General features: G+C 46.7%; 4 protein-coding genes, 1 long non-coding RNA gene and 2 other non-coding genes across 17 annotated transcripts in view; 2 read left to right on the plus strand and 5 right to left on the minus strand.

Moving 5' to 3' along the window:
- Positions 1 to 5,044, minus strand: part of TMEM119 (transmembrane protein 119) — an 8,379-nt gene extending 3,335 nt beyond the window's left edge. The window contains exon 1 of one of the 2 annotated variants that reach the window (XM_008957954.4): positions 4,834 to 5,044. The gene's annotated coding sequence lies outside the window, so the exon portion shown is untranslated. Of the gene's footprint in view, positions 3,843 to 4,833 lie in introns of those variants that run through there. The other variant, XM_063593624.1, reaches the window with a different exon arrangement.
- Positions 5,045 to 28,966: 23,922 nt separating this feature from the next.
- Positions 28,967 to 48,817, minus strand: SELPLG (selectin P ligand). Of its 2 annotated transcripts, none has more exons than XM_008957953.5 (2): positions 40,426 to 48,817; positions 28,967 to 31,035 (listed from the first exon to the last, which is right to left on the minus strand). In XM_008957953.5, exon 2 carries the CDS (start codon positions 31,028 to 31,030, stop codon positions 29,762 to 29,764), a length of 1,269 nt encoding a protein of 422 aa, XP_008956201.2. In that variant the 5' UTR covers positions 31,031 to 31,035; positions 40,426 to 48,817; the 3' UTR covers positions 28,967 to 29,761. The 2 variants fall into 2 exon arrangements, with proteins under 2 accessions (XP_008956201.2, XP_063449697.1); XM_063593627.1 differs by lacking the exon at positions 40,426 to 48,817 and adding an exon at positions 37,329 to 37,458.
- Positions 48,818 to 51,746: 2,929 nt separating this feature from the next.
- Positions 51,747 to 137,105, minus strand: CORO1C (coronin 1C). 5 transcript variants are annotated; one of them, XM_003832518.4, is made up of 11 exons: positions 136,947 to 137,105; positions 106,622 to 106,821; positions 84,890 to 85,012; positions 68,610 to 68,739; positions 65,323 to 65,504; positions 63,897 to 64,016; positions 60,973 to 61,077; positions 58,913 to 59,058; positions 55,600 to 55,657; positions 55,242 to 55,487; positions 51,747 to 54,155 (listed from the first exon to the last, which is right to left on the minus strand). In XM_003832518.4, the coding sequence occupies exons 2-11, from the start codon at positions 106,814 to 106,816 to the stop codon at positions 54,036 to 54,038; spliced, it is 1,425 nt and encodes a 474-aa protein (XP_003832566.1). In that variant the 5' UTR covers positions 106,817 to 106,821; positions 136,947 to 137,105; the 3' UTR covers positions 51,747 to 54,035. The 5 variants fall into 5 exon arrangements, with proteins under 5 accessions (XP_003832566.1, XP_034790304.1, XP_057155503.1 ...); XM_034934413.3 differs by lacking the exon at positions 136,947 to 137,105 and adding an exon at positions 136,620 to 136,752; XM_057299520.1 differs by lacking the exon at positions 136,947 to 137,105 and adding an exon at positions 135,663 to 135,681.
- LOC112436778 (U7 small nuclear RNA) lies at positions 75,043 to 75,103 on the plus strand. The gene has a single exon (XR_003025472.1). It is a non-coding gene; the product is annotated as a U7 small nuclear RNA (small nuclear RNA).
- Positions 137,106 to 137,724: 619 nt separating the features above from the next.
- LOC129393548 (uncharacterized) lies at positions 137,725 to 153,316 on the plus strand. The gene is made up of 3 exons (XR_008620490.1): positions 137,725 to 137,859; positions 138,881 to 138,973; positions 152,973 to 153,316. It is a non-coding gene; the product is annotated as an uncharacterized LOC129393548 (long non-coding RNA).
- Positions 153,317 to 183,593: 30,277 nt separating this feature from the next.
- Positions 183,594 to 183,722, minus strand: LOC112436810 (small nucleolar RNA SNORA40). Its single transcript, XR_003025500.1, has one exon. It is a non-coding gene; the product is annotated as a small nucleolar RNA SNORA40 (small nucleolar RNA).
- Positions 183,723 to 188,137: 4,415 nt separating this feature from the next.
- On the minus strand, positions 188,138 to 263,293 carry SSH1 (slingshot protein phosphatase 1). Of its 5 annotated transcripts, none has more exons than XM_034934417.3 (15): positions 263,100 to 263,293; positions 258,311 to 258,351; positions 228,689 to 228,792; positions 223,683 to 223,747; positions 222,471 to 222,592; positions 216,680 to 216,748; positions 215,116 to 215,181; positions 213,082 to 213,276; positions 211,760 to 211,853; positions 210,508 to 210,636; positions 207,804 to 207,850; positions 206,259 to 206,405; positions 204,473 to 204,673; positions 197,735 to 198,281; positions 188,138 to 194,691 (listed from the first exon to the last, which is right to left on the minus strand). In XM_034934417.3, exons 1-15 carry the CDS (start codon positions 263,166 to 263,168, stop codon positions 193,435 to 193,437), a joined length of 3,153 nt encoding a protein of 1,050 aa, XP_034790308.1. In that variant the 5' UTR covers positions 263,169 to 263,293; the 3' UTR covers positions 188,138 to 193,434. The 5 variants fall into 5 exon arrangements, with proteins under 5 accessions (XP_034790308.1, XP_063449699.1, XP_034790310.1 ...); XM_063593629.1 differs by having other exon boundaries at positions 197,873 to 198,281; positions 263,100 to 263,287; XM_034934419.2 differs by lacking the exon at positions 228,689 to 228,792 and having other exon boundaries at positions 263,100 to 263,195.
- Positions 263,294 to 272,479: the final 9,186 nt, after the last annotated feature.

Here is a 272,479-nt window from a genome sequence, read left to right on the forward strand (position 1 = left end):
AGGCACAGTGGCTCACGCCTGTAATCCCAGCACTTTGGGAGGCCGAGGTGGGCAGATCACTTGAGGTCAGGAGCTCGAGACCAGCCTGGCCAACATGGTGAAACCCCATCTCTACTAAAAATACAAAAATCAGGCAGGCATGGTGTCGTGCCCCTGTAATCCCACCTACTTAGGAGGCTGAGGCAGGAAAATCGCTTGAACCTGGGAGGCGGAGGTTGCAGTGAGCCGAGATCGCGCCACTGCACACTCCAGCCTAGGCGACAGAGCGAGAACCTATCTCAAGAAAAAAAAAAAAAAAAAGATTCGTAGGGTTTGAAGCCTCCAGAACTCTGAGCTAGGCAGGGGTCATGGATGCCAGGGGCATGCATGGACAGCCCCCTGTGGCTGCCCTCACCCCCAGGCTCCAAGCAGGAGCCAGGATGGGCCCCGGGGTGGGGAAGTCCTGGTTCCCAAGACAAAGCTGAGCGGCCGATGCGCCCCACCCCCACTAGATGGGAACCAGATGAGCCGGGGGCCTCCCTGCCCTGATGGAAGGCTGCTCCCCGGTGAACCCCAAGACCCCACCTGGCTCAGAGAGCCCGGCTGATGAATTAATTCCTCATAGCCAGAGTTGACAGAGGAGCTGAGTTTCAAAACACTGTCTCTCCCAGCCAATGTGAGCTGGGGGCTCCCAGCTGCTCAAACCCAGGGACAATTCACTGCACTGTCCTCTGAGAACCCCTGCCCGGCCCAGCAGAGGGCTCAGGTCCCGGAAGCGGGCTTGGGTCTAGAAGCTTCAACACAGAAAAGCCTTAGGATCTCCTGTCCTGAGGCCTCAGGGAACTGAGGTGGAGAGACAGAGGCCCAGAGAAGGCAAAGGGCAGGCCCAGGGCCACACAACAAGTTCTGGGCTGGAGGAGGAAGCCAGGCTCCCAAGGCCTCGGCTGCGGTCACATCTCCAGCACCTGGGCCTCAGGGCCTGCTTGGTGAAGCAGAGGATGCTACCTTCCCCACAGGTACCGTGAGGATTCTGGAGGTGAGGTAGGAATCAGGTTGGGCCATTGAGGGGCTTGTTCCAGGTGACCTGAGGCTTCTCTGTGACACAGCTTTCATTGAAATGGATCGCATCAGCTGGGTGCGTTGGCTCATGCCTGTAATCCCAGCACTTTGGGAGGCCAAGGTGGGAGGATCACCTGAGCTCAGGAGTTCAAGACCAGCCTGGTCAACACGGCAAAATTCTGTCTCTACTAAAAACACCAAAAATTAGCCAGGCCTAGCGGCTCACACTTGTGGTCCCAGGTACCGAGGAGACCGAGGTGGGAGAATCGCCTGAGCCCGGGAAGTTGAGGCTGCAGTGAGCGGAGTTGGCACTGCACTCCAGCCTGGGTGACAGAGCAAGAACCTGTCAAAAAAAAAAAACAAAAAAAAGGAAAGAAAAGAAAAAAAAGAAATTAAATGTGAACAAACTGGCTTAGATGGCAAAAAATAAAAAAATAATTCCAGGACATAAAAAGAGGCAAAATTGGCCAGGTGTGGTGGCTCACACTTGTAATCCCAGCACTTTGGGAGGCCGAGGCCGGAGGATTGATTGAGGGCAGGAGTTTGAGCAACATAGTAAGACCCCACCTCTACAAAAAAATAAAAAAGTAGCCAGGCCTGGTGGTGTATGCCTGTAGTCCCAGCTACTTGGGAGGATCGCTTGAGCCCAGGAGTTCAAGACCAGCCTGGGCAACATAAGGAAACCTCCATCTCTATGAAATATATTAAATTATTTCGATTTTTTTAAAAAGAGACAAAGCTTCTCAGGGGCTCATTTTAAATGAGCTGGTCACCCGTGCTTTCCTCACTGAAAAGGTACTCATCTAAGCCCTTTTCATGCCTTTAATCCTACAGGAGCCCTGGGGCAGCTTCATTATCCCCATTTTACAGATGAGGAAATGGAGGTTCAGAGACAGACAGTGACTTCCCCAAGGACACACAGATGGTAAGTAGCTGAGCTGGGATCTGAACCTTCCTCTGTCTGATCCCAGGAGTTTACACGCACATTCACACAAACCACACTCACACTCATACACAGCCATACATACACATGCACACTCACCACACACACAACCATTCATACATGCCACACACTCACACACACATCCCCATACACACCCCACACATAATCATGCACACACATGCCACACACTCACACACACACCCATATACACACATGCACAGACTACACAATCATACACACACATGCACACACACCACACACAACCATGCACACACATACCACACACACACTCACACACCCATATACACACATGCACATACTACGCACACAATCATCTACACACATGCACACACACCCCACACACAAACATGCACACACGCCACACATACCCATATACACCCCACACAACCACGTACACACATGCCACACACACACACCCCTATACACACATTCACATACTACACACAATCATACACACATGCACACACCACACATATATGCATACACTCCACATACACACAACCATACACATACACCACACACACTCACCTACACAACCACACACACATGCACACACCACACACTCTGAGCCAGGAGTGGCTTGTTCCCGCTGGTGGACATCACCTGTCAGATGCTAAATGAGGAAAGGACCCCCTCACCTCTCTGGCACCTGTTAGCAAAGGTTCCTACAGACAACCTTGAGCTTTGGGGTCTGTGACCTGCCAGTCACCTCCCTGCCTCCCACCCCCAGTCAAGCCTAGGAGAGAGCTTTCGTGGCAACAACTACCACTTCTCACTGCAGAGGGCAGCTGGGACCATGGGTGGCTGGAGACCCACTCAAGTTCTGGCTGGGTCAAGAATCCCGGCTCCATCGCATCCAGCTCTGTGGTCTGGCTCCTGTGGGCCTCACTTTCCCCATCCGTAAGTTGGGACAGGGTGACCACAGGTAGCACCTCTCAGAGCTGTTAGGGCCAAATGAGACAACTTTCAGAGAGTGCCTGGTGCGGAGTAGCTGAGCCCCGAGGAAAGATGGGGTCTGGGGTAGCTGAATTCCTTCCCTAGCCGAACTCCAGGTTCAGCCAGCAATTTCCCACCCTGAGTCGACAAATGAGCACCATCGCCGGATGGGAACATGCACTCACTGTCTGGTCCGGCCGCCGCCCAGTGAAAGACCAACCTTTTCACCCCGTTCAGTGAAACCTCTTTAGCTCTGGCCGCCAAGGAATGCAGAACCAAACACACACATGCACACACATACACATACACATGCACACATACACCTACACACACATATACATACAACACACACACACACACGAAGTCAGAGGCAGAGGGCAAGAAAGGAGAACACGCAAACTGCCACTGGCTCTTTAAGGCTGAGAACCTGACTCTCAGAGTCCCCTGCACCCCACAACCCCTCCTGGCTTCCAGGGAAAGGTGGGGGCAACGTGTGGAGGACCCAGCCCCACCTGCAGTCAGCAGAGCCTCAAAAAAGATGGTTGTGTGGCCCTGGACAGCCCCTGCCCTCTCTGGGCCTCAGTTTCCCATCTGTGGAATGAAGCACTGTTCTGGACAGCTCTGAAGTCATTATTCTGCCTACCTCCCCCCGGACCCTAATTTTTTCAAGGACTCAGAATCTAACAGGCCATTAGGAGCCGGGGTCAGGCCCAACGCCTCTTGCTTCACCTTAGAGGTAACTCAGGTCCAGAGACTGGAAACAGCCTGCCCAGGTCACACAGAAAGTCAGGGGTGAGCCCAGCAGAGCCCTGGACAGAGAAGCCTGTCTTGGTATATCCCAGAGGAGGTCACTTCCCAGCTATGTGTCCTTGGGCTGGGCATGTCACCTCTCTGAGCCTCAGTTTCCATATCTGTACAATGGGGATAAGAGCCACCTCCCTGGACTGCTGTTAGGACAAGATGCGGCCATGCCTGGCGCACAGTGGGTGCCAATTAGCAGGTACCACGTGATTGCCCAGGACTCCCTGCCTGGGGACATGTCAGGCAGGGCTGGCCGTGTGTAAGTGTGACAAATGCCCTAAGATGGTCCTGAGTCTGTGGAGGAGTGCAGATCCACCCCTGAGGCCTGGGGACCCCAAGACTTGAAGCTAGGGGACCGGGGGCTGCCCCACCCCCACCCAGAGACTGGTGGCCTTTGGGGGAGGGGCGGCCCACAGAAACCTGGCTTCAATTAGTGGCCTTGTGTGGGGGAGGGGTGTTCTGGTTGGAGCACTGCACATGCCCCCGATCCCAGGGCCAGCCAAGGACAGGGACTTGGGCCCCTGGAGGTCTGGATGGGGAGGGGGGTCCTGGGGGCACAATCCCCCTCCACACACACACACACACACACACACACACACACAGAGCAGCATGGACACACAATATAAAGACACACAACACAGGCACAGCGACTCACACAGCACTGAGACACCCAACAGCACTCTCATGGCCCATGCACACAATACACAGAGAACACACACGGACACACAACACATATACATACACAACCCCCTGACACACAGCCAATCCCTGCACACAGGACAATACCATCCACATCACCCTCACACAGATCCTGGAAGCAACAGCCTGGCATCCACTTGCAGAGAAGTGGAAGCAACACACCCCCTACACCAAGGCCCCAGCCGCACACACACAACACTCCGGCCCACCCTGGCCCACCCCAGCACCGCACATGGGACTCAGATTCCACCACACTCGTGCACACAACACCAAACACACACTCAAAGCCCACACACACTTAGAGAGGCCCCCCAGAGTGCTCCGACAGTCCCCAGTCCCTAAGCTCCAAGATAGCTCCAGGCTCTCAGGACAGAGGAGGGGACCCTAGGACTCACCAGTTCCTTGGCGTACAGGACTGGGTGCTCCCGCCGAATGGAGCGAGAGTGGGGGGCGCCTGGGCTGGAAGAGAGAGTCCGTGCTGGTGCCCGGGGCTGCTCTGGGCTGGCGCCTGCCCGCCCTCCCTCCTCCCGTCCCTCCTCCCGTCCCTCCTCCTTCCTCCCTCCTCGGCTGGGCCGCAGGGCCAGCTTGATTTCATTAAGAGGGTTTGGGGTGGGGACAGGGGGAGGGGAGGGGCTACTCTCGGGCCACACGCAATCCCACCCTTGCTCACACTCTCGCTCTGGGGAAGACCAGATGCGGCACTTCCTCCCTGACCTCGGGTCCCCAGGGCAGGCTGAGACAGACAGACAAGGCTGTCCTGCAGCGCTCCCCCAGACAGTGAGCTGGGGTTCTGCCCACGCTGCTGCCCAATACCCTCCAAAGGGGACAAGGTCAGGGAGGTTCAGAGGCCTCTGGAAGTGGGAAGGAAAATTCCCCGTCCTTGTGTGGCTCAGGCTTCCAGGCTCAGGGTGCAGCGTGGGAGCTGGGATTCGTTTTAGAGAGAGGCCTGATGGTGGGTCCGAGCCTGAGACAGGGAGCCCAACTCTGCCCTTCCCTCTCCAGACCTCAGTTTCCGATTTGTAGGGATGAGTGGGAAGCTTTCTGGGCTACCTCTGACTCTGATGTTCTGGGACCTGTGGCCTCACAATGCCCCCAAATGATAGTAGCTTGGATAGGAGTTGGAGCCCCATTTCACAGAGGGGGAAAGTGAGGCAGGGTGAGTTCTAATGGTTCAAGCAGGGTCCTGAGGTGAGTCAGTGGCAGGCCTTGGAACCAGGACGTCTGGCTGACCTGAGGAGTCCTGTGGATTAGCAGCCCCTTGCATTCATTCATTCATTCATTCATGCATGCATTCATTCAGCAAGTGCTCAATGAACACCTGCAGCAGGCCATGCACTGTGCTAAGCAAGTTCCAGAGGTGAATCAGGCACAGCCCAGCCTTGGGGAGCTCACAGACTACCAGGGAGAAGGACACCGAGGTAAATTACTTTTTTGCCAAACAGAAAGGGGTCAGGTCAAGGGCTCCGAGAACCCCAAGACAGAGAGATCAATCCCCCAAGGGAAAGAGGTAGGAAGCCATCCTGGAGGGCATGCCTGTGTATGAGCAGAAGCAGGCAAAGCAGGCCCTGGAAAGGCATTCTGCATGGAAGGACCAGCGTGGGTAAAGGTATGGTGGCTGGGAATGCCACCACGCACAAGCCACCGCAATTAGATTAGGCTGGAGCATGGACCAAAGAGAGGATCATGTAGTAAGGGTCAGAGATGTTGACAGGAGCCAGGCTAAAGTCGCGGCAGGTCGGAGGCAGTACGGAGCCAGTGAGGATTTGGAACAGGGGAGTGCATGAAGGATGAGTGCGTGCTCTCTGGGTAGGAACCAAGCCTAGATTATCATTGTTCCCTGCAATGGTCCCAGCAGCCCTCGCTCACCCCCAGAAAACTGGGACAGTCATTTGCTTGGGAAATAAAATCAGAGACTTTCCCATCTTCTCTGGAAATCACCCCAAACCCTGCATCTTCGAGGGAACAGGGGACCATCCACCAATACACGCACAGACACATTCATGCACACACATGTCCCAGGGGCAAGTGGCCACCCACAGACATGTTGTAGCAGCTGCGCCCACTTTAAGGTGGCCAGGGGTGTTCCAGGCCTACCTGACCTGTCTTAGACCAGACATGGGGTGGTCAGGGGCAGCCAAACCTCCCCCAGGGCCCACCAGCAGGGGAAGAAGACCTTACCCAACATTCTGAGGGCTGCAGTCTGGGGACCTTGGGATGTCGAGGAGCAGGGACACAACCAACCCAAATAGAGCCTGCTCCCTGCACAGGTGGCCCCAGAGGCCCAGCCTGAGGGAAGCTCTCGGAGTCCCCTTTCCCTCGTTCTTTGCTTCTCCCTCCTGGGCAGAGCATCCCCCTGAAGGAGGGGTAGTAAGGGTTGGAGACATTGGCAGGAGCTGGGCTAAAGTCTTGGAAGGTCACCTAGGAGGCAGTAGGGAGTCAGTGAGGGTTTGGAGGGTTTGTTCTGGGATCTGTGGCCTCACAATGCCCCCAATGATAATAGCTTGAATAGGGGTTGGAGCCCCATTTCACAGAGGGGGAAAGTGAGGCAGGTGAGTTCTAATGGTTCAAGCAGGGATCTGAGGTGAGTCAGTGGCAGGCCTTGGAACCGGGACATCTGGCTGACCTGAGGAGTCCCGTGGATTAGCAGCCCCTTACATTCATTCATTCATTCATTCATTCATCCAGCGAGAGGCAGACAGAACCACTTCAAATCCTGCCTCCACCATGTTCTGCCCCACATGGAGCCCCTGTTTCCTCCTCTGTAAAATGGAGATGGAGACTCCCTACTACTCGGAAGCTGGCAGGGGAAGGCAGAGGAGCTAGGGAGCATGCACGTGCTCAGCAATGTCAAAAGCAGAGGCCAAGGCCAAGGGTATAGTTCCCTGTTGCTGCTGTAACAAATGACCACAGATTAGAGGCCAGAAGCCACTCACATTCGTGCTCTTGCAGTTCTTTTGGTCAAGAGTCCCAAACGGGCCTCGTGAAGCTAAAAATCAAAGTGTCAACAGGGCTTGCGTTCATTCTGGAGTCTTGGGGGCGAATCTCTTTCTTTACCTTTTCAAGATTCTAGAAGCTGCTGGCATTCCTTGGCTCTTAGGCTTCTTCCTCCACCCTCCCGGCCAGTGGTAGCAGGCAGGGTCCTTTTCATACCACCATCTCTCTTCCGGTTCCCTTTCCCACGTTGAAGGCCCCTAGTGTTGACGTTGGCCCCACCCTGAGGATCCAGGATAATCTCGCTGAGAGCCTTAATTAACCATATCGGCAAATCCCTTTTGCCAAATAAGGTGTGACACACTCAGCTGGGTGCAGTGGCTCACACCTGTAACCCTAGCTACTCAGGAGGCTGAGTGGGAGGATCACTTGAGGCTAGGAGTTCAAGACCAGCCTGGGCAATCTAGTGAGACCCTGTCTTTCAAAATTTTTTTTAATTAGCTGGGTGTGGCACATCCCTATGGTCCCAGCTACTTGGGAGGCTGAAGTGGGAGTATTGCTTGAGACCAGCAGTTCAAGGCTACAGTGAGCTATGATCATGACACTGCACTGCAGCCTGGGTGACAGAGCACGACCTCAAATCTTAAAAAAAAAAAAAAGGTAACATATTTCCAAGTTCCAGGGATTAGGCTGTGGGCATCTTCGTGGGGAGGGGCATTATTCTGCCTGCCACCCCAAGTTGAATATTACTATTACTGTCTCCCTATGGGTCTGGAATCATCCACCCACAAAGCACTGGGTTTTGCTCCCCCAGCACTGTGCCTCAAATACAGCAGGCCCTTTATGTGCTTGTGGGGAAATGAATGAATGCAGGAAGCCCACTTGGTGGACACAGAAACTGCAGTTCATGCTGGAGCAACCTGCCCAGAATCAGTTAGCATGTTGGGAGGTCAGAGCCCTTTTTTTCTGCACCGGCCCCCGTGTCAGCAAATCTCGAAATGGGACCACCCCCCTCCCAAGGGGCCCGTTCCCCAAAATAGGGCTGCTACCTCCCTCTGTCCTGTTGAAGGGCTTTCCCACCATGTCAACACACCACACATCACACGCTACACACACACACACACACACACAGGCTGTCCTTAAACTGAGCATCCCTACCCACAATCTGAGGACAGAACAATGACAATGTCAGTCACTGATCAGAGGCAAAAAAGGAGCCCCAAGTCCCAGCCCCAGCTCAGGCAAAGACGGTGGGCAACGGAGCAAATCACTGCCTTTCCCTGGGCTGCGGCTAAATGTGGGGTTAGACTAGATGCTTGGCACAAGCCTGCCAGCCCTAAGACTCCAATTCTCTGTTACTCTAAATTTCATTCCTTCTATAAATATTTCTTTTTTTATGTCAATATATTTTAAACTTTTTTTTTTTTTTTGAGACAATGTCTCACTCTGCCACCCAGGCTGCAGTGCAGTGGCACAATCACAGCTCACTGCGGCCTCGACCTCCTGGGCTCAGGCAATCCTCCCACCTCAGTCTCCCAGGTAGCTGGGATTTACAGGCATGAGCCACTGCACCCAGCCAATGTATTTTTAAATTTCTAAAAAAAAAATTATGGACACATAATAGTTGTACATATGTATACAAATATTTCTTTTGACCTTAATTGCACACAGGCCAAGGTCAGGCCCTGGGAGGCAGTGATGGACAAACAGAGACACAGAGTTTACAGAGTAGCGGGGAAACTTGCAATGAGCAAGTAAATAAACAAATGAATATCTAACTGCAAAGTGGGCTAAGAGTTGGAAGCGGTAGTTCAGGGGCCAAAAGAGCACTTGTCTGGGAGGCTATTCTGGCCCCGAGCCTCATAGGGGCCTCCATGAAGAGGTGACGGTACGGCTGCTCTTAAAGATGAGGAGGAGGCATTTAGAAAAGCAAGGACGCAAGGGAGTGCTCAGTCACTATCAGTGCGTGCAAAGGCCCTGAGGTGGGTGGCAGTGCAGCACCTTCCAGGCAGCTCCTGAAGATTATTGTCATTGCAAGGGTCCAGGAGTCAGGTCTTCAGGCACCAGGAGCTCTGCCTGTTTTGTGAACTGCCATAACTTCGCCACCCAGGACAGTGCCTGGAACACCATGGGTGCTCCATAAATGCTTGTTGACTGTGTGAATGACCGCTCTGACCTCCACGCTTGCATTTTCTTTCTTTTTTTTTTTTTAATTATACTCTAAGTTCTAGGGTACATGTTCACAATGTGTAGGTTTGTTACATATGTATATTAACACCGCATGTTCCCACTCGTGGGAATTGAACAATGAGAACACTTGGACACAGGGTGAGGAACATCACACACGCTTGCATTTTCAGGTTTGCACCAGGTAGTGCTCTGAGAGTCCGCTCCAGCGGCTCCTCGTTCATCCTAAGAGACTCATGTTCCACGTTCTCTAGTTCGGGGGGCCTGTTGTGGGGCCCAGCCGGGATGCTCCTTGTGGACTGCACTACTATGGTTCCCAGGGGCGCAGGCAGGCCTGTGGCATGGAGCAGGCTGTGCCGCTCACTTGTAGCCTGTAATTTCAGAGGCATAGAGTGGCACCTGGGCCCTCTGCCCGGCCTAGAAAGGATTCAGAGACCTCACCCTGTGCCCGCCGTGCAATTAGCCGCCGGGGTCCCCGCCCTGGTGGGCAGCCATGGCTAGGGAGGCAGGGAGGGTGAGGGGAAAACCCACCCCACCTCGGTCTGTGCCAGGGTCCTCCCCATCTGCTCCTGGGGCGGCCACCCTGCCCACCACAGCCCCCAGCTCCAGCCCCTCATGGGTGCAGGGCCTCTTCTAATTACACAGCCCCAGTGGCCACTGGAGCCTGTCCTCTGGGCAAAAATAGGCCAAGCCTTTCATGTGGCAAGAGAGGCCTGGGCTGTGGCCCCATTACAGCACAGGCCTGGCCTTTGGAGGGACACCCGTGGAGGGGCCTCCCGCCTGGCACTCCAAGGAGGCAGAGTAGCCTTGTCCCTGAGGACACTGGCAGAGGCCCGAGGTGGGGTGGGTTTTTCTCCCACCCTCCCTGCCTCCCTGGCCATGGCTGCCCAGAAGGGTGGAGCTCTAGGTGTGTTGTGAAACCTCCTTGGGCCTCAGTTTCCCCACCTGTAAACCAGACATTTTCACTTATTCCCCAACTGTTGACTGAGCACCTGTGTGTGCCAGGAACTGTGCTGGGCACAGAGAGACAGCAGTGAAGGAGGCAGATGCTGCCACACCTTCGCTTGGGCTGTTCCCCCTGCCTGAAGCACTGTCCTCCACAGCCCCTTTGCCTGACCACCCCTACGCACCCTGTATCTATGTCATCACCACCTCCAGGAAGCCCTCCCTGCATGCCAGCCTCTGGAGAGGGAGACCAGCAGCCTCCTCTACACTCCTGTACCCTCTGGGCTCCTGGCTTTGAGCCCTGAGTACACTGGGCTGTAATGCCCTGTTTACATGCATCTCTAGATTGGGAGCTTCTCGGGGCCAGAATCCAGGCCTTTACTGTCACTGTATCTGTGTCACCCATGCCTGGAATATAGTAGATGCTCAATAAATGCCCTCCCACGAGCCAGTGCAAACTGCTCATGCTATAGATGGGGAAACTGAGGCTCAAGGAGGAGACAGGATTCATTGGGGATACACTGATATTATTTTGCTTGTTTGTAGGTTAATTTAACCAATATTTACTAGGCAACTGCTCCACACCAGCTCCTGCATGGACAGTGCAGGGCAGCCAAGAGCAAGACAGATCAGACTTCCGCCTCAGAGAGCTCCGGGTAAGGGAGGCAGACAAGAAACAAATCAACCAGCAAAGAGGGAAGGTAACCCGATGCTGTGAAGTGCTGTCAGGGAAACGGAAAAGACAAGGAGACAGGGAGTAGCTGGGAAGCGGGTGGGGCGGGTGCCTGGGCAGCTATTTTAGCCATTGTGCTCAAGGATGGCCTCACGAGAGAGGTGTCTGAATGGACACCTGCAGAATCAGGAGAACCACGTATGCAAGAGCAGGAGGAAAAGCCAAGGGGACAAGTACAAGGGCCGTGAGGCAGGAAAGGGCTTGGCATGAAACCTCCTCTGGGGAAATAAGACTGAGCACTGCTGATCCGTTCTTACCAGGGGGCAGTTAGAGCTAGGAAATTGGGAGACTGACATTCGCTCCTGGCTCTGCCCCTCCCACACTGTGATCTGAGCCTCACTTTCCCTTCCTATACCAGGAAGGGTCAGAGGAGGCATCAGCAAGCTCTGACGTTCTGTGATTCTTTGTAAATTTTACACTTGTTTGAACAACGATCCCTTCTCCCACCCCCAGCAAATAACTGGATGCTCACCCACTACTGGCGGGAGAGAAAAATGGCACAGCCACTTTGGAAAAACGGTTTGGCGGTTTTTATATAGTTAACCATCCACTTCTCATCTGACCCAGCAATCTCACTCCTAGGCATTATCCGAGAGAAATGAAAACACACATCCACACAAAGGCACAAACACAAAAGATAAAAGTGTCCATGGCAGCTTTATGCATAATAGCAAAAAACTGGAAGCAGCCCAAATGTCCATCAACAGGAGAATGGATGCACAGACGGTGCCATGCTTGCATGACGGAATACTACTCACCAGGGAACAGGAACAAGTGTGGACGAATGCCACAGACACGTGGAGCAAAAGAACTCAATCCAAAAGAACACACATGTCTCCATGAAGTTCTAGAACACAGGCAAAACTAATAGGCCAGGCAAGGTGGTTCCTCCCTGTAATCCCAGCACTATGGGAGGCAGAGGCGGGGGAATTGCTTGAGTTCAGGAGTTCAAGACCAGCCTGGGCAACATAGTGAGACCCCTGTCACTACAAAAAAATTTAAAAGTAGCCAAGTGTGGTACTAATCACCTGTAGTCCCAGCTACTCAGGAGGCTGATGCTGGAGGATTGCTTGAGCCCAGGGGTCAAGGCTGCAGTGAGTCATGGTCATGCCACTGCACTCCAGCCTGGGCAACAGAGCAAGAAAACAAAACAAAACTAAGCTGTGGGGTCAGAAGTCAAAAGAGCAATTACCCTTGGGGAGTACTGCCCAGGAGGGGCACAAGGACCCTTCTGGGGGTGGACCTGTGTTAAGATCTATACCTGGTTAGTGGTGGTTAGGTGGGTGGTTAGGTTGGTGGTTAGTGGTGGTTAGGTGGTTAGATGGGTGGTTAGTGGTCATTAGGTGGGTGGTTAGGTGGGTGGTTAGTGGTCATTAGGTGAGTGGTTAGTGGTCATTAGGTGGGTGGTTAGGTGGTTAGATGGGTGGTTAGTGGTCATTAGGTGGGTGATTAGGTAGGTAGGTGGTTAGTGGTCATTAGGTGGGTGGTTAGGTGGGTGGTTAGTAGTGGTTAGAGGTGGTTAGGTGGGCAGTTAGGTAGTTAGGTGGGTGGTTAGTTGTGGTTGGGTGGTTAGGTGACTAGGTGGGTGGCAGAGTGGTTAGGTGGGTGGTTAGGTGACCAGGTGGGTGGCAGGGTGGTTAGGTGGGTGGTTAGTGGTGGTTAGGTGGATGGTCAGGTAGGTGGGCAGTTAGTGGTGGTTAGGTGGTTAAGTGGGTGATTAGTGGTGGTTAGTGTTGGTTAGGTGGGTGGTTAGTGGTGGTTAGGTGGGTGGTTAGTGGTGGTTAGGTGGATGGTTACTGGTAGTTAGGTGGGTGGTTAGTGGTAGTTTGGCGGGTCGTTAGTGGTGGTTAGGCAGGTGGTTAGTGGTGGTTGGGTGGTTAGTGGTGGTTAGGTGGATGCACACATGGAAAAATCAAGCTGTAGTCTTCAGATGTGTGCCCTTCATGTAGGTTATGACTCCCTTAAAAGGCTTTTTTAAATAATAAAGCACCCTGCATCCCTTTCTTTCGGAGGGAGTGAACCCCCGGCTGAAGGCCAGGGGTCTTAGAGCTTCCGGTGGCTGCAGTGGCCCAGCCAGCTGCACACTCCATGTCAACATTTACATTCCCCAGGGCCTAGTGTAAGATGCGGCTTCATCAGCCCAGCATGGAAGCCAGATGGGCCTGGCAGGAATGTAAACGCTCACCGCACTGCAGACCCGGCTCTGGTGCCCTGCTCTGCCAACTGTTCACTGGTGCCCTTGGGCCAGTCGCTACCAGGAGCCTCACTGGCCAGCAGGAGAAGGAACAGAGACAATGCTTCTGAAGATGCTTTACAGCCATGGTGGAAATGGGGGCCCTGTCTGTCTTTGAGTCCTTGAGCAGGAGAGGGGCTAGTGGAGAAGGCAAGTAGTGAAGGCTTGAAGCTGAAATTAAGGGGCCCTGAGCTACCCAAATTCTCAGGTAAGTCACCTCACATTTCTCCTGCTCTCCCTCCACTTCCTTGCTTTACATGAAAACCATCTCTTCCTTCTTCCTCTCCCCTCCGCTCCCTTCCTCCCCTTCCTTTCTCTCCCCTCCCCTGCCCTCTTTCCCTTCTCTTCCCTTCCCTCCCTTCTCCTTCCTTCCCTCCTCCCATCCTCCCCTCTCCCTCCCCCCTCCTCCCATCCTTCCTCTCCCTCCTCCTCTCCTCTTTCTCTCTCCCCCTTCCTTTATTCCTCTCTCTTTCTCTCTCTCTCTCTCTCTCAACAAATACTTATTAAGCACATACTATGCACCAGACACTTTCCAGGCAAAGAACAACACAGATTAAAAATCTCCATTCTAGCAGGGCGCAGTGGCTCACGCCTGTAATCCCAGCACTTTGGGAGGCCGAGGTGGGCAGATCACCAACAGTCAGGAGTTCAAGACCAGCCTGGGCAACATGGCAAAAACCCATCTCTACAAAAAGTACAAAAATTAACTGAGCATGGTGGTACGCGCCTGTAGTCCCAGCTACTTGGGAGGCAAAGATGGGAGGATCACCTGCCCCTAGCGAGACCCTGTCTCAAAAAAAAAAAAGAAAAAGAAAATTCCTTTCCTAGCCAGGCACAGTGGCTCTCACCTGTAATCCCAGCACTTTGTGAAACTGAGGCAGGAGGATCTCTTGAACCCAGGAGTCTGAGACCAGCCTGGACAACATGGCAAAACCCTGTGTCTACCAAAAAAAAAAAATAGCCAGGCGTGGTGGTGGGCACCTGTAGTCCCAGCTACTTGGGAGGCTGAGGAGGAAGGATCACTTTAGCCTGGGAGGCGGAGGTTGCAGTGAGCTATAATCGCACTACCCTGGGCAATAGAGCAAGACCCTGTCTCAAAAAAGAAAACAAACGAACAAACAAACAAAATATCCAGGTCCCTGCAGTGGGACCCTGCAGAAGGGGGCCGAGCGTTGAAAAGCTTGCTTCGTGAGGCCACGAGGTCTGGAGGAGGTGGGATTCAGTATGGAGGTAAACAGAGCAGGGGTGGGCGGCCTCCATGCAAAGACCCTCAGGAGGAGGGACAGCGAGCAGGGAGTTGCTCAGAGGAGGAGCCCCAGCAGCGGGAAGGGCAGTGCTAAGATCCTCAGGTGGTGGCGCCTGCGTGTTCTTGGAGTGGAAGAGAGCCTGGTGTAGCTGGAACAGAGTGAGTTAGGGGAGAGGGGAAGAATGTGGGGCCCCTGCGGGCATCAGCAGGGGTTTTGGCTTTTTACTACAAGTGAAGAAGATCAACCATGGGTCCCCAAGTGTGTAAAGCTTCACCATTCCCTTCCTCTCCTTGCATCAAGCCCCCTCATCCCCATCCTCACTGCCCCCGCCCCCATTCACACACATACACCCTCTTGGGACCCTGATCAAGAGACAGCACAGAGCCCCATCTCTGGGGAGTGGAAGAAGCTCTGCAATAAGACCCCAGGAAGGTGACCAGCCTGGCCAATATGGTGAAACCCCGTCTCTACTAAAAGTACAAGTTAGCCAGACATGCTCGCTTGAACCCTGGAGGTGGAGGTTGCATTGAGTCGAGATTGGGCCCCTGCACTCCAGTGCAGTGTTTGAGACTCTCCATCCAGGTGTCTCCTTCCAGTGTGGGAAACAGAGCAAGACTCTGTCTGAAAAAAAGAAACAAAAAACATAACAAAACAAACAAAAAAAAACACCCCATGCAGGCCGTGCAGTACCCCAGACCTCCCTTGGCCCCTTCCAAACCTGACACCAGCTCCAACCCAGCTGTGGCTAAAAGCTTGGCACTCGGGGGTTCCTGACCAGCCACCTCCTCCAGGCAGTTGCCACAAGTCAGCCTTCTGCCCCTGGGCCTAGGGACAGCCTCACAGACAGGGTCTTCTGCAACACCCAGACACAACCACCCATGGGGAAGGGCCACATCGGGGGTGGCAGCACGAAGGTAAAACCGTCAGGATGAGCCAAGACCACCTGCTCTTCCGGGACCTCTGAGTTCTGCTGCCTCTGAGCTGGATGACCTTGAGGGTCAGCCACTCTGACCCTCGGTTTCCTCATCTGTTAAAATGGAGGTAATAACCCTCACTTCTCTGGGTTCTTGTGAGAATTCAGTGAGCCCTTGGCAACTGGCACTTGATAAATATGCTAATGATAATAACAATCATAGCAACAGTAGTGACACCTGGATGGAGAGTCTTTTTTTTTTTTTTTTTTTTTTGAGTTAGAGTCTTGCTCTGTTGCCCAGGCTGGAGAGCAGTGGCACCATCTGGGCTCACTGCAACCTCCACCTCCCAGGTTCAAGAGATTCTCCTGCTTCAGCCTCCTGAGTAGCTGGGATTACAGGTGCCCGCCACCATGGCTGGCTAATTTTTGAATTTTTAGTAGAGATGGGGTTTCGCCATGTTGGCCAGGCTGGTCTTGAACTCCTGGCCTCAGGTGATCCACCCACCTCGGCCTCCCAAAGTGCTGGGATTACAGGTGTGAGCCACCGCACCCGGCTGACACAGTCTTTATTCACGCCATCTAGGCAGCAGCTAACACAGAAGCCTGGTATACAGCAGGCACTCCACAAGGCTACGGGGTGGAAAGTGACAAAGCAATCAGCCACCCAGCCCGTATCCTCGGAGGAATTGCGTGCAGACCCAGGGCTCACCTCCCCACTTCAAACCCACAGCCCAGCTGGGGCTCAGGGGTGCATGAAGCCAATTGACCTCCCCAGGGCTGACTCCAACCCTTGTGAATTGGACACACGTGGGTGCTGGCCAGGGGGGATGGGCCGCAACAGCTGGAAACATCTGTTTTGAATTGTCGGTTGGAAGCACCGGCCAGGCAGCCAAGGAATTTGTGAGCTAATTTTAGGCCACAAGACCGAGAGCTCTGCTGGGCGGGGTCTCACTCCCCAAACCACAGGGGCGGGGGCTGTGGGGGCTGTGGGGACATGGAGGCCTCCACGGTACTCCTTGGATGGTCCACGCTGACCCGGCAGCCAGGAACTCTCTCTCCCAGGGTGAGCATTAACTGGCACCGACTGTGTGCCAGGCTGTCCACGCTCACTCCACCCTTCCAAATCCCTAGGAGTAGGAAGGATGCTTCTCCCCATTTCCTAGGTGAGGAAGGGAGGCTGCCAGAGGTTAGCAAGTTGCCCAAGGTCATGCAACTCCTAAGCAGTGGAGCCAGGATTTGAACCAGGGTGGCCTGACTCCAAGCCTTAAACCTAAGGCCCCCCTGCTCTCTGCCCCTGCTGCTTAAATTTTGTCAGTCCCATTGCCTCGCCTCAGCCCCTACGCCCTCTGCAAAGCCTCCCTTGCTAGTCCCTTTATTCACATGTTTCCTGATTCCCTACCATGTGCCAGGCACCAGGCAGGGACAGGGAGAGAGTGGACATGAGGGACAGAGGCCCCACCCGCAGGCAGCGCAAATCAATCTATCAACATCACTCTGACCGTCACCAGTGCCTTGAAAGGAAAAGGGGGTGTCCTAGTGAATATCTGGGGGCAGGGCTGCAGAGTGGGCCTCTCTGAGAAGGTGACATCCAAGCTGAGGCCTACAGGATGAGAAGATGCCAGCTGTGCAGATATCTGGGAACAGGGCCCCAGGCAGAAGAAACAGCAAGGGCAAAGGCCCTGAGGCAGCACTACCTGAAAAAGAGCAAGAAAGCTCGTGGAGCCGGTGCAGAGTGGGAGGTGACGGGAGCTTTTCTCCACCCGTCCAAGCTAGATGACTGTCAACAGATGAGATGGCATCTGAGCTGGGCAGGAGTCAGGGCCCAGAAGCTTCTGCTGATAGGATCAGACAATCCTGCTAGCCCACGCATTTGTTTGTATCCAGAAATTTGCGGAGGGGCTACTGAACCTCTCAGGAAAATCAGTTGAAGCCTCTCCCTCTCAGGGGCTTGGAGGTCGGGCACAAAGCCAGACAACAGGGACTCCAGAAACAGCTACCTCAAGGGAGTAGTGGGCATCTCAGAACCAGGGCTGAGACTGACCACCGTTGTGAGAACTCACCCTCACTCGGCCACCCTGGCAGGGTCCCTGTGCCTGTGAAAGGGGCTGTGCTTGTGCCACTTTTGTGCTTAGGTCTCCCTGCCATGGGGCCCTTTCCTTTCTCCTTTTTTCTTGGCAGGAGCAGCAATAAGGCTGTCCCGATGCGCATCTCGGTGTGGCGTTCTGGTTCCGCCAACCTTGGGCATAGATGTGCCCAGTTCTGGGGGGCCCTGTGCGTGTGTTAGAAAAGAGGCAGCAACCACTGCAGCCTTCCAGCCACCAAGGGATGCACAACAACCATGTTCATGATGACACAGAAGCATCCCTGGGTTTCCAGAAATCTTTGGGAAGGGGGGTTCTGGGGATCCCACACTGCCGAAGGGGAAGCCACAGAGCTGGGTTTCTCTACCACGGCACTTTTGGACTTCTGTGCTGTGGGGGGCTGTCCTGTGCACTGTGGGATGTTGAGCAGCATCCCTGACCACCACCCACCAGATGCCCACGATCGTGACAACCAAACACGTCTCCAGACATGGCCAAATGTCCCCTAGGGGGCAAAATCATCCCCGGGGAAGAACCACTAGCTCAGAGCACTCCTGTTTGGGCATTAATAACTAAAGGATAAAGCCTGGGGCCACTAGATTTCCTAACACTTTGGGTTTCTTTCTGTCCATTTGGGAATATTAGGAAAACACAGAAAAGTTGAAAGAAGCAAATTAAGCTCACCCAAAATCCTACCCTCAGTGACTAACCTCTCTCAATAATTTGGTATATTTCCTTCTGGTCATGTTTTCTTTATACTTGATAATCCTACTAGCCACGATTTACGGAGGACTTACCTTATAGCCACGATTTATGGAGGACTTACCTTCTAGCGACTATTTACGGAGGAGTTACTTTCTGCAAGGCATCATGCTAAGTACTTTCCATGCCAGTCTCATTAAATCCCCACAACACCCCTGCAAGATGATACTATTATTATCCCATTTCACAGATGAAAAAACTAAGGCTCAGAGTTCATTTAACATCATGTCATGGGCATTTTTCCATATTATCCTTCAAAAACATCATTTTCAATTGCTGAATCATGTTTGATTGATCATACACCTGGGGCTGCCTTATTTTCTTTACCTCTTCCAAGTTGCTGGAATATTCCACAAACATTTCTGAGTCACCTACTCTGGGCTAGGATCACACTAGAGGCTGAGGGCAAAGATGAGTCACAATTCCTTCCCACAAGCACACAGCATTTTATGCCCAGGGACTGTGTGGGCGAGTGCATGAGTGAGGGGTCGAGAGACCTTGTGCCCCTAAATGCTCAGCAATCAGGTCTCTGCCCACTTCTGCCCCCAGGGGGCGGTACAGCATGATCACCACAAAAGTCCTCAAGGCTAACCATGTTTCGACCCTAATTCACACGACACCTCAAACTCAGAGGTTTGATCTTTTGTCGACTGTCTCTAGAGGCAGTTGGGCTACGTCAGTGAAAGACATTAGAAAGAGTTGTTCACCAGTGGCTCATGCCTGTAATCCCAGCACTCTGGGAGGCCGAGGTGGGGCGGATCACTTGAGGCCAGGAGTTCCAGACCAAGCTGATCAACATGGCGAAACCCCATCTCTACTAAAAATACAAAAAATTAGCTGGGTGTGGTGGTGCACACCTGTAATCCCAGCTACTTGGGAGGCTGAGGCATGAGAATCGCTTGGACCCAGGAGGCAGAGGTTGCAGTGAGCTGAGATTGTGCCACTGCACTCCAGCCTGGGAGATAGAGCGTGACTCTGTCTCAAAAAAAAAAAAAAAAAAAAAGTTGTTCACACAGGAGCTGTTTGTCATTACCTGGTTTCTCTCCCAGTGGATATAAAAAATATCCCATCACGTGGGGTGTGTGAACATCTTTGCCATTACCAAGAGGTGTCGTATCGGCAAAGGCTCACATCCTTTTCTGAGGAATGCCACCTCTCCCCACAGCTGCAGGTCCCGCCTCTGGGCAGACGTTCTCACAGTCCTGCCTCCAGGTTTTCCCTCTCTCCCAAGCTGCAGCCTCCTGCTGCCTGGTGGGAGGCCTCTCTCGGGATAGTACCCATTACATCAACCAGGTTCATTCACCTGCACTCTGCAGGCCAGGCTGGAGTGCGGTGGTGCAATCATAACTCACTGCAGCCTTGACCTACCAGGATCAAGGGATCCTCCCACCTCAGCTTCCTGAGTACCTGGGACTGCAGGTGTGCGCCACCATGCCAGGCTAATTACTTAATTTTTTGTAGAGATGGGGTCTCGCTATATTGCCCAACCCAGGCTGGTTTCGAACTCCTGGCTCAAGTGATCCTCACGCCTCAGCTTCCCACAGTGTTGGAGTTACAAACGTGAGCCACGGTAACATACAATCCGGCCAGGCTGTATGTTATATTGTGTGATTCCGATGATAAGTTCTGGAAAAGACCAGTGGTTACCCTTGGTGGGGAGGGAATGATTTGGAGGGACTTGCAGGGACCCTCTAATATGATAGAAACTTGTCTTATTTGGGGGAGCCATTGATAGTCTCTGAGCAGGGGAACAGCCACAGAAGGTAAGGACATTCACAGGGGACTTCCAGGAGGTGTGGCTTCCTTGGGCTTCCCGGTCACTCAGTCCCTGGGAGGGGCAGGGACAGCAGCTGTGGAAGCTCCAAGGAGCATGCCCAAGGCCCTCTGCCCTCACACACGCCTTGGCAGACCTCTGGGCTCACACAGCCTTGGGAATTCCCCCCAGTTCTGCTTCTGGCTCCTTAAAGCTGTCCCTCCAGAGGGGAACTAATACAGAGGTCTCCCATCTCATAGAAGGAGAAATCAGGGCCTGAGAAGGCGGTGGCATGCCCAAGGTCTCATAGAGTGAGTCCAGGGGTGGTGGAAGGACGCAGCCCCCTCTGCTCCCTCAGCAATCTTTGGCACCACCTCCTCCCCGGCACCCAGCTCTGTAGAGGCTTCGTGAATGGGCAGTGCCCAGTGACTGCCTCCCAGTGACCCCCTCTCCCAGTTGGGGATGCTGTGAGCACAGAGTGGCCTCCAGAGAGGAGCTCTGTGGCTGATGAGAAGTCACGCCAGGACCTGGCTTGGAGAATTGGAGATTTGGAGATTTGGGGACTTCCCAGCCCCTTCTCAAGGAGCCAGCCTTTGGTGGCTGGTGGCCCCAGAAAGTCTTAGGAGTTTACTCCCGAATCTGTGATTTTTCATGCTGTGTGGCCTTAGGCAAGTCACTGAACCTCTCTGGGCCTCCATTTGCTCATCCATAAAATGGGGTTGAGAATAAGACCTAACCTCACAGGGTAGGTCGACTTCTGCTATTGTCAAGGGTAATTGTTTACAGTGCCCCGGGCCCTATGAGCATCCCATGTTACAGATGAGGACAGTGAGGCTCGGAGAGACACATGGCAAAGACAGAACCAGGCATCAGACTGACTTCTGTCTCCTTCCCAAGTCTTCTGGGGAATGAAAAATCCCTGCCTTGTGTGACTCTTATCTGAGTGGGAAGGACACATAAGCAGTGGCCACTTGGTGGCATAAGCAGACACAGAGGCGCCCATTCTACACATGGAAAGATTGAGGCCCCAGATGGAGGAGGAATAACCTGGAGTTAACTGTTGGCCAACCAAGCTGGTCTCTGTGCCCAGGACTGGGGCAAAGACGGGGTGAAATACTGCCCCGCAGCAAGTAGGGTGATGGGGGTGAGCAAAGGAGGAGCCCAGAGACATGGCTGGATCCAAAAAGATCTCCAGGGCCTGGGGGAACTGAGCCCTAAAAGTGGAAACAAAAGGCAGAGAGGGCAGGAGCTGTGGGGCATGGGTGAGGAGGAGTGAGAGGGCCAGTTTGCCCAGACAGGCAGACATATAGGTGAGTGGGCAGCGAGTGAGGAAGCTGGAAACTTCTTGTGGACTTGGGCACTGGGGAGCCATTGATAGTCTCTGAGCAGGGGAACAGCCGCAGAAGGTAAGGACATTCACAGGGGACCTCAAAAGATGTGGCTTCCTTGGGCCTCCCCGTCACCCAGTCCCTGGGAGGGGCAGGGACAGCAGCTGTGGGAGCTCCAAGGAGCATGCCCAAGGCCCCCTGCTCTCACACATGCCTTGGCCGACCTCTGGGTTCACACAGCCTTGTAAATTCACCTGCTTGCCTGCTTGCTTATTGGTTTGCTTGCTTCTTGGGGTATATTTTACACACAGTAAAAAGCACCAATTGTAAAAATGCAGTTCAATGAGTTTTGGCAAATGCAGACACCCGTATGACAACCAACCAGACCAAAATAAAACATGTTTCCATCATACCAGAGGGTTCCTACAAGCCGCTCCTAATCATTTCCCACCCCCAAGAGTAACCACTGATCTTTTCCAGAACTTCTTATCATTGGAATCACACAACATACAGCCCAGCCAGATTGTATGTCACTGTGGCTCACGCCTGTAACCCCAACACTTTGGGAGGCCGAGGCAGGAGGATCAGTTGAGCCAGGAGTTTGAGACCAGCCTGGGTTGGGCAACATAGCAAGACCCCCATCTCTACAAAAAAATAAGTAATTAGCCTGGCATGGTGGTGCACACCTGCAGTCTTAGCTACTCAGGAAGCTGAGGCAGGAGGATCGCTGGAGCTTGGTAGGTCAAGGCTGCAGTGAGTTATGATGGCACCACTGCACTCCAGCCTGGGTGACAGAGTGGGACCCTGTCTCTAAAAAGAAAAAAATATATAGCCTTTTGTGTCTAGCTTCTTTCAGTCAGCATGGTGTCTTCGAGATTCATCCATGTTGGCATGGGAATCAGTGCCTCACTCCTGTTTATTCAGAGTAATATTTCCTTGCACGGATGGACCACAGTTTATTTATCCATTCACCAGCTGATGGATATTTGGGTTGTTTTCAGTTTGGGGATCTTATGAACAAAGCTGCTGTACACATTTGTAGCAGTCTTTGTATGAACATCTGTTTTCATTCTCTTGGGGAAATACCTAAGAATGGGATTTCTGGCTTGGATGGGGAGTACATGGTGAGTACACGTCTAACTTTATAAGAAACTGCCCAACTGGTTTCCAAAGTGGCTGTATCATTTTGCATTCCCACCAGCAACATGTGAGTGTTCTAGCTTCTCCACATCCTCACCAGCACTGGGTGTTGTCAGTCTTTCTAATTCTAGTCCTGCTGGAGGGTGTGAAGTGGCATCTGACTGTGGCTTTAATTTGCATTTCCCTGATGGCTAATGACCTCAAGCATCTTTTGCAACAGCTTTCCTGGAACCTCCACCTGGAGGTTGAGCAGGCCCTGAGACCCAACTTGGCTGAACCCCAGCTCAGGACACTCCTCTTACCACCAGCCCTGCAACCTCCTTCCATGGCTTTCCCAGCCACCCCGTGGCACCCTCATCAGGATAGCTGCCCAAGTCAGAAACCTGAGATTTCAACCTCCTTTTTCCTCACTTCCAACCCATCAGCATCACCTACCCTTTTCTTCCCAATTATCTCTCGATTCCACAATTTCTTTGCACCCTGCTCTAGTCCAGGTTCTCCTCATCCTCACACAGCCTCTTCCCCCTCCATGCGGCCACCCTGGCTCCTTGCAGCTGCCCCCACCTTGTCTGCTCCCCTAGTGCAAACTCCTCTGCCCATGATGCTCCCACTGCCTGGAACTTTCTTCCCTCTATCCCTTCCCTCCCAAGTCAATAACTCTGTGTCCTTCAAGTTTCAACCATGATTTTCCTGACCCACGCCCCCCAGCTCTGGCCCCATTGCTCCCAGCATCTCTCCTCTGGGCTCAGGGCCCAGCCATAATCTGATCTTTTCCTGGGTGATTATTTGATCAATCTGTCCCCCTCTAGACCATGAGCCCCAAAGGGGTCTCGAACTCCTGGCCTCAAGTTATCCGCCCACCTTGGCCTTCCACAGTTCTGGGATTACAGGCCTGTCCTACTCACATGGCATCCCAGGGCCTCTCACAGTGCCTGGCACATTCCATAGTAATCGGTGGCTTGGTTGAGTGGCAAAGAGGGATGGGATCTGGGGAAAGAATTTGGGGAGCCCCTGCCAGATCAGCTGCTGGATGAACCACGCCCAGGGTGGCAGCCCCAGCCTGTAAGAGACAAGGGACCTGGAACAAACTGAGCCCATCATCCCCCGCCCCCCATTTCCTGTCTACCCTCCTTCCTTCCCTGCTGGCAGAGCTGAAGTCAGCACAGTGTGGTTTCCTAACCGTGCAACCTGCTGGAGCAAGTGGTTCAGCTTTCTGAACCTCGGTTTCCCTGGCAAGAAAATGGAACAATCATTGCACCCACATTATGAGGTTGAGTCCTAAATGAGATAATGCAGACAAACTGTTTGACAAGGCACTAGGTATGCAGTAAGTGCTCAGTAAAGGCCAGCTGCTTGCCCCCCGGCCATCCCTCTTAGTCCTAGGCACCAGCTCTGCTGTGTTGTGTTCTCTGCAATGAGAGGGCTGCGCTGTACTCGGTTACCCTCCCAAGGAACAGCGCCTTCCCTCAGCAGCCAGGAGCCACAGAGGGTGACTAATGGGGGACTTCCAGGCCCCAGGGCAGGTCAGCAGGGCTGAGGTTTTGGGGCGTGGGATTCCCCCAGAACCCCGCTGTGATCTCAAGGACAGCGTGACACAGTGGTAAGATCCTGGCTTTCAGGTCTGGGTTCCAATCTCAGATCCTCTTCATGACCTGGGGCAGGTGACTTCACCTAGCTCTCAGCCTCAGTTTCATCTTCTGTAAAATGGGGAGAATACTAGAACCGTCTGTGAGAGCTGTTTGAGGGGATTCACGGGGATATTGCAGCTGTGTGTGTGTTCAGGATGTGTTTGCTGAATGGATGAGTGGGGTGATTCAGGCTGGTGGTCCTCAAGGGCATGGGAGGCCCAGGCAGGAGGGGAGGGCACAGGGGTGTGCAGGAGCCAGACTATATCTGCCCGTGAGAGCTAATCAACAAAATTTTCAGAATTTTGTGTCAGTTGTTTAATAAATTAAATTCTATTATATTAAAAGCCAAGGTCATCAGTGCTCAAAACTCACCAATTCCTAATAATTGTACTACATTATTCAATGATCGATGCCCTTGTTACTAACATCTATTGTATCATCAACTATATAATGGTTGGTAGCTCAAAATCGGCTGTGGGAGTATTTACATGGAAGACATTGGCAAATGCTACAAATCAGGACTTTTTCCCATTGGAAGCCAGTTGTTAAACACTTAACAGCACGCCACTGGCTTTGGGGCTCCTTCCTGGCTAAATGATCTCCAAGTCTGGCCCAAGGGAAACGCAGGCTTCCACCTGCTCTAAGAGCTGGCGGCGGGCGCCCCCTGGTGGCCGCTTCAAGCACCCGGCTTCGCCCACCCTGAATGAAATCCCACACCTTGGAGAGAGAGAAAACTGTAAAGGGAAGGTGGCCCTCTTCCAACGCAAATGGAAATCTGTGGTTACACAGCATCCTCAGGAGCTGTCAGGAAATAGGGGAAAGCTCCCAGGAAGACGAGGTGACAAGATCCCTGGGGAAAAACTCAGAGGTCCTTCAGCCTGAGTCCACAGCCCCCTGCTGTGGAGCCTTCAGCTCCCCTTCTCTAATTTTTCTGATCCCTCCCAAAGGGGAGGTAGACTCAGTCTCTCCTGACCCATCAGCCTGCCGACCCCGGGTATTAACTGACCCAGCCCATGGCAGACACTCCCACCTTCTTCCATCAGCACCCCCAGGACACTTTGAACACACCTGCCTGTGTGTATCAGATTTGATCCTTCTAGAAGTTCAGGGGAGGAGACAGACACTGCATTTCCAATATGTGTGGGCCCTCTCCCCACTCCTCCCCGATGCTGTCCCATGGCCTTTCCCCCTGACGGCTCTTTCCTACCTTTCCCTTGTCTCTTTCCTCCAACCCCTCTCTCCCAAGCCGCAGCCAACCCCTGCCAGACTCAACCTTCTCTGTGAACTCCCCTTTTCTGGGATAAACCATTGGGGGCAAGGAAAGAAGTCCTTCACTTCCAAAGAGGCCATTGAAGGTATTTTTTTCTTTTTCCTTTTCTTTTCTTTTTTTTTTTTTTTTTTTTTTTTTTTTTTTTTTTGAGACAGCTTTTCACTGCTGTTGCCAAGGCTGGAGTGCAACGGCATGACCTTGGCTCACTGCAACTTCTACCTCCCAGGCTCAAGTGATTCTCCCACTTCAGCCTCCTGAGTAGCTGGGACTACAGGCGCACATCACTGCACCTGGCTAATTTTTGTATTTTTTGTAGAGACGGGGTTTCACCATGTTGCCCAGGCTGATCTCAAATTCCTGAGCTCAAGCCGTCCTCCTGCCTCGGCCTCCCAAAATGCTGGGATTACAGGCGTGAACCACCACACCCAGCCGGAGGTATTTTTCAAGAAGAAAAATAAAGACTATCCCCTGAGATGACTTTTATTCCTCTCCTAGAAGGTAGAACAGAGTCTGTTTAAGCGGCAGCTTCTTTCTCTCTCCATGGAAATGACTGGAAGGTATTTGGGAGCAGAAAAGCAAGAACTCTCCAAATCCTGGTTTTCTAATCTGACTGAAACTGCCTTTGCAAAAATTATAACTGAGGAAATTATGACAGTGAAAGAGACCAGACCGAACAGACTCCATCTTGCTTCTAGCCTTTAAGCTGTCCTTGTTCATTCCTTCCCCAAAGTTAGGCTGAACTAACTTTGGGAAATAATTCAGTTCATGTTTTGACTCTGAAACAAAATTAATAATATCCCTTCCCCCTGAAAAGACCCCCTTCTTGCCTGGGGACCGATCTGCCTTTGCAGGACTAACAAATTAGCTACAAGATTCGAAATTATGGTTTAGGGGTCATGCAGCCTCTGGCTCCAAGAGTCTAAGCCTCCCCAAATTGCTCCTGTGGATCACATCAGTATTGTAAAACCTAAGATCACTACGTGAGATATTTTGCAGACCCTGCACTGGATGGATCAGTTGACACCACCTAGGCTGGTATTCTGGCTCAACCAGTTCTGCCATCGCAGCCAGGAACAGAAGACATGAAGAAAACCTCACTGCGACCCCCTATGACTCTATCTCCAACCTGACCAATCAGCACTCCCCACTTCCCAAGTCCTTACCCGCCAAATTGTCGTTAAAACTCTGATCCCCGTCTCCTGTACAGCCTGCTCTGCATGAATTACTCTGTCTCCCTTGCAATTCCCCTGTCTTGATAAATCGGCTCTGTCTAGGCAGCAGGCAAGGTGAATCCACTGGGCGGTGACCTGACCCTCACAAGGTAGTGTGAGTTTTGAATGGGATAATGCAAGTGTTGCTTAAATAGCAGGGCCAACCTGGTTTACTGGGGCTGAGTTTCACGGAATATGGGACTTTCAGTGCTAAAATCAAGAAAGTTCCGGGCAAACTGGGACGACTGGTCACCCTATGCTTAAAATCAGACGTCAGCAAACTGACGGAGCTGAAATGAGCCTGCCGCCCGTTTGTAAATAAAGTTTTATTAGAACACAACCATGCGCATTCATTTATGGACATATTGTCAGTGGCTGCTTTTGTACTACAAGGACAGAGTTGAGTTGTTGCAACAGAGGCTATGGTGTTGCAACAGCTAAAGCCTACAGTATTCACTGTCTGGTCCTTTAAGAAAAAGTTTGGCAGCTTGAACTTTTCCACCATTTGACAGCAAATCAGTGCTTCTGTGAGTTGTACAAAAGGTTGCAGGCTGCATCTAGGATCACCAATAAGCTACTGGCAGTTAATGAGAGACAAGGCCTGAGTGAAAAGGAGAGGTCAGGGTGAGCTTCTGGAGAGTGGGAAAGATTCTGTGCTTGGCCAAGCTTTAATCGGTCAGGCCCCTGAGTACTCTCCTAGGCCCATCTGTGCACTTCCTTTTAAAATCCAGTTCTGGGCCGGGAGTGGTGGCTCACACCTGTAATCCCAGCACTTTGGGAGGCCAAGGCGGGCGAATTACCTGAGGTCGGGAGTTCGAGACCAGCCTGACCAACATAGAGAAACACCATCTCTACTAAAAATACAAAATTAGCTGGGCGTGGTGGCGCATGCCTGTAATCCCAGCTACTCAGGAGGCTGAGGCAGGAGAATCGCTTGAACTCAGGAGGCGGAGGTTGCAGTGAGCCAGATCGCGCCATTGCACTCCAGCCTGGGCAACAAGAGCAAAATTCCATCTCAAAATAAATAAATAAATAAAATCCAGTTCTAACAAGAACTCTGCTAAATCAGCTTAGCAACAACCCTCCCCCCACCACTCCATATCTGATCACCTCCCATATCTGATCACCTCCTATAGCTGATCACGTTCTTCATCTGCCACCATCCCCCCGGTGATGTCTGAGCACCCTGGCCTGCCTCCAGTATGAATCCTGTTAGGTCAGTGTAGAAAATGACCGAGAACCCATCCCCAGCAGTCAGTTTAGCCAGAATTCCCCTTCCCCTGATGTTTCCTCTTGGTAATTTTCCAGCTGCAGATATCCAGCCCTGTTCCCTGGCTATCAGTTCCCACTTGCCCCTGCTGTACTCACAGTTGAGCCCAAATGCCCCCACTGCAAAATCCCATAGCTGCAGTCCCTGCAGTGATTGAGAGAGTCCCACTCCCCTTGAACAAAGTCTTCCTTACCATGCTTTAACAAGGGTCATTGAATCTTTTTTTTTTTGAGACGGAGTCTTACTCTGTCACCCAGGCTGGAGTGCAGTAGCGTGATCTCAGCTCACTGCAACCTCGTCCGCCTCCCGGGTTCAAGCAATTCTCCTGCCTCAGCCTCCCCAGTAGCTGGGACTACAGGCATGTGCCACCACACCTGACTAATTTTTGTATTTTTAGTAGAGACAGGGTTTCACTATGTTGGCCAGGCTAGTCTTGAACTCCTGACCTCAGGTGATGTACCTGCCTCAGCCTCCCAAAGTACTGGGATTACAGGCATGAGCCACCGCTCCCAGTCCCATTTTTTTTTTCTTTAACAGGAGGATAGATTGATGTTTAGAGGGATATTGGTCCGAGGTTTGGGGGGGACCAAACTCTGTGGGCCAAAACTGGGTAATGGAGGAAGTGGAATAAAGTGGTCACTGGTGGGGAAGGGGCAGCCCTCCCTTTGGCCCCCCATAGCCTGAACTTTTCCTGGTCACCCAAGGATGTACAAGACCCCCTGTTGTCCAAGAGGCAAAACTGAAGTCAACCTAACAGCCCATGAAAGAGGCTTCCTGGGGGGCCAGGGGCTGAGGGCAGACAGCTGAGGACCAGCCCCCATCCTGCACTGAGGGATGGAGAATTCTGGGAAGGCTGCCTGAAGGAGACAGCCTTGAAACCTTGAAGGATTCCGCTATCGTTTGTCCATCACATATTTATTGCCTGCACTGGACCTGCAGTTGGGATACTGCAGTGAACAAGACAGAGCCCACCCTGGAAAATGGCCACAGGGGAAGGCAAGAGACGATAGCTGGGGGTCACTTGTCACTAGATGGAAGCTCCTTGGTCCACACAGTCCCAAAGAAAGGTCTGCCCTTGGGCCCACGAAACCCATCCCAGCCCTCACAGGCTGAACCTCACCCTGGGTTTTCCCAGAGAGGTGCCCAAGAAGACCCAAGCTGCCCCAAGTCAGAGGAGCAGCAGGAAACAGCCTCAGAAGTCCATCACTCTTCAGTACTCCTCCCTTAGAATGTCCACTTCCTGTTTGGTGACCATGGCAACCAAAAGACAATGGCAGTGCAGTGCGTGTGGGATGGGGGAACTCCATCTTCCTTGGGTACATGGGGAGGAGACTCCAGTGACCAGGAGAAGCGGGGAGAGCCATGGGAGATGTTAGAGGGACCCAGAGAAGATGGGGGACAGGAAAAAGGAGAGAATCTGTCTCAAGTAAATGGCCTCCTGCCTTGGACCTCGGCTGAAATGTGGCTGGGCTTCATCCGTGGAGGGAGGAAAGAGGTGGCTCCACTTGCCCGTCTGCTTGGCCCCAGGCTGCTCTTGTCCTGTTTGGGTGGCCAGAGTTCCTTCCCTGAAGATCCCCATCCCCAGGGGTCTCCGAGGAAGCCCAGAGCTGTGGAATGGGGTCTGGGCACTCAGGGGTGGCCCAGGAGAGACCGTGGAGGTGGGGTCTTGCCAAAACAGATGGCAGAGTGAGCTAAGGGAGGAAGCTGTGCAGGGTGAGGTCATCCCCCTCACGGTCCTCCCTGGGCTCTGGCGTCAGGCCCTGGCTCTTGGCCTTGGACAGGCCCCCATTGGCTGTGGCAGAGGGCCCCTCACCCCCATCAGGCAACAGGGATGAGATGCAGACCATCTCGGTGGGGGAGTAATTACGCACGGGGTACATGTGGCCCTTGCGGGAGAGGCGGACCGCCAGCACCACAGTGCACACGAAGAAGATAGTGGCCACCAGCGCCAAGATTAGGATGGCCAGCAAGCACTGCTTCACAGAGATGCGGTCTGGGGCCCCCACTGGGTAGTTGACGGACAAATTGCTGGCTGCCATGGGAATGCCCTTGTGAGTAACAGAGGACACAGAAAAGGGTATGAACAGACCTCTTTTGGTAGTAGTTTCCATGGAAAGGGCCTCTGTGGCAGTGGGTTCTGTGGACAGGGCCTCCATGGCTGCCAGTGGAGTGGTCTGTGCCTCCGTGGCTGTGGGTTGAGTGGTCTGTGCCTCTGTGTTTGCCAGAGGAGTGGTCTGTGCCTCAGTGGCTTCTGGTGCAGTGGTCTGTGCCTCCATGGCTGTGGTTTGAGTGGTCTGTGCCTCCACGGCTGCTGGTGGAGTGGTCTGTGCTTCCATGGCTGCTGGTGCAGTGGTCTGTGCCTCCATGGCTGCTGGTGCAGTGGTCTGTGCCTCCATGGCTGCTGGTGCAGTGGTCTGTGCCTCCATGCCTGTGGGTTGAGTGGTCTGTGCCTCTGTGGCTGCCAGTGGAGTGGTCTGTGCCTCCATGGCCGTCAGTCGAGTTGTCTGTGCCTCTGTGGCTGCCAGTGGAATGGTCTGTGCCTCCGTGGGCACTGGTTGAGTGGTCTGTGCCTCCGTGGCTGCTGGTTGAGTGGTCTGTATCTCCATAGCTGCTGAATCCGTGGACAGGTTCCCCATGTTGGCCAGCTCCGTGGTCAGCTCTGTGACTGCCCCTCCTGCATCCAGGCCAGTAGAACGCCTTGCAGCAGGCACCACAGTGGTAGACTCAGGGGTTCCAGGCCCAGTCAGAGGAGTGGTGTCAGTGCTGTTCCTCAGTATTTCTGGAGGCTCCGTTTCTGGCAGGGAATCATAATCTAGGTACTCATATTCGGTGGCCTGTCTCCGGTCCCGGGCAAGCAGGGGACCCAAGGCTTTCTCGGCTTCATCTGCCCAGGTGTCCCACAGCTGCAAGCTGTTGCCAGGGCCCAGTAGGATCAGCAGCAGGAGGAGTTGCAGAGGCATGGCACCTAGGAGGAGACAATGGGTGGAGGGATGTCAAGAGAGCTTCACCCTTGGGCTTAGCAAGCACCCTAGACCACCACCCTCTACTGCCACAGCTGGAAGCATGTCTGGTCTGGAGCAGGGACTGGGGACTTAGGCATCCCTGACATGCCTGGGATGGAGAAGATCCTCAGCCAGTAGCAGTTATTATTATTACTAATCAACATGAATAAAGCCATCCAGGAGGGCCCTTTAACTTCTTCTAGATGGTGCATAGAAATTGATTTGCCTCCCTCTCCATTTTGGTTAAGCCACTTTATTTGTGGACAAGACAATCCACTGGGGTGTAGAAAGAATTAGTGCTTCTGCTTCTAGTTCTATTAACTTTTCATGTCACTCCTTTTTTTTTTTTTTTTTTTTTTTAGATGGAGTCTTGCTCTGTCACCCAGGCTGGAGTACAGTGGCGCTATCTCAGCTCACTGCAACCTCCACCTCCCGGGTTCAAGTGATTCTCCTGTCTCAGCCTCCCGAGAAGCTGGGATTACAGGCATGCACCACCACGCCCAGCTAATTTGTGTATTTTTAGTAGAGACGGGGTTTCACTATGTTGGCCAGGCTGGTCTCAAACTCCTGGCCTCAAGTTATCTGCCCACCTTGGCCTTCCACAGTTCTGGGATTAGGCATGAGCCACTGCGCCTGACCTCATGTCACTCCTTCTTAATTTCAAGTATTACATTATTTATAATCTATCATAAGAGTAAAGTAGTACCTGCACAGAATTCATAAATAGATTAATTGACCACTTACGAAGTCCATAAGCAGAAGAGTTTGTAAACCACAGACCTCCCAGATACCGCTGCTTATTGGACCTTTGAGGCCTCTTGGAGTCTGATTCTACCTGCTGCCCCCTCTCCCTGCCCACTGCCATGCCACCTCTATATGTCTGTCTTCCTCCTTCTCCTATCTTGCTTCCACCCTCCATAGCCCTTGCCAGTCCTCAGAGTCTCAGTTTGTCTCATTCCTTCTCAATGTCTTGGCTTGGTCCCATTTGCTTTGGTGGTGTTCTTGCCTGCACAAGGCACAACAGGGATGACGGTGCCTACTTCACAGCCTATTGTGAGGATAAAATGAAGGGATGCATGCAAGACCCTTAGCACTTCGTTTGCTTGACAACCTCTCAGCAAAGATTGGCTGATTTAGTTCTTTCAGTCAACCTGCACTATAAGTCTTCAAGGGCCCAGGGCTACTTAATTACACTCTCCATGGCCAGGAGAAAACTCAAATCTCTTCAGAACAGCCCTGCTCTCAGGAAGCTTATAGTCACTGAGTGTGCCTGTGGGTAGGACCACTGTCTATTCAGAGACTCTACATTGTCCTCCCTACTAGGTAGCCAGAAAAGACAGTGCCTCTTGTTTGGTCATCTCATTGATCTTTCTTCTTGGCATTGTGAACACCTGCGCTTTCTTGTTTTCTTTCTCTCCCCTCATGCTCTCCTTGGCACTGGCTGGTGTTTACAGAATTAAAAATTCTATGCTGAGAATCCTATGGTGAGTGACAGCCACGTTCTGGGGCAGGATTCAGGTATTCCTGCATTCCCTGGATATAACACAACTTTTAGAATAGTGTCTGATGCAGAGTGGGCATTCAAGAATAGCACCTGGACAATTTCCAGTCTCTTCCTTTGTACTTCATTCACATGATTTGGAGGAACGAACAGTTGCTCATCATTCCTCGGGTGACTGTAACTCACTCACGGGCCCCTCACCTTCCAGGTTCAATCTGATCTCTTTCATATGTTAGTTAGAATTATGTTGGTTTCTTTTCTTTTTTTTTTTTCCAAGACAGAGTCTCGCTCTGTTGCCCAGGATGGAGTGCAGTGGCATGACCTTGGCTCACTGCAACCTCCGCCTCCCGGGTTCAAGCAATTCTCCTTCCTCAGCCTCCCAAGTAGCTGGGACTACAGGCGCACACAACTATGCCCAGCTAATTTTTGTATTTTTAGTAGAGACAGGGTTTCGCCATGTTGGTCAGGCTGGTCTCAAACTCCTGACCACAAGCAATCTGCCCACCTCAGCCTCCCAAAGTGCTGGGATTACAGGGCGTGGGCCACCGTGCCAGGCCTATGTTGGTTTCAAATATGCAAATCTGATCATATCTTAAACTAATTTATTTCCATTTATTTATTGACTTACTTATATTAGAGACAGATTCTCACTTTGTCTCCCAGTCTGGAGTGCAGTAGTGCAATTATAGCTCACTGCAGCTTCGACCTCCTAGGCTCAAGTGATTCTCTCACCTCAGCCTCCTGAGTAGTAGGGACTATATGCACATGCCACCACATCTGGTTAATTTTTAATTTTTTTTTTTTTTTTTGTAGAGACGGGGTCTTGCTGTTGTCCAGGCTGGTCTCAAACTCCTGGCCTCAAGCAATCCTCCTGCCTCGGCCTCTCAAAGCACTGAGATTATAGGCATGAGCCACCACACCCAACCCACATCTTAAAATAATTTCTTAGGCCAGGCGCAGTGGCTCACGCCTGTAATGCCAACTGTTTGAGAAGCCAAGGCAGCTGGCTTACCTGATGTCAGGAGTTCAAGACTAGTCCGGCCAACATGGTGAAACCCTGTCTCTACTAAAAATACAAAAATTAGCCGGGCGTGGTGGTGCTCCCTGTAATTCCAGCTATTTGGGAGGCCAAGGCAGGAGAATTGCTTGAACCTGGGAGCCAGAGGTTGCAGTGAGCCAAGATCACACCACTGCACTCCAGTCTGGGAGACAAGAGCAAAACTCTGTCTAAAAAATAAAAAAATACTTTCTTAAACCAAACTTTACGATATTTGCACCAGAGACATCTGGCCCTCACAATTATCCCCATTTTACCAAGGACCACACTGAGGTTAAGAGAAGTGAAGTGACTTGCCCAAAGACACACAGCTGGTGAGAGGTCAAGATCAGATTGAAACCCAGTGAGGTTCAGGAAGGCATGAGGCCGTCAGGAGACACCTGACCTAGTTGAGGAGACAGAAGGCTGGGCTTGTGGACTTGGGTGGGAAAGGGAGGGCAGAGTAAGAAAAAGGAGGAGCTTGAAAGTTATGTCCCCCAGAAAGGCCTGCCACATATTTACTGGGTGCCATGCAGGGCATAGGGTTGAAAGCATAGATGTGGGGTCAGACAAAAAGGATGTTCAAGTCCTAGCTCTGTCCCTTACAAGCTGTATGACCTTGACACAGATGCTTGCCTCCCTGAGCTTCAGTTTTCCCATCTGTAAAATTGGGATAAGAAACAGTGCCCATCTCACAGGGCTGTTGAGAGAGTGCAACAAGGGGATAGATTCAAAAGTTCCAGGCTGGTGGGCATGGTGGCTCATGCCTGTAATCCCAGGACTTTGGGAAGCCAAGGCAGGCAGATCACTTGAGCCCATGAGTTCAAGACCAGCCCGGGCAACATAGTGAGATCCCCATCTCGACACAAATAGAAAAATTAGGCCAGTCACGGTGGCTCACTCCTGTAATCCGAGGACTTTGGGAGGCCAAGGCAGGTGGATTGCTTGAGCTCAGGAGTTCCAGACCAGCCTGGGCAACATGGTGAAACCCTGTCTCTCGTCTCTACAAAATACAAAAAATTAGCCAGGAGTGGTGGTGTGCCCCTGTAGTCCCAGCTACTCAGGAGGCGGAGATGGGAGAATTGCTTGAGCCTGGAGAGATTGAGGCTGCAGTGAGCTGTGATCATGCCACTGCACCCCAGCCTGGGTGACAAAGCAAGACCCTGCCTCAAAAATAAAATAAAAAATTTTTAAATAGAAAAATTAGCCAGGCATGATGATGCACACCTATAGTCTCAGCTACTGGGGAGGCTAATGTGGGAGGATGGCTTAAGCCTGGAAGGTAGAGGCTGCAGTGAGCCGAGATCACACCACTGCACTCCAGCCTGGGCGACAGAGTGAGACCCTGTCTCAAAACAAAACAAGAAAACAAAAGTTCCAAGCTTACGGTAGGTGCTTAATAAATGTAACACACACACACACACACACACACACACACACACACACTTTTGCCTCCCAATTTGCCTTCAGGGCAGCAGAGTTTCTTTGGGGTAGAGTTCTTATCTGGGGGAAGAATCTACGGCCCAACCTTGGCCCCACTTTCCTGGAGGCAGGGACTTTAGGAAGAAGCCATTAGCCTAGAGACATATTTCATACTTATGAGCACACTCACAGCCACCAACCCCCACTTGGGCAGTTCTCTGTTCCTGGAAGGCAAAGCCCTCAGCCACTTCCTGGAAGCAGAGAAGGTGGGGGCAAAGTTGCAAGGCCTGGTCTCCCTGGTTCCCGGGTTGGGGGAGGCATCTTGGTGAGTCAGGGCCGGACTTGCAGCAGCCCGGAGGCTGGGAGAATAACACAGAAACACGGAGGGTGCTGGGGCCCAGTTCTTCAGGTAGGCTGTCACTGTTGCCCACCCTTCCCCTACAGCCATCCCCACAGCCTCCTGCACCCAGAGACAGCTGGGGTGGAGGAGAGGCTGGGGCCTGAATCCCACATTTGCCCCCACTTAGCGGCTGTGTAAACTCGGGCAGGTTGCTTCACCCTCTCTAAGCCTCAGTCCTCATTGTAAAACCGGCAATATTGCTAAAAAAAAAATCATCATGAGAATTGAATGAGTGTATGGAAGGTCCCAGACGCTGGCTTCCAGCCGGGGGTACTTTATCTGGAGGACTCTCTTCGGCGCTGCAGGCAGATGAGCAGAGGAAATGGAGGTCTCAGACTCAGAGGGTATGGAGATGGCGGCCTTTCTACCTCCCCCGTGGGTGTTTGGGCTTTGAGAAAGCAGAGACCTCCGTACCTGTTATGATAAGACCTGGTACATTCGGAAAGCCCAGACCTCCTTTCCTGGGCCCGTCTAAAGCAACCACCTTATCCTACATGTTCCTGGTGTCAGTGCTGAAAGTCCCTCAACCCCAGAAACCCCTCACTCCCAGGCAAACTGGGGGTGGGGGGTTGTTGGTCACCCCAGCCTGGTCCCTGCCATCCCACGGGCTTTAAGACACAGCAGGCTGGAGCCAGGCCACAGCTGAGCAGGCATCAGCCCATCTAACAGAAAGAAAATCTGAGGCTCAGCCAGGCACGGTGCCTCGAGCTTGTACTCCTAGCACTTTGGGAGGCCAAGGCAGGAGGATGACTTGAAGGCAGGGGTTCAAGACCAGCCTGGGCAACATACTGAGACCCATATCTACAAAAAACTTAAAAATTAGCCAGGTATGCTGGTGATGCCTGTAGTCCCAGCTACTCGGGAGGCTGAGGCCAGAGGATGGCTTAAGCCCAGGTCAAGGCTGCAGTGAGCTATGATCGCACCACTGCACTCCAGCCTGGGTGACAGAGTAAGACCCTGTCTCTAAGAAAAAAACATATTTTTTTAATGAAATAAAAGAAAACCCGAGGCTCTGAGAGATCTTGTCTCAGCTGAGGCCACACAGGTAGAAGGGGGAGGAGCTGAGTTTTCTCACTGTGTATGGCAGGTAGCATAATACCTCCTTAATATTTGCTACAGTAAATGTATTATACAACAATAAAAATGACATATGTGGAAGCCCCTCCCGCGGAGGGATGATTTCATCCTCTCACTATCTGGTGACCTCATTCCTCCTCACCCCTGTGTTCACTGGCTCTAACGGTGCCATCATACTGATTAGCAAGCAAGGCCCGGAGCGGCCGGATCACTCCCAGGCCCCACCTTCCACCTCTCCTCTTCCTGGAAGGCCAAAAGACAGTCCCACAGAAGTGGGGCCAGGGCAGGGCTCCGACAGAGGGGTCTCCAGTGACCACGTCCTATTTGTCTCAACACTTGCCTAACAGAGTAGGTCAGAGACTGCTCGTTTGCCTCTTTCACCCTAAAACCAGGCTGCTTCTGGCCCAGGCCCCATCTAGAACCCATATGGGCCCCATCTAGGCTGTGTGGAGGAACAGGCTGCAGGGGGCCCAGACTCCAGCTCCAGAGACCCCGCCGTGTGGCCGCCCTGAGCTGCTCAGGAAAGATCCTCGTGGGGCTCCACGCCGCTAGGAACCTTGCACTGAGAATCCTGAAACTGGTGGTCAGAGCGGGCAGGATCTTGGAATGCTAAAATTCAAAAGACTGAGCATCTCGGGGTTTGGGTCAAGTAGTCACCAAGAGAAGGAAAGACCCCAGATAACTGAGGCACAGGCAGCAGATCTAAGTCTGGGTAGACAGGACAGGCCCTGCCCTGCCCTGCTGTGCCCTGGGAGTCACATCAAACCAGGTCAATCCCCAGCTCTGTCCCTTAGAAGCTGTGTGACCTGGGGCAACTCACCTCACTTCTCTGAGCTGTGGGTTCCTTAGCTGGAATACAAGGACAATGGTAGCACCCGCTTTTTATGGGGTTGTTGTGGGTTGAAGAGGGCCAGGGAAATGCTGAGTCCTCCCAGAAGCCTTTCCAGATTGCCCCAGGCACAATTAGTCACCTCCCGTGTTTAAATCATTTCTGCTGTTCATTTACTTTCTAAAAATGTATTCACATTGACTCCTAAACTTCCAGAAGGCAGGAACCACAGCTGTCTTGCTGATCAGGCCACAGGCCCAGGATTTAGCCGATGGGCAGGCACACACCCCTCGCAACACTTGCCCCAGTGGCTGGCAGCCATTGTGGCTGTCTGCTCTGCTGCCCCCATCAGACCACAAGTTTTTGGAGGGCAGGAGCTCTCCTGGGTCTCCTGGCATCCCCAGGGGCCTCACTAAATGCCTCTGCAGAAGAGGACATGTGACTGAGGCAGGGGAACGTGCACAGAACTGCACAGCACGTGCTGTCTTCACACTTTTCACACCACATTTGCCAGCTGACACTTTCCAACCTCTTTCCATCATCTACCTCAACTCACATCAGGGAGTCTCTGTAGACATTTTTTCCCACTTATCATCGCCCTTATGAAAGGTTTATTTATTTATTTAATTTTAGAGATAGGGTCTTGCTCTGTTGCCCAGGCTCGACTACAGTGGTGCAATCATAGCTCACTGTAGGCTTGAACTCCTGGGCTCAAGCGATCCTCCCAAGTAGCTAGGACTACAGGTGCATGCCACCAGACCCGGCTACTTTTAAATTTTTTGTAGAGATGGGTTTTCACCATGTTGCCCAGGTTGGTCTCAAACTCCTGGGCTCAAGCAATCCATCTGCTTCAGCCTCCCAAAGTGCTGGGATTTATAGGCATGAGCCACGGTGACCAGCCCTCCTCACGAAAAGTTAATAGCACAGATATGCTGTATATCTGTTTAATATTTGGTGGCTTGCAAACTAACTCAGTGTTAGTTGAGATTTTTTTGTTACACCCCCCTCCCCACCCTCCACCCCGCCAAGAACCAAGTTACACCTGTTGGAACCCAAACTTGCTGGCCTGATCCAGAGGCAGTAAGGTACTTGGCACAAATGAATTCAATGAGACCTACATCTGGTTAGTTGAACAACTGTCTTTAAACAGTTTTCTAAACACTCCTGTGTAGACAGACAGATTAACAAACACAGACCCCCAACACACACACACCAGCCATCTTATCTCCTTCTAGACCACTGGCCCCCACTGCCATCTTCCTGTTCAAGTTCAGCAAAGGAAATCGAGACACAGGCCTAGGGTCACCACGAACTCCATGGGCATCCTGCAGCCAGAAGCCATGCCGCCAGAGGCAGCTGCTTCTCCCCTTCAAGCCTCAGTTTTCTCATCTGTAAAAGGGGCACTGTCCACCCTCCAAGGTTCTCGGATGATTGATTCCCCAGCTCCTCTGAATGCCCCACTCTGGGCCCAGCCCAGCAGCCCAGCCCTTCCGCTCTCTGAGGTTTAACTCCCCTGGCTGCTGGCCAAGCCTGCTGAGGGAGGCATCAACCACCTAGAGCACGGCCTCGGAAGAGACTCTGGGGCTGTCTGAGGGCCTGGGAGCCACCTTCTGAGGCCCCGGCCCACTGAGGGGCCTGGCTCTGGGGGCCTCAAAGTCAGAGATGGAAAAAAAAGGAAAACAGAAGAAAGAGGAAAGAGGAAGAGAATTCCAGGCAACAGAAGCCCAGATATCGACAATATGGTGTGTGTGTGTGTGTGTGTGTGTGTGTGTGTGTGTGTACAGCAGGGCACAACTGGCCCCCACCATTTCCTTTTAGTGTCCTGAAAGTATCTCAAATACAAACTAATAAGAGTATTCTAATTTTTTTTTTTTTTTTTTTGAGACGGGGTCTCACTCTGCCACCCAGGTTGGAGTGCAGTGGCACAATCTCGGCTTACTGCGACCTCCCCCTCCCAGGTTCAAGTGATCCTCCCACCTCAGCCTCCCAAGTAGCTGAGACCACAGGCATACACCACTACACCTAGCTAAGTTTCTGTATTTTTGGTAGAGACGAGGTTTCACCATGTTGCCCAGGTTGGTCTAGAACTCCTGAGCTCAGGCCATCCACCTGCCTCGGCCTCCCAAAGGGCTGGGATTACAGGTGTGAGCCACTGCACCCAGCCAAGTATTCTAATTATTATTATTATTATTGTTTTCCCTTTTGCTAACAATAGTATCTTAATTCTAATATTTTAATAGTTTGCCACAGACAAGTGTCATTTCCTCAGTCTTATAAAAAGTGGGAAGAATGCATCTTTCTCTGAAAAGAACTTTTTTATGCGTCCATAACATGCAGCTTCAAGAGAAATCCTGCACTCCCTCTACTTTCTGGAGTCTTCCAGACCTAATCTCAGCTCCGCCCCTAAACAAATCCCTTCACCTCTCCCGACCTCAGTTTCCCATCCAGGAAAGGAGAGGATAAGATCATTTCTAGGGAAACACTCATGGTTTCTCTGATTTTCAAAATCAGAATGCCGCCAAGCCAGACGCTGCAGGCAAACTGGCCAGGGAGGGAAGTAAGTTAATGGGAGGCTGGGGCTGGTGGGTCACACCTGTAATTTCAGCACTTTGGGAGGCCAACGCAAGAGGCTTGAGGCCAGGAGTTTGAGACCAGCCTCGGCATCAAAGTGAGACCCCATCTCTAGGAAAGGTAAAAATATTAGCTGCATGCGGTGATGTGTGCCTGTAGTCCCAGCTACTCAGGAGGCTGAGGTGGGAGGATCACTTGTGCCCAGGAGTTTAAGGCTGCAGTGAGCCATGATTGTGCCACTGCACTCCAGCCTGGGTGACAGAGTAAGACCCTGTCTCAAAAAAAGAAGGAAAAAAAAAGTTGGCAGGAGCAGGATTCAGAAGAGTCACAGAATAAGGCCACAGACTCCAGGAAGACTTTAGTCTTGAGTCGGAGGAGCCTCAGTTTGCCCTCCCCAGGGGCTGCAGCTCAAGAAGGGCCTGGCGGTCCTACCCGGGCCTGCCAGCAGCTATAAGGCAGGCCCTTGGCCCATGGGGACCTCCAGCCACTCCCTGGGGTTTTGCAAGCCAGCACTTACCACCGTGCTCAGCAGAGCATGGGACAGCTGCCTCGTGGGCCCAGAAGAAGTGGCTTCTCTGCTTTAGTGACAAGGTCCCAGCCCACGCTGCCAGGCACTGCTGTGGCACCCCCTGCGGCAGTCCCGGATCCGAGCAACCCCCAGTGGCTGTGTGTGGAAGGAGGAAGCGAGAATGTGGTTACTTAGGCAGGGCCATGTGACAGCCCACACCCCATTGTTTGTGACAGCTTTGGTGACAACATTGATAAAGACAGGGTGGGTAGTGGGGCACCTCCTAGGTCTGACACTGTTCTTGGGTTCCCATAACTGTGAAAACACTAAGAACCAAGTAGAAGCTTTCTGGGGAGAAGTTCTTCGGTTTTGGGTGGGGCCCAAACTGAGAAAGGCCACAGCATTACTTCAGCAGCAATGGACAGTCGGGGCCAGAGGGAGCCCCCATGAAGGACAGGAGTGACCAGAGAAAAAGGAGAATGGTCTTGCTTCTTGCCCAAGATTGGTGGGGCGTGGGGAGGGGTGGGAGGTGGTCAGGGGGCAAAAAACACAAAATATGAATCTTCAAAGGGTTTGCAAATATGGTGTATTTCTTCTCGCAGGACTCAAAACACTCTCTGTAGATGCACAGCACAGGCCCTTTTAGCTGCAACCAAGAGCCTCTCTAGGGAGCTGGACTACAGATACCACAAGGGCAAGGCCTGCTTATCTTATTTCTTCATCCTAAATTTGTTCATTTGACCAACTCTGGCACTCCAGACTGCATGCCCTGAGGTCTAAAGGCCAGCAATTCTGGGCTGTGGCCCTCTGGTAGCCCCCCATCCAATGGGGAGGCCAGCGAGTAAACAATTCGGTGGAACATCATGCCACAATGACACAGCGCAGTGAGTGCCATCCTGCGGTGAGCAAGGGAGGGGCCTCTCCTTCCATCCTGGGTGGGGGAGGGAGGTTAACAGGAGGAGCTTCCAAGAAGTGGCACTTGAGATGACAAGCCAGGTGGGCATCCCAGGCAGAGAGCACAGCAGAGGCAAAGACTGGGAGGCCTAAGAATACCCAGACACTTCCAGAAGGGAGGGAATAGGGGGGTCTCCCAGGATCTGCCCTGCAGCTTTGCACCAGGCAAGGGCTCAGGACATGCACAGAAAGATACTCATATCTTGCCTTGCACAAAGTTGTTTTTTTTTTGAGATGGAGTTTCACTCTTTTTGCCCAGGCTGGAGTGCAATGGCACAATCTCGGCTCACCGCAACCTCCGCCTCCCGGGTTCAAGCTATTCTTCTGCCTCAGCCTCCTGAGTATCTGGGATTACAGGCATGTGCCACCACCCCGGCTAATTTTGTATTTATAGTAGAGATGGGGTTTCTCCACGTTTGTCAGGCTGGTTGGTCTTGAACTCTTGACCTCAGGTGATCCACCTGCCTCGGCCTCCCAAAGTGCTGGGATTACAGGCGTGAGCCACCGTGCCCAGCCGCACACAGGTTGTTTTAAAATGAAAACCAGAGACCCAGCAGGTGTTCGCCATGACACAGTCTCAGCCACCTTAAGAAGCTGCAGCTGGAAACAGCCAAAAGCTCACCCTGCCAGCACAGACAGGGAAACTGAAGCCACAAGAGGGGAAGTGAGACCCCTAGAACCCAGGCCCCTCACCCTTCCCTAGCAGGTTTGGAAATAGCCATCCTTCAGGGACAGGGGACTGAGAAACTCTAAACAGACCCAAGACTGCCTGCAGGTCACTCTCTGATTAGCGGAGGTGAGTGGTTGCAAGCTGTCTGTCACATCCAGCCTGCCACGTGGTTTTGTGCAGCTTGTGAGCTAAGAATGGTGGTTACATTTTTAAGTGGTTGGAAAATGTTTTGTGATGCATAAAAACTGTGAAATTCGAGATTCCGTTTTCATAAAGTTTTCTTGGGACACAGCCACACTAATTGGTGTAAACATATTGTCTCTGGCTGCTTTCACGTTGCAGCGGCAGAGTTGAATAGTTTCATCACCTGCAAAGCCTCACAACACAAACGCTTAACGTTTCCTGAGCCTGTGGTCAATGCCAGACCCTGTGGTAGGTGCTTTGCATACATCAGCTCATATAATCCTCGAAGCTGCCTTTAGAAATGAGGAAACTGAAGCTGAGAGGGAGAATGTGCCTTGCTTAAGGGCACACAGAGTAATGGCAGAGCCAGGACTCAAGTCCAGGCACATGGAATAATGTTCTTGATCTTAACCCCTAGCCTGGGATGGTGCAGGCTGAACGGTGAGCTCCAGCACATCAGCAATTACTATATGTAAGGAAAAAGGAGTAGCTTAGCAGCAGGTAAGCTATTTCTTCTGTGTGTGTGTAATAGGGTCTTGCTCTGTGGCCTAATCTGGAGTGCAGTGGCGTGGTCATAGCTCACTGCAGCCTCAAACTCCTGGTCTCAAGCAAGCAATCCTCCTGCCTCAGCCTCCCCAATAGCTGTTACAGGAGCACACCACCACGCCCAGCTCCAAGTAATCTATTTCAAGGTGAGACTTGAGCAGTGAAATTTCCTTCTCAGAGGAGCAAATATTGCTAAGATAAATCTGGTGTATGTCGTCTGTGTGAAGACCATAAAACCACACTTCACCGCACCTGACATCTGTGAGAGTCAAAGACTCAAAGTGAATATGTTTCTGCTTCTAGGAATGAAGCCCAAGAAAAATACTCCAAGTTGCCTTCCAAGATTGAAGCAATGATATCTGAGGTGAGAGAAATATTGGGAAAAAACACAGACTCCCCTACTACAGAAACCTGTCCCTTGATGGAATGTGACGCAGGCATGAAAGTTATATTTATACTGAATGCTTATAAAGCACTCAAGACCTGTTAGGTAGAAAAGAGAGGGCACAGAAGTATATAAACAGCATAATTCAAGTGTGCTTGCATGCTGAGAGGACAGACTGAAAGAAATGCTGACGGTGCCTATCTCTGGGTGGCATAATTATTAATGCCCCTTTCCTTTTAAATATATTTTCTTTTCTGTATTTGTATACAGCAAAAATGTATATAATGATGTCTATTTTACTTTTTTTTCTTTTTTTTTTTTGAGACAGAGTCTCACTCTGTCACCCAGGCTGGAGTGCAGTGGCACGATCTCAGCTCACTGAAACCTCTGCCTCCTGGGTTCAAGTGATTCTCCTGCCTCGGCCTTCCTAGTAGCTGAGATTACAGGTGCTCACTACCATGGCCTGCTAGTTTTTGTATTTTTAGTAGAGACGAGGTTTTGCCATGTTGGCCAGGCTAGTCTCAAGCTCCTGGCCTCAAGTGATCCACCGGCCTCCACCTCCCAAGGTGCTGGGATTACAGGCATGAGCCACCATGCCTGGTCTACTAATTTGTTTAATTGTTACAACTGCCTCATGAGGTAGGTACTATTAGTATCCCCATTTTGTAGATTAAAAAAAAATGTTCCAGAGAGGTTAAGAAACTCGCCTAAGGTCACAGAGCTAGTAAGTGGCAAAGCCAGAGTCTGAACCTAGGGTGTCCTATGAAAGAGCCTGCATTCAATCACAATAAATATTGGTTCAATATATAAGTGATTCCAGCTCCTTGCAGACCTTGCCTGCTGTGATTGGTCTAAGAGGACCCAATTCTCCCCACCTCCTCGCAACACCGTGTGAGCCTGCTTGGGGTGTGGAGCAGGAATTGCAATCAGCAAAGCCAGTGGGTGTTAGGTTCCTCTCTACACTGGAGCCCAGTAGTGGGCTAGCCTAGGAAGCAAGAGCTGTTTATGGGTCTTCTGAGAAAAATGTGCTCCTGGTTGTAACTAACTGCCTGCTACTGTTGGAACAGCCCCATGTTAAAGCAAAAACATGGCTCATTGGGCCCCTACTTGGAGCTCTCTTACAAGTGGATCCTGAGCAACTAGAGATTTGGTATTCAAACAAACAACCTATAACCTCTTTATACTTAAATGATCATCCGTGCACTAAATTCAGTCTTCCTTCCATTCGCTGATGGATGAAAATGCCTGCAGCCTCATGGTGGTCCCCAGTCCCCAGAGGCAACACCACAGCCTGTACAGCTGCATGTGTGCAGTGGCCTATTTAATTGCGTTTTGCTTCTTTGTTGTTTCGGGGTGGGGAACTGTTCCCACCAGTGACAAGCACAGCTGTAATAAAGCCTCATATTATAGAGACAAAGAGAGGAAGGCTTGGAGGCTTGGGTGCCAAAAGCCAGCGCAACTTAGCTTCAGCCTGGTATTTACCAAGCTTAGGTTGGTCAACAGTACAGTTATTAAAGAAAATGAAAAATTAAACATTTGTGGAATCCTGAACATATGTGGCTAGGCAAGGACTATAACTGACAGGCCAGGTATAGCCTGAGATTTTATAATCTATGTGTAACTTGTCAGGAACTGTTATCCCTCCCCGACCAGATGCTGGCTTCCTATGCAAACCTGTGTCCGCTTCCCTAAAAATGGGGAAAACAGGGGTGACGTCGCTTATAGAATCCCACCTCCCTTGCCAGTGGTCACTGTCCCTCCAAGGAAACTGAGGCTCCCTGGTGGCGCAGGAGGGCACAGGCGGACCGGAGCCCAGCCAGACTGCAAAGCCCATTAAAAGCCTGTTCCTTCCTCCGAGGAAAGCAAGAGTCTTGCTGGTTGTGCCGCTTGTTTCTCAGGGCAGTGGTCTTTTCAGTTGACTCACAATGGGACCTTTTGTTCGAATGAAAGCAACGGTCTCATGAAATAGAATAAGAACAGAGCTGCTCGCAAGCAAGGCCCAGAAGGGAGGAGGGGAAGTCACACCCAGCTGCCTGCCCTCCCCCGTTCCCCTGCTGCTAGGGGGGCTCACGGGCTACAGCTTGCTGATTTGAATCATCCAAAGGGGAAATGGTCCACTGTGGGCCTGCTCCAGCCAGGATTCAATTCCCTTTCTCAAATGGGAACAGAGCTCTGGGGAGTTCACTTTCGGCCCCAGATTTTCGCTGCCAATCTGGGCGGCACTAGGAACCAATTTCTGGGCTGGAGACTGCAGCATGAAGCCATTCCTCCAGAGTGGAAGAAAACAGGGGGCTCCCCAGCTCACTGGGTCTGCTTGGGCTGGGGGTAGCCAGCGCTGCTGGTCCCAGACCTGGAAGGCCAGAGGGCAAACAAATGTTAGAAATGTACTCCAGACTCCGTGATTCTTCCCCAGAGGGTAGTGGCTGAAGGAATCCATGCCTCTGGCAGACATCCTCAATCACCTGGCCTCAAAGACCCCTGGGAAGGGGTCTTTAGGGGAGAAACCTTGGTGTTGTTTGAGGAGGCCAGGGGCCTGGCAATAGGAGTCCTGGGATATTTTGTGGAATTTAAGATCAGAAATAAAGCTGGACCTTAGGCATGGACTCGGGGAGCTACAGGGACCCAGAAGCCCTTTCTTCATCACTGTGTATCTGCTCTGCCTGCGTGGTCCCTGGCTTCCCCAACTCCCAGGCCCCCATAAAGGAAAACCCAGATCTGATGCCACTGATGGTGTCTCCAAGGGGCTCATAGGTCACCTGGAGTTGACTGTGCTCTGGGACAGTCTTATTCTGTGAGCAAAGTACTGCTGGGCGGATAATGCAATATGTGCTCCCATCCCAGATAATGTCTACAAAGTACTGATTGGCACATCATGCCAGATTCTGGGGATCCCGGTGAAGGAAACCAGTGCCTGTCCTGATGCGGCTTATATTCAATTCAGGGAAGACAGTCAAAACTCCAATGAGATGATAGATCAGCTATCAGTGCTACTAAGGTGCTACGGGCACTATTTACATATGGGGGTCAGGTGAAGTGCTGGGAAGGGCAGACACTGGAGGTGGGGAAAGGATGGGCACTCCCGAGAGAACAGCACATGCGAAGCTCAGGGGTAGAAGACCTCCTGAACACAAGAGAACATCAGGAGAGGATGAGGGGCGGCAGGGCAGGCAACACGGGGCCTCCTAAGCCAGTGGTGAGGATTTAGTTTTTATTCTGAGTGGGATGGGAAACCATGGAGGGTTTGAAGCCTTAGATACAGGCGTCAATGAGCTTTTTCTTAAAGGGCTACACAGTAAATATTTTAGGCTTTGTGGCCATACGATCTCTGTTGCAGCTACTCAACTCTTCAAGTATAGAGCAAAAGCAGCCACAGACAAGGCACAGTGTGTTCCAATAAGCTTTACTGATGGACACTGAAATTTGAATTTCATATCATTTTTACTTGTCACTAAATATTGTTTTTTCCCCCAACCATTTAAAAATGTAAAAAACCTTCTTAGCTTGTGGGCTACACAGAAGCTTCCGGCAGGTTGGAGTTAGCCCATGGGCCTTAGCATGTCTTCCCCCACCTTAATACCTGAAAAGGTGACTATGGCTGCAGCTCTGAGAACAGATTCAAGTGGGTGGGGGAAGCTGGGTTAGGAAGCTGTGACTGTTAACCTTGTCAACTTGACTGGGCAATGGCATGCCCAAATATCTGGTCACGCGTTACCCTGGGTGTGTCTGTGAGGGTTTTCTGGATGAAATGAACATTTGAATCTGTGGGTTGAGTAAAGCAGGTTGCTCTCTCTGGTGTGGGGGGGTGGATCCATTCAGTTGAGGGCCTGAATAGAACAAAAAGGCTGAGTAATAAGGAATTCCTTGCAGGCGTGTGGCTCATGCCTGTAATTCCAGCACTTTGGGAGGCCGAGGTGGGAGGATCACCTGAGGTCAGGAGTTTAAGACCAGCCTGGCCAACATGGGGAAACCCCATCTCTACTAAAAATACAAAAATTAGCCAGGCGTGGTGGCGCATGCCTGTAGTCCCAGCTACTTGGGAGGCTGAGGCAGGAGAACTGCTTGAACCCAGGGGGTGGAGGCTGCAGTTAGCCAAGATCGTGCCACTGCATTCCAGCCTGGGCGACAGAGTGAGAGACTCCGTCTCAAAAAAAAAAAAAAAAAAAAAAAGGAATTACTCCTGCCTGCCTTCAAGCTGGGACATCAGTTTTTAGCTGCTTTCCAATCTGAACTGAAAAACTCAGCTCTCCTGGGTCTCTCTGGTTTGTTGACTGCAGATCTTGGAGCTTAGCAGCCTCCATAATCATGTGAGTCAATTCCTTAAATACATCCCGATCTCTCTCTCTCTTCCCCCACGCAGACCCTATTGGTTCTCTTCTTCTGGAGAACGCTAATAGAGAGGCTCTGTCCACGCAGAAATGATGGGAGCACAGGCTGGGGGAGTCACCAGGCAGGTGTGAGAAGTAGCTGGGATATGGATGCACTGTGAAACCAGAGCTTGGGTGTGGGATACGCAAGAAGAGATGGGAGTCAAGGAGGCTCAGAGGTGGAAGAGCATGAACTTCCTCCTGTAGACAAAAGGGATAATCACTTGTGTCTCCTTCAGAGACCTTGACAGAAAACATCACTCTAGAAGCAAAACAGGGAACAGGCGGTTGGAGGCAGAGAAACCAGCTACAAGGCTGTTCGGACACTAGACTGGTATCTACATGGGGAGGCACCTGGCAGGTGGCCAGATCCCCAGATGGAATCTCCACCTTGTGGTTTATGAGGCATTCTAGGCCACTGCCTCCTGAAGACACTGCTCAGGGTGGTAAGAACTCATTTTGCATTTGGGGAGCTGTAGGTGGGGATGGTGATAAGCAGCCCAGGATTTTGTTCGCCAAGAGGTATTATTCCAACTTCCACAACCCAAATAGCATCTCTGCACGGAAATGAAGCTGCAACAGCTCCCTGTCATGGATGGGGCACTTCCCAGTTCTCAGACTTCATCACTAGAGCCCCCAAGCTTGGACGTTGTTGCTGAACTCCCTCAAGGCACTAAGCGTTAGCCTGAGCACCTCTCCTGGCTGGACCAGGGGTCACTTGCTCCATTACAGTTCTCTCCAGCCCGGTGACACTCTCACTGTAAATGCAAGTTCTCACTCAGTGAATGCCAAGACGAATGCAACCCTACCTAGTGGGGGAGAGATTAGGAAATGGGTGATGAGAGGCACAGGGCTCTTGGGAAGGGAGCCCTGCTGCTGGGGGCCTGAGAGACACCCAGTGGAGAGGAGCCTGGACAAACTTGGCAACCAGCCCCAACCACGTTCCGCAGCATTTCGGGGGCCAGGCACCCTGTGTGTGATCCCTTTCCACTGTAACCAGGCCTGCTCCCTGCTCTTCCCCTCGGAGACACAGATGACTGCTCCTCTCTGGCAGCCCAAAGCTTTCTCTGCCCCCACAACTGCCTGGGGGCCTTTGAGCCACTTCTCCCCAGTTCTGTTCCAAACCCACCAGGAAGTCCTTCCCCAAAAGTCCACTTACTCTTTGAGATCAGTGTGAGGAAGCTACTCTAAGAACAAAACTAAGCACCCGGTGGTGAGTGCCCAAGCTCAAGTGTGCAGATTTTTTCTGACAGCAGAATAGACCTGTCTACTTGCCTTCCAAGTTGAGTCCTGAAGTGGGTAACTTCCTCCTCTGACTTCTGCCCTCAGGCTCCCTGGGCAACGGCCCTGACGTTGCTTTCTAGCCCCTCACCATGAAGCCTGTTAGGGAGCCGCATGCCTCACCCTCTATCTGCCCCTCACTAAACTCAGGATCCTAAAATCTGCCCTCTTACCCATTTTCGTTCACATGAATTAAACTCCAACTACAATGAATTTGAAGGATCCCATCTGCCTCTCTAAACTCACCCCCCTCCACATTTCAGCCAATCCAACCAACTCAGCAGTCACCTTATCCTCAAGGATCTTGGGATGCGCAGTAATTCCCATCTCCCACCCAGCCCTCCTGACACTCGCCACAGGGGAACTTTCACCCGGCACACCACGGCCAGTGTCGCCTAGCGAACACACCACCACCCCACCCCACACCCCAAAGTTCGAAGTTGAGAATAAGCCATTTGCTGGTGGACTCGGTTCCCGCAGGAGGGATGAGGTCAGCTGCCATCTGCACATCAGCTGCCTAGGACTTAACATTTCACACGTCACGTTTCAAATAGAGGCAGCAGCTGCAGCTGAGATGAAGCATATCAAAGTATACTTAGCCCTTACTATATTGGAAGAAAACGTATTTCCCAGTTCCGATGACCTTCGTTTTCTGCCATATTAAAGTCTTACGTAATTTAATTTTTATATAGCCAATCTGTCTTTTCCTTTGTGATGTATTCCATTGCTTTAGGGCTTACATTTTTTCTAGTCTGAAGTGTAGATTAAAAGGGACTTTCTTCTAAATAGAAAAAGAAAAGGTTTTATTTTAACTGTGGACTCCATTAAGAATGTATATTGGTGTCCCTGCTGCCCCCACAGCTAACCAAATGTTGCTGCACCATTTCAAACATCTCCACTGATTTATGCTTATCTTAATAATTATTAACTTATCACTAATACATTAATTTTAATAATGCCTTTCTGGGAATAAATACATTTATAGGAAATTTCTAAATTCAGAAAAATAGGATTAAATAGAAATTACACACAACTTTACCTCCCTATAGCAATAACAACATTTCTGGTATTTATTCTACACATAAGTATACACTGTATATGCATATATCCTTTAAAAAGTTTGTCACAAGCCATCTGTTCGGGGTTGGTTTTACACATCTGTATTAGGAAACCACTTCTCACTAGAAGTTCTGGTCCTGAATGTTCTTATGAGGTCCAATGGACTTCACTTTCTTCCCCATTTTACTTCTGAATGGATAAGCCAACTAACATCATTTACTGCAGAGTGACTCCATGGGGTACAGAGCTGATGAGAATTACTTTGTAAACACACTTTTACTTTTTATGCTGACATCAGCAACACAGTTCACTGTAGGGCTCTTGGCATACACAGAAAAAAGTTGGTAGTGACATCCAGCACCCAGAAATAATATACTTTCATGTTTCAACCTAGGTAGGTATATATTTTAAACCCAAGTTGGAATTGACTTTATTTTACTATTTTTTTAATGTTTCCTATTCAATACTCTTTTTAAATAACTTTAAATAATGGAACAGTATTATAACATATGGATATGACAAGTAACTTACTGACCCCCTTCTGCAGAGTTCATTTTACTCTTCTAATTCCTGAATATACCTCCCACTAGTTCCCTGGGACAAAATTTCCAAAGGTGAGAATCTTGGGTCTTAAGAAAACCTTTAAGGCTTTTGATACACTTGCCAGACTGCCCTCTGGAAAGGCTGTCCACCCCGCACATACCCGCTTCTCGCAGGAGAGGACTGCCACCCCTACATTCTTTGGCAAGGGACTTCTTTTTAACGAATAAAAGAGCACAAAGGGCACTGTCCAGCCTGGACATCAAGGGTTGCCTGTCTGAAGCAGGAAAGGCGTGCCCTTGACGGTGACTCACGTCCGTGACCCACTGCCAGCACTGGGATACTTAATGTGCCCGCAGAAAGAGAAGGGGCCACTTAGAGTTAACAGATTCTTAAGAGCCAACAAAGAGTTTTTCTGGGTGTAGAATACCAAGTACAGCAAGGGAAGTGACCTTGAAAAAAAAAATGGAAGTTCCCCCCAGACGAGGTCTGGCTGGCTGTCTGGGGCCAGCATGCTGACCTTCAGGTCTTCTGGCAAAGAATCAAGGTGGCCCGAGTGAGAAAACAAGTTAGTCATAAACAGACCACCATGCGTCTCCTGGCTGACTGCGGGCACCTCGGGTCTACAGAGAGCCCTGCCAACTTCTACTTCCTGCAGCCACGAGTGGACCAAGAACATGGCAGCCATTCTTCTCATAGACTAAAGCAACTTTAAGATAAGGCATTTGAGGAAGGGGAGCTTTATGCTGACCATTCATCATATTCAGAAAAAGCAAACAGTGGGAAATTCTTCGCTACAATCACTGAAATGTCACGAGACAATGTCATAGTGCGAAAGGGAAGCCCTGCAATTCAACTGACCCTGGAAGCCTGCTGGAATAAAAGTCACAGCTGAGCCAAGAGAATTTTGCTTCTATTGAAGAAAAAGTGCTTTCAAAGACTCTGTCAGAAAATCAACTCATAATAGTAACAGTAGCGGCCATGCAGCGAGGGTTGTTTGTGTGGCCACACAGGTATTCCTCTCATCTGAACTACATGGAATTATCATCCTCCTTTCAAGAAAAGGGACTCAGAAGGATTAGGAACCCCATCCCAGGACACACCGCTGGCAAAGGTCTGAGGCAGGATCCAAAGGCTCAGGTCTGCTGGAAGCCAAAACACAGTGCTTGACTGGCTTGGAGACCTCACTTGTACTTGAACTGAGCCACCCACACGCACTTCCCCTGTACTTACCCCCGGAGAGGAGTATGGCACCGTGCTCGTCCACCAAAGTCAGAGAAGCTATGTCAGGCAGAGAGGTGGGGGCTGCCTCACAGACAGCCAAGGCGTGAAATAAACACAAACACCATTTTGTAATCAATGATTTTTATCTCTGAAAATGGAAGCAAGTGTTTTGACAGAACACTATGGCCACTCTATAAGAGCCGACCTAGGAGTAATTCACTGTCCTCTTCTGGGATGTCACGGCTTAAAAAAAAAAAAAAAAGACAAAACAGGAAAATAATCCACAATGCTTTGGGCACCTACTCTGAGCTTGGCTGGGCATCCATTCATTAAATAAGTCATAAGCTACAAACTAAGACCAGGGTAACTTTCCCTTGCCCTCCTGCTTCTCTTTGAACCACATGCCCTACGGTGTTTCACCACCATCAACAACTTTACTTCATTAATTCGATATCAGAACCTTAAAACACTTCTGAATCTTAGACAAAAGGTCCTCAGCAGATTACATTGATAAAGAAACAAATACAGATTTGAATATAAGTCATTGCCATTATTGTTTTCTTTACATCTCATGATCCACTTCAATATTAAACACACACACACACACACAAAACCACATCAAACATTCAGATGCCCTGAAATTGTGGAGACAGCACTCCCAGTATTGGCTGGATAAGAACATGGTCCTTTTTCTACACGGACATTACTCCAAGTTCGGCTGTCACCACACTCTGCCCTCACCCTGGCTCCCTGCATACAGACGTTTCCAGCCAGTCCCATGCCCACACCAGCACGAGCATGTGCAAGAATTCCCTTCGTGGTCCCAATGGCACTACACATTTCACGTTCAATCACAGACAGCCCTTCCAAAACAGAGGCTCCTTAAATCTTGTTTCCCAAGCATGCACTATAAGAAACTGGAAATGGGGCAAAGTTCCAGCTAACCGAGGAATGAACAGGCGACCAGAGCTCAGTCTCTGGCCCCCTCCGAGTCCGGGGAGCCTCTGTGCTTTGACGCAGCCTTGGTGCGAGATGGAGAGGCAGGGCAGGTTAGTTGTGCGGAGGGACATGTTTGTATGCATTAAAGCTACAGCAGAGGTCTGCGCTCCTGTTTCTGCTTCACTCTCTATCATTCTCCTCAGTCTCAATACTCATTTAATCGCACCCTCTGGCCTTGTCTTAGCTTAATGTGGTTAGAGCTAAAAGGCAGGAAGGAAAGAAGGAATGGCTGGGGGAGCCCTGAGAGAGGTCGCAGCACATGTGAGGAAGAGGGTAGAGCAGGAGCTTTGTTGGTGGAAGGAGAGCCACTTCCTCCTCCAACACAGCATGGGGACAGCACAGGGAAACAGGATCACCCAGGGCAAATACCCCTCTCCACATGCCCACATTTTTAGTCCCCACCACTGTACTCAAGAGCTGGGCAAGCTGCTGAAAAGGGCAAGAAGGAACACTCAGCAGTACACGTCTTCCTGTCCTGGGCACCCTTGTCAAGTATTGACCAAAACCTGAAACACGATGTTTAAAGTGATGAATGCAATATGATCCTAGGTGTGTAACAAACTGCAGAAACACATGCTAGTTTGGGTTAGATTATAATCATCTGAAGCACAGGATAACCGAGAAGCAAAATTCCATTCTGGTACAAACACCCAATTTCTAGAAAAGAGAAAGGAAAGGAAGAAATACGACGTGAGCTTTTTTGATCAGAAGACTCCATGAAATGAGAGCGGTGGTAATATGAATCCACGTGATTTTTCAAGTCTTCCTGTTGTACAGTCATCAAAATGACCAGGTTTGTGCTGCAAAGGAGCCAGCACCATGTGGCTACTGCTTTGATTGTTCTCAGATGAATGTTTATACAAAATAATATCTTATCTTCATTTAGTTTATAAACATACACAGTGCTGTCCCTTTCAAATTAAGGAAAAAAAAAAACCACACACAAATACTGCAAAGTAGCAAAATACAAAGGAAAACAAAGCTACTTTTGGTTTTGGCAACATTAAAAAAGAAAGAAATATAAAAAGTAATGTGGCATTGGTCCCTATTCATTAAAAAAAAAGGGTACTTGGGCACGACACAATCAGAATTAGTTTGTTTTCTAAAATTCAGAGTATCTGGGATTTTAAAAGTAGCACTTTTTAAAAAGTTCAACAAGTCACATAACACTTAAAACATCAAAAAAGCTTTCTGATAAAAAGCTCAGCTTTTAAATCACGTTTTGTTTCTGCAAATTTGGGAGACAAATTGAGTTCTTACTGGAATGTGGCCTATCGCTGGTTGACAAATCTGAAATGGAATGTCTCCAAATGGCAGTGCCTCCCTTTCCGCCCTCCCTAGGACCACACCAACAACCAGCTCCCAAGCACAAGTTCTTGCTCCCATTTTTTCTGTAGGGGTGGGGGTGGGACCTTCAGGCTGCTATCTTTGCCATCTGCTGTTCTAACTTGGAAATACGCTCATCTTGATTGCAGATTGTGTCTTTTATAGATTTGATCTCTTTTAAAATCTCATCCAACTTGGCTTCATTTTGCTAAGAAAACAAAAAAAGGAGGCAGTGATTAAAATGCAGTAAACAAAGTTCAACACTGTTCAAAACTTGTAAGATATAAAATGTAGTTTTCTATTTTGCAAACGGCAAGCCATAGTCACCAAGTTGAAAAGAGAAGTCAAAGCCCTAGTATGTCTGGGGCTTTGAATGCAATGAGCACTGGCTGATCTATCTGAGATCCCGTGGCAAAACAACAGTGTGTCACAGTGTCACAGTGCCACTTCTGATCCCGAAGCCTGTGCATTTACTCAAACAAAGGGTCTCCTGGGTCACAGTTAGACTATAAGACAAAACAGGCTCCTTCAACAGTGTCCTACGTCCTAACCACCCCAATCATTCCATCAAGAGTAACTTCTATCTGACCAGAGAGAGGGGTGACTCTCCCAGAGGCTACAGAGCTCCTGCCATCTGTGAGGGAGGCTCCTTCTTGGGAGGGAAACCCTTGCCCTGTGTGTCCACTCCTTCTCTCTTACCCAGGACCTGCTCTCCCGGCAACAGCAGCACTCTCCAGTGGCCGCAGCGAGTCAAAGGCAGGCTTGATTCCCAATTCCCCACCCAAAGGGCTCTTGCCTAAATCCCCCTTGTTGCCAGCCCCACACCGCCAGATCCTTCTGTCGTAGCCACTCAGCTACATCTGAACACGTGCCACTCCCTCCTTCCAGGGACCTCCTCTCCCTGGTGCCTATGACCCCACACTCCCATGATATTTTATTTCTACCCAAATCAGAGAAGGGTTTAACTAGTTTGGCAAAAGACAGGAAAAACCTAAGAGGCTCCTGTTCACACTGAGAGATAGGAGGAAACTGATACCTATCCCAATCATGGTGGTTTGTGGCCACACTTGGCTCCTTTAATGGGGCTAAAGGAGCTTTAACTCCGTTAAAGGAAGCAAGTGTTGCCACAAACCACCACCATCACGTGACCGAGGACCTTCTCCCACTTTTTCATTTACTGAAAACCCCTGAGCACCCATCTGGGACAGTACTCGCCGACGCCCTGGACCACAAGGGCTTTCTAGAGGATAAAGCCTGAACCAGCCAAGCACCCCTACACTCCACTGGTCCTCACCACACTGGCCGTGTCTGTGGTTTTCTTGGGGACGCTGATCAGGTCACACTTCTTGTTTGCAGTGGGCTTGCTATCCAGAATGTTCTTCTTGACCACCTTGAGATCCCTGTTTTTGCCTGGAATGTACCCGTGCTTCAAGGAGATGAGGATTGGGTCTGCATTCTTGCCTTCGAACCACTCTTCTGCCTCCAGCGCGGCCTCTGGCCCCGCTGTGTCAGGATACAGGTCATCTTGGAAAAGGTCAGACTACAAGACACATTTGGCACCCGTGGGTAAGGAAGAAGAAAGGCCTGGGATTTTTGAATTTTATTTTTACATTTGTTTAAAATATGGATTGTCTAGAAAACTCAGCACTCACCTTCCTGGGAACAGTCATAATAATAGGTTCACACTTTCTCTCATGAAGTTTGAAGAATCTTCAGAGGGGAAATAAAGGCAAAGTTGCATTAAGTGAAATATGAGGCTGACTAACAGGATGAATAATTAGTTTTCTACAATGCTGTCTGAAATGTCAAGTGCTTCTTTACCCATCCCCACATCTGATCCACCCCGGGAATAGGCAGAATTTAGTGTTCCCGGTTGACAGATGAGAGAACGGAAGCCGAGAGTCACTATGCTAGGAACTGGCAGACTGGAGACAAGAACCATGAGTAGAGGTCTACGTATGATGATGACAAATGCCAATTATCTGGGGGGCAGACCAACTGTGGTGGAAATAATAGCAACACTGAAACTGACTCACTTGTGAAAAAATTACCATGTCAACATACAGGAGAGAACACACATCTGTTAGATTGTATCTACAACGCGGGTACAAGGTCTTCTGCCAGCTTGAGGTGGTTGAACATGTAAGTATAAATATGACTTTTAGAAAGCAAAAGAAAACAATCCTAGGATTATGATTTTCTCATCCTAGCAAACCACATCGTACATGACACTCAAGAAAAATGTGAAACTATCCAAAATGTGGAAAGAGAATGTAAAGCCACTTGCACTGTAATACTGGAAGAAGGGAGCAAAGAGCTCTGTAATGGGGAAGAAAGGTATAACATTTTTATTTGTATCCTACAAGAGAACTAAACAGACCAGAAATGACTTCTCTTATGATGACCCTGATAAGGTCAAGCCAATTTTCTTTTTCAGTCAAGACGGGAAACAACAAAAAAAGTCTCTAAAGCTCCTGGCAAGAGAGGTAGCCTTAGTGAGCATCCTGGCCAGATCACCAGATCAAACGGCTGGTGTGCAAGGGGGGAGTTGAGTGTGGGCGTCAATGCTGCTGGGGAAATGTTTTCTGAATTCCAAGAGTTTAAGTCAGAGAAGACACAGCCACATCAAATATGCAAAACCATTTCTCCTGGAAACCTGCAGCCTTTGGCATCTGAAACTGGGCAGGAGTCCATTGAAGACAACCTGGCAGATACACCGCTCTAACGCATCAGGGGAACAAAAGCTGAGTAGAGCTCAGGGTGGTAAAGGTTTATAAAATCATCATCCTCTTTAAAAGGAAGGTTGTGTCAAATGTGCCTCTTTACTATTTCAACCAAAAACTAAAAGAGTCCCAGATAAACCAAAAACCTTTTTTTTTTTTTTTTTTTTTTTTTTTTGGGACTGGGTCTTGCTCCATCGCCCAGGCTGGAGTGCAGTGGCACAAGCTCATTGAGGTCTTGACCTCCTGGGCTCAAGCCAAATCCTCAGCCTCTGGAATAACTGGGACCACAGGTACATACTACCACACCTGGCTAATTTTTTTAATGTTTTGTAGAGACAGGGTCTCACTAGATTGTCCATACTGCTCTTGAACTCCCAGGATCAAGTGATCCTCCCACCTTGGCCTCCCAAAGTGTTGGGATTACAGGGTGAACCACCACTCCTGGCCCAAAAACATTTTTAAAGACTGATTTAATGAAAATTCTGTGGTTAGTATAGCCAATAAAAAGACTGACTTGGCTTTGACTTCCAGCTCTACTACCAAAACCCACGAGAGTGTGACAACCTCACCAAGCCTTAAGTTCTTCATCCATAAAATGGGGATAAAAGTTACACCTACCACATATGATTGTTATGAAAAGTAAGAGGTAGCAAGTAGCATATTTAGCACAGTCCTGGCATACAATAAATGCTCAAGAAACACTTCATAAATCGGAGACATTCCGAACAACTGTGTTTATAGTCTGTCGAACTTTTAGATGACAACAAATGTGTTTCGAAATACTGGATGTAATCATAAACTTGAATTCAGTCTATTTTGAACCATATTTTGATTAGTTTGGTTTAAACCACAATTTTCAATTATCTTTAACAGCTTTCCTTCATTATTCCAACTAAAAAAAAAATCACATAGAGAGTTTTGGTTTGTTTGTTTTTGTTTGTTTGAGACGGAGTCTCGCTGTGTTGCCCAGGCTGGAGTGCAGTGGCACCATCTCGGCTCACTCCGCCTCCTGGGTTCAAGTGATTCTCCTGACTCTGCCTCCCAATTAGCTGGGATTACAGGCACCCACGACCACACATAGCAAATTTTTTATTTTTAGTAGAGATTAATATAAAAAAGGGGCTTATAAAAATTCTCTTCCTTTTATTTGGAAGATGTAAGTATCAATTCTTTAATTGTGAGACCAGAACAGCAAGCGTTTTAAAAGTCCACATAAACACAGTGTTACACAAATGTTTGGTACGACCTTATATGTGATGATGTAGTGCTAATTATTCTGTTGTTTGAAATGGCCAGTGGTCACTGAGTCTCAGAGGATATATTTGTTGACTAGCATGAGAAAAAAGCCTGTCCCTTAGGAAGCCTGCTAGCATTTAGAATATGAATTTTCTAAAAATCAGAAGTAGTACAGAAAGGTAGAAATTATATCATAGCTGAACTTTCTAAATCAAGCTAACCTACCGCCCCATTATAGGACCTTTGGTTTCTCTATTTTAGGACCAGTGGGGCCCCAAATACAGTCTTGACTCTGGTTCTTCCACTCATAGGGTAGGAAAACCACCCACTTTTCCATCCCCGAGCCAGGCTCTCCCTACTTGCCCACCAGGGAACGCTGACCATGGCCTCAGTTTGAAGATTAAAGATGCATGTTTCACTATTTCAGTAGGTGTGCAATACACCCCAGCTATGCTGCTTCATTGTTGCACTTCAGTTATATGGGCGGGAAATGAGGTATTAATTCCACAGTACACACAACGATAGAAAGACTTGGGCTTCATAGAATTTCTTGTAGCTGTATTGCTCTGGTATCACCAGGCATTCAGGTGATGATAAAAAGTGAGATGTGCCGGGTGTGGTGGTGGGCGCCTGTAATCCCAGCTACTTGGAAGGCTAAGGCAGGAGAATTGCTTGAACCAGGGAGGCGGAGGTTGCAGTGAGCTGAGATCACACCACTGCACTCCTGCCTGGGCAACAGAGCCAGACTCCGTCTCAAAAAAAAAAAAGTGAGATTTTTTTTCTTTTTTTTTCTTTTTTTTTTTTTTGAGATTTTTTTCTAATGAAGAAACTCAGTTTTAGTGATATCCTTAGAAAGTGCCATCTCATGGCAATGTGTACAATTCTACTACTTTCTTGCTCAGAATGGTCAGATATTTTTGAGATCTGAAGTATATGCTAGTCTAAGTACAAATAATTGTCACACAGTTACACCAACCTAGAATACTTGACAATCTCGATTCTTTACCTGGCAATCTCACATTTGTTAACATCAAGTCCCCTCTTGGGCATGTAACCCATCCCTCTCTGAGGCTCCTTGCTGCTGAACGTGTTGAGGTAGTGGACGTACGGGGATTCATCCGTGATCTCAAAATAGCGAATACTGCTGTCACCCTGTAAGAAACCAGAGACAAGTCTGTGTCTGATTGTTAACTGAAACATCTGGATTATGGGGGTGTCTCTCTCCTCTACAAACCCAGCAGTAGTTGGGACCCCGCTTCAGTAGCTGACCTTTTCTTCCTCATAAAGAGGCTTGCCTAAAGCATATAAAAGTTTATTTTCCTCACAAAGTAACCCCTTACTTATCAAATGCTAGCATGCCTTTTAAGTGGTCTCCTCAGCCTCCTGGCTCCTGGCTCTAATTTTACTCCCCTGAGCCTAGGCACCAGGCCAGGGTTAGGGCAAAAATGTTAATGCCTCTGCCAAACAGCTACATTGCAATTCAACTTTGAAAAACAAACAAACAAACAAAGACTAAGAGGACTGCTGAGAATGCAATTATTGATTTAAGTATTCATTTACTGGCATAACGCAATGCTGTTCACAGACCTAAGGGCACCAATACCAGGCACTGAGATGATGATAAAAAGTGAGATTTTTCTAATGAAGAAACTCAGTTTTAGTGAGTATCCTCAGAAAGTGCCATCTCATGGCAATGTGTACAATTCTACTACTTTCTTGCTTAGAATAGTCAGATATCTTTGAGTACTGAAGCATATGTTAGTCTAAGTACAAATAATTGTCACACAGTCACACCAACCTGAACAATGACGGCAATCTTGTCTGGCAGAGAGGAGATATACATATATGTAAGAAAGAAGAAGACAAAAATAGCTAGGTGGTATCATGCCTCAACAGTGCTCCCAGTTCTCATGATTTCCATTTGTCTCAATGACTGAGATATCTAAAGCAATGGAAAAGAAGCTAAACCCTTACTAGTCATTTCTGCATGCCCAAAAGAATTTTCCATCTCATGTTACTAATATCTGAGTAACTGCTCATTTTGTTTGTTTTAATTCAGTCAAGGGCAACAACAGCAAGGTAAATGCACTTAGCACCTGTTAACATCTGCAGTAAAATGGCTTTCAAGGAAACAGACAAGATCTCCATTTCTAAAACAATGACCTATAAAAATGTAAAGCAGGTCTGCAGCATGCTCAATCAGCTATGAAAAGCAAACACCAGCTTTACCACCCAGTGAAGGGCTATCTAACAGGTCTAGGGACTACCTCAACAGCTCCACTGTTATTAATTCATTTATTTCAACTACAAAAAGTTCTAAGGGAAATTGAGCCTACAAGAAAAAAAAGGGAATTATAAGGTTCCCACTTACAAAAATGAAATAATAAAGCTACCCACAGTCTAGGTATGCTGAGCTCATAAGGCAGGAGGAAGGTTTTTGGAGTTCAGTTTGGAGTCTCCCTATAACTGTTATCACCCCTGAGCTTTAGTCAGGCCTCATATCTTCAAGCCCAGAGCCCTAGCACTGAACCCCAGGAATAAGAACCCTCTGGAGAGTCTCTGAGGCCCTCAAAAGTTTGCATCCAGAAAGCACCATTCTCCTTCCAAGTCCATGGTGTGTGGTACTAAGTATACACATGCTCATCTAGGGTTATCCAACAAATTTCAGCATTAGATGTGGCCAACTGGTTGCCCATCCCTGACATAAGTACAGATAAATCTAAAATCACCAATCAGGTAGCACTGCTAGGTGAAGATGAAACACCAGTGTATCTTCTTTTTTTCACAAGAGTGCCCTGATTGGAGCATTTTCCCCAATACCCCAGCCCAACCACTGCTTCAGTCAAAAGTATGCAACATGGCGTGTTATCACTGCACAACTGGCAAGCTGCACACAGTCCAGTCTCAAGCCCTAAAAATACCAAATTATCTGTCCTTGGCTTATAACATACACACACAAATTAGAAAAATTAAACAGATACAACACATTGCCCGCCCTCTAAATCTCTGAAGGATAAATGTTTCCACTTACAGGATTTAACACCAAACATCAAAATTACTGTTTACCTTTCCACATAAGTAAATGATGCTGGTGTCAGGGTCATAGAAAGGCAGCAACACCCCATTGCTAGTGTCCATCTCATGAAGAGCAATTGGTTCCTGCATATTTTTCTGGGGGGAAGATAATAATAATACATATATGTGTGTGTATACATTTTTTTAAAAATAAATTTTTATAACCTTATTATATATTCTTCTATCCCAATTAAGCGAGCCATTTTCCTAGAATAACAGAAGTTTGAACTATGCACATACAATACTCATACATGGAAACAGCAACAGGAACGCTAAATGAGATCCAACTCACAAAATTTCACTGATTTGACAACATAATGCGCGCATACATCAGCGTGATTTCATGACAATGATGAGAAAGCCCTTCTCCTTTGTTACTGTTTTCTTTCTTTTTTTTTTTTTAAAGACCGAGTCTCCCTCTGTCGCCCAGGCTGGAGTGCAGTAGTGCTATCTCGGCTCACTGCAACCTCCGCCTCCCAAGTTCAAGCGATTTTCCTGCCTCAGCCTCGCAAGGGCTGGGATTATAGATAGGCACATGCCACCACCCGTGGCTAATTTTTGTATTTTTAGTAGACACAGAGTTTCACCATGTTGGCCAGGCTGGTCTCCAACTCCCGGCCTCAGGTGATCCAGCCACCTCAGCCTCCCAAAGTGCTGGGATTACAGGAATGGCCACTGCGCCCACCCTATTTTGTTTTTTAAAAGTACTTCTTTAATTATAAAATATGTGTGCTTTTAAAAAGTTGAAAGATATAAAAAAGAACATAAAAATCATTCCATATTCCAAAATCCTACAGCCCAGTGGGTGGCAGAAGCTATTATCATTTTGATCTATTTCCTTCCGACACATGTACACACAGAGATTGAGATAGAATGTATGTTGTATTTTTCCCCACTTAAGCTAATTATGAACATTTTCCCAAGCATGACTATTTTGATTTAGACAACTGATCATATTATTTATGAAATATGAACTTATTTCCCAAATCCAAAACACTAGATTCTTCATTCTTTTTAAAAAATATAGTCCCCTCCCTCTCCCCTTCCCCCTCCCCCTCTCCCCACGGTCTCCCTCTCCCCACGGTCTCCCTCTCCCTCTCTTTCCACGCTCTCCCTCTGATGCCCAGCCGAAGCTGGACTGTACTGCTGCCATCTCGGCTCACTGCAGCCTCCCTGCCTGATTCTCCTGCCTCAGCCTGCTGAGTGCCTGCGATTGCAAGCGCGCACCACCACGACTGACTGGTTTTCGTATTTTTTTGGTGGAGACGGGGTTTCGCTGTGTTGGCCGGGCTGGTCTCCAGCTCCCGACCACGAGTGATCCGCCAGCCTCGGCCTCCCGAGGTGCCGGGATTGCAAACGGAGTCTCGTTCACTCAGTGCTCAATGTTGCCCAGGCTGGAGTGCAGTGGCGTGATCTCAGCTAGCTACAACCTCCACCACCCAGCCGCCTGCCTTGGCCTCCCAAAGTGCCCAGATTGCAGCCTCTGCCCGGCCACCACCCTGTCTGGGAGGTGAGGGGCATCTCTGCCTGGCCGCCCACTGTCTGGGATGTGAGGAGCCCCTCTGCCCGGCTGCTCAGTCTGGGAAGTGAGGAGCGCCTCTTCCCGGCCGCCATCCCGTCTAGGAAGTGAGGAGCGTCTCTGCCCGGCCGCCCATCGTCTGAGATGTGGGGAGCGCCTCTGCTCCGCCGCCCCGTCTGGGATGTGAGGAGCGCCTCTGCCCGGCCAGGACCCCGTCTGGGAGGTGAGGAGCGTCTCTGCCTGGCCGACCCGTCTGAGAAGTGAGGAGCCCCTCTGCCCGGCAGCCGCCCCATCTGAGAAGTGAGGAGCCCCTCCGCCCGGCAGCCACCCCGTCTGAGAAGTGAGGAGCCCCTCCACCCGACAGCCGCCCCGTCTGAGAAGTGAGGAGCCCCTCCGCCCGGCAGCCACCCCGTCTGCGAAGTGAGGAGCGTCTCTGCCCGGCAGCCACCCCGTCCGGGAGGGAGGTAGGGGGCAGCCCCCGCCCGGCCAGCCACCCCGTCCGGGAGGGAGGTGGGGGGTCAGCCTCCACCCGGCCGCCACCCCATCCGGGAGGTGGGGGGCGCCTCTGCCCTGCCACCCCTTCTGGGAAGTGAGGAGCCCCTCTGCCCGGCCACCATCCCGTCTGGGAGGTGTACCCAACAGCTCATTGAGAACGGGCCATGATGACGATGGCGGTTTTGTGGAATAGAAAAGGGGAAAAGGTGGGGAAAGGATAGAGAAATCAGATTGTTGCTGTGTCTGTGTAGAAGGAAGTAGACATGGGAGACTTCATTTTGCTGTGTACTAAGAAAAATTCTTCTGCCTTGGGATGCTGTTGATCTATGACCTTACCCCCAACCCTGTGCTCTCTGAAACATGTGCTGTGTCCACTCAGGGTTAAATGGATTAAGGGCGGTGCAAGATGTGCTTTGTTGAACAGATGCTTGAAGGCAGCATGCTCGTTAAGAGTCATCACCACTCCCTAATCTCAAGTACCCAGGGACACAAACACTGCGGAAGGCCGCAGGGTCCTCTGCCTAGGAAAACCAGAGACCTTTGTTCACTTGTTTAACTGCTGACCTTCCCTCCACTATTGTCCTATGACCCTGCCAAATCCCCCTCTGCGAGAAACACCCAAGAATGACCAATAAAAAAAATAAAAATTAAAAAAAATTTAAAAAATAAAAAATATATATATATAGTCAACAGCCTCTTCAGGAGTATCAAAAGTATGTCTTTGAAATACATTTACCAGTAAGTCTCCAACGAGGATAAGAACTTCACATCCAATCTAAGACAATCAGGCGTTTAGAAAACTACACTAAGAATCCCATAATCTACTTACTCACTGGAAGACCTGCTCAGAACAGAGAGAAAGCTCAAGTGAAAGCAAGTGGAAAGGCTGGGGAGGGCGTACCGGATTCCAGAGAGCCAGCTGCCGCTCGCTCATGCGGCTGAACCCAGTGGTGAAGACATTGCCATCGGCCAGGAAGATGGCTCTCATGGGTCTTGCTCCTTCATGTGCTTTCTCCTTCTCCTGGAGAGCAAAAAGGCACATGCCACACATTAAACTGCAAGAAGACAAGGTGAGTGGAGAAACTCGGGCACAGATCCAACCTCACCAACTGCCATTCATGTTCACCTGGGTGTGGGAGGGAGGTCAGTGTTAACCATCCCCCTTCCCCAGATGAGGAAACAAAGAGATACTATGTGATCTGGTCAAGGTCCCTCTGTGAGGCAGCAAGAATGCCAGGATTTAACTCAGAAGACTCGCTCTCTCCACCATAGCCTGCTGCCAACCCAAGTCTATGCACTGCGAAAATAAAACACATGAAAGGACTCTGACAAATGTTTGTTTCTCAAGAGGATAATAACATAAGGAGATTAGGCATGCCCTACCATTTCTACCAATATCATAGGGCAGAAAGAAGCCTTGTCTAGTTAACGCTTTCCTTGACCTCAGTAGTTTAATGAATGCACTAGGACAACCCTTAGAAGATGTCGGGTGGAGAAAACACTTAACACAGGGTTGGGCAAGTCCCCAGGGCTCAGTAAGCACCAGCTACTATCATTGCCCAACTCTTGAAAAGAGATGCAGCCAAAGAACAACCACATCTCAGGAAGGGCCTCAGAGTGTGGCAAATGAGGACTTCTCAGACTTACTATGTGTAGTTTCAACACTGACTGAAGACCCAAATGTCCATCTTTTGTCAAGGTATGTGATTTTGTTGAGGTCCAGTTTGGGTGGCAGAAACTAAGACACTGAGCTGATGAGAGAACCTGTTGCTTTTCGCCCCGCGCATTTATTTATTTATTTATTTTTGTATTTTTAGTAGAGACAGAGTTTCACCATGTTGGCCAGGCTGGTCTCAAACTCCTGACCTCAAATGATCCACCCACCTCGGCCTCCCAAAGCGCTGGGATTACAAGTGTGAGCCACCATGCCCGGCCACCTGTTGCATCTTTAACAGCTGTGTTTGGAAAAGGGTGAGGAATTGATTCATCAATATTCAATACTAAGCTGCAAAATCAGGAATGCAGCCAATTGGTTTAATTGATCAAGACTTATAAACTCTTAAGGACTCTAGTGAACTGATACAAACTATTTCTTTGTGAAAAAAGGCTACAAAGTGAGAGACTTGAGTAAAAGCTGGAAAATTTACAACTCTGGAGAGAAGCACAACTGGGGAGACAGAAGCCTTTATAAGCCTTCTCTTATTCACAGTTGGTGTCTACACACAACAAGGTCCCACTGACCAGTACTGCTGCCTGCCTTAAAAAGCAGAAAGCTCACACTCACTCAAGTGCTCCAACTACTGAGTTTTCATCCTAGGAATACTCACAGCAACAATCTCTTGTTTCCTGGGATCAATGACTCTCACTTTCTTGTCTTTGGAAGCTGTGCAGATCAGACTGCCATTCCGGTTCCAGCTCACATTGTAAATCATGTCTGAATGCATATCGTCCAAGTTTATAAGGGCTTCCCCTGTTCCCACATTCCAGATGATAATGGCATTATCACAACCTAAAACAGGCAAAACCATCAGAGATTAGAAGATTAGAAACACCTATGTAACACACTCAGAAAACTACAGATACAGTGAGAATACATATATGTATATGCAGAGAGAGAGAGAGAGAAAGAGAGAGAGAGAAAAGATGCGGCTGATTGTCAGAGGCCCTACCAGAGGCCCTACTTACTAACAGCATTAAAAACTGAAGTGACAAAGAAAAAAGTTTGTATAAAAGAAATAAAAGTGTTAAAGTAAAAACACAACTTGTTAAGTTTGGGTTCATATGAAACAATCAACCAAACAAAAACAAAGAACCACACCAAAACAGAACCCTATTTTCTTTAAAGAGTTAACTGGGCTGGTAGACCCAAGTGACTTCAAGTTTCCTTTCTAGTAAAACAAGCATCAGGGTGTTGCTGCCAGCTTTGGGAGACCCCTATTAGGCAAATACGCTCCTTCCTTTTAAAGAAAACTTTGATTTTCCCCTGCTATACAATTAGTACATGTATACTATAAAGAACATATATAAACAAAAGGAAAAAAAATCACTTTTAATCCCACCACTCAGAGAGAAGATCATTATTACTTTTTTGATGTTTCTTTCCGAAAGATATTTCTGTGCACATACATAAATTATTTTACATACAGAGATGGGTTCATACACTTTACACATGGGCTGCTTTCTGCACTTGGTGGTAGGCTGTGACCCTTTTCACGTGCCAAATAAACTAAAAATAAAAGGTTTAAATGACTGTTTAGGGCACTCAACAAAAACTCTGGGTGGCAGGTTATTCAAATCAGTGAGACTCTTAAGACACAGCTTTGGGATATTAAAGATGGTACAACAGTGGAAGGGAAAAGCCAAGAGTAAGGCCTGTTTGCTCACAACAGATCTGTACCTTTAAATGAAGAGAAAAATAGGCCAAGACTGCTCTGATCATGGTGAGAAGCCCAAACTGTAATCAAGTAGCTACATGGATTCAGAAACGGATTCTGAAAGAAGCCCACGATGTCAACTCATTCACCACCTCAGCTCACCAACTCCTTCCTTCCTTCAAGGGTCTGCCCCACGCCTCCAGGCCCCTTTAAAAAGAGGCAGCATGTGTTGCTCCTAGGATGTTAGTTCAAGGATGAAGCAAAATACGGGAAGGACATCCTAGAGGTGGATTCTTGCCAATAAAGCAATTTGGAAATCATTTAGAAAAAATAGTCACTAACATCCAGGATACTTAAGTTACCTAAGGGTTAGAAGTAGGAAATTGGCCGGGCACGGTGGCTCACGCCTGTAATCCCAGCACCCTGGGAGGCCAAGGCGGGCAGATCACCTGAGGTCAGGAGTTGGAGACCAGCCTGACCAACATGGAGAAACCCTGTCTCTACTAAAAATACAAAATTAGCCAGGTGTGGTGGCACATGCCTGTAGTCCCAGCTACTTGGGAGGCTGAGGCAGGAGAATCACTTGAACTCAGGAGGCGGAGGTTGCGGTGAGCTGAGATCATGCCATTGCACTCCAGCCTGAGCAACAAGAGCAAAACTCCATCTCAAAAAAAAAAAAAAAAAAAAGAAGTAGGAAACTGGAGAAAAAAACTACACAACAGTAACAAAAGTTGAAGCTAAACTCTGGGATGGACAATTGAACCTTCCTCTGCCTTCTTCCCCATAGGCAAACAGGTAACTTCAGCCCCGGCAGCTGGATCATATAGCCTAAAAATATGCAGAACACGACAATCACCCATTCTCCTTCACATGTAAAAGGGAGAATGCAGACCAGTCTGTTGCTGCTGCCCTATGTTGAGCCTTGATGAGAAAGGTAGCAGGGAATTTTCCATGAAGAAATTCCAGCTCTGGAATTTTTTTCCTCTCCTTAATCAGACTGAGGTTCTGAGAGAACATCAAAAATGATTCCCAAGTATAGTCAATGGTGATTATAAAAAACATGGCAACTTTTTTGAAAAGTGGGCCTTAGTTTCAATAGGTACTTGGCATTATAATTTTTTATTTAACTCACTGTGAGTCATAAACATTGTGTATTCCCAGTTAAAAACTGAACTGCCCCCCTCCTTTTTACTGGTGAGGGGAAAGACCTTTAAAAATCCTATCTCTAACATTAGTATCACTTTTTAAATAAACCACTTTTATTAAGGTATAACTTACATACAATACAATGCACCCATTTTAAGTATATATTTGCTAAGTTTCAACAAATGTATAAACTCATGTAGCCACTACTATGATCAAGATACAGAATATTTCCATCACCCCACAAAGTTCCCTCATGCTCTCTGTATTGCTCTCATAAAAGAAAATGAAATCTCCAATTTTAGATAAAGGAAAAGATTTCTGTACAACACCAGTGTCCAGAAATAGGGGACTTATCAAGTAAAATGAGGTATATCCAGAAAATGGATTAGTATGAAGTCATTAAAAATAGGAAGAGAGCTTAATGGCACGTGAAGAGGGTCACAGCCTACCACCAAGTGCAGAAAGCAGCCCATGTGTAAAGTGTATGAACCCATCTCTGTATGTAAAATAATTTATGTATGTGCACAGAAATATCTTTCGGAAAGAAACATCAAAAAAGTAATAATGATCTTCTCTCTGAGTGGTGGGATTAAAAGTGATTTTTTTTCCTTTTGTTTATATATGTTCTTTATAGTATACATGTACTAATTGTATAGCAGGGGAAAATCAAAGTTTTCTTTAAAAGGAAGGAGCGTATTTGCCTAATAGGGGTCTCCCAAAGCTGGTAGCAACACCACAGAGGGAACACAGGGCTTCTGGCTCCCAACAAAGTACACCTTCTACCGTATCAGAAATAACCAAAACTATGGTTCATGGAGGGCCCTGGCAGGAACCATGAAACCTGCTGAAATTATAGCAGGAAATTCATAGCTTTCCTCAGGTTGTCGAAATGGCCTTGAAACACACACACGTGTACACACACACAAGTATGTATGTGGGCTGGGGGAGCAGTGCACCCCAATACTCTTCACCATGGTTTCCTAATAATCTGCTTTAAAACCATATAGCACACAACCAAAACACATTTGCTTCCCCCCACTCAGAGAGCCACAAGAGCGGAAGACAAGGGGAGGACCGCTGAGCTCAGCTCCCACCTGCGCTAAGAAGCACATTGCGGGCTGTTGGATGCCAAGCCACGATGCCGACTCTCTTTGAGTGGCCTTCCAAAATCACCACAGGTTCAGTCAGGGAAAGGGTGAGTCCATTTTCTGGGATCTGCCATACCTGTTGGAGAAGGAAGAAAGATGATCCACACGAAAGCTATTGCCTTTCATTATCACATTTACAGTGACCATCCACTATAAAGATTTGCTCTATGTAAACAGAACATAGAGTGATATCTGGATGAAAGGCAGAATGTTGTGAAATGACCATGTTAGGCGGTTTTTTGTTTGTTTGTTTTTTTGTTTTTTGTTTTTCGTTTTTGAGACGGAGTCTCACACTGTTACCCAAACTGGAGTGCAGTGGCGCGATCTCGGCTCACTGCAACCTCCGTCTCCCAAGTTGAAGCAATTCTCCTGCCTCAGACTCCCAAGTATCGGCTGTTTTTAAAATGTAATATGTTATCGGAGATCAGGATACCAACAAGGACTACAAAACATTTCCTCTCAGCTTTTATTTAATATTATTTGGGATTTTATTCTAAATTCCTTGTTAAGTTCAAAACTCTCCAGTTAGAAGCATGCAAAAAATTGAAAGAAAACTACAAAATGATTGAAACACTCAAGAAAAGGAATGGGAATGAAGACACTTAGCTAAGTCTGTGGTTCTTGATGGGATGACATAGTTTTTAAAACATATTTTCTATAATTTTACACTTGGAAAACAAAAATACACTTAATATTTTTATAACATTATAGAAAATATTACAAAAGAAAAAAATGAATTAGACCTCATCAAAATTAAAAGCTTTTGTGCTTCAAAGGACACTATGAAGAAAGTGAAAAAACAACCCGCAGAATGGGAGAAAATAACTTACAAATCATACATTTGATAAGAGACCCATAGCCAGAATATATAAAGAACTCTTAGAATTCAACCAAAGGACAAATAACCCAATTGAAAAATAGGCCAGTCATCTAAATAGACATTTCAAGGAAGACATATAAATGGCGAAAAAGCACATGAAAAGATGTTTGGCATTATTAGTAATTACAGAAATGCAAATCAAAACCACAAGCTCTCTCTTCATGCCCATTAGGATGGCTAGAATCAAAAAGACAGATAACAAGTGTTCACAAGCATGTGAAAAAATCAGAGCCTGCACACATGGCTGGTGAAAATGTAAAATGGTATAGCCACCATTTGGTGGCAGACTTTGGAAAACAGCCTGGCAGTTCCTCAAATGATTAAACAGAGTTATCATATGATCCAGTAATTCCACTCCTAGGGATATACCCAAGAGGATGGAAACTATGTGTCTATGCAAAAACTTGTACAAGAATGTTCATAGAAGCATTATTTGTAATAGCCCAAAGGTGGAAACAACCCAAATATCCATCTATTGATAAATGGCTGAACAAAATGCGACATATTCATACACTGGAATATTATTTGGCCATAAAAAAGAATGAAGTACTGATACATGCTACAACATGAGCAAACTCTAAAAACATTATGCAAAGTGAAAGAAGCAGACATAGAAGACTGCATATTGCAGGATTCCATGTATGTGAAATGTCCAGAATAGGCAAATCCGTAAAGACAGAAAGTAGAATAGTGGTTGCTTAGTGTTGGGGAGAGTGGAGGGAGGCAGGTGGAGGGGTGATAGCTAAAGGATTTGGGTTTCTATATGAGGTGATGAAAATTTTCTATAATTGTCTGTGGTGATGGTTGTGAATATTCTAAAACTCAGTGAATTGTACATTTTAAATGAGTGAATTCTATGTGAATTATATCTCAGTAAAACTTGTTATTTAAGAAAATCCTCTTGACTAGTGAAGACATGCAGAAGACTCACCATATCTTAATTGGGGACATGCCTGGGCACAGGGGGAGAAAGGGACAGGGAAAGTATGAGTGGAAGGAATGAAAGACTTTATGTTTAACAATGAACAACAAAGGTTTCAAAAGGTTAAGAAACAAACAACCTCTAAGAAAAGGGCTGAGTTACAGGTAAGCTGAGTAGCATCAAGAACCCTACCGAAGACCAGATATTAAATAATATTTAAGTTTATGAAAAAGCTAAAGTTTAAAATCATTATCTTCTACATGAAGATTAAAACAAGTAAATTTACCATCAGAAAATGATTTTGAGGAACTAGCTCATGAAAAATTTAAGAACTTGTCAGTGAAAAATCATGTTCAACACTAGAACACGTGAGAAAAAGAATTTTCCTTTGTGGGAACTTTAAAGAAGGAGACAAACAATTGTCTGTTTTCAATTGCTTAGTGGAAGGCAGAGATCTAGACTGGATGAGTGTTTAGGGTTCAGCTCAGTTCTACTGTCCTGCAAAACAAAAAGTTTGCCATTCTGAAGAGTGGGAAAAAGTCATGAGTTGAGTGATTTGTTCATTTTTACAGCTAAATTCTGCCCAGGCTAAATATAACCCCTTATGCAAATCATAACAAAAATAAACCTGCATTTTGAGGGCCCAAGCTTAGAACATCACCTAATTTCCCCAGAGCCCCACCATCATTCACCAAATTTTAAGCAAGGCAGGTGTGAACAAGCATAGAAGGAAAAGGATGACCTACCCTGCCCTCTCCCTCCCTCTGCGGAAGAGACCTTGACCCAGGCCTCTTTCCCCTGCGGGGAACATGGGCATCTGCTCTCCTCCATTACTGCATGTTAGCTTTCATCCTGACATGCACTATTTTTATTCAAGAATTTATGATTAGTGAAACAACTCCACATTGAACTTCACTATCTGAATATAAAGCAGGACTGACATTTTGAACAGAACAAACAGAAAACAGTGACTACTAATTTGATCAAAGCATGAAGTCGACAGAAAAACAATTATGAAATGGGACTTCAGTGACTCAACAGGAAAAGCATTTTGCAAGATGCACTGTGACCCCACTTAGAACTGACAGAGTGGTAATACCACCTTCAATCTCCAGATGGCACCCCAACCATGGCCTGCTGGGTTTCCTTGCAAGGACTGAAAACGCTTCTGTGTCTCACTCTGAGCACAGCTAGTGCATTTTCCAAATCACTAATGAGACGTGGAGTGATGGGAGACTTTGGTTATAATCAGCATTTCCAACCTTAAAATATGAGGGCAGAAGCAGAGCTCATAATGGGGACTTAACCTTTTCCTTTCTCTAGCTTCTCCCCATCATCTTTTCCTGGATTAAAAGAAAATTTTAATGATGAAGCAACATTTATTAATTTTTAAAATAAGGAAACTCTGTGTGTTCCTTCTTTACCTCACCTCCAGCTGGTTTAACGGTTCCCTCAGCTGGGTTTATTCACATAAGACAAGCACCTAAGCCATTTTACTACCTTGGTTAACTCTTTCTTGTAACACATTTATTGAGTTACAATAAATTGTATTGTAACCCATCTAGTACTGGGTAACTAAATACAGGCCCTGCTCTTGAGAAGTTGATGGTCTAACAGAAAGCAGAGACTTCTATCAGACTGAAAATCAAAGACAACAAATCCAAGTGGTGTGATACAGACAGTTAGAGAGTGAGCACCAGAGTCAGGCAGAGTCTGGTTCAAATCCTGCCTGGGCCACTACCTGTGATGATCCTGGCAAACATCACTGCATAGAGAAAACATTAGTACCTACGCCTGCGAGGTGTGCTAAGAGAATTAAGGAATTAATTAACCCTCAGCACAGAGCCAGACACACACATAGTGCCTCCAGAATGCAGAGACAGTACACAGCAGGGCTGAGATTATGGGCTCTGGCCAGACTGATGTGACTGAATTCCTGATTCAGTCACATAGTGGTGTGACCTTGAGGACATTCACCTAACCTTTCCAGGACTTAATATTGAACCTGCCTTCTGTGAGGCGGTTTGAAGACTAACATGGTAACATGCAACTGACCATTTAGAAGAATGCCTGGCATAAGGCAGACACTGAGTGTTAGTTGGTATTATTGCACAGTGCAACCAATGCTATGCTGGCATAAGCCGACCGCACTGCTACGAAATTAGCTTCCTGCTAACCAAGCTTGGTCCACCCAGGAGGGCTCCCTGAGGAGGTGACCTCTAAGGATGAACAAGACTTAGGTGAAAGTAGAGCAGAATATGAGGAGAAATTGAATATCCAGTCTCAAAATAAAACACGCAGATGTGTAGAGCAATTTTCTAAAAAGTGCATGCAGCATTTAAACAATGCCATAAAGAAGCTGGCTCAGGAGCTGCTAGGGAAAAAGCACCAGAGTGAAAAAGCTAATACTATAAGCACAAGGACTGCAATGCGAGAAGAAAGTGAGTGAAAAAGTCTCTGAAATGAAATAAGAAGACAACAGAATTCTTGTGTCCACTGGTAAAGAGGGGGTGGTGTTCTCTACGGTGGACTGTGGAAAGAGCTTGGGGGTTGGGGGCGGTCTGTAGGTCTTTCCACACTCAGCATACACATGCTCTGGCTGGCGCCTACAGGCCATGCTCACAGGCCTGTCATTATGTGGCTCTCTGCCCTCTTCAGGGTTGTCTGCTACTCTGGGTGATGGCCTGCCCGGTTTGGACTGATGTTCCTGCAGCTCAGGGACAACAACAAACAGAAGCACCACTTGGTACATGTTTGGTCCTCTTGTGTGTAATATGGGATGCTGGCCTGGGTGTCAGAAGACACAGGCTCCTGTCAGAGCTGGGACACTAATTGGTCATGTTAGCATTAAGAAGGGATTTCACTTCTGGGAGCCTGAATTTCCTTAATAATGGGGACAGCTGTGCTTACTCAGGGGTTATTAGAAGGGTTAAAAGAGCTCAAACATTTTGCATGCCCCAAAGCACTACCCTAATAGGAAATACTGCAACTAGGGAGAAGAGCATGGGGCTTTCTTTGGAGCTAGACAGATCTGGGTCTGGCTGAGCCTTTTATCAGCTGTGTGACCCTTAACAAAACTGCCACTCTCTGAGCCTGTTTCCTAAGTTGTAAAATAGGCCACACTCATGGCTTACTGTGCGGATACAATAACTAAATATTATCATCCACATAAAGGCTTAGAATAGCACATGGCAAAAAAAAAAAGAGCCTACCATATTTTCATGATGACTTTTTTTGCTGTTAATATGACCACTATGACGCCATATATATTTCTAGGTCTGAACATCAGAATTTCTTAGAATGAGTCTTGTCTTCAAATTAATTCAGCACTGTACCCAATTAATTAATACTAACTAATTTACACCCAAGATATCATTATGTGTGAAAGCTCTGGTTTATACCTAGGCCAATTACCACAGTAAGGACAGATCTGATCTCTGTGCAGGCTTGTTAGCTTTTCTTTGTTCTATGGCTACAGACTGGTACTGTAATACCAACCAGCTTTCTCAAAACTGTATGCAGTGAGTGCAGAGGAAAACAGACACAAAACACCCAGAGTAGGCATCTCAGCGCAGCAGAGAGTACAAGTCATCCCTACTTCCTCTTTTTTATTTTATTTTCTTAATTTAAATAATGCTGTGTGTTCCTAACATTTTCTGTTTGGACAACACATTACTATGGCAATGTTTTGTTTTGTTTTGTTTTGTTTTGAAAGGACAAAAATGAAATCAGAGGAGCTGCGGTGGCTCAGGCCTGTTGTCCTGGTGCATAAGGAAGCGAGGCTCGGCGTTCAAGGCCAGCCTGTGCAACATAGAAACCTCTCATCTATATAACCAAAAAAATGACATTCAGTTCCAAGGGCTCCTACATGAAAAAGTGAATCCATCAGTAAAATCCATTGTGGTTCTGGAAAAAAACAACTTTAAGCACATGTTCAGAACTACTGTACCATGGGCATCCTTTTCACACGTGAAAGCCTGGATATGGAAAAAGGACAACTCAAGAGAACAATCCCAACAAGAAAAAAGGAAAACTAAGACACTTGGGTTTGTCTCACGTGCTAATTTTAAAGTACAATTAGTTAAATAGTTTTATTTTTCAAATACTGCTTTCCAGACACTGCTTCCCTATTTTAGTCACCCATCATCAACTTGCTACTGGGCTAGGACTAGACTTACAGCCATAAAAAGGGTTACACCCCCAAAAGACCCTATTTTTCCATTCCTAAGGAAACCAATTCCAAATGGGAAATGAAGAAAAGACATGAGACAGGAAAAAGCTTAAAGATGTGGTAGCAGCTGCAGACCAGTACAGCGTCCTACAGACACCCACAAAGGCCTGCATGTAGGGCATCAGGGCATTCCCAAATGAACCATGACGTGCAGAGTGGCACCAAGTTCGGGAAAACCAAGAACCGAGTGTTGGGTTCCGATCTGCCAGGGTTATAATATCCTCTGGCAAATGGCCCAGATGCAATCTGTACAAAATGGAATTAAGACGAAGTCCTCCCTGCTGAATGCCTGAGAGGAACCAAAACATCACTTCCATTTTTATTTCAGGGCAAAAACTATATTAGAAAGCATTAAAGCTCTTTTAAAATTTGTCTAGCAGGTTTTCCAGTCTTTGTCAAATGCCTTCCCACCCGCCAAAAAAAACTATATTAGGAAAATTTATAATGGAAGCAAAAATGGATGAGATAGGGTATTTTTGTTGATTTCTACAGAAGAATAAACTGATTTGAGAGAAGGGAGAAGCGTCCTTTAAACTTAAAAATTTGGACTATTCTATAGCTGGAGACAATTAAGACTATCATTTTGCAAGATCTTTCCAACTCCCAGACTCTGGAAGGAACAATTATGCAATCCCATTGTCCAAATTAGCCATTTTTTGCATTTGTGTTTGATTACTACCCTGCAGATAAGGAACAATGTTGAATCAACATCATTCACTAAACTTAAGTTGGCTGCTCTTTGTATTATTTAAAGCACTGTTATTTTCTTGGAGCTAATATTTCCCCCAAGTAAAATACTTAGGTAGCCACAATCTTAAAACTCTCTTTGAGAAGATACTGCTGAAGAAAAGAACTCACAGAGCCAAAACTCTGCAAAGCTAGGAGTGAAGTGTAGTTTCTGGGAGTACAATTTACACAACTGCTGTGTGATAGTATAAAATGCTGTTTCACAAAGTAGTACATGAAAGGTAAACTGTGTCAATATAATTTAATTTTAGGCTGTGTAAAGAAGCCACGTCTAAAAAATGGGGGAATGTATCTTAAGATTGGTGTTCCCTCTCCTAAAACTGCAAAGTAGCTGTCACTAAATCAATGCCCATAAAATTAACAAATCAATGCTTAAATGCTTAGGACTTCATGGATTTATACCATAAGTAATACAAAAAGCAGTTTTTAAAAAATTACTTTTATTCTTTTACAGTTCATTTGATAAACTGGTTCTACTGTATTTTTCTACGAAATGTCTATTAAAGGTACTCTTGTTGCTAGGAATCCACTATAGGCATACATCAAAATCCCCATTACAAAAAATAACAGTCCATTATACGTTTACAGCTTCCTTTTGACTCTCTCGATAGGCATATTATTATCATACCTCCATATTATATGGAAGGCAACTGGGGCTGAGAGCGTTTAAGCAAAGCGACCTGCAAATGCTCAGAACTCCTACTCCCAGGATCTCCTTGATATCCTTCTTCTACTAAAACTAGGCCTTGTTATACTATCTACTATTTGTAGCTCATGAGCTACTACCAATAGCCTAGGCTTGAGAAACTACACAGAGCTTTTTCGTTAAAAAAAAAAAAAAAAAAGGCGGGGGTGGCGGGGGGTGTTGTCTGAAACCATTTGATCTATAATACAGTGTTCTTTTACCTTCAGAAGAGCAAGGTGGAAAATAAGGTATTAGGAAGCAGGTAGGCTAGGAGAAGATCAAACATTTCTTTAAACTTTCATTTCAACTGCTAAGCTATACAAGCTTCAATTACTCCAATAATAACATGATATAGGGGATATTAAGTGATTAAAGGGTGATTTAAATATCAGTTCTATACTTAAAGATTTTTTAAAATTAGAAAGATTTATCCCAAAGCATTATTTAATTTACAAAATGTGCACTCCAGCAATGCCAATAAAAGGGCAACATTGAGGATTCTGGGAAGATGAGAGAATCTCAGTGGCAGCATTTTTGGGGGGTTTTTCCGAAGTCCCTCCGTAAAAAGACAGAGCTAGCAGAAAACAAAACAAAACAAAAATCCAGGGACAACATTTACACAAACTAGGTGATATCCCCAAAATTTAAGCGGGTGGGAGCAAACACCAACAGCCACACGACCTGCATGTGATCGGCCTCGGGTGTGTGTGGGAAGGGACAGCAAGGGGACACCTGACAGACCTGAGGGCAGCAGGCCGGTGTGAGATCAGCAGCAGAAACTGGGAAGGATTTTGCCTTTTCCAACAGAAGCTGGGCACACGGGTACTGAATTTAAAAGGTCTGAAGAGGCAGGCACAATCTAGACCCCAGCACTCTCAAAATCACCCACAGCGGGCTCCCTTCCAGGATGGGCCCACAAAGGAGACACTCCAGGAAATGAAATCGAATTTCAGCAGGATAGCAATAAGAGGGATAAAAGCATAAGAGAGGCTACATAAAAGCCAGGCTAGGAAATATTAGAAAGCAAGGCACCATGTTTCTGAACACTATCTGAATATGTCAGAGAGGGAGTTCTGTGAAATTAGAGCAGCTATCTGAACCAAGCCACCATTTAAAAAGCTTGGGAAAATTAAATCCACATAAAAATAAGCAAGAAAAAAAAATCAAGGTTGAACTCCAAAATTACTGTCAGAAAAAAAGAAAATAAGACACAGAATAAGATCCCTTTAGACAATATAAGACTGCTAAAAAGACATGCTCAAAAGAGATAAAAACTACATTATAGTGATTCAAAATAAGAAAACAATATATAAAACATTATAAACCAGAACTTGAAAAACTCAAAACAAAGTGACAGACATCAAGAAAAAAATTAGAAATAAATGAAGACAAACCAAGAAAGAACACAAGAGCAAATAAACACAACAAATAATGCCCCCAAAAGAAATAAAAGGAAAAGCGCAAAATAATAATAATAATAATAAAGTCTAAAAAAAAAGAACAAAAAAAAAAAGGTTTGGGGCCTGGCATGGTGGCTCACACGTGTAATCCCAACACTTTGGAAGGCCAAGGTGGGAGGAATGCTTGAGGCCACAAGTTAGAGGCCAGCCTGGACAACATTGTGAGAAACCTCGTCTCTACAAAAAAAATAGAAAATTAGCTGGGCATGGTGGTGAGTGCCTGTGGTTGCAGCTACTCGGAAGGTTGAGGTGGGAGGATTGCTTGGGCCCAGGAGGTCAAGGCATGATCGTGCCACTGTACTCCAGCCTGGGTGACAGAGCAAGACCTTGTCTCAAAAAAAGAAAGAAAAGGAGTGGGGGGAGGAAAAGAAAAGAGGTTTGGAGAGAAACTGACAATGACTAAAGAGAAGTAAAGAAGACAAAGCATATGGATAACAGGAGCTTCTGATAAAGAAAACCAAAGCAAAGGAACAGGAAAAAAAAATTAAAAACTGTAATGCAAGAAAAAAAAAAAAGACTGGAAACTATATATTGAAAGAGCATATCATGGTATCTAGAGATACCAACTCAGAATGACCAACAATCTTCTAGTAAAATTAACTATATTTGAAGAAAAAAAATCTTATGAACATTTAGGCAAAAAGAGCATATGATTTATAAAGGAAAGGAAATTAGATTATAATCTGACTTTGACAGCAACACCTATGCCAAAAGAAAATGAAATAAGGTATTTAGTTACTCAAGGAAAAACTGTGAGTCAATAATTTTATTTATTTATTTATTTATTTAGAGACAGGATTGGTCTCACTCTGTTAACCAGGCTGTAGTACAGTGGCACGATCACGGCTCAATGCAGCCTTGATCTTCCAGGTCCAAGAGGTCCTCCCACCTCAGGCTCCCAAGCAGCTGGGACCACAGGCACTCACCACCACACCCAGCTAATTTTTTATTTTTTGTAGACACGGGGTTTCACCATGTTGCCCAGGCTGGTCTTGAACTCCTGGGCTCAAACCGTCCACCTGCCTCGGCCTCCCAAATTGCTGGAATTACAGGTGTGAGGCACTGTCCCTGCCCAATAATTTTATATTCAGAGAAACTCACTTTCAAGTAAAAAGATCACAGATAACTTATTATCAGTATACAAGAACTCAGAGAATATTGTTCCCACTCCTTCTTAAGGAATCCACCCAAGAACAAGCTTCGGATGATCCAAATGCCTGGTGCAAGATTGACACAATGATTGATGGAGTGTACTTCAATGTAGTTACTCACAGAACCAAGGGAGGAGAGACTGCTGAATGTAACAGCTATGTGGTCTTGAAAATACAGAATACATCATTTTTAAATGGAGGGATAATAGACACAGCATGGGTTTTAAAAAGTTGTTTAGTTTTTCAACTAAAAGTCGTTTAGTTTTTTAACGATTTTCAGTATCATGGTATGGTGGTGGTATTAGTATTTTCACTCTGAGACTATTACATGTATAACGTGAAAAGACAAATGAGATAGATCAGGATGTTCTAATTCTTCTTCTGTATCCCTAAGACCCTGCATTCTCTGTGTGAAAGAAAGGAGATGGAGATGTAATTAATATTAAAGAGGTTAGATAAATACAGGCATACCTCATTTTATTGCACTTCACAGATATTGTGGTGGTGTTTTTGTTTTTGTTTTTTAACAAATTGAAGCTTTTTATCAACCCTAAGGCAAGTCTATCTGCACCATTTTTCCAACAGCGTATGTTCACTGTCTCTGTGTCACATTTTGGCAATTCTTGCAGGATTTCAAACTTTTTTGTTATTACTGTATCTGTTACAGTGCTCAGTAATGTCTGATGTTACTACTGTAATTGTTTCGGGGCACTATGAACTGCACTCATATAAGACAGTGAACTTCATCGATAAACGCTGTGTGTTTTCTCATTGCTCCACCACCTGCTCTTCCTGTATTCCTGTCTCTTCCTCTCCTTGGGCCTCCCTATTACCTGAGACATAACAACATTGAAATTAGGCCAATTAATAACCCTAAATGACCTTTAAGTGTTTGAGTGAAAGGAAGAGTTGCACATTTCTCACTTTAAATAAAAAATTAGAAATGATTAAGCTTAGTGAGGAAGCCATGTTGAAAGCTGAAACAGGCCAAAAGCTAAGCGCCTCTTAAGCCAGTTAGCCAAGTTGTGAATGCAAAAGAAAAGTTCAGGAAATTAAAAGTGCTACTCCAGTGAACACATGAATGATAAAAAAGCAAAAACAGCCTTGTTTTAGTGGTCTGGATAGAAATACAAACCAGCCACAAGATTCCCTTAAGCCAAAGCCTAATCCAGAGCAAAGTCCTAACTCTCTTCAATTCCATGGAGGCTGACAGAGGTGAAGAAGCTGCAGAAGAAAAGTTGGAAACTAGCAGAGGTTAGTTCATGAGGTTAACGCAAGATGCCATCTCCATTATATAAAAGTACAAGGGAAAGCAGCAAGTGCTGATGGAGAAGCTGCAGCAAGTTATCCGGAAGGTCTGGATAAGATCATTGATGAAGGTGGCTACACTAAACAACACATTTTCAGTGTAGATGAAACAGTCTTTTACTGAAAGAAGATGCCATCTAGAACTTTCATGGCTAGAGAGGAGAAGTCAATGCCTGGCTTCAAAGCTTCAAAAGATGAGCTGCCTGTCTTGTTAGAGGTTCACGCAGCTGGTGACTTTAAGTTGACGCCAATGCTCATTTACCGCACCAAAAATCCTAGGGCCCTTAAGAATTATGCTAAATCATTAGGAGATATACCTAATGCTAAATGACGAGTTAATGGGTGCAGCACACCAGCATGGCACATGTATACATTTGTAACTAACCTGCACATTGTGCACATGTACCCTAAAACTTAAAGTATAATAATAATAAAATAAAAAAAAAATAAATAAATAAAGAATTATGCTAAATCTACTCTATGTTCTAGAAATGGAAAAACAAAGCATGAATGACAGCACATCTGTTTACTGCATGGTTTACTGAATATTTTAAGCCCACCATTGAGAACCACCGATCAGGAAAAAAAAAGATTCCTTACAAAATATTACTGCTCACCAACAATGCACCTTATCACCCAAGACCTCTGATGAAAATGTACAAGGAGATTAACGTTGTTTTCACCTGCTAACATCAATTCTGCAGCCCTTGGAACAAGGAATCATTTTGACTTTCAAATCTTATTATTTAAGAAATACATTTCATAAGGCTACAGCTACCACTGATAGTGATTCCCCTGATGGATCTGGGCAAAGTGAATTAAAAACCTTCTGGGCTGGGCACGGTGGCTCACACCTTTGGGAGGCCAAGGCGGGCGGATCGCGAGATCAGGAGATGGAGACCATCCTGGCTAACATGGTGAAACTCCGTCTCTATTAAAAATACAAAAAATTAGCCGGGCATGGTGGCACATGATTGTAGTCCCAGCTACTCGGGAGGCTGAGGCAGGAGAATCGCTTGAACCCAGGAGGCGGAGGTTGCAGTGAGCCGAGATCGTACCACTGCGCTCCAGCCTGGGCGACAGAGCGAGACTCCGTCTCAATTTAAAAAAAAAAAAAACCTTCTGGAAAGGATTCACCATTTTAGGTGACATTAAGAAAATTCATGATTCGTGGAAGGAGTTCAAAATATCAACATTTGAGGAGTTCAAGATTTTGGTGGAAGAAGTAACTGTAGATATGGTGGAAATAGAGAACTAGAGAATAAAAAGTGGAGCCTGAAGATGTGAGTGAATTGCTGCAATCTCATGATAAAACTTGAACAGATGAGGAGTTGTTCCTTATGGATAAGCAAAGAAAATGGTCTCTTGAGGTGGAATGTACTCCTGGTAACGATGCTGTGAACACTGTTGAAATGACAACAAAACATTTAGAATATTACTTACATAAACTTAGTTGATAAGGCAGCAAAAGGGTTTGAGAGGACTGACTCCAATTTTGAAAGAAGTTCTATGGCAGGTAAAATGCTATCAAACAGCATCACATGCTAAAGAGAAAGCTTTTGTGAGAGGCCAAGTCAATCAGTATGACAAACTTTATTGTCGTGGCCTCATCCAGCCCAACCTTCAGCAACCACCACCCTCATCAGTCAGCAGCCATCAACACTGAGGGGAAACCCTCCACAGCAAAAAGATTACACTCTCTTTGGTAATACAGTATTTTTAAATGTATATATATATATATAGAGAGAGAGAGAGAGAGAGACATAATGCTACTGCATACTTAATAGATATAATTTTCCCCTAAAATAAACCAGGACTTCCGAAAGAAATGGCTTGGGCAGGGATGTCCAAAGTGAGCCTGAAACACCTCAACATATCACATAGCAAGGAATCTATCTATCAAAGACTCAAAGACTATGATGGTCATTTCAAAAGGACTCAGAAATCTTGAAGAGGTTTCAATGGGAAAAGGCGAGAAAGTCAGCTTTGAGATAAGAATTATAATGGATTGAACCCATCAAATATGTTCAAATCCATGATTTCAAAATGAAAGGAACGGGGAAAAAAAAAACCCTAATTTGTCACCTTCTGAGGATGACAGAGAATCAATTCATTATCTTGAGAACTAGGTAAATAAAAGGAAAGAATCAAGCACTTATCCTGCTTTCCTAAATGAACTATACTATTTGGTAACTAAATAGTAAGTAAGTGAGGACATTATCTTATAAAATTTTACCAGCTAAAAATTGAAAACAAAATGACAGAATTTACTGTCACCATATTGCAACCCCTAGTGAATGACTGGATATAGGCACAGAATACACAAATGGAAAAAGGATGAAACCCAGACACTGTGACATCATGTGCTTCCTAGCGTATGGAAGAACATAATGCGAACAATATAGTCTTGCCAAAAGGACAGAACCTGAATCTGACCGCACTTCAGGTTCCAGCTGCCAATTTGCAGGAAATTCAGAGGACAGAGGAGCAAGTTGAACTGCAACATGAGGGTACAATCAGCAAAATCCAGATGGTTGAAAAGCACAGGTCAAAGGTCAGGGCTTCCGAATAGATAAATTGTAGGGAAAAGAAAATGATGAAGGAGGAATCTTTAGATTAAGACTTAAAAGACTATATATCAAGTTTTTAAAACTGGCAAGACCAATCTAGAGTCTAGAGGTATACACCTGAGTGATTACCACTACAAAGAAAGGCAAGGAAATGAGTATTACAAAAGTCAGGAGAGTGGTTACTTTGAGAGGGAGGAGGGGTGTTGTGACTGGGATGGGGCACATGGAGAAGTCTGAGGAGGTTGGGAAAGTTCTACTTTTTGACATGGAAGGTGGTTACATGGTGTTCGCTATGTCATAAATCACTTAACTCCCTGAGTCTGCTTTTTCACTTAACTATTTGGTGTGTTTTTCTGTTTTATAATACACACTATTTTTTTTAAAAGGATAACGTGACCAGTAATGCTAGAGATAGGGAGAGCCAGAGATGGATCAAACCTGCTTCTTCAAAAGAGGTTCAGACTCTCCGTTTAAGATTCTGGCATCAGAGTTAGGCGCGGTGGCTCGTGCCTATAATCCCAGCACTTTGGGAGGCTGAGGCGGGGGGATCACTTGAGGTCAGGAGTTCGAGACCAGCCTGGTCAACATGATGAAACTCCATTTCTACTAAAAACATAAAAATTAGCCAGGCATGGTGGCGCAGGGCTGTAATCCCAGCTACTCGGGAGGCTGAGGCAGGAGAATCACTTGAACCTGGGAGGTAGAGGTTGCAGTGAGCTGAGATCACGCCATTATACTCCAACCTGGGTGACAAAGTGAGACTCCATCCCAAAAAAAAAAAAAAAAAAATTCTGGCATCAGGTCTAAACGATATTCCTTTCTCTTAACAAAATGCGTCCATAGCCATTAAAATGATCAATTTAGCAAGGCACATTAAACAGAACAATTCCCTTTCACAGCAGCGTATTTCCTTAATATGCTTTAGCTGCCAAAATTATGAGATCACAGGAGGAGACATTCCCAGCCAAAAGCCCATGAGGAAAAGCGGGTAAATGTTTAAATGACACAGTTCAGGAATTAATTTGTGTTTATGTAAAATAATTTTAATTAATAAAGCTTTCCAAACAATGTTTCAGTCCACAGCCAATAGAGAGGAAAATAAAAGTAGCATGGTTCTCCAATGCTGACACGTGCGAGACTACCTGACACGTGCGAGACTGCTTACAAATTAATTAGAGACCATCTTCCCTTATTTCAGGGGCAGCAGTACTCCCATTTGTGTTTATGCCTAACCTTTTCAGCCTACTTTGGGCTAGCATTAAAAACTGATCCAAACCAATAATCACATTTTAAAGTTAAAAATCATAACTAAGGACAAGAAATCATATTAAAAAGTATTCCAAAGCCTTGTTTCACACATAACCTACTTTTGGAAACTAAAGGAGGGAATGTAAAGGACTTAATTCACCTTTCACATTTTTTGTTTGTATATCTTTATGAAAAGGACTTTCTTAACCAGGGTCCACTGGACAGAACACAGTTCTGCCATTAGCTTGGAAACAAGCAATTGCAAAAACTCTTTTACCACCTGTGACATATCCCATTTTATCTGCATAACTTTGGCATCTTACGTCACTGTCTTGTACAGTCTGTGCCAGCAGTTTCAGTTTTTTCTCTCCTTTTGGGGCGAGGGGAAATTCATGTGGTCAAATGGCATTACAGAATTACTGAAAAGTCACTTTACTTTCCCTAAAATCTTCCAACAGAGAACATGTCAACTGTCAATAAGCACATACACAAACACACTCACAGAAAAGACTGTAATCCCAGCACTTTGGGAGGCCCAGGCAGGCGGATCACTTGAGGTCAGGAGTTCGAGACCAGCCTGGCCAACATGGTGAAACCTCGTCTCTATTAAAAATACAAAAATTAGCCAGGTGTGGTAGCAGATGCCTGTAATCCCAGTTACTCGGGAGGCTGAGGCAGGAGAATCACTTGAACCCAGGAGGCGGAGGTTACAGTGAGCCGAGATCATGCCACTGCACTCCAGCCTGGGTGACAGAGCAAGACTCCATCTCAAAAAACAAAAAAGAAAAAGAAAGACACAGCAGACACTGCAGTACAACCTTTTTGATTTAAGGGCTTGTTGAAAGGATTATCTGTAATTAAACTTAAACGTAGTAAATTATTGTAAAATCCAACAGACAGTCAAAACTGCTATAACGTTCTGCTTTTCAAGCCTCTATACATACACACACACCCACACACATGCTTTTGAAAGCAGTAGGTGAGTCTCACTGGCCTGTGTGCACACAACACCCTGGGAGCTTACCATGACCGTGCAGTCCTCTGAACCACTGGCAATGACCTGATCGTTATGTGGGCACCAGTCTATGTCCAGCACTGGTCCTGTGTGGCCACATACTGTAGGGTAAGATTTGTCAATTCGACCAGTCTGAAAGAAGAGAGAAACAAACCTATTATGTAATATCAACACCACAGACGTTATACATTTTCTCAGGCCCATTTCTCATTTATTACCTCCACCCAAAACTCTCAATTTTCTAGATATGACATCGTATAGTCAATATCAACTTTCACTTCTAGAAAAAGCCACTACCAAGGACATGCGATCAAATTACAAGAATCCAAAACCCTAGAACCAAAAAGATGTAACCAACTGCACTAGCAGACATAGCAAAAGAGAATATGAAAGTCTTTTTGCCAAAATACAATTCTAAATAGCCAAATTGTAAATTAAAAGGATGTTCCATGGCTTAAAAAAAAAAAAAAACCCTAAACCTTGGTATTATTCAAAATGTTAATACAATAAGACAATATCCTCCAATATATAAATTACCAGTTCTGGAAATGAATGGCATTATTAAAATGTAAAGGCCGGGCGCGGTGGCTCACGCCTATAATCCCAGCACTTTGGGAGCTGAGGCAGGTGGATCATGAGGTCAGGAGATCCTGGCCAACATGGTGAAACCCCGCCTCTACTAAAAATACAAAAATTAGCTGGTCGTGGTGGTGTGCGCCTGTAGTCCCAGCTACTTGGGAGGCTGAGGCAGGAGTATCGCTTGAACCCGGTAGGCAGAGGTTGCAGTGAGCCGAGATCGTGCCACTACACTCCAGCCTGGCGACAGAGAGAGACTCTGTCTCAAAAAAAAAAAAAAGAAACAAGAAAAAAGAAAAAAAAAAAGAAATTTAAAAAGTTTAAAAAAAAAAAAGAAAAGCTTTAGCTATCATTAGGGCCTAAAGAGCCTACTACATTTTAATGTCTCAGTCTCTCTGCTATCCTCAATCAACCGAAATGCCAGCCAGACAATCTAGTTAACACCAACTTAGACCTCACCCATTAGCCAGTTCCACATCTGATTAAGAATAAAATGCTTAATGTTGGTCATAAATAGCTACCACAATTTGCTCATGTCACACATTTGAATCTAGCAAACCAACCAGGGTTATCAGACCTATTTTGTGTCAACTAAGACAACTGCTATTGTTAACAATGGGTATATGAAAGTGGTTTCCTTTTTAAAATAGCTTAATGCCAGTCCACGCTGAAGCTGTGTATGCTTTAAGAGCAGGTGCACAGAAAGGAATCACTGCAATGTATGGCTTAATCTATTTTTTGTTGTTTTTGCTCTTATATGGCAAATCATCCCAACACTGGAGCAGGCTTCTTAGCAATTTTTCAAGAACAGAAATTTCTATGATTTCTCCAATTTGACTTGACTGTGCAAATCTCCAGGAAAGCAGAACGTTAACGTGTAAAGACCACAGGCTCTGGAATAAGACAGGTAAGGGTTCAAATCCAGGCTCTACTGATTAAACAGGTGACTTTAGACAAGTCATGTAATCTCTCTAAGCTTCAGCTCATTCGTCATCTGTAAAATAGTTAACAATGATGCTTATTAACTCCCACAATTACCGTAAGGATTAAATGAGAGAACACTTTTAGATAAATCACAATTCAGTATTACAATTATCTGTAAAATAAGTAAAAAATTTAACCACAGTATCTGGAATAAAATATCCAATAAAAGCTGTCACATTATTAGTTCTTCTAGTACAATAATTTACTCCATCATTAAGAATTAACAAATATGTGTTGTGAACTTTTATGGACCAGACATTGTGCTGAGTGCTGGAGATACAGACGTGAACAAGGCAGTCCTGTCCTGGCTAAATGTGGAGCCCAGTGAGAGAAGAGAGACATTTAAACAGCCAATTATGGTGCCACATAGGAACATAGAAGGAAGACATTCAAGCAGGTTTGTGGGGTCACAGTCTCTGGAGAGGTTTTCTTCTGGGAAAGGTAAGTTCTAAGTTGAGGCCTGAATATGGCCCTGTTTACAGACCTAAGGCCTAGGTTTCTTCACGTTCCTCCACTTTCCCTTGCAACCCAGTTTGGATCTTCCAAAACGCATCACCAAAAAAGGACTTCAAAAAAGGAAATTCCAATGAACACCATATCATATAGAATCTGGGTGTCACAGGAAGGAGCCACACAGTTCATTTACAGGCAGCGAAGTATAAATGGTTGAGAACCAGACTGCCCAGAGTGTAGTCATGGTTCTGCCATCTTCTAGCTGTGAAGTCCTAGCCAAATTACTCCATCCCTCAACCTCAGTTCCTCATCTATAAAACTAGAATGTTTAACAGTTTATTCCTTAAGAGCTGATGTGAGGACTAAATGAGACAATCAAGGTAAAGAACTTGGTACTGTCCCAGCACTTGAAGTACTCAATAAACATTACCCGAAATTTAACAAATGCTGGAATCTACCACATTTCTGATGGTGTCTCTCCTTAAAGAATGACCAGCTACTAGGTCTAAGCCACGTGGTTTTGCTTATCTTATTGCATTCTCACAAAAATCATGCAGGTAAGATGGAGATTTCACTTGCATCCTTGAGTTACTACCCCAGGTAATATTGTTGCTTAAGCTGATGGTACTGGGATCACAGGTGTTCATCCTATTTTACATAATTACTAAACTATAGATATAGTAACTCTTTTGAATGTGTGCTCTCTTTCTCCTTCCTTTCTTTCTCTCTCTCTCTTGTTCTTGTCTCACATTGCCTAGGCTGGAATGCTGTGGCCATTCACAGGCACAATCATAGCTCACTCCTGGCCTCAAGAGATCCTCCTGCCTCAGCCTCCTACATAGCTGGAACTATAGGTGTGTGCCACCATGCGTGGCTTGAATGTGTGATATTTCATAACTTAAAACATCCTAAGGCTGGAAGGCCAGAATGAAGTTTGACACACATTTAAATAGACAAACCAAAAGGAGAGAATTAAAAGAATGGAACAGAGGCAAAAATTAAAGAGATAATGTCTGAGAATTTTTCAGGTTCAATTAAATGCATAAGTCTTTAGATTTAAGATGCACAAATCCCACCTCCGGCAGTATAAGTGAAAACAAATTCTTATCTATTCATATCCTAGTGCAATTTAGAACACCTAAAACAAAGAGAAGATCCCAGAAGCAACAACAGAGAAAGGACAGATTACCTACTGACAGAGTAATTAGACTGATTGTGAGCAGATTTCTCAGAAGCAATCAGAGAAACAAAAAAATGGAAAACATCTTGGAAATGCTAAGAAAAACCACCACCCTTGTATTCCATACCCAGAAAAACTATCATTCAAGAATGATGACACGAAAAAAGCAAACAAAAGGCACTGCAGACAAAAAGAGACAGAATTTACCATGGGTAAACTCTTGTTCAAAAAATTAAATTCTTAGATTTGTCTCAAAGAATTGCTATATTAATTTTGAAGAATTAAGTTTAAGGACTCATTTCAGGAAAAGAAAGTAAAGTAGAAAGGTATAGCAAAACAACAGTGAGCAAATAAATAAATAAAGCAAATACAAACAGGTACTATGTAAAACAGTACTAATAATACCAACTTGGAGTACAGATTTTAAAAAGACAGAAACAAAACATTAGACAACAATACCATTTAAGGTAAAAGGCATATGATCAGACTTAAAAATTGACTAATTTTAGACTTTAAATAAAGATATCCAAATGCAGAGTAAATACTAAAAGGAAAGAGAGAGAATGTATAATTTCTGGGGGTGGGTGGGGGTGGAGGTGTACTAGAATAGCTAGAATTTAAAAACTGGCTCAATCCAATAGAAAGAGAAAATAAAAAGAAAAAAAGGACCAAAGAAAGTATGAATGCAACTCATGAAAAGCAGAGACAAATTTTTTAAGAAAAAAAAGCATGAAAACTAGAAAGCACAAAGATGGTGGAAATAAAACCAACTATAAATCATGATTTGTAGTAAACGCAAGATTAAGCTCACTAGATAAGACAAGGCCTCTCAGATTAGATTATAACCAGCTACACATATTTTAAAAAAATAATGGCACCAAAAGGCAAATAAAGGAGGGCGGCATATTAAAAAGTATACCTGGTAGTTAATACCAGAACAAACAGACTTTAAGGTGAAATGCACTATTAGCGATTAATGTCACTATCTGACATCTAAAGAAACAATTCACTGGAAAGTTATATTGCCACTATAAACTGTAATTCATCTAACCATACAATTTCAAAATAATTAAGGCAAACGTTGACAGAACTTGAAGAAAATGACAAAGTCATAATTGTAAGAGATGTCAACAAAGATTTAAGAAATTAAACAGACAAAATTAATATGAATACAGAAGATTTTATAAAAATTAACAACTTTGATCTAATGAATATATATAACCTTGTACCTAACATTTAAAAATACACTTTTTTCAAACATACATTAAACATTAATTTGTTTTAAATTATCAATTAGGAGACCACAAAGCAAATCTCAAAAAATACCAAGGAGTCAATAGCAGGTAGAGCATCTTCTGAGTATAATGCAATACAATTAAAAATTAATAGAAAAATAAACCAAAAATCTCCAGTACATTTGAAAATATTTTAATTTACTAAATAATTGTTTTTTAAAAATCATAATGGATAACAGAATAAAAGTTAAAACTGAGCAATACACAACATATCCAAATGTGCAAGATACAACTAAAACAGATCTTAGTGAAAAATGGACAGTCTTAAATGCATATAGTAGAAAAGACTGAAAATTAATGCATTGAGTTGCTACCTTGAGAAGTTAGAAAATGAACAGAGTACATCCAAAGAATGTAAAATTATTAGAAAAGATGCCAGGTACAGTGGCTCATGCCTGTAATCCCAGCATTTTGGGAGGCCAAGGCAGGCAGATCACGAGGTTAGGAGTTCGGGACCAGCCTGGCCAACATAGTGAAACCCCGTCTCTACTAAAAATACAAAAACTTAGCCAGGCATGGTGATGGGTGCCTGTAATTCCAGCTACTCAGGAGGCTGAGGCAGGAGAATTGCTTGAACCTGGGAGGCAGAGGTTGCAGTGAGCTGAGATCGCACCATTGCACTCCAGTCCGGGCAACAGTGCAAGACTCTGTCTCAAAAAAAAAAAAAAAAAAAAAGGAAGAAAAGAAGTCAGTGGAAAAAAAATAAATAACAAAATAAATAACAAAATCAACTGAACTGGATAGATCAGGAAAAGAGATAAGGCACAAATGAATACCAGTAATTTTAAAAGGGACATAACTTACAAATAAAGTAGAAATTTACAGAGTATGAAAACACTAGGAATAACATTTGACAATATATATAAATTGAATAATCTAGATGAAATACACAATCTCACAGAAGTAAAAGTAACATCAAAAGATTTTCAAGAATAAATAAATGTAAATTAGATCCATAACCATAAAAGATCAGTAGTATAACTCTACCCATCACCACCTCCCAATAAATCAATCCATCAGCAAACACCAAAAAACACTAGGCCCAGATGGTTTTACAGGTGAGTGTCACCAAATATTCAAGGAAGAGATCATTTCAAACAAAGCTTTCCAGAGAACAGAAAAAAGAAAAGTGCCACTGAATTCATCATATAAGGAATGTAACACCTTGATACAAAGGACAGTATAAGGGAGAAAAATTGAAGCCTATATGACTTACAAATACTGATGCAAAGCTCCTCACAAACAGCAACAAAAGCAAACCAAATTCAGCAGTGTGAGTTGTTCTTTAAAAATGTAAATGAACAGACAAGTTACAAAGTGCAAGAAGAGGTATGCAACATACATACCTAACAAAATCAACAACCAAACAGAACGATGGGCAAATTACACGAGCAGAGAACTCACAGCGAAGAAAATCTGAAGATGCAATAGATGTGTGAAAAGATACTTCAATCTCACTGATAATTAGAGAACTGCAAATTAAAACAACATGGTCACATTTTATACTCATCAAAACTGGTGAAAATGTAAAAGTCTAAATATAAGTGCTGACAAGGATGTCAGGAAAGAGGAATTCATAAACTGCTTACAGAACACCTTGTTACAATTCCTTTCAAGAGCAATTTGGTAACAGGTAGAGGTGAGGAAGTCCAGCCCAGCAATGCCACTTCTAGGTGGTCTGGGTGAGAGAGATGCTCCCATATTTTGTACAAGAGGAATATTTATTGCCGCATTGTTGGAAATAGTGGCAAAAGCAGAAGCAATTTCACTGTCCTTCAGTATGGGAATACATATTTACATAAAAGTTTAAGGCACGCGAAATAAAAGTACATGTTACAGATAAACATATATGTAATAAAAATATGATACATATTTGAAGAAAAGATTACCTCTGGGGAAGGAGAAAATAAATAAGAATGGTATTCTACCTGTATCTGTTATGCTTTATTACTTTTTTCAAAAAGGGGAGATATGAAACAAATCTGGCAAAATATTAACATCTGTTTAATCTTGTGAGTACATGTGTGTTCTATTATTTTGATACATCTTATTTTGAAAAAAAGAATTTAAAATATAATAAAGTTAAGAAATACACCAATGCATTATTATTAAATTTGCATTAAAATTTTTTCTTACTCCCAAGGAAAAAAGCTTTTCTACCTGAATTGTTTTGTTTTACATCAGGGTCTTTGCATTCCTAGGCTCTGCCCAGGAAACCACATTTGGCATCCTTGATGGCCAACTATAGTACTGAGCTCTGAACTTCCAAGAACACCAAATGATTTTTTCCAATCTGGGCTAAGAAGCGCTTTTATTCAAACACAAAGCAATTTTGAGGGGAATCTGGAAGTACTAGCACTAGTTGTTCTTAATTACATACTAAGAAGCTTCTTACTAAATGACTTCTTTTTTGAAGTTAAAATTAAATAACCCTGGCTAAAAGTTAATAGCTATTCACCAGTATTCTTCAGTCAAGATATCTGAGAATAATAATAAGCATTACTGCCATTCCCAGCTCAGCCCCAATAAATCCACAGCCTGAAAGTACTAGAGCTCAACATTTTCTCTGGAACCTGAATGTCACTGAAAGAGCAACTGCCAGCTATTTCTGTCCTTTCTATCAAAACAAATAATAACAATGGCTAACACTTTTTAAGTACTTAAATTACAAGCTAGGAACTGTCTGAAGACCTTGATAACTTTGTCCTCATGACAACCTTTAAGATGTGGGAACCTTATCACCCTATTTTCCAAATAAAGAAACTGAGGCACAGAGAAAGTCAAGAAGCAAAGATCTAAAGTATCACTGACCAACCATACTAGATTTGGATAGGGAAAGAAAATTTCCACTATGCCATGGGTTGTAAAAAAAAAGGCACACAAGTAATGTTAAAAATTATTGGCAATTGGCCATCAGAAACACAGAGTTAATAAAAAATGATATTCTACAAGCAGCTGCTTCCTCTGGTTGTGATGTCATCATAAATCCTTAAATAAAACAGAGAAAGTAGTATTCTACTGTAGCACAAGAGAAAAGCAATTGACTAAATATCTGACAGTGATAAAAGAACAAAAATGTGAAGACAGTATGGGGGTAGATGGCATTTTAAAGGTACACTGATTATTTGGCATGCTGGATGTTCACAAACACACAGTCAAGTATCAGCTATCCTGCTTTCAAGGGCTTACACCTCTAAGTATCTTCTTACTCATAATGAAATCAAAACAAAAGCACAACAACATATTTCACCAAATCAGCATACGTTATTAAAAATGCAAAGCTGGGCACTTACAAACTGCTGCGGGCTCCAGTTCATGGAGATTAAAGGAAACCATACTAATAACGGCCTTATATGGTAAAGATGAGGAAACATCATTCTGAAAGACATTTTGCACTAGGATCTAATAAGAACACAATTCTCATTCGTCTGCACGACACATACTCATTTATCATGTAGTGAACAAACCAAAGAATCCATGTATAATTAGCTAGATTGTGAGGGGCCATTCAGAAAGACATCCACCACATGTCATGGTGACAACACAGTTTACCTGAACCTCTAAGCAGCAAATTTAAATGAATGCAGAGGCTGAAAGGAAGATGTACAAGAATTAAAGCCAGCTTTTAGATATCTTTTTAAACTAAAAAATGAATTATTTAAGAAACTCCCACCAATCTTCTAAAGCTTAGAGATAGAAAAACTTCACTTTACTAACAGATCAGTCCACTATTTCACTAGGGATAAATCACCTCTGTTGCTTAATCTAGAATATTACTACTTTTCTGGCATGAAATTGAAGTAGTTTAGCTGAAAATGTAATAGCCATTAGACTCCTTGCTTTAAATAAATTTTGATTCATTGATTACTTACTAGTCCCAATCACATGCCATAGGATAGCTTTTGTTATACCTTTCTAGCTAAAACTCCAAATGATTGGGATTACTAGCATGTCAACCCAACAGGTGGCAAAAATGGCCAGCACCAAGTTTCCCAAAGGCTCTGCTCCAGAGCCAGTTCATAAACTCGTGGGACATTGGTGAAATAGGTCAGGACACTGGCCTACAGACATTATTATCTGAAAGATCCAGTACAGCCTGCCCAGAGCCAAGCAACATGAGCCGAAAGGAAAATTCAGCTTCCAAAGCATGTATACAGCTGGCACAAGGGAGAGGTGTAATGGCACAATTTCCACGTGGCTGGCCAGAGCTAAGGGTGATGTCTTATGAGCATGTTCCAGCCAGCAACCTTCACCGCGGCAGAAACCGTCCCAGATACAAGCACTATCATTTGCTTTGGGGAAAACACTTAAAAATCTTGAAGTAGCTACAACACAGCCGAGTTCCTGGAGACTGATACTTCAACTAAACCCACAGAGTTAGGCAACATTTCCTCCAATGGGCATTTTGCGGGGAGAAGGTGAATGAAAATCAAAATGTAAGCATCAGTAAAAATATAACTTTATCAAATTGCTATAAAAGGAAAGTTCAATAACTTAAATGACTTAGCAAAAAACATTCCTCTTTAGGCACACTAAATTCAACATAAACCTTAAGAAATCCGGCGAAACCCTGTCCCTACAAATATAAAAATTAGTCAGGTGTAGTGGTGCGCACCTGTAGTCCCAGCTACTTGGGAGGCTGAGGTGGGAGGATCACCTGAGCCCAGGAGGTCAAGGCTGCAGTGAACTATGATCGCGCCACTGCACTCCAGCCTGGGTGACAGAGTAAGACCCTGTTTCAAAAAAATAATAATAAGGCCAGGGTGCAGTGGCTCACGCCTGTAATCTCAGCACTTTGGGAGGCTGAGGCGGGCGGATCGCTTGAGGTCAGGAGTTCGAGACCAGCCTGGCCAACATGGTGAAACTTCATCTCTACTAAAAATACAGGCCGGGCGTGGTGGCTCACACTTGTAATCCCAGCACTTTGGGAAACCAAGGCAGGCAGATAGGTCAGGAGTTCGAGACCAGCCTGGCCAAAATGGTGAAATCTCGTCTCTACTAAAAATACAAAAATTAGCCCATTGTGGTGGCACATGCCTGTAATCCCGGCTACTCGGGAGGGCTGAGGCAGGAGAATTGCTTGAGCCTGGGAGACGGAGGTTGCAGTGAGCTGAGAGCGTACCACTACACTCCAGCTTGGGCGACAGAATGAGACTCTGTCTCAGAAAAAAAAAAAAAAATTAGCCGGGCATGGTGTTGGGCACCTGTAATCCCAGCTACTTGGGAGGCTGAGGTGGGAGAATCACTTGAACCCGGGAGGCGGAGGTTGCAGTGAGCTGAGATCGCACCACTGCACTCCAGCCTGGGCAACAGAGCGAGACTCCATCTCTGAAAAAACAAAAAAAGATGGATCAATCTGATAATCACTGGTTCCTGCAAGAAAGGAAATGTAACATTATGTTAAAGTCGCACAACGCTTTACCCAGCAGGCCTACTCTTTCTCACAACTAATGTATGTTTTCACAAAGTAATAAATTCCCATGGTGATAAAAAGTGACACATTCATTCGAGTGATAAGTCAAATCAAATATTCCCCTTTAAGAAGCTCAAGGTATCCCACATACAATTTCTTTCAAGTTTGCATTCTGGAGTGTATCATATAAACCCACACCTTCCTAGGGTGCTGGATTCAGACTGCTTTCTACACGGTTTCCCTTATCTAATCCAACTCAGGCAGCTGTCTCACTTCCAGTACTTTTCCAACTCCTGATCTGCAGTCCTCGATGCCTATTATCCAGACTAGTTACACCACCCGAAGATGTAAGGGCCTAAGAGCCCCCACCCCATCCTGGGGAAGGCAAGCAAAGATACTTTACATGACCTGACTCAAAGAACAGTTAAAAGATTTCCACATTGTTCAAACCCCTACCTAATATTCATCTAAGTTTTCATTTTAGGAAAAAATGAGTATCAAAATCACTTTATGTGCCCAAATTTCAATCATAACTTATTTTTGGCTTTGGGTGATACATACTGAGAATTCTTCAACTCAGCAAGGAGAATGTTAAGTCACACATGTGCTCAGAAGTAGAGGAAAAGTTTTCTGCCCAAGCATAAGGGCTCCATTCACACTGTGCAGAGTTCAAAGGAGTCAAAAGCGTATCTATTGAAGTGGGTTTTCCATTTTTTTCAACTTCCTTTTCCTTATGACAGTATTATTTATGTGGATACATGTTTTGTTTGAATTTCTTAAGCCCCTGCTGCTCCACGGGGAGGAGCTAGAGTGATTGTGGTCATGGGACAAGGGGACAGCGGCATGGAAAACAGAGACTCAGCAGCAGACCAAAAAGATGGGTGCACACAATATATGACTTGTGCACCGGCTGGTCCCTGAGAGTGACAGCTCATGGCCCAGGAATAAAACATTCTGAGGAGGCTTTACTTTAAGGGAACCAGAAATACCATCCTTGAGGTAAAAGGAGGTGCTCTGGAATAAACCCTACAGATTGAGTTACCCTGTAAGGTAAGGTAAGCTAGAAACAAAAGCTGCTGGGGAGAGGGAGTATGGGCCTACAGAGACTTCACCTGCCTGTGAGTAAAAAACAGCAGTCTTTTTGGACAGAAGTGAAAATGCCAAGCAAATAATTTTTGCATCACAGATCCGCTCTAAAAACTGGGTTTAATACTGAATAGACCATATTTTAAAATCAATTAAGAACTTGAGGGAAGTTATTGTAAAACTACAAACATTTTATTATCAGAAAGCAAAAACACGGAAAAGTTAACATTTCCTTACTCAACCTTGCCCAAATATGCGATAGCAACCAGAGTAGCTGTATTTCCTAACTTCCTGACTTAAAGAATTTATAAAGTGAAAACCTAATGCTTTCTGCTCATTATTGCAGACAAGTAATTCCATATGATGCTTCTGGGCTGAGAACAAATAAAAACTTGGAACCCAAGATGAGGCAGAATCTAGTTAAAATAAAATTGAGCTAGAAAGCAAAAGCTGAAAAGCAGAAGAACTACAGATGTAAATGCAATATGGAAAATTAAAGCATTCAATATCAAATCAGAAAATAGAGAAACTGGTTGTCTAAGCCCTCGTAGTAAGCAAATGACATTGGAGACTGATCTACTGAAACCCTCTGTGAACGCTGAAGAGCTCCAGGGCTAACCCTTCCCATTGCAGCTCTGCATTGGTTTAATCCACAGGCCTCAGAATGAAAATCCACCCTCCTTGGATGGTGGAGATGAAAAATAGAAAAATATTACAACTTTTTTTGGGGGGTGGGAGGGGCTAATGCCTTGGGCTCCATGGCTGAGTCAGTTCCACACAAGCAAGAGGACTGCAGTATAGACTCAATTCAGTCAGCCAGAAATGAAACCCAAGTCACCGGTCCTCCAAGAAAGCAGACATGTGTCCCATCACATTCCCTCTCAGCTCAGTCTTCCCCAGACTCAACTCAGGTCCCACCCCTAATTGGCAAAGATATTCAACTTGGCAGGAGCAGATGATTTGCTACATGTGGTTATAAGGTGGCTTCTGGGCAAAACCGTGACTCCAGAAATGTGTTCATGACACCTTGAGTTTATTTCAGAGTAATGTGTGTTCAGATACCTTTCTTTACCGGAGATACAGCAGCTTTCCCAGACTGGGGTTACCATGTTTACACACTGAGGGCTTCTGCTGGCAGCAATTGTCAGCCTGCTTAGCACAGACTGGCACGCTCCACAAACCCAGGAAAGAGTTAAACGTTCTTTGCACTTGACTCAGTGGCTTCTCTTCACCACACACTCCCAGATCCCACCATTCTCTGAGCCACCCATGCAGCCAATCAAAGCAAAGGAAGGAAATTATCCTGGCCGGCTGACAGCCACAGCGCTCTGATGGCCATATATGGTAAAAACCACTGTCAGAGCCCTGTCAGGCCTGCGGGCCGGCTGCTGTGGACATATCAGTGAACTGCAGCAGCAGGAGAAGCTGGCCAAGGAAACGCACAAAGGCTGCCTGCTCATCTCCAGGGGAGGGGGTGGGGTGGAAACCATCATCTGCCAGGGCACACATTCAGTGAGTCACAGCCACTCACTGTCATCAAAAATAGCCCCGGGGTACATTGGGAAGTTCCTTCTGCCAGGACTTTGTGCTCCATTGTTAACTGGGGGTGAGCAGGGTGCCCACCCCACCCCTCCCAGCAAAACTGTGGAAAACACAGTCACTAGGAGAAAATGAAAAGGCCCTTCTGTGGCACTTCATGTGGTAATGAGGCCAGGCCGCGCTCGTGTGGCTGGCAGCTCGTGACATAATTTGGAAGTCATTGTTCTGCACCTGGTGCCCTCCCCCTGCATCCTCCACCCCTCCCAGTCCTGTCCCCCAGCTTTTCACGGCCCATACACTTGGCAGTTGAAGGTGCTCCAGGCATCAGACAATCTATTTCAGGAGGCAGTGAATGGGCATCCCACGACATGTCAGGACACTGGCTGGCTCTGAACAAAATCCTCTGCCCCTAACACCAAAGCTACCAAGTGCCAAATGTCCACATCTGTACAAAGGGCTACCGGCACTGCCACTGTTGTCTAAAACAGAGTACCACAATGTGTAGAAATGGAAATTGCCTGTCAGCAATGCACAGTAAGGCAGACATGCAGCCAATGCAAATCCAGCAGGTGCTGGCAAAGACTGTGGATCACACAGAAAAGCACTGTCAGGAGACTGCCATTCCCTCTCAAGTAGCCCATGAAAGAAGGCACTTATCAGCACGGCGCCTGGCACTTAAAGGAAGCCCGCAACAAATGTGAACTGCTGCGATTTCATCACTGTCACTGTGTCCTCACAAGGCATGGTATAGACCAAGCACTTTCCAAACCTAAGACAATTCTCTGAGCTGACAGAATGAAAGCCCTGACAAGTTACTGTTTTTGTTATTAAACTCTCTAATCCCAGAGAAAGAATGCAAAGGATTCAGTGTCCATTAGACCACAGCCTTTTTTTTTTTTTTTTTTTTTTTTTGAGACAGAGTCTTGCTCTGTCGCCCAGGCTGGAGTGCAATGGTGCGATCTCAGCTCACTGCAACCTCCGCCTCCTGTGTTCAAGCCATTCTCCTGTCTCAGCCTCCCGATTAGCTGCGATAACAGGCGTGTGCCACCATGCCCAGCTAATTTTTGTATTTTCAGTAGAGACAGGGTTTCACCATGTTGGCCAGGCTGGTCTCAAACTGCTGACCTCAGGTGATCCACCTGCCTCGGCCTCCCAAAGCGCTGGAATTACAAGCGTGAGCCACCGCGCCCGGCTAAACCACAGATTCTATATCCTCCCCCCTAAAGAAAAATTCGTTCATACTCAGTAGAAAAAAAATTAATAAAAATATACATGTACAAATCAAATAAGGACTCAGCAACCTAAGTTCTAATCCACAAACAACCTCACGGTCTTGGACAACCACTCAATTTGGCTTCAATTTCTACAACTGTAGAACAGAGGAATGATCCCACCCTACCAAGTGAAAAAACGGAGACACTGTTCATGAAGGGGGCTATCCACGTACGATCTGCTGACATTCTGCAGTCTCATTTCCATCAACGTGACAGAAGTCACTGCTTTTTCCTAAAGATGATACAAAGGAAAGACGCCATGTTGATCTAGTTAAAACAATGATTCTAAAATATAAAACAGTGCTTATTCTAGTTCTTTTCCCCATAACAATCAAGGAAAATACCAATTTTGCCAAATTCACACTGAAAGTGAAAGAAAGGGTCAAGAAATGTAGGATTTTCTACCAAAAAGCTATCCTTCAGCTTCTTTTGACTCATAATGTTAGTTCACACTATGCATAAATGATTTGTTTCTCTTCCAATCAAACATTCTATTTCTGCAATACTACAAAAATCCACCTAAACTAGACATCCTGGAGTCTGAAGGAGGAATGTGCCTACCACCTACTTCTTTGCCCTCCTGGGGACAGAGCCCCTCTACTAACTTAACAGTTTAAAAGTTGGGTTGGCTCCTCTTCTGTTTCATCTTTAGCTCCTATGCAGAGGAAAAAAAAAACCTGAATTCAAACCGAACCTTCTCTGTGATGTCTTCCTTACCTCCTAAGCCTAGGGTGAAACTATCTCTCACACCCCAGTGCTAAAGCACTTCATGCACAAAGCACCCCCCTGGAGAGATCAAGCACAGTTGTTGAAGCTTCTTAAAAGCAAGAACCTAGCCGGGTGTGGTGGCTCACGCCTGTAATCCCACTTTGGGAGGGCAAGGCAAGAGGATCAGGAGTTCGAGACCAGCCTGGCCAACACAGTGAAACTCTGTCTCTACTAAAAATATAAAAATTAGCCGGGCATGATGGTACACACCCGTAGTCCCAGCTACTCACAAGGCTGAGGCAGGAGAACTGCTTGAACCTGGGAGGTGGAGGCTGCAGTGAGTCAAGATCACACCACTGCACTCTAGCCTGGGGAACAGAGCAAGACAGTCTCAAAAAAAAAAAAAAAAAGTAAGAACCCACCACAGGTCCCTGCACATGCAGGCACTAAGGAATGAGTATGTGAATGAATGAATGTGATTTTTCTAAAGTACTGTGTTAAATTTCACAAACATTTAAGCAATAGTTAGCTCTTTATATGTACTCTGTTAATATTACTGATAATATTTTTCAAAATCTCAATATGTAATAAGTTCATTGTAAAAAAATATTTTTAAGTGCAGGTAATTATAAAGAAGAAAATAAAACATCACTTTTAGTCCCATCAATGTTAACATTGCACATTATTTCCTAAAAACTAATAACACAATTGAAGTTAAGTACGAGATAATGACTATGATCTTATAACACATTTTTTAGGTTATATGAAGGTACCATGGAATACAGGATAACAAAATCTTGCCATATAACTTTCTCTTGCTATTGAAAGGAATCCCTCAATTATTCACTTAGGACTTAAGAATGTTTATATGTATATAGATATTATATTTCTATGTAGATTTTTCTTAAAGGCTAGGTGGAAATATAGTGTTCAAAACTACCAGAAAGCCTTTTAAGTCACTCTGAATTACTCATATATGAATTGTGTGAACTAACATTATGAGTCATGTAATACAGTCTAAGAATATATGTATTAGTTATCAACTGCTGATTAACAAGTTATCCTGAATTTATCCTAAAATTCAGCTGATTAAAACAATAAACATTTATTACTCACACAGTTGCTAAGGATCAGGAATTCAAAAACAGCTTATCTGGGTGGCTCTAGCCCAGGGTTTTTCACGAGATAGTGTCAGCCAGGGCTGCAGTCACCTGATGGCTTTACTAGGGCTGCAGGATCTACTTTCAAGATGGCTCATCACATGGCTGGTTGAGTTGGTGCTGGCAGTCATCAGGAGGTCCTATGGACCTTGCCACAGAGCTGCTGGAGTATCCTCACAACATGGCAGCTCCAAAAGAGACAAAGTAGAAGCCAGTGGGCTTTTATGACCTAGTCTCAGAATTCACCCTCCATCAATTCCACCATACCCTATGGTTACACAGGCTAGCCCTATTCAGTGTTGGAGGCCACCTACCACAACATAGTAAGGCAAGTTTTTGGAGAACCTGCACAAAAGGCTACCATATACATAGCCACCCAGTTTGCATCCTCTATCCAAGTGAGTCAAGAGATCAAGAGCATATAATTCTAACCACTCCCTCCGTTAAGTGAATAATAATTTTAATAATGTGATAACGCAGGCTGTGGTACCAGTGGTATGAAGAAGCAACTAAGAGAACCCAATGGATGAGTTCCTCTGTTTCAGTAAATAATCAAAGGCAACATCTGAGCTGGATAATGAACAGTAAGAAAAGACCACCAAGTATCATCATTAGTGGAATACTGACTGAAATGAATCAAGATCTCTTCCTCAACCAACATGACAGAAACATTCTAAAGCAGCCTTCATCAACCTAGGTTCTATAAGAAATTAAAGTCCTAATGCTCTAATATATGCTATTATAGGCAATGAGCTCTTAATCCTATGCATCTAGAAGACTGGCTATGTATCACCCTTGGGAGAACTAAAAAAAAAAAAAACAAAAAAAAACAGTCTTTCAAATGATTTTCTGTAGAGCTAAATTCTTTCATAAAATCCTAGATGAAAAACTGCAAAATGAGTTGAAAAATGGTTCACAGACATAAATAAAGCAAGATCCCAAATATTCCCACACACAGCTCCTAAAATAAATGGGAGAAACACAGTTGCGTATAAGAAAGTACCACACAGCTACAACAAAGGAGCTCATGGGAGAGAAGAAGAGATCATGACCCAAAAAGATAACAGAGACCTGGCCATACCCATCCTATCCTGGCCAGAGCAGCATTCTTGTCCCAGGTAGTTTCTGTGAGGGTGAAATCAGCTATCATTCCAATTCACCAAAGTTGCTTCACAGTATTTCACAATACTCAAGGAAGGAAGGGAGAAAGAAAGCAATTTGGGAAGACAGGAGCCATCTAGTTCGCATCCTCCAGCCAAGAGAATGTCAAGAGATCAAGAGCATATAATTCTTACCGATTCCTCCCCCTCTTACTTGTTTAAGGCAGGATTTACAGGCTTGTTGTGATATGAAGTGTGTGGGGGGAGGGAGGGGACGGGGGGGTTGTATGTGTATCTATCCAGAAACACTGGTGTGTATGAGCCCTCCATGGTTCACAATAGGGAGGGAATGTCTCAGTTCTATCTACGTCACGAGCGTGGCTACTCCACAAAGGAAAGGCTTATTCATGCCAACGTGGTAGATTACACAGAGGGCTGAAAACCTGTGTGCTCTTGAGACAAGGCAGCTTGTGCAGTTGTGGCAAGAAAAAAAAGTATTCCTCATAGCCAAAACCACAAAGCCAACTTATGTTCAGCAAGACTGCTATTATTCATCCTCTGAAGGACTAAAGAATAAGTAAATGCACTAAGCCACACCTTGAAAAGTCATGGCAGAGTGGCAAGCCACAGCTTGATGGAAGCATTACAAAAGAGAGTGGGAATCACGTGTGCTAATCTAAATCAACCCACCTCAGGACTGAGGACTTTCTATATTCCTCCGGCAGTGACCTCTTCAAAAATCCCACTTTCCCTAATAAAACCTTCCTAACAAACACCTCATAAACCATATGCTTAAAATAAGCATACATTCATTCTTAAGTGTGCTGCTTGCTGCATATGTGTGTGTCTTTGTATATGCATGTGCTTTGATGTATTTATCCCTATTACTCTTTTCACTTCAGATTTTAAGTCCTGGAAGACAGAAACCATGTCTAACTTATTTTACATTCTCCCAGAATCTAACCACAAGCCTCATGAGGTTGCAATAAGAAGCCTTATTTACTGCTGACACTAAATAGCTTTCAAAAGAAATTCATGGAAAACCATGTTTTCAAATGGGAGCCTTTCTGAAAGGGTCATAATCCACCTTAATTCCAACGTGTACATATTCAGTATTATTATGTACAGAGTCCCAAACGCATCACCAAAACTAACCTGCCTGTCTATAACCAGAAACAAAAAAGGGAAAACATTCTCAGAAGCCCATGAGATAATTATTAAAAGCCATATCCATCTTTTAAGGTTCGTGTTTAAAATCATGCCAGGCTGCTATCAACATGTATTGGAGCCTAACACACATCTAAACATCATTTCTTGCTATCTTGATTTCAAACATAACTTCATATTATAATTGGGAATTTAGTTTTTCTTTGCCTTTAAACCAAAGCAACACCTCATGATAAAACTATTTCATAGTTGCCAAGACACTAAAGTTGTAGGAGTCTCTTTTCCAGGGTAAAGAGCCCTAGTATTACAAAGCCCTGTACTGAAAAGGGATTAATGGGTTCACCATGTAGTTGGAGTCCCCATCATATTTCTTCTTCGAGGCTGTACTTCTAATGAGGAGACAAACACCTCAGTACCAGCAATCTGCCAGGATGCTTTCTTAGACACAAGTGCTCCTGGAGGGCACAGATGCTGGCACACAGCAGGTACTCTGCTTACAGACAATCAAACCAACTAATCGTATATGAAGACTCACTCATATTGTGTAAACAATCAAATATCAACTGTAAAATGTATAACCATTATTCAAATATTCATGACTATACCAAAATTATAAGGTAGACATCAAGAAGGCAGTCAGCCCCATAGAGAAATGTAGGTTTTCTGATAACATGGAAGATCATTCTATTTTCTACCAGCTACTGATGCCTGGTAACCAGCCAGCATCTCAGGTAGGAACAGCAACTTAGAAGAAAAAAAAGGCAAGTGTCACCTGACACTCCAGGGCTCACAGGCCAAGCCCTGCCACAGCAGATCCTACTGAGAACTACCTAGGCACATGACTGTCATGAGGGACCACAGGACCACTCCTCTTTGCTGGGCTCAGCTTTGCCTTAGTGAAAAAGCAGCCAGGAGTAAAAAGCCATCTACTTGCCAAGGTTATACATTGAATTAGGGGGACAAAAATGGAACAAAAATGTTTTCTTTGCTGAATTTTGAGTACACACCAACTGCACTGGAAATCACTTCATAGCTGAGAACCATGGAAGGTGAGAAGCATTTCTGACATGATCTAGAATTTCCAAGGCAGAAAATAACTTTTTTTTCTTTTTGAGACGGAGTCTCACTCTGTCGTCCAGGCTGGAGTACAGTGGCACGATCTCAGCTCACTGCAACTCCGCCTCCCGGGTTCAAGTGATTCTCCTGCCTCAGCCTCCTGAGTAGCTGGGACTACAGGTGTGCACCACCATGCCCGGCTAATTTTTGTATTTTGAGTAGAGACGAGGTTTCACCATGTTGTCCAGGCTGGTCTCAAACTCCTGACCTCAGGTGATCCGCCCGCCTCAGCCTCCCAAAGTGCTGGGATTACAGGCATGGGCCACTGTGCCCGGCCAGAAAATAACTTTTATACACAGCTGCTTATGTTACAGAGAGAGAAACAGAGGAGCGGAAGGATAAAGAGACACATCCACGTCCCACTACAAGTCAGTGACTGAGCCAGGACTGAACTCCACAGCTCATCAATTCCCAGATTTGTGATCTTTCCTCTATGCCACATTGATGCTAAGAGCTAAATACACACACTTTAATACACAAAAATCTCACATAGTACTCATGAACCTATCGATTATAGAAACCCAAGTATTGATCTTATTTCCAATGGCTGTCACAGGGCTTAGCTTATACCAATGTCACCTCCTCTAAAACAAACTCATATTTAAGGAGCAAAGCTAGACAGACAGTATTATAGCCTGGGAAAGACCCTCGATGCTCCTCTAAAAAGCAACACCTCATCTAAACATGACAATTTGTAAAGCAACTTATTCTATCCTAGTTCCCATAATGCTGGTTAAAGAATGAAATACAAGGACATATTCATTAAGTGTAGGTCACTGAATGCAAGGAAAAACCAAATCATAAGATCAGTTAGCTGGGGCACTGCACACAGGTCTCCCTCAAATGGGATAAGTGAAACTCAGTTTCTCATGGTCTGTAAAAGCAAAGATGAACTCACAGAACCTTTGTGGATGTGAAAGTTGAAAGGAAATGTCTGAATTCAGAGGAAGATTAGCCATTCATTATGTCTATTTTGTGCTTAATTGGCTTGTTCCATTTCTTTGAAGGAAAAAAAAGTCTTACATTTATCCCTCAGTCTATAAAAGGGGAAATAAAAACTCGTAACTCCAAAACAAATCATGGTGCTCCAGTGTCTGACCTTAGCTAACAAGCTATGGCTGTCTTCTCAGTTGGCTGCCATAAAGCCTACCAGTAAAATGTCAAGTTTCCAAATGCCCCTTGCTCTTGGTGAAGGAATAAGCTAAAACAATGTGGAGACCAAATGCAACTGGCCTTGAGTTCAAATCCCCACTCCAAAACCAGATGAAGAACACTTATAACAGTGTAGTGTACTTATCTGCCACTGAATGACAATTTTTTGAACAGAAATAAAAGTATCTAAATAAAAAATAAATTTTCAACTTAATGAAAAGATTCATCTTCGCCAATAAGAAGGTACATTTGAAAACACGTATCAAATTTGTTCCCCAAAGGCACCCATCTCCCTTCTTCGGTTAGGAGATGGTTCTACTGTGTTATCTATCTGGCCACTGAAGTAAAAATTAGAGTTATAATAAAACAAGTTAGTCACCAGCATCTCTGAAACAAAAGTCCAAGAGAATTGGACATTTTCCCAATGAGAGTTTTCCCAAGGAAAAAACATCAACATACAATGGGAAACAACCCTCTGACAGAAATTCACTTTATTGTAACCACTCTCAGAATCACATGATCCATTGTGATGAGATGTACCCTGAATATAAGGGGCTCAGAAACAGCGGGGATCCACTTCCCCCGCTGTTTTCAGCAGAGTGGAAACAGCTGTCATACGACCCAACATCTGCATCCTCACCAGCACCTAGCCCTTATCATTGGAGCTCAGGACTCACCAAACTCATTTTCCTCCTAAAAGCTAACTAGAAAACAACTGTTTCTAGGCCCTCTTCACAGCTTTTTTTTCTTCATTATTTGCAGTTCTGGGATTTGCTGATAAAGTAACTATAGATTTTGATCTGGAGTATTCATGATTGGTCAGCAAATGCACAAAATTCCTATCTAATCTCCCACCTTGGAGCAGGCTTTCTGGGAGGATAAAGGAAGGAGGAGGGCTTGGAACCCTACTGAAGTTGAAGAAAACATAGAACCATTCTCAGTAAAGATCCTTTATTTCTACCACTTGTTAACACTGTTTAAATCCTACGCTGAAACTTACTATTGTCCAGAATTGAAATCTATATTGAGGACATTTTCTTGAGTTCTTGTTCCATTTCCAACTCAAAAAAAAAAAAGGAAATTAAGAAAAGAAAAAGGGCTCATCCTTATGACTTCACAAAAAAAGAGAATATTATCTTACAAATTTCTGCCCATTTGAAAATGTAACTGTTTTTAAAACTTTACTTTGGAGTAAAAGCCAGTTTTTAAAACTGCACTCTAAAAGAAAAATTTTTGTGAAAAGCAGATGATTAAGAATGAAATCTTAAAATTCCTATGCCTGCCCATGCTCACAACATCGTTATAATAATTTTTTCATCCATAGAGGGCATCCCCAGAACAGAGGTCACTATTCTATTTAATGATTCTCTGTTAGAGAAAAACTGATGTGGTTAGTAAGGCGTGTGGAACTTAACCTCAATTACATCAGAGTCTAATGGTTTCACAAATACAATTCTTAGTGAACTGTCAATCTATTAAGGAAAAAGTATGGAGACTATCAGAGGGTGTCTACCAGAATGGAAGATCAAATTACCTACCTTGTGCAGAGGGAGGACAAGGAACGCTCCTCCCCCACTTGCCTCTATGATTATGGCAACAAATCTGGGATTGACAGCACAAAAGGAACTATCCCAGGTCACACGAGAAACCCGGATGTCATCATAGCACTGGTCATTTTTCACCGCTTGCCCAAATACATGCCGAAACTTGCTCTGTCGTACCACTCGCCTCATCGTGTCTGCAAAGGAAGAGTGAGAATTATGTTAGAATTATGCACCAAACTGAAAGCTTTACTTTTACAAATGAAATGCTCCAAGTAGGAAAAACAGAATGGTATGGCATTTTGTCTGCTCTCCTAAAAAGTAGCCAAATTGCAATCCAAATTTCTTTTAGCAGCACATACCCGGAGACAACTGCAAAATGCGTCAGGGAAAGAATTACAAAGAAATGAAAAATTCCTAATTCAAGATCCAGAAACAGCTCATCAGTTTTAATTTCAATGGAAAGATTAAGGGAAAGAATTAAAGAAAATTAGCCTTTCAGGGTTGGGTGGGAGCTGACAGATAATGTACTTCAACCCTTCCCCTTTTACAGATAAGAAAACTCCAAAGTGAAATTCTCTGGTAGAGGTGAGGCTGAAGAAAGCCGAAAAACAAGTTACGATTTTGTGGCTTTGTCCTCAGCCTGCCAAGGTAATTTTTCAGATTGTAAACATTTTCCCTAGACATCAACACTCTGCTGTCTGAGAATTATGTCTATTCCCCAGAGTGTTTCAACAAGAATAGCTATGGGAGGAATTCAAAAGACACAGCCATCACCCTTGACTTCAAAAGCCTTCTAATCTCCTTCTAACACAGACGTAATAATCAGAGCAACTCACTACCAAACCGCCTAGTGCTAAGTGGTACACAGTGAGAAACAGGAAAAGTCAGCCTAAAGCAGCCTAACGGGTAAGAGCCAGGTCTGGGAAAAGCAGAGCAAAAGTATTTAAATGGAAAGCAATGTGATCAAAGTGATGTTTAGGATGACAGTAAATGTGGCAGGAGCACACTGGACAGCTTACACAGGAACAAGCTCAAAGCCAGGTACTGGGCTAGGAAGCTATTTGACAGTAAACCAGACTTGAGGAAGGCCTGGAGTGATACAGCAGTAACAGTTGGGACCTAGGAAAGGAAAAATGCAGGGGCTATTGTCGGGGGGGAAACAAAACCAGGCTGGGTTTTCACTGAGCTGATCATCCACCACAGCCACTTCCCTAGTAAACCAGGGACTCTGAAGGGGAGGGGAGGTGACACAGAGCTAGGTTCCTAGGCTGTCTTATGTGTCATTTCAGACTCCAAATTCGACTAAATCATCTGATAGACACTGAAAGCTTTGTGCTTTCAGATCACCAGGCCCTCCCTGATTAAGACTTCCTAGACTGCACCCAATGTAATTTTCCTATGTGCTACTGCAGGACATTCTGTTCATGTTGGTTAGATAGAAGGAGCCTGGATAAAAATCTAAGTGGAAATGGAACATGGTTCAACATCGACAAATCAGCTGAAAATCAGATCCTTATATACAGAGGAGAGCTAACACCTGTCCACTCATGCCAGACGAGACACATGGTGGGCTGTTGCTAATTCCTTTCCTCTAATTCCCTTCCTCATGGCCCTGAGCCCACTGCTAAATGCAGAGAGACGAATTTATTTTTGCCAGAGTCTCTTACCCTTCCAAGGCATGTGTGAAAGTGGCCTCTCTCCAATGCTGGGAGCATGTAGCCGGGCTGAAGTAAGAGACCCTTGGCAGGCAATTGAGCATCCACGTTCCTTAGCCCAGCTGTTATTGCCAGACTTTCCCAGCTGACTACCAGGGCCATACATTTTGAGTCTTTGGTAGAGGAGATGGCAAATGATTCGTGGCCAGGGTCCTTCATTTTGGAATCAATATGAATACTTCTCAAGCGTGAGTTAGATAAGACAGCTTCCATGAGGTGGTGAAAAGCAAAAGGAAAGCACATCTATACAAAAGCCAACGTACAGCCAGCTGGTCTCGGGTTCCACTTCCCCACACAACCATCTGCAACCATCTGTACAAGTTATAGAAGCTGCAATCCCTACCAGCATCTTCAAGCAAGTGTTTCAAAAGTAAGCTAATGTAGAAGAAAAAAGGATTGCACCATGTCAGAGTTAACATCCTTCATAAATAAAACGTTCTTACAAATTCATACAATTAAAACCCAACAGAAAATTAGACAAAGGATATGAAGAATTTACAAAAGAAACACAAACAGCACTTACCTCCACTCCTTCCTAAAATCCTAATAAAATGAAAGCAAAAAATAAAAGCAGGTAAAAACATGAAAGGACAAGAGGACTGGAAAAGAGGCTACAAGAGAGCAAATATGACAATAAACTTTCGAAGATGGAAAGCTGTCGTGCACGTGTAACTGACTGAAGTGTGAGTGTCCTCTACTCAGCTGAGTCTCAGGAGGAGCGAACAAAAAGGACATCAAGGCCCACTGTGAATCCCCAGAACACTCCAAGGAGAAACTGTGTGTCTCCAAAGACAGGGATGTGGGAGAGGGGCTACAGAGAAAATGACTGAAAGCCTGAATTAGGAGCAGCTGGACACCCAGATCCCCTCCGTCCAGGGCTGCACAACCAGGGTACTGGCCTGCCCTCTCCCCAGCAGAAGCCAGGAGAGGCCTGACTATGGGCCCTGGACTGGATGACACCCAGCACAGGTGTGAACAGGTGCCTCACTGACAGCCTGGTTCTATACAGTGGGGCCTCCAGCCCCTTGTTCCTCCTGGCTCCCAAGATACCACCTGCCTTACCCCACAAGAGATCAGACATCACTGCCCTCAGTGAGGTCCACCATTCAATGTGCCCCTCCACTCACACAGGCATAAGGTCAGCTTTTAGAACCTCACTTTTAAATGTGAATGGATATTTGAGGAAGGCCTCTCACTTGAAAAAGAGAGATGATTTTTCCTCTTCACTCAAATAGGCCAGATACCATCTAACCTCATAAAAATATGAAGATTAATATAAATATGTAAAATGCTTTGTCTTCATTGAAAGATACTATACAAATATTCTGGCTGACATACACACTAAACTACCTTAAAAAGTGATTTCCACCAGGTGCAGTGGCTCACACCTGTAATTCCAGCACTTTGGGAAGCTGAGACAGATCACGAGGTCAGACGATCAAGACCATCCTGGCCAACATGGTGAAACCCCATCTCTACTAAAAATACAAAAATTAGCCGGGTGTGGTGGCAGGCATCTGTAATCCCAGCTACTCGGGAGGCTGAGGGAGGAGAATTGCTTGAACCTGGTAGGCAGAGGCTTCAGTGAGCCAAGATCGCACCACTGCACTCCAGCCTGGGCGACATAGCAAGATTCCATCTCAAAAAAAAAAAAAAGTTATTTCCATATTATGCATACTTATTTTCATCCTAAATACACGTGGATAGAATGATATAGAAGTTCTTTTGCTACAATCACAGAGTAGAATGTTAGCTACAGGGCAGAGACAGTAAGAAAAGCCAGTGCTTCCGCAGTGCTGTGCTGAGTCAGGCATCTCTAAGCAGAGCTTGAAGGGCAGTGTGAGCCCATTCACTTCCAAGGTCAAATCTGATCTGGGCTCACCTGTGTACATGTGGCATAGCCGCTTTTCTTGCACAGAATGTCTCAGGCCCTCCAGGCACATAATAGAGTATAGCAATTAAGAGAGCAAACTCCAGAGTCAGACAGCCTCATAAGTGAGAAGCACAGCTGTACTATTTACTTCCTGGCCGTGGTACAGTACAGCAAGTCACTAAGTCTCCATTAAGTGTAAAATTCTCTATCCAAAAATGGGTACAATGCATATAAAGTTGAAGTGATCATTAAATGATCAATTGGTGATGGGATGGTGGCAGGAGATTCTCATGCTATAATAGTACCTTGTATGGTTAAATACACAAAATTAATCACTCAATAAATACTAGCTACTATTGTCATCCTAGTAACTGACATAAGATAATTTGGATTCAAATATGAGCTCTGCAACATATTAGCAAATTACTTAACCTCTCTGAGCCTCAGTTTCCCATCCACAAAATGAAGGGAATGATACCTGTAATAAGAATGTAGGCCGGGCATGGTGGCTCACGCCTGTAATCCCCACACTTTGGGAGGCCGAGGAAGGCAGATCACATGAAGTCAGGAGTTCGAGACCAGCTTAGGCAACATGGTGAAACCCAGTCTCTACTAAAAATACAAAACTTAGCCAGGAGTCCCAGCTACTAGGGAGGCTGAGGCATAAGAATCGCTTGAACCTGGGAGGCAGAGGTTGCAGTGAGCCGAGATCACGCCACTGCACTCCAGCCTGGGTGACAGAGCAAGACCCTGTCTCAAAAAAAAAAAAAAAAAAAAAAAAAAAGAATGTAAACCAACCACAGACAAGAAAGCCCAGACCCAGATGACTTCACTGCTAAAGTCTATCAAACATTTAAAAAATACCAAGTACTCACAAAATTTTCCAAAGATAGAGAAGAAGGGAACACTTTCAAACTAATTGTATGAGGCCAGTATTATCCTGATACCAAAACCAAACAAAGACATCTCAAGAAAATTACAGACCAATATCTCTTATGAATACAGATGCAAAAAATCCTCAACAATACCAGCAAACGAAATCAAGCAACACAGAAAAAGAATTAGAATTATACACCACAATCAAGTGGGATTTATCCTAGGAATGCGAGGTTGGGTCAACATCTGAAAATCAATTAATGTAACACATTATATCAATAGAAGAAAAAAAAATCACACAATTATCTCAGACACAGAAAAAGCATTTGAGGTTGGGCATGGTGGCTCATGCCTGTAATCCCAACACTTTGGGAGGCTGAGGCAGGGGGATCACTTGAGGTCAGGAGTTCAAGACCAGCTTGTGCAACATGGTGAAACCCCATCTCTACTAAAAATACAGAAGTTAGCCAGGCATGGTGGTGGGCACCTGTAATCCCAGCTACTCGGGAGGCAGAGGCAGGAGAATTGCTTGAACCCGGGAGATAGCGGTTGCAGTAAGCCGAGACAGTGCCACTGCACTCCAGTCTGGGCAACAGAGTGAGACTCTGAATCAAAAAAAAAAAAAAAGCATTTGACAAAATTAAATACTCTTTCATGATAAAACACTCAAGAAATTAGGAATAGAAGGGAATTTCCTCAACCTGATAATGGGCATCCATGAAAATACCACAGCTAACTCAATATTCAATGGCGAAAGATGCCTTCTCCCTGAGATCAAGAATAAGATGAGCTTGTCCACCCTTGCCACTTCTATTCAGGATTGTAGTACAGGTTCTAGCCAAGGCAATTAGGCAAGAAAAAGGAGTAAGAGACATTCAGATTGGAAAGAAAGAAGTAAAACTATTTCTGTGTGCTGAAGACATGATCTTATATACAGAAAATCCCGAGGAATCCACTAAAAGAACTAGTAAGTGCAGTAAGGTTGCAGGATACAAGATTAATATATAAAAATCTTTTTTTTTTTAAGATGGAGTCTTGCTCTGTCACCCAGGGTGGAGCGCAGTGGTGCAATCTTGGCTCACTGCAACCTCCGCCTCCGGGGTTCAAGCGATTCTCCTGTCTCAGCCTCCCGAGTAGCCGGGACTACACTGCACCCAGCTAATTTTTGTATTTTTAGCAGAGACAGGGTTTCACTATGTTGGTCAGACTGGTCTCAAACTCTTGACCGCAGGTGATCCTCCTGTCTTGGCCTCACAAAGTGCTGGGATTACAGGTGTGAGCTACCATGCCTAGCCGTATTTTTATAAAATCATAACAAACAATCCAAAAGTGAAATTAAGAAAACAATTCCACTCACAATACATCAGAAATAAAATACTTAGAAATAAACTTAATCAAGGAGATGAAAGACTCATACTCTGAAAACTCAAAATACTGTTGAAAGAAATTAAAGACACAAATGAATGAAAAGAAATTCCACGTTCAAAAATCAGAAGACTTAGCATTGAGATGGCAATATTCCCCAGACTAAGATATAGATTTAATGCAATCCCTATCAGACTCCCAGAAGAATTCTTTGTAGAAATGGATGAAGGGATTGATTGGAACTGCAAGGGATCCAAAAATACCCAAATGACCCTGGGGAGAAAAAAGAGAAAAAGTTAGGAAGACTCCTATTTCCTGATTTCAAAACTTACCTCACTACAAAGCAACAGTAATCAAGACTGTGTGGTACTGGAATAAGGACAGACATTTATATCAATGGAATATAATTAAAGTCCAGAAGTAAACTCATACATCTTTGGTCAACTGATTTTCAACAAGAGTGCCAAGACAATTCAATGGAAAAACTCTTCTCAACAGATGGTACTGGGACAATACGTAAAATAGCTAACTCAAAATAGATCAAAGACCTAGACATAAGAGCTAAAACTATAAAACTCTGAGAAGAAAACATAGGAGTAAATCTTCACAGCCTTGGACTGGGAAAAGGATTCTAAGATATGACACCAAAAGCACAAGCAACAAAAGAAAAATTAGAAAAACTGGATTCCATCAAAATTTATAAACTTTATGCCTCAAAGGACACTATCAAGAAATCGAAGACAACTCATAGAATGGGAGAAAACTTTTGCAAACCTTATATCTGATAAGACACTTGTATCTAGAATATAAAAAGAACTCCTACAATTCAATAATAAAAACATAGTCCAATTTAAAAATGAATCAAAGGGACTTGAATAGACATTTTCCAAAGAAGATGTACAAATGTCCAATACACATGAAAAGTTGCTGGACATCATTAATCAATGGAGAAATGAAAATCAAAACCACAATGAGAGACTATTCCATACCCACTAGGATGGCTAAAATAAAAAATTCTGAGAGTAACAAGGGTTGATGAGAATATAGACAAATCAGAACCCTCATAAACTCCTGGTGGGAATGCAAAATGTTGCAGCTGATGTGGAAAAGTCTGAAAGTTCCTCAAACAATTAAACAAAGCATTATCATAAGACCCAGCAATCCACTCCTAGGTATACACTCATAAGAACTGAAAACAGGTAGTCAAACAAATACTTGTACATGAGTCTTCATGGAAGCATTATTTACAAGAGCCAAAGGGTAGAAGCAACCCAAATACAGACTATCCATTGTATCCAATGGATAAACAAAATGTGATATTACCTGTACAACAGAATATTATTCAGCAATAAAAAGGAATGAAGTACTAATACATGCTACAACTTGGATGAATCTTAAAAACATTATAAATGAAAGAAACCAGTCACAAAAATCGACATACTAATTTATATGAAAGTCCAGAATAGGCAAATCTAGAGAGACAGAAAGTAGATTCATGGTTGCTTAGAGTTTTGTGGGGTTTTTTGGTTTTTTTTTTTTTTTTCTGAGATGGAGTCTTGCTCTGTTGCCCAGGCTGGAGTGCAATGGCTCAAACTCGGCTCACTGCAACCTCTGCCTCCCAGGTTCAAGCAATTCTCCTGCCTCAGCCTCCCAAGTAGCTGGGATTACAGGCGCCCGCCACCATGCCCAGCTAATTTCTGTATTTTTAGTAGAGACAGGGTTTCACCACGTTGGTCAAGCTGGTCTCAAACTCCTGACCTCAGGTGATCTGCCCACCTTGGCCTCCCAAAGTGCTGGGATTACGGGCGTGAGCCACCGTGCTCGGTCTATTTATTATTTTTTTAGAGACAGAGTCTCACTCTGCACTCAGTGTAGTGGTTCAATCATAGCTCATTGCAGCCTGAAACTCCTGAGCTCGAGCAATCCTCCCACCTCAGCCTCCCAAGTAGCTGGGACCACAAGCATACGCCACCACACCAGGCTAATTTTTTTTTTGGTAGAGATGGGGGTCTAACCATGTTGCCCAGGCTGGTCTCTAACTAATTGCTGGCTTTAAGGAATATTTCCATCTCAGCCTTCCAAACTGCTTGGATTATAGGCATTAGCCACCATGCCTGGTGTGTTTCTTTTAAGGTAATGAAAATGTTCTAAAATTGACTGTGTTGATGGTTGCAGATTATTTGATTATATATATATACTATAAACCGCTGAACTGTACACTTTAAATGAGTGAACTGTCTAGTATGTGAATTATATCTCCAAACTGTTTTTTTAAAAAAACTATAAAGTACTCAGCATAGAATCTGAAGCATAGTACATACTGTCTAACAAATGTTGGCAATTATTATTTAAGAGCCCAGTAATAGCTTTTCCCTATCCAGGGAGAAAACCTAAGCAAGTCCCTACTGATTATGGGCTAAGAGTAGAATTTTCATATAAAAGAACCGGCACCACTTATCAAGGACTCTTTACAGAATTTTATGTTCTCCCATTTCAGCACGGTATTTCTGCAGTTTAATTTCTCTGTAAACAAAGGAAAAATTGGGAACTATCCCAAACACAAAAACTTCCTCTTCTTAAGAGAGCTGTCTGCATTGTCAAATGGTATTAGTGTTTTACCACTTTAAAAACTGTTCAGTTATAAACTTCCAAATTAAGATGGCATATCACCAAACTTAGGAGTTCTGTTATCAGCTATATTGTCCCAAACTGATCAAATCATAAATTAGATGACTAAAATGTCCCCCTAAAACTAAAGCATTTTATAAAGGGATCTAATTCTCAAAAAAGAAAAAAAAAAGAGTAAATGAAAAAATCCTGAACTAACACAATAGGCACAAATTCCAAGGAAATACTAGGTATGATTTTAAATGTCCTGTCAGAGAGTGGTTCAACTTTGGAAAAGCTGCTTGCTCATTAGGTCTTTTAAGTACAAGTTCTTAAAACTGCATAGGCTTTCCCTTGCTTGCAACAGTAAGATCATCTCAGTAATAAAGAGGAAGACGATGTAGCAGTAAGTTATTCACTAAGCAAATCAAAGGAATATTTACAAGTTTCAAAATAAACTTACTTTCAATGGGAGATAATGCAACAGAGTTTTTAACCTCTACAAAACATGGGAAATACAAACCTTACTTGTTTTTTTAAGATGTAATTTATCACTCTCTTCCTATTTTCCAATACAACAGCAACTATTCTAGAATGGTTTTTATTATAATAAAAATTGATACACCTTTGAGACAATGCAGGAATAGGTTGAGAACACAGGCTCAACTATGAGATGCTCTCTCTGGGCGTTGGTTGAAACCTCTATCTTAGAAACATGGACAGTTGTCTCCCTCACCAAGTTTTCCAGGTGATATTGAAGGCCAAAAAGGAGGATTACGGGCTGCTCTGCCTATGGAGTAATCATTCTTTTATTCCTTTACTTTCTTAATAAACTTGTTTTCACTTTAAAAAGAAAAAAAATGGATTACGGGACAGGTTTTGACTATCCAGCAACTGTCATAATAAATTTTTAATAAGGAGATAACACACTCCTCTTTTTATCTTCAAATAAAATGTAAAAGCTGATAACTAATATTCATAATACTTAACATCTAAGGAAACAAAAAAGTTAAATTTTTTCTTTTTTTTTTTCTTTTTTTTTTGAGACAGAGTCTCGCTCTGTCACCAGACTGGAGTGCAGTGGCACAATCTCAGCTCACTGCAACCTCCACCTCCCAGGTTCAACGATTCTCCTGCCTCAGCCTCCCGAGTAGCTGGGACAACAGGTGTGCGCCACCACACCCTGCTAATTTTTGTATTTTTAGTAGAGATGGGGTTTCGCCATGTTGGCCAAGATGGTCTCGATCTCTTCACCTCATGATCCGCCTGCCTCAGCCTTCCAAAATGCTGGGATTACAGGTGTGAGCCACCGCGCCTGGCCTAAAATTTTTCTTACATGTTGGGTGAATATTTTAACCAAGAACAAGTAAAAATAAGGTCTACCTCTATGGTTTAAAGGCTTTATGTGTCAGAGAAAATTTGTACTCTTGCAATAAAACCTTCATCTTATTAGTCAGGTGATAATCCTCAACCTCTAGGAGAGTGTAAAGGCATGCTTCTTATAATACTACCATGTGAAGTTAAATGTACAAAATTTACATGCCAGGCACAGTGGTTCATAGTTGTACTCCCAGCATTCTGGGAGGACAAGGCAGGAGGATGACTAGAGTCCAGGAGTTCGAGACCAGCCCAGGCAACATAGCGAGACCCCATATCTACAAAAAATAAAAAAAATTAGCTGGGTGTGATGTTGTAGTATACCCCTGCGGTCCCAGCTACTCGGGGAGCTGAGGTGGGAGGACTGCTTGAACCCAGGAAATCAAGGCTGCAGTGGGCCATGATCATGCCACTGCACTCCAGCCTGGGTATCAGAGCAAGACCATGTCTCAAAACACAAAATACAAAAGAAAGAAAAGGGCCGGGCATGGTGGCTCACGCCTGTAATCCCAGCACTTTGGGAGGCCAAGACAAGTGGATCGCCTGAGGTCAGGAGTTCGAGACCAGACTGGCCAACATGGCAAAACCCCATGTCTACTAAAAATACAAAAATTAGCTGGGCTTGGTGGTACATGCCTGTAATCCCAGCTATTCGGGAGGCTAAGGTAGGAGAATTGCTTGAACTCGGGAGGCAGAGGTTGCAGTGAACCGAGATCGCGTCACTGCACTCCAGCTTGAGTGACAGCAAAACTCCGTCTCAAAAAAAAAAAAAAAAAAAAAAAAACTTATCTTATAAGCTATATAGGAAACATGTAGGGTGTTAGGAGGAAAAAATGCAGACAAGACAGGGTATTTATATTGCAACAGCACCAAATAAAATACACTCAAAACACCTGAGTAAATGTTACATTTTCTCTATTCTACTTCCATCTCATAAAAAATGACAATTTTGACATTTTTCCTGTTTATTGAAAAGCTATCTGTTTAAAGATTCCAGCAGATGTACTTCTATGGTTCATATGAAAGGAAACACATCCTGCTAGGAACACATACAGGAAAACCCCTACTAGTAGCAAAATCCTGCTCAGCCCATTTGCTGAGACCATTCCAGGGCGTCGATTACTCAAGCGTTCAGTGGGCAGAGAATGCTCCCTCAGCCAGTGGCAACCACAAGACTCTAAAATGTCCCATTAGAGGAAAGACCATGTTTCCTCCAAGCCACTGTTACCTGTATGGCAGGTACTTTAATGTAGAAGAGATCCGATGTGTTATTTAATAGAAAAAGGCAGGTAAGACAGCAGATGAGGAGACAAATATCCTAAACTCAGTTATTTAAATGACAATGCCAACAGTAAAAAATTCCTTTTAAGAAGATGGAGGCCGGGCAGGGCGGCTCACACCTGTAAATCCTAGCACTTTAGGCAACTGAGACAGGTGGATTGCCCGAACTCAGGAATTCGAGACCAGCCTGGCCAACATGGTGAAACTCCATCTCTACTAAAATACAAAAAATCAGGTGGGCGTGGTTGCAGGTGCCTGTAATCCCAGCTACTCAGGAGGCTGAGGCACGAGAATTGCTTGAACCCAGGAGGTGGAGGTTGCAGTGAGCCAGGATTGTGCCACTACACCCCAGCCTGAACAACAAGCGAAACTGTCTCAAAAAAAAAGGAAGTGGGAAATGTAATAATATATAAGCCTACACAGAATACACATTCACTAGAGAGCAGACACCCAAAGCAAATATAGGAGGTACTCTGATTAAATATAAAAATTTGGCCAGGCTCGTTGGCTCACGCCTGCAATCCCAGCATTTTGGGAGGCTGAGGTGGGAAGATCGCTTAAGGCCAGGGGTTCAAGACCAGCCTGGATAACATAATGAGACACTGTCTCTAAGAAGGCTGATGCAGGAAGACTGCTTGAGCCCAGGAGTTTGAGGCTGCAGTATGCTATGATCATGCCACTGCACTCTAGCAAGATCATGTCTCTTTAAAAAAAAAAAAAAAAAAAAAAAAATCATCATTTCCGAATATGAGATAGCTGAGCTTTTTCAAATTTTCTAAATTAAATCCAGCAGTGACACTCAAAGAAAGAATTTACCTAACGAATTGCATATTTCTACTGCATGCAACTCTTTAACAGATTCATACATGAGACATTCCAAGAAAAAAAAACATGCCTTACCTATTTTAATAGAAGCTGTTTTTAAAAAAGGAAGAAAAAAGACCACATGCAACATTTGCTATAAAGCACAGCAAAATGTCAGATACACAACAGATCTCCTCATACACAGCAGTTTTGGCTGAAAGAGATTTGTATTCCACTGCTGATATGGACTTGTTGAAAAAAATGTTTTTTCTAGAAAAACTATTGACCACTTAGCATGGCCGACTGACTGCAAGTATGAATAGCCTTGATGTTGGTTCAATTGATTATGACACCAGGAATGGTAAAAATTAAGGGAAAAAAATTCACATGTATTATATAGCCTTCCAAATAGTTTCATCCCATCATTATTAATCCAGGTAACAGGTAAGATGCCAAGAATGAGGCATACCAGTAAAAATGCATTTTGTTTCAATTCAATAACTCAATATCACTTAGTTTTTAAAGTTTCTAAGAATAAAGAGAAAATGCAAATAAGATCTACCAAGAAGCCTCCAGGCTCGGGCCTCACAGAGCTAGGCCTGGAGAGAGTTCCGAAGCTCATCAATTCCAGGCCCGTCACGTTTCAGCCTGAAGACGTATAACTCCTCCAAAGATAAAGAACTTCGGAGAAAGATGCAGTGACCTTGAACTACAAAGTACGGAGCAGTTCCAACTTTTCAGCCCATGAACTGTCATACTTTTCCAACAATCAATCCCGAATCATATATACAATTCAGTTTCTCCACATCAGCCAACAATGGCACTTAGAGCTCTGTCCTGTGGGTGCTGCTTTGACAGCCCCCAGTCCAGTTGGCCAGTTTGTGTAACACTTTAAATGTGAAACTGCACTTTGCCTACACTTTATAAATATGAGTAAAAATGGAAAAATCAGAATACAGAAACCAGCTGTAGGCATTCAAATGTACTGAGACAAACAAGAGGGTATCTGTTATGACCAAGGAAGCAAATCTTACTTCTCACTGAAAATCCTTAGCTTAGCCAGAGGACTATGTGCTCATTTGTCCAAGAAAAGAACAACCTGGGCCGGGCACAGTGGCTCACACCTATAATCCCAGCACTTTGGGAGGCCGAGGTGGGCGGATCACGAAGTCAAGGGATTGAAACCATCCTGGCCAACATAGTGAAACCCCATCTCTACTAAAAATACAAAAATTAGCAGGGCGTGGTGGCGCACAACTGTAGTCCCAGCTACTCAGGAGGCTGAGGCAGGAGAATTGCTTGAACCCAGGAGGCAGATGTTGCAGTGAGCCAAGATCGCGCCACTGCACTCCTCCAGCCTGCAGCCTGGCAACAGAGCGAGAGTCAGTCTCAAAAAAAAAAAAAAAAAAGAGGAACAACCTGAAAGAGCATGCATAAAACACTAGAAACACACACACACCCCAAGGATAGTATCTAAAAGGTGAGACATTACAGGTGTGGTGGTTCACACCTGTATTCCCAGAACTTTGGGAGGCTGAGCTCAGGAGTTGGAGACCAGCCTGGGCAACATGGCAAAACTCCATCTCTACCAAAAATACAAAAAATTAGCCGGGCATGATGGCGCATGCCTGTGGTCCCAGCTACTCAGGAGGCTGAGGGCAGGAGGATCGCTTGAGCCCAGGAGGCAGAGGTTGCAGTAAGCCAAGATCACGACACTGCACTCCAGCCTGGGGGACACAGTGATACCCCAAAAAAATTAAAATAAAAATAAAAGGTGAGGTATAATAAAGAGGTATTATACTTTTTAAAGTTTTCAAAGAAGAGCACTCGTATATTTACATTTTATAATCTATACTCATTTTAGGAACTTCTTACAAAGAGACTTGGTTGGGGACCACCTAAAGTCAAACCTAAGCACTCACTGGCAATGTGAAGCAGAAAGCAGTGAGCGCATTGCAGAGCGCAATGTGACGCTATGAAAATGACTGCCGAAAATCAAGTCTGACAAGAAGTAAAATGAGCAGCAAAACAGTAACACATAATGAACCTGAAGACAAAAGATAAAATTCCTAAAACTGGGCTGGGTGTGGTGGTTCATACCAGTAATCCCAGCACTTTGGGAGGCTGAAGCAGGAGGATCCCTTGAGCCCAGGAGTCTGAGGCTGCACTGAGCTATTATTGCACCACTGAACTTGATACCAAAAGACAAAGCGAAACCGTGTCTCTTAAAAAAACAAAACAAAACAAAACAAAACTGTAATTCCCTCACATCTTATTAAAGAGAGACCCTTTTATGAACTAAAAGATGCCATAATGAGGCCTGTAACTCACTTAAAATATAATAGAAATGACACTACAGAAATTTTGCAGTTACTAAAATGTGAGAATATATAAGGACTTCGAAATCATCTCTAGCTCTTCAATGACAGAAATATATATTTCTATTACAGAGATAATGTGCAAGGATGACATGTTTACAACCCTCCACATCTCCCAATTTTCTGCTTATCACCAGCATCTTTATAACACAACCACCTCTTTTGGTCCCTGGAGGTTTGAAAAAGCATTGCTGAAGAAACGTCCCTTGGGAAGACAAAGGCAGGCGCTACCTGACCCCCCTCCTCCCTCCCCCCCTCCCCCCCCCCATACTCACAACACTGCAGAACCATATAAAATCGCCTGAGGCAGCAGCCATCTCCCTAAAGTGCACCACTGGAGACCAGACTCAGAAGCTTAATTCTGTGTCTCTCTTCAAAGAGCAGAACACAACTCAAAGAGCCAAATTAATCCCAAGAGGTCTCACACCAACCGCAAAACTTTTATAGACATGAGTGACCTAGCAATCTCACTTAAAAATTAATCCTTGAGGCCGGGCGGGGTGGCTCACACCTGTAATCCCAGCACTTTGGGAGGCCGAGGCGGGTGGATCACAAGGTCAGGAGATGAGACCATCCTGGCTAACACGGTGAAACCCCGTCTCTACTAAAAATGCAAAAATTAGCCAGGCGTGGTGGCACGTGCCTGTAATCCCAGCTACTCGGGAGGCTGAGGCAGGAGAATCGCTTGAACCCGGAAGTTGGAGGTTGCAGTGAGCCAAGATCGCCACTGCACTCCAGCTTGGCAATAGAACGAGACTCTGTCGCAAAAAAAAAAAAAAATCCTTGAATATGTTTCTAAACATTCTTTCTATATTGATGACCTACTTTTCTTATCAACAACTGGTAAAAAACACACTGTGTATGACAGTTCAAACTCGTTAAGTCTGTTTTTCACTACTTAGTCATATGGAGTAGACAATAAAATTTTATTAATTATTTGGCAATACTGTTATACCAGGAAATGAAATTACTGGATGCTCATATCTTAAAAAGGGATGGGGGGTATTTTTATTAATAACTTCATAAGGCTAGTCACAGGCAAAACTGCAGTGTCAAAAAACAAAATAATCACCTTCACCTGAAGAATTTCAGCCTTCCCTTTTTAACCCATACCTTGGGCAAGCGGAGATTAAATGGATTAAATGAACATGTACTCCTGACAGTGTTTCAAAGGAACATTAAGGAAGAGTAGGAAAATCTCTGGCTTGGATGTCAGACACAAATTTATCTTGACATAGTTACCTACCCAGCTAGATCATTTTGCTCCTCTGGTTGTTTGTTTCTTCATCTATAAAATGGAAGAACTAAAATAAATGATTTCTAGGGTCCTATCAGAGTCTACAGGAAATCCTTCTTTCACTGGGATACAGTCCACATCCCCCCCAGTAAAACAGACACAACTCACTGCAAACCACATTACTTACTAACATCCACAGGGTTATACGTATTACATATATGCTCAACTATGAATGTTGAATAGGTCCTTAATCCCAGTCATTCTTTTATTCAACAACTATTCACTGGGCTTTGACCATGCGCCTAGCACCATGCTAGACATGAGAGACACAACTGCGAGCAAGCAGACCTGGCCCCTGCTCTCATGGAGCTTACATTCCACTGCAGGAGACACAACACAATCAGATATTCGTGCAAACATTAGCATGCCGCTGTGGCAAGTGCTGGAATGCAGAAGAACACAAGGTAACTGAGTCAATAGTCGGGGAACAGAAGCAGTCAGAGAAGCGACGCTTAAGCTGAAATCAAAGAATGAGAAGTCAACTGGGCAATAAGAGAAGAAAAGTGAGTCCCAGCTGGGAGGAACAACAAAATATCAAAAGTCTGTATCAAAAGCAATCACTTGTCAGAATCTGGACTACTTAGCCCACAGAGGCTGGAGCCCAGAGAGCAAGGGTAGAAGAGGCTGCGAGGTCAGCAGAACCCGGATCACAGAGGGCTTTCTAGGCCATGTTAAGGATTTTATCTGTACTTGCAGTCTTGGGAGCCATAGGAAATTTTTTAAGTATGAGTACATGACATAATTAGACTTGCATTTTAAAAGCTCACGCTGAATGAAGCTGGAGAATGGATCTGCACGTGGGAGCATCTGAAAGGATTCAGGGAAGCTAGTTAGGAAGTCACTGCACTTGTTGTCCAGGCCACAAGTCACAGTCCCAGTAGAAACAGAGATGATGGAGCCAGAAGACTTGAAGTCAACTGAATTTAAAACTGTTTTAGATATGAAGGGTGCATCAACAGTGATGCCTAATTTGACTCATGCAACCAGATGGTTGGGGGTGTCTTCCCACCTTCTCTTTGGTGTGGAGACTTACTACCTCTTAGTAGTAGCTTCAAAGAGCCTTCTGTTGACAAGTAAGGTATCTGAAAAGAGTAAAACCATGGGAAAAATACTTTAAAATTTATTTTTTAAAACATAATTACCTTTCCACATTAATAATTGGATCCATGGCTTTAAAATTATGTACTTTTGCTCGCAAAAGTGTCTGGAGCTTGAAGAAAAACGTATTGAGCATGCTATTTGAAAATGAAAACTAGGCCGGGCACAATGGCTCACACCTGTAATCTCAGCACTTTGGGAGGCCAAGGCGGGTGGATCACCTGAGGTAAGGAGTTCAAGACCAGTCTGGCCAATATTGTGAAACCCCATCTCTATTAAAAATACAAAAATTAGGTCAGGCCTGGTGGCTCACGCCTGCAATCCCAGTACTTTGGGAGGCCAAGGCGGGCAGATCACAAGGTCAGGAGATTGAGACCACCCTGGCTAACACGTTAAAACCCCATCTCTACTAAAAATATAAAAAATTAGCCAGGCGTGGCAGTGGGTGCCTGTAGTCCCAGCTACTCGGGAGGCTGAGGCAGGAGAATGGCATGAACCCGGGAGGCATGAACCTGGGAGGCGGAGCTTGCAGTGAGCTGAAATCGCACTACTGCACTCTAGCCTGGGCGACAGAGTGAGACTCCGTCTCGAAAAAAAAAAAAAAAATACAAAAATTAGTGGGGTGTGGTGGCACATGCCTGTAATCCCAGCTACTCAGGAGGCTGAGGCAGGAGAATCACTTGAACCCGGGAGGCAGAGGTTGCAGTGAGCAGAGATCATGCCACTGTACTCCAGCCTGGGCAACAGAGCAAGACTCCACCTCAAAAACAAAAAGAAAGAAAGAAAAGAAAAGAAAATGAAAACTAACACTGTTTAAAATAAAAATCTCCCTATGTTTCCGGAATTTTCAGACATCCTATAGAAATAGGAAAGTATAGCGCTTACAATCTTACTGCACCTTAGGAAAAATAATTTTGTCTGCCTGATCCCTTTTGGTAAAATTAAAAATATTTCCTTATCAGCATATGCATCTTCTAAAGCGAAGGAAAAAACAAAACAAAACACTCAATATCAGTATCTATAATAGAGTACAAGAAACTAAGAATTTAACTCACTGGAGAAAATGTAGTTACTACCAAATACTTTACCACCATTCAATACCTTTAGAAGAAGGTCTCAGGCTCTTCAGGAAGAAAACAGCACACATTCAATTTCACCAATAAAATGAAAATATCTCTAGGGAAGTGAAGACAAATAAACACGGCCCACTTTCAGAAGGAAACATTTGGGCTAAATATTCTAAGAGCAAATACTCTACTACAAAAAGCTTTTATCAGCTGTAGCTGGTAAAACTGTAGCCCTAACTCTCCCAAATCCATTTTCCTTCCAAACTGTATCAAGACTTGAAAATTATAATCTTTAATTCTCTATGCTAAATTAATTGGACATCACAATAGTAACTAAAGAGAAATTATCTATTCCTTATGAAAGTAGGACAAATAATTTTAAGTAGAAGGCCAGCAAAAAGATCCAGGGGCTTCCTATCCCTAATACTTTTTTAAACAACTACATTTATGGTTTATGGTACCCTCAAAAAACTACCAGAAATAACACACACACGTATACACACAAATGCAATTACAAAATAATTCATTTTTTGTGACCACTTATCGTGAATACAATATAAACCAAAGTCTACAGTTTTTCAGACTTTAGTATGTATAAATGAACTCCTAAGCGATTAGATCATTTTAACAGTTGTAGTGGTGCACAATTCACCCTATCTTAACTTACTCGGTCCTTGTCAAATTCTCAAGTCAAACGAATTCTCAAATACATTAAATCCTTGGGGCTCCAGGAGTCACTCAAATCATAGGCCCTAAGGCCTGCCCTATGATTTCTCTGGTGCTGGGCAGGGCACACCTAGAGGTCCACTGCAGACAAACCTCCACCTTCACCTCCTCCTCCAGGGAGAACATAAGGCTATTTAATGACAATAGCGCATTAAAGGATGAGAAACTCAAAAAGAGAAAGATAGTGAAGGAAAACAGCTTTTTCAATGGCTACCTTAACTTTAAATCCCCTTGACAGAAATTATGGTTCTTGCCATATCTATCTTCATTGTTAAATGAAAGCATGCTTCCATTGGGATGTTACTTCGTTGACTCTAAAGTCAAACTTGTTAACCAGGCCAGGCACAGTGGCTCACGCCTATAATCCCAGCACTTTGGGAGGCTGAGGCGAGAGGATCACTTGAGCCCAAGAGTTGGAAACCAGCCTGAGCAACACAGTGAGACCCCGTGTCTACAAAAATATTAAAACATTAGCCAGGCATAGTGGCGTATGCCTGTAATTCCAGCTACTCGAGAGGCTGAGGTGGGAGGATCACTTGAGCCTGGGAGGGCGACGCTGCATTGAGCCTCAATCACACCACTGCACTCCAGCCTGGGTGACAGAGCAAGACCCTGTCTCAAACACTCATACAGACACACACACACGCACACACAAACTTGCTAACCAGAGCTATAAAATACAGCCATAAGAAACCCATGCTGCCAATAGTTTTAATTTATTCAAGAAATCAATTAAGTAAATTTGTGATGAGTACCAAAATGTTGTGTTATCCTGCTTTTTATCAGAACATATGCTTTAAATAATCAAAACCCCAAAATTTGCTTTACAAATAAAGCATGTTTCAATAAAGGAATGTGTATGTATATCTGTGTGTGTAAATTTACACATATAAACATCTTGCTAACATATTTATTTACAATAAAAATTACGAAGTTAGTTTATAATAACATAATAAGAATTTTTTTTTTTTTATTTGAGATGGAGTCTCTCTTTGTTGCCCAGGCTGGAGTGCAGTGGTGCGATCTCAGTTCACTGCAAGCTCTGTCTCCCGAGTTCACGCCATTTTCCTGCCCTCAGCCTCCTGAGTAGCTGGGACTACAGGCGCCCGCCACCACGCCCGGCTAATTTTTTGTATTTTTAGTAGAGATGGGGTTTCACCATGTTAGCCAGGATGGTCTCGACATCCTGACCTCGTGATCCACCCGCCTCAGCCTCCTAAAGTGCTGGGATTACAGGCATGAGCCACCGCACCCGGCAAATATTTACAATTAGTAGTCCTAGGCCATAGAAAACATCTTTATTCCTTTCATCTTCTAGGAAAATGGAAAGACTGACAATATCACAAGTGTATCATGCAAAGTTGAAATTCAATTACTCAATTAACATTTATTGAACAGCTACTATGCACCAGGCAATATGCTAGGAAATGGAGGCACCAAAAAATGTAAGATATCCTCTACCTTTAAGGAACATGGAATATAGCAGTATTATAAGGTGTTCACTTTCACAAACTAGAAAATAATTCTGTACTCAATCTCTAGTCATTTAATCCCAGATGTAATTAGTATTAGCATAGAAATCACTAACACTAGTGACACCCACAAATTACACTTTCACCTACCTTTATAACTCCATAACCAAACTATATTTACATTTTACTCTAACATATTGTATAAATGCATAACCTATTATCATCACTTTCCACAATCAGGGCCATCTCATCTACCCATCTTACACTACTCTTCCCTAATTACACCAGTTCTGAGTCAGCCCAGTACTATTAGGCACACCCTCAGGCAGGATCTCACTCCCAGTGTCCCACAAACACTGACTCTCCAACGCCTGTCTCCTGAATTCCCACAGAGCTCACAGTCTATACTGCAGAATTCACCATCAAAGAGTCATGTGCTTGAGGGCTGGAGGAGGCTTGTAATGTATTTTTTAAACTTTTACATAATTTAAAAGTAAATCAAAACATTAAGCTTGCCATAAGACTTTGTGAATACGAATTTTTTAAATGATACCAGAAAAATCAAGTCCCTAATATATTTTGCATCATAAAATGTTTGAATGAGAAGAGTTCTTTGAAACCAGTAGTTCAAACCCTTCACAGAGGCACTAACAGAATGGAGAGGTCAATAATTTCCCACTGTTTGATGAAAAAAGTGACTTTTTGATAAGTTTATAAAAGAATAGAAAAATAGACAGGACGAGTGCCCAGCTCTGGCCATTATAAGATGCCCCAATTTACAATCACTACCATGCCCTGATCAACTTTCCAAAGGTCACAGAAACCAAGCCACTTTGCCAAAACCTAAGACCCTTTCAAGCTGTGAAGTTCCCAAACGGAAAAGGAAAAAAAAAGATCAGAAGTATTTTGAAAAAAATTTAGCAGAGTCACTGTTTTGGAGTAACAGGAAGAACCTTTCTAAAGCAGGCATGGTTTCTTCCTGATTCCAGGTATCAGGACTAGCCTCCTTACGTGGGGTCTGCCTGACTTCACATGCCTCTGCTCAACTTTCCCCTTGAAACCTTGCTGTAATGACTGAATGCAAACATTTCAAAGAGACAATCTGTTTATCAGTAAGGAACCTCCTCTTTAAAAATATTAGCATTGTACACCTCTAAAAGGGTTAAAGAACATGAGTGAAATGACATGAATAAAGCCTGTAGTCATCCCAACCCTGAATAACAGCGGTAGTCTAGCAGGGAAATGAATTTGAACCATGTGCTTTGCTACCATGATTTAAAGAAAGTGAGCTTAACCAGGGAAGTAGAAGCTTCAAATTAAGAGAGAGATGAAGGAGGATGAAGAACAAGGAGGGCCAGCACAGACCTGGAGGGCTGCAGTGGCATGAGACCCCTGGACGCCACACAGCCTGCACAGGGAGGCTCCTGGGGCATGGGGCATGAGTCCTTACTTCTCTTTCACATGACTACCAGCTCCCAAGATCCAGAATTCCACTATCACCATAAACAATTTCAAAAACTGCTGTGAATTAAACAGATTCCTTCAGTCTAGGCTGGGAACGTACCCACCACTTACAATGCTGAATCAACACAATAGATAGAAATTACTACTAGTAGATCTGAGTTCCAAATAACTGAGTTAGACTCTGGAACACAACCCAGTCTTGAGTTGGGGACCAAATGTACACACTGCCTGCCTCCAAAACAGAAATTTCATCTGGGCTCTTGCTCATTCACTTTCAGAGAAACACACAGTTCATAACCATCCTTTGAAGGTATGATATGTTATTTGTTCTACTTGATAAAAGTAATTCAGTCCACTGCACTCAAGGCACTGTCATAATGCATAAAAAGATCAAACTAGCAGTCTTAGGGAGAAAAAAGAAGACTTCCAACTTATCTTTTCCTACAGTAGCACTGTAAAGCAACAGTGGCCCACAGAAGAGACAGCCTAAAGGACAGTTACTCTATTTCTAAAACAGACAACGTGCATCTTATTAAATATCACCCCCAAAGAACTGTGGCCAGCCCTCATTGGCTCCAGCCTCTCTCTTGCTTGCCAAGAAAAACTAGGATGACATTGTTAAGCTAAAGATACTACTAACCACAAAATTAATTCACCATCTAGCTTCCAAAGTGACTAGTTTCCTAATAAATCCCTCTGCTTAACAGAGATGACAGCGCACTTTCACGTGTGTTCCTCAGTCCCCACTCCAGCCGCATTTGAGTTTTTATATTAATAAATCAGTCAATTCTTTAAGTTCCTAAGAATGAAAGGAATTAGAATCTTTAACTAGGAAAGAATGTTTGACCATTACGAAAAGGAATTTAAGTATCTTTCCTGTGAAGTAAGCAAATAATGGTGATTAAACATTTGTCATAAGGAAGGGATGCTTGTGAATTTTGTCATGCACCCCTATGATATCAAAAGTAGAAAATACAGCCTGACGGCTTCACTCTCCTAACACTTCCTTTCCCATGTGTGTCTACTATGGTCTCTCATGAAAAATCTACAGCTTTGTTCATCCAGAATGAAGGCCTCAGCAGTTGTTGAGACATGGGGACACACACCCAGTTCCACAATGGAGCAAGAAAGTCTCTTACACCAAACCACCATGTGACCAGACTTGCAGTCTGTCTTGGTTTCCCAAAGACAGAACAACCACATTGTGAAACAATAATCAACCTTTGCTAATCCTAAGTGGTTTTCATTATGTCTGTTACAATCTATATATTAATAGTTCAGTACTGGGCCTGTGTTGTTCCTGTCTAAACTTAGTGTTTTCAAATACAGACGGCCTACTAATGCCAATTTTTCTGGCAAGATGCAATGCAAGGGCACCTTTGCAATAATAATCGGTCTTCCAAATACAAGACAAATCTTTAAAACCACTGCTTACTAGTGCTCAGATTATAAGACTGAGGAAATTTAAAAGGATCAATAAAATACTGTCAAGGAGCTTTACATTAAAAGTAGAAATCAAGTTTACCAAAGGTTTATCCAAGAGATATCATGTATTTTCAAGTTTCCTAAAAATGCATCTAAAAATCCTCCTAAAAACCTGGACCAAACTTCACAGTTTAATACATGCACAACCTGAATATGTGGGAAAAAGCAACAACAACAACAACATAGGTACATGCTACCAACTGTGGTGATTAACTGAAGAAAACTCTGTGAATAGGCTTGGTTTGCAGATCTGGCAAAAGAGCATGACGAAAGGCTAAGCAAATGGAACTGCTGCACTGGGTCAAAGACTACAAAGGGAAAGCCATGTCAGGTTCACATTGTTAAATAAAAAATCCACACTATACTATAAATTCACACAACTAACTATAAAAAGTAATTCATACCACACAAAGGAAGGGGCAGTTAAGTTCCTGATCTTGGGTAAATCTGTCAAGCTCCTGCCACCAAAGTCTCCTCATCTGTAAAATGAGGAATAGACCAGCCCACAGTGCTTCCTGTTCTGGCTGTGATTCAGAGTCACCAGGGAACTCACACCCAGGCAGCTGGATTCATATAGGTCCACAGATGATCATCACAAGGCAGTCAAGAATGAGGACCTCTGTACCTGAGCAATAATCTCCCAAATCTCCCAAAATAATATATCCTTTAAAAGATGGTGAGATACTGGTGCCAAATATAATCCATTATTCATAAATTTTTAAGAAGAAATGTAGATCATTGCCTGACCAAAGGGGAAAAAATATAACTGCCTTCCACATACAATGTATAGGCCTTCCTACTCCCATTTATAGTCTCTCTCACTCTGACCTTTGCATTATATTAATTACTCATTACTGCAGCAAACGGGAGGAACTGTATTTTTGTTATTAATGTAAGATCCAAATGACAGGCCTAATTTAACATACCATAAAACTATAGAGGCTCTTTTCCCACACAGGATGTTACACTTTATCACATTGTAACCAGAAGAGTTATCTCAAGCACTGCAGTGCAATCTCCTTCAAATCCTAACAAAATCCATCTTTTGCCAGGAACTTTCCTTAAAATGGACAGACAGACACACAGACAGAGAGACTGAATACACAGACCTGAATAGAGAAGACTGTCTGAGTAGACATTTCCAATTCAGACAGATGCAAAAACACTGGAGGTGTTTTTAAGACCGCCTTCCCATCCTAAAATTAGACATTTTTTGCCCTCTTCAGTGACTCAACTTTGATTCAAAGTCTAAAATCCTCAGGTGGGAGTAGGAATCCATACCCTTAATAGCTTAATGTCAGATGTAAAATGTATTAAACTTACTCTATTTGCTTCTCTGCAGTTCCATTCATTAACAGACATTTAAGAGTGAAGAGAGGGAACAGGAATGTATTCAGTACCTACTCTGTATTAGGCGCTTCATGTAATTTTCCTTGCTTAATCTTGCCAACGACCCTGCAAGGTAAGCCTTTTGCATCTCCACACTACAGAGGAGGAAAGTGAAGCTCGGGGAGGTGAGGGAGCTGGCAAAGTCACAGCTAGCAAGAAGCGGAGCCAAGAGTGAAGCCCAGCTCTATCTGGCCCTAAAGGCCTGCACCCTCACGGCCTCAGTTCCCCTAAATACAAAACTCTCTTAGAACGAGAACTACAGAAGGTACCCATAGCTCACTGTCCCTAACTAGACAAAAAAGTTGACATTTTTCTTTCTCTTCTGTACTACCTTGCCACAATCCAAGCTTTAACGAACACACAAAGAAAAGGTATCCCGAAATGGCCAACTGGTTTCTCCTAATTCTCAGAAAGGTGCTAAGTGAATTTATTTATTTATTTATTTATTTATTTGAGACGGATTCTTTCTCTGCCGCCCAGGCTGGAGTGCAACTCTGTCGCCCAGGTTGGAGTGTGATGGCGCAGTCTAGGCTCCCTGCAGCCTCTGCCTCCCAGGTTTCAAGCAATTCTCCTGCTTCAGCCTCCTGAGTAGCTGGGACTACAGGCGCGTGCCACCACACCCGGCTAATTTTTGTATTTTTAGCAGAGACAGGTTGGCCGTGTTGACCAGGCTGGTCTCAAACCCCTGACCTCGTGATCTGCCCGCCTCAGCTTCCCAAAGTGCTGCGATTACAGGTGTGAGCCACCACGCCCGGCATGAAATATTTTTAATTAAAGTATTTTAAAAATAAACATAATCTGGGAGGCCGAGGCGGGCGGATTATGAGGTCAGGAGATCGAGATCATCCTGGCTAACACAGTGAAACCCCATCTCTACTAAAAAATACAAAAAAATTAGCCGGGTGTAGTGGCGGGCGCCTGTAGTCCCAGCTACTTGGGAGGCTGAGGCGGGAGAACGGCGTGAACCTGGGAGGCAGAGCTTGCAGTGAGCTGAGATCGTGCCACTGCACTCCAGCACTCTAGCCTGGGCGACAGAGTGAGACTCTGTCTCAAAAAAAAAAAAATGAACATAAGAACACAAAATATAACTAAAGAATACTAATTTGAGTCAGACACCCCAAGAGAGGAGAGCATGAACAAAAGAATGAAGAGGCTGGGCATGGTGCATCACGCCTATAATCCTAGCACTTTCAGAGGCTAAGGTAGGAGACTTGCTTGAGCCCAGGAGTTCAAGACCAGCCTGTACAACATAGTGAGACCCCATCTCTACAAAACATTAAAAAAAAAAAAAAAGAATGAAAAGAAAGTACACACCCTTAAAATCCAATTTACAACCATTCTCATGAGTGTGACAGGGGTAGTTCCAGTACTAACTGACCAAATACTATCAGGGTCGGCCTGTATGCATTTGGTGTGACTAAATCGTGTTCGCTGGCCATCTAACCTACTGAGGAGACTGTGCGCCAGTCATTACTGTTCATCGGGGGAAAGAACCTGGACGAGAATGTTCTGCCATTGGGGAAATGTTTTAAACACTCAGTTTTACATTTGAGCACTTTTTGGTAAGAGCTGGACTTGGATGCCAGAAGGGCAAAAGGGAGTTACCCCATTCATGTTATTTTAACATAGGCAATAAAGACATTCATGATAATCAGAGAAACCCACTGACCTCAGGATCTTTCCAGTTAACTTCAATAAATAATCATTCATTCAGCGAATATCCAGTAGGCACTAATGACCAAGCCATGAACAAGAGAATTTCAGTCTGCCTTCCATGTGAATTGCTCTATTGCATTCTGCCTTGTATGGAAAGGCACCTTTCAGACTATTAGCTCAAATTCAGGTCCAGTTCTTTGTAGCAAACAGTCCTGATGAATGTACAATACATGAGGGCAGGGACAAATGTCTGCCTGTGAGATGAGGAAGTTTTCATGGAGGAAAAACCTCATGACCCATGTCCCAAAGGACAAGTGGGATTCTAGAAGTAGAAAGGCGATGAAGTAATAAATTCATCACAAGATTTGAAAGCTGGGATGTTTCAGGGAGTGACACTAGAGATGAAGACATTGGAAGGGGAATAGTGAGAAATAAAGCAGGCTGAAATCAGAGCCCACCTTACTCCACACCTCATTAAGAAGTCTGAACTTTATTTTGTGGGTAAAGGTGAGGTCACCAGAGGATTTGAACAGGTGAATGGCATGTTCCCTGATGAATCCTTTTTCATCTATAGCATACCTTAAAATATATTAATTCAAACCTTTCCCCAGTCCTTTCACATTTGGGTTTCAACTTATATAACCAAAATATTGAGGAGGGTGTGGTTTAAGGTCTAATTTCTAACTAGTAAGACCCCACTATTCATAAATTGGAAATCATCAAAATTTAAAATGTTTGTTCCTAAAAAGGGGCACCATCAAGAAAATGAAAGGACATGTCAGAATCCAAGAAAATTTTTGCAAATCATACAGCTGATAAGGCACTTGAATCTAGAATACATGAACAACTTTTATAACACCAATAAAAAGACAACCCATTAAAAAACGGGCAGAGCATTTGAATGGACATTTCTCCAAAGATTACACATACAAATGTTCACCAACCACATGAAAAGATGCTCAACATCATTAGCCATTAGGGAAACACAGATGACTAGAATCAAAAAGTCAGAGAGTAACAAGTGTTGGCAAGAACGTGGAGAATTTAGAACCTTCATATACTCTTGGTGAATACCGTAAAATGGTGCAGCTGCTTTGGAGAAGTCTGGCCATTCCTCCAATAGTTAAATATAGAGTTACCATACAACCCATCGATTACATTCCTAGGTAAATACTCAGGAGAAATGAAAACGTATGTTCACAGCATTATTCATAATAGCCAAAAAGGAAAAACACCCAAATGTTCATCAACTGATGAATGGATAAACAAAATACGGCATATCCAAACAATGGAATATTATTTGACCATTAAAAAAAAGAATGAAGTACTATACAATACTACCACACATATAAACCTTGAAAATATGCTAAATAAGGGCAAGACACAAAAGACCACATAGTGTATGATTCCATTTACATGAAACGGGAGGACTTCTAAGGGGTATGGGGTTTCTTTTTGGGGGGGATGAAAATGTTCTAAAATTGACTGTGGTGACAGCTGCACAACTCTGTGAATATACCAAAAACCACAGAACTGTACACTTTAAACGGGTGAACTGTACAGTATGTCTCAATGAAGCTGTTATAAAACAAAAAAAGTTCCATTCTGCACTCTAGAAATACAAAGTACTCAGAAAGGAGTACAGAATCTTGTTCACTCACTTTAAAGGATCTGAACTAGGGCAAAGAAAACCCAGAGGGATTCTATTACTTAACATTCTAGGTACTAGGTCATACTGAAATATTCATGAAGAATTCTGTTTTAATACAGAAAAGGTATCTTAAGTTTAAAAAGACATACAAGTGTCAGAAAACAGTTTTCATAATTCAAGGAGACAGTAACACAGAGAAGTCATAAATGGAAAACAAGCTTAAGAGGTTTTATCACATGGATCTGTACCTTGAAAATGCAAGTAGCTCTCAAATTTATTATTGCCCCACCCCTGGAAAAGAGGTCAAAGGTAAAACAGCCCAATTAATAATATGTTTCTAAAGTACCAGTTTGTGACAAATCAAAATATGAGAAATTAAAATTTTGCCATCATAAAGAAGAGACTCGTCGACATACCCACTTATATAACTAAGAATTGATATTCATCCTTTTGAACATTCCATCTCATAGTCGTTAGAGTGACTCTCTTCCTCATAGTTGGAGTGGATCCCAGAAGTGACAGATAAGTTAAACATAAAACTTTTATCAAAAAATCCAACAGTGTTTAAAAAAATGCTATTCACTGACACCGAATCTAATCCTAAACTATATATAAGTATAAATGCTGATTAGTACAATCTGCAGGCAAAGTAACAAAGGATCATGAAAAAGTCAATATTGTGTGCAGTTATTTTTCATCGGTAAGTATCTATTAAAATTCATCAGGCTTTAATGTACCTTCCACAAGTAATCAAAATAAATATGGACAAGATAGGTTCTATATTCGTCAAAAATGTGTGCTCCTGACGTTTATACCAAATCTTTGTCCAATCCTCAGTACACACGACTAACCTCCACCACGAAACACTGCACTTCAAGACCTAAGGTACAACACAATTCTCAGTTTTATTTCACTTTTTTCCCTACTTATTTATACGATTTCTCAGATCCAATGTTTACTATTATGCTTCATAGCCAAACATTATGACTGTGAAACATACCTCCAAACCAAAAATATCAGTTTCCTTAAATCATCTGAAATGTATAGAACCAAGTCCAAAATAGATTTTGCACATTTCTTCAGTTTTACAGGGAATGCAGAAAGTGAATTAATATTAAACAGGTATCTATTTGCCTTCACAACTGAACAGACGGTACAAAGCAACTGCTTATACTTAATCATGTTTCTGTCTATTCCAGCAGGCCCTGGTGTCAGGAGAACGTTCTGCCAGATGAGGACAATGAGATGCATTATTATATAGAGTGACTAAGAGCCCTACAAGTACTGTTTTAGAATGCAATCCCAGGCAGAAAGGCTGCGGTAAGAGGGCCTAATATTTTGTGGTAACTATTTCCAAAAGTAAATATATTCGCCACCCAGGACCAGTTTTAAACGCGCACTACATTCAATTCTTTTCAAATGTCTTATAGGAGGGAAAAGCCTTTGTATCTTACCATGCCGGGGGAAATGAACAACTTGCAATTTGCTTCGCACTCTGAATCCCACGTTTGCAACATGTAGAGCAAGCACTTTAGACACCACAAAACAAGGGCAGCCTACATTACGGCCAAATATAGGATGTGTTTCTAAATCGTGATGCTGTAAAGCCTACGATTCCTTTTCCAGCGTTTAAAATCCTTTGAACACTCCCAAAAAAGGATGGCAGGGCCAGCGCCTCCCTCCAAGAGGAAGCCCCTTTCTTCTCAGCTCTCACCGCAGCCTGCCACTTCCCCCAACACATTCAAATCATTTGAGAGACGGAGAGCTGGGGAGCGTGCGCCGGTGGGGACAGGCGGGAGAGCTCGGTTTCTGCATTCCCACCCTCCACGTCTGACCTCATCCTCAGTCATTTCGGCGCAGCGAGGCCCCACCTGCACCTCGCTCCTTTTTACTGCGTCCCTCGCCAGCTGCCCCGCTATTAGGGAAACACACCTCTGAATCACCCAGTTCACTCGGACACCCTGGGCCCCCGATCCGACAGCCTTCCTGCTTCGTTCCTCCCCTCCCAACCCCCAGCCAGTCCCAGCCCTCTGCTCCCTTGGCCGGGCTCAGCCTCTTCCCAAGCCGCCCCCACCCACATTACTCCAGCTCCAGCTCTGCCCCGCCCCGCCTGACCCCCAACCGAGATCTGCAGGGCCCAGAGCTGGTCTCGCACCCAAAGCCAGGAAACCCGCAGGCCAGGCGGCCGCCCTCGCCCCTCCCGACGCAGGGCCCAGCTCGCCCCGGCCCCACGTGAGCCCGGCCCCTGCCCGCCCCCACCCACTCGTTCCCTGGGGCGGCCCAAACCCAGTCCCCAGGCCTGGAGCCCCCGGGCTCTGCGCCTCGCCCGAAGCAGCCCTTCCCTCCCAGCACCTCGCCCAAGCAGGCGATCCCTGACCCCTAAAAGCCTTCCCTGGGCAGCCTCGTCCTACCTCGGCCCGCGGCTGCGCACCCGGCCAGGAGCGTTCCAGACCTCGAAAGCCTCCTCCCCACAGGGACCCTGCTTCACGCTCCCCACGCCACCTGGTTCGGTCCCCAACTCCCTTTCCCCGAGCTCCCGACAGCAGCCCCCGGCCCTAACCCCTTGCAACCCAGCCCGTGAACCCGCGCCCCGCGCGCCCACCCAGCCCTGTCCCCTCCACCTAGCCCTGCCCCTCGCCCCGCCGGCTCCTGTCAGGCGGCGCAGGCACATGCTCAGAGGACAGGTCCGCCCGCCCGACTCGCTCTCAGGCTGCCCCCGCCGGGCGCGCGCCGCTCACCCGGGCCGAGGTGCCTGAGGCGCCGCCGCCGAAGTCCCCGCTGCAAAGCCGGGCGAAGCCTCCAACCGCTGCCGCCTCCCGCCTGGCACTGAGCGCCGTGCGGGGGAGGGGCGCGGGCAGCCGCCACCGCCCCCGCCACCGCGCGTAGGCCCCGCCCCCGCGCCGCGCGGGGCCCAACCAGGGCTGCCGGGCCGCTGTGCGCCACGCCCACTTCCGGAGGGGAAGCCCGCTTCCCACCCCACGTTCCACGCCTCGCTACGCCCCCTCTGGTCGCGCCGAGGGATGCAGGCGGTGCCCAAGCGCACGCCCCGCTCTCCAGTCATCCTAGTGGTAGAGGGCCACGCCCACAGGCGCCTCCGAGCAACGCCCACTGCTCCTTAGACCCCGGAGCGGGGTTCTTAGAGCCCCGCCCACTGACCCGCTAGGCTCTGCAAGGCCACGTCCCCTGGCTCCTCAAAGATTCCCCCAGAGCCCCTCAATACAGGAACATTAGCTCCTCTGAGCCCCGCGCACTGCCTATCCAAGTCCTTAAACCAGCCTCCTGCTTCCCTAAGCCCGGCTCCCCTCCCACTGCTTCAGAACTCGCCCAGCGGCCTCACAAAGCCCCGCCCCGTCTTCCAGAAGCCCCGCCCAAGGACCGCAACCCTATTCCTAGCATCTCAAGCCCCGCCCACTACCCCATCTCAACGTTTAAACCTCAAGCCCCGCCCCGAATTCGCGAATCCACGCCTCTGGCTCCCGACGCTCCGCCCTGGCTCCGTCACACCCTACCACCACCTCCCTTGAGGACTGCCGACGTTCCAGCCCTCCCTGAACCGTCCATTGTCACATTCCTAGTGCAGAGTGGCCGCCCCTGGGCTGGGCCACACCCACGTAACCCCAAAGAGGGCCCGTGATTGACCCCATTTCGCAGGTGAGGGAATGGAAACTTCAGGGTTCCTCCCTTCCTTTCCCTGGCCAGAGTCCCTTAATAACTCGGCGGCCCAGGCCTGAAAGTCGGAGCACGGGAATTTGAGCCTCAGCTCTGCGGCCGTCAGACTGTGTGACCTGGGACAGTTCTCTTACCTCTTTGGGCCTGAGTCCCCTAATCTTTAGCATGAAGAAGTTGTCCTGTTAATAGCTAAAGTCCCTTTCTGAAACATCAAGCTCTGAAATACCGAGATTTGAGGAAACAGAGCCTGGGGAACCGAACCGACTGTGGGGTAGGGCTATTTACTTCCCAAAGCAAGGCATCTTTGCCATTCACAGGGGGATTTTTTATTTTAAGCGTCAGCCTCAGAAACGTGTGTTATTTAAATTAAGCTCAACCTGAACTAAGACAGCTATCACAGCAAATTATTTATCCTCTCTAAGGGTCAGTTTCTTTATCTGTAAAATGGGGATAATAACAGCCCCTCCCTCACAGGGTTCCATGAGATCATATTAGCAGCCATGGTCATGGCATTACTTTTTGCCATTAAAAGGAATGGCAAAAACCGCGATTACTTTTGCACCAGGATAATAGTAATATACTTATAAGAGTTCCTGCATTGTGATAAACGCTCGACAGTACCTGTTGCTGCTACTGCTGGGACTCAACAAAATGAAAGGATGGGTTTTATTTTGCCTTCAAGCAGCCACTCCTAATAGGAGGAATTCAGCACCCTTCCTGCAGTAAGATTTGCCACTCACTTTATTTAAATGAGATAAACGTGATGAAACGCCTACTGCAGTGCCTGCCATATGGTGAGGCTCAAAAACAATTCACTTGTTTTTGTTTGTTTGAGACACAGTCTTGCTCTGTCGCTCAGGCTGGAGTGCAGTGGGGCAGTCCACGGCTCACTGCAGCATGGACCTCCCGGGCTCAAGTAATCCTCCCACCTCAGCCTCCCACGTAGCTGAGACTACAGGCACGCGCCACCATGCCCAGCTAAATTTTTAACATTTTTTTGTAGAGATGAAGTCCTGCTATGTTGCCCAGGCTGGCCTCAAACTCCTGAGCTCAAGAGATCCTCCCACCTCGGCCTCCCAAAGTGTTGGGATTACAGGTATGAGCCACTGTGCCCACAATTCAATAGTTTTGAACAATAAAAGTTGTTTTTTTAAAATCCACTAGTTAATAAATTAAACAGGGGCATTGATAGCAGTGAGTTCTGAGTGCTTTGGGGAAAATGAAGATTGGTAAAGTGCTTTGAGTTCCTTTTTTTTTTGAGACGGAGTCTTGCTCTGTCGCCCAGGCTGGAGTACAGTGGCGCGATCTCAGCTCACTGCAAGCTCCGCCTCCCAGGTTCACGCCATTCTCCTGCCTCAGCCTCCCGAGTAGCTGGGACTACAGGCACCCGCCACCACGCCCGGCTTATTTTTTGTATTTTTAGTAGAGACGGGGTTTCACCGTGTTAGCCAGGATGGTCTCTATCTCCTGACCTTGTAATCCACCCGCCTCGGCCTCCCAAAGTGCTGGGATTACAGGCGTGAGCCACCGCGTCCAGCCGAGTTCCAACTGGAAACCACGGAGTAAGCTAGCTTATTCTTTGGAAACAGATTTTGCTAACATTTATCCATCACTTACACATGCTAAGCAGTATCTGAGTGCTTTACATGCAGAATCTTCTGAAATTGCTCAACAATCCTATGGCCACAGAAATAATTCTTTTTTTTTTTTCTTTTTGAGACGGGGTCTCACTCTTTTGCCCAGGCTGGAGAGCAGTGGCTCCATCTGGCTCACTGCAGCCTCAAACTACCAGGCTCAAGCAATCCTTCCACCTCAGCCTTCCAAGCAGCTAAAACTGCAGGTGCACACCACTTTGCTCACTAATATTTTTACTTTTTGTACAGATGGGGTCTTGTTTTGTTGCCCAGGCTAGTCTCAAATTCCTGGCCTCCCAAAGTGTTGAAATTACAAGCATAAGCCACCACACCCAGCCCAGAAGCGACTCCTAATCCCCACCTATAAAGGTGAGGAAACTGAAGACTCAGAGAAGTTAAATTCCTTATCCAAGTCACATGGCTTGAACCACGTAGAACCCACATCCATCTAAATGCAGAGCCTGCACCCTTAGCCAGTTAGTCATTACACTAAACTGCCTCTGTGGCAGCATGACAGAACAGAAAAACCGTGGACTTTGGATTCTGGCCGGTTTAGGTTTAAATTCAGGCTCCACCTATTACTCATTGTGTGACGTTCAGCAAGTCACTTCCCCTCTGAGCTGAGCCCTATTCTCCTGCCTATATATCACTGGGAATCATGTAAATGCTTCAGGAAGTGGTTTTGAATATTCAGGAGTTTAGATTCAATGAATTAGGATGTGGCAAAGCACCCAACACAGTGCCCAGCACAAAATAGTTGTTTTAAAACATGTTGATGTTTAAAAATCACAGGGTTCCGGCCAGGAGTGGTGGCTCACACCTGTAATCCCAGCACTTGGGAGGCTGAGGCAGGCGGATTGTTTGAGGTCAGGAGTTCGAGACCAGCCTGGCCAACATGATGAAACCCCGTCTCTACTAAAAATACAAAAATTAGCCAGGCATGGTGGCACGTGTCTGTAATCCCAGCTACTTGGGAGGCTGAGGCAGAAGAATTGCTTGAACTCGAGTTTGGAGGTGGAGGTTGCAGTAAGCCTAGATAGTGCCACTGCACTCCAGCCTGGGCGAGAGTGAGACTCTGAAAAAAAAAAATAGAAATAAATAAAAATAAAAAAATCTTGGGGTTCCATGAGATCATAGATAAATGATGAAGTTAGAAGTGATGAAATGATAATGATGAAATTAGAAGAATTCCCCCCGCCAGATGATACCGCCAAAAAGCAGCCATGGAATATGCTACGAAAGATCCCAAGGCCTTCATCTTCTGACTGCCTCTTTCAGTTCCTGGTTTGAGCCCTGCATTTGAGGAGGTGATTCTTGCACAGGAAGCACCCAATGCCAGAAGCAATGCCACCTCACTTTCACTCCATGCCTATCCCAAATGTGGTCAGCTGAGAGCTGCTTACTTCCAGAAACGGGAAAACTGCATAACTCTGCTGGGAGAAAGCCCCATCATCTCATTGTTCTTGAACCTACAGCAATTGCTTTGTGGGCCTGAAAGAAACCTTGGCTCTGTCCAAGCTGGCCCTAAAGGGAGGGATCCAAGTCCAGGTGAGATGCTGGATTTAAGAGTTTTTTCCTGCTCTCAAAAGCTGGTGATTTCTAAAGTGGCTTAAGACAGGTGCTAGATGGAGAGGAATTTAATGATCAGGAAAAATAAAAATGATTCCAGACCACACATGATATAGATGCCAGCTTATGTATGAAGAGGAAAGAACTGTGGGCCCAGCATCCAGAGGCTCCTTAGCAAATCATTTTTCTATTTTTTCTGAGTACCAAATGGGGACATTTGTTTTAGGTTGCTAGGGCAACCTAGAAGCTCAGTGAATTACCCTGTGGAAGCATTAACAAATAATAATATTATTAAATAAATGAGACTGGAAGTCCCTAGAGTAATCTCAGTAGACAAGACCCCTAATTGAGCGATAGAAGACAACAAAATTTGAAGAGCACTAAAATTCACTCTACATTGATAAATCTTCATTCTCACCACTTTGGGTACTTCTTTCTGCAAAATAGAGACTGGAAAAATACTGAATGATTGACAGGCTACAGACAAATGCCTTTTTTAAAATTAAAATTTTAATTTTGAGATAATTATAGATTCACATACAAGTGTAAGAAATAATACAAAGAGGCCAGGAGTGGTGGCATGCGCCTGTAATGCCAGCTACTTGGGAGGCTGAGGCACAAGAATTATTTGAACCCAGGAGGTGGAGGTTGCAGTGAGCCAAGATCACGCCACTGCATTCCAGCCTGAGTGACAGAGCGAGACTCTGTCTCATTAAAAAGAGAGAGGGAGGGAGAGAGAGAGAGAGAGAGATCATGTGTGGGCCAGGTACAGTGGCTCACGCCTGTAATCCTAGCACTTTGGAGGCCAAGGCAAGTGGCTCACTTGAGCTCAGAAGTTTGAGACCACTCTGGGCAACTTAGTGAAACCCCATCTCTACAAAAAATTTAGCGAAAAATAACAACAAAAAAAAGAGAGATCACATGTACCCTTTATGCAGTTTCCTCCAGTGGTAACATCTTGCAAAACTGTAGTACATTATAACCTGGATATTAACATGGATACAGTCAATGTCAATATAGATGTTGAAAATATTTCCATCACCACAAGGATACTTCATGTTCCCTTTGATAGCCACACCCACTTCCACCTTCCGTTCATCCCCTCCTTAAGCCCTGGCAACCACTCATCTGTTCTACATTTCTAAAATTTTGTCATTTCAAGAATGTCATGTAAATGGAATCATATAGTATGTAACCTTTTAGAATTGACTGTTTTCACTCTGCATAAATCTCTGGAGATGCATCCAGGTTGTTGCATGTGTGAGTAGTTTGTTCCTTATTATTGCTGAGTAGTGTTCCATGGTACATATGCACCACGGTTTAAATATTCACCCATTGAAGGACATATTGTTTGACCTATTCACCCACTGAAGGACACAGGTTGGAGCTATTATGAATAAAGCTGGTATAAACGTTATAAACATTCATGTACAGCTTTTTGTGTGAACGTACGTCTTCATTTCTCTGTGAAAAGTTCCCAGGAGTCCAATTGCTGTGTTATATGGTAGTCGTATGTTCAGTATTTTAAGAAACTGTCAAACTGTTTCCCAGAATGGTTGGCCCATTTTACATCCCCACCTACCAGCAATCTATGAGTGCCAGTTTCTTTGCATCTTTGTCAGCATTTGATGTTGTCACTATATTTTATTTTAGCCATTCTGATAGGTATAGAGTAATACCTCATTGTGGTTTTAATTTGCATTTTCCTGTTGGTTAATAATGTTCAAAATCTTTTCATGTTCTTATTTGCTATTTATTTATTTAAAAAAAAATTTTTTTTTTCTGAGACAGAGTCTCGCTCTGTCACCGAGGTTGGAGTGCAGTGACGTAATCTCAGCTCACTGCAATCTCCGCCTCTTGGGTTCAAGTGATTCTCCTGCCTCAGTCTCCCAAGTAGCTGAGATTACAAGCACCCACCACCATGCCCAGCTAATTTTTGTATTTTTAGTAGAGATGGGGTTTCACCATGTTGGCCAGGCTGGTCTTGAACTTCTGACTTCAAGCAGTACACCTGCCTTGGTCTCCCGAAGTGCTGGGATTACAGGCGTGAGCCACCACACCTGGCTCTTATTTGCTATTTATATGTCTCTTCATGTCTTGCTAATTTTCTTTTCTTTTCTTTTTTTTTTTTTTTTTTTTTTTGACAGGGTCTCACTCTATCACCCAGGCTAAAGTACAGTGGCATGATCATAGCTCACTGCAGCCTTGAACTCCTGGGCTCAAGTGATCCTTCTGCCTCAGCTTCCCCAGTAGCTGGGACTACAGGCATACACCACCACATCAGTTAATTTTTAAATTATATTTTGTAGAGATGGGGGTCTCACTGTGTTGCCAAGGCTGATCTCAAACTCTGGGCTAAGCAGTCCTCCCACCTTAGCCTTCCAAAGTGCTGGGATTACAGGCATGAGCCACTGCACCCCACCAATAGCACTATATTTTTTATTACAATGTCCATGAGTTCATGGCTAGTATATTGGAATACAATTAGTTTTTCTTGTTTACCTTATATCCCGGGGCCTTGTTGAAGTCACCTTTTAGTTCTACAAACTGTTTTATAGATTCCTTGGGATTTCCTACAGAAACAATCATGTCACCAGAAAATAGAGATGATTTTAATTTTTTTCTTTCCAATCTGTGTGTCGCTTATGCCCATTTCTTGCCTTATTACACTGGCTAGCACCTCCAGCACTATGCTGAGTGCTGCATAGTGAGTGAAAGCAAAGTGAGTGAAAGCAAAGCATAGTGAGTGTTGCATAGTGAGTGAAAGCTGCATAAGGAGTGAAAGCAAACGTCTTTGCCTTGTTCTTGACCTTTGGCAGGAAGCATTCAGTCTTTCATCATTAAGTATAATGTTAGCTGCAGTTTTTTGTTTTTTTTTTGTAGATGCTCTTTATCAAATTGAGGAATTTGGCTGGTCTGAAAGTAGTGAGTTATCTCAATGGACTTTTTACAGTCAGTTACAGATCAAACTCCATGTACTACTCTTCCCCTCTCCCCCCACTTCTCACTACTGCACTTGATTATTCTTTAAAAAAAAATCAAGGAATTTCTCCTTCATTCCTATTTTTAAGAGATTTTTAAATCATGAATACCTGTACTACACTGAATGATATATGATTTTTCTTCTTTAGCCTGTTAATATGGTGCATTACATTGATTTCTGAATACCAAGCAAGCCTTGCATCCCTGGAATAAATCCCACTTGGTTAAGGTAGACAATTCTTTATACAGATTGCTGAATTCCATTTGCTAATTTATTGTTAAGCATTTTTGTTTTGTTTTTTTTCTTTTCTTTTCAGACAGGGTCTCACTCTGTTGCCCGTGCTGGAGTGCAGTGGCACAATTTCGGCTCACTGCAGCCTAGACCTCCCAGGCTCAGGTGATCCACCCACCTCAGCCCCCTAGGCAGCTGTAACTACAGGCATCCACCACACCCGGTTAATTTTTGTATCTTTTGTAGAAATGGGTTTTCACCGTATTGCCCAGGCTGGTCTCGAACTCCTGGGCTCAAGCGATCCTCCCACTTCAGTATCCCAAAGTACCAGAATTACAGGCATGAGCCACCATGCTTGACTGCATTTTTGTTTCTATACTCATGTGAGATATTAATCTGTAGTTCCACCTTGTGTCTTGCTCTGTCGCCCAGGCTGAAGTGCAGTAGCGTCATCTCGGCTCACTGCAACCTCCACCTCCTGGGTTCAAGCAATTCTCCTGCCTCAGCCTCCTGAGTAGCTGGGATTATAGGCATGTGCCACCACACCCAGCTAATTTTTCTGTATTTTTAGTAGAGACAGGGTTTCACCATATTGGCCAGGCTGGTCTCAAATTCCTGACCTTGTGATCCGCCCACCTCGGCCTCCCAAAGTGCTGGGATTACAGGCATGAGCCGCCCCGCCCGGCTCAGTAGTTCCACCTTTCCGTAAAACTCTGGTTTTAACATCAGAGTTAACACTCGCTTAGTAAAATGAATTGGAATATGTTTCCTTCTCTTCTATTTTCTGGAAGAGATTTTGTAGGTAACTGTTAATTCTTTAAATGTTTGGTAAACTTCTCCAGGGAAACCATTTCAACCTAGAGATTCCTCTTTGGGGATCTGTTACATTACAAATTCAATTTCCTTAATAGTTAACGGGGCTATTCAAACTGTCTATTCCATAGTGGGTGAGTTACGGTAGTTTTTGTTTTTAAAGGAATTGGTCTATTTCGCTTATCAAGTTTGATGTATGCAGTGATAGCCCCTCTTTCATTCCTGATACCGAAAATTTGTGTCTTCTTTTTCTTTTCTTTTCTTTTGTTTGAGCCGGAGTCTCGCTCTTTCACCCAGGCTGGAGTGCAATGGTGCAATCTCGGCTCACTGAAACTTCTGCCTCCCAGTTCAAGTAATTCTCTGCCTCAGCCTCCTGAGTAGCTGGGATTACAGGCACCCGCCACCATGCCCAGCTATTTTTGTATTTTTAGTAGAGACAGGGGCTTCACCATCTTGGCCAGGCTGGTGTTGAACTCCTGACCTCATGATCCACCCGCCTCGGCCTCCCAAAGTGCTGGGATTACAGGCATAAGCCACCATGCCCAGCCAATTTGTGTCTTCTTTTTCCTTCTTGGTTAGTCTTAGCAGAGAATTGTCAACTTTACTGAAACTTTTCAAGAACTAGTTTTTATTTCATTGATTTTTCTCTATTGTTTTCTTGCTTTCCGTTTCATTGATTTGTGCTCTTTACAATTTCCTTCCTTCTGTTTGCTTTGGGTTTATTTTGCTCCCCTTGTCCTATATTCTTTAAGTGGAAGCTTAGATGATTGATGTGGGACTTTTATTTTCTTTCTTTCTTTTTTTTTAAATGGAGTCTCGCTCTGTCACCCAGGCTGGAGTGCAGTGGCATGATCTTAGCTCACTGCAACCTCTGCCTCCCAAGTTCAAATGATTCTCCTGCCTCAACCTCCCAAGTAGCTGCGATTACAGGCTTGCACCACCATGCCTAGCTAATTTTCGTATTTTTAGTAGAGACGAGGTTTCACCATGTTAGTCAGGCTGGTCTTGAACTCCCAGACTCAGGTGATCCACCCTCCTCAGCCTCTCAAAGTCCTGGGATTACAGGTGTGAGCCACCACACCTGGCCTGATGTAGGACATTTTAAACATATGTATGTAGTGCTGTGAAGTCCCCTCTCAGCCCTTGTTTACCTGTGTGCCACAAATTTTGATATGTTATATTGTCACTTTCATTCAGTTTAATGTATTTTTAAATTTCCTTTGAAACTTTCTCTTTGAGACATGGGTTACTTATAAGTGTGTTGTTTAGTTTGCAAGTGTTTGGAGACTATTCTGTTATCTTTCTGTTCTTGGTTTCTAATTTGATTCCTTTGTGGTTGAAGAATACACTGTGTATGATTTTAATTCTTTTAAATTTGTTGACATTTGTTTATGGTCTAGGATATGGTCTATCATGGTATATGTTCTATGGGCACCTGAAAAGACTGTGTATTCTGCTGCTGTTTAGGGAAACGTCCTATATGTGTTGATCAGATCCCATTGGTTGATGATGTTGAGTTCTTCTATATTCTTGCTGATTTTCTATCAAGTTATTCTATCAGTTATTGAGAGAAGAGTATTGAAATCTTAAACTATAGGGCCAGGCGCAATGGTGCATGCCTGTAATACCAGCACTTTTGGAGGCCGAAGTGGGTGAATCACTTGAGGTCAGGAGTTCGAGACCAGCCTGGCCAACATGATGAAACCCCATCTCTACTGAAAAAATACAAAAATTAGCCAGGCGTGGTGGTGGGCACCTGTAATCTCAGCTACTCGGGAGGCTGAGGCAGGAGAATTGCTTGCATCCAGGAGGTGGAGGTTGCAGTGAGCTGAGATCCAGCCTGGGTGACAAAGCAAGGCCATGTCTTAAAAAAAAAAAAAAGGAAGAAAGAAATCTTAAACTATAATGATAGATCTGTCTATTTCTCTTTTCAATTCTATTAGTTTTTGCCTCACATATTCTGCAGCTCTGTTGTTTGGTGCACACATGTTTAGGATTGTTAGGACTACTTGGTGGATTGCCCGTTTGTCATTATACAATGTCCTTCTCTGTCTCTCAGTCTTCTTTGCTCCGAAGTATACTTTATCTAATACTAACATAGCCATTCCTGCAATCTTTTGATTAATGTTTGCCTGATATTATTTTCCCATCCTTTTACTTTCTTTTTTTTTTTTTTTTTTTTTGAGGAGTCTCACTCTGTTGCCAGGCTGGAGTACAGTGGCGCTATCTCAGCTCACTGCAACCTCCACCTCCTGGGTTCAAGCAATTCTTCTGCCTCAGCCTCCGGAGTAGCTGGGACAACAGGCACATGCCACCAGGCCCAGCTAATTTTTGTATTTTTAGTAGAGGCGGGGTTTCACCTTGTTGGCCAGGATGGTCTCGATCTCTTGACCTTGTGATCTGCCCACCTTGGCCTCCCAAAGTGCTGGGATTACAGGTGTAAGCCACTGCACCCAGCCACCATCCTTTTACTTTCAACCCACTTGTATATTTGAAGTGAGTTTCCTGTGGACAACATGTAGTTGGTTCATGCTTTTTCAGTCTACTCTGCCAAGTTCTGTCTTTTTTTTTTTTTTTTTTTTTGACAGAGTCTCACTCTGTTGCCCAGGCTGAGTGCAGTGGCATGATCTCTGCTCACTGCAACCTCTGCCTCCCGGGTTGAAGCAATTCTCCTGCCTCAGCCTCCACACGCCACCACAGGCACATGCCACCACAACTGGCTAATTTTTTTTGCCATGTTGGCCAGGCTGGTCTCAAACTCCTGACCTCAGGCGATCCACCCACCTCAGCCTCCCAAAGTGCCGGGATTACAGGCATGAGCCACTGCACCCAGCCATAAGTTCTGTCTTTAATTAGTGTGTTTAGACCCTTTACATTTAAGGTAATTATTGATATATTAGAGCTTAAGTCTGCTGTTTTATTTTGTGCTTGTTCTCTCTATTTTTCATTTCTGTTTCCTTCTTACTGCCTTCCTGTGGGATTTTTAGAGTTTCTTTTGATTTATCTATAGTGTTTTTGAGTGTATCTCTTTGCATAGCACTTTTAGTAGTTGTTCTAGGTACCACATTATAGATGGATGGATAGATAGAGATATACAGGTAGATATCCACAAAAAATAGAAGATATAAGAAAGAACCAAATGGAAATTTAGAACTGAAAAATATAACAAACTAAAAGAATCCAATGGGTGGACTCAGCAACAGAATAGAGGGGGCAGAGGAAAAAAATCAATGAACTTGAAGACAGAGCTATAGGAATTACCCAATCTGAAAACAATAGAGAGAAAATAGACTTCGGTCTCAAAAAAAAAGATAAAATAGACTTCATGTAGTTCTATGAAGTCCTTTCTCAGCCCTTGTTTAGCTGTATGACACAAATTTTGATATGTTGTATTATCACTTTCATTCAGTTTAATGTTTTTTTAAATTTCCTTTGAAACTTTCTCTTTGAGACATGGGTTACTTATAAGAGTGTTGTTTAGTTTCCACGCGTTTGGAGATTATTCTGTTATCTTTCAAAAAACTACACAGAACCTCAGGGACCTTGGGACTATAACAAAAGACTTAGCATTCGTGACATCAGAATTTTAGAAGGACAGGAGAAAGAGGGTGGGGCCAAAAAAGTACTTGAAGAAATAGTGGCCAAACACTTCCCAAATTTGGAATAAAGATTCCAAAAATCTACAGAAGCTAAACAAAACTCAAACAGGATAAACCCACAGAAGCTCACGCCAACACACATCATAGTCAAACTTCTGAAAACTAAAGACAAAGAAAAAATCTTGAAAGCAATGAGAGAGCAACAATACCCTACCTATCATAGAAAATCAATTTGAACAACAGTAGTTTTCTTATCAGAAACCAAGGATCTCAGAAGAAAGTGGCACCGCTTCTTTTTCTTTTTTTTTTTTAAGACAGGGTCTTGCTCTGTCTCCCAAGCTGGAATGCAGTGACATGATCATAGCTCACTGCAACCTTGACTTCCTGAGTTCAAGCAATCCTTCTGCCTTAGCCTCCCAAGTAGCTGGGACTACAAGCATGCACAATCATGCCCAGCTAATTTTTAAATTTTTTGTAGAGACGGGGTCTTGCTGTGTTACCTAGGCTGGTCTCAAACTCCTGGCCTCCAGCAATCTTCCAACCTCCACCTTCCAAAGTGCTGGGATAATAGGCATGAGCCACTATGCCCAGCCAGGACAGCATTTTTTAAGTGCTGAAAGAAAGAACTATCAACCCAGAAAACAATATCTAGTGAAAATGTTCTTCACTACTGAAGAGGAAACCAAGACATTCTCAGATGAAGGAAAAGTAAGAGAATTTGTCACCAGTAGACCTTCCCTAAAAGAATGGAAAGAGAGGCCGGTGGCAGTGGCTCACGCCTGTAATCCTAGCACTTTGGGAGGCCAAGGCGGGTGGATCACAAAGTCAGGAGTTGGAGACCAGCTTGGCCAATATGGTGAAACCCCATCTCTACTAAAAACATAAAAATTAGCCGGGTGTGGTGGTGTGTGCCTGTAATCTCAGCTACTTGGGAGGCTGAGGCAGGAGAATCACTTGAACCTGAGAGGCAGAGGTTGCGGTGAGCCAAGATTGCACCACTGCACTCCAGCCTGGACGACAGAGCAAGACTGCCAAAAAAAAAAAAAAAAAAAAGAATGGAAAGAGGAAGTTCTCTAAACAGAAAGGAAATGATAGAAGAAGGAACCTTGGAACATTAGGAGGGAAGAAAGAACGTGGTCATCTGAAGTGCAAGTAAATACAGACTTTCCTTCTCTTCCTGAGTTTTCTAAATTATGACCAATGGTTAGAGTAAAAATTATAACACTAATCTGGTTCTAAATGTATGTAGAGGAAATATTTAAGACAATTATAATACAAACAAAAGAGTATAAGAAAACATAAGGGAGATAAGACTCTATACTTGAACTGGTAAAATGACAACACCAGTAGACTATGAAGATAGATAGATGATTGACAGATAAATAGATAGAGAGAGAGAGAATAAACATCAGATCTGATTCTGATGACTTTCTATTTTCTTACATTTGTTTCAGTCACGTTTGCAATTGGTTGCTAAGCATTTCTATGATGACTGCTTTAAAAACATTGTCAGCTAATTCTAACATCTCTATCATCTTTGCATTGGCACATATTGATTGTCTTATTTCATTCAGTTTCAGATCTTCCTGGTTCTTTGTGTGAGTTATTTTCAGTCAAAACCTGGACATTTTAGGTATTATGTTATGAAACTCTGGATCTCATTTAAACTTTTTTTTTTTTTTTTGAAATGCAGTCTTGCTCTGTCACTCAGGCTGGAGTGCAGTGGCATGATCATAGCTCACTGTAATCTTGAACTCCTGGGCTCAAGGGATCCTCCTACAAGCCTCCTGAGTAGCTAGGACTACAGGTACCACCATACCTGGCTTTTAAAAAACTTTTTTTTTTTTGAGATGGAGTCTTGCTCTGTCACCCAAGCTGGAGTGCAGTGGTGTGATCTCAGCTCACTGCAACCTCCGCCTCCCGGGTTCCAGTGATTCTCCTGCCTCAGCCTCCCGAGTAGCCGGTATTACAGGCACGCATCACCATGCCCAGCTTATTTTTGTATTTTTAGTAGAGATGGGGTTTCCCCATGTTGGCCAGGCTGGTCTCGAACTACTGACCTCAGGTGATCCACCCACCTCAGCCTCCCAAAGTGCTGGGATTACAGGTGTGAGCCACTGTGCCTGGCCTAAAAAAATTTTTTGTATAGGGACAGTGTCTTGCTATGTTGCCCAGGCCGGTCTCGAACTCCTGGCCTCAAACAATCTTCCCATCTTGGCCTCCCATACGTCTTCCATCCATTTTATATGGTGCTACTTGGCACCACTACAGCAGAGTGGGGGTGGGAGTTCCTCCTCATTAATGCCAGGAGGGGTGGAAGTTCTCCAGTCAGCCTCTGATGAAAGCTGATGGGCAGGGTGGGAGACTTCTCTTATTTCTGGGTGGAAGTGGGACTTGTGGTTCCCCACCTGCTCTGCTGATACCTTCCTGGCTGGGAGAGGTAGAAGTGCCTCACTAGTGTTCCCCATGTGTCTTCCTTTGACATCATGGGAAGGTGTTCCCAGGCAGTGGCGACAGTCCCAACGCTCCTTGCTGCCTCCCCTGACAGCACCCGATAGGGGAGAAGGAGGATCACATCGTTACTGTCAGATGGGAGTAGAAATGCACACTCCTCATGTGATGGCCACTGGAACCACAGGGAGAGGCCTCATGACCACCTGGTGGGAATGGAAGTCCCTACTCCCTATTCCGCCTTCTCTGATGCCACCTCATGGCATTGTGGGAACATCCATGAGGAAATGCAGGTTGCGCACTTGGCTCAGGGCCCACCATATGCTGGGGGCTGAGTCCATGCATGGTAGCCATGATGGTTTGAGCTAATGCCAGAAGCCCTGGTGTGATGACCAGTCCTGCCATTTCCTGGCTTTGTGATCTTGGTCAAGTTATGCCACCTCTTTGGGCCTCTGTTTCCTCATCTCTTCAGTGGAGAGAAATGATGCTCATCTGAGATTATGTCTGTGAGAGCACCTGCTACTGATCCTTAATACAGATAAATACCACAGCCGAGCTGGTACTTATTAAGCATTTACCACCCACCAGGCCAGTGATACCAACTTCCCAGGCATTAACTCAATGAAATGGCTTTTTTAATCCCCATTTTACAGAGGAAGAAACTGAGGCTCAGAGAGGTAAAGCCTCTTGCTCATGGCCACACTGCTGGCCCCACTGCACTGAGTCTACTTCTTGATAGAGTGTGCCACCTTCTCCGTGTCTAAGAATAAGAGGAACCATTAAAAGTTTAAGATCTGATTCACCAGAGAAAACCTCTGGCTCAGGGATCTGCACAGCTCCTACTCTGATTAAATATTAAAAAATCGGCCAGGCAGCCGGGTGCAGTGGCTCACATCTGTAATCCCAGCACTTTGGGAGGCCTAGGCAGGTGGATCACGAGGTCAAGAGGTCAAGACCATCCTGGCCAACATGGTGAAACGCTGTCTCTACTAAAAGTACAAAAAAAAAAAAAAAATAGTTGGGCATGGTGGCACATACCTGAAATCCCAACTACTCGGGAGGCTGAGGCAGGAGAATCGCTTGAACCTGGGAGGTGGAGGTTGCAGTGAGCTGAGATTGCACCACTGCACTCCAGCCTAGAGACAGATCAAAACTCCATCTCAAAAAAAAAAAAAAAAATCGGCCAGTTGCGGTGGCTCACGCCTGTAATCCTAGCACTTTGGGAGGATCAGTTGAGCCCAGGAGTTTGAGACCAGCCTGGGCAACATAGTGAGACCCCCATCTCTATGAAAAAAATACATAAAATAGAAACATGAGATGTTAATACAGAGGTAACTGGGTGTGGGGTTATATGGAAACTCTGTACTATTTTGCAACTTTTCTGTAAATCAAAGTCTATCCTAAAATAAAAGTTTCCTTAAAAATACAGTGCCTGACAGCTACTCAGGAGGCTGAGGCAAGAGAATTGCTTAAACCCGGGAGGCGGAGGTTGCAGTGAGCCAAGATCACGCCATTGCACTCCAGCCTGGGTGACAAGAGCGAAACTTCGTCTCAAAAAAAAAAAAAAAGAAAAAGAAAAAGAAAAGAAAAAAAAAGACAACTACAGCGTCTGGGCTGGGTACAGTGGCTCATGCCTGTAATCCCAGCACTTTGGGAGGCTGAGGTGGGAGGATCACTTGAGCCCTTTGCAATATATCTTTGCAGCTCTTTTCATCAAGAGACAAAATCTGTTTCCCAGTGCTTGAATCTCTACTGGTCTTCTAAATTGCTTTGGCCAATAGGATGCAACAGAAATAACTATCCTGGCATTTCTAGGCTTAGGCCTCAAGAGATCTTGAACATTTTCACTTGCTCTCCTGGAACCCTGATGCTGCCACGTGAACAAGCCCAGGCAACCTTACTGGAAGAAGAGAAGCATCAACTCCAACACATGAGTGAGGTTATCCTAGACCAGCCAACCCCCATCAACCACAAACATGAGCAAGCCCTGTGGAGACCCACTGAGCCCAATCCGGATCAACCAAACCTCCCAGCCTGCTTTAAACTTGTGAGTAAATAATAAATACTTATTATTTCAAGTCACTGAATTTGGGGGAGGTTTGTTACACAGTGAGAGCTACCTGATACAAACCCAAAAGACATCAGAAAAGGTGTTCTACTTCGACCCAATAATTTCACTCCAGAAATGTATCCTAAAGTAATTCTCATGATCACATACACAGATAGAGTCAATTCTCATTATTCATGGTACTTATTCTACAAAGTCACCAAGAACACTGAATTAGCAAATACTAAACCATTGCTCCTAGGGGAAATACACGGTTAGGTGCTTGCAAGCTTTTGGTCATGACATTTTAGTCAACCAATCAATATATAAGCTTTTTTTATGTGTGTTTCTGTTTAAAGACACCCCCCTTATTATTATTATTATTTTTGACAGGGTCTCACTCTGTTGTCCAGGCTGGAGTGCAGTGGAGCAATCACGGATCACTGCAGCCTCAACCTCTCCCAGTTCAGGTGATCCTCCCACCTCAACCTCCTGAGTAGCTTGGACTATAGGCATGTACCACCATGCCCAGTGAGTTCTTCTGTTTTGGGTAGAGACGGGGTTTTGCCACATTGCCCAGGCTGGTCTTAAACTCCTGGGCTCAAGTGATCCTCTCACCTCGACCTCCCAAAGTCCTAGGATTACAGGCATGAGCCATCACACCTGGCCAAAGCCACCATATAAAGTATTGTTGATTAATATATATTGTTGGGCCGGGAGCGATGGCTCATGCCTGTAATCCCAGCACTTTGGGAGGCTGAGACAGGCGCATCACCTGAGGTTGGGAGTTCGAGATCAGCCTGATCAACATGGAGAAACCCCATCTCTACTAAAAATACAAAATTAGCCGGGTATGGTGATGCATGCCTGTAATCCCAGCTAATTGGGAGGCTGAGACAGGAGAATTGCTTGAACCTGGGAGGCAGAGGTTGCGGTGAGCTGAGATCACACGATTGCCCTCCAGCCTGGACAACAAGAGCGAAACTCCATCTCAAAAAAAAAAAAAATCTATATATATATATATATATATGTTCAATTCATTCACATCAAACTCACAGCCAATACCATAATACCTCATGTTTGAATGAAGTGTGTATCTAACACATGTATTTTCCCCATAAGGCACATCACAACCTTCTTGTGCTTAGGGATACTAGATAGACAGTACTTTAGCACTACACTTGGGGATCATTTTAAACACAAAAGTCATACCAAAAAAGCACACAAACATTAAATATGTGGCAGTAAACATACTGTGAAAATGTACACTATGGTCTGAAAGTTTGTGTCCCACCCAAATTCATACACTGAAATCCTTAGCCAGGCATGGTGGCTCATGCCTGCAATCCCAGCACTTTGGGAGATCAGGGCAGAAGGATGGCCTGAACCCAGGAGTTCCAGAGCAGCCCTGGCAACATAGTGAGACCTCGTCTCTACAAAAAATACAAATATTAGCTAGGCATGATGGTGCACAGCTGTAGCCCCAGCTATTTGGGAGGCTGAGGTGGGAGGATTGCTTGAGCCTGGGAGGTTGAGGCTGCAGTGAGTCGTGATCGTGCCACCATACTCCAGCCTGGGTGACAGATCAAGACCTTGTCTCAAAAAAAAAACAAAAAAACAAAAAAAAAACACCACAAACTTTGGGCTTATGCAAATATGGAGGTTGAGAAGTGCCACAATCTGCCATCTGCAAACTGGAGACTCAGAGAGGCCAGTGGTGTAGTTTAGAGGCCTGAGAACCAGAGGCCCGATGGTGGACATTCCAGTCCAGGTCTGAAGGCCTGAGATGCTGGAGCTCCGAGGGCAGGAGAAGACTGACGTCCCAGCTCAAACAGGCAGAGGGAGAGCGCATCCAACCTTTCTCAGCCTTTTTATTCTCCTCAGGCCCTCAATGGGTTGGATGATCCATATTGGAGAAGGCCACCTGCTTTACTCAGTCCACCGATTCAAATGTTAATCTCTTCTGAACACACTTTCCCAAGCATACCAGAAATAATGTTTAATTAGATATGTGGGCATCCTGTGGCCCAGTTACATTGACACATAAAATTAACCACCACTGGCCTGGTACAGTGGCTCACGCCTGTAATCCCAGCACTTTGGGAAGCCGAGGTGGGTGGATCACCTGAGGTCAGGAGTTCAAGACCAGCCTGGCCACATGATGAAACCCCATCTCTACTAAAAATACAAAAATTAGCCGGGTGTGGTAGCACCCGCTTATAGTCCCAGTTACTCAGGAGGCTGAGGCAGGAGAATCATTTGAACCCAGGAGATAGAGGTTGCAGTGACCTGAGATTGCACCACTGCACTCTAGTCTGGGTGACAGAGGGAGACTCCGTCTCAAAAAAAAAAAAATTAACCATCATAATGGGTAAGTTTATTTTTCATATCTTCCATTCTGTATTTTCTAATTTTTCTGCAAAGTACATTCAGTCATTGGAAATCAGAAAAGTTATTGTCTTTTTTGTTTTTAAATTTTTTTTGTTGGTTTGTTTGAGACAGAGACTCACTCTGTCACCCAGGCTGGAGTGCAATGGCATGATCTCGGCTCACTGCAACCTCTGCTTCCCGGGTTCAAGCAATTTTCCTGCCTCAGCCTCTCAAGCAGCTGGGACTACAGGCGTGTGACACCATGGCCAGCTAATTTTTGTATTTCTAGCGAAGATGGAGGGTTTTGCCAGTTTTGCCATGTTGGCCAGGCTGGTCTCAAACTCCTGACCTCCCGCCTCAGCCTCCCAAAGTGCTGGGATTACAAGCATGAGCCACCACGCCTGGTCAAGTTATATCTTTTTTAAGAGAGGAAGGAATTCTGTAAATTCAAGGTACTGTATCAAGATCCTGAGCCTAATGTCACCCTTTGACAAGCTCAGTAGCACTCCAGCTGGAAAAATTTCTAGATAATGCTCTCATGCAGATTTTTCAAAACTTAAGTATGAATCTTGGCACAAAATGTGCTCGCTCATCCACATAAATCTCATTACTGAGGCAATAAACCTTGCAATTGCTTGTGCTGTCTGCAACGGCAAGAGCTGCAGTATCCAAAGCCCAGCCTGGCCAAACTCCCCTCACAAATCAGATATTCAGCCTCACAGGAAAAGAGAATCACTGCTAATTAATAACAACAAAGGATTAGGCCAGTGGTTCTCAACCCAGGACAACTTTACTCCCCACCTCCCCCCAGGGGACATTTGGCAGTGTCTGGAGACAGTATTTGGTTGTCGTTGACTAGGAGGTGCTCCTGGCATCCAGTGGATAGATCCCAGGAATGCTGCTGAACATCTTACAATGCATGGGACAGTCCCCACCCCGCCCCACAGCAAAGAAGTATTAGTCCCCAAATGTCAATAGGAGTACGGTTGAGAAACCCTGGCTCTTCAGACATATGGAGCCTTATTAGATCTTCCTGGGCTAAGAGCTTTACAGGAAAGATCTCATTTAATCCTCCCAGCAATCCTAGGTATAGGGCCTATTATCATGCCCATTTTACAGAAAAGGAAACTGAGGCTAAGAATCACATACCATTTCTAGGCCGGGCGCGGTGACTCATGCCTGTAATCCCAGCACTTTGGGAGGCCAAGGCAGGTGGATCACCTGAGGTCGGGAGTTTGAGACCAGCCTGGCCAACATGGAGAAACCCTGTCTCTACTGAAAATACAAAAATTAGCTGGGTGTGGTGGTGGGCACCTGTAATCCCAACTACTTAGGAGGCTGAGGCAGGAGAATTTCTTGAACTCAGGAGGCAGAGGTTGCAGTAAACTGAGATCGCGCCACTGTACTCCAGTCTGGGTGACAGAGCAAGACTCCGTCCCAAAAAAAAAAAAAAAAAAAAAATCATATGGTATTTCTGACTTCAGCGTTTGTACTCTGCTCTCCTCCATGCCCAAATTGTTGAGTTATTGCTCTGTTGTTGTTTTGAGGTAAGGTCTCAGTCTGTTACCCAGCCTGGAGTGGAGTGCAGTGGTGCAATCAAGGCTCACTGCAGCTTCAAACTCATAGGCTCAAGCAATCCTCTTGCCTCAGCCTCCTGAGTAGCTTGGAGTACACAACCACATGCCACCACACCTGGTGAATTTTTGTATTTTTTGTAGAGATGGAGGTCTACGCTGTGTTGGCCAGGCTGGTCTCAAACTCCTAAGCTCAAGCAATCCTCCCACCTCGGCCTCTCAAAGTGCTGGGATTACAGGCATAAGCCACCAGACCTGGCCTGTTGTTTTTAATTATGGAAATTTTCAGGTATAAACAAAAGTAGAGAAACCAATTGAACAACCCTGCATGGTCCCTCTACCCAGCTTCAGAGCTGCAGGCAGAACCTCAAGCACAACATGCTTCCCTGCAATCAAGAATCCCTCAACAAGCCAAGATGAATCACACCAGGCCTGGGCCCTTGGGAACACATGAGTTCCTCCTTCAGGTCGCTGGAAACGCGTTCCCTCTTCCTTTACAGGTTTTGATCATATCCCCCATCAGCTGTTGCCTTTCCCAGCAGAAAAGTTAGATGTAAGATCATCTGTTCTCTCCCTACGTTAAGTGTCACCTCCTTTTCTGAGAGGTGAGAAAATAGTTTTCTCCCTAAGGAAAGCTGAGATGGGGAGAACATATGCTCAGAAACAGATAATCTTGCCACCAAAATTGTTAGTAGCAGGGAGGAGCTAGTATTTGCAACGTGGGGTGCAAAGCAGCTCCCTCCATGTCTGCCTGCATACATAAATCCTTATGAGAATAGGTGGCAATTTCTTCTATTCAAACAAATGCTCTCTAGTTTCTGCTTTGTGCGAGGCTCAACTGTGCTCAATCCTGGAATACAGATGACAGGCAAAACAGTCAGCTGGCTTCTTTCAAATGAAGTCAGGCCTTCATGAGGGATGGAGAAACTGGGCTTGCATCCCAGATAGGGGCTTCTGTTAATCCCTATTAATGTTGGAACTGAATTGCATGTGCTGGGAAGCAGCAGAAGGGATTGCTGTGAACATGAACTTTGGAATTAGACAGCTCTGGGTTCCAAGTCCAGCTGTCCCACTAATTAGCTGTGTGACCCTGGGTAAGTCATTCAACCTCTCTGAACCACATGTCCTTGCCTGGAAAGTGAGGACTGTTCATGCAACATGTTGGAGCCCCTATTATGTTCCAATTAATGTTTGCTATTACTTTTATTTTATTTTACTTTTTTAAGATGGAGTCTCGATCTGCATCCAGGCTGGAGTACAGTGGCATGATCTCGGCTCACTGCAACCTCTACCTCCTGGGTTCGAGTGATTCTCATGACTCAGCCTCCTGAGTAGCTGGGATTACAGGCGTGCACCACCACACCTGGCTAATTTTTTTTTTTTTTTTTGAGATGGAGTTTCACTCTTGTTGCCCAGGCTGGAGTGCAATGGCACGATCTCGGCTCACTGCAACCTCCGCCTCCTGGGTTCAAGTGATTCTCCTGACTCAGCCTCCCGAGTAGCTGAGATTACAGGTGCCTGCCACCACGCTAGGCTAATTTTTGTATTTTTAGTAGAGACAGGGTTTCACCATGTTGGCCAGGCTGGTCTTGAACTTCTGAACCCAGGTGATCCACCTGCCTTGGCCTCCCAAAGTGCTGGGATCACAGGTGTGAGACACCATGCCTGTGCCTGGCTAATTTTTGTATTTTTAGTTGAAACGAGATTTCACCACGTTGACCAGCTGGTCTGGAACTCTTGACCCTCAAGTGATCCTCCCACCTTGGCCTCCCAAAGTGCTGGGATTACAGGCATGAGCCACCGTGCCCAGCCAAATGTTTGCTAATATTTTTATGACTACTCAGAACCCTACCATTTTTCATTTGTTCTTCCCAAAATCTCTGCCTGGGACACTGTGGTCAATTGCAAAAATAGCCACAAATTATTCTCCTGTATGGGGCCCTGTGGTGTTGCCTTCTACCCTGACTCTGGCCTTGACCATGGACCATACCTTGGCCAAAGAGATATCAGTGAATGTGAAACAAACAGGGGCTTAAAAAGAGCTTGCATATGGAGCTTGCCATCTCTTGCTACACTTGAATCCCAGCCACCAATTGAAGAAGCTCAGGCTCTTCTGCTGGAGGATGAGAGTCCCAATGCCCAGGCATACCCCATCACCCCAGCCCACAGCTGTCAACCACCAGATATGTGAGGGAGGCCACCCTAGACCACCCAGACATGAGCTGACATTCCAGCTGACACACTCACAGCCAAGCCAGACCCCAGAATGGTGAGCTACATAAATGCTATTGTTTTAAGCCACAAACACCTGGGGATGGTTTGTTAGACAGCAATAGATAATGAATACAAATACGTAATCTTCCCACTTTAGGGATGAAGAAACTGAGGCTCAAAGAGGCTTGGCCAAGACCACAGAGCCAACACTCAATGTCATTCCCTCTACCATGCAGCGGGCTCCCCTCTGCCATCTCCAGCCGCCTGAAGCAGGGCCCAGCATGAATGAGACAGCTGGCAGAGTGAGAGCTGTGCTCACCACCTCAGCTCAGTGCCCCCTGGAGGACCCGGGCCGTGACCTTGGCCTCATTACTGCATCGGACCTGTAATCAGATGCTTAGAAGGTCTGCAGAGATCCACCCAGCCTGGATCATGGGGTAGAGACTCGCACGGCAAGCTGGAAGATGTAGCCTCTTTGAAATCACACCATTCACTGGGGGACTCTCAAGGGTTCATCACACTCCACTGGGTCCTGGCCATCTGCTCTGTCCATTTGATGGACAAATGGACAGCAAAGAGGGCTAGGGATGTATGACCTTTCTAAAATATGTATGAATAAAAAAACACTTTCTTTAGACAAGACAGAATAAGAATAGCAAAAAATACCCAGCAGCTCCCTTTACCGAGCATGCCCTGCATTGGAGACACTTAGGTCACCACTGTACACCCATTGTCCTTTTTATCCTCCCCCAAACCCCACTGGGTGGAATATAAAGCTGCAGAGACAGCCAGGCACAGTGGCTCACACCTGTAATCCCAGCACTTTGGGAGGCTGAGGCGGGCGGATCACCTGAGTTCAGGAGTTTGAAACCAGCCTGCCAACCATATTGAAACCCCATCTCTACTAAAAATAAAAAACAATTAGTTGGGTGTGGTGGTACACGCCTGTAATCCCAGCTATTCTGGAGGGTGAGGCACGAGAATTGCTTGAACCTGGGAGGCGGAGGTTGCAGTAAGTCAAGATCGCGCCACTGCACTCTAGTCTGGGAGACAGAGCAAGACTCTCTCTAAAAAATAAAAAATAAAAAATAAATAAAGCCTCCGAGTTAAAAGTGAAGAGCACTGATTGAGAACTCAGGCTGCCTGGGTTTAAATCCTGGCTCGGCTATTTATCAGCAAGTGATTTGATTTCCCTGTGTCACATCTTTCTCATCTGTAAAATGGGGATATAACAATAGCACCTAGTTCATGGGGCTGTTATGAAGAGTAAGGAAGCTAGTGAATGTGAATTACTTGCCGGGTGCGGTGGCTCACGCCTGTAATCCCAGCACTTTGGGAGGCTAAGGCGGGCAGATCACCTGAGGTTGGGAGTTTGAGACCAGCCTGACCAAAATGGAGAAACCCCCATCTCTACTAAAAATACAGAATTAGCCGGGTGTGGTGGCGCATGCCTGTAATCCCAGCTACTCAGGAGGCTGAGGCAGGAGAATCGCTTGAACCCGGGAGGCAGAGGTTGCAGTGAGCCGAGATTGTGCCATTGCACTCCAGCCTGGGCAACAAGAGCAAAACTCTGTCTCAAAAAAAAAAAGTGAATTACTTAAAACAAGATCTGGCACACAGCTGACCCTCAGTGGATGCTAGCTGTCATCATTAACATGATTTTACAGATGAGGAAACTGAGGCTTAAATGGGTGACTTCATTGATAAATTTCACTTAGCTAAGTCAGTGGTAGAGCTGAATTTTGCACCCTGGTCTGACAGATACTTTTTTTTTTTTTTTAAAGAGATGGGGTCTCACTATTTTGCCCAGGCTATAGTGCAGTGGCTATTCCCAGGTACAATCACAGCGCACGGCAGCCTCAAACTCCTGGGCTCAAGCAACTTTCCTGCCTCACCCTCCTCAGTAGCTGGGACTACAGGTGTCTACCACTTCACCTGTCTCATTTGGTCTGACAGGCTCTTTATTTTATTTTGTTTTTATTTTTTAGAGGTGGGATCTCACTGTGCTGCACAGGCTGGTCTCAAACTCCTGGCCTCAAGCAATCCTCCCACCTCGGCCTCCCCAAATGTTGGATTACAGGCATGAACCACTGCTTCTGGCCTGGTCTAATAGACTCTTAATTACAACCCCACGGCTTCTGGAAGTTCCAGGACTATCTGTCCACAGCACAGGATCCTGTCTCTGCAGGCCAGAGTTCCTGCACTAAAGTCAAATGAGGATTTCCTCTTTAAGGTCCTGGCTATACAAATGGATTGCAGTCTGATTTCTCAGAAATCACATCCAGGCCCTAAAACCCATGTGGGCTGGGCATGGTGGCTCATGACTGTAATACCAGCACTTTGGGAGGCCGAGGCAGGCAGATCATGAGGTCAGGAGATTGAGACCATCCTGGCCAACATGGTGAAACCTCATCTCTACTAAAAATACAAAAATTAGCCGGGTGTGGTGGTGGGCACCTGTAGTCCCAGCTACTCAGGAGGCTGAGGCAGGAGAATCACTTGAACTCGGGAGACAGAGGTTGCAGTGAGCCAAGATCGCACCACTGCACTCCATCCTGGCAACAGAGTGAGACTCTGTCTCAAAACCAAAAAAGCCTATGTAAAGACTTTTGCTACAACATTTATCACACTGTGTTGCAATTATTTGCTCTTCTGATCCTCTTTCCTACTAATACGAATGCTACCTGTGTGCTAAGCGTCCGTATATATACATTGCCCCATCTAATCTGCATAAACACCCAGCAAGGTACATTGATTAGACCTATTCTACAGATCAAGAAACTGAGGCTCAGAGTGGTGAAGGCATTTGATCCCCAGAATGCAGTTGAAGTTCAGAGATGGGTCTAATTTTGTCACGAGCCCATCCAGCACACCACGGGACATTTTCCTGCTAACAATAATAAACTCAGCAGTTGTTAAACACATGCCACGTGCTAGGCCAGGTACTAAGTGTTTCACATGCATAGCTCATATTTCCTCAAAACATCCCAAATAGATAGAGACAATTATTCTCTCCTTTTAAAAGAGGCTGGGCATGGTGGCTTGTACCTGTAATCCCAGCACTTTGAGAGGCCAAGGCAGGAGGATTGTGTGAGCTCAGGAGTTCAAGACCAGCCTGGGTAACATAGCAAGACCTTGTCTCTATTAAAAATTTTAAAATTAAAAAAAATAGTTGAGTGTGTTGGTACATGCCTATAGTCTCAGCTACTTGGGAGGCTGAGGCAGGAGGATCACTTGAACTGGAGAGATGAAGGCTGCAGTGAGCTGTGATTGCACTACTGCCCTTCAGCCTAGGCAACAGAATGAGATCCTGTCTCAAAACAACAACAACAACACAACCCCCGCCAACACATACACACACACACACACACACACACACAGATAAAACTGGTTGGGCACAGTGGCTCTTGTGTAGTCCCAGCACTTTGGGAGGCCAAGGCAGGCAGATTGCTTGAGCTCTGGAGTTCAAGACTTGCCTGGGTAACATGGCAGGAACTCATCTTTACAAAAAAAAATACAAAAATTAGCCAGGCATGGTGGTGTGAGCCTGTGGTCCCAGCTACATGGAAGGCTGAGGTGGGAGGATCACCTGAGCTCGGGAGGTCGAGGCTGCAGTGAGCCGTGATTGCGCCACTACACTCCAGCCTGGATGAAAGATGAGGCCCTGTCTCAAAAATAAAAAATAAAGAGAGAGAGAGAAAAAAAAAACTAAGGCTCAGAGAGGTCCAGGAACCTATCCAGGGTCACACAGCTTTTAGAAGATGCCACTGGGATTTTTTTTTTTTTTTTTTTTTTTTTTTTGAGATGGAGTCTCACTCTGTCACCCAGGCTGGAGTGCAGTGTGCGATTTCAGCTCACTGCAACCTCTACCTCTACCTCCCAGGTTCAAGTGATTCTTGTGCCTTAGCCTTCCGAGTAGCTGGGATTACAGGTGCACATCACCATATGCAGCTGGGATTTGAACCTACTTCAAACTACAACATCTGTGGACTTTTTACTCCATTTACTGCCTCTGTAAACAACCTCAAGTGCAGGGACCACCATGATTTCCATTCATCTGAATTTTCCCAAAGCCCAACAGGGTTCACCAGGTGATGAAATATTTACTGGGCATATTAGTGATGAAAGGAATGGGGCCCTGGATATGTCTCTACGTGCCCATGCAGGTTCCCTGGGTCTGCACATCACATGGGGCATCTGTTCAGTACATGAGCCATGAAAATGGAAGCTGACTTCCTCATTATAACCCTTATTCTGGTGGTATGGCCTCTGATGAAGTATTACTTCTTTCTTTCTTTTTTTTTTTTTTTTTGAAATGCAGTCTCACTCTGTTGCCCAGGCTGGAGTCCAATAGCACGATCTTGGTTCACTGCAGCCTCTGCCTCCCAGGTTCAAGAAATTCTCCCACCTCAGCCTCCCTAATAGCTGGGATTACAGTCGCACACCACCACGCCCAGCTAATTTTTGTATTTTTTTTTTTTTTTTGAGATGGAGTCTCACTCTGTTGCCCAGGCTGGAGTGCAGTGCTGCGATCTCAGCTTACTGCAACCTCTGCCTCCCGGGTTCAAGCGATTCTCCTGCCTCAGCCTCCTGAGTAGCTGGGATTACAGGTGTGCACCACCATGCCTGGCTAATTTTTGTATTTTTAGTAGAGACGGGGTTTCACCGTGTTGGTCAGGCTGGTCTCGAACTCCTGACCTCATGATCTGCCCGCCTCGGCCTCCCAAAGTGTTGGGATTACAGGTGTGAGACCCACTGTGCCCGGCCTTAATTTATGTATTTTTAGTAGAGACAGGATTTCACCATGTTGGCAAGGCTGGTCTTGAACTCCTGAACCCAGGTGATCTGCCTGCCTCAGCCTCCCAAAAGTGCTGGGATTACAAGTGTGAGCCACCATGCTCAGCCGAAGTATTATTTAATAAGCCAGCTGTTTTTTTTTGTTTTGTTTTGTTTTGTTTTGTTTCCAGAGATGGGGTCTTGCTATGTTGCCCAGGATGGTCTCAAATTCCTGGGCTCAAGCGATCCTCCCACCTCAACCTCTCAAAGTGCCTGGATTGCAAGCATGAGCTGCCACCCCGGCCCAAGCCAGCTGTTTTTGCTTACACTCCTTTAAAAGCTTTTGAGGATCCAGAGAAAGCAAAGAGCAATTAACTTATAACAGGCTGAGCTTTCTCTGCTGCCCGGCTTTGGCTATTACATGGTTTAGCTGGGCACAAGTAACAAACTGTGAACATCCTGCCCTGGAAGGTTCACAGCCACAAATAAAAAACAAATCTTTCTATGGGAATAGCGAGGAAAGGGCTGTTGGTCACACTTGGGGCTTTGAAAACACATCCCACGTCCCCAGAGCTGACAGGAACTCCTATGAGGAGATCACCTTAGATCATGCAGGCCAATTACATGTCAGAATAAGAACTGACAATCTTGCCAGGTGCAGCAGCTCAAGCCTGTAAGCCTAATACTTTGGGAGGCCAAGATGGGAGGATCACTTGAGCCCATGAGGTTGAGGCTGCAGTGAGCCATGATCACGCCACTGCACTCCACCACGGGTGACAGAGCAAGACCCTGCTCAAATACAACAATAACAACACAAAAGGAGAAAACAAAAAAATAACTGACAATCTGGTGATATGAAAAGAGAAGTGGCTGGGCGTGGTGGCTCACACTTGTAATCCCAGCACATTGGGAGGTCGAGGCGGACAGATTGCTTGAGTCCAGGAGTTCGAGACCAGCCTGGGCGACATGGTGAAACCCCGTCTCTACTAAAAATACAAAAAACTAGCCGGGCATGATGGTACATGACTGTAGTCCCAGCTACTCAGGAGGTTAACATGGGAGAATCATCTGAGTCCGGCCGGGAGTTAGAGGCTGCAGTGAGCCGAGATCGTACCACTGCACTCCAGCCTGGGCAACCACAGCGAGATTCTATCTAAAAATAAAAAAAGGAAAATAAAAGAAAAGGGAAGAAAAAATGGAATTCTAGATCATGAATCTTAAGAATCCTCTGGTCTTTGATCTAGTATTATTAGCTCCACTGCTATGGGACAAATCACTCAGAACATATTGGCCTAAAACACCAAAGTCATTGATTACCTCTTATCTCCTGTGGGTTAGGAATTTGGGAGCAGCCTGGCTGTGTGGCTCTGGTTGGAGGTCTCTCATGAGTCTGCAATCGGATGAAGGCTTGACTGAGATCTCACATCCACTTCCAAGGCGTTTCACCCACATGGCTGACAAACCGGTGCTGGCTGTTGGCAGGAAGCCTCAGCTCCTTGTCAGGTGGGCGTCTCCACAGGCTGTTGGGGTGTCCTCAGCACGGCAGCTGGCTTCTCACAGATTGAGCGATTCAAGAAACTCAAGGGAGAAGCTGCAATGCCTTTAATGACCCAGCCTTGAAAGTCACACGGGGTCACTTCTGCTATATTCTTTTTTTTCTTTTCTTTTTTTTTTTTTTTTGAGACGGAGTTTCGCTCTTGTTGCCCACGCTGGAGTGTGATGGCACGATCTCGGCTCACCGCAACCTGCACCTCCCAGGTTCAAGCGATTCCCCTGCCTCAGCCTCCTGAGTAGCTGGGATTACAGGCACGTGCCACCACACCCGGCTAATTTTGTATTTTTAGTAGAGATGGGGTTTCTCCATGTTGGTCAGGCTGGTCTGGAACTCCCGACCTCAGGTGATCTGCCCAAGTCAGCCTCCCAAAGTGTTGGGATTACAGGCGTAAGCCACTGTGCCTGGCCGCTTCTGCCATATTCTATTGTCTACTTGGGCTAGCCTGGTTCAGGGTGGAAGGCAACTGCACGGAGGCAGTGTCTTAGTCATTTGTAGCTGCCATAACAGAATATTGCAGGCTGAATGGCTTAAACAACAGGAATTTATTGCTCCCAGCTTTGGAACATGGAAGTTTGAGATCAAGGTGCCAGCATGGTTGGGTTCTGGTGAGGGGCCTCTTCCTGGTGTACAGATGGCCGCCTTCTCATTTTGTCCTCACATGGTGGAGAGAGTGAGCTCTGGCCTCTTCAGCCTCTTACAAGGAAACTAATTCCATCATGGGGACTCTATCCTTATGACCTCCTCAAACCCAATTACCTCCAAATCCACCACATTAGGGGTTAGGGCTTCAATGAGAAGACACACAAGCATTTGGTGCATAGCAGGCATGAGTACGAGAAGACATGGGTTGTTGGGGCCATCTTGGAGGTACATTGCCAGTTCTGAGAATCCGGCCTAAGGATGAACAGCAGGTACTACCAACGTTTTAGGCACAAAGATGTTCATTACAGCATTATTTCTAATAGTAAGAAATTTGAGACATCTATATGAGATTGGCTGAGTTAACTCCAGCACAGCCATGCAATGGAATAATGGATATATCCATGCAGATGTCCAGATAAAGGACCGGGAAGACACCACCACACTTTGAGCAACGATTATTTCTGTGGCTGGGCATGCGATTGAGTAGTATATGTAGAAAACTGAGGCTCACGGAGTCCCAGTGTGGGACCAAATGCAGGAAGGAAAGAAGTAGGTTCTTAAAATCTATTCTGCCACAGTTGCGTTCTCCTTAACCCCCTAGAGAATGGAATCTGGGGGGCCGGGCGCGGTGGCCCAAGCCTGTAATCCCAGCACTTCGGGAGGCTGAGGTGGGCGATCACTTGATATCAGGAGTTCAAAATCGGCCTGACCAACATGGTAAAGCCCCGTTTCTACTAAAAATACAAAAATTAGCTGGACATGGTGGCGCGTGTCTGTAATCCCAGCTACTCAGGAGGCTGAGGCAGGAGAATTGCTTGAACCCAGGAGGCGGAGGTTGCAGTGAGCCAAGATCACACCACTGCATTCCAGCCTGGGTGACAAAGAAAGACTTCATCTCAAAAAAAAAAAAAAAAAGAAAGAAAATGGAAGCTGGGCACTTTAGCTTCTGAATACCCACTACCACATGACTAAAACATCCCTTTAACCAAACTGTGTCTTTTCAAATCAGAGGCTTAGCAGCCACCAATGGGGTTTGATCCTAAGCAATAGCCTGTCCAGCTAGATGCCAGAGATTGACTCTCATCCACCTCTCTAATCCTCTCTGTCTCCTACACCAATTAGGACACTGAGCACTCCAGACAAGGAAGGACCATGGGAGGCCAGGCACGGTGGCTCACGCCTGTAATCCCAGCACTTTGGGAGCCTGAGGCAGGTGGATCACGAGGTCAGGAGATCGAGACCATCCTGGCCAACATGGTGAAGCCCGTCTCTACTAAAAATACAAAAATTAGCCGGGCATGGTGGCAGGTGCCTGTAATCCCAGCTACTCGGGAGGAGGCTGAGGCAGGAGAATTGCTTGAACCTGGGAGGCAGAGGTTGCAGTGAGCTGAGATCGTGCCACTGCACTCCAGCCAGGGTGACAGAGTGAGATGGAAGGAGGGAAGGAAGGAAGGAAGGAAGAGAGGGAGGGAGGGAGGGAGGGAGGGAAGGAAGGAAGGAAGGGCGAGCCATGGGCTACCCCTTCTCCTGTTGATGAGAAACAGGTGTTCATCCTCTTCCTTATTCCCCTCCCCCAGTTCAGTGGGAAATCACCAGCCATTTTTCTTGACCTCAGCACATTCATTATCCAGGGATTGCAAAGAAAAGGAGACCATTTCTGGAAGAAATATATGGCTCCATCTGTCCCTGTTTCCCTGAGGCTCCTAAGTTTCAAAAAGCTTTTTGCAGATGAAAATACAGGTTTGTCTTTCCTTCCTTCTTTTCTTTCTCTTTCTTTTTTCTTTCTTTCTTTCCTTTCTTTCTTAGATGGAGTCTCACTCTGCTGCCCAGGCTAGAATGCAGTGGTAGGATCTCGGCTCACTGCAACCTTTACCTCCCAGGTTCAAGTGATTCTCGTGCCTCAGCCTCCCGAGTACCTGGGATTACAGGTGCCTGCCACCACTCCTGGCTAAGTTTTGTATTTTTAGTAGCGACAGGGTTTCACCATGTTGGTCAGGCTGGTCTCAAACTCCTGACCTCCAGTGATCCGCCTGCCTTGGCCTCCCAAAGTGCTGGGATTATAGGCGTGAGCCATTGCAGCCAGCTGAAAATACAGGTTTCTTCCGGCCAGACTGCTGCAGTCCCTGCAGACCCAATGGCATCCTTTTCTGGGGTTTAGGACAATTATATCCCTAAGGAAGAACAGGCTGATCAGCTGATAGAATGGGATGCTAACTTTCCCCCCACCTCAGTCAGCAAGCCGGATGTGACAGAATAACAAGACTTTCTGCTATGATTTTAACACTAATAAAGTAGTTTGACAGATGGGCACAAGCTGTGGTGACAAACAGACCCTGCTTTGACTTCCATCTCTGCCAAAGATGTACTGTGTGGCCCTGGGCAAGTCACTTCACCTCTCTGTGCCCCCATTTGCTAACTTAAAAAGGAAAGAGTAATATGGCCTACCTCTCATGGTTGCTGCGAGAGTTAATTAGATATCATTTAAATGCTTAGCAAGGCATGCTGGGCGCAGTGGCTCACGCCTGTAATCCCAGCACTTTGGGAGGCCGAGGTGGGAGGATCATGAGGTCAGGAAATCGAGACCATCCTGGCTAACATGGTGAAACCCCATCTCTACTAAAAACACAAAAAATTAGCCAGGCGTGGTGGCGGGTGCCTGTAGTCCCAACTACTCGGGAGGCTGAGGCAGGAGAATGGCTTGAACCCGGGAGGCGGAGCTTGCAGTGAGCCGAGATTGCGCCACTGCACTCCGGCCTGGGTGACAGAGCGAGACTCCACCTCAAAAAAAAAAAAAATGCTTAGCAAGGTATATAACCTAATAAGAGCATTAAAAATAGTTGCCATAATTATTATATTATTGCAAATTCAGAAGACATCTTATTGGGGAAGGAGATGATGGCAGGATGTAAACGTTGTAAATCTGAAAATACCGCAGTACTGTGAGCGGCTTCCCTTGCTCATGCTCTCTGGCTAAATTATTTCCACTTGGGAATTTTGGTGCTTCTTTTTTATCACTTCGTGGTTTTGTTTTTGTTTTCATTTTGTTTTGTTTTTGTTGTTGTTGTTGTTGTTGTTGTTTTTGACATGGAGTCTTGCTCTGTCGCCCAGGCTGGAGTACAGTGGCACGATCTCGGCTCACTGCAACCTCCGCCTCCTGGGTTCAAGCAATTCCCCTGTCTCAGCCTCCCGAGTAGCTGGGATTACAGGCGTGTGCCACCACGCCCGGCTGATTTTTGTATTTTTGGTAGAGATGGGGTTTCACCGTGCTGGCCAGGCTGATCTCAAACCCCTGACCTCGAGTGATGCACCCGCCTCAGCCTCCTAAAGTGCTGGGATTACAGGCATGAGCCACTGCACCTAGTCACTTTGTGGTTTGTTTATCCAGAAAGGCGGAAAAAGCCAGGCGTGGTGGCTCACACCTGTAATCCCAGCACTTTGGGAGGTCAAGGTGGGCGGATCACTCGAGGTCAGGGGTTCTAGGCCAGCCTGGCCAACATGGCAAAACCCCTGTCTCTATTAAAAATACAAAAAAAATTTGCCAGGCATGGTGGCAAATACCTGTAATCCCAGCTACTCGAGAGGCTGAGGCAGGAGAATCACTTGAGCCCGGAAGGCAGAGGTTGCGGTGAGCAGAGATCTCACCACTGCACTGCAGCCTGGGTGACAGAGCAAGAGTCTGTCTAAAAACAACAAAAAAACAAAACAACAACAATAGCAAAATAGAAAGGAGGAAAAGCATGGGGACTAATCCGGGAGCAGAGCCTAAGGAACCAGATTCAAAACCAGACCCTGCTGGCCTGGATGAAGTCTTTGTGCACATTATGAAAAGCTGCCCAGTGTGACTATGGGGAAACTGCTGAGCCACGCTGGGCCTCAGTTTCTTCATCTCTGAAATGGGGATAAATAAGAAGATCTAGCTCACTGGAATATTCAGAAGATCACTGTACGAACTGGTGCACACTCTCAAGCATGCTGGGTTTTTGTTGGTTGGTTGGTTGGTCATTTTTTTTTTTCTTTTTGAGACAGAGTCCCACTCTGTTGCCCAGGCTGGAGTGTAGTGGCACGATCATGGCTCACTGCTGCCTGGACCTTCTGGGTTCAAGTGATCCTCCTGCCTCAGCCTCCTGAGTAGCTGCGACTGCAGGTGTGTGCCATGACACTTTTGTATTTTTTGTAGAGAAGTGGTTTCACCCTGTTGCTCAGGCTGGTCTCGAATTCCTGGACTCAAGTGATCCTCCCACCATGGCCTCCCAAAGTGCTGAGATTACAGGTGTGAGCCACCTCAGCCTACAAGCATGTTACAAATACCATTTATGAGCTGATCTTTCCCTTAGGCAACACCCCTGACACACACACATTTTCTGTTAACCTGGGAACAAGGTCAAATCTTTTCCATCTCAAGGGAAAAATTATCTCCCATAACCTTGCATCAACCTTCAGTACCAGTCTTAACCCCTTCACCAACAAACTTTTCGAGAGTTGTAGCCCACTTGCTGCCTCCCCCTCCTCGCTTCTGCTTTGGCTCTTTCTCTCTCCCCACCCTGAATCTTCTCTTTCCAAGGACAAATTCCTAGGGCTGGATCCAGGGCCTCCTAGTCCGGGTTTGCAGGCCTGCCTGGTGACCCTGACACGGCACTGCTCTCTGCTGCCTTCATTCTTTCTCCCTCTGGCCACCTCTCCAATGTTCGTGTCCCCAGGGCCCTCCCCCGCCCCTTCTTCTTGCCATTTCATTCTCTCCTGGGCAGGCCCATGCATTCCCAAATCTGCTGGGCCCACACCTCCAGGGCCGAGCAGCCAGTGGCCATCTCCATGTGGCAGTTCCACAGGCCCCTCAGGTGGGAGCTTATCCCCGTCCTGACACCTGACTTCCCTCCTGGGTTCCCATTTCAGGAAACACCCCACTGTCCACTCAGCTGCCCAAGCCAGACCGAGATGCTTCCCTCATCCTTCACCAGTCACCAAGGCCCATCAATTTAGGTCGGGTGTGGTGGCTCATGCCTGTAATCCCAGCACTTTGGGAGGCCGAGGTGGGCGGATCACGAGGTCAAGAGATCGAGACCATCCTGGCCAACATGGTGAAACCTCATCTCTACTAAAAATACAAAAATTAGCTGTGTGTGGTGGTGCATGCCTGTAGTCCCAGCTACTCGGGAGGCTGAGGCAGGAGAATCGCTTAAACCCGGGAGGCAGAGGTTGCAGTGAGCTGAGATCGCGCCACTGCACTCCAGCCTGGCAACAGAGCAAGACTCCGTCCCAAAAAACAAACAACAACAACAACAACAAATTTAGCCTTCTGAAGTTCTCTTGCCATCATCCTCTCACCTCCATCCCACCATCCCACTCTGATCCAGGCCATTCATCCATTCAGTGGCCTTTCATTGTGCACCTACTGTGTTCTAGGGACCATGCAAGGCACTGGGCACGTACATCTCTCCCTGAATCCTTAGAACCCATCCTTACTGGTCTCCTCCACAAAACACTTCCCACCCAGAACCCTGCGTGAACGCTAGCACTGTGCTGTCTACAGAACTTTCTGCAATGCTGGAAATGTTCTCTATCTGTGCTGTCCAATAGGGTAGCCACAAGTAGCCATTGAGCACTTAAAACAGGGCACGTGTGACAAGGGAACAGAATTTCTCATTTAGTTTTATTTAAATTAATTTATTTAATTAACTGTTTTAATATTTAATTTATTTAAATTATTTTCGTTTTATTTAAATTTATTTAACTAGCAGCTGCCATATGGGACAGTGCAGCTCTAGAGGGAAAAGCTGACCACACCCTTTGCAGTTTGCAGCCCCTCCTTGGCTCCCCAGAGCCCTCAGGGTCAAGTCCAATGACCTACAAGGCCTGGCATGGTCTGCGTCCCACCCACTGCCCCAGCTGGCTCTCCACCTGTGACACTGGTTGCTTAGAGTTTGTGGAAGCCAGGGCGTTCACCTCTACCTCCGGGCCTTTGCACCAGTTCTTTTTTTTTTTTTTTTTTTTTGAGACTGAGTCTCACTCTGTCTCCCAGGCTAGAGTGCAGTGGCGCGATCTCAGCTCACTGCAACCTCCACCTCCTGGGTTCAAGCAATTCTCATGCCTCAGCCTCATGAGTAGCTGGGATTACAGACACCTGCCACCACGCCTGGCTAATTTTTGTACTTTTAGTAGAGATGGGGTTTCCCCATGTTGGCCAGGCTGGTCTCGAACTCCTGAACCTCAAGTGATCCGCCTGCCTCGGCCTCCCAAAGTGCTGGGATACAGGTGTGAGGTGAGCCACCACACCTGGCCCACCAGTTCTTCTTTTTTTTTTTTTTTTTTTTTTTGAGATGGAGTCTTGCTCTGTCACCAGGCTGGAGTGCAGTGGTGTGATCTCGGCTCACTGCAACCTCTGCCTCCCGGGTCCAAGTGATTCTCCTGCCTCAGCCTCCCAAGTAGCTAGGACTACAGGCTTGCACCACCACGCCCAGCTAATTTTTTTTTTTTTCCTATTTTTAGTAGAGATGGGTTTCACATTGTGGCCAGGATGGTCTCCATCTCTTGACCTTGTGATCCGCCCACCTCTGCCTCCCAAAGTGCTGGGATTACAGGCATGAGCCACCGCACCTGGCCTCGCCCATCAGTCTGGTAGGAACACTCCCACACCCAATTCCCCACACAACCCCCATTTCTTCTCACTCTTTCACGCCCAATCCAGGGGTCCCTGTTGGACTTCTGTGATGGGGGCCCTCCTCCGTTCCATTTGGAAGCTTTGGGTCATGGCATGAGGCTGTACCAGTGATGCCCTGTCCACATCAGCTGAGAGGTGTTCCCCAGGGATCGCCAAAGATCCTTCAGGGCAGTGGCCTCAGAGAGCTGATGGGTGGCACCGACAAGAGCTAGAACCCCTGGCCATTTCTGCTGAGAATCCAGCCTGTGTGGCTTTCATGGAGACAATCTGCATTATTAGCGGAAAAAAGCACGGGGCTTTGAAGTCAGACAGGCCTGGAAGGAGGGTGGAGGTTCAAATCCCATTTCTGCAACTTGAACCCACTCACTATAAGCTCAGTTTTTTTTTGTTGTTGTTGTTGTTGTTGTTGTTTTTGAGACAAGAGTCTTGTTCTGTCTCCCAGGCTGGAGTGCAATGGCAAGATCTCGGCACACTGCAACTTCCACCTCCTGGGTTCACGCGATTCTCCTGCCTCAGCCTGCAGAGTAGCTGGAATTACAGGTGCCTTCCACCACGCCTGGCTAATGTTTGTATTTTTAGTAGAGACGGGGTTTTACCATGTTGGCCAGGCTGATCACAAACTCCCAACCTCAAGTGATCCGCCCACCTCGGCCTCCCAAAGTGCTGGGATTACAGGTGTGAGCCATCGTGCCCGGCCTCAGTTTTCATTTCAATAAAATGGAGTAACAGCATTTCCCGGGGAGGATTCTTGTAAGAGTTAGATATTGTAACCCTAGAAGTAGCTCCGTAGCTAGTTTTTTTAGGGAAAGGGAAAAGATTTGTATGGCCCAGATGCTGTCCTTATAATCCCACAGGTGGAGCCCTCCTCCCACAGAAATGAGGTCTTGTCTTCAGTTTTAAGAGTGAAAAACCAAAGTCCAATCTCTTTATCTCTGGTGACAGAGATAAAGAAACTGAGGGTCAGAGAGGGCCAGGAGTTTGCCAGAAACCACAGGGCAAGTGGACAGCAATACTGAGAATGCAGACCCACGGATGCCCCCCGGGATAACTGTGCCTAGAATCTGTGGGTCCAATGGAGGGAAGAAAGCCCCCGAAAGGCGCTCACCTTTTCGGATGGGGTTTTCTGCCTTCTTCCTGTTGGACCTTGGGACTGGCCGGTCCCCTCTAGGGGAATCGGAGGCAGAGGCGCCTCCCGGAGTCCCCTGCGGGGCGCTCTGGAGCCTGTGCACCTGGAGGCCGGCAGACACTCCGGGCCTGCAGCCGGGACCCTCGGAGCTGGAGAGCTCCAGGAGGTGCAGGCAGCGCGCCACCTCCTCCAAACGGTACACGACGGGGCGTCGCGCCTCCAGGGCTAGGCCGGGCGGATGGAGGGGGTCCCCGGAGCCCGGGGGAAGTGGCGCAGTGGACGTCTGCATCGGCCCGAAGGCACTTGCGCAGAGGTCCGGCAGGCAGCAGAGCACCTTGTGGGCGTGGTCGCTGGAGGCAGCGCCTGGCACCCCCATCTGGCTCAGAGCGTCCCTGCCCTGCTCCCTGGGGCTGCGGAGGCCACCTCCACGCCCATTTGCCATCCCTGAGCCGCTTCTGCGACCTGTGGGGGTGGGGCGAGGGTGACTGGGCTTTCTCTTCCCCTTTCTTTGGAAGTTTCTATGACATCCCAAGCCCAGGAGCTGCTGGCATTGTGTCCTCCTCTCACCTGTCATCTGGGGGTCGGGGAGACAGACTGAACTCACCAAACCACAGAGCTCGCTGTGCACCCCTGAATGGGACACTATCTCTTCCTTCATTCAACAGACAGATCTGGGGCTGGGGTCAAGAGCCTCCTTCTTCCCATTGTGTGCTTAGGCAACTCTCTGAACCTCAGTTTTCTCATCTGTAAAATGGGAATGCTAAGAATAATACCATTTTAATAGTGTTTTCGGGATTAATAAGAAAACAACCAAAGTGTTTGGCATCCCGGAGGCCTGCAGCAAAGGGGCTGTTTCTGGTTTTGTTTTGTTTTGAAACAGGGTCTCGCTCTGTCACCCAGGTTGGAGTGCAGTGGAGCTGTGCAGCGGCGTGATCTCGGCTCACTGCAGTCTCTGCCTCCCAAGTTCAAGTGATTCTCCTCCCTCAGCTTCCTGAGTAGCTGGAATTATAGGTGTGTTGCATGCCCGGACATTTTTTGGATTTCTAGTAGAGAGGGGGTTTCACCATGTTGGCCAGGCTGGTCTCAAACTCCTGACCTCAAGTGATCCGCCTGCCTCGGCCTTCCACAGTGCTGGGATTACAGGCATGAGCCACAGCCCCCAGCTGGGGCTGTTTTTGTTGAACCCTTCCTCCACCCCTACCTTCCTGCCCCCTCAGCCCGAGGGAACCCCCTGCCTGGTCCACCCAGGAGCCCATCCCTGCTGAGCTTTGGGTTGAGCAGGGAGAATGGCTAAGGCCGAAGCTGGAACCAGCAAGAGACAGGCTCTGTGACCTTGGACAAGTAACTGCCTCTCTCTGGGCCTCAGTTTCCCCATCTGTAGAAGACAGGTGCTATACTGCAACAAGTCAGAGGGGCAGCAATGACCGGTACATTTATGGAGCACTTACTGTATGCTTCATGCTTCACCTGCTTCCTAACAACCCTATGAGGCCACCAGCCCCACGGTACAGGAAGCAAGGCTCAAAGAGGTGGAGCGAGGCGTCTACGGTCATACAGCTATAAGTAGGGTTGGTAGACTTGAACCCCAGCTCTCCTTTCTGAGTAGCATGTTCCCCTGGGGGGCCTTGGGCTAACTTTGGAGGGGCTTCCACCTCCCCAGCCCTCCCTTCCTTCCAACCTCCATCGGGAGGCACTCCCCTGGAGGAGCAGCTGCCGCTGGCCCCCACCAGGCTGGGCACAGAAGGCCAGGGCTGGGCATGTTCCCCTGGGGGCCTTGGGCTAACTTTGGAGGGGCTTCCACCTCCCCAGCCCTCCCTTCCTTCCAGCCTCCATCAGGAGGCGCTCCCCTGGAGGAGCAGCTGCTGCTGGCCCCCACCAGGCTGGGCACTGAAGGCCAGGGCTGGGCTGCTGCTCTGCCTCCAGCTAGCTGGGAGATGAGATGGACAAACAACGGGAGAGTCGGCCTGTTGGGGGAGGGCATTCTGGAAACCTGCCCTGGCTCTCCGGGTCTGCACCCAGTAGCCACAGAAATGGAGACTCAGTTCCTTCAGCAATCTGTGCCCCTACTATGTGCTTGGCACTGAGCAAGGTTCTGGGGTGGGGTGGAAAAAATGGGACACCTGTCTGTCCTCCAGGAGCTCACCCTAAGTCACAGAAGCCCGTGTTGATGGAGGATTTACTATGCGGACTGCCTCCTTTAGTTCTTACTACAGCCAAGTAATTGGTGCTAATATTATCCCCAAGTGAAGTATTTGGAAGACGAGGTCCAGAGAGGAAAAGTGATTTGTCCGAGGTCATACAACTCGGTCAGTGTTGGAGCTGAGGTTTGAACCCCAGACAGGCTGACTCCAGGGAGGACCTGAACTGTCTCTCTACAGGGCTGTTCATAGAGTACCTACTATGTGCCAGTCGTTGTAGGTCCTCTCCAACCCTCCCACAGACTGTACCCCTATTTTGCAGAGAGGGAAACAGAGGCTCAGAGAGGTTAGGTAACTGGGCCAAGACTACACAGCCAGGAAGTGGCAGAGCAAAGATTCAAACTCAGACTTGCCTGATTCCCCAAACTTCTCAGGACCCAAGAGGAGAAAAGAGATCAGCCCTATCATTCCTTCAGTCAGTCAGTCAGTCATTCAACAAGTATTTATTGAGCACTTATTATATCAGGTATAGGGCAGACAGCAATCAACCTGACCCAGCCCCTGCCCTCAGGGAGCTCACAGTCCTGGGCATATCCATGGGGTGCTCATACTAAATAGTTATCTCTTCAGCATTTAGGGGAGGGGCTGTCAGGAATAGCTTCCTGGAAGAGGCAGCTCTGGAATTCTGTCTGGGCCATCTAGGTAAGACATTTAACTTCTGAGTTTTTTCATCTGAAAATTAGTAATAATAAGGCTCACTTGGTCCAGTGTGGCTCAAGAAATGTCATCCATGCCCGGTGCAGTGGCTCACATCTGTAAATCCTACCACTTTGGGAGGCCAAGGCAGATGGATCACTGGAGCCCAGAAGCTCAAGACCAGCCTGGGCAACATAGGGGACCCTCATCTCTATAAATAATAATAATAAAAATGAGCTGTGTGTGGTGGCACATGCCTGTGGTTCTAGTTACTCAGGAGGCTGAGGAGGGAGGATCGCTTGAGCCCAGGAGTTCAAGGCTGCAGTAAGCTGTGATCGTGCCACTGCACTCCAGCCTGGGTGACAGAGCAAAACCGTCTGTTAAAAAAGGAAATGGCTGGGCACGGTGGCTCATGCCTGTAATCCCAGCACTTTGGGAGGTCGAGGCAGGTGGATCACGAGGTGAAGAGTTCAAGACCAGCCTGACCAATATGGTGAAACTCTGTCTCTATTAAAAATACAAAAATTAGCCGGGTGTGGTGGCACGTGTCTGTAGTCCCAGCTACTCAGGAGGCTGAGGCAGGAGAATCGCTTGAACCCGGGAGGCGGAGGTTGCAGTGAGCAAAGACTGCACCACTGCACTCCACCCTGGGCGACAGAGCAAGACTCCATCTCAAAAAAAAAAAAAAAATTCTGTCATTCATGATTACTGTTATAATCCCAGTGAGCCCCTACCACAGGGCACAGAAAGTGGGCAGGGAGAGAAGAGGGGTGATATCCCAAAGTCCATGCTTTGGGAGAGGACAGGCAGAGAGTTCCCAAGACCCTCAGAGCCCAGGAATACAGGACAAACTAGTGAAAAGAATCCCCAGTGGCTTCAGACAGGGTGTCGCCTCTGTGGATCTGTGGCCAAAACTGTGACCTCAGCCAGGCCCCTGGGGCCTTCAGCAGGAATGAGGTCAGGGCTGTGGCTGGGGGAGAGAAAGGAGCAACAGGTGTTCAAGAACTAAGGACAGCCGCATAAAGGGTGGGGGAGGGGGGAGATTCTGAGCTTAGAGCTTTAGCATTGGTGTAACCTGAGTTCAAATCCAGGTAGGACACTCATCATGTGAACTTAGGCAGGTGATGTCACCTCTCCAAGCCTCACTTCCTCTTTTAGATATTGTGTTATTAATACCTGTATCACTAACTTGTCATAGAAAATCAGATCATCCTGACAATTACTTTATTGATTAATTGATTGATTGATTGAAACAGGGTCTCTCACTGTATCACCCAGGCTGGAGTGCAGTGGCACAATCATGGCTCATTGTGGCCTCAATGTCCTGGGCCCAAGTGATCCTCCCACCTGAGCCTCCTGAGTAGCTAGGACTACAGGTGCTCACCACTGCACCTGGCTAATTTTTGTATTTTTTGTAGAGACAGGGTTTCACCATGTTGCCCAGACCGGTCACGAACTTTTGAGCTCGAGCAATCCACCTGCCCAACCTCCCAAAGTGCTGGGATTACGGGTATGGTGTAGAGCACTTACCAGGGCCAGGGGCTGTTCTAAACACTTTCTACGTATATTTTGTTAATGAGAGGTATGTGGCACAGCAGCTGGCTCATGCCACATAAGCACAGCTGTTATCACTCCTCTGCATCATGTGATTTTGTTACAATCACTGTGTTTTACTAATCAGGAAAAACACCAGCAATAACAACAACAGGGAAAGCGAATTCCATTTTGGGAGCAGGATAGGGCCTTGGGCGATTCTGTGGGCCTGGCTGGGACCTAGATGAGGGCAAGAATTTCAGAGGGCCCAGTCCCTCTAGGGCTATGCACTTGAGGTCTTCTCTCAGGAACTTCAGGAAAAAAAGGCAGAATTAGAAACCTTTCCTAGGAAGAATTAGGAACTCTTGTCCTAGAAGTCCAACTTGCCTCCTAAATAGAGCATGTGTGCGTGTGTGTGTATGCATGTGTGTATGTATGCGTGCATGTATGCGTGTATGCGTATGTGCACGTGCATGTGTATGTGTGTATGTTTATGTGCACGTGCCTATGTGTGTATGCATGTATGTGCATGTGTGTATGTGTATGCACATGTGCATGTGTGTGTATGTGTACGTGTGTGTATGTGCACGTGCATGTCTGTGTGTATCTGTGTATGTGTATGCGCACGTGCATGTGTGTGTATGCATGCGTGTGTGTGTATGCGCACGTGCGTGTGTGCATGTGTGTATGCGCACGTGCGTGTGTATATGTGTGTATATGTGTGTATGCACACGTGTGTGTGTATGCGTGTGTTTGGTGGTATCGGGGCATTGTCCCAGATCACTGCCCAGCTCCTGGCCTTGCTCAGTCTTGCACCCTTTCCAGCCCAGCCTCTGGTGCCCAGCCCATCCAAGCCCTGCTGCCAACCGCCAGTCCCAGCTGTCTGTTGTGGCAGATGTTTTTGGCTGTGCCATAGCAACGCCAGAACAGGATGTAACTTGGATCACAGCAGGGACAAGCCCACGCGCACAGGCCGCCCATGCCTTTCCCCTCCCTGAAGGCCTGTTGGGAAAGACTGGTCAGGTCCAGGTCGAGGACAAATGGTGTTTGTTGTCTGGAGAGAGGCAGACCTCATGTCCTCTTGGGGTCAGTGGCAGGGGAGTGGGAGGACATAGTGCAAATCCTAGCTGAGCGCCTCCTTCAATGAGCTCGGGTTTGCATCCATTGGCTCTTCCAGGAGATGCTAAGGGAGTTGCCAGGTAGGACGAGAAACCACCTGTCAGCAAGGCCTGGCCTGTGGGGGCCGGCCTGTCTTCCCCACGATTATAGCAACTACTCATTGAGGGATTACTTTGTGCTACTTATGCTAAATACTTTCTATAAACAAAGAATATAAAGATTCAGGGGCATTTACTTTGTGTTAATTACACAGTGCTACCCTGTTTTTTTTAAGGAGCGAAGGTTTAATAGGCAAAAGAAAAAGAAAGAGAAAGGAAAACTGCTCTGTCTCTCTAGTGAGAGAGGGGAGACTTCTAAGAGGAAAAGAGCCACCAGCGGAGGATGCACTGGATTTTATAGTCAGGTTTGAGGAGGCGGTGTCTGATTTACATAGGGAACAAGATTACTTCCCTGAACTGTAAACTTCCCGCACATTGCATACACAGAGAGGACAGGAGATCCTTGCTCTGTCGCCCAGGCTGGAGTGCAGAGGCGTGATCTCAGCTCACTGCAGCCTCCACCTCCCGGGTTCAAGCAATTCTGTCTCAAACAAACAAAACGCAAAGTTGGAGATCCTGTTGCCAAAACCCCGTTGGGCAGTTGGAGGCCTGGGTCAGTCTAGAAGCCTTTGGATAACACCGGGGGTAGCCCCAGCCAGAAATCCTCAGTTGCTCCAAAACCTCTCCCAGCCCCACGTGACGGCTAAGTTCTCCATGAAAGGATGCTGGTTCAAACACGTCCAGCAAACCACGGGTGCTGGAGGATTCTCCATGTTCTCCCCAGTAAGACTGACGTCCGAGTCTTTAAGAATGGCAGCCACACTAACCGTGTTTTTAACTGGCTGATGGATACCCATTATTGATTTGACTTGGTTCTAAAATGGAGACTGAGAGCCCTGAGATGAAAGGTCAGAGGTGGAGTCCGCTCCTCTACTCACCGTTTTGATGAACGTTGTACCTTGGTATCCGGACAAGGTCCCCATTATGAAGCTGCTATGTTGTCTGGGGTAAATACCTGGGGTTCGTCATCTCGCACCAGGAAAATTTAGGCCATGGACACACATGAAGAGTTTGGGAGCGGAGGTTTAATAGGCAAAAGAAAGGAAAACAGCTCTCTCTAGCGAGAGAGAGGGGACTTCGAGAGGGAAAGACCAACAGTGCTAGTCTTTATAATACCACTAGGAGGTTATTCCTGTTTTCCAAATGGGGAAACTGAGGTGGAGAGAGATTCAGTCACTTGTCCCAAGTAGCTGAATGTGTAAATTAAGGAGCTGCAACTGGGACCCAGGACTGTCTTGCTCCAAAACCCTTGATCGAATGGTAATGCTGCCAGGACTGGCTACATAATTTACTAGACCCAGTGCAAAAGAAAAAGGCCACGCTCTTGTTTAAGAATGATGAGAAATTTCAAGATGGTGACAGCAGAACATGAAAACCAAGTGCAAGGTCTTCGCAAATTTATGCAACTGCCCTGAAGCCAGCCCTGGGCACTGTACTTCCATTGTCACAGCACGCAGTTCCCTTGCCACCCTCAGACACTCAGAAGGGTGGGCACAAGCAACCTAGAGCAGCTGACAGCCCAAGACAGTAAGCCCCTGCCTGGCACCCGAGAGCTACAGCGATCCAAAAGTACTCTGTTCCTGGGGACCAATGCAACCCCATCAAAGGGAGGGAAGGAAAGAGCCTTCCACAAAAATGCTCTACTGAGTTTCTAGAGCCACGGGCCTGGGAGCTTAGAGAGCAAATTTTAGCTCAATTTAAAAAAAAATTCTTTTATTAAATCTTTCCTTTTTTTTTTTTTTTTTTCCAAGATGGAGTCTTGCTCTATCACCCAGGCTGGAGTGCAGTGGAACAATCTCGGCTCACTGCAACCTCCACCTCCTGAGTTCAAGCAATTCTCCTGCCTCAGCCTCCTGAGTAGCCGGGATTACAGGTGCCTGCCCCCACACCTGGCTGATTTTTGTATTTTTAATAGAGGCGGGGTTTCATCATGTTGGCCAGGCTAGTCTCGAACTCCTGACCTCGTGATCCGCCCACCTCGGCCTCCCAAAGTGCTGGGATTATAGGCATGAGCCACCTCGCCCAGCCACATTTTTTATAAGCTTTTGTTTTGTTTTGTTTTTTGTTTGAGACGGAGTCTCGCTCTGTTGCCCAGACTGGAGTGCAGCAGCGCAATCTCGGCTCATTGCAAGCTCCGCCTCCCAGGTTCACGCCATTCTCCTGCCTCAGCCTCCCGAGTAGCTGGGACTACAGGCACCTGCCACCACGCCCAGATAATTTTTTGTATTTTTAGTAGAGACGGGGGTTTCACCATGTTGGCCAGGATGGTCTCCATCTCCTGACCTCGTGATCCACCCGCCTCGGCCTCCTAAAGTGCTGGGATTACAGGCGTGAGCCACCGTGTCCAGCCACATTTTTTAAATTATAAAAGTAACATAATCCTGAGGCCGACACGGGCAGATCACTTGAGGTCAGGAGTTCGACACCAGCCTGGCCAACATGGTGAAACCCCATCTCTACTGAAAATACGAAAAGTTAGCCAGGCATGGTGGCATGTGCCTGTAGTCCCAGCTACTCGGGAAGCTAAGGCAGGCGAATCACTGGAGCTCAGGAGGCAGAGGTTGCAGTGAGCCAAGATTGGGCTACTGCACTACAGCCTGGGTGACAGAGAGAGACTCTGTCTAAAAAAAAAAAAAAAGCCGGATGTGGTGGCTCACACCTGTAATCCCAGCACTTTGGGAGGCCAAGGCAGGTGGATCACCTGAGGTCAGGAGTTTGAGACCAGCCTGGCCAACATGACAAAACCCCATCTCTACTAAAAATACAAAAATTAGCCAGGTGTGGTAGTGCATGCCTGTTATTCCAGCTACTCGGGAGGCTGAGGTAGGAGAATTGCTTGAACCCGGGAGGCGGAGGTTGCAGTGAGCCGAGATCACACCATTGCACTCCAGCCTGGGCAATAGAGCGAGACTCCATCTCAAAAAAAAGAAAAAAAAGTAACATAATTCTGTTGCAGAGATTTTGGAAGACAGACAAAAGAAGGAACAAAATAAGCCTTGAATCCTCCCTGTCTAACCCATTGCTGTTAGCAGGTGGTGAGTTTTCTTTCTTTCACAGAGGGTTTTCTGTCAGGATCCCCGGGATGACATAGACTGCCTCTTCTCTTCCTCAGTGCCTGGCCCACAGCAGGGGCTCCATGAACCAGAGAGGAATGCCAGAATGAGTGGATGTTATAAAGGGCTTGGCTTGGTTGACCTTTCAGATTCTTCTGGACTCTGAAAAACTCAGGATTCTTTGATTCACAGCAAATGCCTAGCATCGACCTGGGGTTCAGTCCCAATATGCCAGGCCCTTGCCAGTCTCAGAAGTGACTGAGACATGGCTCCAGCCCCAGTGGAACTTGGTTTAGCCAGTCATGGGTGTCCCCAAACGTTCCAAGCTTTGGCAAATGAAGCAGGGGCTCCTTTTTAAAAAAGATCTTTATAAAAAATCAAGTCAACATGAAATTGGAATACGAAATTAATATAACTGAGGTTTTCCCTCAAATCCTATGCTTTTAAGCTAATGATTCTACAGTCCTAGAACCTTTTTTTTTTTTTTTTTTTTAAGAGACAGGTTTTACTTTGTTGACTAGGCTGGAGTACAGTGGTGCCATCAAAGCTCACTGCAGTCTCCAACTCCTGGGCTCAAGCAATCCTCCTGCCTCAGCCTCCCTTTTAGAGTAGCTACAACTATAGGCACATGCCCCCACACCCAGCTAACTTTTAAAGTTTTGTGGAGATGGGGTGTTGCTTTCTTGCCCAGGCTGGTCTTGAACTCCTGGCTTCAAGCAATCCTCCCACCTCAGCCTCTCAAAGTGAGAGGACTGCAGGCATGAGCCACTGTGCCCAGCCTGCAACTAACACTTATGGCTATCAATACGCCCTCCCTTAGTTAACTGTCTCAGGTATCATAATAGCCTTTCTTATAAGTATCAAAACTCATACTGAACAACAAGTTCTCAGTTGCAAAAGGAGATTTATTGTTTGCACCTGTCTATAAGTACTTGCCCACAAGTTAAACAAACGCACGCATTAAGTCCACAGGGGCTCCTTTTCATGGCATATCTCATTTACTCCCTCACTCTCTCAGCATCTGTTGAGCATCTACTGCCCTCTAAGCATTGCACACATGCATTAGGGACTATTTTCCTTGGGGAGAAGATGGTGGGGTAGAAATTGCATGAATTTGGAGTCAGGCACTCCCAGCCTCTGCCCCTTCCTGGCTGTGTGTCCCTGACCCACGTTACCTAACCTCTCTGAGCATCCACTGCTTCCTCTGTAAAACAGAATCATATCTGCGGTGAGGATTAACTTGGTAATACATGTGAAACCCTTGCAACTAGGAAATGCTCAATATATCCTCCAATTCCAACAATAACAACCACCATTTATTTATTAGGTAGTGTGCCAGGCAGAAGGGGATTTGCATGCATTATCAGTGAATTCACCAATGACCCCATGAAGTAGGTAGCATTGTCAGTTTGTTCTGATCCAATTTCAAGAGCAAGAGGGAGGTCTACCACCACCACCACCACAATGTACCATTTGTGGGATAATTTGTCTTTTTAAAATCTTTTATTTTTATTTGTTTTTGAGACACGGTCTTGCTCTGTTGCGTAGGCTGGAGTGCAGTGGTTCGATCTCGGCTCACTGCAACCTCTGCCTCCCAGACTCAGGAGATCCTTCACCTCAGCTACTCAAGTAGCTGGGACCACTGGCACACCACCATGCCAGGCTAATTTTTGTATTATTGGTAGAGATGGGGGTTCACCATGTTACCTGGGCTGGTCTTGAACTCCTGGTCTCAAGCAATCTGCCTGCCTCGGCCTCTCAAGGTGTTGGGATAACAGGCGTTAGCCACCATGCCCAGACAAATTTGTCTTTTAGAGTCGGATGCTGGAGCATCCTCTCCTAGGCTGGGAGGTTGCTAATGTAAATGCCACACTGTATTTGCTGAAGTGGTTTACAAAAAAAAGGAATTTCAGGTTGAAAATGGACTCTTAACAAGGTACTTCAGGATGCACAATTTCCATTTAAAGGCAAAATATGGTGAATATGATCTACGGGAGAGAAACACACCTTGTGTCACCCCAATAGCCTTTGGAGCAAGAAGTGGGTCCAATTTCCCAGGGGCTGGGGGCTTCGTCTCCAACTCATCTGCTTCCTTGCTGAAACCACAAGGGAGATCAAGATGCATCTTTGTCTGGCTTCTTTCTACTTCTGGGGTGGGAGAGACAGCTCTGGGAAGGGTTTCAGATGATGAGGGAGCAGTTCCTATCTGGCTTCATCAATTTTTAGATGTACCTGTAGGCAAATTACTTCCACTCTGTGGGCCTGTTTTTTCATAAACTGAGAATAATGCCAACAAGGCAGTTAATAGAAGGATCCCAAGGTAGTCCAAAGAGTTCAAGAAAGTTAGAAAAAGGACTCTCCTCTACCTTTTTTTTTTTTTTTTTTTTTTTGAGACAGTCTCACTCTGTCACCCAGGCTGGAGTGCAGTGGTGCAATCTTGGCTCACAGCAACCTCCACCTCCTGGGTTCAAGCGATTCTCCTGCCTCAGCCTCCCGAGTAGCTGGGATTACAGGCGCCTGCCATCATGCCCGGCTAATTTTTGTATTTTTAGTTGAGACGGCGTTTCACCATGTGAGCCAGGCTGGTCTTGAGCTTCTGACCTCAAGTGATCCACCTGCCTTGGCCTCCCAAAGTGCTGGGATTACAGGCGTGAGCCACCGTGCCCAACCCTCTCACCTCTTTTGAGATATGCATCACAGACCACAATGCCCAGTTTGGAGGATTCCAGGGGATTCTTTATGTAAAGCACATAGAAGGTATGTGATAAACATAACCTGGTTTTAGGAGGCAAGGATGCGTGGGTGGGTGGTGTTTCCTGGGTGGAGCTCTCCTTTAGAAAGGGCTTCTTTACCATAAAGTGAATCCCCCTAAGTTCCAAGCCGTCCTCCGTGCTGCCTTTGGAGCCTCTCCCGAACATCTTGCCAAGAGGGGGTTCCCCAGGCATAAACACAAACAAGCATGCGGATCCTCCCCAGCAAAACCACCTCCACTGTAGGTGTGATCTGGGATCGTGCCCAACCGCGAGATGGTTACTCTGAGGAGGAAATCAGGGCAAAAGCAGCCCATTACAGGAATATTGTCCTAGGGCCTTGAACAAATAAGTATCGGATGAGTTTTATGAACACACATTGTTAGGGTAGTGTGGGTGTTGTCTCGAAAAAGCATGTGTGCAATGTAATTAGCAAAGCGTGAGCCTACTCAGTTGCATCATATTCTCATTTTGATGGTTTCTAAACTTGGCCATCAGAATTCCCAGGGAATCTCAGAAACATACAGATTGCTGGGGCCCATCCCACCCCATTCATGGCTGGAACCCAAAGAGAATTTGTTAGCTATCTTCAACCTTGCCAGAGAACAGTGTCTTGAACCATGACCCTCTGTGATTTGTTTTTAAAACATTTTACAGAGAGGGCTGCATTATAGCTTGATAACACTATTAGAAGCATCCTGTGGCTTGGCACGGTGGCTCATGCCTATAATCCCAGCACTTTGGGAGGCCAAGGCGGGTGGATTACCTGAGGTTGGGAGTTTGAGAACAGCCTGACCAACATGGAGAAACCCCATTTCGATTAAAAATACAAAATTAGCCAGGCGTGGTGGCACATGCCTGTATTCCCAGCTACTCGGGAGGCTGAGGCAGGAAAATCACTTGAACCCAGGAGGCAGAGGTTGCGGTGAGCTGAGATCACGCCATTGCACTCCAGTCTGGGCAACAAAAGCTAAACTCCATCTCAAAAAAAAAAAAAAAAAGAAGCATCCCACTAAACTTTTAATATTCAATAAGCAATTCTTAACCAAAATTTGGCACCCCATAGAGATTTACCTAGAAGGGGCTGGGCACAGTGGTTCATGCCTATAATCTCAACACTTTGGGAGGCTGAGGCAGGAGGATCATCACAAACCAGGAGTTCAAGACCAGTCTGGGCAACATAGTGAGACTCTATCTTTTAAATAAATAAATAAATAAATTTAGCTGGGTGCAGCAGTGTGTGGCTCTGGTCCCAGCTACTTGGGAGGCTGAGGCAGGATTGCTGGAGCCCAGGAGATCAACACTTCAGTGAGCCATGACTGCCACTGCACTCCAGGCTGTCTCAAAAAAAGAAAGACTTACCTAGCAGGACTAAATGTGCTAATCAGCATGTGAGCAATCTGGTCTGCTTGATGATTATAATTCTTTTGGCAAAGTAATAAACTTGCATTCTGGTTTATTCATCAGTCTTTTGAGTCCAGCTGAGAGACAGAGCAAGTCCAGATGAACTGAACAAAATACTTCCTGGCTCTGCAGGCACTGGAATTTAGGGGTCACACCCAGGTACTTGTGGCAGTCAGTGCTCACCAAATACATGTGCCCCATACATTTCCCAGTCTCCCTGGCTGTTGCATTGGGACCCTGTGACTGGGCCCTGCCCACTGGAAAGCAAGTAGAAATGATGTATCGCATCCAGACAGAGGAGACTGAGTGAATGTGACTCCTCCCTGACTACACAGCAGAAAGCAAAGAACTCTAAGGAGGCAGAATTTTAAGATGGAAGTTGAGGTGGCTCACACCTGTAATCCCAGCACTTTGGGAGGCCAAGGTGGGAGGATCACTTGAAGACAGGAATTAAAGACCAGCCTGGGCAGCAAAGCGAGACTTCATGTCTATAATAAATTGTAAAAATTAGCGGGGCAAGGTGGTGCACGCCTGTAGTCCCAGCTACTGGGGAGGCTGAGGTGGGAGGATTGCTTGAGGCGGGATCACTTTAGCCTAGGAAGTCGAGGTTGCAGTGAGCTATGATGGCACCACTGAACTCCAGCCTGAGCAAGAGAGCCAGACCCAGTCTCAAAAAAAAAAAAAAAATTAAAAAAAAAAATGGAAGCAGCTCTGCCTCCTGAGTGTCCAAGGGAGAAGAGCCACCAAAAGCTGCCTGGTGTGCAGTGGACTGGGACATGAGCATGCACCTTGGAAATCAGCAGTACTTAGCCTCCAGGGTCCTCCCTCTCCCACCAGGGCTGGTGGGAGCAGGATAGATGTTCTCTAGTGCACACCTCTGGCTTTACATTTCCTACTTGTATGGGAAGAGAACCCACCCAAAGTCCAAATCCTTTCCTGGTGGGTAACTTTTTTTTTTTTTTGGAACACAAAGGACCACCCACAGGTGGGCCTGTTCTTGCTTACTGACAAAATTAGAAAGAAAACAGACTAGTTCCGGGAGGAACTATCATTTCCTCCTGTGGTCCTTTCTTTGGTGTAACTTGTCCAGGTTTTCTAGCAAAGAACTGAGCATGTAATAGATGCTCAATAAAGACTGGCCATGTCAATGACGATGATGATGACAATGTATCAGACTGTTTTGGCAAGGGCTGAGGAAGCAGTTTCCTTTTATATAAACTCAGTCATCAGGAATTTATAAAGAAAAAGTTTATTTTCATCACAAGAAGCACACACACCATATACAATACACACCAACAGAAGTAAAAAAAAAAGTGCATTCTGCATCTTCTACTGCAAATTCACAGTACAAAAGATACTGCCTTTAAATATATTATTTAAAAAAACAAGAAGAAAAACAATATAATAAAAAAAAATCATCGATATCTTAACGCAGTTCACGGGAACCCACTGGCAGCTTCTGGAAAACCAAACAACTCATGGTGTGGAGCTCCTGATTGGGGAAGGGACAGGGATTGGTCTGTACCTACATTTTGTTGCAAAAGAGCTCAGGACACTAACAGAGAGGAAAACTAGGGTGGCCTAGGTGGTAATAAAATCTCTATGAAAGAAGAGTATGATTGTGTGACTGGGGAATGGGCAGGTGCTGGACTCTGGTGCAGAGGCTGCCTGGCCTGCGCCACCCCACAGCTGGCTAGCAGACCAAGCTACGTTCTTTCATTGGCTCCTATGGGACACAGCATGGGCCAATGCCTGCCTGGCCTGCAGGAACTGCCAGTGTTGTTTCTAGCAAGGCTCCTTGGAATAGATGTGAACACACAATGTAAAACTGCATAGCAGGATAAACACGTATGGAGTAGGACAAGCTCACATCCCAATGCTGACCACTACTGACAAGACCAAGTATCCAATCACAACAGATGAGACTTTAACAGTTTTGCATAAATACATAGTATTTGTAAACTATTATTAAGGCACTCAATTGTAAAACAATAATTACAGTGTAGGAAAAGAGGGAGGAAGCAGCTATCTTCTCATGCAGCAAGGCCGACAGGAAGGACAGTGGAGGACTGGTGATCTGCTTATCGGGACTCTTGTCTGAGACAGTGACTGAAGCCAGGGCCCCAGCACCTATGGCCAAACAAGAAGACGGCAGTCTCTCCAGAACCACCCAGGGCGGCACTGGTCACAGTTTCATTCCAGATCATTAAGGTGATTTGCTCTGTGGCTCAGGTGACACAGTGTGTCTGGATGCCCATGACCACTTGACTCCGTTTCTATACTCAAATATACAGATGCAGAGTGAACTCAAACACACAGGCATTCCACTGCAGAGCAGATGATAACAAAACAAGTGGCTGGGGACAGGGGTCATTCAACAACCTTCATTTGGTCTGCAATGTCTGCAGGAATCTGGGTAGTGGGACCAAGACAAGTGAGCCTGCTCTGTGCTAGCCAGGTGTCACCAAGTTTCTGATCTACCCAGCTCTCTTGCCAGAGGTGAAGGGGGTCCCCTCGCTGAGTTGCGTGTTTAGAGGAGCCCTGCTAGGTGGCCAGCCAATGAGAAGAGTTTTGGGCAAAATGTATTCTGGCACCAACAATTTCCCACCAATGGAAGGCAACTCCCTCTCCAGATGCTTCAGGTGAGGTGACTTAATAGGATCTTGACTAAATTATGTAGCATTTGTTCCCACTAGAGAGAAAAGGTCCCCAGGAGAGTGGTGGGGAAATTCATCAACCTTCTAGAATGGACTGCCCTCAGATAAGAGTGCATTAGTCCAGGGCCGTGCTGAGGGTCTGTTCTGTTCAAGCTCAGCTCCACACTGCTGCAAACTCTGGACTTCTCCAGGGGAAAAGGGCTTTAGATTACTGGAATGCTCTTTAGCTGAAGAGGACAGGGTGGAGCAGAATGGGCTTGGACAGTACAGCTGTCTGTGTGCACCTGGTGAGCAATCTGTATGCTTAAGCAACAGGGTGCCAAGGAGAAGGGCTTGCCACCCAGCAGAGAGCTATTCAACAGCCCAGAGGTTGGCTGGGGTCCCTGCATGGAGAGCAAGGAAGCAGGGAATGTAAAGAGAAATAAACTCTGCTCTTAGGAAATACGTGCAACCAGGGACCTTGCTAGAAGGCTCGGAAGTAGCCATAAGACAAAGAAATGGAAATCAGCATTGTCAATTACCATCCGAGAGCAGCCCGGTTCTCCTCTTCCCGTGACCACTATCCCCCTTATACTTAGCAAGACTTAAAGAGAAGACTTTCCTGTATCAATGCAAGGTGAAGATGTAGAAAAGTTCAGTCTAACTTTTGGCATGCCACATGAATTAATGTGAGGCAGAAGATAAGATTCAGCTGTTTTTTATAAAGAGTGTCAAGCTGATTTAGAAAATGTTCCTTTTGTCCCAATTCAACAAATGCATTCAATGAAAATGATAGTCATAAAAAAACAGTGACTTGCACAGCACAGACCCCTGCCTCCTCCGCCTGCCTCTTCCCTGTGCCACTTATGTTTGGAATTTTCCCCATCAGCTAAGGTTGCATACAAAGCAAGGGCCAAGCTATGGCATATGTTACAGTGCAAACTTCCTTTTCACAGACAGCATGAATTCGTCTTTGCCCAGGTGTCCCGACACCTGACAGAATGCTCATCTTGTTCATACAGCATTTTATTTTTTTGAGACGGAGTTTCACTCCCAGTTTCATTGCACCCAGGCTGGAGTGCAGTGGCGCGATCTCGGCTCATTGCAACCTCCGCCACCCAGGTTCAAGCGATTCTCCTGCCTCAGCCTCCTAAGTAGCTAGGATTACAGGCACGCACTACCACACCCAGCTAAGTTTTTGTATTTTTAGTAGAGACGGGGTTTCAACATGTTGGCCAGGCTGGTCTAGAACTCCTGACCTCAGATGATCTGCCTGCCTCGGCCTCCCAAAATGCTAGGATTACAGGCGTGAGCCACCGCGCCCGGCCCCATCATAGAGCATTTTAAATAGCCATGTGCCATCTGTTTACATGCAACTGATCTGGGTTTCCAAAAATAAACCTTACCCTTTTCTCCAGGCCAGGCTATTAAGCATCAAGTCCAGAATGCTTCACTCTGCTCTGAGGACGGGACCAGCGCTCTCGTCTGGATGTTGATATGCTAGCTGTGCTTCCGAAAATGAATGGGTAAGTTTGCCAGAAGCCAAAGACCAACTTGTACTCTCCAGATTCCACACCCCACCCCCCAACTCTTTAGATAAGAAAAATTATGGCTTTCAAAATTAAAGTTTTCAAAAATATATCATTCTCATACATAGACGTGGTTAAAAAACCAATGAAAGCCTGTCATCACTAAATTTAAAAGATTATTTTGACACAAAAATTGATCTACCACATGAAATTTGATTTGGCAAAACATACCGAACTTGATATTTTTTGAGGCTATGCTTTTGTTGGCTGAGGGAAAGGGGGAACAGCCCACAGGGGTTTAGGAATAAGTGGATAATCACCTTTTAAGGTGATTTTAATTGACACTAGTGGGAAAACAGCTTCCTATAAAGTATGTATTTTTAAAAATCACTCCAAGGAGACAAAGTCCTGGAGGGAGGATTTTTGCAAAAACTGTGCTCACTAGGTAAAATATGAACTAGCCTTGTTCCTGCAGACCCCTCCTGGGGTGCTTTCTAGAATAGCTTTGGGGAGCACAGTTCTGGCCAATGTAAGATGATGGCTCACTCACTCACTTTCAGAATTCAGCTGGTCCTTGAAGGCTTTCTGGTTTCACTGAGTTAATCTGGCGGACCCAGCTGAGGGCAAGATGGAATTGTGGAAGAGCTTCAGCCAACTGTGTTCACCTGCCTTCCCCCATGTACGCAACCTACTCCATCCTGCACAGGTGAGGCTAGTGCGGGGCTGGCAAAGCTTGTGGTCGGGAGGTGGGAAGGGTCTGGCCTTAGGTGTCAGAGAGGCAGAGGGCTTCAAATTTACCCAGTTTCTTCCTACAGGGCCATGAGCAGCCCTGTGTGGCAAATCAAACCAGGAGTCAGCAACTTTTTCTACAAAGGGCCTGACAGTAAGTACCTCAGGCTTTGTGGGCCACATGAATTCTGTCACATATTATTTCTTTTTTTTACAACTCCTTAAAAAGGTAAAAGCCATTGCTTGAGCCAGGGAGGTTGATGCTGCAGTGAGTCATGATTGCACTACTGTACTCCAGCCTAGGTGACAGAGCTAGGCCCTGTCTTAAAGGAAAGAGGAAAAACCATTCCTAGCTCACGGGGCCACATGCCATAGTTTGCTGACCCCTGAATTCAACCTTTCTGCTTTTCTGCAAGCTGCCTCTTTCTCGAAATGTTTTGACATCTAGCTTGCTGACACCTTTGATTCAAGCCTGGCGCAGCGGGACTGGCTGAGCTCACCTGAGTCTTAAAGGGGCCGCCCACAGAGCCAGGCAGCGACTACAGATCCCTCTTATACTCCATCACTGCTGCTGGGAAGAGCTGGAGGGAAACAGGAAGCAGTAATCTCACTGCAGGAAGGGGCAACTGTAGACATCCGGGAAGCATCCCCACAGTCCCGTTCCTTTCGGGGAAGCCGCTGAAATCTCCTTTCCCTTCCCTAGATGGGCCCTAGTGGACCTAAGCATCTGGGCTCTCAGCAGGACGATGTGTCTCAGAACCACCACCTGAGCCAGACACTTGAGCAATTTCAAACCTAAACACAATCATGTGTTTCAGCAGCAGACGCTCAACAATGCAGGTGGGCCCTTCCCCTTGAGATTTAAACTTCAGCATTAGCAACAACTGAGAACAACCCATACATTTTCCCCACTGGACCCCTGTGCTGGTCAAACACGTAACAACACAACCAGGACAGGGCGCCTGCACCACCATTCGGGCACAGAGTCAGCTCAACAACAGCGTGGGACTACTCATCTGATGACTTTACCCAGCAGTGCTTGGGGCTGTCGGGTTAAAAGTCTTGACACATCTGGGGTCCCAACCAAAACACAAAACGAAAAATTCTTTTTTTGGAAAAACGCTTTCAGACAGAGCATCATTCCCTGGAACAAGCCTTGGTCATTCGTGTGTTTTAAAAATAAAAAGCACAGCGAGAACAGAGGTAGGACTTAATGTTGCCATCCGAGAGTTTTCTGCCAGGCCCAGAATGAGCTAGAACGTGTGCCACGGTGAGGCTGCCACCACCAGGACTCTTCTGCAGGATGCGAAGGGAACAGTCTGGATGCGTGCGCCTATGTGTGCACGTTCTTCCTAAAACAGTTCTTCTTGAAGACACGGTGGGAGCGGAGTTTTGTGTCGCCTGGCCGGCGGCTCCTGGTTCTCCCAGGCCACACAACTGAAAGCTCCCCTTCTTGTGCTGCATGTTGGTTAGTTTCTTCTCCTCCTCTCTATGGCAAGAGTAGGGGAAAAGTTAGGATGACTTCACTCGTTTAAGGGAAATCAAGATGTAAGGGGTCGATCCAAATCCACAGTGAAAGTGAGGGAGGGATCATATGAAAATATCCGCCCAGCCTGACGCAGCAAAAGGCGTGTCAGCTTTTGCTCATCCACGAAGGGCTCTTTAAGTTTTCTGGGGCGGGTTTCCCTGATGGTTTGGAGGTTGCAGCTGGGTCCCTCGGGGTTGCCTGGGGCTCATGCAAGAAGGAAGATTCACTCAACGTGGTGTCCTGGGAGTCAGCGACGGTGGACGGGTCAGCCTCACTGGACAGGTCTTCTGTCGAGAAGTTGAGACTCCCGAGCTTGGCAAGAGAGTGTGAGCGCTTCAGTGGGGAAGAGACGGTGAGGCCCGCCAGCCGGAGCCGGGTCTCAATCTCCTGCGTCCGCTGCTTCACCAGCCCGGGCTTCCCACGGACGCTGTGGATGCTATCGCTGCTGGAGCTCCGGGTCAGGTTGGAGCTCATGGAAGAGGAGGTGGGGGTGTAGCAGATGGTCTTCAGAAAGTCTTTTGAGAAACTACTGGTGTGGTCCAGGCGGTAGAGGAAAGGAGGGGGGCTCTTCAGTGAGCCTCCTTCCAATGAAGCGGGGACGGCCTCTGACTTCTCATCACTCCCGGCCTGGCTGGGCATAACCAGGGGGCCCAGCTCATGGAGCACGGCTAGATCCTGGCTCTCCTCGGGGATGCTGGCCTCCAGCCTGCCAGCAGGGCCATCCCTGGAGGGAGGTGCTGGGTCTGCAGGCACGCTCTTCAGCCGCTCCAGCTCTTTGGTGTGCTTGCGGACCAAGCCTGCCTTCTGCAGCTGAATGATGGACTCCTGGTGCTGCATCAGGTAGCTGTTGGTTGTCGGCTTCTCAGATTCATTACTGAACAGAAGCCTCAGGTCCTTGGCTGGCTTCATATCTTTCTTGGGTGACAATTCTTCCTTTATTACCACTTCTGTGCTGGGAGGGTTCTTATCACAGTGAGAATTCTTCAAAAGGAGGGACTTTGGCAGGACTTTTGGGGTCTCTCTGGAAGGTTCCAAAAGGCTGGCTGGTGGCTCTAGGGCAGCTCCAGCCCCAGGGCCACTGGTGTCTGCCCTCCTGGAGCCTGCTGGTGGTAGGAACGGGGGAGGTTCGGTTGGGCCAGAGGCTGGCTTCTCCGGAACACGGGACCTGCTGGCCAAGTGGGCCACAGGGGAGGACGTGATGTGGGGTAGGAAGGCTGGCTGGGTGCAGATGGCGGGAGCATTGGGGTCCTCACATCGCTCCCTGGAGGCCTCAGGAGCCCCGCTGGCTGTAGGGTACATGCAGTCGGCACAGGATTTATAGGAAGGCTTCACTTTGTTAAGGATCCCAAATATAGCATCATGCTGCAAGGAAGGGGACAAGAGCATGGTGAGACGGTGCAGTCATGAGCCAAAGACCAAAAACATGAGGGTGGGCAGGGAAAGGGGTACGAGGCGGGACTGGGGGCCAGGCCTGGAGGGGAGGCTCTCATTTCACTTAGTACTGACAGACAGACCTCCTGGAGCCCACTTGATCGTGAATAACCACCGGCCTGAGGTGGATTTTATACCCCAATAGAAAACAAGTTTACGTTGTTTCCTAAGGAAACCCTCCTACCTTTTGGTCAGTGAGGATCTAAGTGAACGTGACACACGCCTCTGTGTCCCCACCCTTCACTTCCTTACAGGCCAACTGATAGGTACCCAGTGGTCCTGGGAATGGACTAGAAAGCTGTGTGAAGAGTCCCAGGGGAGAGAGGGACAAGTTCTAAGTCTCCGCGGAGGGAAGGCTGCCCAGAGGAACTGACACTTCAGCTGAGGCTTCTGGGACAAGCAGGTGTTGACCAGCCAGAGAGAGCAGCATGCAGGTCCAGAAGCGAAGCAGGGAGGAGGAGGAGGGCACCCCCCTACCCCACCCCGCCTGCACAGGACTGTAGGCTGGAGGGCAGGACAAGGCAGGAGGGCAACAGGGCTCTGTCTCTCTCTCTTTTTCAAACAGATAAGAGACAAGGTCCTACTATGTTGCCCAGGCTGGTCTCGAACTCCTGGGCTCAAGTGTTCCTCCTGCCTCGGCCTCCCAAAGTGCTAGGATTACAGGTGTGAGCGACTACACCCCGCCAGCTCTGTCTCTCAACACCTCCTTATGTCCTTGCCCCATCCTCTGAGCCACTGTGATCCCAGCCTCCCAACTTCCCCTCTTAACCCAGCAGCCTGCCTGTAGACCACAGCCAGAGGGGGCTCATCACCCACCTGCTTAAAGGCCCTGCCATGGCTTCCAGTTTTTTTTTTTTTTTAAATGAAGTTTCGCTCTTGTTGCCCAGGGTGGAGTGCAATTGCGTGATCTTGTCTCACTGCAACCTCTGCCTCCCAGGTTCAAGCAATTCTCCTGCCTCAGCCTCCTGAGTAGCTGGGATTACAGGCATGCACCACCACACCCAGCTAATTTTATATTTTTAGTAGAGATGTGGTTTCACCATGTTGGTCAGACTGGTCTCAAACTCCTGACCTCAGATGATCTGCCCGCCTCGGCCTCTCAAAGTGCTGGGATTATAGGCATGCGGCACCATGCCCAGCTAATTTTGTATTTTTAGTAGAGACAGGGTTTCACCATGTTGGTCATGCTGGTCTCGAACTCCTGACCTCAGATGATCTGCCTGCCTTGGACTCCAAAAGTGCTGGGATTATAAGCGTGAGCCACCGCACCTGGCCCAGGGTTTTATCTCATCTGTCTTTATGGGTATTTGCTTTGTGGTAGGCAGGGAAGTGGGGGAAATCCATAATTAGTATTTGATTTGGAATGCTTTATGGAGGTCGACAGATGCAACTGCCCAGTTTTGTTTGCATTACAACATGCTGTTAATAATAATAAACTGGCTGTATACTTGAATGCATCTGTCAGGACCCCAAGTGCCCCCACTTGAGAACCACGGCTGTCCTGTGAGATGGGCAGGTGAAGCCAGAGGCAACAAAGTCAGCAGCAGGGCAAGGGTGGAAGTGGAGACCAGGCTGCAGGGCCACCCTTCCACTGAACCAGCCTCTGCTCCTGCATCACTTCCCCCATGGAGGAGGGAAAAGGTTGGCTGGAATTAACCAATTTCTCAGTAAGCACCAGGTTGAAGCTCAAACCTTGTGGCAGATAATCCACTAAAAATGGCAACTCCAAGAGACTAATGGAGTTAAGTATTAGAGTCTAAGTTGGAAGGTTGGATACTTGACAACGTTGGGAAATTACTATCAGTTTTGTTTTTGTTTTTAGACGGAGTCTCGCTCTGTCACCCAGGCTGGAGTGCAGTGGCACGAACTTGACTCACTGCAACCTCTGCCTCCTGGGTTCAAGCAATTCTCGTGCCTCAGCCTCCTGAGTAGCTGGGATTACAGGCACGCACCATCACACCCAGCTAATTTTTATATTTTTAGTAGAGACAGGGTTTCACCATGTTGGTCAGGATAGTTTCCATCTCCTGACCTCCTGATCTGCCTGCCTCGGCTTCCCAAAGTGCTGGGATTACAGATGTGAGCTACCGCGTCTGGCCCTATCAGTTTTTTTAAAAGGTGACAATGGTATTGTGGCTATGTTAACATACTGGAGCATTTATGAATAAAATGATATATCTGAGGCCAAGTGTGGTGACTCAAACCTGTAATTCCAGCACTTTGGGAAGCCAAGGTGGGCAGATGGCTTGAGACCAGGCTGGGCAACAGTAAGACCTCATCTCTACAAAAAAATAGAAAAAATTAACCGGGTGTGGTAGCATGCGCCTGTGGTCCCAGCTACTCAGGAGGCTGAGGTGGGAGGATCACTTGAGCCTGGTAGGTCAAGGCTGCAGTGAACCGTGATCATGCCACTGTACTCCAGCATGGGAAACAGTGAGAACTTGTCTATAGTATGTATCTATCTATATCTACAGTATATACCTATAATATATATTTTTTAGATATAGGTATCTGTATCTAAATCTGGGATTGGTTCCAGGATCATCAGGGGTGTGGGGAAGTGGGTAGGGGTGAGATGAAAAAGAATAGTCATATATCGATAAAGGCTGAAGTTGGCTGATAAATTATATGTTTTAATTTTACATACACAAAAAGAAATTGAGTTGGAAGCCCTGCCCAGGGTATGAATAAGGCACATGGGGTGAAGATGGTGTGCAGAAATATGTGTTATTCCCAACGGATTCTCAATTTGCTATATAAAGTATGCACTACGTACCCACCAGCAGAATCACCCTGTGAAAGAACCCTCAGGTCCCTGGAGATGGGAGCTGGGGGCCCAGAGGAGACAATAGAAAAAAATCAGCTGGGTGTGGTGGCGGGTGCCTGGAGTCCCTGCTACACAGGCTGAGGTAGGCCAATTAGAGTGGGATGGAAGGGATGGGGTGTGCCACCCTGCAGGCCGGGCTCTGCCTACCTCCATGCCGTCGGGACAGCTCCTCTTGCTGTTGTTGTTGTTTAGGTTCTCCGAGTTGAGCAGGTTTTGATCGAGCTGGGTTGGAAGCTGCCCCCACCTCCCCGCTCCCAGGCCCTCCTCCCTTTCCGTCTCCTCCACCTGCAGCAAGGAGCCGCTCCGGCCTTTGGGACTCCCAAACTCTAGTTTCTTCTTCACATCCTTCTCACACAGTCCGGAACATTGCTGGGGCTGTCTGGCCGGCCTGTGCACCTCTGCAGGTGGAGCAGCTTCCTCCAACAGAGCCTCCCTCTCCGGATCCTCCAGGTGGACCAAGCTGCCAGTTTCATCCTCGGGGGAAGGCAGAAGGGGGTCTGAGAGTCGCCGGAAACAGCAGGGGAGCGGGGGCCCTAAGCCGGGCTGGGCGGCATCATCCAAGAAGGGCAGCCGGCTTTCCGGGGTGCCATCTGGGGTCTCTGGCAAGAAGTCGCCGGGTCCTGCAGGGTCATCCACAGGCTGCTGGAGGCTGCTGTCTGTCTGCTGATGCCACAGCTTGTTGTGCCGCTGTTTGCTGCGGGGAGAGAGGGTAGAAGAAGGTGAGGGGAGGAGGATGGTGCCTGGGGGTGCTGGGAAGAGTATGCGGTGAGCCAGTGAGGGGCTGCCCAAGGTCAGGGCGCCAGGGACGATCCATGGCTCATTCAGGTAAAGCCTCTCTCTGTTCATTTGTTCCCAAGAAACACAAGGATGAGAAACAGCACTGGCTCTTAAGTTGTCCAGGCTCGCACAGGAGGCCTGATGTGACTTTCTGCCTCTGATGACAACGGGGAAGGAACGTGGGGGCGTCTAGACTTCAATCTGTGTATCTGTGTTTAGTGCTGCCTCATTTTATGAACTTTGTCACGTCAGTTACACTCCATCTCTCATTTCTCTGTCAAATAAGAATAACAACGCTCTCCTACCTATATTGTAGGGAAATGAAGGGAGGGAATCAAAGTGGAGTATGTATAGATCTATACATGATAATACAACTATACACACACATAACGCACTGCAATGCATTTGGGAAGATCCTGGAAAACTAGAAAGTATTTGTTTAGGTTTAGGTCAGTTTTTAAACAATTTCTTCTACTATGATGACATTGTTTTTATAATCCCTTTTATTTTTTCTTGAGATGAGGGTCTCACTCTGTGGCCCAGGCACTGCAGTGGTGTGATCACGGTTCACAGCAGCCTCAAACTCCTGGGCTCAAGCAGTCCTCCCACTTCACCCTCCCAAGTGGGGCTACAGGCATGTGACACCATCCCTGGCTAATTTTTAAGTTATTTTTTTGTAGCGACAGGGTCTTGCTATGTTGCCCAAGCTGGTCTTGTACTCCTGGTCTCAAGCGATCCTCCTACCTCAGCCTCCCAAAGTGTTGGGATTACAGGCATGAGCCACTGCACCAAGCCCTGTAATACATTTTTAGAATGTAAGGTATTAAAAAAAAAGTTTACGGTGAAATAAGGTAACTAAGTCACCCTCAAGGACCTTAAAGTAATACCAGTATCACAGGCTTGCGAGGGTTAAAAAGAGAGAGGTAAATGTAAGAGCACAGTGTGACAGCGCCATTCATCCTCTCTGCTCGGTGTGCACATCCCAGCCAGCAGCTACTCAAGGTCACTGCCACGCTGCTATGAACCCGGCCTGGAGCGCCTGGCTTAGGCTGCAGAGGGCACTGAGTGCGTGGCAGGCTCAGGGAGAGGTCAGTGAGATGCTCGCTCTTCCTCCTCCTCCTCTGGGCCTTGCCTGGGGACCTGTCCAGCCCTTCCGACAGTGAAGGAGTCCACAGTTGGCCGGCCCTGTTCTCTGGACCCTGTTTAACTCTGCTAGGGCACGCCTGCATTCCCAAACTTGGCCAAGAGGCTGGTAGACTTTGCCTGTGGCTTCCTTCCAACACCAGACTGATATCTCCCAGGGAGGCCTGCTTCTTGTACAGACTGACTGGAAAGGGAACCGGGAGAAAGTGCCGCCCAGGCTCTGGGCTTCCAACTTGAGAGCCTGGGGTACTGGAACTACGGTGAGGACCTCCCCCACCACCCCGTGTGGGCAACAGAACCGCAGGGCTTTTTGCACACAGCACCCTGACTCAGAGGCCGAGTGAGGGGCCGCGGTGTACCTCTCTCTCCTGCCGCCCACTGGCTGTGTATGGGGGATAGGTCAACCTCTCAGCGTCAGCTCCTTATCCCTGCCCTGATCCTCGTAAAAGGGGGATAACCTGTACAGAAATTTTTAGGGTGGGAGTTCAGAGACTTTAAGCTACATTTATTATTTACTACAAGCCAGATGTGGAAGTATCTGTAAAGGTAAACTTGTTTAGCACTGCAAAAGGAAAACAAATCTTGGGACCCCAAACTCATTAAGCCAAAGGGAAAAGTCAAGCCGGGAAGTGGGTCACGCAAATCTGCCTCCCATTTTGGTTCCTAAATAAGATGGCTACGAAGATGAAAAGCTACACACCTCCCTCATATCTTGCCCACAAGGAAATTCCTTGCGGTCCCCAAGATCTTTACCCTAAAGCTTTTCGGTTAAAATTCACCATGGCAATGTAAACTGCCCACTATCTTCACAGGTTGTGGGGGGTGGGTGGGAAGGAAGACACAGGACAGAACTCAAAGTCATCCCTCTACCCACCTGACACAAATGCATATCTGATTGTTTCCTCTGCCCTATTGTCTATGTTATGCAAAAACGCAGATTCACTGAGCCAGACGAAGGCATGCATGACTCTTTTCCCCCTACCCCGCTTCACATGAAAATTGTGCACTTCTCGATATCCCATCCTTTCCCCTTAAAATTTGAAGCCCTCAAAATTATCTTCGGAGAAAGGCACAGACGTGTCTCCCGGGTGTGCATCCTTAACATTGGCAAATAAACCTCCTAAAATGATTGAGACTTGCCTCGGTCATTTGGCTTGATTGACAGATAGCACTCATGCAAACCTCACAGCAGCCCTATTGGGTGGGTATTCTTTAAAAATTTTTTTTTTTTGAGGTGAAGTCTCACTCTGTCACCCAGGCTGGGGTGCAGTGGTATGATCTCGGAACCTCTGCCTCTTGGGTTCAAGCAATCCTCGTGCCTCAGCCTCCTGAGTAGCTGAGATTACAGGCACGCGCCACCACACCTGGCTAATTTTTTTTTGTATATTTTTAGAAGAGATGGGGTTTCACTATGTTGGCCAGGCTGGTCTCAAACTCCTGACCTCAGGTGATCCGCCTGCATCGGCCTCCCAAAGTGCTGGGATTACAGCGCCTGACCCTCAATTTTTTTTTTTTTACAGCTAAAATACACATAATATAAAATTTGGGCCAGGTGTGGTGGCCCAGCACTTTGGAAGGCTGAGGTGGAAGGATCGATTGAGCCCAGGAGTTTGAGACCAGCCTGGGCAACATACCAAAACCTTTTCTCTACAGAAAAAAATATAAAAAATTAACCGGGTATTGTGGTGCGCACCTGTAGTCCCAGCTGTTTGGGGGGCTGAGGTGGGAGAATCATTTGAGCCTGGGAGGTTGAGGTGTCATGATCATACCCTGCAATCCGGCCTGGGTGACAGAGTGAGACCCTGTCTCAAAAAAATAAAATTTGCCACCCTGACCTCTTTTTATTTATATATTTAAACAATTTTTATTTATGTATTTCTTTCTGAGAAAAGGTCTCGCTCTGTTGCTCAGGCTGGAGTGCAGTGATGCGATCATGGCTCACTGCGGTCTTGAACTCCTGGTCTCCCAGGTTCAAGCCATTCTCCCGCCTCAGCCTTCCAAGTAGCTGGGATTACAGGTGCACGCCACCACACCCAGCTAATTCTTGTATTTTTAGTAGAGACGGGGTTTAACCTTGTTGGCCAGACTGGTCTCGAAGTCCTGACCTCAAGTGATCCACCTGCCTCGGCCTCTTAAAGTGCTGGGATTACGGGCATGAGCCACCACACCCGGCCTCATCTTGACCACTTCTAAGTGTACATTAAATACATTCATAATGTTATGCAACCATCACCACCAACCAGAGAGCCTCTAGAGTCTCCAGAATGCTCTGTCTCTGGCAAAGCTGAAATTCGGTACCCATTGAACAGTAACTCCCCATTCCCTTCTTCTTCCAGTCCCTGGCAACCACCATTCTACTCTCTGTGACTTTGACTTCTCTAAGTATTTCATATGCATGGAAACATACAGTAGTTCTTTTCGTGATTTGCTTATTTCACTTAGCACAATGTCATGAAGGTTCATGACTGTCGTAGCCTGTGTCAGTCTTTCCTTCCTTTTTAAGGCTGTGTAATATCCCATTGTATGAATATGTCACGTTTTGTTTGTTTATTCATCCATCAATGAACACGTGGGTTGCTTCCACTTTTTGGCTATCGTAGATAATGTTGCTATAAGCACTAATGTACAAATATCTCTCCGAGACTCTGCTTTCAATTGTTTTGGATATATTTCCACAAGTGGAATTGCTAGATGATATAATAATTTTATTCCTTTTTTTTTTTTTTTAGACGAAGTTTTGCTGTTGTTGCCCAGGCTGGAGTGCAATGGTGTGATCTCGGCTCACTGTAACCTCCACCTCCCGGGTTCAAGCAATTCTCCTGCCTCAGCCTCCTAAGTAGCTGGGATTACAGGTGCATGCCACCACACCCAGCTAATTTTGTATTTTTAGTAGAGATGGGGTTTCTCCATGTTGGTTAGGCTGGCCTTGAACTCCTGACCTCAGGTGATCCACCTGCCTGGGTCTCCCAAAGTACTGGGATTACAGGCATGAGCCACAATGCCTGGCCCCTAATTTTCTGAAGAACCACCATACTGTTTTCCACAGCACCTGTACCATTAACATCCACATTAAGGTGAGCATTCATTGTTTTTTTTGTTTGTTTTCTTTTTCAGACAGGGTCTGGTTCTGTCACCCAGACTGGAGTGCAGTGGCACAATCTCGGCTCACTGCAACCTCTGCCCCCTGGGCTCAAGCAACCCTCTGATCTCAGCATCCCAAGCAGCTAGGACCACTGGCGCACGCCACCACGCTTGGCTTTTTTTTTTGTACTTCTAGTAGAGACAGGGTCTCAGCATGTTGCCAATGACCGCAATAGGAGGCAGAGAAATTCTAGGCAGACAGGTGCGGGTCCCTGGCAAAACCCCACCTTCAAGCCGAAAAGCCTGAAACCTGTGTCCCAGAGTAAGAACACCCAACCCTGTGTGCCTGCTCTCTCCCAACTGGCTCTTTCTGAATAATGTCTTTTTACCAATTGAATGTTGCCTTTTCCAAAACTACTTATAGCCCACTCCACCCCCATCCTGTGCCTATAAAGACCCCAGACTCAGCTGGCAGAGAGAAGCAGCAGTTGGACGTCAGGAAGAAGTGCCTGGATGTCGGAGAGAGTGGCAGCTTGACTTTAGAAGATGGAGGCTGGACGAGGCAGAGAGGTGGCTTGACCTCAGGGGAGAGTGACCTTCCCTTCCTATCCCCTTTCCAGCTCCCCTCTCTGCTGAGGGCTGCTTTCATCACTCAGTAAAATTCTCCACATTCACCATTCTTCAATTCGCCCATGTGACCTCATTCCTCTTGAGCACCAGACAAGAATTCAGGACACACCAGGTGTGAGTACCCAAAAATGCTGTCACATTGGCCCTTTGCCCTCACTGGTAGAAGGCAGCTGCCTCACACGATGAAGCAAAGAGCCCACTGAGCTGGTAACACACTGCTATCTGTGGATGGCAGAGCTAAAGGAGTATTATAACACACCCTCTGAGGCCTTAGGGTCACAGGCACCCACACCTGGATGCTGCCATGGGGCCTGCACAGAGTTCACTCCTGCCAGAGCAAAGAGGCCGGTTCCTCCACTCGCTCACTCCAGTTCCTGCACTAGTTCGCTTGTACGCTCCCTCCCATGAGGGGTTGAGTGGGGCGGACTGGGTAAATGAGGCACCTCTGTCACGTGTCCCAAAAAGGTGTCAAGAAAATATACTGCATCAGCAAGGCTGGTCTCGAACTCCTGAGCTCAAGCGACCACCCACCTTGGCCTCCCAAATTGTTGGGATTACAGGTGTGGGCCACCACACCTGACCTCAGTGTTTTAAAAAGCATTTTTGTTTAAGAGATGGGGTCTTGCTCTGTCATGCAGGCTGGAGTCCAGTAGCACAATCACAGTTCACTGCAGACTCGAACTCTTGGGCTCAAGCAATCCTCCCATCTCAGTTTCCTAAGCAGCTCGGACTACAAGTGCATGTCCCAGGCCCAGCTAAGGTGGGCATTAATTCTTAGAAGAGGGAACTGAGGCTCGGGAAGACTGATGGGCCTGCCCTGACTTGCCCTGCTCATCAGTGGCGGAACCTGGTTGCTGTGCCTCTCCGAGTCCTTGGCTTTTCCTGCAGCAAAGCTGGTGCACAGGGCTTGGCACAAACCAGATGCCCAGGAAGCGAGATGCGCACGTGCTTACGCCACACACACGAGGCCAGGCCTTGGCTTAGAACCTAGGCACCGTTCCCTCCAGCAGCAAAACCAGCTTTATGTGTGTGCCAAGAAAATCAAAACAGATCCCTCCTGGAAACCACTCATCAAAGCCCAAACAATAGTTGTTTTTCTCAAACCGGCTCCCCCTGAGAGGCAGGATTTTGGCTGCGGAAGCGGCTGCTGCGCCGAATGGGAGCATGCTCTGCTGCCGACAGAGGCCTGGCTGGCTTGGCCACATGGCTGCTCCAGCTCCGCCTGCCAACCCTTCTCTCCAGGCAGGCACCCACCTTGCGTCCAAGATGCCTTCATACTCAGACAGCTGCCTCATAAAGCCCGCGTTGGGGCGCGTGATGCTGCGCTTCTGCTTTACATAGTTATATGCTTTTTCCAGAGGCCAGCCGAATTCCTTCATTGCATAGGCTATGACTGTGGAGGCCGAGCGACTCACGCCCATTTTGCAATGCACCAGGCACTTGGAATGGTTCCTCCTGCAGGGGTGGGAGCAGTTGGGGAGGAGAGATGGGGGAGAAGCAGTGGGGAAGGAGTTAAAAAGCTCCAACAACTTCATTCTCTCAGGTTTTACCCGAATCATTTTTTTAAACCCTGTAGATATCTTACTGCCGAAATCCTCCTACGTCTTAATGTTTACGGAGCAGATGTCCACACACTCTCTAAAGGAAATACCACCACTGTAGAATCAATTAGCACACAATGGGATATCAAAAGAAATCTGTTCTGGCCTGGCCATGTTTTGTTTGCAGGGAGAGCTTCAATATTTGGCTGCCTTCAGGGACCAAGTGAGAATCTTCTCACATGGCTGGGATGGGCTAGGGGACCAAAAGCCCTTTCCTGGGATGAGAGTGGGCAGCTAACGGGATTTCTGCAAGAGCTACTCAGCTGCTACAGCAGATGGAGACAGTGAATGAGTTACTGCAGAAAAATGGGGTCAGCAAACTGAAAGCTGCAAGGCCCTGGGGAGAGCGAGATGCTCTTCAGACAGGAGGGCCAGGGAGCAGGAGTAAGGGCGGCCGCAAAGAAAAGCCAGGAGTGGAAGATGGGGCTGGACGTTTATTTGTAAGGAGGCAGTGCTGGCCCAGGCCTGGCTGATTTACCAGATATGGCCCGGGAGACAGTGTTTCTTTAAGTATCACTTGCTCAAGAATGTGAAGGAGCGCCAAGCCAGTAAGGGCAGCACCTGCGAAACTTTATTTGTACAGAAGGCAGACCCACCAGGTGGGAGCCGGCTCTGGTTTCCTATACCCCAACCTTGAAATTCTCCTGCAAATTTCAGTGGGGTTTTTTCCCCCTAACTGCTGGTCTGAAGTTTCTGTCAAGGGAGTCTTGAGTTTGTCTCCTGGGAATATAAGGGAACTAAGATTTGGTTAAGGACACATCATGTGGCTTTGACCCAGAGGGAGATAAAGCAGAAGAGGGTGATTGTCTTGACAGCATCTCAAAGGGTTCTTTCTGTTCTTGACTTAGTAAGGCAGAGCTGTTTCGCAGGGGAATAAAATGAGCACCAGAGACAGGTGAAACCGCTGACGGGCTCAGGGGCAGTGGGGCTGGCCATGACCTCCAATGTGCTGTCCTGTTTCATGCGACAGTAACTCAGGGAGGGAAGAAGGGCCGTATTCTTAGGGAGACAGTCCCAAAGAAGCTCTAAGCCTGTGTCCGTGCATGTCATCCCCTAGCCCTCCTTTGGCTCAGTGACTTCCTAGGGGTGGGGCCCCTGAGTGTCCACTTGGTATCTGGGGCTTGCCTGGAATCAGAGCTGATGATGACAACTGGGGTCAAGTGTCACAATCAAAGATAGGTGGGAGAGACTAAGCTCAATAGGGACTCTACCTGGAGAGGACCAACCACTTTTCTCCTTTGGTGCTTGGAGTCCTGCGACTAAAAGCAAAGGTCCATCCCACATCAAGTCCGCTCCCACCAGCCAACTCCTGTGTCTGGAGTCCCGTTAGGATCCCCCCTCCCACCAGCCGACTTCTGCATCTGCAGTCTCGTTCATTCCCACTCTCCCAGCCTCAGCAGGTTGGTTTCATCCTCAGCCCCGCCTCTCTGTCCACTTACTTCGCTTTGTTTATAAAATGATACGCTTCATTCCAGTGGGCGAGGAGGTCTGTGGTCTCTTCATCGTAGACTCGGATGTTATGATATGCAAATAAGCCAGGAAAAAAATTATCGATTTCTCTGGTAACATTTAAAATGTAATCAACCCTGCAATGAGAAAAAAATAAGAAACAAATTTGGAGAATCTGAATGAGAAAGAAAAGCAAGGTAATAAAAACTGGCAGAGAAAAGAAAAGGAAACACACATTAACCAAGGGTCATATGTTCGTGGCGGGACTTTGGTTTTTCCTTAATAGCTATGTTTTTTGGTATTTTCTAAATGCCCTCTCAATGGTGAAAATGTGTTATATTTATATTAAGAAACCAAATTATTGTAAAGACCTTATAAAAAGAAAGCTCAGTTTAAAGCATTCTGGAAAATTAAATATATGTATTACTTAAATTTATAACTATTCATGACTATTATGAATATACAGAGGCTTAAAAAAATCCCAGTGTCTTCACTCTTAAAGAGCTAAAAAGCAGACTATATCCATCCATTATATATATCCTTGGGAATTGCCTTAAATCTTTTTTTGGAAAAAGGCAAGATAGACAAATAAGTATTTGACAGAGTCTGCTAACCCAGGTTCTGTAGTTCTCTAAACTTAATCAATACTTTTACTTCTGGAAGAAAATAATGTCAGGAGTTAGAAAACATCTCAAATAGGTTTCATAATATTTAGACATGCTTAAAAAATACCTAAGAAAATCATTAATTTATTCCCAGCAAGAGGAAAGCACAGAAGAGTATGGCCTTACGTTTTAAGAATACTTTCTGTTGAAAGAATGCATCTTAACCGGTAGTTCTAAAGATGTATTTTAAGATTTGTTTAGTCTTGATTTTTAAACGTGGTAATTCTAGAATGTCATCATGTCACGCCCACAGAACGGTGATTTTGTGGCTGTGTTGTTTTAAAAAAAAAGAAAAGAAAAAAAAGTCCAGACATCTGTTCTTGAAGGTCTAGATTGAAACACTTTTCATCCCTGCTGAGTGTTTGTCAGACTACGACAGGCATATGCTTCTGGCCAACACTGAGCGTAAAGTTGCAAGATTCCCACCAGGCCCCAAAGCATTAGCTCAGATAGAGCCCAAAGTGGCCCAGGGATCAGGGTTGCTGACTAACGCAACAGCCAGCAGACTTCTGCGTCCACACTAGGGTTTGCAGCAACTGTGCGGGGCAGGGAAGCGGGGTGGGGGTGAGGCAGCACAGAGCCTAATCAATATCCAGGCGGTCCTACAGCAATTAGAGTGTAATTTTAAGTTTTCCTCAATCCACACGATCACGCGAGACTTCGGCACAATCTAAACTCCATGAATTATTCAGGGCGTGGTGTTTGGAAGCACATCTGTTTAGCTATGCACATCAACCCCTGGCAGCCACTTCAGAGACCAGGGTGCAGGCAATTACAGGCAGGCAGCCCCAAGGTCTCCCCCTCCATGGCAGAGTGGAGGGTTTCTAAGCTGCCTGGAAGGACAGGGAAAGACAAGGGGAGGAGACTCACCCTGAGCCCTGCAGTTCCTCCAGATTGGATGCATTCCATTCAGAGCCCTGGGAGACAGATCACACAAGCTCCTGTGAGTGTCACATGTCAGCCTCAGAGCTGCTCAGGGGATGCATGGTTTGCCCTAGCTCTGGCGGTGAGGTCTTATTTCATGGCCCCATTGGCCTCAGAGAACAGAGAGAACCAGCGGCTGATATTCAAGGAGATTCCTGAGTGAGTACTCAGAGCATGAGAGGAAGGGAGGGAGGGAAGGGTCCCGGCCCTCACTGGCCCCTTGGCCTTAGGGAAACAGCAAGTCCAGGAAAACCTGCTCTCCGTCTCCCCACTTCCTTTCCTAAGAGTCCAGTGGGGTCCTGTAAGCAGAGGCAATGCGACCTCCCACCCAGGGAAGGGCACGTTCACAAGCCACTAATTAAAGCAGGAATCGTTCTACCTTCTGGGAAGTATTTTGGCAATACTGAAAAAGTTCCCACCCTCTGACCCAGTAATTCCACTTACAAAAAGCTATCCTGAGGAAATAATCAGAACTCACACAGTGATTTAGGTAGGAGGATATTTATAATTATTTGTAATAAACCAGTGGAAACCACCCAAACGTCCAAAGGGAAAAAATGAGTAAAATAAATGAGGCTGGATCTTCATGATGGAGTCTTTAAAACAAATAAATTTTGCAGAATATTTAATGACACAGGCAAATACCATGTAAGGAAAAAAAATTTTAAAAGAGAGGAGGATACAGGACTATATAAACATAAACAGTATGATCCTTTCCTTCTTTGTTCCTTTTCAAAGAAGCTATATATGCATTTTAAAAACCCAAAAAAACAGAAGATGGGAAAATAAATATGCCAAAATGTTAACAGGGACTACCTCTGGATTTGCGAGATCGGGAATGCTTTTTTCTTCTTTAGATTTATTTCTATTTTCAGACTTTCTGCAACATGTTTTAATTTAGTACTTTTAAAAAATGGTATCATTGAAAAACCTTCCGCTCCCAAGCATTCAAAGGACATGGAACGGGGAAAAAAAAAAAGAAAAGAAAAAATGATCACTTTCCTCTTAGGAAATGCAAACAACATAGTGCCATAAAGAGCAAAAGAATCCACCTTTGGTCTTCCTTGAAACTTCCTTTCCCAAGTTCCCAAGAGGGCAGACCCCTCAGGACCAGGGGTGGCAGGGCCCTGAGCAAGCTGGCAATGTGCGACACTAGCTGAATTTTCATATTTGAGGGAGAGGCCCAAACATAAAAATTCCTTTAGTATCTCTCATGGAAAAAGTGACATAAAGCACTGAACCACACTAAAAGAATAACGCGAGTACCGCTGAAGCTGCGAGTGTCCTCTTGCTGTGACTGCCACCTAGTGGAGAAAGAAGGAAGGTGCCTTCTGTTCCCTTCTCACCAGGGAAATCAACAGACTTCCAGGGAGATCAGTGCCCAGGACTGCCCACACTTTCAAATCCACACATGTAGATACATTTTAATCAATCACTATGAAATCTATATAGATTTGTATACAGAAATATATTAAAAATATACATATCTACATAGATATCATGACATATACATAACTCTTAATTACTTCCTACAGAAAACAAAGTCTTTCTTGTCTCTAGTAGTAAATTTACTTCCTTAGCTTTCCCAGGAAGCACTTCCTCCTCTAACAATGGTTACCATTAGTTAGCACCTGCAAAAACTGTACTCGGTGCTTTAAATATGTATTTTTAATTTTATTTTATTAAAAAAAAAATTTTTTAGAGACAAGTTCTCACTATGTTGCCCAGGCTGGCTTCCAACTCCTAGGCTAAAGCTATCCTCCCCCTCAGCCTCCTGAGTAGCTGGCACTACAGGCATAAGCCACTGTGCCCAGTTTGTATTTTATTTAATCCTCATAGTCATCCCTTGGGGTATAGGATGAAGAAAAAAAGAGGGAAAGTGACTTCTTCCAAGTCACATAGCTGCTGAGGCTGAGGAGTGGGAATCCGGGCCCTGGTGGGCCCTGATTTTCATTACACCACTAGGCCTCTCTAATTTTAGTAATGTGCCTTCCTCTATAGCCTCTCTGACTTTGACAACTTGCCAGTTGCCTTCTATGGATATTCACAGCATTAAAACAATCTGAGCTAGCCGTGGAGGTGCACAGAAATCAGTACAACCCACCCAGAACTACAGGACCCGGGTGAGGGCTTCCAGCGGCCCTGGAGCCGTGCATGGAAAAGCTGTCTGGACAAGCTCAGCGGGAGCTCTGTGTCAGCTGTGTGATCTCTCCTCCCTGTTGTTTCTCATGTCTCAGGATGCCTAGGCATAATTCTGGGGTTTGGTGAGGACACTTCCTTTAGTAACTGGGGTTTTTTAGCCCACAAACCACTTGGAAGTAACTGGATGGGGCCTATGTGTTAGTGGCTGAAGAAGACAAAGGGTTTGCAAGAGTCTGAAACACATGCCAGCTGACTACGCCAAATAGCTCCCAAACAACTCCCCGCAGCTCAGCTGGGAGCCACGTCTCAAACAGCTGGCTCAAGAGCAGATCAGCAGGCTGCAGGCCAGAGAAGGGGCCAAAGAGGGGAACTCCTGCCAGCCAGGATGGAGGCTCTGGCAACTCAAGTTTTTTGCCTGCTTTTTCTCCTGGACTTGCCACAAACTCCAAACAACCAGGGTCTGATTTATGTCCCCCAAACCAGATACTGCCAGGGCCATGCCTCTTACGAGATAAAGATGATCGAAGATAAGGGAGGGCTTGTCCATCTGTCCCAAGATAAGTAGCATCTCATTGTCTATAAATTCCTTGAATTCCTTCAAGTTACAATTCATCTGTTTCTCTAATTCATTACGAATCTGTGGAGTAGAAAATATTAGGAAAAGTGATTTGTTAAAGAAAACAATCGTCCACCTCAAAAGAATTAAAGTTACAATGGAAACTGTGCCTATTTCCAAAAAAGGTGGGTGTTTTTTCTCTTTCGGAGTAATACATTTAGATACACGCAACATACACGCGTGGGTGGCAGGAATGCAGGTTATTCAGCTTAGAAGTAAACCCAACTGGGTAAAGTTTATTATTTCAAATAAGGAATTTGATTTCCATGAGATCTCTTCTACCAAGTTTAAACTACTTTTACTTTTATAATTAAATGTCAAATACATCAAATAATCTAAAATCAGTTCTATCTTTCTTGGAAAGATATCACAATATGATTTTTTAAAAATGTATTCATTAATTAAAAGACAGGGCTGGATGGAGTGGCTCACGCCTGTAATCCCGGCACTTTGGGAGGCCTTGGTGGGAGGATTGCTTGAGGCCAGGAGTTCAAGACCAGCCTGGTCAACACAGGAAGACCAAGTCTCTTAAAAAAAAAAAAAAAAAAAAAAGATTATAAATGAACTTTAAAAATGTCAATTTTAACTTCTTAGATCCACCCAGTTGAATCTCTCATTATAATTCATTGCATGCTTTGAATAAAAAGCAATGGAAAAAAAAGTGATCCAGGAAAAAACATGAAAAGGTAAAAAGGTAGAGAGAAATTATTCTAGAATTTGATACTTGCAGGTCAAGCTGTCATCCTGTGGAGAAATAAGTCTGCTGTCTCTTCCATAAAACCCAAGGTAATAGGGAGCAGAAGAGAGAACAAGGGGGTGTTATTAAAACAGATCAATGCTTCTCGGTGCAGTCTGTGGATCTCATGGACTTCTCCCCAAAGGCCATATAGGTGAGGCTCACAAAGGTCAAGAAATTCACTCAATGTCTCATAGCCGATAAGCGGCAGATCTGGACTCAAACTGGAGTCTGACTCCGAGGCCTGATACAATTGTAGAACGAGGCAGAAAAAAGCCTCCGGGAGCTGATACCAGAGGACAGGTAAAGACAACCAGATGTTGGGCCTGCTTTTGCTGCACTTTCGGGAGCAGGACACATGGAGGCTGCATGACCTCTGACCTGCAATGAAGGGAGGAGTTGTCTTACCTCTTTGGAAGTCACATTTTCTAGATCCTGGCTCATCATGATGCTTCGGAGCTTGGCTTTGATGAGGCGCTCGGTCCTTTCCCCTTCAGTGGGCCTGGAAAGAAATGACGTTTAGGAGAGCAAGGAGCTGTAGGAAGCTTGTGGTCGGAGGTTACAGGAATGCCAGATGCTCCTGGGTCTAAACAGAACACGGCTTGGCAAGGAGAGCACGCTTCTTGGTGTGCATGTTCTCAGGCAGCAGGGAGAGGTGCACAGAAAACCCGCTGCAGCTCTAGAACTCCCACGGGAGTCAACAGAGCAGGGAGCAGGTCAAGGGGGGAGAGGACAGTGTGGAAACTCCTTGCTCAGACGCTCTTAGGGCAGGATGCTGGGATGCCCAGCGCAACATCCCCAGGCCCCTGGGCCCTTGAGTCTCTGCTTGAACACGTGTGGGCATGAGGACCTCACTGTCTGAGGCATCCCGGCCCAGCTGTGGCAGATCCCATTATCCCCTTTTTCCTCAGAATCAAAATCTGGGTATTTCCCTGCTCTGGTTTTAACTCTAGGAGACACACAGACCAGGATAATCCTTCTTCCCCATGAGGAATCTTCAAATATTCAAAGGCAACTACCCTTCCTCCGTGATTTCAAGGCCCTCTCCTAATGTGGCTTCCCATCCTTCAGGTCTCTGCCCTCTGAACACACTGTGGTTTATCCATAGTCTTCCCAAAATGCAGTGTCCTGGAGGAACACCACACTGTGGGAGCAGGGTCCTGACCCCGAGGGGAGGGGCGACCAGCATTCTCCCTAACTAGACTTCAGCGACTGTGGCCTCTCCATGTCAGCGCTGTTGTAGGTCACACGACACAGGTCATGTGGTTTACCATGGCTGCTGCTAAGGCAGGCTGCCCTCACCAGTTGTGTTTTTGGATCCAAGGAAGCAGAGGACACATTCCTAACTCTCCTCAGAGCAGAGCGGGAGGCTCTGAGAATTAAGTCTCTGGTAATCTGAAGAGAAAAGGCCAGACCACAGAGCTCTGGAAAGAGTTGGGGACACAAAGGGCCACACATTCCTTTGAGAGTCTGATGGGAGTTAAGGACCCCGTCCCCAGAAATGCATTCACCAAATTCATCAGTAATTTTTTTTTTTTTTTGCATGGGACAGGGGCCTGTGTCACAGACCCCTGCTTTAAACGCTGGTTCTGAGAAAGCTAGGGTTCTCACTCAAGGGACTCCAGGGGAGGTGTGGCCCAGTGCAGGTTCAGGGTCGGGCACAGGGCAGGTGGGGGAGAGGCAGGTGCCTGTGGGCTTGGGTGCACTCACACCAGAGGCACCTCACTTACTTGTCCACAAATAGCGCAGGGGAGTCGGGCCGCGTAGACTCCAGGTCCTGCATGGCGTTCCACTCGTTGATGCAGCTCTGCTCGGAGCTGATGCAGCTCTCATAGTAGGTAGCCCAGATGAGAGCTACACCCCCGGGGAAGTAGTTGTGCCTCCGGGCCACTTCGCAGGCCTTGTGAAGCACCTGCAGGGCAGACCTGGGACGAGGAGAAGACAGGGTCAGGCCTGGGAAGGCACAAGAGATGCGGGGTTTTCTCCTCTGACAAAGGGGTTCAAATACGGGAAGGGAAGGGCAATGATTGATTGGTTGATTATTTCTTTTTGGGACAGAGTCTCGCTCTGTCACCCAGGCTAGAGTGCAGTGGCACGTTCTCGGCCCAATGCAATCTCCGCCTCCTGGGTTCAAGCAATTCTCCTGCATCAGCCTCCCGAGCAGCTGGGACCACAGGCGCCCACCACCACGCCCAGCTAATTTTTGTATTTTTAGGAGAGACAGGGTTTCACAATGTTGGACAGGCTGGTCTTGAATTCCTAGCCTCAAGTGATCTGCCCGCCTCGGCCTCCCAAAGTACTGGGATTATAGGCGTGAGCCACCATGCCCGGCTGAGAAGTGCAGTTTGTAAAGGGCTCACTCTTGGAGTCGCGCTTACACATACAGGTGGCTGGGGAATGCATATAGCCGAAACATTCAGCCTGCCAGGGCACGGAGCTAGTCCTTGAGACATATTCACTGATTGAATCTAAGAGTGGCCAGAACACCCCACATCATTTCCAAAGAGCAGCAGAAACAAACAACAACAAACTACTTCATAACTCTTCCAATCAGGTGGTTCACGGGTTATTTTACAACCCATCAATTAACTCCAGAGAATTAAGAACTGCTCCTGAAGCGTGGTAACCCTGAACATATGTTCATATGACCCACATTGAACCTAAGACCCACAATTAAGCTTAGCAGCTGGAAGAAAAAGTCTTTAATATGCAACAGAGACATCTGCCTGCATTCTAAATAATTACATTTCCACCCATCCCCCCATCAACGTTCTAATAGCTTAGATGCTTAGATTTCTTAAGAAAACAAGTTCTAGAAAGTCATTTTAATACAGAAACTAACTGAAGAGGTTTGGGGAGCAGACTGGGAAACAATATTAAGAATCTATGTTTTATTTAGTCACCCTCTTTTACTTCTTTTTTTTTTGTTTGAGACAGAGTCTCACTCCATCGCCTGGGATGGAGTGCAGGGGCGTGATCTCGGCTCACGGCAACCTCCATGTCCTGGGTTCAAGTAATTCTCTTGCCTCAGCCTCCTGAGTAGCTGGGATTACAGGTGTGTACCATCACACCTGGCTATTTTTTGTATTTTTAGTAGAGACAGCGTTTTGCCATGTTGGCCAGGCTAGTCTCAAACTCCTGACCTCAGGTCATCCACCCACCGTGGCCTCCCAAAGTGCTGGGGTTACAGTTGTGAACCACCACGCCTAGCCCATTTTACTTCTTTTTACAAAAATATAGGCTGAGGCCAGGTACGGTGGCTCACGCCTGGAATCCCAGCACTTTGGGAGGCTGAGGTGGGAGGACTGCTTGAGGCCAGGAGTTTGAGACCAGCCTGGGCAACATAGTGAGACCCCATCTCTACCAAAAAAAAACAGAAAAGTTAGCCGGGTGTGGTGGCGCATGCCTGTAGTCCCAGCTACTTGGGAGGCTGAGGCAGGAGGATCACCTGAGCCTGGGAGGTCAAGGCTGCAGTGAACCATGATCACACCACTGCACCCCAGCCTGGGTGACAGAGCAAGACCCTGTCTCAAAAAAAAAAAACGAGAAACCCCAAACCCCCCAACATTGTGAATATACTTAATGCCGCTAAAAATTGTGCCTTTAAATAGGGTGAAAATGATAAATTTTATGTTACATGTATTTTGCGCCTCCCTCAACATGCACATACGTAACGAGCTTCTTGGTAGAAGGGGTTTTTCTATTCATGCTGTCGGCTAAGAAAATATTTCTAGGGAGTTAAAAGTCCCTAAAACCACACTTACCACATGGCCTGGACAGACACAGGCTTAAATATGTGCATCCTTCCTGCTGTGCTCACGCTGAACCCACTGAGAATAAAACACAGAGAGAAAGGTATCTGTGGTGAGAAATCAGCGCCTTGAGTGAAATCACTCTGGGAGGAGGGAGCCAGCCCACCGCGCATGCTGGGAACAAGCACATCTCAGGCCACATGATGAGGGATTTTACGGAACCCGCTTTGGCAGAGACATGGGCAAGGGCAGAAAGAGACACATTCCCAGATGAGGAGGGCTTGTTTTTAACCCAGCACTGTGAGTTTCACCAAAAACTGAAACCCTAGCAAAGGGTGCCAGGTGAAGACCTCCAAGAGCATCTCTCTATGTTCCAATGTGGTTCCTGCCTCCCTGCCACCTCCTGTCCCATAGGCCCGGCCGTTCCTTTTTGTAATTGCATGGAAACTATATTCATAGGATTGCACGGAAAATAATCAATATATAAAAATATCTATTAATACATTAATATAAATATGTTAATATAAAAATACTAATATAAAATATAAAAAATTAATACAGGCCAGGGGTGGTGGCCCACGCCTGTAATCCCAGCACTTTGGGAGGCAGAGGAGGGTGGATCACCTGAGGTCAAGAGTTTGAGACCAGCCTGGCCAACATGGTGAAACCCTGTCTCTACTAAAAATACAAAAATTAGCCAGGCGTGGTGGCAGGTGCCTGTAATCCCAGCTATTCGGGAGGCTGAGGCAGGAGAATCACTTGAACCCAGGAAGTGGAGGTTGCAGTGAGCCGAGATCGTACCACTGCACTCCACCCAGGGTGACAGAGTGAGACTCCGTTGAAAAAAAGAGAAAAAAATTAATACAAAGATATTAAAATTAAAAAGGAAAAATATCCCCACAACCCCATCACTTAAACAACAAATCAAATTTTTATTTTTCTCTTCCCATCCTACAAGGCAACATAACTCTGACCTGCTTAGAATCCCCGTGTCAGGCCACTTTCCTATTCTGTTTCTTCCCACTCCTCACCGTGCCCACACACCTCCTTGGGAGTGAACGCGTGCGGACGCTAGACGGCACCTCATCCCCTGACTGCCTGCCCAGGTGGAACTGGTTCATTCCTCCTTTGTGCCCCCCAGGGTGGCGCTTGAAACCTTGTTGTGCCTGTCAGTTGTATGTCTCTCCTTGTACCCCCAAAGCTGGTGAGTTCCTGCTGCACCACATTAGTCCGTGAACTTTCAGGACAAGCCCCATGGAGGGCATGTGGTGAGAGTTCACTTAACCCATCGAGGTGGCGGATGGGTATCGGTTTACCGCTGTCTTGAACTTCACACAGCAGCATATCTCCTGTAATCACTCCCACTGATACTTCATGAGCTAAACTCCCCAATCGGACATCCAAAACATACCCTCCCTCGTGCCCTCTCACTCGAGGGCAATATGATTTCTCCCGCTGTGACACTCCCGCCACACATGTCATTCAGTGCTAATGATCATCCAAGGATGCCTGAACCAGCTCGTGTTTCAATGCCTACTACATACAGTGAGATAATCTTTTAAAGAGACCTCCTTACCCATCTCCATCAAGGTGGATTTTCGTGTCGCTCCACAGTCGGAGAACCATCCCAATGGTGCAGCTTTTACTGCAAGGGGGGAGAGAAGACGTGTGGAGTCAGCGTCTACCCACCTACGTGCACAGCCTTTCCAGCTCACCACCTGGTCCAGGACGGGCTGTTGGATGTACGTGTGGGAGTAGGCTGTCTGCATAGGAACTGTTCACTGATGAATTCTAGAAGACACAGGTCTGGGATGGCCCTGTGGACACAACTCCGTAAGTGCTCAGCTGAGGCTTTTGGGTGCAGTGTGGGCTGACCGCACGCCCACTCTACAGCAGGGAGGCAGCTGCCCAGGGCTGGTGCTCTGCTGGCGGAGGCCACATGTGTACTTGGGGGTACATAGGCAAGCACCAGCAGCCAAGCCCGGCCTGGCCTGTCCTGGGTGGAGGGGAGGGGAGTGTGCTCACACCATTCCCGGAGCTCACTTTCGGACCTGTGCACCTGCGCCTTTAGTGTGGCTGCGGTTTTACAATCTTGCTTAATCTGGTTTTGTTTTGCCCATCCTACCAGTGAAATGAGACCGAATGACTGCAGAGACTGGCGCCACTGAAAAACAGAGGGAAAGAAAGGGCTTATCGGAGAGTCCTCAGATTATGATGAAAATTCTTCAGGCATTTAAAAGTCGACTTGTGAGAAGCCGCTGTAACCGTGCCAAGGGCCAGCTCCGTGGACCTCAGGAATCTCATGCTTCCATCTCTGCTGCTGCCAACACCACGGTCATGTTTTATGTGTGCCCGTGTGAATGGGGCCTCTGGGGATCACAGACTCAGCTCCCCTCCCAGGTAGCGCCCTGCCCCATGCAGGACTCTTCTCAACCTCATGCTTCTGTATCTGTGGGGAAGGTTGTTCCAAGCCCTTCCGGCCAATGACACTCAGGCTTTTGGGTTGGGCAAATTCTCAGGTCCCTCCGTGCCATCCTACCCACTCTGGAGGGACTAACTAGTATTTCTCTTATAGCACTGCAAAATAAAATTTATGTTGGGCCTCACAGAGCTCTAGGGACTACGTGGCTGTGTCAGCCCCAGGAGGAGGCAAGGAAAGGGTCCCTATGGAGCCCAAATCCGACAGTCAGAAGCCAGGTCAGATGGTACCCTGAGAACGTGCGGTCTAGAAGACCCGACCTGAGCCCTGACAACCCTCACCAGGAACTGATAAGGAGGTGGGTACAGCACAGAGAGCTGCAGAGAGCACAGGACGGGGGCAGGGCCAAGGCCAGGCCTAGGCCAGGGGCGGGGCCTTCCAGGGCAGGCGGAGGTCAAGGGGGCAGGGATGAGACTGCCCATAGGAAATAAGGGGCACATGAAACCATGTGGAACCTAAGCCCCTAGGCTGGCCTCCCTTGGACAGAGATGTGCAAGAGGCTCAGCCCACGGGGGACTTCTGCTCACGGCCTTCAACTAGAGCCAGGAGCACGTAACAGGGACCATGCAGGACTGCAACAACTGCACGCATCTCCTATCATCCCCTAGCTGTTACTTTTGTGAGTTTCCAGCAGTCCTACAATGATTAACAATAAGATTTCTACAAGGAAGGAAGACCCATGGGAAGCATATTTTTCTTTTCTTTTCTTTTTTTTTTTTGAGCCAGAGTCTTGCTCCGTTGCCCAGGCTGGAATATAGTGGTGTAATCACAGCTCACTGCAGCCTCAACCTCCCGGGCCTAATCAATCCTCCCACCTCAGCCTCCTGAGTAGCTAGGACCACAGGCACATGCCACTATGCCCAGCTTTTTTAAAAAAACTTTTTTGCACAGATAAGGCCCCACTATATTGCCCAGGCTGGTTTTAAACTCCTGGGCTCAAGCAGTCCTCTTGTCTCCACCTGGGGAGCATACATGGGAAGCAGGAAAGGGATACATAGTAAGGGAAGCTGAATCTTTTTAGAGGAAGAGTGACCCCAAAGGATAAAGTGGGTGGGAGCAATTGCAGAAGAAGAAAGCAGGCTCCAAGTTTCTAGGGCCTGTATGGCGGGAACAGAGAAGCCAGATGGGTCTGGAGGTCCAGGCAGGAGACCAACCTGTTCCAAGACCCCATCGTGGAGTCCTTCACCAATGGCAAAACACCGATGTGTGGATGGTGGTGTACACTCATGGCATTCAAAATGTTCCCAATCCGAATCGAAAACATAATCCTGCTCGGGTGTGGTGGCTCATACCTGTAATCCCAGCACTTTGGGAGGTGGAGACAAGAGGACTGCTTGAGCCCAGGAGTTTGAGACCAGCCTGGGCAATAGTGATTTTTTAAAAAATTATATATAAAAAAAATTAGCTGGGAATGGTGGCATGTGCCTGTGGTCTCGGCTACTCAGGGGGCTGAGGTAGGAGAAACCATTGAGCCTGGGAGGTTGAGGCTGCAATGAACCTTGATTTCACCACTCCAGCCTGGGTGACAGAGCGAGAGCCTGTCTCCAAATTAAAAAAAAAAAAAAAAAAGGAAGGAAAGGGAAGGGGAGGGGAGGGGAGGGGAAGGGAAGGGAAGGGGAAGGGAAGGTGAAAGGGAAGGGAAGCGACGGGGAAGGGGATAGGGAAAACAGGAAAAGAAAGAAGAGAAGAGAATCCACGATTGAACCCTAAGGTGGCGTGGCTGCTCCGGTCTTCCCAGGATGCGTATGCAGATATAAGACTCTGAGTGAGGCCGGGTACAGTGGCTCACGCCTGTAATCCCAGCACTATGGGAGGCCGAGGAGGGTGGATCACTTGAGGTCAGTAGTTCGAGACCAGCCTGGCTAACATGGTGAAACCCTGTCTCTACTAAAAATACAAAAACTTTCCAGGCATGGTGGCGCATGCCTGTAATCCCAGCTACTCAGGAGACTGAGGCAGGAGAATCGCTTGAACGTGGGAGGCAGAGGTTGCAGTGAGCCAAGATCGTGCCACTACACTCCAGCCTGGGTGATAGAGTGAGACCCCATCTTAAAAACAAAAACAAAAACTTTGAGTGAGAGTGCGCAAGCCTGCTGCAGGAGCCGCCATTCCAATGCTGCCTTCTGGAGAAGCGTTTGGACTCTTATGAAGATGCCCTTTGGGGGTAACGCTTGTCTCTTCCTTTTTTTCTTTTTTTTTTTTTTTTTTGGCAGGGGGAATAAAAAAACAAAATCCCAAGGAAGGAATTTAGAAAAAACAAGTACATTGCTCCCTCAGCAGGCCAAAGGCTTCTGGCGGGGACCTGGACTTTTTTTCAAGCCAGGAAGGAAGACAACAGCCTGGTGCCCGGGCAATGTGGGAGCTGCAGGAGAAGGCCCAGTTCCCAGCCCCTGGGATTCCCTGGGCACAGAAGGCAGCTGTGTCAGGCCCAGCGACAGGAAAGACTGCTTAGTTCCGGTTCCCATCAGGCCCCTGCTCATCTTGGGTGGCCTCTCGACCGCCCTCTCCAACCTCAGAGACCTGCCCTGGCCTTGGGGTCGGTGCCCACAGGTGGGCCGTGGCTCCTGCTCAGAGGGTGCAGAGACTCGAACTTGAGGGAAGAGCATGCAGGAGAGGCGAGGGAACCACAGGGAGAGGGACCTGGGAGAACTGAAGTCGGGGTGCCGAAGGGAGGCAAAGGGAGGAGAGGGTGGGAAGGAAGAGCGCCATGGGGGCGGTGCGGACGAGCGCACGGGCCAGTCTCCTCCAGCCAGGCAGCAGCGGAGTGGGATGCGCGTGTGGGCATCTAAGGCATGCCCGTGACTGCTGGCCTGTGAGCTCTGTGAGACTGTAGGTGTGTCTGCCGTGCTCCCTGATGTGGCCCCAGCACCTGGCGGGGCGCCCGGCACAGGGAAAGAGCTAGCAAGTCCATACATGATAAACCTAGGAGTGAATGAATGAGCAAGGCGGTGTACAGGAAGAGAGCTGCAGCCTGCTGGGAAAGAATGAGTGGCATCTACTCATTCAGCAGGTTGACAGGAAAAGCCCTGCCTCCAAGTCCCAGCCCGGCCACTAACCGGGATGACCCTGGGGTAATCACTGCAGCCTCGTGAGCTTCTGACTGTCATGTGTAAAATCTGAGGTAGCACTACCCACCCCAGGGGGATGAAGGGGTTAAATGAGATGTTCACAGAGGCATTTTGTAGGTGTGCTGTACTCTACAGTCAGGAGGACTGGGCTTCCACGCTGCTCCCACGGTTAGGATCAAGACATTGGGCACAGGCCACGGGAGGCCGATTTCCGTTCGGGATCAGAAAGCGTTATTGGAACAGGCCACACTTGCGAGGGAAGTCCCTGCCTCAGAAAGATTCAGAAAAGCTAGACAGTCACTGGAAGAACAACTACAACCACAAGACGGTCAAACACTAAACACCGCTATGCCTCAGAACCGTACAGATAATGGCCAAATAGATGGGGCTCTGGGCATTTCTGAGAGCACCTGCCTGGTGGCACCCCATCCTAATGGACCATGCCCTCCAGTCTCCAAGTGGCTCTTCAGAGCTCACATCCGAACACCTCCTATGCTACAGGTTCTTCTAGCCCCAGGTTCCCAACCACCCCAAGGCCACAGAGGCCAGCCCCAACTCCATCTTCTACATGTGTCAAGGGAAACTTTCTCATAGTGCTATTTATTATGTACTGCGGGGGTGGGGGCCATGTCATAAAAGAAATGTCCTCCCTTTTTTATTCATCTCCTCTAACAAGCATCAAAGTCTCAGTCGCTAGCATGTGACTTACAGAAGCTCTCATGGGAACAAGACAAGACCATACTGTTACCGTGACACTCACGGCCTCCCTGACTGGTTTCTGCTGTTGATTCTGCCTCAAATGCTCCTCAAATGCACCTTGCTGCTCCGCCTCCACCCTAGAGCTCGCCTGACTGCCCACTTGCCCGTTAAGAGTCGGCTTAGGCTTCACTCCTGCCAGAAAGGTCCTGCCAGGTGCTCTCAACAGTCACCCCCTCCTGTGGTCTCACAAAACCCCAGCACCTCTCGGTCACTCTCTCCCTCCTATCTGGTTGTGACTGTCTTCCATGCTCACTTAGAAGCTCTCTGAGGCCAAGAACTGTGTGTACTGTTGCTTCTTTGTTTACCTGGGCCTAGCCCATTGCCTCATACACAGGAGAATGCAAATAAATCATATGCTTAATGAATGAGTCGATGAATGAATGATGAATAAAGGGAGTCTAATCTAGTTTTAACAAATCCAGGTTTTGCAATGATTTCACAGGCATTCATCATTTATCTTGTGATGTCAGGGGAGTGACTCCACCCTCATTTCACACACATCTTGGGGTCAATGCTCTAACTTACTTGGCCTCCAGTTAGTGGGAAATTACAAGCTACACTTCAAGCCTCTGACTAGGACCTGCCATGAAGTACGTGGGAATCAGTGGAGTATCACTGTGGGGTCAGGTGTCTGAGGCGAGGCCCACCAATCTCCATACTTCTCCCCGGGCCCCTCTGCCTGGGAGGGTCTCCCTGCTTCCCTTGGCAGACTCTGGCTTGGCCTTCTGGGTTCGGCGTTGTTGTCACCTCCTTCAGGAAGCATTTCTGGCTAAGGTGCCCCACTCTATAGCAGCTGTGTAAAACCTCTCTAAGCAAACAGCATAACTTTCTGTCCTCTCAATTGACTCTGAGTTCCGAGAGCACAGCCTGGAGCTGGCACGGTGGCTGGCACACAGAGCTGAAATGGCACACCCTAGTGTTCCCAGTGGCTCGACTCCCCAGGCTCTCCATCAGGACGCAGCCCTCTCCCACCTCTGATGGATATGGGACCATGGAATGCTTTGTCCAGCAGCAACTCTTGCCTCCCTCACAGAAGGGAACACCTAGCCCATCAGACTCACCTTTCCTTACTGGAAAAGTCCACTCCCAGCAAGATATTCTCCTCGGTGTCCTGGCGCCCGCTGCTGTACACCACCACCATGTACCGGACCCGGTCCGCCCAGGCGCTCTCCAGGCGCACCGCCTGGAACAGGGCAGACATGCTCTCACTAACCTGCCTTTGGAGGTGGTGCCTCCCTCCCATCTCCAATGCAAGATCAACACTTTCAGTGTTCTACCTTTCCCTCTGGGAGTTAAAAATGAAGAGAAAATTCTTGGCTGGGCATGGTGGTTCAGGCCTGTAATCCCAGCACTTTGGGAGGCCAAGGTAGGCAGATCACTTGAGGTCAGGAGTTCGAGACCAGCCTGGCCAACATGGCAAAACCCCATCTCTTACTAAAAATACAAAAATTAGCTGGGCATGGTGGCATGCGCCTGTAATCCCAGCTACTCAGGGGACTGAGGCACGAGAATCTCTTGAACCCGGGAAGTGGAGGTTGCAGTGAGCTGAGATCACGCCACCACATGCCAGCCAGGGCGACAGAGTGAGATTCTGTCTCAAACAACAACAACACAACAAAACACAAAGAGGAAGTTCTTGACAGCAGGAACCAGGCCTCGTTTCTCTCTGTAGCACCAGGGACGCCGCCTGGCTCAGAGGAATCACCCAAAATGCAAGAAATCAGTGAACACATGAAATCCAAAGAAAGTTCTTATTTAGCTTATTTAACTGCCGTGGAGACCTGTTTCATCCCTCCTCCCGCCCCTCTGGGGAACTGAGGAGTCAACCTGGCTTTGGCTTTAGTGCACAATTTGAGAATTTGTTGTAACCTAAAAGCTTTTCCCCTTATCATTCACGAATGGTTCCCCACCAGGTTTCACAATTAAAAATTAAAACTTGCTGGCTGGGCACGGTGGCTTACACCTATAACTCCAGGACTTTGGGAGGCAGAGGCAGGAGAATCATTTGAGGCCAGGAGTTCAAGACCAGCCTGGGCAAAATAGCAAGACCCCATATCCACAAAATTTTTTTAAAAATAAGGCAGGGTGGTACACACTTGTAGTCCCAGCTATCCAGGAGGCTGAGGTGGGAAGATTGCTTGAACCCAGGAGTTTGAGGCTGTAGTGAGCTAAGATCATGCCACTGCACTCCAGCCTGGGCAACAGAGCAAGACCCTCATCTCACAAAAATTAAAAAAAAAATTTTTTAACTTGACATTCTCACTGCTTCTTACCAGCTTGATTCTGTCTTCGCAACGCAGAAGGTTGATCATCACCTGAAGATGTTGAGGCAGATCACCTGTTGGACCAATAAAGAAAGCTTTAAAAGGTCTCTTACCTACTTTCTAGGAAAAAAACCTCTGAAAGGCTGACTTTGAGGGCTTGGAAAAAGATTGAGAAGTTAAAATTTGTCTACCTACACCACAGGAGAATCACCACAAAAACTTCAAGTCTGAATTTCTCTTACACCACTCTGAATACTGTGCGATGTGGATGGGTGACATGGAGCTTACTGTCATGTTGTTAAAAGTTGCTCTTATTTCCTGAAATACATACAGTATAGGTTTCCAAATACAAAATGTGAAAAATACAGGCAAGCCTAGAGAAAAATGTTATTTCATTCAAGCCAATGTTACTCGGCAGGTTGGGGTGCCTAGAAACGACAGCTGTGGCTGGAAGTAAGGCATTTGCTAAGAGTTAATCATTAGAGAAAAAGGACAGAGCATCACGTTTCCTCTTCAAACAACTTCTTCTTCTTCTATACAGAGTCTCGCATTGTCACCCAGGCTGGAGTGCAGTGGTACGATCTCGGCTCACTGCAACCTCCGCCTCCTGGATTCAACAGATTCTTCTGCTTCAGCCTCCTAAGTAGCTGGGATTACAGGTGCCCATCACCAGACCCGGCTAATTTTTGTATTTATAGTAGAGAGGGAGTTTCACCATGTTGGCCAGGCTGGTCTCGAACTCCTGACCTCAAGTGATCTGCATGCCTCAGCCTCCCAAAGTGCTGGGATTACAGGCATAAGCTACCCCACCCAGGCCCCACTTCAAACTTCTGCATTTTCCACTGGAGGCAGACATTATTTCCATAACTGGGGGGGCGGGGGGAAATGTTTAAGTGACTCTACAGATAGCAGCTGTATGCTGGTTGCCCAGAGAAATAATTTGAATAGAAACCAATCTGTCATTTTCTCTTTTCTTGCTAAAAATTATGTACTCTTTTTTCTTCACTATGTAAAACAGGCAGTAACCAGGGACGGCTTCTGAACTTCTCTGAGCTGCCCCAGGGTTCAGGAGGTGTTCCTGGAGTGCAGTGAGGAAAGTCTCTTACTGGCCATGAGTCTCGCGCGAAGCAGAGACCCTGTCAGAAGAAGAGCGCACTTTCACGGAGGGGAAAGTTGTAAGGGAGGTGCATAATTAGTAAGTAGCAGGTGTGACTCCAAGGTTGCTTTTTTTCTCTAGCTTACACATTTTTCTTTATATCTGCAAGGATTTCTTTCTGAAGAAAGGGTCATCTGTAAAGATGCTAATATCAGCCTGGTGTGGTGGCTCACACCTGTAATCCCAGTGCTTTGGGAGGCCGAGGCAGGAGACTCACTTGAGGCCAGGCATTCAAGACCAGTCTGGGCAACATGGCAAGACCCCATCTCTACAGAAAAGTAAAAAATTAGCTGGGCTTTCTGGTTCACATCTGTAGTCCCAGCTACTTGGGAGGCCAAGGCAGGAGGATCGCTGGAGCCCAGGAGTTTGAGATCACCCTGGGCAACATGATAAGACCCTGTCTCTACAAAGGAAAAAAAAAATTATACATCACAATTACAACCCCAAAAGGATCAATAATGCTTACACACTCAAATGCTCCAAAAGGAAACATTGTGTTTGTTCCTTTTGCAAAAGCATCTTTTTCATTTTAAGGGAGAAGGACAGATGATGTCCAAATTGCACTTCCTGTCTCAGAGAGGAATTGGGTCATTAGAAATTTGTGCCTCTAGCCAGGAGGGTAGATCTCATGTTAAGCGTTCTTTCTTTTTCTTTTTTTTTCAATAGAGACAGGGTTTTGCCATGTTGCCCAGGCTGGTCTCGAACTCCTGGACTCAAATGATCCTCTCACCTCAGCCTCCCAAAGTGCTGGGATTATAGGCATGAGCCACCAAACCCAGGCCAATTAAGCATTCTTTCCACAATAAGTAAAATTTAAAAAAGAAAAGAACCATGCCCCTCTTATCTGTCCTCTCCAGTTATACAATTCCACAGTGTATAACACCCTGTGTTGACGCTGCTTCCTATGATGAGCGATTTGGAGATAAGGATTCACATTAAAGAAAGCCATAGACCTCCCCAGCCCCTTCCTCCACCCGTCATGTCACCAATGCAACACAACGACCATGAGCTGGTTCTTCACCTGCCTGGGCCCTCCCACCATCTACCCGAGTCACAGAACTGCACTGGGGAAAGCAAAAACAAACCCCTGTCTGATAAATGCCTAAATGAAAGGGACATTTTCCACACAGATAAACTTCTTTCAGTGGGATTGTTTGCTGAGATATGGAACTGCTGACAGACAGAAATCCAAACCCCAGTCTGACATCCACACACAAAAAAATCAGAGAATATAAGCCCTAGAAAGGGTCTCAAATTGACTGGACTGGCTGAAACAAACTGAACTACTTTTCCAAGGACAGAATTAACCCTCAATTGTACTCAGCTCTGCACAGTGGTTACTGGGGGGCCTCTGGTACATTCAGGAGACTTGATGGTAATTCTAGGGGGAAAAAGGAACTAACGTAAGTCTAGTCTGCATCTGTCCCAAGGTCATTTACAGACCAACTGTGGACAGCTGGCGGCCCCTCTGCCTTCTGACCTCATCGTCCACTCCAGACCTCAGGGCACAAGAGTCAGCCAGCTGGTGGCTTGCATCCTACCCTTCTAGTCTTTGGATTAGAGGAAGGAGGTATCTGACACTTAGTGAGCAGAGCTTGAGCATTTGCTTTGTCATATGTGTTACAATTAAAACATGAGCAACAGCTACATTTCTAAGAGGGCAGAATAATTAGCAAATTCAAGAATGAAGAATCTGGCTAAGTATGGCACCTCAAACCTATAATCCCAATGCTTTGAGAGGCTGAGGTGGGGGGATGGCTTGAGGCCAGGAGTTGGAGACCAGCCTGAGCAACACAGTGAGACCTCATCTACACACACACACACACACACACACACACACACACACATAACTAGCTGGGTGTGGTGACACGCATCTATGGTCCCAGCTACTCAGGAAGCTGAGGCTGGACAATCACTTGAGCCCAGGAGGTCGAGGCTGCAGTGAGCTATGATCAGGCCACTGCACGCCAGCCTGGGCAAGAGAATGAGATCCGTCTCTAAAAAAACTTTTCATATAATTAAAAAAAAAAAAAGAATGAAGGGTCTGTTTATAGCTGTATTGTACTAGAAGTCATCGTAATAACAATGATAGTTACCCATATATATATACAGCACCTACTACAGGTATGTTACACGCATAACTCTAAATTTCCATATTGTCTGAGGCACCAGTATTTGATGCCCATTGTAAAGACTAGGAAACTGAGGCTTAGAAGTCGACCTGTTACGGCTTAGTAAGTTGGAGAACTAGGATCAGAAGACAGGTCTGCCTGGCTTCAAAACAAATACTATTTCCACAAACCACACTGCCTCCTTGTACAGGACAGTTATTTTCTTTGCTTAAAACAGACCTAAATATTATCAACATCAGTATGTGAAAATACTGACTGAGCCTTGGGGTTTGCTATAAATTGCATGGTGTAGAATTCTAACCTGAGCACTCAGATCTAAAATGAAGCCGAATGACTTGAGGTTAAACAAACAAAATGTTCACAAGAAAACTGGCCACAATAGCTGGTTGGTTTCACCTGCTGCTGTTCTGAAAGGTAAAGGCCTTCTCAGCTCACAGACATTCAATTATGCACTGCCTCTCCAAGAAATGCCCTGAGATGCTGTCCACCTACGACAAAGATCCACTTACATGCAAGCACTTTTTCCTCTTTCTTTCTTTTTGAGATAGGGTCCTTTAGTTTTGTCACCCAGGCTGGAGTGCAGTGGCACAATCGTGGCTCACTGAGCAACACAGTGAGCAACATAGTGAGACCTCATTTACACACACACCCACAAAAAACTAGCTGGCTGTGGTGACACATCAGCCTCGACCTCCTGGGCTCAAGCAATCCTCCCGCCTCAGCCCCCAACCTTGCTGGGATTACAGGCATGCGCCACCACGCCCAGCTAATTTTTGTATTTTCTGCAGAGATAGGGTTTCACTGTGTTGTTCGGGTTGGTCTGGAACTCCTGGGTTCAAGCGAGATCTGCCCACCTTGGCCTCCCAAATGCTGGAATTACAGGCAAGAGCCACCGTGCCTGGCCATAAGTGTGTTTTGTTGTTATTGTTTTTAAGAAACAGAGTCTCTCTCTGTCACCCAGGCTGGAGTGCAGTGGCGTGATCCTAGCTTGCTGCAGCCTCAAACTCCTGGGCTCAAGCGATCCTCCCAACTCAGCCTCCCAAAGCACTGGGATTACAGGTGTGAGATACCATGCAGGGCCACGCAAGCATTTCTTGAATTCCTCTTTCTAACTGCCTTCAGTTCTGAGTCAAGTCTCCTAAGAAAACCAGTCTTATTACTTAGTAGGCACTTCTTATTTTAACTCAGTTTGATCCTCACCCTATTACTTCTGTCCACTTCCTAAAAACAAACTATTACAGAATCAAGACTTCCTACTACAGTGTCTATCTCAGAGTTGGAGCCAAAGGCCCTTCAAGAAATTCTCCAAATGAGTGTTTTTCAAATGCTTGGAGAAATCCATCCCAAGATTAGGTATACAGCACTCCAGATGGTTATTTTCAAGTGGACGACATCTGGCTATAATTCATTTTGGTGCATTTGTTAAAAAGTCAGGCTGTAACTTACAGCCTGCAATTAACTGATAAACTACAGAGAGGAAATCTTTGCATCCCAGCAGGATGCTGCTGACCTTACCCCTGACGCAGACAGACATGACATAAAAGGTTGGAAAATGTGCGTGGTCTGCTCAAGAGAGAGCATCTGAGCCTCTGCCTGCACTGGTCACTGCAAACCTGCGTCCACTATGTCTAAGGCCTTCAAACTCAGCAACATCACCAACAATGGAAGTTTCCTCTGCTGTCCAGAAAAGAAGCTCCAATGTAAGAGTATCAACTTAGAGCCCTCACCTGCATGCTTGTGGGGGTGCTGAAGACTCCGCTGGCCTTGAGGGCTGCTTCCCTGTTGTAAGAAGAGGGCTGCGCCTTTCACCATGAAAAAGCTCTCACTTAAGCTGGGAAGGATAAGACCAGAGCACAGTTAGACCGGAATTCAGACAGGAAAATGGACAAAGAATTACTGCAGGGGAAAAAGCTTTAGCGTGGACAAATGGCATGTAAAATGCAAAGAGGATGAAACTGCTTTTATAATAATTCCACGTAGTACTTTTCTCAAACCTTGCTTTTGCTAAAAGCTTGCTGCTGGAGAATTTTCGTGACAAAATAATGCTTCTGTGACAACACCCAAAGTTCTACGTAGGCTCTCCAGGGCCCCTTTCTGCAGAATACTGGACAGGGATCTCACTGTCATATAACATTTTCTTCTTTCTTTTTTTTTGAGACGCAGTTTCACTCTGTCATCCAGGCTGGAGTACAGTGGTGTGATCTCAACTCACTGCAACCTCTGCCTCCTGGGTTCAAGCGATTCTCATGTCTCAGCCTCCCCAGAAGCTGAGATTACAGGCATGTGCCACCATGGCCAGCTAATTATTGTATTAGTAGCAGAGACATGGTTTCACCATGTTGGCCAGGCTGGTCTCAAACTCCTGACCTCAAGCAATCTGCCTGCTTAGGCCTCCTGGAGTGCTGTGATTACAGGCGTGACCACGCCCGGCCATAACATTTTCTAAGAATAGAGAACAACTCCCTGATTAGGAGAGGGCGGTCTACTTTGTGAATTCTCATGCTCTTGCTGTTGATCTCTGCTTCTAACTCTCTGGCTTTTAACAACTCCATTGTTTCTTGGTGACTTCCCTTGATGGAATACAAGATGAAATTACACTTTCACTAGTTGTTTGCATTTTAAGAAAAGTGGGGAGGAGCCGGGTGGCTCAAGCCTGTAATCCCAGCATTTTGGGAGGCCAAGGCAGGTGGATCACTTGAGGTCAGGAGTTCGAGACCAGTCTGGCCAACATGGTGAAACCCTGTCTCTACTAAAAATGCAAAAATTAGCCAGGCGTGGTGGCACATGCCTGTAATCCCAGCTACTCAGAAGGCTGAGGCACAAGAATCGCTTACTTGAGCCCCAGGGACGGAGGTTGGAGTGAGCCAAGATCGCACCACTGCACTCCAGCCTGGGCGACAGAGCAAGACTGTGCTCAAAAAAAAAAAAAAAAAAAGAAAGAAAGAAAGAAAGAAAAAAGTGGGTGGATACTGACTTGTGATTTAACTTAGTCAAGGTTGTCCTGTCCACTATTCTTGAGGAAAACCTCAAGTTGGCCCAATGAATTTCTCAGCAGAATGAATCTTTGGCCTTTGTTATTTTAGCTAGCAATAACATTTATATCTACCTATAACTTTAAAAATTACAATTAAAAAATGTTTATTTGGGAGGCTGGGGTGGAAGGATCATTTGAGCCCAGGAGTTCGAGACCAGCCTGGGCAACATTGTGAGACCCCGTCGTACATCAAAAGTTTTTATTTTTAATTTCACTTTCATGACTTGGCTATCAAGTCTGGCTTTTGCAAAAATTAAGACATAAGAAAAGAATGCTTCAGCTATGAATTACTATCAATTGTTCAAAAATACCATCAACTCTCAAAATTATGCATAAAATACACCAAAATTATTAACAACGGCTTTGCGGGAGGTGGGGGAGGAGGAGGAATAGATTGTCTTCTAGTATTTTCCAAATGTTCTATATTAAACATATATTAACCTTTAAAACATCTACTTTTGTTTGATTCTTAAAATAATATAAAACACTACTATATAATTTAAAAAGAACATTCTAATCTTAATAATTTCATAAAAGGAGGTCACAGTTCAAATTGTAGGCAACTATAAAAATTTCTCTCTTGAACAACCAATGAACATATACATGATTTGAAGGAAAAATCCCTACGAAAAAGCAGTCTTCTAATTAAAGAGAACCTTGAAATTAAGTAAATCAATTCCTGACAGAAAGACGAAGATGTTTTCTGTAATACAAGAAAGCAAGATCACCTTTGCCCCAGACATCTAATGTTAGTAGTTAAACGTTCGAATTCTGGAATAAAAAACTCAGCAAAGTCTAAAGTATGACTCCGGGTGCCAAGAAAATGCCACATGAACTAGCATTTCCAATCAGCAGCTCCTGAAATCAGGAAGACTGTTATGTTCTATGATGTAAAGTCCACAATAAAATCTGTTAGTTTTTCTGGTTAAATGCTCATGCTAAAAATAGTGACTGCTCAAATATTAAGTAAGAAGACTTAGTTCTGCCTTCTTGTTCAGTCCTCTGAATTCCAGGCAATTGGTTTTCGATATCTTGTGACACCAATACTTGACATCTGACAGCATTTTGTCCGCTACTGCAGATGCACTGCCGAGTCATCCTTTCCACCCTCTCACAGGCGTATATTTGTGCTGCAAGGTTCAAGTGTTGAGGAGCTCAGGATTATAAATAACGAAAGAAACGAGAAGCAGCCTTTCTTTGCTGTCTCACCCTCACTCATAGGAAGTAAAAAGCTCTTTAGCATCCATCTGGCCGATCTCATTTCACAGGCTGCAGAATCACCTAACCCTTTCCACCTGCAAAGCTTGTCACTCTCTCCTTCCTTAGAATCTCACAGCTGAGTATGTTTTCAGAACTGTTTTTAGACACAGATCACTTACTATTTATTCTCATCAAAATCTGAAACAGCTATGCGAGAGGTTCCAAACTCATGAAACCTAAAACAACCATCAGTTCATCGAAGCAGCTGGGAAAATCTTTTCGAGACAACATCAACTGCTTTTGTTCATGAGATTAAAAAAAAAAAAAAAATTCATACTGACCAGAAACCCAAGCACGCTGGAAACAGCCAACCATTAACGATGACCTTTGCCTTGGAAACCATGAGCAAAAATTCCCCTTGGTTTCCCTTATATTTCCTTTGGGAAAAAAAGGAACAATGCAACAGACTAGGCTGGTTTCACTCTGTGATCACTTACAAGGCCAGCTGTTCCTCCTCCATGTTCCTACACTGATAAGAATCAGGGCCTCCTGCTCTACGCATGAAGTCAGGATGGCATTGATTGGGGCCCTGGAACACTCTGCCTCTGTTCCCCCACGACAATCAAGTAACAGGCATTTACTGTAAAAAGCAAGACTGGAAGCTGCAGGGAAGCCCAAGTAGCAGCGCATTATCCCGAAGCTGTGAGATCACCCTGCGTCCTGCAAATACAGTCAGGAGATACAGCCAGAGGAAACCGCACGACATGACTCTCGGGGTAGGGGGTGGGGTGGGAGGCCGCAGAGCATGGTCAGTCACAGGATTTATGAAAACAAGATGCAGAAAGTCTCTGTGACCCGGCTTCCTGGCTTCTCTTCTGAGCTCACTCTGGGCCCAGAGCCTCATGCGCCCTCTGCGTGGCTGACCTGAATACTGTATCTGACGACTGCAGCTTCTGATGCCCAGAGGCACAGGCTCCCGATTCATCAGACCCTCAAAGTGCCCCACTGGGGAAGTCCATGAAGAAATCCACATTGGTGATGGCACGCTCACTTTACCAGGTGTCTGGGGCCAGGAAGCCCAAACCCACAAGCCATCCATCCCAGCCACCCAGAAATCACTCTTCTCACAAAAGATCTGAGTGTCCTAAAAGGAGTGACTAAAGTTACAAAAGGTCAGACGCAGACAGACAAAACGGAAATGTCTTCCTCCACCGCTGTAAGAAAAATCTTGATGAGGGATAAAAAAAAAAAGCCGCTGCCCTCTCTACCCGCCAACTGGAATGCTTTTATCTCCACCACACAGATCTGTTCTCGGACACTGATTACTGCCATTCGGGAAGCTTCATAAGATTAAAGTTTCTCCAAAGCATTGAAGACAGACAAAAAACCTCAATCAATGCTCCTCAAAAAACCCCAGGCCCCCAAAATATAAACAGCCAGTGTCATCCAGAAACCAAGCCATGGCAGGAAAACAGAAATCAGGGTGGTCATACGTACTAATTTGAGCTGGAAACCCCTGGACAGCAGAAGCAGTGGGTTGGCTGAAGGAAGATGCAGAAGTCGGTAAAATAAAAGAGGTTTGTGGCTGCAGTGCTCACATCTCTAACGCTCCCTACAACTGCCCTCCGAGCTCCGGCCATCTGCTCCCTACGGAGATCAGGAAAAGCCAGGAGGCTGCCGAGTGCTTCCACGAGGGCTGGGGAGCCAACTCCTCCTCAGAGTCCTACCCGAAAAGCAAATGGCTCTTGTGGAACTCTTGTCTTCCTCTGATATTTTGGCTGAAAAAGGCCCTTGTCCCAGCACATCCTGATGAATGAGGGCCATTCAGCAAAACAGCTGAGGTTCCTCTAATCACTGCACTCCTACGGGCTTTTCTGTAGGCCGGAGAAACAAGCACCGGGGTGTGCATTTGACATTGTGAGGGCAAACAACTGGCCCCAAGGAACCAACCCCAAGCAACAAGACCCCCTTCCGATTCAAATCAACATTCTGAAGGATGACTCTTTCTTTCAAATCAGCATCCATTTACCCAACAGTGACGGTGACGTGGGCAGCTGCCACAGTTCGTTATTCTGCGTACTCAAAGCACGGTTACATCCTGAAAATTCTTCAGTAATGCTAACAGCTATCTGAGGGGACACGCCAGGTAGAGGGGACCACATGCACACCTATGAGGAGCTCTGGGATACGCACGGTGCCCAAGGCAGGTCAGGCTGCAAAGGTCCTAAAGGTTGGAGGTGTGATCCCAAACCCTCCAGGCACAAGCCAGCCAAGAGCTGTGTTTTTAGCGTTTCTTTCAGTGAGAGAAATAAGTTCAGGATGTGAATAACCATGACGCAGGAGAGAATGGAATAAGTACCCTAAGAAAGGGGTTCGGCTAGGGTTTACAAGAGGGAGGAGAGAGCATTTAACTGGTGACTTCTGGAACAATTCCTGAAGGAAGCAGCACTGAGTAGGGGCTTCTCTTCCCTCAGCTCACAAGTGACCAAGCGATCCTCCCTACGGATTAAGTGAAACACACATTACCATGATTCTGGTTTTGCAGGTGAGGAAACCCCAGCTTGCCTAGGAGCACATATCTCTACAAGATGGGGCTGGACTCACATCTATCTGCCCCACACCCACCTGCTTAACCCCTGTTAAGCAGCTGTTCTACTCATCCAGAATGAAAATCAGAGCCATTATGCCGCGGTCACCTCCGCTCATGCCTGCCCAGGTGCCTAATGGCAAAGCCACTAAGGCACTGAGAAGTCAGAATGTGGATCACACCTTCCGTCCTTCTTCCCAGTGTGTGAATGCATCATGCGTGGGAAAGAGAGAGAAGGAACCATTCAAGCAAACAGAACTCCAGGAAGACGAGACTGTGCCGGGGTTCTTCCATCTGCCCAAGTAGAAATCAGAAGGGCAGGGGACCCACAGCCTTATCCTACCCACCACTGCCGTCATAGTTGGGGGACAGGACACATCCTTTGGCCCTTCTGCACTGCATAGAGGCTAAGGAGTTCTGTAAACCACACAGCCACGCTGACCAAGAAGTCGCTTTCAAGGTAAGTTTCTCATCAACAGGACTATTATTTACTGAGGATCTCCCATGTGGCCAAGGCTGTAGGAGGTACTTAGCTATGCCACGTCATTGAACTCTGGCAGTTCTGCAGGGTAAGGTATTTTCTCCATATGACAAACGAAGGAAGCCTGTCAATGATTCCAAAATAGAATCACCAGGGATAGCATGGACAACGCCCATGGTGACTGCCGCACTTCAAGGTTTAAGAAAAGTAAAAACTGGCTGGGGGTGATGACTCATTCCTGTAATCCCAGCACTTTGGGAGGCTGAGATGGGCGGATCATTTGAGGTCAGGAGTTCGAGACCAGCATGGTCAACATGGCAAAACCCTGTCTCTACTAAAAATACAAAAATTAGCCAGGTGTGGTGGTGCATGCCTGTAATCCCAGCTACTCAGGAGGCTGAGGCAGAGAATCACTTGAACCCAGGAGGCGGAGGTTGCAGTGAGCCAAGATCGCACCACTGCACTCCAGCCTGGGCGACAAAGTGAGACACTGTCTTGGGCAGGGGGGGCAGGGAACAAAGTAAAAACAATGGTCTGGGAATTCATATTTCTGGGTTCCAATTTACATTCTACCATATATACTCTGATTAACCCCTAGAATTAACCCCTAGAATTCCTTACAGGGTTCTGTTCATTCATCCAAACAGCCAAACATTTGCAGAGCATGGAGCACAGGGTAAGCCAAGCCAGCCCAAGCTCTGATAAGGGCAAAGACAGCCATCCTCTTTAAGGAATGGGTATATGTGCTGGTGATCTGGGTGTCTGTCCTGCTGCATAGAAACAGCATTTCTTGAAGAACAAAAATAGTAGGTATAGAAACATCACAGTATGGAATATCCAAACACCCCTGAATTCCAACTCTGGTCACACATTGAAACAACCTATCAAACTTCTAAAACACATTCATGCCCAGGTCCAGCCTCAGCAGAGTCTAATTCGGAAGGTCTGTGATGAGTCCTGGGCATCTACTTTTTTAAAAAGTTCCATGTAATCCCAGCACTTTGGGAGGCCGAGGCGGGCGGATCACGAGGTCAGGAGATCGAGACCATCCTGGCTAACACGGTGAAACCCCGTCTCTACTAAAAATACAAAAAATTAGCCGGGCGTGTTGGCGGGCGCCTGTAGTCCCAGCTACTTGGGAGGCTGAGGCAGGAGAATGGCGTGAACCCGGGAGGCGGAGCTTGCAGTGAGCCGAGATCGCGCCACTGCACTCCAGCCTGGGCGACAGAGCGAGACTCCGTCTCAAAAAAAAAAAAAAAAAAAAGTTCCAGGGAGCTGGGCATGGTAGCTCATGCCTGTAATCACAGCACTTTGGGAGGTCGAAGTGGGAGAATCAGTTGACCCCTGGAGTTCAATATTAACCTGGGCAACGTAACAAGATCCCGTCTCTACAAAAAAATAAAAATAAAATTAGCTAGGCTTGGTGGTGTGTGCCTGTAGTCCTAGCTGCTCAGGAGGCCGAGGTGGGAGAATCACTTGAGCCTGGTGAGATCAAGGCTACAGTGAGCTGTGACCACGCCACTGCACTCCAACCTGGGAGACAGACCTTGTCTCCAGAAAGTTCCAGGGGGTGCTTCTGATGCACAGCCAAGTTTTAAAAACCTCAGAATCAAATAACATCATGGCCGGGCATGGTGGCTCACGCCTGTAATCCTGGCACTTTGGGAGGCCAAGGTGGGTGGATCACTTGAGGTCAGGAGTTCAAGACCAGCCTGGAAAACATGGTGAAACCCAGTCTTTACTAAAAATACAAAAATTAGCTGAGCGTGGTGACGCACACTTGTAGTCCCAGCTTCTTGGGAAGCTGAGGCACGAGAATCACTTGTACCCTGGAGGTCGAGGCTGCACTGAGTGGAGATTGTGATCCTGGAGTCCCCACTGCACTCCAGCCTGGATGAGAGTGAGACTGTCTCAAAAACAAACACACAAACAAACAAATAACATCAGAAGACACAGAGAAAACAGTCTTCTCCATGGGCTTCATAAAGATACCTCTCACATAGGTACACGTCGATGTTTTCTGCTGGTAAAAGGTAACACCAACAAAAAGGCATGGTGCTCTCAGAAGGTGGGTGATGTGATTAGGTGCAATAAAGGGAAGTCACGCTAGGGTCAAAAACAAAATAATACTCTCTTTGGAAGCAGTAAAACAGAGCTAGTCTTCTGCTACACACTTTCAGAGACCTGAATGTTCTTCTGGCCCTCTAAGGGAGATGCTGCATCATGACAATACGAAATGATGACAGTGAAAGCAAAAACAGATCAGACCTGTGCTGTGTGAAACAGACATGGGGTCTCGCTATGTTGCCCAGGCTGGTCTCCAACTCCTGAGCTCAAGCGATTGTTCCGCCTTGGCCTCCCAAAGTGCTGGGGTGACAGCTGTGAGCCACCGAGACCAACCTCAGATCAGACCTTTGACAAACTCTGCTGTGGACAAAGCATTCTGGTGAATGTCAACTCATCTGATCTTCACAAAACCGTGTGGAAGACCAGACAGGCATTATTACACTAATTTATGCCTAAAGAAACAGGGAGTTAAATAGTACAAATTTAGGATTTCTGATGCTGTATCTCGAAAAAAAAGTAGAGAATATGAGCCTGAAGAAGAGGCCCTGTAAAGGGTCCTAGGTTGATGGGACAGGCTGAGACAAACGGAATCGCTTTTCCCTGGATAGAACTAACCCTCAATGGTACCCCACTCTGCATGGTGATTACTGAGGGGACTGTCAATTGTCCAGCGAACTTGATGGTAATTCTAGGAGAAAAAGGAACTAATGTAACGCTGTCAGCATAGAAAGATGGGTGCCAACGAGCATTCCAAAAAGGAGGCTCTGTTAATTCGGTTTTGATCAACAAGTATTTGCTGAGTGTCTATTGTGTCCGGTCAGTGCTAAGGCCTGAGAATTTAGTAGTGAAACAGACCCGGTTTCCACCCATGCCACAGACCACTCCACACCTGGTCTGGAGTGACACTGGAGGGCCAGGCAGGCACAGGACAGTAACTTCGATATAAGGCAGCAAGTTCCACGGTGGAAGGAGGTGGAAGGTGCAGATGCACGTACACACAGGGGTTCAGAGAGGCCTCCCTGGAAGAAATGAAGCCCGCGAGGCCCTGAAGGATCAGTAAACAGAGGGACATAAGGGGCAGGAGAGTAAGATGATTATGCTACATGTACCTTATTGTGAACCCAGGAGGATTTGGCCTCTGTCATAAAAGGCCCCCCTGTGGGTTCATAAACCTCAATTTACAAATTGTGCTTTATATATCAGTTCCTTATAAGTTTGGTTAGCGTAAATTGGTTTCTTAGAACTTGATCATCCCTGAGTGAACTCACAAATTCAAGTTTCAGAATGTGCAAACCTAAGAAACAAACCTCATGCTTGTGGTTGAGACATCGCACTGTCAACATCACAAATTCTCAGCACCTGAATGCCTGGTATACTATCAACATATATTGTTTTAAATATGTAAATAATAGCTTTCTAGTTTATAGAGAGTTTGTCCCTACATTTTTCCACTTAATTTTTACAATCCCATTCCCCTGATGAAACAACCCCAGCCTGGGCAACATGGCAAAATCCTGCCTCTGCAAAAAATACAAAAATTAGCTGGGTGTGGTGGCGTGCACCTGCAGTCCCAGGTATTTGGGAGGCTGAAGTGGGAGAATCACTTGAGCCCGGGAGGCAGAGGTTGCAGTGAGCCAAGATTGTACCGCTGCACTCCAGCCTGGGAGACAGAGGGAGACTCTGTCCCACCCACCCCCACCTCCCAAAAGAAAAGAAAAGAAAGAAAAGAAAATGAAACCACCAAGACTGGAAGAAGATAAATGACTCATCTGTGGTCACCTGGCTAATAAGAGGCAGAATGGGGCTGAAAAAGTTCGGTGCTCTTCCTGAAGAATCCATAGGTCAGAGAGCAGGACCATCTGACCTGCAGCAATAGCAGCAACGTGGAAAGCTTAACTGACCTCAGAACCACTCTCAGTGAGGCTCTGGATGGATTCAGAACCCCAGGCCTAGCAAAGTGAAGTTGATAAAGATGTAAAGGAGATCGAAAATTCACCATTTGGAGAGAGATTAGCTAAAGACTGCAGGTGGGATGGAAAATTCTTTCCATGGTTCTCCCACAGGTTCTTCCCTCATTTGGAACTCGTGTTTAAAAGTCACAAAGACACTGAGTTGGGCCAAGGTCTCGTTCTTCTTCACTGTGGGCCTTGCAGTGCAACATGTCAGGGCCTCGTTCCAAATGTCACTCTTCAGAGCCTAAGAAAACAAGTAACTTTAGGGACACACCTGTCAACCGGAGCTCCCAAATTGTACCCCCCTAAACACATAATGCTGAGCATAGAAAAATTCCAGCTCTGCAGGGCGTTATACTTAGGGAAAGGGGTCACAGACAAGGAATGCTGGCAGGGCTCATTACAAATATCTTTGCTGCTGGAACATGTATTGTTTGGCTAGAAGGCGTAGGCTTCTCTCAGAGAGAAGGAATGTCCAAAAGTATTTCAGACAGTAAGAGACATTCTCTGAGCCAGCTACACAGCTCTCCTTCAAACCAACGGGTAGCGGCAAGCAGCTGAACTGACCAGCGAGCTCGCAAAAGCAAGCTTTTTTTTTTTTTTCCTCCCTAAATAAGACAGCAAGTGATGTGTCTTGGCTTGGTTTAGCAAATCTTAAGATAGTTCCCTGATGACCCCAAGAGCCCTCAGGCCCCATGGAAGCTGGAGCTAATGCATCTTCCTCCAAGCATCATCTGCTCTACCAGGATCTAAGCCCCTTCATGAGGGCAGAAGGTATAAAGGCTGCACTGTGCGGGAAATGCTATGGCAGCAAAGACAGCCAAACACGCCAGAAATAACAGGCACATGAAGGAAATGTTTCTGAGACAGCTCAAAAATTCCGAGAAGAGATTATCCCGACTGTCCCAGGTTCTCAGCCCTGTCTACGGTATGCAGCCCCATACCACAGTCATTTGTCACCGAGTCCTAACTTTGTCAGAGGCCCCTCCTTTCAGGTCTCTCAGGCACCACCCAGTTCTGGCCCTCCTCACCCCCGTGAGCCAGGCGACATCCAAGCAGCCCCACGGTGCACCCGGCTCTGTGCTGCATTCTCTGAATGTCCCTGAAGGCCAGGGCTGTTGTATTCTCTACCCACTCTCTGTCTAGTATGGGAGCCACTGGCCAGATGTGTTGACTGAACACTTAAGATGCAGTTAAGTGTGACCAAGAAACTGGGTTTGTCATTTTATTTCATTTTAGTTAATTTAAATTTAAGTTTAATTAGCTACATGAGGCTATCAGCTGTGGTATAGGACAGCAGAGCTCCGGAAGCTTTTGGCCCGGTGAGAAGAATCAGGACAAGTGCCTCCCTGGCCTCTCGCCCACTCTGCACAGCCCCTAACCATTGCTCTCATGACATTCTTTCCCAGCCCCAGAACTTTCAGCCATGTGACATCATCTATTGATTAGAGTCCAAACTTCTTGTGCTAACTCTCTATGGGTTGCCACAATTAGCCATTGTATGTCGTTAACCTAAATTTCATTCATCTGCTATGCCCTGACCTTAGGGGCTTAGAATATAGTTAGAAAACAATATTTTAGAATAAAAACCCTTCTTGTATTACCTCTCGCACTATTCCCCCTGTTCTCCATGCTTCGCATTCTCTGTTCTATCCCCAGCTATAGCACTGTCCCCATAAAGCCTACTGTGGTTCTCGGCTCATGGTGTCCTTCCTCCCATCTGCCTCCCGACGTCATGCCTGTCTTCCAGTGTTTATGCCTTCTCCAGGAAGCTTTCTCTTGTGGCCCTCGCTGTGAGCTATAGCTCCTCCCTTTCAACATCTTCTAGCACCTCCTCTTACTGTGCAGGTGAGGACACTGAGGCTTAAGGGTTAAGTCACTTGCTCAAGGTCACATACAGTCGGTCCTCTGTATCCGCGGGTTCCTCATCGGTGGATTCAACCAACTACAGACAGAAAATACAGTATTTGAGGGATGCTGAACTCTGAATTAGTGGGTTCTGCCGGTGCTTAAGCATCCATGGATTTTGTTATCCTCGGCAAAGGCGGGGGTCCTGAAACCAATCCCCTTGGATACTGAAGGAAAGACCACCCTTAGTGATAGGAACCTAGGAACCCAAGTTCCCTGATTTCCAAATTGTGTTCCCTGACCCACTTATTTACTAACTAGTGGTGAAGCCATCTTCCTGCCAGTATATTTTAACTTCACAATGGGATGTGAGGGCCAGGATGCACATGCTTTTTAAATCTCCCTCTGTGCTTGACATACAGTAGATTGAAAGTAAGTGCTGGTAGATACACTGGCCAAGCTGTGCTCTTCTCTGAAGTCAGTATTCCAGGAGTAACTCACCCTGGTCATCTCTGTGCCCTGGGCACACTGGGCACTCCCCACACACAGGTTGAACCTGGCAAATAAGACTCACAGCATCAGTGCCGCGTGCGAGTTAAAGCCACCTGGAGGTCAGGTCAGGTCTTCCTGACAACTGAGTGCTTCAAATAACACAACAGCAGCTAAGTTCCCCACATCACCTTGAGTGTCTGGAGAGCTAGGGCTATGACTTCTCTGTCTCAGGATCCCTCTCAGTGCCCAGAAAACAGTGGACATCAATAAATGTAACACCAATAACATCTTCGTTGAGCACTATGCTAAGCACATCAGGTATGTTAACTCATTTATTCCTCAGTGTCCATCTCTCAGTGTTTTATACATACGGAAACTGAGGCTCAATTAGCCGAGCTTGGTGTCGTGCTCCTGTAATCCCAGCTATTGGGAGGCACAAGAATCACTCGAACCCAGGAGATGGAGGTTGCAGTGAGCCGAGACTGTGCCACAGCACTGCAACAGAGTAAGACTCCGTCTTAAAAAAACAAAAAACAGAAAACAAAACAAACACTGAGGCTCAGGGAGGTTAAGTCACTTGCCCAAGTTCATGAGACCAAGGAGCCGGGAAGCAGGAAGGGGAAGGCAGGAGTGTAACTCTGAAACCTCTGCTCTTAGGCACTGGCTTTCAGCTGAACTGACACCTCTGGAAAACAGTCTCAAAAAAGTCCACTTCTCCTCCCAACAATTCAGACCTAAAACCATTTGGCGGGGAAGGGCAGGGCAAGCTTCTGAGTTGGGGAGGGGGTGTGGGATCCCAAGCTGAGGTGTCTGTTGGCAAGCAGGGTGCAAAGGGCATCTGTGCAGGGAGGGGGCTGCAAGGGAAACAGAGACTGCTCACAGGCAAGGAATGAAATATTAAACATTAATGTTAATATTAATATTTATAATTAATATATTTATGATATATAGAATATATACATATTATATTAATTTATAATAGTTATAATTAATTATATTAATATTAATATAATTAATATTAACAAATATACATTATATAATATAAATAATACATAAATTTATATAATATACATGTTAATATTTATTAATATTTCAGGGACAATGGGAGTCATGAATACGGAGAGACAAAACTAGAATGAACCCCAAGGTGCTGCATCAGAATTGAAGGTACCAGTCTGAACTCATAGTTTTCAACATATTGAAATAAATATAGATGCACGTGTGTGTGTATGCACGTACATACAAATGTTCCCTAATTCTGCCCATTGAGAGGCCTGTGGTTAGCAACACCCCAACAGCAATAAGCAGACCTAGCTTGGCTCCTAAATTTCATTTTCCACTAAAAGGAACCAGAGCCCCTTGGATAAAGGACTGATTCCACAGGTGGGTAGGGAGCATCTGTTGCCAGAAAGCAAGGAAGCACTTAAAGAATGATGTGGACATGTCAAAGGGACACAGAAGCCAGCCTGGATGAGATCCCACTGGCCCTAACTGTCCACAGGGACAATTTGAGCAAGGATGTCAACAATTTAAGAGCAGATCATAAACCACTGAATAAAACAGAAAAATACAAAGAATTGAAACGGACATTGATGGCAGACAGGATATTAACATAATTTTAAAGTATCTCTCCAAGGAATGCTTCTGAATGATGAAGGGGAAAAGAACAACTGTACAGTGGAAAAGCCTGGTAAAACCCACCTTAGTGACCAAAGTGAATGTCACCATAGTGGGACAAAAGGAAATCAAGTGCCACCTTATGGGATTCAACGAGGACGCAGCATCCCTTGGGTGATATTCCAGCCAAATACGCATGCCCAGTGGACTCACACAGGAACATCAGACACACTCACACTGAGGGACACTCTGCAAACTGACAGTACTGGGCACAAACATGTCCAGGTCATGGTCGACCACGGTGGCTCATGCCTGTAATCCCAGCATTTTGGGAGGCTGAGGTGGGCGGATCACTTGAGGTCAGGGGTTTGAGACCAGCCTGGCCAACATGGCAACACCCTGTTCTCTACTAAAAATACAAAAATTAGCCAAGCGTGGTGGAGCATGCCCGTAATCCCAGCTACTTGGGGCGCTAAGGCACAAGAATCGCTTGAACCCGGGAGGAGGAGGTTGCAGCGAGCCGAGATATCACCGCTGCACTCCAGCTTGGGCGACAGAGTGAGATTCCAACTCAAAAAATAAAAATAAAAAATAAAATCCAGGCCACAAGAGTCAAAGAAAGACTGAGGAATGTTCCAGACTGCAGGAGAGCCAAGAGACAGGATAACTAGATGCAATGGGCAGTCCTGAATTGGATCTTTTGTTATGAAGGACAACGCTGGGACATATGGTGACTCTTGAATGGGGTTAGAGGACTAGACGGTGGGAATGCATCACAGTCAGTGTCCCGCGTGGATGGCTGTGTTGCGGTTCTGTGGGAGAATGCCCTGGTCTGTATTCCAAGGGTAATGGAGTAGCAGGTTGACAAATTACTTTCAAATGGTTCAAAAAAGAAAGTTCTTTTCACTGTACTTGCAATTCTTATGTAAGTTGGAAATTATCTCAAAATTAACGAGAATTTTTTATCGACGTAGTATTTTACATATTTATGGAAAACATGTAAGTATTTGTTACATGCATAGACTGTGTAATGACCAAGTCAGAGTATCTGGGGTATCCATGACCTTGAGTATTAATCATTTGTATGTGTTGGGAGCATTACAAGTTTTTGAGTTACCAATTTTTTTTTTTTTTTCCTTTGAGACAGGGTCTTACTCTGTCGCCCAGGCTGGAGTGCAGTGGGACGATCACGGCTCACTCAGCACAGCCTCCACCTCCCAGGCTCAAGCGATCCTTCCACCTCAACCACCCAAGTAGCTAGGACTACAGGTGTGTGCCGCCACCCCCAGCTAATTTTTTAATTTTTTTGTAGAGACAGGGTCTCACTATGCTGCCAGGGCTGGTACTGAACTCCTAGGCTCAAGAGATCCTCCCACCTCGGTCTCCCAAAGTGCTGGGATCATAGGCAGGAGCCACCACACCCAGCCAAATTTTTTAAAGTTATTTTTTAAATCTCCACTTAATTCGATTTTGGTAAAACACTACCTGTAATTTTTCTTTATCGGTAGGTAATAAAAGCTTCAGATGATTTTACTGATCACTGGTATGGGCATATTTCATGACTTGGCCCTTTCATCTCTTGCATAGTTTTACCCTCACCAAGCAAGACCTTCCCTGCCTCAGCACTGTTTGCCCTCTTCGTGTTTTCCAGAACAGAAGCGGCCCTGTTTCGTGCCCAGAGCAGAAGAGAACGATGAAGAGCTCTGCTCTCCCAGGTCTTCCTGGTCTGTGTGTGTCCAGGTTTTGAGGGCCTCTCACATACACGGCTCTGGACCATGTAAGATCTAATTTTAGCATTTTCCTGCTCGGAGACCACATGTTTGGAACAGCAGGGGCCGACCTGCCCGTGCAGGCCTCCTATTGTGAAGGGCACGCGAAGCCAGGATACCGCAGCCCTGCAGGATGTGACTCAGCATCCTGTCTCAGTGCTGGGGCGGCCAGCAGCTCTGGCACCAAGCGCTGCTGCTGACCTCACCTCTTAAGACCACAAATACCCAGGGTAATTGGTGGGATAGGCATGCAGCATCAGCTCTCCCTATTAAGGCAACTTGCTTGTCCATCCATTATGCTGGGCTTCCTTGTGAACACCACAGGTATCTACCAGGAAGAGTTCTTCCGAGGAACTGATCTGCTGGTATTTTCAGGACACCAAGAATCAAGAGATTGGTCTTGTTTCTCTCTTTGCTTTGACTACCAGGAAACTCAAAGTCAGATCTGTGGCCAAATTCTGGTAACCACACCAATGCTATGCCATGTATTACATGTACAAACCTTCCCCTTACTTCATCTTATTTTCTTCTGCTTTCTTCGTGTGCCGATTTTCTCACTAATGTTACATTCTATTGTTCTCTATGAATGTTGTAAGGTGTTTCAAATCCTTTTTGGAGGGCACTACTGTAGATACAACACACATTACCCCTGAGGGATAAGGACTCTTTTTGACTCCACAGAATCCCTGGCATTTGGCAAAGAACCCATATTTAGGCACTAAATACACATCGGCTGAATGGAAAAAGCCAATAGCTAAGTAAAAACCACCTCCATTACCATATTGTTTCACAAGAGGTTCTTCTCCCTTCCACCTCATGAGGTGGGGCCTGGTCAGGAGTCCCCAGGGCCTGGGAATTAGGTTCCTTAGGGAGCCCTCTTGCTGTAGGGGCAGCCGACAGGTCAGTGGCCTTGACTCCAGACCTAAAGAGCCACTCCTAGACTCCCAGCTGCAACAGACACAGCGTGGCACGGGTGGGCCTGGCCACTGGGGAAGTGACAAGTGATTTCCAGATGCTGCAGCCAGCCTGGCTCTTTCCAGACCACACTGAAGGCCCCTTCCTGTGGGAATTCTGATGGGGCCCAGATTTGGGGAAACACGCCTCGAGGACTCTTGGCAAGTGCGTGCCAGGCCTGGACCAGGAATGACTTCTGCGGGCACAGGGAGAGACCAGGCATTTCCTAACACAGGACCTCTGAACAGCCTTCTCTGAAACAAAGTCTTTCTAAAAATAGCTTCAAAAGTAACCATTCAAGAAAAGAAAGAAAAAAAAAACTGTAAAAGTAAAGGCACTCAAGAATGATGTTTCCCAGATAAAAGCCTGGCACAGGTTTCAGAGGAACTTGCAGGAAAACAGGTCAAGGGTGGGTTTTTCCTCTTAGGTGTCACTTGGTTAACATTGGTCTTTGGAGGGGAACAAGTGCGGCAGGAAGGGCTGGCACTGAAAATGATGGCCACTGGGTATAGGCCAAGGCCAGACACTGTACACAGAACAAGACTCTCTGGAGGCCTCAGGAGGGCCCTGAGAGGAGGAAGGCAGGTGGTGGGCCCAGGGTCAGACATGCAAGTGAGCTAAGTGGCAAGGCCGATGCCCCATCCAGAAGCCCCGCTCTGACCACACGCAGGCTCTCCCGGCATGTCCTCATTTATGCGGCAGTCTCTTGTATCTCACTGCAATTCTGCCCCCACACTGCAGGCTGGCCAGCGTGGCTTCCTCCTAAGCACATCACCCTGCCTCCCGACACTGACTACACCCACAAAGCAGGAGCCCCCGCACCCTCCAGCCCAATCGCTCAGTTCGCTTTGAAAATGGCTCCTCTTGGGGGCTGGGCACAGTGGCTCATGCCTGTAATCCCAGCACTTTGGGAGGCCGAGGTGGTTGGATTGCTTGTGGTCAGGAATTCAAGACCAGCCTGGCCAACATGGTGAAACCCCATCTCTACTAAAAATACAAAAAATTCGCCGGGCATGGTGGTACACGCCTATAGTCCTAGCTACCCAGGAGGCTGAGGCAGGAGAATCACTTGAACCCAGGAGGCAAAGGCTGCAGTGAGCCGAGATCGTGCCACTGCACTCTAGCCTGGGTGACGGAGCAAGACTCTGTCTCAAAAAAAAGAAAAAAAAAAAAAGAAAATGGCTCCTCTGGATTTTGATTAATCCTATTTTGATTAATCCTGGTTTCTCATTTTCAGCCTTCCTTGAAGCAGCATGACCCATCTGGGCGTCCTCCTCATCTCAGGAATTTTCTAATAAGCTGTCTAAATCCAGAGATCTGACCACAGAACAATGAATGCCAAAGATGAGTTCTAAAGATGCGAGTACTTTCTTTCTAAACGGACGCTGCTTTGTGTATGGCTCTGCTCCTGGGGGCAGACGCGGCAGGCTAAGCTCTGCGGAGGAGGAGGTGAGTCCCAGCAGAGGGTCACTTCCTCTCAGTAGCCCGGCTGTTTTTCTCCACTGCAGGGTCAGACCATAGCCCTGACCCAGCTAGACCCCCATAAGCGCATGACCTTGCTCTCACCGTGGGAATAAAACTCGTGATAGTCAGTTACAAATACACAGCAAATGATGAGCACCACAATATAAACACAGATCTAGATTGGTGGGTCTGAGGACTCATTCTTAAATTTGGAGGCCATCACCTAATCTTGTCTTTTCACTTTACACAGCAGGAGACAGGGACCCAGAGAAGTGAAGAGGCGTTGCCTTAGGTTGCACAGCAGATGACGCATCTCAAGATGGACCCTAGGTTGTCTGACTCCGTCTCACAGCTTTGCCCCATTTATCATGAAGATGACCGCTGGTAACACCGCTACCTACGAGCTGAGCTTGCACGCACATTCCTGGTGTGTACATGCATGCGCGCAGGCTCATGCGATGTGCTAAGTGCACAGGAAGGAGACCAGAGCCCTGAGGTGTTCTTTTGAAGTCTAAGTACTGGTGTTTCAAAAGTTTAATGAAACCTACTAGACTCTGAGCGAAATTCGTTTTACGTTAACCTTAATGAAAAGTTTAATTAAGTTCTGACAGAATTAACTCTTCACGTCTCTGTCCTCATTTGTCCCCATTCTAGAATGAGTTTTCTAATTAAAAAAAATATATAGGGCCGGGTGCAGTGGCTCACGCCTGTAATCCCAGCACTTTGGGAGGCCGAGGCGAGTGGATCACTTGAGGTCAGGAGTTCGAGACCAACCTGGCCAACATGGTGAAACCCCGTCTCTACTAAAAATACGAAAAATTAGCTAGGGGTGGTGGCGCATGCCTGTAATCCCAGCTACTCGGGAGGCTGAGGCAGGAGAATCACTGGAACCCCGGAGGCAAGGTTGCAGTGAGCCAAGATCGTGCCACTGCACTCCAGCCTGGTGACAGAGCAAGTCTCCATCCCCCCCCACAAAAAAAAAGTATATATGTGTGTATATATATATATATATATATATATATATATGTGTGTGTGTATATATAGAGAGAGAGAGAGCTAGGCACAGTGGCTCATGCCTGGAATCCCAGCACTTTGGGAGGCCGATGTGGGCAGATCACTTGAGTCCAGGAGTTCAAGATCAGCCTGGGCAACACAGTGAGACCCTGTCTCTACCAAAAATACAAGGTGGTGTGCACCTGTGGTCCCAGCTACTTGGGAGGCTGAGGTGGGAGGACCAATTGAGCCCAGGAGGTCGGGGCTGCAATGAGCTGTAATCATGCCACTGTACTCCAGTCTGGGCAACAGAGCAAGACTCTGTCTCAAAAAGAAGAAAAGAGAGAGAGAGGGAAAAAAAATTGAAGGCAAATTCTGATTTTCAAATCAAACGTTCCAACAAACTGCAGAAATAAAACCCGAGTTAAACCAAAAGGAACAGCCAAACAGCACAATGACCCCAATGTTTAAATATGCCCCAATGTTTAAAAGTGGGAGTCAATGGGAGGCCACTACCTACAAGGCCACAGGGGTTGGGGCAGGACTCAGGTCCCTGAATCACAGCAGCCTGCATTCAAACCCTGGCTCAGGCCTCCCACCAGCCTCGTGGAACTGGTTTCCTAAAATGAGGAGAGTCCCTACTTTGCAGGCTTGTGACAACAAGATGACAGCAAGTGCAAAAGTTCCAAGCCCAGAGCCTGCAGCCTGCAGAAGCTGGCCTCATTACCACCCGGATGTTCTCCGGGCTGCAGCACATGAAGGGGATACGTGACAATCCCTGCTTTAAGTAGAGCTCAGGGAGTTGACGGGACCTGCCCAAGCACATAGTGATGCCGCTAATGGCTCACCAGGAAGAATGGACTGCAAAGCCTGGTTCTTCTGATAAACTCCATTCTGTCTCCCAGTGTGGGTTCTGATGCATAGGGAGGAGGAAAAGACAGTGCTTGGATTTTGGGGTGAAGAGCACAGGTTTTGGAGTCAATGAGACATGGAGTATGAGGGTCTCAGCTCTACCGTTTACTACTAAATAAAAACAGGCCACTGACCTCTCTGGGGTTTAGTCTTCTCCTCCAGGGAATGGGAATTCAAATGTCCTTACAGGGTTTTCACAAAGATTAACTGAAATAATGCACACAAGGCAATTCACAGAGTGGAGTATGGGTGCTCCCTTTTCTCTCCTCCATCCCTGCTTTATTTTTTCGCCTGGGCACTTACCAACACACGATTATTGTGCTTGTTTATTTTATTTACTGTCTTGTCTCCTCAACAGAATGTCAGCTTCCAGAGCAGGAATTTTTATTTTGTTTGTTGCTATATTCCCAGCCCCTAAAACAGGGCTTGGCACACAGTAGGAGCTCAAAAAATATTTGTTGAATGAATAGCTCACAAGCAGACAGATGAGGACAGAAGGGTCTTGAGACTGATCTAACAGCACCGATATTACTAAACTGCAATGGAGGCAACGGTGGGAAGAATTTCTCTGTCCTTTGTTTCCTGAAAGTCCAAGACCACTTTTAGTTGCTCAACAGGAAACAATACTCAATTTACAAGACCTCTAGGGCCTATCCAGGGCAAACTGGGCACTGTGAGGCAGGAGGTCAGGCAGCCCTGTCCCTAGGGTGGCTCACGGTCTAGTGGGCAGGGCCAGCTTCTTCATATGTGCTCAGAGGGGCCCCGTGCTTGGTTTAATATTCTGTTGGTGCCATCTTGAAATTCTTAATAATGTTTGTTGTTGTTGTTGTTTGTTTGTTTTGAGACAGAGTCTCACTCTGTCGCCCAGGGTGGAATGCAGTGGTGTGATCTCAGCTCACTGTAACCTCCACCTACCGGGTTCCAGTGATTCTCCTGCCTCAGCCTCCCAAGTAGCTGGGATTACAGGCACGCGCCACCATACTCGGCTAATTTTTGTATTTTTAGCAGAGACAGGGTTTCACCACGTTGCCCAGGATGGTCTCAAACTCCTGACCTCAAGTGATCCGCCCGCCTCGGCCTCCCAAAGTGCTAGGATTACAGGCATGAGCCACTGAGCCCAGCCTCTTAATAATGTTTTAAAAAGGGGCTCTCCCATGTTCATTTTGCACTGGGCTCCACAAATTACGCAGCCAGTCCTGCATTACAGGAAACATTTCTGTACCTAAGTACATATACTACAAAGCAAGTACCAAACACCAAGGAAACACTAAGGAGAGAAAAACGCCTATGAGAAGAAAAAGGAAGACACGAATCATTCCCAACAGAAGCTGTTACCATGAAGGAAGTACGGGCAGGGGCATTTGTTGAATGTCTACTATGGGAGAAGGGGTTCGCATCATGAGCACATTTAATTCTGACAACCACCCTACAAGCTGTGTACTATACTGGCCATTTGAAACTAAGGCCTGCCCGAGATCATATAATAGCCTAGGAGGTGACAAAGGACAGACACAGGAGCCAAACCCATGCCCATCCCTCCCTAAGTCCAAAATCTTAGAAAAAAAAAATAAGAATCAACACAGGCGGTTATTTTTAAGGCCAGCATGTTCAAGGTGGGGGCAAATCCAAGAGACACTAAGCCTCAGAGCATGAACAAGCATGTGGGTGCTGAGTGGAGGGGACCAGTGTTTACCAGGGTGATGTCAGACTCTGCAAGGCTCGCTCCCCGTGTTTCTGGTCTCTTCCCATGAGCACCAGGCACCCCTTACCATCCCCAAACTAGGCACATCTGTAACGCTGAATGGAAGCCTACTTGTTTACATGTGTTCTATGTTAGACTGGGGGCATCCCTAGAACACAGACAGATTGACTGGTGGGCAGAATTCTGCTAGGTGCATGCACCCGAGTGAGCCTTTCTCTTTGAATGTGGGAGGGACCAGAGAACAAGATGGGAGAGCTGTTCCCTTAATTAGGCTGTGCTGCACATTAAAGGCGATAAGACAGTCATTCCAGTGATAACAATCTGTCATAAGACCCTACAGAAGCAGACTCTCCTGTTGGCCTTGAAGAAGCAAGCACCACGAATTCTCCACAGCTGCAAGAAAATGAATTCAGGCCAGACGTGGTGGCTCACGCCTGTAATCCCAGCACTCTGGGAGGCTGAGGCGGGTGGATCACCTGAAGTCAGGAGTTTGAGACCAGCCTGACCAATACGGTGAAACCCCATCTCTACTAAAAATACAAAAATGTGCAGGGTACACCTGCAGTCCCAGCTACTCGGGAGGCTGAGACAGGAGAATTACTTGAACCCAGGAGGCAGAGGCTGCAGTGAGCCGAGATCGCACCACTGCACTCCAGCCTGGGCAACAGAGCAGAAAAAAAAAAAAAAAAGAAAATGAATTCAGCCAAGAACCACATGAGCTTAAAAGAGGACCCTGGGGTTCAGACAAGACCCCAGCCCCGGCCAGCAAGCCTTGTGAGTTCCCGAACAGAGAACCCAGCTATACCGTGTCCGGATTCCTGACCCATGGAAGCTGTGAGATAATAAACATGGCCTGGGTGCAGTGGCTGGCCAGGCGTGATGGCTCATGCCTGTAATCCCAGCACTTTGGGAGGCCAAGGCGGGCAGATCACCTGAGTTCAGGTGCTCGAGACCAGCCTGCCCAACATGATGAAACCCTGTCTCTACTAAAAATACAAAATTGGCCAGGTGTGGTGGTATGCACCTGTAATCCCAGATACTCGGGAGGCTGAGGCAGGAGAATCGCTTGAACCCGGGAGGCGGAGGTTGCAGCGAGCTGAGATTGCGCCATTGCACTCTAGCCTGAGCAACGTGAGCGAAACTCCATTTCAAATTTAAACAAAATAAACATATATTGTTTAACTGTTAAGTTAGTGGTAACTTGTCATGCAGCAAGCAATGACTGATACAGTAACCTATGCACACATCCATCTCCAGTACAGACACAGAACTTGGATGCACGGGGTGCACGACACCTCTTGGCAGGACTTAACTGGACAGACAAGCAACAAAGACAATAAAGCCCAGGCTAAGATGGACTGCCAAGGGCAGGGAGGAACCCCAGAGTGTGGACAGGTGCAAAAGTAGGGGTGTTCAATGAAGAGGGGAAGCATGGTCTGCAGGGCAATGACATGCCAACCCCCATCCACTCTGACACTGTAGGGGAGGGGGTGAAGGCAAAATCACACTTCAAAAGGCTGTAGGGAGAATGGGGTCCCTGGGGGACTTCCAAGTGGAGACCAAAAGGGGAAGGGAGTGCGGAGAGAAAGGCAGAGGAGTCAGGGAGTTCACAGTTTACCACTGAAACCAAATAAAACAGAAGAGACAAAATCCTGCAGCTCGCTCTGGCCCAAGCCTTTGCTAGGGCGGGCAATCACAAATGAGCAAATTATAATAATTCTAATGACCACGTTCCCGCAATTGACTTGGAAATGCTGGATTAAAAAAAAAAAACTTCACTCCTGATCCACACCCTGGGGACAATATTATCTCCCCAGTGTCCTACCTAGCCCACAACTACTTATGTCTCATGCCAGACTGAGCCGGCTCCCGGGATGGCAAGGGAGCCAGGAGCTGCTGCCAGCAGGGCCATCTGCTCACCAATTCCCACAGTCTGAACGGCACAGCTTCCAAAGAGGGACTACGAGCGGCCAGCAGCAGCCTGCACATGCAGAAGGCAGGGGAGAGCGAGGGAAATGGATCTATACTGCTCTGCTGCAATCATCTGCATGCTGGGTGTGAGATGATCAGTTCTTGAGACACTTCCCAGAAGGCCTTCAGAAATACTGTCTGAGTTACAACACTGCTTCCTCCAAGTCTGTATTCTTATTTGCATCTTATAGGAATGTAGCCGGGTAAAGGAGGAAGGCTGCTCCAAGTTAAAGGGCATCCATGGTGGGCGCCCTCTCAGGCCTGGACCCAGCACCTGCAGGAGTCGGCCCCTTTAATTCTCCTCTGCCGTGAACTAACATTGCAAGTCAGCAATACTTTGTGAAGACCGAGCACAGCAACCAAGCCCACTGTGGACCTGATTCTGGGCAAGGAACTTTTTTTTTTTTGAGACAGGGACTTGCTGTCACCCAGGATGGAGTGCAGCGGCACAATCTCAGCTCACTGCAGTCTCGACCTCCTGGGTTCAAGTGATTCTCCTACCTCAACCTCTTGAGTAGCTGGGACTACAGGCATGCGTCACCATGCCCAGCTAATTTTTCTATTTTTTTTTTGCGGAGATGGGGTCTTGCCATGTTGTGTAGGCTGGTCTCAAACTCCGGGGCTCGAGCGATCCACTCACCTTGGCTTCCCAAAGTACTGGGATTACAGGCGTGAGCCACTGGGCCTGGCCTGGACAAGGAACGTCACACAACTACTCCACAACCCTGAAAGGTCACAGTGTCATCCCTGTTTTATAGGTGGAACAATTGAGACCCACAGAGCTGTAGGAACACACAAAGGTAAAGGAACTCAGCCACCAGCACAGGAGCCAGATGCCAAACTTAGGTCTGCCTGACTCAGAACCCCACTGCCTTCCCTCTACACCTGGCTGTTTCTCCTACATGTCTGGAATTTACTGCAGGGTCAAAGGTTCATCCATTTAAACTGTTAACTTTTATCAACTTACTTATTTTGAGACAGAGTCTCGCTCTGTTGCCCAGGCTGGAGTGCAGTGACGCAAACTTGGCTCACTGCAACCTCCCGGGTTCAAGCAATTCTCCTGCCTCAGCCTCCCGAGTAGCTGGGATTACAGGAGCGCACCACCAGGCCGGCTAATTTTTATATTTTTAGTACAAAGGGGGTTTCACCATGTTGGCCAGGCTGGTCTCGAACTCCGGAGCTCCAGTGATCCGTCCCGCCTTGGCCTTCCAAAGTGCTGGGATTAGAGATGTGAGCCGCCGTGCCCAGCCATTTAAACTGTTTAAATGCTACACAAAGGCAGAGAAATGAGGCCGTCACTAAGGAATGTGAGAGCAGTTAGGGATGCAACAAGGGCACACAGACCTGCATCGTAAGGCGGGTGTAGCACCTGTCACAGATAGGGATGCCAGGGGCTCCCTGCTTTCTCTGAAGAGAGGGAAATCACAAACATCTGGGGCAGGCGCACTTTTAGCTGGTCATGAGGACTACAGCCAGGTGAAAAGGAACTGGCCTAGGGAACGTGTGTGACTGGGGAGCAGGGAGTAGTCCCGATGGACTGGAAAAGGAACATGCGAGAGGGGAGGGCGGAAAGGCCACCAACGCCGGTGACGCTGGAGCTCAGAAAAGACTCCGAGGACCAGAAGGAAGAAGCATCAAGGGACCAGGGTGTGATATGTCAAGGTAGAGAGGATGGGTCCGGGGTGTTCCTCTGTGACGGGACAGAAGAGATGTGAGGACCTGAAGAGGCGCCACCAGGGAACTTGAGAAAAAGAAGGCAGGTGGCTCGGAAGACCCGATCGATCCATGTGACCCTGCAATTTATTGGATATGGATGAATCAGAGCTGACTTTTTCGATGACCCAAAAGATGAAACTATTAATTAAGGCTAGACGGAGGGGAGAAAAGAGAGAGAAATATCCTGCTACCTCCAGTTTTTCTCCCTACAGCACCTCCTAGAGATGAGGTGATGGCAGCTCACCTTCAGGATCCATTGGAAACAAAGAGAAATCTCTCCCTAATTCTCCTGACCCCAAACAGAAAGCAACCAACTCTTCCATAATTTTCTTCTCTAGGAGAGATTCAGAGAGAAGAGGCCTGAAAATGCAAATTAACACACGGATGTGAATGAGTTTCAGTCAAAGCTTAAACCAGGACACAACTTTTCTTGTGTAGCAAGGAAGGCTAGGAGGCAGGATGGTGTCCTGTGCCTAAAAAGGTGAGTGTGACGTCAAGGTGGCTGAAGAGGGGTTTAAAAGGGCACCTAGGGGGACAAGCCCAGAGCCCAGCATCCCACCCTAAATGAGAACACAGGTCTCCAACTCCAGCCCAGGGTCTCCCTGTGGTCACAATGGTGTTGGGGACCTGCTGACAGTGGCACGGAAGGACTCTCGGTGGTGGTCAGAATGACCCAACATCCCAGGAGGCACCCGCCACCTGTTGGCATGAGTCCTTGGTGCTGGCCCTGGCGCTGCTGCTAATCCACCCCAGTGGCCTTAGGCATGCTCCCTCACCTGTATGTCCAAGACAGCTAATTCAACAGTACTACTAACCTGGTCTCCAGAAAGGCGGCAGAGTAGGATCAACTTGGCATTAGAGGTCTCGCTTCAAATACAGGATTTCCCAATTCCAATCTTGGGCCTCAACCACCAACCGGGAAAACCCCCCTCCTAGGGCTGTTTTGAGAATATGGAAAGCTGCCAAAGCTTTATTTCCCATCCCTTTGTAAGGTCCCCTGCAGCTCCCAACTAGACAGAGAAAGGGACCTTTTATTAGCAAGAAAAGGGCCAGGTGCAGTGACTGTCATCACGCCTGTAATCCCAGCACTTTGGGAGGCCGAGGTGGGAGGATCACTTAAGCCCAAGAGTTTGAGACCAGCCTCAACAACACAGTGCGATCTCGTCTCTTCAAAACACATTTAAAAAAATTAGCCAGGTGTGGTGGCGCACGCCTGTAGTCCCAGCTACTTGGGAGGCTGAGGTGGGAAGATAGCTTGGCCCCAGGAGTTCAAGGCTGCAGTGAGCTATGATCACACCACTGCACTCCGGCCTGGACAACAAAGACCCTGTCTCTAAAAAATAAAAATAAAAAGTTTTAATTTTAAAAAAGGTTAAATACTAATGAGAAAGGTCCACATACACATTTTCATGTCACTGCTATTTATAAGTTCTTATTAACTGAAAACACTATGCTATAAGCTATTAAAGGTAATTAAAAAATAAAAATAGCTCTTTGCCCCAAAGACAGTCTAAGTGACAGAGCTCAGTACTCACTCATCAACAACAGCCCTGAGAGAGACAAGAGATGGAAGAGATTCCAACCCCAAGAAAGGGCTGGAGGGGAGCCAGGGGAGGAGGCATGGGGGAGGGGACCTCCAAGAGGGAGCTAGGGGAGGGCAGATGGGGAGGAGAGCCCAGAAGGGAGCTGGGGGAGGGGAACATGGGGGAGGAGAGCATGGGGGAGGGGAGCTCCAAGGGGGAGCATGGGGGAGGGGAGATGGGGAGGGGAGCTCTAGGAGGGAGCTGGGGGAGGGGAGATGGGGAGGGGAGCTCCAGGAAGGAGCTGGGGGAGGGGAGCATTGGGGAGGGGAGATGGGGGAGGGGAGCTCCAAGAGTGAGCTGGGGGAGGGGAGATGGGGAGGGGAGCTCCAGGAGGGAGCTGGGGGAGGGCAGATGGGGAGGGGAGCTCCAGGAGGGAGCTGGGGGAGGGCAGATGGGGAGGGGAGCTCCAGGAGGGAGCTGGAGGGGGGGAGATGGGGAGGGGAGCTCCAGGAGGGAGCTGGGGGAGGGGAGATGGGGAGGGGAGCTCCAGGAGGGAGCTGGGGGAGGGGAGATGGGGAGGGGAGCTCCAGGAGGGAGCTGGGGGAGGGGAGATGGGGAGGGGAGCTCCAGGAGGGAGTTGGGGGAGGGGAGATGGGGAGGGGAGCTCCAGGAGGGAGTTGGGGGAGGGGAGATGGGGAGGGGAGCTCAAGGACGGAGCTGGGGGAAAAGAGCTTGGGGAGGGGAGCTCAATGACGGGAAGTGGGGATGGGGAGCTAAGGAGGAGATCTGGGAGAGGGGAGCTTGGGGAGGGGAGATGGGGGAGGGGAGATGGGGGAGGGAAGCTGGGGAAGGGGATCTGGTAGAGGGAAGCTTGGGGAGAGGATCTAGGGAGGGGAGCTGGGGGAGGGGAGATGGGGAGGAGAAATGGGAGAGGAGCTTGGGGAGGGGGATCTAGGGAGGAAATCTGGGGCAAGGGAGCTGAGGGAGGGGAACTTGGGGAGGGGATTTAGGGAGGGGAGCTGGGGGAAGGGGAGCTCAGAGAGGGGACTTCAGGGAGGGGAGATGGGGGAGGGGATTGGGGAGGGATGGTTAGGGATGGGATCTAGGGAGGGGATTTGGGGGAGGGAAGCTTGGGGAGGGGATCTGGGGGAGGGGAGTGGGGAAGAGAGATGGGGAGTTGGGGGAGGGGAACCTGGAGGGAGGGATCTGGGGAAGGGGATTTTGGGGAGGAGAACAGGTGGAGAGAGGAGCTGGTGGGGAGGGCAGTTGGGGGCAGGGATCTGGGGGAGGAGATTTGGGGGGAAGGGAGCTGGGTGCCTACAGGAGCCGCTCTGAGGTGGGCAAGCCCCTCTTTCAGTTCCTCCTTGACAGTCAGTCTCCAGACTTCCACTCCACCCCCTCCCTGCTTCCACCCAGACAGTCTGATCTGCAACTCGGCCCATGACTGCCCCCATTGGGAATCCAGCTGCTTCTAGCCTGGGAACCCTGACGTGGGCCCTGACCTGACCAATCAAAAACCCCAGGGTGATGGAGCAAATGTGTCCTGTATCTTGAGCATAACATTAAAAGTGAGGACCCAGCAGAAGTCCCCCAGCGAGGACCCAGAAATAAGGCATCTCTTTGATTCTTGCAGGCTAGTGTTTCCCTACCCACATAATCTTTAGAAATCATGTGTGCCGTAATAAAAGTGAGTATTTCCCCTCCCTTCACTCAAGCACACAGAAACATCGGAGAAAAGCTGAGCATATTTCTACCAATTCTGCATATGAGTTTGACCAGAACACCCTGCTGTCGGTAATGAATGGTTGACCCCAATTTCTGAACGCATATTTCCTTTTCCAATTAATTTTCCTTCCCCTCATGAGATAAAACAGACTATTTTTTTTTTTAAAGAACAATATTCCTGAAAATTTATTTACTTTTTTTAAAACTATGAGGTCAGAGTTTAAGACTGGCTCCTTGGTATGAAGGAATACATGATATTAATATAACAAAGGGCTGAATCTTCTATAAATCAACAAAACACACAAACAAAGGCAGAACTTAATTTTTGGCAAAGAAAAAACAAAAATGTTTTTGGTGTCCATTAGTGAATACATCAGCTGAAGACTGCATCTTGGAATCTTTTAAATGAGCAGAGCTAAAGATTTCTCATAAGCACAATTAAAGCACCCTGAATTGATACCTTTAGGGGGTTGAGTATCTGTTTCAAATCAGCGAAGTGCTTACCGCAAAAGGAACACCTTACCAAAAGCAAGATGAAAAAGTGAGGGCAGAGTGTCATGATTATTACTTTTTTTTTTAAGCAGAAGAATAGTCTGCAAGAAAATACATAAAAATGCTCAAGTTAGGCCGGGCACAGTAGCTCATGACTGTAATCCCAGTACTTCAGGAGGCCAAGCAGGAAGATGTCTTGAGGCCAGGAGTCCAAGACCAGCCTGGGCAACACAGCAAGACCCTGTCTCTATTAGAAAATAATAAGTTACCAAAAAATGCTCAAAATGGTAATGTAAGGGTGGTAGAATAATGGCAATTATTTTCCTTCTTTTCCAAGCGTTATATAATATTATTAAAGTGGCTAGACATATGTATGGATTTTAAAGCACTTCAGTTTTATGTGTTTTAGATATAATTTCTAAAGCACTAAAAAATTGGCATATTCTTTTTTTTTTTTTTTTTTTTTTAAGACGGAGTTTTGCTCTGTCGCCAGGCTGGAGTGCAGTGGCACGATCTTGGCTCACTCTGCCTCCCGGGTTCAAGCGATTCCCCCGCCTCAGCCCCCCAAGTAGCTGGGACTACAAGCACACACTACCACGCCCGGTTAATTTTTTCTATTTTTTTAGTAGAGACAGGGTTTCACCATGTTGGCCAGGATGGTCTCGATCTCCTGACCTTGTGATCCACCCACCTCAGCCTCCCAAAGTGCTGGAATTACAGGCGTGACCCACCGCACCCAGCCCAAAATTGGCATATTCTTTTTGAAGGTTTTCCCTTTGGGAGAGGAACAAGAGCATTCCTTACCTGCTTGGGAGAAAGACTTAGGAACAAAAATTGAAAGTCTGCTTACCTGAGGTTTAATTTTCGATCTTCTTCGCTGCCAGCCTCCAACTACAGAGAAAGAAAGAGAATATCACACCACAGGCACCACTGTCAACACGCCTCGGGCGGCAGTCTCACATTTTCTACCCCGGTACTGGAAAAAGATAAAGATATCCAGGAAACCTAGCTACTTCTAAACAGCCGTGCCCTTTCCTCACCAATCCCGGTCTGTCCCTTGGAGTCATTTCCGTGGCGGAATTTTCAGGTTTCCAAATGTTGACCCACATTCCTGCCGCAGTCCAGGGGATGGAGTCCTGTTAGCTCAACATTTCCTATCTGGTGTTGTTACCCAGCACGGTCTTTTAGCCCTCAGCCCTCAACTTTCCGGGGTTGTTCTGGATCTTATCCTGTTTTTCTCTTTTAAGGGGAGGGGGTCATGTTTAAAGAGAATCCACTTCCTCCGCGGAGCCAGGCAATAACAGCTGAGTGATGAACACCATTTTCAAAAAACCAACCCAGGCAAGACTTGCACAGTGGAAGGTGGCCAGGAATCAGGCCGTCTGTTTGTGGGTCTTGAAAGCTCTTGATGGTTCTCGAAAAGACTTAAACGTTTGATACGAAACATCCTAGGCTATCGGTTTATTTATATAAATGCAAGAAAGAGATATTTAATATTTTCTGAAATCTAAAAGGCCAAGAGTTTGGGCTCCAGAAGTACCTATGACTTATTTTTATTTTTTTTCTTTCAGAGAGCAAACTGAAATGAGAAGGAAACACACACACATCCCCCAAACAACTCCGCACTGCCGGGACTTGGCATGTTTTTTATGTTGCACAGAGGCGCCCATTGAATGGGAAAGAGAAACCTGGAAAGCTGTGATGGCTGGGAGAGATGCAGGGCTGATCGAGGACAGAAATGAGGCAGGAGCCAAGGGCGAAGGAAAAAGGGTCCAGAGATAATGTAGGGAGGGGCCTGGGCAGCAAGGGACACCCACCAGGAGGTGGCAACTTCAACCAAGAATGAGTACACCAGCCCGGCGCAGTGGCTCATACCTGGAATCCCCAGCACTGCAGGAGGCCAAGGTGGGCGGATCACCTGAGGTCAGGAGTTCGAGACCAGCCTAGCCAACAAGGTGACACCCTGTCTCTACTAAAAATACAAAAATTAGCCAGGCATGGTGGCATGTACCTGTAATCCCAGCTACCTGGGAGGCTGAGGCAGAAGAATCACTTGAACCCAGGAGGCGGAGGTTGCAGTGAGCCGAGATTGCACCACTGCACTCCAGCCTGGTGAAAGAGCAATACTTCGTTTCAAAAAAAAAAAGCGTACACCAGAGGGCCTGGGAGTCCCTACATCATATTAAGATGAAGTACATACAAGATTCTGCAGAGGCACCTACCCCACACTGAAGGAGAAGTGGAAAGAGCAGGGAAGGCTTCAATGACCACAAAACAAGTCACAAGAGCAACAAATTGACAAAGAGTATGTTGGGGTCTAACCCAGTGGTTCTCAATGCGGAGCAAGTTCTCTCAACAGGAGACATTGGAAGATGTCTGGAGGCATTTTTCTGGAGGTCACTACTGGCACCTAGTGGGTAGAGGACAGGATCCCACATGTACTGCATATCCCACAACACACAGGATGGTCCCCCTACAAGAGAGAATGTTCTGGTCCCAAGTATCAACAGTGGGTTGAGAAACTCTGGTCCAATCCAAAAAAGTGCCTGGAGATCTGCCCATGAAAATTAGTCACTTTGAATGTTTCTCAGAAATAACAATGTTATGATCCATTCCTGAAAATTATTGATTTATCTATTCTTGTGCTCTGCCTGTTCACACAAAGGAACTGAGATAAGATTCACAGGAAAATGACATAAGTGACATAATAAAAGACTGGGAAAAAAAAGAAAGAAAATTAAAAGAGAAAAGAGAGCCTTAGAACTGAGGGCTGTGATCCCCGCTGTTTCCCACGCCGGCAGCAGGCCTGGCTGTGTCAGGAAAGCACTGCCCTAAGTGTCTGACTCATTATGAAGTTGCAATTTGAAGAGTGATGACGTGACTTGGGGGTACGGACTTCACAATAATTTAATTCTCGGTCACTCTCTGAGGTTCTCAGATGAAAGGCCATCTCAGGTCAGTTATTCCAGGGAAACTACATCTGCCAAGGAACACATGAAAGAGGTAATTCAGTCCTTTTAGATGAGCCAGGGCCCACAGACAGGAAGCAACTCAAGCGAGGGCGGACCAGGGCAGAACCGGCCTGGCCTAGGTCTCCTGACCCCACACACACTTGCTGTCTCCATCCCACCTTGCTTCTCACCTCAACACGACTGAACGAGGGCCTTGCCTTCGGGAAACATCCCAGCACATTCAAAGCCAAGCAATGAATGCTGCAGCTTTGCTATGATCACATAAAAGCTGCCTGAGTTTTACTTTATGTTTATCAGGTCATTGGCACTTGGTAAAAATAATGCTTTATATAATAATTGAAAATGTATCTAGTAGACACAACACAAATGTCCAACAAAATGTGGTACATCCATATAATGGAGTATTATACAGCCATGAAAAGGAATGAAGTACTGCCACATGCTACAATATGCATGAACTTTGAAAATGTGATGCTGAGTCAAAGAAGCCAGACACAAAAGGCCACACAGGGTGTGATTCCATTTATATAAAATGTCCAGAATAAGCAAATCCATAGATACAGAAAGTAGATTAGTGGTTGCCTAAGGTTAGGGAGAATGGGGCAGGGGGAGGCTGCAGGTGAGGGCTAACGGGTACAGGGTTCCTATTTTGGGGGGGATGAAAATGTTCTGGAATTAGATGGTGGTGGTTGCACAATCTCATGTATATACTAAAAACCACTGAATTGTACACTTTAAAATGGCAAATTTATGGTATGTAACTAAAAAATAATAAGACCTTAAAATGCGTAAGACAAGAACAGATTAGGTTGCAAGTAACTCTAGGAACATGGGGTTTTGAATCAGAAATCTGGGCTGACAGGTTCAGCCTGAAGCCAACCTCTCCCCTTACCTCACATAAACTTTTGTGATGAGAACCTGAGATTAAGTGCATAAATTGACAGACAGCAGTGATAGGAACAGAAAACAGCCCCTCCTCGCTGTGGGAAGGAAAGGTGCTCCTGCAACCTAACTTCTCAGTAGCAGACTATTGATCGCTAGTGTTCTTTTGCCTCTAATCAGCGTGTAGAGGGGGATTACTAGAACCTTCTGTGTGTAGATAACTCATGAATGGCCTCTCCTCTCCAAGGAGGGGGCTGTGAAGGTTCAACTTCCCAGCCACTCTGAAAATGTCCCTGCCAATCCCAGCAAAACAAGGCTGAAGAACTACCCTACCAGGAGACAGGGCTGTCAAGCCAAATGCAAACATTCTTCTCTTGTCTCACACAGACACACAAACCTCCCCCGTGTTATCAGTCAACTTCCCCCACTCCCTCCCACAAAGAAAGGGGCTGAAGAGCCCAGATGCCGGCTGCGGAACTTCCTGGGCCTGGGACCGCAGGGCCGCTCCTCCAGTCTTCTCTAAACACAGCTAAGGGTCTGCAGGCGGACACTCAGCCTTGTTATAGGTAAGAGTTTACACCAGAGGCCTTGACGGGTTCTTCAAGAGATGGTGGGCAAGATTGCGCGACCAGAGGGTCATCCCTGCAGCTACAGAGGGCTGACCTGCTCAGAGGCCCAAGGCCCCAACCTAGGACAAGCCAGGCCAACCCTGCAGGCTAAGAGGGCAACAGTGCCCTCAATCAACCCCAGAGGAAAAAGTGGCCAGGCAAACGGACCTGGGCCACACACAGACCCACAAAAACGCGCACAGTGCCAGGACACGCAACCCAGGAATGCACCTATGCAATCACCCAGAATGGGTCACAGCCACACAGAAAGATAGATGCACATAAACACACAGGCCTGAGTGATGTTACAGAAAGGAAAAGCCAGACTAAGGCTGCACACACAGACGTGAGACACAGCCACACAGAGCCCACAGCACGCTCGGTCACCGTCACACAGTGACACAGGCACGCCTACAGACAGAACTCCAGAGGCGGCACGCGGGGAAACAATCTCACACGTTTGTAGGGGCACTCCCAGATGCCTGTCTCACGCTGGCACAGTCCCCGGACGGCAGGTCAGCAACAGTCACATCTCACATCGCACAGCCAGGCAGGCATACAGGCAAAGGGCCTAGAACTACCCGGGCCACAGGTCTCAGAACCAGCGGCTCACGCAGTCACCCAATCAAGGGTCCCAGTTGCACATCCAGTCACCTCTGGACCCTGGTCACACTGCAGAGTCACTCACAACTGGGAGTCCCGACAGACGCACAGTCCTCCCCAGACAGAGGTCAACCCAAGATGGGGGTCACACCTGAAATCACAGTCCCCACACAATCACGAGGTCACATCTGCACACACAGTCTCTGCACAGTCACCCTCAGGGGTCACAACGCACACAGTCTCCGCCTAACAGGGGGTCACCCCAAGATGGGGGTAACCCCCTGATGTGGGTCACAGCGCACACACAGTATCCTGCTGACACTCCCAGAGGGGTCGCACTGCATACACAGTCCCTGCAAAGTCGCCCCCCGATAGGGGTCACACCGCACACAAAGTCCCCGCACAGCTCCCCCAGACAGGGTCACATCGCACACAGTCCTCGCACGGTCACCCCGGTCCGGCTGCCCGGCTCTGTTCCTACGGCGGGGCCCCCAGGAGCCCGCGCAGCCGCCCCCCTGCCCCGCACGCGCGGCGTCCGGCGGCCCAGGCCGGGCGCGGCGAGCCCGGGGCTCACCTCGCTGTTGCTGGCCGAGGAGGAGGCAGCGCTGGGCGTGGGCGAGCGCTGCAGGGTCACCAGGGCCATGGCTGCGGCGCGGTGCGAGGGCGCCACAGACGTCTCGAGCTAGAGCCGCCACCGCCACCGCCGCCCGGGCCGGGCCCGGGGCCTCCTGGAGCCGCGCGCGGGCGGCCGGGCCGAGCCGGGCCGGGCCCGCCCCTCCCCCTCGGCGTCGCCACCGCCCCCGCCCCCAGCTCCCGCCTCCCGCGCCGGCGCGCGCCGGCCTCAGTGCGCGGAGTGGGCGGGGAAGCGGGCAGGGCGGGGCGAGGAGGCGCGCGTGCGCGGGGGCCCTGAGGGCTGCCCGAGGCCTCGGCTGGTAGATCACGTCCCTCGCGCGCCCGACACACGCGCCCCCGCCCGCGCGCCCCGCCATCTGGCCTGGGACTCGGGGGCGCGCGCGCCGCCGGGAGCCCGTACGCCCCAGGGGCCCTGCCCGCTGCTCTGCCTGGGGAAACTGAGGCCCGGCGACCGTGCAGACAGGACTGTACAGCGACCAGGAAATAAAAGACGTCCTGGGGCCGGGCGCGGTGGCTCACGCCTGTAATCCCAGCACTTTGGGAGGCTGAGGCGGGCGGATTACGAGGTCAAGAGATCGAGACCATCCTGGCCAACATGGTGACACCCCGTCTCTACTAAAAATACAAAAATTAGCTGGGCAGAGTGGTGCGCGCCTGTAGTCCCAGCTACTCGGGAGGCTGAGGCAAGAGAATCGCTTGAATCTGGGAGGCGGAGGTTGCAATGAGCTGAGATCGCACCACTGCACTCCAGCCTGGGCGACAGAGCGAGACTCGGTCTCAAAAAAAAACCAAAAAACAAAAACAGTAAGCAAAATAGATTCGCCTAATTTTGCAGAGGTTAATCAAGTTATTAGGCACGTTTTTAAAAAAGTATTTTGCTAATCTTTTTCAATGAATTCTTTCTGGGTGTTCTGAAACCCAGCCAACTCCTTGGAGGTCAGGGAAGGCTTCCCAGAAGAGCTTTATTCTGAGGCTTGGGCTTGAGCATAAGCAGGATTAACAGGTGAAAGAACGGAGAGACAGCTCTCCAAGCAGGGGGGATCAGCGTGCCCTGAAGCAGGAAGAAGTTTGTCAACCGGAGGCCAGCACTCAGGGAAGGGAAGAGGGGAGGAATGGCTGGAGTCTCCATCCTCTCTGGAAAGATCGCTCCGGCTGCTGCGTGGATGAGGGACCACGGGGCAGTGGGCTGAGGGAGACCAGGGAGGAGGCTGCTGCTGTTGTCCCGGGGAGAGGTGACCAGTTATGGGGATGGAGAGGGGAACATGGAATAAGTTACCAAGAAGGCAATTCTGGCTTGACTTAGTAGTAGGAAACTTTTCTTTTAGCCAAAATCTCATCTCCCGGCTCCCACCCCCAACCTCTGCATGTTGCACAAGCACTCGCAAACGCAGTGGTCCCAGCCTGCCCCGCAGCTTAGCAAATTTGTCTTACTGCCCAACAGGAAACCCACGCAGCCTCCTGGATTCTTCCCCGTCCCTCCCTCTGTCCTGGGGCTGTGACCTCCTCCATATTATTCACAGGGTCTCAGCACGATTCATCTCAAAGGTGATTCTAGTGGGGGGCACTGTAGCTTCTACGGAGCGTTTCTAAGAGGGGATTTGTGGGAATGTTTGTGGTTGTCTTGCTGATGGAGGGGGAGAGCTCCTGGCATTTAGAGTGCAAGAGCCTTGGATGCTGAATGTCTTCCAATGCACTGGACAGTCTCCCCAAGAAGAATTGCTCCATTCCCACAAAATGTTTCCTGGGTGAAAAACCCATTTATAGTAATCTGAAGCCAGAACCTAACTCCATTTCATACATCAACACTAGTCTTCCTTCCTTCCTTCCTTCCTGCCTGCCTTCCTTCCTTCCTTCCTTCCTCTCTTTCTTTCTTTCTCTCACTTTTTTTCTGAAACAGGGTCTCACTCCCATCACCCAGGCTGAAGTGCAATGTCACAATCATAGCTCACTGCAGCCTCCATCTCCCAGGCTCAAATCATCCTCCTGCTTCAGTCTCCTGAGTACTACAGGTACACACCACCACACCCAGCTCCTTTAAAAAAAAAGTTTAACTATGTTGCCCAGGCAATCCTTCCAAAGTGCTGGGATTACAGGCAGAAGCCACCATGGCTAGCCTAGTATTTTTTACTGAATTTTCAGAAAGGTGACTATGTTGAAACCCTGTCTCTCCTAAAAATACAAAAAATTAGCCAGGCGTGGTGGCGGGCACCTATAATCTCAGCTACTCAGGAGGCTGAGGCAGGAGAATCACTTGAACCCGGGAGGCAGAGGTTGCAGCAATCTGAGATCGTGCCACTGCACTCCAGCCTGTGTGACACAGCAAGACAGAGAGAAAGAGAGAGAGAAGGGAAGGGAGGGGAGAGGAGGGGAGAGAAGGGGAGGGGAGGGGAGGGGAGGGGAGAGGAGGGGAGGGAAAGGAAGGGAAAATATACTTTGTTTTGCTTGAGAGTTTTGTCAAGAGTTGTTCATCCATCCTTAGGGAAAAGGAGGTAATGGATGGCAACGCCTCTGCTAATATTACAGCATCCCACACAAGGTGCCCACAACTGTAGCTGCACTCTAGGTAGACAGACAGTCATAGGTACTTAAATGTCAAATATAAGGCAAAATTGTGGACAAAATTCAGTTGAGTAGAGAATATTTTATTTCTCAAATCCAAGCACATTGATTATTGGCAGGCCCATGCTTCTGAGATGCCCCTGTGTCCTCTCAGGGAGTAGTGGCTGAGCATTTCCACATTGTAATGCATGTTGTTTCATTATGATTTATTTTTCTTTTATGTCTCTCTTACATTAGTTTTCAAATTTGAGAGTTTGAGAATCCCCTGGAGAAAATACAGATTGCTAGACCCCACCTCCCAGAGTTTCGAATTCACAAGGTTTGCTGTAGGGCTGGAAAATTTGCACGTCTAACAAATTCACAGGCAATGCTGATGCTTCTGTCTGGGGACGACAGTCTGAGAACTACTGCCTATACGAATGCAATGGCCTCTTCACCAAGAAATTCCTACCTAGATCTGATCCTGGTACCCGTCCGTGGCCCCCAATCCTAATCCCCCTGCTCTGGCCCGCCTGCTTTTCCACTCACCCCAACTTTTTTGGAGGCAGTCTCCACCCCTTCTCACTTCCTCTTAGAGCTGAGAGCCCTTTTCTTCCCCACAACTAACTCTTGCTAGAAATCACCTCCAAAAAGCTTTCCCTGCCCCTTAAGCAGTGTCATTTCCAGGATCTCGTAGCCCTCACCCTACCCTTAAACACACAGCAAGTGTCAGTCTGCCTTATCATAATGGGTCCATCTCTCTGTCTTGTCCCATTACCGTAGAGCCAGGAACGGTCCCTAAGAAAAGCCTCAGGAGTCAGGCTGGGGCCAGCGTGAGGGTGCAAAATGTAAGAGGGTGCCCCCAAAAACTCAATGATTAAGATAAATAGTATTTTAATGCAATATTTTAGAAAATCAAAATTAATGCCAAATCCATGATGAAAAAAATATTTTTAAAATTTGCTTTTTTTTTTTTTTTTTTAATTGAGACAGAGTCTTGCTCTGTTGCCCAGGCTGGAGTGCAGTGTGGCACAATCTCTGCCTCTTGGGTTCAAGCAGTTTTCCTGCCTCAGCCTCCCGAGTAGCTGGGATTACAGACCCCCAACACCATGACCGGCTAATTTTTGTATTTTTAGTAGGATGGAGTTTCACCGTGTTGGCCAGGCTGGTCTCAAATTCCTGAAATCAGTGATCTGCCTGCCTCGGCCTCCCAAAATGCTGGGATTACAGGTGTGAGCCACTGTGCCTGGTCAAAATATTTACAAAAATTTTTTAAGAGCCAAGGTCTCATTCTGTCACCCAGGACAGGGTGTAGTGGTGCAATCCTAGCTCACTTCAGCCTTGAACTCTGGGCTCAAGCCATCCTCCTGCCTCTGCCTCCGGAGTACCTGAGACTACAGGTGTACACCACCACGCCTGGCTGACTTTATTTTTGGCAGAAACTGGGTGTTGCTATGTTGGCCAGGCTGGTTTCAAATTCCTGGCGGCACTCAATCCCCCGACCTTGGCCTCCCAAAGCGTTGGGATTACCGGCATGAGCCACCACACCTGGCCAAAGTATCAAATTTTTAAGTAAAAATGGCATCAGTACTGTGTCACTGATTCTTCCACTTACTTCAGACTTCAGTGTAGCTCAGCAAAGCACTTTTACTGATCCTGTCTTTATTTGATTCTTTTACAACTTTGGCCATTCTAAAGCCTTTTGTGAAAATGGCCTGTGGTTCAGCTGGGCATGGTGGCGTGCACCTGTAATCCCAGCTACTCGGGAGGCTGTGGCAGGAGAATCGCCTGAAACCAGGAGGTAGAGGCTGCAGTGAGCTGAGATCGTGCCACTTTTGACACTCTGTCTCAAAAAAAAAAAAGGAAGCCTGTCGGCTTGACTTCAGTAGCCTCTGATGGGGTGGAGTGGACAAGGGGAAGTGAAAGCTCCCAGGCCTCAGTCAGGGCAGGTCCCAAGAAGCCCTGGGCATGGAGGAGGAGAACAATCCAGTAGAGGCAGCTCTGAAGTTTTCTCCCATGCATTAGAGCCCTTTCCAATCAGTATCATGATTTTTCATCATATAATAGTTTATTTAATCATCTTTGACCTCCTCCTTGTAGTCCCAGCTCACTTTTGTAACTAATAAAAAACAGTGAGTTATTGAGCTATTTGCTCTCTGCTAAGGCACAATGCAAAGTGCTTTGTGAGTGTGTGGGGGACATGATTTATTAACATGTGAATGTCCCCCCACTTATACTCCAAGATCACCTCCTCCAGGAAGCCTTCCTTGCCCCGTGGCTGGGTTAGGCACCCCTTCTCTGTGCTTCTACAGCCCCTGTGCATTAGTGACAATGGCATTGTGGATCTGCCCTAGGCCCATTTCTGGGTTGGGACACTTTAGGTACATTCATTCTTGTCACCCTGTGATTCTCATTTCATGGGTGAGGAAATTGATGCACAGAGTGGTTAAGGCACTGGCCCCAAGTTATGTAACTAAGGAGTGGTGAACCTGGTTCACCCATGTTTTTCTGCTTTAGAACTCAGGCAAAGACAGGTTCTTCCAGGACAGCCTCAGAAAGGGTTGGTGCAAATTAGGTTAGTGCCAAAGTAATTGCGGTTTTTGTCATTTTTTTTTTAATGGTGCAAAAGTAATTGCGGTTTTGTCATTAATGACCAACTGTTATAAGTAATAGTTCCCTTTTTTTTTTTTTTTGAGATGGAATCTTGCTCTGTTGCCCAGGCTGGAGTGCAGTGGCTTGATCTCGGCTCTCTGCAAACTCCGCTTCCTGGGTTCAAGTGATTCTCCTGCCTCAGCCTCCCAAGTAGCTGGGATTACAGGTGCCTACCCCCATGCCCAGCTAATTTTTGTATTTTTAGTAGAAACGGGGTTTCACCATGTTGGCCAGGCTGGTCCCGAACTCCTGACCTCAAGTGATCCACCCACCTCGGCCTCCCAAAGTGCTGGGATTACAGGTGTGAGCCACTGCACCTGGCCAATAGTTTGCCTGTTAAAGCAAATAACTTGTAATTTCTCCTTAATTATTCATTCCAAAATGATATTCAGAGGTAATAAAGCTCTGATAGGCTGAATAATGGCCCACAAAGATGTCCATATTCCAAATCCCTAGAATCCCTGCCTATGTTACCTTGCATGCTAAGAGGGTTTTACAGATGTGATTAAACTCAGGATGTTTAGATGGGGAAATTTTCCTGGAGGAGGCCCAAGAGGTCCTAATGTAATCACAAGGGTCCTTGTAAGAGGGAGGTGAGAAGGTCAGAGTCAGTAGTAAGAGATGTGACAACGGAACTGAGGGATTAGAGTGAAGGAAGAGGCCACAATCCAAGGAATGCAGGCAGTTGCTAAAAGTGGAAAAACGCCAAAAAATGAATTCTCCTTTCAGAGCCTCCAGAAAGAATGGAGCCCGGCTGATATCTTTTTCTTTTCTTTTTTGAGTCAGGGTCTTGCTCACAGAGCTGTCACCCGGGCTGGAGTGCAGTGGCATTATCATAGCTCACAGCAGCCTCGACCTCCAGGGCTCAAGGGATTCTCCCACCTCAGCCTCCTGAGTAGCTGGGACTACAGACACACACCACTATGCCCGGTTGACTTTTTTTTATTATTATTATACTTTAAGTTCTGGGGTACATGTGCAGAACATGCAGGCTTGCTACATAGGTATACACGTGCCGTGGTGGTTTGCTGCACCCATCAACCCGTCATCTGCATTAGATATTTCTCCTAATGTTATCCCTCCCCTGGCCCACCACCCCCTGACTGGCCCCGGTGTGTGATGTTCCCCATGCCCGGTTGATTTTTAAGGGTTTTTGTTTGTTTGTTTTTTTAGAGACGAGGGTCTCAGCTGGGTGCAGTGGCTCATGCCTGTAATTCCAGCACTTTGGGAGGTAAGGCGGGCAGATTGCTTCAGCCCAGGAGTTCAAGACCAGCCTGGGCAACATGGCGAAACCAAAAAATGCAAAAAATTAACTGGGCATGGTGGTACATGCCTGAGGCTGAGGTGGGAGTATCGTCTGAGCCTGGGAGATCAAGGCTGCAGTGAGCCATGATCATGCCACTGTGCTCCAGCCTGGTTGATGGGGTGAGACCCTGTGTCTAAAAAATAAAAGAAATGAAGGTCTTGCTATGTTTCCTAGGCTGGTCTTGAACTCCTAGGCTCAAGCAATCCTCCTGCCTCAGCCACCCCAGTTGCTTGGATTACAGGCACAAGCCACCATGTCCAATCCTGGCAACGTCTTGATTTTAGACTTCTGATCTCTACAATTGCAAGAGAATAAATTTATGTTGTTTTAAGCCACGAAATCTCTGGGAATTTGTTACAGCAGCCATACGAAATGAATATAAAACTCAACCTCCATTTGGGCTTTAAAAAACATATCATTATAATGCCATTACCCAGTATGTTCCAGGTGCTTCCCAAGCATTGTGTCATTTTCTCATTCACTCAACTCATCCAATAAACTATGTTTGTTGCTCTCCTGGGCACTAGTCTAGGAATCTGGGTTCCATCAGTGAACAAAATGGAATCACTGCCCTTGAAGAGCATTCAATCAAGTGGGAAATATAGTAAAAATATATATATATGCAAATATGTTTAAAATCATATATGGTAAATATATTGCATTTAAATGAATTAATAGGCCGGGCACGGTGGCTCATGCCTGTAATCCCAGCACTTTGGGAGGCCGAGGCCAGTGGATCACTTGAGGCCAGGAGTTCGAGACCAGCCTGGCCAACATGGCGAAACCCCGTCTCTACTAAAAGTACAAAAATTAGCCAGTTGTGGTGGTGGGTGCCTGTAATCCCAGGTACTCGGGAGGCTGAGGCACAAAAATCGCTTGAACTGAGGGGGTGCGGAGGTTGCAGTGAGCCGAGATCACGCCACTGCACTCCAGCCTGGGTGACAGAGTGAGACTGTCTCAAAATAATAATAATAATAATTAATTAAATGAATTAATATTGGTAAGGGTCTTAGAACAAGATAGGCACTGATATGTGTCAAATAAATGAAATATGATGTCCAATCATGAAAAAGCTTGGGAGAAAAACAAAGCAGGCTAAGGGCAGAGTAATGGAGGAGGCCACTTAGACAAGTGGTCAGGGAAGCTTCTGGGTGAGGTGATATTTGAGCAGAGGAATCACCATGACAGCCCCACCAGGGAGGTGTAGAAACCCTGGGATCTGCCTGGTTCATTCAAACTGGCCTCCCCACTAAGGAACTGTGAGGTTAAAGGTCAGGTACTTTTTCTGAGACCCATTTTCCTTCTGTCGGTGTCACCCAGGCTGGAGCACAGTGGCGCGATCTCGGCTCACTGCAACCTCCTCCCCCCAGGCTCAAGTGATCCTCCCACCTCAGCCTCCTGAGTAGCTAGGATTACAGGTGTGTGCCACCATACCCAGCTAATTTTTGTATTTTTAGTAGAGTCGGCGTTTCACCATGTTGGCCAGGCCAGGCTGCCACCTTGGCTTCCCACAGTGCTGGGATTACAGGTGTGAGCCATCAGACCCAGCCGAGACCCACTGTCTTTCTCTGTAAAATTGATATGAAAGTGATAGTGCTCGGCCGGGCATGGTGGCTCACGCCTGTAATCCCAGCACTTTGGGAGGCCAAGGTGGGCAGATAACCTGAGGTCAGGAGTTCAAGACCAGCCTGTCCAACACGGTGAAACCCTGTCTCTACTGAAAATACAAAAATTAGCCAGGTGTGGTGGTGGGTACCTATAATCTCTGCTACTCAGGAGGCTGAGGCAGGAGAATCGCTTGAACCCAGGAGGCAGAGGTTACAGTGAGTCGAGGTCCCGCCACTTCACTCCAGCCTGGACAACAAAGCAAGACTCCATCTCAAAAAAAAAAAAGAAAAGAAAAGAAAAGAAAGTGGTAGTGCTGACCTCACAGCTTGGTTGTGTCAATTGAACAGCATACTATGCAGGAAAGGCAGAGCGTGCTGTCCTATTTACTAATAGTACCTAAGGTATTGGGTTGAATTGTGTCCCCACAAAATTCACTAGTCCCTGTGAATGGGACCTTATTTGGAAATGAGGTCTTTGCAGCTGATCAAGTTAAGATGAGGTCATTAGGGCGGGGCCCTATTCGCATATGACTGTGTCCGTATGAAAAGGGGGAAATTTGCTGGGCGCGGTGGCTCACGCCTATAATCCCAGCACTTTGGGAGGCCAAGGCGGGTGGATCACCTGAGCTCAGGAGTTCGGGACCAGCCTGACCAACATGGAGAAACCCCGTCTCTATTAAAAATACAAAATTAGCCAGGCGTGGTGGTGCATGCCTGTAATCCCAGCTACTTGGGAGGCTGAGGCAGGAGAATCACTTGAACCCGGGGGGTGGAGGTTGCAATGAACTGAGATCGCGCCATTGCACTCCAGCCTGGGCAACAAGAGTGAAACTGCATCTCAAAAAATAAACAAATAAATAAATAAATAAATAATAAAAGGGGAAATTTGGACCCAGAGCCAAGGGGAAAATGCTTCCTGAAGGTTGGAGTTGTGCTGCCACAAGCCAAAGAGCACCTGAGATGGTCAGCAAACCGCCAGAGCTAGGAGTGAGGAGCAGATTTGCGTGGCCTTCTGAAGAAACCAGCAACTCGATTTCAGAGTTCCAGGCTCCAGAACTGTGAGAGTAAATGCCTGTGGTTTAAGCCTCCCAGTTTGTGGCACTTTGTTACAGCAGCCACAGGAAAGGAACGCATCTAACATGATCATTTCATCAGCTGCAGAAAATGAGGCTCAGAGCAAGGCTAGGGTTTGAACCCAGGCCAACTAGACCCCAGACC

The sequence above is a fragment of the Pan paniscus genome, chromosome 10, assembly GCF_029289425.2.
Source record: "Pan paniscus chromosome 10, NHGRI_mPanPan1-v2.0_pri, whole genome shotgun sequence".
Taxonomy (NCBI): domain Eukaryota; kingdom Metazoa; phylum Chordata; class Mammalia; order Primates; family Hominidae; genus Pan; species Pan paniscus.

Coding starts and splice junctions, on each gene's coding strand:
- SELPLG (XM_008957953.5), bottom strand. CDS start 31,030: ATGCCTCTGCAACTCCTCCTGCTGCTGATCCTACTGGGCCCTGGCAAC.
- CORO1C (XM_003832519.6), bottom strand. CDS start 108,448: ATGTATGGCCCTGGTAGTCAGCTGGGAAAGTCTGGCAATAACAGCTGG. Junction 85,013..106,621: donor TTGTCCTCCCTCTGCACAAG/GTAGGTAATTTG, acceptor CTCTTCTTTCAG/ACTGGTCGAATTGACAAATC. Junction 55,488..55,599: donor TTATGACTGTTCCCAGGAAG/GTGAGTGCTGAG, acceptor TGTGTCTTGTAG/TCTGACCTTTTCCAAGATGA.
- SSH1 (XM_034934417.3), bottom strand. CDS start 263,168: ATGGCCCTGGTGACCCTGCAGCGCTCGCCCACGCCCAGCGCTGCCTCC. Junction 258,352..263,099: donor CCTCGGCCAGCAACAGCGAG/GTGAGCCCCGGG, acceptor CTTTCTCTGTAG/TTGGAGGCTGGCAGCGAAGA. Junction 215,182..216,679: donor ATCCACCTTGATGGAGATGG/GTAAGGAGGTCT, acceptor TTTTATTCTCAG/TGGGTTCAGCGTGAGCACAG.